Source organism: Grampus griseus, assembly GCF_964374135.1.
Source record: "Grampus griseus genome assembly, chromosome: 3".
Lineage (NCBI taxonomy): Eukaryota > Metazoa > Chordata > Mammalia > Artiodactyla > Delphinidae > Grampus > Grampus griseus.
In genome coordinates, this window is record NC_139019.1 from 35,745,979 (window position 1) to 36,034,336 (window position 288,358).

Genomic DNA, 288,358 nt, shown 5'->3' on the forward strand with positions numbered 1-288,358 from the left:
ACAAGGTTTTCCAGGCCCTAGTCATGGTCAGCTGACTGCCATCAACCCTCATCACTCTCCCACTTCAAACACCCTGCTCCAGCAATGCTGAATTACCTACAATCTGGAGTCTCGCCAGGCTTCTGTAAACACTGTTCCCTCTGCCTGTGGGGATCTTCCCACCCACCTCCCATCACCTCACTCTCACCTTCACTGGAGCTCTCCTGCTTTTCTTCTAGTTTCAGGGAACTCCCCTTTCTTCCATAGTGGGACCTCAGAGGCCCTGCGCTTGCTTATTGCAGCACTTAACACGCTGTACTGAGATGTGCTGTCTCTTGTATGTCCCCACTACTAGCCTAGCTGTTCTTTTAATGTAGAGATTGTCATTTTCACCATTAGAACATTAGTTTTTAATTGAAAGCCTGCAACACAGCAGGAATACATTAAACATTTGTTTCAGAGCTGACTGAACCGGTGTTATGTGAGGGTAGGTATTGTGTTCATTTTCACCCAAAGGAATGCTGAGTGTTTTACTGGCTAAGAATTTTATGAATTAAAATTTTTTCCCCCCCCACGGAAAATAGAGAAAGGGTATGTATGAAGATTCAGTAGTTCCACATGGAAAAAATAAAGAGAAGTAACAACCAAAAGTGTTAATAGCAGGGGAGAAAAGGACATTATTATCCCAAGGTTAAACTTAACTCTGACAAGTTGGAGGTCATTTCCCCAGAAACTGAGGTTGCCCATTACTAGGACAAGGAGATGAAGGTTATAGAAAGAGCAGGAAGGGAGTCTTGGAAAGCACCTGGCTTATTCCTGATTGGCTTAAAAGAAGACAAATGACCTGTTCAAAGACACCAGGGCTAGAATCAAAGAGTAAGCGGAATAAATGGCCCCAAAGCTCTCTACATCCTAATCCCCGGAACCTGTGGATGTTACCTTACACAGCAAAAGAGGCTTTGCAAATGTGATTAAGAACCTTGAGATGAGGCGTTTATCCTGTATTATTCAGATGGACCCAATCTAATCACATGGGCCCTTAGAGCAGAGAATCTTCCCCAGCTGTGATCAGAGGGAGACATGACTATGGATGGAGGATCAGAAAGATGCAATGTGAAAAGGAAGCTGACCTGCCATTGCAGATGGAATAAGGGCACCACGAGCCAAGGAGTGCAGGCGGCAACTAGAAGCTGAAAGAGGCAAGGAAGCTGAGCCTCCCCTAGAGCCTCCAGGTGGAAGGCATCCCTGCTGATGTCTTGATTTTAGCCCAGTGAGACCTGTGTGGGATTTCTGACATACACAACAGTAAGATAATACATTTGTTTCAAACCACTGAGTTACAGTAATTTGTTACAGCATCAAGAGAAGAGTAATGCAGGCTACACACATCGTAAGCAGGCCAAATAGGCAGGCTTCCCATCTCTTGTCCATAATTTCTTCTCACTCTTCTGTAGTGTTCTTATCCTTTAGAGATCTTGTGGGAGTTATCTAATCCCATCTCACTTGGGTTGATATGTCGAGGTGGGAGCAGAGGGCTTGCGGAGTGATTTGCTCTGGGTTTCACACCTTAGAAATGGCAGAGCCCTTTCCAGAAAGATTGGCCTGGGGCTCGTACAACATTTTGTGAGTCCAGATTGACCAAAGGCAGCCTTGTGCCAATCAGTTTAGAATCTAGAGAAACGACACAGTCTTTGCTGGCCATGGAACAGGCCTAACACTGAGAGACTATTGTTATTGACTCTGGGCAGACAGCCACAGAGCTCCAGGAAGAGGGAAGTATGGTATTTACACATGGCTTTCCAAGAGCAGGGCCTCTGCCGCATACATTGTGGTCCTGATAGGATCTCTTATGAAACTTCAAAAAGCTCCAGTTACTCCCTGCGATTGCGTGAAATAGCTCAGGGTAGCGAGGTTATGACCACTGTCATTTAGATATGCCACCCCTGTATGCGGTCTGTTATGTAACCACTATACCACATTTTTACACTTTATTTAACATCACCCAGACATTTATGGAAAATTTTCTCTGACTTCCACTTTACGTGCATGGTATCAATATTGCTAATCTGAGAACCTGGACAGTGCTTAAATTAAATCAAATGAATATTGAATGAGTAAGGATGTGTGAATTCAGTTGGGTGCTTTCTTTGCGAGCTCACACAGGTATTTGAGGAATATCAGAGTGTTAGAGCCCTAATCTGACATTCCCCTCCTTTTCAGGCCATCATGGGGCAGACGGAATTGGAAGGCTGCCCAAACCTTGAAGCAGCGTTAATTAGCGCTGCTGGGTATATAAGCCAAATAACTCCTTGCAAGATCAGTCAAAAGGGTAATATGCTTCAGAAACCCTTTGATTATTATCATGATCCCTGGGAAGTAAAGAAATGCCAAGGGACGCATGTGGCAATGCTGTGGATTTACGCAAAGTGCAAAGTAACTGTGGAGATGGATTATTAACAAGAGTTTCTCAGATCAGTGAAATGCTGTGCACTTCCTGGCTTGTGGCTGGATCTAACGTGGGCAGATATTCTGAGGCTCGGCTTGTCTAGTACAATATTTGGGAAAAAGTTGTTTGGCAGCGAGCAGAGTATTATTAAGTACCCAGCCAAAGTTAGATAGTATGAATTGTAGTAGGCCAAGTCAGCATGGATCCATAACTACTTTAAAGACATGTAATCTAAAGGAGAACTGGGGAAAGCAGGCTGTGGATTATTCTGGGTTGGCTAATTGGATAGCACACAAGAAAGTCTGGGGTATTAGGGGATTGACATAGTAACTTACACACTGCATATGTGGAGCCAGGACAGAATTAAATGTACCCAGAAGCGGGCTGGTGGACCTGCTGACAAAGGAAGGTTAAGAAAAATTAAACATATCAGTAAGGCAAAGAGTTGGCTCAATGAAGAGAAGGGAGGGGAGAAAAAGGAAGTTAAACAGGATGTGTCTAGAGCAGTGGCTCTTAAAGGATGGTTCCTGAACAGCAGCATCAATATCAATTGGGACCTTGCTGGAAATGCAAATCCTCAGGACGTACCAAGTCAAAATTCTGGGGTGGGCCTCAAGCAATCCCCGTTTTAACAAGCCTTATAGGTGATTCTGATGTATGTCAGTTTGAGAACTACTGGTTTAGAAAAAGGAGACGAAGTTGGAGCTCTCCTAGATGAGCAGTGTCACCTAAAAAGGAGGTACAGAGGCCTACTGTGCTGGTGGATGGCTGATATGATGTGACGAGAGTTAGTGGTACAGAAGAAGAGGGGATACTGAAGTCCCGATTTCAGGTGAGTCATCTGATGACTGAGGATAAAATCAAGGGTTAGAATAAAAGGGAAAAAAGTGATCCAGTTGCTCATATCATCAAAGAAGGTGAAACTGAGTCTTAGAGGGTAGCATGTGAGGGTGAAGAGGGTTTGGAACGAATAATGAGATATCAAAGGAAGAAGACAGAATTGTGTTGGATAAATGGTTTAGCTGTGACAGTGAGCAAGTACCAGAATAGCCCCTATTCCTCTACCCTTCAGTTGGGAAAAATGGGAAAAACAAAGTAATTGTTCCACCAGCCAAAAGAGAAAGGAGCCAAGAAGTATGTGTCTGATTGGGAGAAAGAGGGTGGCTGCCTGGGAGAAGAGAGGTCTAAGTTAAAGAAAGGAGGTGTGGATAAATGGGAGTTTTAACCATACACAACTGAGGTTCTTAGCCCACCACTAAAAGAAAGTAGGCTTGGGATGAGTAGAAAATAGTTCAGTGGTGGAAGTTCTCCTGAGTAGCCAGCATAATGAACATGGCTCAAGAAAACAGTAGATCGGGAGGTCAGATCAGTGAAACAGCCAAGAGAGAACACTAAGTGAAAGGAGGACGTCTGGAGAATGGAGAAAACACACCCGTGCAAAGAAGATACAATCCAACTTTCAACATAAGTTGTACTGAAGCAAACTCTTTCTCTAAGAAAGGGGACAAAATGGCGGCATGAGAAGTTGCTTACTATATCTCTAGAGGTTACAACTGCAGCTTTCAGAGACCACTTAGAGGACAAGGAACATTTCTGATGAGGTAGGAACAAAGATAAAGATAAACCCACACTTAAAATTTTTAGTTATTGTTTAAGCAAGGACTCATGGTCAAAGTGAGTTCCCATTCTAATAAAGTTAGGACAACCCCCAAAATGTCAATGTGACATTCTTAAATAAGGCCTTATATTTTTATGATATTCATTTGTTTAATATGGAGAAATTAAAAAAGGGAGAGTTTTGTGATTTAGTCAGAAAGAGTTACACAACATATATGCTTTATTTCCAGGGATTTCTAAAATCATATGCTTTTTAAAAATCTCTACCTTAATCAAATTTACCCCCACTATATAATGTTTACTATTAAACCAACTAAATTGACAATAATTGCTCTCAAAAGACAATAATACATTGTAAGAGCTAATAAATTATAAAATTTAACAGATTGCAACCAATTGCTTAACAACAAAAAGTAAAGAGGCTGACCCTTTATAACAATTTACAGAACTCTGTTTAACTTAATGAGAAAAATCTGCTTTGGATAAGGCACTGTTTCATCACTTCTCAGAGATTAAGGCACACAGTCACCAGCATTACAAACACAAATGTGTAAGAAAATCTGAAGACAGCAGCTGGTACAAATGCTACCAAAAAACAGGTGCCTTTGGGGCACTGATTGTTATGTCAAAGTATATTAAACTGTGCAAATGTAAAACTTACAGCAACTCAATTTTCCTTCTCTAATAAAGGTTAATCATTTTTAACAGAAGATAACCTGAAAGAACAAAGGAAAAAGTCAATTTCCTAAAACTACTTTTTTGAAAAAAAATTGTTTTGTCTCTTAGTATCAGGCAAATTTTAAAAAAATGATTTAACTGGTATAATATTTTAGAATAGTATGTAAACAAATTGATAGCAACTAAAACAATTTTAATGGCACATTCAGGAGTTTACATTTGAAATGACATTATTGGTTAGGTCCTTTTTTGTGGATTTTATGGTTATGAGTCAAGTATCAATATTTTGTTAATGTTAATTTTAAACAAATATTTTGTTAAATTTAGTTATGTTTTTCAAAACAGTTAAAACTCCAACACATGAGATTTGAGGGCAAAGATAATGAAAAAATACTACTTTGGTAGAATGTTACTACAGTCAACATATTATAATAATTATTTCCTAAAGTTATTTCTGAAACAATAACCTAGGTCTAATGTTACTGTCTTTTAAGAATATTATAACATAAGTGCACAAAAGCAGTTTCTGCCAGTAATCACAACTCACTAAAGCACTTGGCAAATTAAACTTCAGTCAGGATCAAAATATATGAAATAAAGAAATGTTAGCATTCATTATACATCTTATAATTAATATAAGTACCTAACATGTTTTTAAAATTCACTTTAATGTTGGCTGTCATTATCTCAACCATTGGTTCTTTAAGACTGCCATATGGTTATCTCAGACATCAATATAATTTCCATGTTTTGAAGACATCACTTGGCTCGTCCCTGTGAAATACATAACAAATGAACAGATGTGAGGTAAAGATGATGTGATTATTACATAAAGCCAAAATGGCAAAGGAGAAGTTTCTCCAAATGGGCATATCCACAAGCCATGGCGAATTGCATCTCGAATATGGTGTGAGGTCCAGGATATAAATAACATCCAGGGAAGACAGCACCATGAATCTTTGAGCTTGAAAAGGTGCATCGTAAACTTCAGGGTCAGAACCACAGCGGGTATCACAGTAGAACAGTGAAGGAAAGGTCTTCGTGGAAGAGTAATAGCAGCCTGCACAGGGAAAGCAGTAGCTAGTATCATTTCCTTCTTGGCAAACAAAATTTTATAGCTGCTTCCTAATATTGTAACCATCTGTTTTCCTGCAGGCTATTGGAAATGCAAAGGAAACGTTTTCTATGCCACCTCCTCCAAAAACACTTTGCACTAAAAATGAAATCACGATCTCAGGAACATGTGATTAATTTTTAAAAGCTTCCTATTATTTACTTAGAAAAGTCACAATACAAACAGTTTATATCCTAAATATATGGTTAGTGTAAACTTGGACTTTAAAAAAATTGTCTGGGACCTCTAAGAGTATTGAAAAAGTCTCACAACTGAATAAAATATTCTTCAATTAAACTTTTTAAAATTGAAGTATAGTTGATATATAATGTTATATTAGTTTCAGGTGTACAACATATATTTTTATTGATTATACTCCATTTAACGTTATTATAAAATACTGGTTATATTCCCTGTGCTATAAATTACATCCTTGTATCTTAATTATTTTATACCTAATAGTCTGTACCTCTTAATCTCCTTCCCCTATCTTGTCCCTCCCCCACCCCATTCTTCAATTAATATATGCATAAAAGATGAGTATTTTTGTTGTAACCTTTTATATTAGCCTTGAATACTTTCAGAATTTATTTATAACAACATTTAGAGGCAGTATATTATTTTAAACAAGTATTTGAAAGTTGAGTTAAATAAACCAATAGCATTTCTAAACCATTGTAAAAATGTAATCAATATCTAAACAAATGAAAATTTCAGGCTTAACACCTGAATGATCCATGAGTAAGGTTTCATTCTCACACATTCTAAAGGCTAAATTCCAACTAGATAATTTCTAATAAAAATAAAGCTGAAGATAGAGAAGATTGCCTGATTTGGAATCTCCCCACACATCTTCAAAAACACTACAGAACAATGACAAATAAAACTATACCAAGCCCCACTTAGCATAGCCAGAAGTCAGAGAATGCCCAAACTTCAATTACTCTAAAGTATTAAACACCAAGTTAGTGAGCACTCTCTCACACTCCCCACTCAAGCCAAAAAAAACTGCATTGAAGAAAGATAAGGGGAAATCTAAGATTGATCTAAAGTTACCACTAGAAAGAGAAAGTTCAACCCAAGTGTGGGGTCCTCGTACATAAGAGCACTAACTACACAGAAAGGACTTAAAAGTGGGCACGATTCAAGGCTCTGAAAAGCATTAGTTTTCCAGGAGAAGATGGTACAAAGGAAGGGAGAGGTAGCCTTTGGAGACTCGGGTGGTAAAGGGAAAAAAGAAGTAGTAAAGGCAAAAGTCAGGTTCCTATTTTTTAAAAAATAGAGGACACAACCTTCCCACCACATTAAAAAAAAATCATCCATTAAAGAGACTGTACCTTGCAACACTGTCAAATCAGACCAACCTTAAACTGGGTATCTTGTAAAGCCACTCCTTAAACCAGTATTCTTTAATCCCCACCTACCCGCTGAACATCAAAGAGTTTATTTATTCTACATTCCTAATTACCTCTCCCTACTCCTCCACATTTTTAGTTGTTTTATTTTTACTTTGTCAGAACACATAACATTTCTGTATTATGCCATTTTAGCCTCCACCTTTGTTTTTAAGTTATATACCCACAATATATCATGCTCCTCAATAGCAGCGTGGGATGGGGGGCAGGATGGGCTACAGTAATCAGTACTTGGTGGAGAGCAATAGCCTCATGTTGAGATGATTAGCAGTTGTGCTCTGGATGTGTGGAGGGATACTGACTATTCACAATTTCATTTGTGAAGTCTATTTATATTAATAGTTGCTAAGGAAGAAACAAGAAGTTTCTGTTGCTTGCCTAATTTCTAAAATATTCATGCAAATTTTTCATTCATAGATAAATAATAAAACAAAGACATATCATAAAATTATACAAGTAAAAATAGATATCTTAAAAATAGAAGTAGCGACCCACCACCAGTCCCTCCCATCAGGAAGCTTGCACAAGCCTCTTAGATAGCATCATCCATCAGAGGGCAGACAGCAGAAGCAAGGAGAACTACAATTCTGCAGCCTGTGGAAGGAAAACCACATTCACAGAAAGATAGACAAAATGAAAAGGGAGAGGACTATGTACCAGATGAAGGAACAAGATGAAACTCAGAAAAACAACTAAATGATGTGGAGATAGGCAACCTCCCAGAAAAAGAATTCAGAATAATGACACTGAAGATAATCCAGGACCTCGGAAAAACAATGGAGGCAAAGATTGAGAGGATGCAAGAACTGTTTAACAAAGACCTAGAAGAATTAAAGAATAAACACCTAGAAGAATTAAAAACAAACAGAGATGAACAATACAATAACTGAAGTGAAAGATACACTAGAAGGAATCAATAGCAGCATAACTGAGGGAGAAGAATGGATAAGTGACCTGGAGGACAGAATGGTAGAATTCACTGCCGTGGAACAGAATAAAGAAAATAAGAATGAAAAGAAATGAAGACAGCCTAAGAGACCTCTGGGACAACATTAAATGCAACAATATTCACATTTTAGGGGTCCCAGAAGGAGAAGAGAGAGAGAGAAAGGACCCAAGAAAATATTTGAAGAGATTATTGTCGAAAACTTCACTAACATGGGAAAGGAAATAGCCACCCAAGTCCAGGAAGCACAGAGAGTCCCAGGCAATATAAACCCAAGGAGAAACATGCCGAGACACACAATAATCAAACTGACAAAAATTAAAGAAAAATTATTAAAAGCAACAAGGGAAAAATGACAAAAAACATACAAGGGAACTCCCATAAGGTTAACAGCTGATTTCTCAGCAGAAACTCTACAAGCCAGAAGGGAGTGGCACAATATATTTAAAGTGATAAAAGGGAAGAACCTACAACCAAGATTACTCTAACTGGCAAGGATCTCATTCAGATTTGACAGAGAAATCAAAATCTTTACAGACAAGCAAGAGCTAAGAGAATTCAGCACCACCAAACCAGCTCTACAACAAATGCTAAAGGAACTTCTCTAAGTGGGAAACACAAGATAAGAAAAGGACCTACAAAAACAAACCCATGACAATTAAGAAAATGGTAAAAGGAACATACATATCGATAATTACATTAAACATAAATGGATTAAATTCTCCAACCAAAAGACACAGGCTCACTGAATGGATACAAAAACAAGATCTATATATATGCTGTCTAAAAGAGGCCCACTTCAGACCTAGGGACACAAACAAACTGAAAGTGAGGGGATGGAAAAAGATATTCCATGCAAATAGAAATCAAAAGAAACCTGGAGTAGCAATACTCATATCAGACAAAATAGACTTTAAAATAAAGGATATTACAAGAGACAAGGAAGGACACTACATATGATCAAGGGATCAATCCAAGAAGAAGATATAACAATTATAAATATGTATGCACCCAACATAGGATCACCTCAACACATAAGGCAACTACTAACAGCTATAAAAGAGGAAATCGACAGTAACACAATAATAGTGGGGGACTTCAACATCTAACTTACATCAATGGACAGATCATCCAGACAGAAAATTAATAAGGAAACACAAGCTTTAAATGAAACAATTGACCAGATACATTTAATTGATATTTATAGGACATTCCATCCAAAAACAGCAGATTACACTTTCTTCTCAAGTGCACACAGAACATTCTCCAGGATAGATCACATCTTGGGTCACAAATCAAGCCTCAGTATATTTAAGAAAATTGAAATCATATCAAGCGTCTTTCTGACCACAATGCTATGAGATTAGAAATCAATTACAGGGGAAAAAACGTAAAAAACAAAAACATATGGAGGCTAAACAATACGTTACTAAATAACCAAGAGATCACTGAAGAAATCAAAGAGGAAATAAAAAAACACCTAGAGACAAATGACAATGAAAACACGATGATCCAAAACCTATGGGGTGCAGCAAAAGCAGTTCTAAGAGGTAAGTTTATAGCAATACAAGCCTACCTCAAGAAACAAGAAAAATCTCAGCTAAACAATCTAAACTTACACCTAAAGGAACTAGAGAAAGAAGAACAAGCAAAACCCAAAGTTAGTAGAAGGAAAGAAATCATAAAGATCAGAGCAGAAATAAATGAAAAAGGGCTTACCTGGTGGCGCAGTGGTCAAGAATCTGCCTGCCAAGGCAGGGTACATGGGTTCAAGCCCTGGCCCAGGAAGATCCCACATGCCATGGAGCAACTAAGCCCAGGTGCCACAACGATGGAGCCTGAGCTCTAGAGCCCACAAGCCACAAGTACTGAGCCCACGTGCCAGGACTACTGAAGCCTGCATGCCTAGAGCCTGTGCTCTGAAACAAGAGAAGCCACACCAATGAGAAGCCCGCAGACCGCAATGAAGAGTAGCTCCCGTTCACCACAACTAGAGAAAGCCTGCACAGCAACGAAGACCCAACACGACCATAAATAAATAAAGAAATGAAATAGAAACAAAGAAAACAATACCAAAGATAAATAAAACTAAAAGGTGGTTCTTTGAGAAGATAAACAAAATTGATAAACCTTTACCCAGACTCATCAAGAAAAAGAGGGAGAGGACTCAAATCAATAAAATTAGAAATGAAAGAGGAGAAGTTACAACAGACACTGCAGAAATACAAAGCAGCATAAGAGACTACTACAAGCAACTCTATGCCAATAAAATGGACAACCTGGAAGAAATGGACAAATCCTTAGAAAGGTAAAACCTTCTAAGACTGAACCAGGAAAAAACAGAAAATATGAACAGATCAATCACAAGTAATGAAATTGAAACCATGATTAAAAACCTTCCAACAAACAACAGTCCAGGACCAGATGGCTTCACAGGTGAATTCTATCAAACATTTAGAGAAGAGCTAACACCCATCCTTCTCAAACCTTCCAAAAACTTGCAGAGAAAGGAACACTCCCAAACTCATTCTATGAGGCCACCATCACCCTGATATCAAAACCAGAAAAAGATACTACAAAAAAAGAAAATTACAGGGCTTCCCTGGTGGCGCAGTGGTTGAGAGTCCACCTGTCGATGCAGGGGACACGGGTTCATGCCCTGGTCCGGGAAGATCCCACATGCCGCAGAGCGGGTAGGCACATGAGCCATGACTGCTGACCCTGCACGCCCGGAACCTGTGCTCCACAACGGGAGAGGCCACAACAGTGAGAGGCCCGCGTACCACCAAAAAAAAAAAAAAAAAAAGAAAATGAAAATTACAGACCAATATCACTGATGAATATAGATGCAAAAATCCTCAACAGAATACTAGCAAACAGAATCCAACAACACATTAAAAGGATCATACACTATGATCAAGTAGGGTTTATCCCAGGAATGCAAGGATTCTTCAATATACGCAAATCAATCAATGTGATACACCATATTAACAAACTGAAGGATAAAAACCATATGATCATCTCAATAGATGCAGGAAAAGCTTTTGATAAAATTCAACACCGATTTATGATAAAAACCCTCCAGAAAGTGGGCACAGAGGGAACCTACCTCAACATAATAAAGGCCACATATGACAAACGCACAGCAAACATCATTCTCAATGGCGAAAAACTGAAAGCATTTCCTCTAAGATCAGGAACAAGACAAGGATGTCCACTCTTGTCTTGTCAACATAGTTGACAAGTCTTGTCAACATAGTCTTGTCAACATAGTTTTGGAAGTCCTAGCCACGGCAATCAGCGAAGAAAAAGGAATAAAAGGAATACAAATTGCAAAAGAAGAAGTAAAACTGTCACTGTTTGCAGATGACATGATACTATACATAGAGAATCCTAAAGATGTCACCAGAAAACTACTAGAGCTAATCAATGAATCTGGTAAAGTTGCAGGCTACAAAATTAATGCACAGAAATCTCTTGCATTCCTGTACACTAACAACGAAGGATCAGAAAGAGAAATTAAGGAAACAATCCCATTCACCATTGTAACAAAAAGAATAAAATACCTAGGAATAAACCTACCTAAGGAGGTAAAAGACCTGTACTCAGAAAACTATAAGACACTGATGAAAGAAATTAAAGGTGACAAAAACAGATGGAGAGACATACCGTGTTCTTGGATTGGAAGAATCAATATTGTGAAAATGACTATACTACCCAAAGCAATGTACAGATCCAATGCAATCCCTATCAAGTTACCAATGGCATATTTTACAGATCTAGAACAAAAAATCTTAAAATTTGTTTGGAGACACAACAGACCCCGAATAGCCAAAGCAGTCTTGAGGAAAGAAAAACAGAGCTGGAGGAATCAGACTCCCTGACTTCAGACTATATTACAAAGCTACAGTAATCAAGACAGTATGGTACTGGCACAAAAACAGAAATATAGATCAATGGAACAGGATAGAAAGCCCAGAGATAAACCCACGCACCTATGGTCAACTAATCTATGACAAAGGAGACAAGGATATACAATGGAGAAAAGACAGTCTCTTCAATAAGTGGTGCTGGGAAAACTGGACAGCTACATGTAAAAAAATGAAATTAGGACACTCCCTAACACCACCCACAAAAATAAACTCAAAATGGATTAGAGACCTAAATGTAAGACTGGACACTATGAAACTCTTTGAGGAAAACATAGGGAGAACACTCTTTGACATAAATCACAGCAGGATCTTTTTTTATCCACGTCCTAGAGTAATGGAAATAAAAACAAATGGGACCTAATGAAACTTAAAAGCTTTTGCAAAGCAAAGGAAACTACAAAGAAGGGAAAAAGACAACCCTCAGATGGGAGAAAATATTTGCAAACGAATCAACGGACAAAGGATTAATCTCCAAAATATAACAACAGCTCATGCAGCTCAATATTAAAAAAAAAAAACCAATCAAAAATGGGCAGAAGACCTAAATAGACATTTCTCCAAAGAAGACACACAGATGGCCAAGAAGCACATGAAAAGCTGCTCAACAGCACTAATTATTAGAGAAATGCAAATCAAAACTACAATGAGGTATCACTTCACACCAATCAGAATGGCCATCATCAGAAAATCTACAAAAAATAAATGCTGGAGAGGGTGTGGAGAAAAGGGAACCCTCTTGCACTGTTGGTGGGAATGTAAATTGATACAGTCACTATGGAGAACAGTATGGAGGTTCCTTTAAAAACTAAAAATAGAACTACCATATGACCCAGCAATCCCACTACTGGGCATATACCCTGAGAAAACCATAATTCAAAAAGAGACAGTACCACAATGTTCATTGCAGCACTATTTACAATCGCCAGGACATGGAAGCAAGCTAAGTGTCCATCAACAGATGAATGGATAAAGAAGATGTGGCGTATATATACAATGGAATATTACTCAACCATAAAAAGAAATGAAATTCAGTTATTTGTAGTGGGGTGGATGGACCTAGAGTCTGTCATACAGAGTGAGGTAAGTCAGAAAGAGAAAAACAAATACCGTATGCTAACACATATATTTTGAATCTAAAAAAAAAAGTTCTGAAGAACCCTGGGGCAGGACAGGAATAAAGATGCAGACATAGAGAATGGACTTGAGGACACGGGGACAGGGAATAGTAAGCTGGGACGAAGTGAGAGAGTGGCATTGACATATATACACTATGAAATGTAAAATAGATAGCTAGTGGGAAGCAGCTGCATAGCACAGGGAGATCAGCACAGTGCTTTGTGACCAACCAGAGGGGTGGGATAGGGAGGGTGGGAGGGAGACGCAAGAGGGGTATGTGTATACATATAGCTGATTCATTTTGTAATACAACAGAAACTAACACAACATTGTAAAGCAATTATACTCCAGTAAAGATGTTAAAAGAAAATATAAGGATCAATACATGCACTATGCTATACTTTATGTACAGTATCTCATTTAATCCTAGAAATAGCCCTATGAGTTAGGGATTATTTTATAGAGGAGGAAACTGGGACTTAGAGAGACTAAGTAACTTCCCCACAGTGTGCAGTTATCAAGTGGCAGAGTTGGAATCTGATACTGGATCTGCCTGACTCTATGACTCATATTCTTAACATTACTGCTTATCAATGAATTAGGGAATAAATACAGTATACAGCCTAAATGTTTTTTAAGAATTACAGTAGAAATACTTAAATTCTAGATGAATGCATTTATAAATTACACTTTTCCTTTTTTGTTTTTGTTTCTAATTGAAGTACAGTTGATTTACAATGTTGTGTTAGCTTCAGGTATACAGGAAAGTGCTTCAGTTATACACATATTTATTCATTTTCAGATTATTTTCCATTATAGGTTATTACAAGATAGTGAGTATAGTTCCCTGTGCTCTACAGTAGGTCTTTGTTGTCTATCTATTCAATATTTTCTATATAGTAGTGTGTATCTGTTAATCCCAAACTCCTAATTTATCCCTTCCTCCCCCACCTTTCCCCTTTGATAACCATAAGTTGGTTTTCTATGTCTGTGAGTCAATTTCTGTTTTGTAAATAAGATCATATCGTTTTCTTAAGATTTCACATATAAGTGATGTCACATATTTGCCTTTCTCTGTCTGACTTCACTTAGTATGATAATCTCTAGGTCCATCCATACTGCTGCAAATGACATATTCCATTGTGTGTGTATCTATCTATCTATCTAACTATCTATCTATACACACACACACACACACACACACACACACATATACATACACTGCATCTTCTTTACCCATTCTTCTGTCGATGGACATTTAGGTTGCTTCCACGTCTTGGCTATTGTAAATACTGCTACTATGAACACTGAGGTGCATATATCTTTTCAAATTAGAGTTTTCATCTTTTCTGGATATATGCCCAGGAGTGGGATTGCAGGATCATGTGGTAGCTCTATTTTTAGCTTTTAATGGAACCTTCATACTGTTCTCCATAGTGGCTACACAATTTACATTCTTACCAACAGCGTATGAGCATTCCCTTTTCTCCACATCATCACCAACATTTGTTATTCGTAATCTTTTTCATGATATTCATTCTAACAGGTGTGAGGTGATATCTCACTGTGGTTTTGATTTGCATTTCCCTGATGGTTAGCAATGTTGAGCATCTTTTCATGTGCCTGTTGGCCATCTGCATTTCCTCTTTGGAAAACTGTCTATTCAGTTCTTCTGCTCATTTTTTGATTGGGTTGTTTGTTTTTTTGATATTGAGCTATATGAGCTATTGGTACACTTTGGAAATTAATCCCTTGTCAGTTGCATCGTTTGCAAATATTTTCTCTTATTCCATAGGTTGTTTTTTCATTTTGTTTATAATTTCCTTTGCTGTATGAAAGTTTTTAAGTTTAATTAGGTCCAATTTGTTTATCTTTGCTTTTATTTCCACTACTCTAGGAGACAGATCCCAAAAAATACTGGTATGATTTAATGGCAAAGAGTGTTCTGCCTATGTTTCCTCTATGAGTTTTATAGTATTTGGTCTTATATTTAGGTCTTTAATCCATTTTGGGTTTATTTTTGTATATGGTGTTAGAAAATGTTCTAATTTCATTCTTTCACATGTAGCTGTCAAGTTTTCCCAGCACCACTTACTGAAAAGACTGCCTTTTCTCCATTGTGTATTCTTGCCTCCTTTGTGGTAGATTAACTGAGCATAAGTGCATGGGTTTATTTCTGGGCTTGCTATCCTGTTCCATTGATCTATGTGTTTGTTTTTGTGTCAGTACCACACTGTTTTGATTACTGGAGTTTGCAGTATAGGCCGAAGTCATGGAGCCTGATGCCTCCAGCTCTGTTCTTCTTTCTCAAGACTCTTGGCTAATCGGGGTCTTTTGTGTTTCCAGACAAATTTTAAAATTATTTGTTCTAGTTATGTGAAAAATGCCATTGGTATTTTATAGGGATTGCATTGAATCTGTAGATTGCCTTGGATGGTATGGTCATTTTAACAATATTGATTTTGTAATCCAAGAACATGGCATATCTTTCCATCTGTTTGTGTCATCTTCAATTTATTTCATCAGGGTCTCATAATTTTCTGAGTACAGGTCTTTTGCCTCTTTAGTTATGTTTATTCCTAGGTATTTTATTCTTTTTGATGTGATGGTAAATGGAATTGTTTCATTTTTCTGTTTTTTATATTTCATTGTTAGTGTATAGAAATGCAACATATTTCTGTATATTAATTTTGTATCCTGCAACTTTACTGAATTGACGAGGTTTAGTTCATTGAATTCATTGACGAGGTTTAGTAGTTTTCCGGTGGCATGTTTAGGAATTTCTATGTATAGTATCATGTCATCTGCAAACACTGACAGCTTTACTTCTTTCCAATTTGGATTCCTTTTATTTCCTTTTCTTCTCTGATTGCTGTGGTTAGGATTTCCTAACCTGTGGTTAGGGATCTTTAGTTGCGGCATGTGGGATCTTTTAGTTGTGGCATGCAGGCTCGGGCTTCTTAGTTGTGGCATGAGGCCTTCTTAGTTGTGGCATGTGGCCTTCTTAGTTGCAGCATGCGGACTCTTAGTTGCGGCATGCAGACTTAGTTGCAGCATGCGAACTTTTAGTTGTGGCATGCATGCGGGATCTAGTTCCCCTACTAGAGATCGAACCCGGGTCCCCTGCATTGGGAGCGTGGAGACTTACCCACTGGACCACGAGGGAAGTCCCTTGTTGGGAGTTTTAAAATTACTGATTAAATTTCAGTACTGGTGATTGGTCTGTTCATATTTTCTGTTTCTTCCTGGTTCAGTCTTGGGAGACTGTACCTATCCAAGAATTTGTCCATCTCTTAGAGGTTGTCCATTTTATTTGCATATAGTTCCTCATAGTAGTCTCTTATGATCCTTTGTATTTCTGTTGTGTCGGTTGTAACTTCTCATTTTTCATTTCTAATTTTATTGATTTGGGCCCTCTTTTTTTCTTGATGAGTCTGGCTAAAGGTTTATCAATTTTGTTTACGTTTTCAAAGAACCAGCTTTTAGTTTCATTGATCGTTTCTATTGTTTTCTTCATGTCTATTTCATTGATTTCTGCTCTGATCTTTATGATTTCTTTCCTTCTACTAACTTTGGGTTTTGTTTTTCCTTCTTTCTCTAGTTCCTTTAGGTGTAAAGTTAGGTTATTTATGAGATTTTTCTTGTTTCTGAAGGTAAGCTTATATTGCTATAAACATCCCTCTTAGAACTGCTTTTACTGCATCCCATAAGTTTTGGCTCATCATGTTTTTGTTATCATTTGTTTCTAGGTATTGTTTGATTTCCTCTATTTCTTTAGTGATTCATTTGTTGTTTAGTAGCATACTGTTTAGCCTCCACATGTTGTTTCTTGCAGTTTTTTTCCTTGTAGTTGATTTCTAGTCTCACAGTGTTTTGGTTGGAAAAGATGCTTAATATGATTTCAGTTTCCTTAAATTTACCGAGGCTTGTTTTGTGGCCTAGCATGTGATCTGTCCTGGAGAATGTTCCAACTTGAAAAGAATGTGTATTCTGCTGCTTTCGGATGGAATGCTCTCTATATATCAATTAAGTTCATTTGGTCTAACGTGTTATTTAAGGCTTGTGTTTCCTTATTGATTTCTGTCTGGACGATTTGTCCATTGATGTAAGTGGGGTGTTAAAGTCCCCTACTATTAGTTTGTTATTGTTGATTTCTCCTTTTGTAGCTGTTAATATTTGCCTTATATATTGAGGTGCTTCTAAGTTGGGTGCATATATTTATAATTGTTATATCTTCTTCTTGGATTCATCCCTTGATCATTGTGTAGTGTCCTTCTTCGTCTCTGTTAACAGTCTTTATTTTAATGTCCATTTTGTTTGATATAAGTATTGCTATTCTGGTTTTCTTTTGATTTCTATTTGCATGGAATACCCTTTTCTATACTCTTGCTTTCAGTCTGTATGTGTCTCTGGATCTGAAGTGAGTCACTTGTAGGCAGAATATATATGGGTCTTATTTTCGTATCCATTCAGCCACTCTATGTCTTTTGTTTGGAGCATTTAGTCCATTTACATTTCCGGTAATTATCTATATGTATGTTCTTATTCTCATTTTGTTAATTGTTTTGGATTTGTTTTTGTATGTGTTTTCCCCCCTTTCTTCTTTCGTTCTCTTGTGATTTGATGACTATCTTTGGAGTTATGTCTGGATTCCTTTTTCTTTTTGTGTGTATATCTATTAGAGATTTTTGGTTTGCAATTACCATGAGGTTTTTGTAAGAGTCTCTCTCTCTCTCTCTCTCTCTCTCTCCATATATATATATATATATATATATATGTATATATATGATTGTTTTAAGTTGTTGATCTCTTAATTTCAAATGCATTTTAGATACCCTGCATTTGTACTCTCCTGCCCTCACAATTACTGCTTTTGATGTCATATTTTACATCTAATTGTTCTGTGTATCTCTTAACCGCTTATTGTGGATACAGATGATTTTTACTACTTTTGTCTTTTAACCTCCCTACTAGCTTTGTGTTTGGATGATTTCCTACCTTTACTGTAGGTTTGCCTTTACCATGAGTTTTTCCTTTCATAATTTTCTTGTTGCTAGTTGCAGACTTTCCTTTTTGGCCTAGAGAATTTCCTTTAACATTTGTTGTAAAGCTGGGTTGGTGGTGCTGAATTCTTTTAGCTTTTGCTTGTCTATAAAGCTTTTGCTTTCTCCCTGAAATCTGAACAAGAGCCTTGCTGGGTGGAGTGTTCTTGGTTGTAGGTTTTCCCCTTTCATCACTTTAAATATATCCTGCCACTCCCTTCTGGCCTGCAGAGTTTTCTGCTGAAAAATCAGCTGATAGCCTTACGGGAGTTCCCATGTATGTTATTTGTTGCTTTTCCCTTGCTACTTTTAATATTCTCTCTTTATCTTTAATTTTTGTCATTTTGATTACAGTGTGTCTTGGTGTCTTCCTCTTTGGGTTAATCCTGCATGGGACTCTGCAATTCCTGGACTTGGGTAACTATTTCTTTTCCCACGTTAGGGAAGTTTTCAGCTGTTATCTCTTCAATATTTTCTCAGGCCCTTTGTCTCTCTCTTCCCCTTCCAGGACCACTACAATGTGAATATTAGTGCATTTGATGTTGTCCCAGAGGTCTCTTAAACTGTCCTTATTTCTTTTCATTCTTTTTTTCTGTTCAGCAGCAGTGATTTTCAGTATTCTGTCTTTCAGCTCACTGATCCATTCTTCTGTATCATTTAGTCTACTATTGATCCCTTCTAGTGCATTTTTCATTTCAGTTATTGTATCCTTCATTTCTGTTTGGTTTTTCTTTATATTTTCTAACTCTTTGTTAAAAACTTCTAACTTTTCACTCTGTGCATCCATTCTCCTCCTGAGTTCTTTGATCACCTTTACAATCATTATTCTGAACTTTCTCAGGTAGATAGCCTACTCCACTTCACTTAGTTCTTCTGGGTTTTTATCTTGTTCCTTCGTCTGAAACATATTCCTCTGCTGCTTCATTCTGTCATAGGTTGCTATTTGCATTTTTGTGTATGTGGTAGGTTAGTTACATTTCTCAACTTTGGAGAAGTAGCCTTTTGTAGGAGACATCCTATGCATCCCAGCAGTGCACTCCCCTCTCATCACCCAAGCTATATGGTCTAGGGGTCCCCCTAAGAGGGCTGTGTGGGTCCTTCTTTTGTGTTGGGCTATGTGGGTGGCCTGGTAGGCTTGGCTGGCTCTTAGTCCAGTTGGTTGCCAGGCCCTGTCTTGTGTGGATGCTGCTGGCTGCTGTTTAGCGGGGCCTGGTCATGAGGCAGCTGGCTGCAGAACTCTATGGTGGGGCCTGGTCATGAGGCAGCTGGCTGCAGAACTCCATGGGGCCCTGCGGCTAGTGTTGGCTTACTGCTGAGCGGAGTCAGGGTCCTGAAGACACTGGGGCTATTGCCTACCCACTGGCAGGTGAAGCTGGATCCTGGGGTTAGTTCTGGACTACTGGCAGGCAGAGCTCGTTCCTGGTCTGACTGCAGGGCCCAGGGATCCCAAAGCGTGTTTCGAATCACTGGCTGGTGGGGGGCAGTTCCTGACACAGTTGGGTATAGTGTGTGGAGTGTCCCAAAGATTGCGTTGGCATGCTAGTGGGCAGGGGCAGGGCCCAGCTTGTCTCAGGGTCAGGTCTGGCTTGCTGTTGGCAGGCTTGGTCTGCAGCCTGAAGGACTGTATTTTTCTGCTACTGGCGTGTGCCCCCTGGTGGGTGAGGCTAGTCTAGAGACTAGTATAGGCTTCCTGGTGGGAAGGGCTGGTGCCTGCCCACTGGTGGCTAGAGGTGGGTCTTGGCTCTCTGGTGGGAAGGGCCATGTCTAGCGGTGTGTCTGGGTCAGAAATCTTTAGGCAGACTTTCTGCTAATGGGTGGGGCTATTCCCCACCCAGTTAGTTGTTTGGCCTGAGGCATCATTGGCGCCTACAGGCTGTTGGGTGGGGCCAGGTTTTGGCACTAATGAGCTAAGATGGCAGCCCCCAGCAGCAGTATTTACACATTTGAATATTTCCCAATATCTCTGCCACCAATGTCTATGTCTCCAGGTTGCGCCATAGCTGCCCCATCTCTCCAGGAGACTCTCCAAGACCAGCAAGTAGGTTTGGCCCAGGCTCCTATCAAATTAACGTTTTTGCTCTGGGTCCCAGTGCACATGAGATTTTGTGTGCACCCTTTAAGCGTGAAGTCTCTTTCCCCCAGTCTTGTGAGGCTCCTGCAATTAAACCCTGCTGGCATCAAAGCCAAATGCTCTGGGGGCTTGTCTTCCTGGTGCCAGACCTCCAGGCTAGGAAGCCTGCCATGGGGTTCAGAACTCTTACTCCTGTGGGAGAACCTCTGCAGTATAACTGTTCTCCAGTTTGTGGTTCACCCACCCAGGGGGTATGGGATTTGATTGTATCACGAGTCTGCCCTTCCTGCCCATCTCGTTGTGGTTCCTTCTGTATGTCTTTAGCTGTAGAGGATCTTTTCTGGTAAGTTCCAGTCTTTTTCGTTGATGGTTGTTCTGCAGATAGTTGTGATTTTGGTGTGCTTGTGAGAGGAGGTGAGCTCAGGATCTTTCTACTCCACCATCTTGGCAGTTCTCCTAAATCACACTTTTTACCAACTATTTGCCAGGGTGTGTCACTTAACGTACTCATTTAATCCTCACAACAACCCTATGAGGGAAGTAACGTTACAATCCACATTTTAGAGATGACAAAATTGAGACTTAAGGAAGAAAAGTGCTCTGCTGAGACCATATACTAGGATTTAAACTCTGGTCTTCTGATTCCAATCTTAAACAGCAATGTTATGCTGCCTCTACTTATAGCAAAAAAAAAAAAAAAAAAAAGTTAAAATTTGTCTTTAATCAGGAATATACTGATTCCTTACTGATTAAATTTCTAAATAAGTGAGACAACCTCTGAGAAGTACCTGGTGCGGGACTTGACACATACTGGGAAGAACAAAAGATCATTTCTTATTCATTCAACACATGTTTACTGAACACCTACTAGGTAAGCCAGACAGTGTTCTAGCCAGTGGTGAACAAAGCTGAGTCCTTGCTCTACAAGTTTGTATTTCTTTCCTGATGTGTTTATAGATTATAACTACACAAACAGTAGGTAAATCTGTTGACACTTAGAAAATATTATCGGAACTGCCATTTTAGGCTTAAATACTAATAGGTCACTGTATAAGCTATACTAATAGGTCACTGTGTAAGCTATACCCCTAAAGCCTCAATGAAATTCCTCAATTTCTCCACCAGGGACTGTGTCCTGATCAGCCTGCTGAAATGCACACCTTGGCCTCAAGAGGGACTTGAGGAATGAATGAATCCATTATAGTCATTCCCCAGGCCTAGGAACCATCTTCAAGCTATTCAGCTGTTATGGAGCACATAGGCACACTTCATATTAACTGTAAAACATGAAGAATAGGGGAAAATTCTAAGTGTTGTCCTAAAGAAAGAACCTTGATACAAAAAGGACTAGGATGGCCTTGAGAATGACCCCCATTACTTTAAAGCAGTTAGCTAATCTTTCCTTCAAGACTTGGGTAACGGATAAACAACAATATCCTATTTATAGCACAGGGAACTCTATTCAATATCCTATGATAAACCATAATGGAAAAAAATATTAGAAAAAAAGAATGTGTATATACATGTAACTGAACCACTTTGCTGTACAGCAGAAATTAACACAACATTGTAAATTAACTATACTTCAATTAAAAAAAAAAAAAAGACTTGACTAAACACATCCTCTGTAAAGCCAGAATGGAACTCCTTCGGTACAATTAGTGAGCCCTTGCTCTGGGTGCCTCCACGGCACTTTGTGATGCCATATAATGTGGTCAGCAACATGTCTGTGCCCTCAGGGAAGTACTCGGTGCTCAAAAAAGTTGGAAGAATGGGCTTTCCTGTTTTAAAATAAGGCTAATCTTCTCTAGCTCTAAGTAGAATGATGCTGTGAAGATAAATAAAATGATGTTAAAAAAAATGAAAGACCAGAAAAATTAAACATATAGGTTTCTTACCTTTAAAGATAGGGATCCAGCTAGAAAAAAGTGGTCTATATCAATAACAGAGGCTAAAAATCCAGCTAAGACGATTTCTCCAATGTCAGTCTTCTTCTTGATTCCAATGACTATTGCCCATGACCACATGCCAATCACGCAATGTACTGAATTATCTGAGAGTGCACGAAGCCAGTCATTTCGTTGAATTATGGAAAACTGAAGAAGGCTGTCAGCTACTAGGCAGAAAATGCCCAGACCAAGGCTGGAAATAAGAGATTCAGTGCTACAAGACTGGAGTAAAGCATGGGTCTTCTCAGTCTCAGATGCCATCACAAATGGTATGTCATGCTAAAATCCATCAGGAAACAAACAGCTTATTCTTGTTTACATTCCCAGTCATCCTAAAATAGAAAGCAGAGAAAATGAAGATTATGGGCTGCCATTATAATATATAACCAAAACAATATCGAGAATAATTTTACAAGTATAAAACCAAGTTGTAAAAACTGGTATTTCTTTTTTTCTTTAACTGTTATCAGTAATTTCATTTTATTTTTTCCAGCTTTATTGAGATATAACTGGTACATAGCACTGTGTAAGTTTATCTTACACAACATGATGATTTGATATACATATGTATTGTGAAATGATTACCACAATAAGGTTACTTAACACATTCATGACTTTACATGGTTACCTTTGTGTGAGTGTGATGAGAACACTTACGATATACTCTTAGCAACTTTCATATTAAAAGAAATGGTATTTCTTACATTTATATATAGTATGCCATGTGGCCCAAAGAGAACAGATTAGCTTTGTAGGAACAACAGTTTAGATCGTAGCATGTATCAAGGGAAATTTAAGAAAGCCCACTGACTAATACTTTGAGGTCATCAAATAGTTCTTTCTTTCAGCAATGTGTACTACACAGCAGTGGGGATCCATTGCGTCTGTGTACCCAGCAACTGCTTTCCATACTTTTTCTGATAACAGCATCCACTTCCCTTGGGAAAACTGCTCATCAAAATACCCAAACTCTGGAGCTGACCAATTAGAATTCCCTGTATCCCTTATTAATAGTAGTGATTAACAAGCAATTACTAATTAGTAATAATTTTATAGTAGTGATTAGTAGTGATTACTCTGCTTATGAAGGTGACCCCGGCTGGGCCAATCAGACTCCCTTTCAGAATTTTCCCTAGTGGAGCTGATGGGGAAAGTTCTTTTTCTTCTTACAGACCATGGACTCCACTACATGAGACAGCCTAGGAAAAAAGAATCATAAGGACATTAAGTCCTCAGGTCCAATCTCTAAGGTTCTCAGAGCTGCCCTGGTTCCTGCAGCTCACCTTTCACCTTCCATGAGCTACCTCAGGATTTTCCCAATAAGCCCCCTTTTCCTTTCTGTTACCTCTAACCAAAGAACCTTAACTGGCATAAAAAGGCAATCATAATTCTGAGTGCTTGCCTGGCATAGAATATTGAAATCATTTATCTAGTTAAAGTTATCAATGTTGTGTGATACCTGAAGTTTTTGTATTGTTTTGTTTTAGTTCTGAGACTTAAAGAATAACTAAATGATTTATTGAGAATGATTCAACCTCCATTCTGTAATAAAAACTATGCATAGCTCATTGTATATATTCTAAAATTTATAGGGAAATGCAAAAGACCTAGAATAGGAAAACACCTTTAAAAAAGAACTAAGTTGAAGGACTTACACCATCTGATTTCAAGTCTATTATAAAGCTACAGTAATGAAGAATGTGGTATCGTTATGAAGATGGACAAATATGTCAATGCAACAGAATAGAGAGTGGGATCACAAATAGATCCACACATAATGGTCAATTGATTATTTGACAAACATGCGAAGGAAAGTCAATGGAGCAAAGATATTCCTTTCAACAAATGGTGCTGGAACAACTGGATAGCCATATGCAAAAATAATGAACCTCAATCCATACCTTCCTCCCTATACAAAAATTAACTCAAAATGGATCACAGACCTAAAAGTAAAACAAAACTGTAAAACTTCTGGAAGAAAACACAGGAGAATATTTTTGTCCTTGGGTTATACAAAGAGTTCTTAGTGTCAGTATCAAAAGCTCCATCTGTTTTAAAAAGTTGATATACTGAATTTCATCAAAGTTAAGAACTTCTGATCTTTGAAAGACAATGTTAAGAGAATGAAAAGACAAGACACAGACTGGGAGAAAATATTTGCATATCTCATATTTGATAAAGGATTTGTACACAGAGCAAAGAATTCTCAAAACATGATAACAGAAAAACAGACTGATACAAAGTTGGGTGAAAGATCTGAAAAGGTATTTTACAACAATGATATACAGGTGGTCAAGAAGCACATAAAATATGTTCAACATCATTCATGATTAGGGAAATGGAAACTAAAACCACAATGAGATTCCAAACATAACTATTAGAACTGCTAAAATTTAAGACTGACCATTCCAAATGTTGACAAGATGTGGAGCAACCAGAACTCTCATACACTGCTGGTGGAAATGTAAAATGATACAACTTTCCAGTTTCTGAAAAAGTTGAACATACTCCTACCATATGACTCAGTCATTCTATTCCTAGGTATTTACCTACGAGAAATGAGAGCAAACACCTGCACAAAGACTTGCACATCACAGATGTGCACATCAATGCTCATAGCAGCTTTCTTTACATTAGCTCCAAGCTGGAAACAACCCAACTGGATAAACAAAATGTGGAAAAAAAGAAATAAAAAGAAACCAAAACGTGAATCATACAAAAACATGAATGAACCTTAAAATAACACTAAACCAGACCAAAAAAAAAAAAAAGATTACATAGTCAAAACCCATAGAACTGTATAACACAAAGAATGAACCCTAATGTAAACTGTGGACTTTAGTCAATAATAATGTATCAATATTGGTTCATTAATTGTAACAAATGTGCCACACTCATGCAAAAACTTAATAGGGAGAAATGTGTGCAGAGGTAGAAGGAATATATGGGAACACTCTCTGCTCTGCTCCGTTTTCCCGTAAACCTAAAACTACTATAAAAAAAAAGTCTATTTTTAAAAAGTAAATAATTGAAGCAAGTATGTGAAAATGTTATAATTGTTAGATTTAGGTAATGGATATACTTTAGTTCATTATACTCCTTTTATGTTTGAAATTTTCATTTAGAAATATTGTTTTAAAAGAGTACATAGTATGATTCCATTTATATACAATTCTAGAAAATACAAACTAATCTAAGTGACAGAAAGCAGATCAGTGGTTGCCTGGAGACCGGAGGGGCAGGAAGGATTCAAAAGGAGCATAAGGGCTTCCCTGGTGGCGCAGTGGTTGAGAGTCCACCTGCCGATGCAGGGGACATGGGTTTGTGCCCCGGTCCGGGAAGATCCCACATGCCGCGGAGCGGCTGGGCCTGTGAGCCATGGCCGCTGAGCCTGCGCGTCCGGAGCCTGCGCTCCGTAACTGGAGAGGTCGCGGCGGTGAGAGGCCCACGTACCGCAAAAAAAAAAAAAAGGAGCATGAGGAAACTGGAGGGACAGATACGTTCATCATCTTGATTGTGGTAACAGTTTCACGGTTCATAGTCTCATACCCACATCAAAACATATCAAATCGCACATTTTAAATATGTACAGTTTATTACATGTCAATTACACTCCAATAAAGATGTTAAAAAGTTAGAGAAAACATTTTATTGTCAGTAACAGTAGCAGCCTTTCATGTAAAAGGAGCATCTGAAAACAAGAAAGAGATTATGGGGATAAAAAACCTGATGGCCCAAATAAAAGTCAATAGAAGCAATGCATAGTAAAATGAATGCTTCAAAAAACACAATTAGTGAGTAAAAATACTTTCAAAGAATTTTCCCAAAGCTTGAGGGAGAAAAAAAGGACAAAGAGGTGGGCATTGAAAGAAAAAACAAATTCAAAAAATAAAGAGAGTTTTGAAATAGGAGAGTTGGCGCGGCTGCGGGATCCGATTCTGGAGACCCGCTGTTGGCTGGTATCACATTGTCTTACAAAGTGGTAGAGGACGAACTGGCACTGTTCGATAAAAGCATAAATGAATTTTGGAATAAATTCAAAAGCACTGTCAGTGACACCTCCTGTCAGATGGTGGGCCTAAGAGATACCTACAAGGATTCCATTAAAGCATTTGCAGAAAAGCTGGCTGTGAAATTAAAGGAAGAAGAACGAATGGTTGAGATGTTTCTGGAATATCAAAATCAGATCTGCAGGCAGAATAAGCTCACTCAAGAAAAGAAAGAGAATTTGTTGAAGTTGATTGCTGAAGTAAAAGACAAAAAGCAGGAACTGGACGCACTGACTGCAGATATCCAGGACCTTAAGGAAGAATATGCTAGGAAGAGGGAAACTATTTCCACTGCTAACAAAGCTAATGAAGAGAGGTTGAAAAGGCTACAGAAATCTGCAGACCTGTATACAGGTCGACTTGGACTAGAAATTCGAAAAATTTATGGTGATAAGTTGCAGTTTATATTCACTAATATTGACCCTAAGCATCCTGAGAGCCTATTTATGTTTTCCCTGAGCCTAAATGAAGCAAGGGACTATGAGGTGTCAGATGGCGCTCCTCATTTTGAGTGCCTAGCAGAATTTCAAGAAAATGTAAGGAAGACCAACAATTTTTCGGCTTTTCTTGCCAATGTTCGGAAAGCTTTTACTGCTATTGTTTATAATTAATGTATAAATAAAAACCGTTAAAAAAATTAAAATATAGAGAAAATCCTTAAGAGTTTCCATGTCCAAAAAAAACATCATCATCAACAACAATGGTTATCTGCAAAAGAAAGAGAATGTGATTAACATCAACACCAAATATTGTGGGACAACAATTACAGAGCTCTGGGAGAACAGGACTATGACAATAGGGTTCTAAACAACTAAATTATGGCCCTTACGTGACAACTGCAAATTTTAAGATTTTTACCTTAGAAATTATAACACTTTTATATATGATTTCTGGGGAAAAAATAAGGAGCAGCACTTCTAAATTTCTAGGGGAAGAAGAGAGGAATACATAAAACTTGCTCAATATAGCAAAACAGAAAAAAAAAATGAAGAAGAAAATTTTACTCCCACCCCCACCCACCAAAAAAATAAAAAAGGAAACAAACACATCAAACACAAATACTATAATATATGTGAATGTATTAAATTTCTCTATAAGGAGACAGATTGGAATAGAAGTAAACATCTCCCAAGTTACTGTTCATAAGAAAACATCTCAAACAAAAAGTCTTAGCAATATAGAAAATAAAGAGATGAGAAAATACATACCTAGAAAACACAAACAAAATTAAGCAGCTGTGGTAATACTACCATCAAACACAATTTATGGCAAACGACTTAGTGGGACTAAAAGGGATAAAATATTCAAGTCATAGTAAAGTTAGATAAGAAGATGCTTACATGTCAAATCGTGCTTACATGAATGAGGTCAAGTAGCAAAAAAAAAAGATATAGTCTGAATAATTTAATTACAAATTTTATTTCATATACAGGTCTAAAACTGTGTATATTACATAGAATACACATTATTTCCAAATGTCTGTGGCTCATTTATAAAATTTAATTACACATTTACTCATCCACAAGAAAAACTTCAACAAAATCTAAAAAGTGGAAATGTTCAGGCCAAATTCTCTGACCACAATGCAATACATAATTCATCACTTTTAAACTGCTTAAAAGAAAAATAGTGACCTAATTAGCTCGAAGAAACTAAGCTTAAATGGTGGTGCAAATAATTCTGTTAGAGCCAAAAGACTTGCTTACTTTTCAAGTGTTTATGCTCTGTAAACATTTCAGGAAAGAAAACAAAAGCTCAGAGAGCAGACTTTGTCTATCTGTTCACCACTATCTTTTAGCACACAGTGGATGCTCAACAAGTGTTTATTGAATGAATTAAATAAAAATCATCATACACTGTATCTGTTATCCACCAGGTATTGCCTATTAAATGATTAAATGGCATTTAGTAAAATGTAGCATGTGTTCCTGGAAATCTCCATTTTTAGCAAGTGCGAATACCAGGTAATCCTTATGTTCACTAAACATTAAGAACTGCTAGGTTATAAGAAACCAAAATGAATGAAAACCAAGAAACATTACCTTTAAAGTCAAAACAGTACAGCTATTATAATATTGTTCTGGCAGTTTTAATCAATGTAATGAGGCAAGGAAGGGATAGAGGGAGGGAGAGAGAAATGTATCATTACCATATCAGGAAGAAAACAATTACATTAGTTTGTAAGTGAATTGACTGCCTATCCAAGAGAATAAATTGAAAATTGTTAGAATTTAAGTTGCAAAAGGCGGCTAATTCAAGATAAATTATTAATATACCAGCAATAATCATAAGGGGAAAATACAGGAAAATGAACGTTCACAACAGCAATAAAAATTCAAATATCAAGGAATAAACTAAACAGGTAATGCATGTGAAGAAAATGTCAAAACTGTACTTTATCAATCAGCTATTTAGAGCTCTGTGCTATTTAGAGCTTGTGCTATGTTAACGCATCTAAGTTGGAAGGACATTTCCGAGAATCCCCTTCCTTTTATAGTTCTTTGTAGTGCTGGCTACAGGAGACACTGTACATGGGACTTGGAAGGCAGAAGTGAAGCAGCAGCCACATTTTTTAACTCTAAAGGTTGGTGCTGGACGCACCATGGAGCTCGCACGTCTTGCTGCTGATCTGTCAGCTCACCTTGCTGGCATGAGCAAGCAGCTAGGCCTGCAGCTCCTTCAGCCTTCACCGTTATCTTCCTTCAGCTTCTCCAAATCCTGGGCCTGCATGTGCAGCCCCAAGGTCAAGAGTGCCAGCCTCTCCTGCAGGTCACCCACAGCATCAAAACTGGATTTGGTGAGAGGCCAGTGCAGGTTCCATTCTGTTCTTGTTCTCATCCACATCTACCTTCCCCTCCCGACTTGCTGCAGCTTCAGGTTCAAAAACAGACTCAGAGGCAACGGCCTGCAGCGCCTGCCCTCCAAGCCCCACGATTACAGCAGGTCTAAACTTCTTATTCCTTAGCACGCAAAGTAGTTCTGTTCCTTTGATGGAACTTTACTGATACAAGAGCCAGACCATTTTACTGAGGAAGAAGACAACATGGATGGTATTATCCTCCTCAAATTAATCTATAAATTTAATGTAACTCATCAAAATCATAAAAGGGATTTTCTTTTAGCAACTTCACAAAACATTTTCAGATTGGCATTCGAAAGAGTTAATGCCAATAAACTTGCAAAAGCAGAGTAATATGAATACTGAAAGGTAAATGCAAAGTCTGAGACAGGTCAAGTGTGTGTTTGGGGAAGGCGGAAATGTATGTATAATTCCAAATTGGTAAGGAACAATTATTTCACTCAGATCCTGTGTCAGTTAGGGTTCTTAAGTGCACGGAAGAGAAAGGACTCTAAGTAAAAGCAAAAACCATTAAAAGGATATTGGGAAATCACAGACTTGCCAGGTTTCAAGAACCAGGCTTCAAACTGCCTCAAGCACCTCAGTGAAAATGACACCAGACACCTGTGGTGAAGACCTCTCTGCCCCCGAGCCCAGCTTACACTGCCTGACCCATCACCACATATTATCATTGGCATTGCTGCTAGTACTGCCCTATCTGCTGCTGTCATAAAAGATTCTTGGCATATTTGTTTCTTTGCTCTCAAAACTTGGAGTTGGGGGCTCCCCTGGTGGCGCAGTGGTCGAGAGTCCGCCTGCCGATGCAGGGCACACGTGTTCATGCCCCGGTCCGGGAAGATCCCACATGCCGCGGAGCGGCTGGGCCCGTGAACCATGGCTGCTGGGCCTGCGCGTCCGGAGCCTGTGCTCCGCAACGGAAGAGGCCACAACAGTGAGAGGCCTGCATACCGCAAAAAAAAAAAAAAAAATACTGATAGACATAACTATATAAAAATGTAGACTTCTGCATGTCAAAATTAAAGACTAATAAATGGAGGAAATTTTGAACATTTATGATGGAGAAAGATTAGAAGCCCTACTTTACTAAGGGCTTTTAAAACTAACAAGAAGAAAAAATACGTATCCCAGTAATAACATGGCAATGTCTATGAAAAGGCAATTTGGAAAAGGAATAAATACAAACGGTCAAAGAAAACTATTAAAAGATTTCAACTTTATTGGTAATCAATTGAATTTAAAACAATGAGATTTCAACATAAGATCGACGAAAGATTGCTAATGATTTGTTTGTGGTGGGGAAACGATCACTCAGTATTAGCAGTTGTATAAATTGGTATAACTCTTTTAGCAGACAATTTGACAATATGTATCAAAAATGATTAATAAATGAGCAAACACTTGACTCAGGATTTCCAATTCTAGGAAATTATCCTAAGAAACGAATTAGATAAATACAAAGAGTTACACATGGATGTTCAGCACAGCATTGCTTATAATAAGGAAAAATTAGAAACTGTGTGTCCAAAATACAGGGCTAGTGAAATAAATTCCATACAATTATGCAGTCATTAAAAAAATACTTATTCCCATATTTGTTGACATAGGAAATGCTCAATAAATACTAAAATTTAAAAGGTAGCCTAAAAATAATATGTAAAATATTACATTTTTGTTAAAAATATGTACATATGCATAAAAAATCTGGAAGGCTGTTCAATTGGCTTATCTCTCACTAGTGGGCTTACATGTGATCATTACTTTTCCCTTTTCTTTGATTTCATAAAAATTTTTAATGTTATTACTATCATGAAAACAAAACCAATAAAGCTCCTTTGAAAAGTTAGAAGTAATTAATAACTCAGACCATGATGCTAAGCTCAGTTTCTTAAAGTATAATTTTTTAAAATGTAGAAACATATTTATAACATTATAAATATTAATAAAAGATTAGAATATTAAACATTAATAAAATTGTATGCAAATCTCACGTCAAATTTATAGTATAATATAAAAATAATGTATTTACATTTATGTATTAGTTGGTACATGAAAAGCCTGTATGAAAGATTTCTGTATCTCCAGATGAAATAAACTTATGCAGGTTCCTTTAAGTTTTTTTATTAGTGTGAAGAATACTTGCTTTGCAGAGAACAACTATTTTGTTAATGACAATGGAATCTAAAACCATCCTCAAATTCTTAGTCATTTGGAAAAATGAAAATTGTTCTCTAAAGCACTAAGATTGAGTTATAGTCTACAGATTCTTCCAGGATTAGGAAATAATGATTTCAAGATACTTTCAACCAAGAGATATGACCAAAATGCAAAAGAAACCTCCAAGGTCATGAATCCTTTCCATATACCTTAGGATTTATAGTTCCACACATCATGAATCAGGTCTCTGCTTTGCAAAGTAAACATCTGACACCTGAATGGATAAAGAAGTCAATGTGTTTAAAGGCTCAGTGCATATAATTTTAAAGTTTATAAAATATTCCTTTGAACCAAAGATAATATCATTATCCCCTTAGCTGGATGGGAACTGGGACACAGAAAGCTTGAATTAATGACCAAGCCAGAGAGGTACAGCCGCAGAGCAATATCCCCCTCCTTCGGTAAGCCGTGGCCTGTAAATTAGCCCTAAGAAGAAAGAAGGCCAGTCAGATGGATGAGTTGTGAGGAGAACGTATGCTGGGCACAGTATACACAGAGGCCTAACAGAAAAGCTCTTCTGCCGCTCAAACTATGCTTCTGTGTGCATTTAATTGCAAATTTATTGTCAAGTCTCATCCTAGAAAGCAGACAAAAGGTCATTATACACCTAATTGCAAATTGCATGATGTCTCTATAAAGCCATTTCATTACATCCATCTTCTTTTACTCACTAAACAATTTTTGTCATCACTAAATATATTTAAATGTACTCACCTAATGTTTTACTCGATGAGTTCAGATACAAAAAAGGATCGAGTAGCTAATTAAGTGTCATGAGCAAAGTGAAACATGAAAAGATCACTTAAAGTATTTAAATGATGATCCAAATTTAAATCGACGTGAAAAAGAAAAACTTACTGTTTTCCAAATGTCTATATACTGTAGTAGTTTATGAATAGGAACAGATACACATAATGGGGCAGCACAAAATGCATTTTAAATGGAAAGTTTAAACAGCTTGCTTGATGAGAGAGGAACAAAAAGCTCACCTGGGCGAACTCAGAAGCAGATCCTTTCAGCCCTAATCAAGCCTACAGATGCCTGCAGCACTGCCAACATCTGGACTACAACTTCATGAGACCCTGAGCAGAACTATCCAGCTGAGCCTCTTCCAAAAGTTCTGGCCCAAACGTACAGTGAGATAATAACTGTTTACTGTTTTAAGCCTCTAAGTTTTGGGGTACAGTAATTTGTTATGCAGCATGGATAGCTAAAACAGTAGTTTCTCTTTTCAAGAAAGGTGTAATTATGGTCCCAGAAACACAGTTCCGACATCTATTCCACTCCAACTACTGGTGCAGATATTTAGAGTAGATTCTGAGTATGAGAAAGTAATTTAATAGTTGTACTTCCTCTTATTTATTGTCTCTGACTAGAACACCTAAGTGTCCCATTTTTCTTCTCTCTGCTTCCTTTTTCCACTTCCTGCTCCTCCCGCATAAATAGAATGGACTCCAGAACCTCTTAAACTGTAAAATACCTTTATTTTACATATTCACTTTTGTTGGGTAAGTTCATTAAGAGCAGTAATTATAATTTTCTTAAACTTGTCATGCATGAAGTTAATGTGCTCAAGGTGTTTAATATTTCATTATACTAATACAGGGGGTAAGCAGGTTAGCAATCCTCAGCCTGTGAACTGAAGATATTATTTGGAATGATTTCTGCCATAACAGCCAGTTACCCAGATCATAAATGTCTCTCTATGACTTGCGGGAGCCATTTTCGGCAATGGCCAAACTCTGCCACGCACCATTCCTATAAGAGTACTATGCCATCAACTATGGGGTCTTCAAAGTATACCTAGCAGTAATCCTCCCCCTTTCCTTAACTCTACAAACACATACTTAGCCGGTTACTTTACACACTGTTGTGCATGGTTTGTTAATAATCTCTGACGTTATTCCTACCAAAAAAATAAGAGGTAGCAAATTCCCAACAGAAATGTCCTTTTCTGCTTCACCCCTTCTCCCCCACCCCAAACCCCATCACAAATATTTACAAAAACCTGAGGAAAAAGCACCGTCTAGAATCCGAAAACTGCCTTTATTATGCTTTACAAATAAGTCCTCTTCAATGAACTGTAGTTGCTGTGAAACTTTATATTTACTTTCTTTAATGCTGTAGTACTCAAAGCAGATGCCAAGTCTAATTCAGCTAATTTGCAAAGAAAGGAAACACAAATCTTGCTCACTTTCACGGATACTCTTCGTAACCTGCATGTAAAATGTTTCTTTCCTATGACCATTACAAATACATACGATTCTGAATTTCAACAAGTCTTAGCAAATTCCCAAAGTCATTCTTTCCTAAGGTTGGCATGATTCAATAATTTTTAAAATGTCAATTAAGAAAATAGGTGGAAAGCCCTGGCGTCTGCAGGGAAGGGAACAAGTTACAATCTCCACAATCACCCCTCCCGGTAGCCTGGGCGCCTTAAGGGCCCTCGTGGCTGGAAAGGTGGCAATGGGCAACTCTGGCAAGATCGCCGGCAACCCGCCCAGAGCCAGGGAAACGCCAGGGGCGCGAAGCCTAGGCGAGGGCTTGACGCCCATGGGATCTATAAGGCGCGACGAAGCAGGAGGGCCGTGCAGGGATCGCGCAGATCCCGGAGACACCGGCCAGTGTCTGTCGAGCACACCCCGCCTGCTCTCGGGTCCCACGCGACTGCCGCCCCTCCACGCCTTCCCATCGGGAACCTGGATCTTCTAGACTTCAGGTTCAGGTGGTCCCCGCCTCCGGCCTGCCACCTCAGGACGCAGTTTCGCGGCGTCCATACAGTCAGTCACCCCCCCCCCCGCCCGGTCCCTTGCTGAGGATCAGCCGCACCCACCGTCTGCTCCCCCAGCTGAAACAAGCCAGCCGCGCGAACGGCGGCTCCGCCCCTCTACACCCGCTTCCGTCGGTACCATAGACACGCCGGCCGCGGGCCTGAGCGACTCTAGCCCGCGACGCAGGCCGAGAGGACGCCGGGATACTGGTTCCACTCTAAGCGGCCAGGAACGCGGCTTGAGGGCTCTTAAGACGAGGGGTTGGGTACCTCGAGTTCCCCTACCGTCGTGCTCCCCAAAAGGACACATTTGGGACGACGGGTGGGAAGTGAAAAGTGCCTTGTTGGTTCCCCTCTCTCGACCCTGAGGATTCATTCTCGGCTTAGCCGGCGCCGTCCACAGCGCGCCCACGCGGCGGCGGGAAGCCGGGGACGCGAATTAACCTCACCGAATATGGGACGCGCGGGCTTCTGCCCAGAGGTGCCGCCGGCTGTCCCGGAGATGTAGAGATGTTTCCGACCTCCTGCATGGGATCCTTTAGGGTGGGCGTAGGAGAGAGTTTTTCACTCCGCAAGACCGGGCGACTTTGCGGACCTTACGGTCCTCTGTGGCGCTCCACCGCCCCCTTGGGGAGCTCTTGATAATTACTCTTTGGCGCTGTGCGGTATACGTTGGGGGCAGCTTTTTCTTGTGGACAGCAGTGAGAAGGCTAGAACGCTTAATCATGACTACTGAATGCCCAAGAGTCGGAAAAAGAGACAACATAAAGGGTGGCTTGACTCTGATTAACTGAACGGACAAGGTGCAGCTTGTTTAATGGGTCTGTGGCCAGTTCCCATCCCGACTCCCTGCCTCGGAGTGGTGGCTGCTCTGTGAGCACCAAGGAGACATCGAGCTTGACATGTGGCTCTAGTAAGCACTGGGCGAAAAGCGGGGGCTCAAAGAGGAAAATTTCTTTCTCCTTCCTACCTGGTTTCTCAAAACAAGTGTTGGATGTAATGCAGGGGCGGCAATGGGATTATATTAAGTACATAGCTGAAGGAGACCATAGAGAATCCGAATCTTCTATCTCGAGCAAACTTCTAGGTCTTTCACGGAACCTTAAAGTGTGGCTGAGTTTCTGTTACAGAACTTTTCATTGCTTGTCACACTCTTGGTTCTTAGCCAACGGGAAAGACTCAACTGAGGGAGGAAATTATACATATTTTACCTGCACAGCTTAAAAGCTTATTAAAAATATTACTGAACACATTAACCACAATATTGGGTGCTTCTAGTCATGTTAAGAACAAATATTTTCTGTCTGAATGCAGTAACAGTTTGGCATTACCCTTATGGCAGCACGGGTGCATTTCTTATAGTCTAGGCTTTCTAGAGTTATTTAGGGACAACATAGGTGGTTTCCTGCAACCAAAACAGAACTTAGTTATTTTCTCTGTGGGCAGTCTGCTGCCCAAAGGGACTGTTCATTACACAATACATACTGAGCGCTCTCAATATGCCAGGCACTATGCTTGGTAATAAGACTATAAAATAACTTTATGGAGCTCAAGTTCTAGTGGAGGATACAGACCACAAAGAAGTAAGTTGAATGACTGAAATATGTGTTCTAAAGGAAGTAAACATGGTGATGTAATAGTAACTGGGGGAGGCCCCTCTGAGGCAGGGATATTTGTGCTGAGACCTGAAGGTGGCAGGGAGCCCACTGTGAGCTAAAGAGAGCATTGTGCCCATTCAAATTGCTTACATTACCTCTCCTAACCTACTACACTCTGCTTGCTTTGCTCTCTATTTTTCTCGTTGTTTCCTCTGTTGCTTCTTCTCTTTTATGTGAAGAGACTGGTCTTTTCAAGAAATCATAAGTTAATTTGAACATTTCTGATTATGTCTGGTATAATCTTGAAGTCTTTCTAGATGTATGGTTTTGTTCTTTCCCAAGAGACAGGTGTAATACATAGCACTTTTGGTGAGCTCATTCCTCTTTTGGTTTCATACACTTTGTAGCATAAATCTTTGGAGATGTTCAAAACAAATGAAAATATCTGGTACATGAGATAGTCCAGATAAAATTTAGTCTTAGCTAAAGTGCTCGATTCTTAGCTTGAAGCAATATTGCCCACATTAAGGTTTTTCGTTTTGTTTTTTTAAGATCTAATTCTCTTTTCATGGTTCTACTGAAAAATACTTGGAGTAGAGAGACTAAATAGCAAATGATCAATGTACACAATTCTGCATAAGTAAAATGAAAGAAACTTGATTAATAGTGAATGCTCCACAAGACAAAACAGCAACAACTACAGTTTTATAAAATTTTTTCTCAAATCTGAGATAAGAAATTGTTCAAATTTTTAAAATAGTTCTTTATTAATAAAATATATATTTTAAAATTTACAAGTTAGGTAAAATACCTCCAAAGTTAAATGTCATTTCTCATAAAATCATTGTACAGAAGTCATATATATAATTTCTTGGCTTTCTAGTAATTTTCTACCAGTCACTTGAAATAACATCCTCAAGGTTTAATAATATATTGTAATAATTCCATATTTCACCTTTTAGAGTTTGATAGAAGACAGTCAATATCCTGAAGGATTTCAGAGGTTTTTTTCAATGCCACTGATACACTCTTTTCATTAACTTCTTTTAGCAAGTCTTCTGAAGATTGTGGTTTACAATGATCCAAAGACTGTTCATTTTTCTTGTTAGAAATCTGGCTTAGGACACCACTGTTCTCCAATAATACTAAGTTGCTTAGTTAAGGAGCTTTTCCCCCATATTTTTCATTATAATTGTTTTTAATTCAGAAAGCCTAGCCTTCATATTAAAATATTATTTCTCCATTGGGAGGAAGATCTCTTGGATTCACAGTAGAGTTGGGACTTCAGAATTTATCAAGTCTATCCCTTATAGATGAAGAAACTAGTTAAGACTATAAGAGGGGGAAAGGAAAAGAGAGTATGTATGTCTGTATTTGGATGGAAGTTTGGTGACAGGGAGGAAATAAAAGAATTAAAACCTCAGTAACATTTCTTTAAATGAAGAAGTGATATGGGAATAAAAGGGAACCAAAGTAGGGGTGAGAGGAATACAAACAATCTGTGTAGGGTATTTTTAACTTAAAACATCTAGAGTGAAAAGAATCTGTCCTCTGTTGCAGAGCTACTTTATTATTTGAATAGGATTATGGAAAAATAACAGGATAAAAGAAATTTAGATGATTGGGATAGGAATGTACAGAACAAAAGGTTTAATAAGAAAAAGAAGTAAGAGTCCAGTCCAAGCTGGTGATGTAGGAGGTTCCTGAACTCACCTCCTCCCACAAATGTGACACTGAATCTACAGCTACACATGGAGAAATTCTCGCTGTCAGAAATCCAGGAACTACCCGAGTGACTCCTATACACTGAGTGAATAAGAATATATCCACAATTAAATGGGTAAGAAAGGTTGAGACACACTTTCACTATAAACCCCACCCTTAGCACAATAGGGGGGAACTCACAATTCCCAGCTTCTCCCTGAAGAGTAAACAGTTTGCCCCAAGATCTAATGCTCCAACTTTTAAGACTCCTAAGTGTGGGACAGGCCCCTAAAACTCCTAGTTCTGAGCAGACAGAAACACCCATCTCCCAGTCTTTCCCTCAAAGAGGGCTATTTGCATACTTTAGAAGCTGCTGCCTGAGGTATGCCTATTTGCATGTTTTAAAAGCTTCTAATTTAGCACGTGCCTAGGGGCTGAATGTGATCCTCCCTGGAGACTCAGGAGGCTGGCAGATGATATCTCCACATTCTTTCTCTGGCCTACTCAAGGTTGCTGCTATCTCCCTGGAAGGAGCTTATACACAAAAGAAAATGTCAGTGAAACAAAGAGCTGGGTTTTTTTTTTCAAAGATAAAATAGACAAACCTTTAGCTAGACTTATCAACAAAAAAGAAAACTCAAATAAAATTAGAAATGAAAGAAGAGAAATCACAACCAATACCACACAATACAAAGGATCATGAGAGACTACTATGAACAATTATAGGCCAAGATATTGGACAACCTAAAAGAAATGGATAGATTCCTAGAAACATACTGAATCCAGGCTGATTACTAGTAAGGAAATTGAATCAGTAATCAAATACCTCCCAACACAAATGGTTTCACTGGTGAATTCTACTAAATATTTAAACAAGAATTAATACCAATCCTTCTCAAACTCTTCCAAAAAATGGAAGAGGAGAGATACCTCAAAACTAATTTTACGAGGCCACGGTTACCCTGACAACCAGAACCAGATAAAGACACTACAAGAAAAGAAAATTACAGGCCAGTATCTCTGATGAACATAGATGCAAAAGTCCTCAACAAAACATTAGCAAACCAAATTCAACAATATATTAAAATAGTCATACACCATGATCAAGTGGGATTTATTCTAGGGATACAAGGATGGTTAAACATATGAAAATTAATGTGGTATACCACATTAACAAAATAAAGGATAGAAATCATATGTCAATAGATGCAGAAAAACACTCAACAAACTGGGTATAGAGGGAACATACCTGAACATAATAAAGGCTATATATGATTAGCCTACAACTAATATCATATTCAACAGTGAAAAGCTGAAAGCTTTTCTTCTAAGATAAGAAGACAGTAATGCTCACTCTCAACCCCTTTTATTCAGTATAGTACTGGAAGTCCCAGCCAGAGCAATTAGACAAAAAAAAAAAGAAGAAATAAAAGGCATACAAATCAGAAGGGAAGAAGTAAAGCTGTCTCTATTTGCAGATGATATGATATTATATATAGACTCTGCTAAAGTCTCCACCAAAAACCTGGTAGAACTAATAAATTTAGTAAAGTTGCAGGATACAAAATCAATATAAAAATTAAGCTGCATTTCTATACATTAATAATGAATTACCTGGGCTTCCCTGGTGGCGCAGTGGTTAAGAATCTGCCTGCCAATGCAGGGTACATGGGTTTGAGCCCTGGTTCGGGAAGATCTCACATGCCGTGGAGCAACTAAGCCCGTGTACCACAACTACTGAGCCTGAGCTCTAGAGCCCATGAAACACAACTACTGAGTGCACGTGCCACAACTACTGAAGCCTGCGTGCCTAGAGCCCATGCTCTGCAACAAGAGAAGCCACTGCAGTGAGAAGCCCGCACACCACAACAAAGAGCAGCCCCCACTTGACGCAACTAGAGAAAGCCTGCGCACAGCAACGAAGACCCAATACAGCCAAAAATAAATAAATAAATAAAATAAATTTATAAAAATAAATAATGAATTATCAGACAAAGAAAGTAGGAAAACAATTCCATTTATAATTACATCAAAAAGAATAAAATACCTAGGAATAAATTTAAGCAACAAGGTGAAAGATCTGTACATTGAAAACTATAAGACATTAGATGAAACAGAATAAGACACAAATAAATGGAAAGATATTCTGTACTCATGAATTGGAAGAATTAATATTGTTAAAATGTCCATACTACGCAAAGCAATCTACAGATTCAATACAATATTCAATGTACTGAACAATACAAAATTCTAATGGCATTTTTCACAGAAATAGAACAAACCGTACTGAAATTTGTATGGAACCAAAAAATACCTCAAACAGCCAAAGCAAACTTGAGAAAGAAGAACAACTCTGGAAGTTTTCTGATTTCAAACTATGGTAATCAAAACAGTATGACATTGGCAAAAACCAGAAATATAGATCAATGGAACAGAATAAGAAGTCCAGAAATAAAGTCACGTATGTCTGTAATGGTCAATTAATTTACAACAAACAGTCAAAAATATACAATGGAGAAAGGATAGACTCTTCAATAAACGATGTTGGGAAAACTGGACCTCTACCTTACACCATACACAAAAATCAACTCAAAATGGATTAAAGACTTGAATGTAATAAGACCTGAGACCAAAAAACCCCTAGAAGAAAACATAGGGTGTAATAAACTCCTTGACATCAGTCTTGGCAATGACTTTTTGACACCAGAAGCAAAGAAAACAAAAGCAAAAATAAACAAGCGGTACTTGTCAAACTAAAAAGCTTTTGCACAGCAAAGGACACCTTCAACAAAATGAAAAGGCAACCTATGGAATGGAAGAAAATATTGCAAATTATATTTCTGATAAGAGGTTAATATCCAAGATATTCAAACAACTCATACAACTCAATAGCAAAAAAAAAAAAAAAAAAAAAAAAAAAAAAAACAATTAAAAAATGAGCAGAGGAACTGAATAGGTACTTTTCCAAAGACATACGGATGGCCAACAGGTACATGAAAAGGTGCTCAACATCACTAATCATCATGGGAAATGCAAATCAAAACCAATGAGCTATCACCTCACACCTGTTAGAATGGCTATCATCAAAAAGATAAGACATAACAAGTGTTGGTAAGGATATGGAGAAAAGAGAACCCTTGTGTACCTTGGTAGAAATATAAATTAGTACAGCCACTGTGGAAAACAGTATGGAAGTTTCCTCAAAAATTTACAAATAGAACTACCATATGATCCAGCAATCTTACTTCTGGGTATATATCCAAAAGAAATGAAAACAGTCGGGGCTTCCCTGGTGAAGCAGTGGTTGCGAGTCCACCTGCCGATGCAGGGGACACGGGTTCATGCCCCGGTCCGGGAAGATCCCACATGCTGCGGAGCAGCTGGGCCCATGAGCCATGGCCGCTAAGCCTGCGCATCTGGAGCCTGTGCTCCGCAACGGGAGAGGCCACAACAGTGAGAGGCCCACGTACCACAAAAAAACCAAAAACAAAAACAAAAAAAAAGAAATGAAAACAGTCTATTGAAGAGATAGCTGTACTCTTTTGTTCACTGCAGCATTTTTCACAATAGCCAAGATATGGAGACAACCTAAGTGTCCACTGTTGGATGAATGGATAAAGAAGATGTGGTACATATATATACACACAATGGAATACTACTCAGCCATGAGAAAGAAGGAAATTCTGACATTTGCAACAACACGGATGGACCTTGACAGCATTTTGCTAAGTGAACTAAGCTAGACAGAGAAAGACAAATACATGGTGTCACTCATATGTGGAATTTTTTAAAAAGTCAAACTCATGGAAACAGAATGTAGACTGGTAGTTGCCAGGGGCTGGGGGTGGGGAAAGAGGGAGAGGTTGGTAAAAGCATATGAACTTTCAGCTATAAGATGAATAAGGTCTGAGGATCTAATGTATAACATGGTGACTGTAGCTGATAACACTGTGTTGTATGACTGAGGTTTGTTGGGAGGGTGGAAATCAGATGTTCTCACCACCATCTACCCCGGGAGGGTTGGTGAGGTAGAGGAGAGGAGGAAGATAGATATGTGAAGTGATATATGTGTTAATTAACAAGATAGGGTGATCCTTTTACAATGTGTATGTGTGTCAGGTCACTGTGATATACTATTTAAGTATCTTATAATTTTTTCAATTATACCTCAATAAAGCTGAAATTTTTTACAAATAATAGTATATAAAAATCCTACAAATTTAAAAAAAGAAAGAAGTCAGAGATAGTTCTCAGTTATAATTTAGAATATAATTATATAAGTGTGAAAGTCTCCATAGGACATCTTAACCCCAGTTCACTGTCCTTTGCTGAGTTAAACCCAATGAAAAGTACAAATGCTAACATGATGTACCTCCTATAGACAAGATACATCTTAAATTACAATCTTAAATATTATTCAATAAAGCTCTGTAATATATAAGTATGAATTAATATAAAGTAGAGTCATGAATTAAGCCTACAATGGAAAGAGAGAAATTATGCAGGACAATACATTCTGTTTAAAGGATACAGTTAAACTTCTGTATCTTTTCAAGTTCAGAAGCCACAGACCTGTGCAAAAAAAACCTCATGCTAGTTGTCTGATTCTTTTATATCCACAATATTTCAAATGAGCATACTTAATTTTTTTTCATAAAGGTTAGAATTTTTGACATAAGAACCTAGAGGTTAAGAATTCTCTTTATATTGGCTTTATTTAGCAACAAATCACCTTGATTCAACTGATGCTTACTGAGTGCCTTTCATGAGTAAGGCAAGTGAATAAAAGTCCTCCACCTCCAGGACTTCTGAATTAAGTATTGAGGTTTGAAGGTAATGAGCCTTCCTGCTACAACTCAGTACTGACATGGCATATCTTCTACTTTCCTCCTCAAGGTTTACTAAAACTTTAAAAACCTACTAAAATCTCATCACTTCTATGAAAGAAATACTCTCTCCTTTGAATTCCTACAGCAGTATGTTAATTAATCATAAACTTCTTTGTAATGCTTTCTCTTGAACTGTTTAATTTTCTGATCTTCATACCTAGATAGTTTCTTTGGAGGAGAAGGGATCTTACACATATAGTTAAGACCTCATTTATACGGAACTCTTAGGGAATGGACGGTCTCCAGGGCCAACTTTTTATACGACTGAATTAGGTGTCAAAACATAATGACTACTTTCTATTAAATTTCTTCTGGAATAGACTACCATTTCATTGTTTTCTTAAGCACAGTATACTAAACATTCTCTTCTTGACTTGAAGGGTTAATATATGAACATCAGCCCTTACCATGTTCCACAGAAACAGATATTGGGGCAACTGGTGTGGGATAGAAGGCTAAATGTACACAAATCCAGCAGAACCTCTTACGTGTGTGTTCTTTGTGTTTTCCCTCATCACTAGATGAAATATGAGCAGTGGCACACAACTAGAAAATAGTGTAACTGGACTAGCTTTGCAAAATTAATGAGGACATTCATGCTAAAACATCTCTTTATTCAAGTCACTAGAAAAGTCTTTTCACAGCTCACAATAGGGTATACGACTTGTCTGCTTTACTGGCAGACAATGGACCATACACAATGGACCACATGCACCTCATCAGCCTGCACTCTTTCCTTGTACTCCAGCCTATGAACGGAGAATAAAAGAGACCTTTCATCATTTTAAGCATCCGTAGTAAAAACCTGGATGTGACTTACTCCAAAACCCGCCGACTCTTCATCATTGCAAAACACACTCCCCCTGCCTTTTTTAAACATGAGACACATTTTCTGGGTACACCCAGAACCGTACAAACTACCTTTAATGCTGTCACTCATATGATAAACCAACGTCTTATAAAATATCTCCTGTACTATTTTTTGACAAGCATTCCTATTAAAAAGTTGAACGAGTAAGCTAATAATATAGGGTGAGTTGGAAATAAAATATTGAAATACAATTTAGGTAGCTGTATATTATGTTTACAGCTGAAATACAATTTAGGTAACTGTTTATTATGCGATCTCTTCTCTCCCTTCAACCTATCCACTTTGACAAGAAAACAAGAATCATCTGATTCTGTGGAGATGTCTTAGGCTTTGGGAGGGGAATGGAGCTGTTCAAGTGCTGTATCTCCCCTCCCCACTCCTCAATTCCTGTCTCCCCTCTGCTCCGCGTTGCTTCCACCCATAGCTGCTTTCACCAATCTGTACTTCTCTTACCCCCTCACTTCTCAGTTTGTCTTGACAGTTATCCTCTTCTAAGCTTTCACATAAAAAGCCTAGCATTTTACAAACTTTGCCAGCTGAGCAATGATGAAGTAACCAATTTTATAGCCATGTACAATTTCCCTTTCTTCCCAACTATGTTTTTTGCTAGCTATTAAGGCAACTTTTCTGCTCCTAAACTGTAGCTGAAGAGCGGGACCTGGAAAGCTGAATCCTTAAGATATCTGGATATTCAAATAACATCTACTGATTTGATTGTACCTCTTTCTCTAAGTAACTTAGGAAAAGGTGATAAGAATCAAGCTTATTGTATATATATTTTTTCACCATGCACCATGCACTAAGACACCTTACAGCTTACTTTATTCTTTTTATTTATTTATTTGGCTGTGCCAGGTCTTAGTTGCGGCACGCAGGATCTTTAGCTGCAGCATGTGGGCTCTTAGTTACGGCATGTGGGATCTAGTTCCCTGACCAGGGATCCAATCTGGGCCCCCTGCATTGAGAGTTCGGAGTCTTAACAGCTGGACCACCAGGTAAGTCCTCTTACAACTTACTTTAATTTAAAGCTTCCTAAATTGTTCCTGATATCCTTCTTTTCCAATATAATCAGATTATACTCTTGCAGTGACACTAACCTTCCTAAGGCTCTTTCTTCCTGTCATTTTTCCATATAGGAACTTGTAATTCTATGAAGTCTGAACTCCTCTATTGATTACAAGGTCTATTCCTATCCATCAGAGTCACACTACACCCAAGCAGGTAAGTGTCTGCTCCATAAAAACTAACTTCTTACTATCTCCACAAGCCAAAATACCCTTTTTTACCTCTGCCCTTGCTTCCTCCCTAAAATGTCTTAATTTCCCTAAATATTCCTTCGGAGCCCAGTTCTAGTCCCCTACACACTGAAAGGCACACAGGAGGGACTGAAATCTTGCTTTATTTGTTGATTTATCAATTAATTTGGGGGAGGCAATTAATATAATAGAAATTATTTAAAAATCAACTTTTCCTGAAAGCTTGTTACGTTAGTCAACATTTTATTTCCTTTAATATTACTAAGATAAAAAAAATATATATCCTCTAAATTTTTCCATAAAGTTTTCAGGATGAATTTATTACACTAAAAGAGTCACCCATTTTGATATGAAGTTTTCAAATCTTCAGATGAAATATACTATGATGAAAGGTAATAAGTGAGATATCCAATTAAAGATATTTTCAAGATTTAAGCTATCGAAACATCATAGGAGTTAAATATATTTAACTAAGAGAAAGTTTTTTTGGGAAAAAGAGTCAGTTTACCTTTTAACATTTTAATTTTTGAGGATTACTTGGCTCTTCTACACAGATTAAGTTTAAAATAAATACAAATACCAGTTTTCTTCCGGAACAGAAGATGAAGGATGTGTAGGCATTTCTTTCTGACTAGTCTGGGTCAGTCTTCTGCACCATGATATTACTGTTGTCACATATCTAGATTGAATACATTAAGACAGATATTTGAAAAACGAACTTGTAGAATATTTATAAAAGCATTTAAAAATTGGAAAAATCATTAAGATGGTTTGGGAAAAAAGAATAAAGAAAAAATTCTAAAGTAGGGCAATTTTTAAATCGTTTTCATTGGAAAAAGAAAAAGCAAGTTTTTCTCATTCATCAGGAATAAGATGATTTACTCACATATATGATTAATAAAGATGAGATTTAAGAATCAGAACACAGGTTAACACTTGGATTTCATTCAAAGTTCTAATACCTAAATTCTCCTTTTAGTTTTTCAAAGTAAAATGAATTTCATTAAATTTTATCATGAAAATGTCTTTACACACAAGACTAAGTGAGCATTTGCTTTCTAAAATTTAAACCAGAACACACCTGTTAATGCACACACACACACATCCAGAATTACATATAACTCATCAAACACACAAAACAAGTATCAAGTTCAATAAAACGAATGATTTGGAGTGACTGGCTGAAATAAATAGTTAATGTTTGCTAAACAGACACTATCTTTTGAGGCAAATTATTCAAACTAGCAATGAATGTTGGAGCATTTAAACCAAAATGCAATAACTCCCAACAGAAAAATAAATTCAAGAGGTAAAAAAAGCAATTGTTTTGTGAACATCCTCAAGTAAAATCACTAACATGTCAAGAACATCACAAAGAGAATGATTATTATAACAAATTACATAAGCCAAAAGAGAAAAAGTATATTCATAAAAAGCTGATTTCAAGAATCTTCTCCATTTTAAGAATAATCGTTAGCTAGTTTGTTTTATTTCACTTTACAGAAATAATACATAAGTTTAGTTATTTGTGGCTGTAAGCCTTAGTTTAAATTGGTTAGGGGATTAATTAGTTAACTGGTTAACACAGCTGACCACAGTCCAACCTCCACAGCAAGCCAGTTATATCTATAACACATTTCTTTTGAAAAATCACTAGAATACAAATGGAAATGATTAAAGCTGACCTGATCTATTTAGTTATGCTAGAGACCAATATAACTGTAAACCCTGAAACCTGCTGAGGAATTCCCTGGAGGTCCAGTGGTTAAGACTCTGCGCTTCCACTACAGGGGGCGTGAGTTCGATCACCAGTCGGGGAACTAAGATCCCACAAGCCACACGGTATGGCCAAAAAAACAAAAACAAAAACAATGCAGCTACTGAAACCCGCTGAAATGACTTTATGCATTTTCCACATGGAAAAACTAAAAATATATACAACATTTAAATAATGTTTTTATGCTTCCTCTCTAAAAGGAAGTTGTTTACTAACATGAAATTATTTTTTTAATTGCTTTCCAGTACCTTTCATATGGTCCAGGGTGTTGAATCTGAATTAACTGATTTTGTCCATCAGGAAAAGTTAACTTACACCAACATAAATTGAGACCTCGATTTACCTTAAGAAGCAAGGAGGAAAGGAAAGTTTTAGTATTCTAGAACTGAAAAACAAAACCTTCTTTTTAATTAATTTTCAGTTAAAAAAAAAAAAGAAGTAGATGAATCATTAAAACTTTATTTTGACTGACTTAAAAGTTTTGTTTTACATGGGATATGGGTATTATTTAACCACCACCCTTATATAGATAATTATCAAAAGAACAAAAATACTAGTCCCTCTCTCTATAATGAGTTACATTTATAAAAATGACGATTTGTCACACCTTTCTGATTTCTGCTAGGAAATCCAATGAGATCAGTAAAGCCTCTTGACAGATTTTATACTTCAAAAAATAGAGATACTGTGGTACTTCATTTTCTATTTCCACAGATTAAAAATAAATAAATAAAAAATAGATTTCAGTCTGAAGTATAATTACCTGTCTCTTTTCAATAAGAGAGCTGAAATTCCAATTCAGGGTTAGAGTAATGCCATCTAAAAAGACAGCATGTACTTTGTCATCAGAGTATGCAAGAAATCTTCCCACGTTGGGTATGAACGATTCTCTCAAAAGCAAAGGCAGTATATTGCTATCATTTATCCCAGGTACCTAAAACCAGAAAATAAAAATAGCAGGAAAGACAGTTATCCACTAATAAGATTGAAATGATTAATGAACACGGAGGCAACTTCAGATTCTCATTCAGAAGTTGAATATTGTAGAACCCTTATGGATGTTTTGACTTTTCCAGAAGTGGCTACCCAAAAGAGTCTATTGTAAGCAGATTAATACCTTTGGAAAGTCACCATTCTGCTGAACTTTACATAGAAAATAGACAAAGATTAGGAACTACAGCAACATATAGGTTTATAATCAAAGCAGTATAGATACAGAAATCAAGGTCTGAGAATCACTTCCTCCAAGTCAGCATTAAAAAAAATTTACTTTTACAGTTATGGAAATAGAATGAATACTGTAATATGTTTCAAAATAACTATGTTTTCACATACTTCAAATCCAATCAATTCCCCTGTGCTCCCCCTCTAAGAAAAAAGAAACAACAAACTATATACAGTAAAAGTATAACATAAAAGCCCAGTTTTGCAGTGTTTATCTATTAAATGGATTTTTTAAATAAACCAGTATTAATATTACAAAGACTTTCTCACATGACTTAGATGAAAGTAATTTGAACTTATATGTATGTATACAAATAATAAAGCAATTAAAAATATCTTGCTTTTAAAATAATTTAAGATACCATTTTCCAGCAGCATATATGATAGTTATGGCTTAAAGAAAGCTTCATCTTGGCACAATGCTGAAGAATTCTGTGAACAAGAAAAATACTACTTAAACATTTGCAAATAATGTCATTTTCCAATTCTAGCAACCCATTCTCACTGCTATACAACATTTTAGGCAAGTAACTCGTTTCCACAAAAATACGTTTGGACCTCTTTCTTCCTTAAGCCCCTAGAAGGGAACTACTACTGTTGCTTCCCTTTGTGCTAATCTTACATAATTAAGGTTATTTCTCTAATTTTTAGCAATGAAATGACTCCAAATGGAGAGGATTTTCAGAATTTGCTCCTTTTTAAGAAGTGACAGATTCACAGCACCTGAAAGGTTTAGCATAGTCTAAGAGTGGTGGGGATGTGAATCAACTGTCCCTAGAAAATCAAATGACCAGTTCTGCTCCTTCAAATCTACTTTAGAAGTTGCTTAAACATAAGTTTATAAAACAAATAATTTAATTCAACAATCCACTTTCATTCCTCTCAGTGCCACAGACTGATTAATGAATTAAAAAACATATGAACCAAAGAACCAAACTACAGTTCACCTTCTGTTCATTCTCAGAAATCGTTATTACTCCTAGGATAATAAAGAAGTATGAAAATTCAAATGTATCATCAAATCTTCAACTTGATTCCAAGGAACAATAATGATGCCACACTTACCTAGAGAAAAGGCACTTATTTTCTTCCAGCAGTTGCTTGCCATATGTGGATGTTTCTCCATATTTAACTTCAAATTTCAAAGCCAGAAGTACTTTTTTTTTTAAATAATTGGGATTTTGTTGTTGCTGTTGTTTTAATCTTTATTTATTTATTTGGCTGTGCCGGGTCTTGGTTGTGGCACAAGGGATTTTTGTTGTGGTATGTGGGATCTTTAGCTGCGGCATGCAGGATCTTTTAGTTGTGGCATGCAAACTCTTAGTTGCAACACGTGGGATCCAGTTCCCTGACCAGGGATCGAACCCGGGCCCCCCTGCATTGGGAGTGTGGTAGCCACTGGACCACCAGGGAAATGCCAAGAAGTACTCTTATAATGACATTGTGATCACTTTATTTTATAAATGATGAGACCAGAAAAGTTGACAGATTTTACTAAAGACATTTCCACTGTACCCACCAATTCTTAATCTCATCCAAACCACTAGAAAATGTATCAAGTTTCTCAGACACATAACACTTGATTCAGTTGAACGTGAAGCACTTACCTGGTTGCCTGTTTAATTAGAGAACAAACAGAAAATGGACTTCCTGGTCTCTCTGGAGGAAGGTTATTTACTGAATAAGTTTTCTCTTCTCTCTGAAAATTAGTTTAAAATTTTAAAAAAGATTCAATAATAAATTTTGGCCATTATTACTTAGCTACTTTTTTTCCTTAAAATATGTATTTATACAGTGAAAAGGCAAGCAGTTATTTTAAGTTAATCAACAGCCCATAAAAGGTAACTTTAAAAGGTATTTTATGATGCTTTTCCATTTTCCCTTTTTTTTTTAAAGTCTAGAATTCCTCCTATCAAAAGTTATCCTACTCAAAAATTACATTCTAATAGCCTATAACTTACTGCTCAATTTAAATCTTGGCTGTACTCAAATTAACAAACTAATTTCCCTGTGCATTAACAGGAAACCTACCATAAGCCCCTTTTTCCCTTTAGACAGAAAAAAAAAAAAAGAAGGCGGCGGCTAAATAGGCTTAAAAAACTGTTTTAATTACTATTTTAATTGAATGGCTATATCGTTTTGTTGTATTTTATTAATGGAAGAACAATTGCTAGTTTGTGTAAGACAATATTATTATTTACAAGCTCAACTTCTTGAATTAGAAAAAAATGTTGTTTTGTTATTCCCTCTGAATTTCCTCTTTCTGAGACTCTTTCATGCTAGCGTTTACCAGGACTCTGTCTCCAGCCTTCTCTTCTGATTTCCTGTTTCTTCTTGGGTAATCCCAGGAGGGTCCAAAACTGTGTGCATAATAAATATCACAACAGCAACAACTAACATTTATTAAACAGATGATACTATTTGCTAGGTGCTATGCTATGTAGTTTACAAAGGATTATCTCATTTACTCCTCAAAATAATCCTGAGAGATATGAAATATTAATGTCTATTTTTTAGATAAGGAAACTGAGGCTTGAGGGCTAAGTAGTAGTAGAGGTCTGAATTGAACCACAAGAGAGTGTTGCCCATACTCTACCATCAGTGAGAGAAAATAAGCTTCAAAGTCGGAGCTGGATTCAAATCACAGGTGTGCCTTTTACTACTATAATGATGGGCAGGTTATACAAACTTGTGTTAAGTCTCAGTGCCTACAACCTATGAAATGGGGATACTACCTACCATCCACATTGTCCCGAGGATTAATAAAATAATACATATATAAAGCAACTGGGACAGAATTTAGTCTATAGTATGGTACTCAAAAAATAATCTCTCCTCTTTTATCCTGGACTGTAGACTTGAATATCTAAATCTCTACCGGATATTACAAAGACATTTCAACTTCAACATATCAAAATGAAATTACCTTCCCTTCAAAATCTGCATTTTTTTCCCTCCCTCCTACTTCATATTTACCTCTGGTATGTCAATCATTACATGTTATTCCCTCTTCCTAGAACTCAGCTCCCTCCCTCCATCACCTCCCTTTGTCTGACTAACTCCTCTACTTTTCCTTCAGCATCAGGGAAGCCATTAAGGAGGTCCCATACGCTAGGTGAAACCCCCTAGTTATGTCTACAAGCACAGAAAACCTCTATTCCTGCTTCTTGGTTTCCATTACAATTGCAATTTAATGTTTTATACTTAATGTTGGTCTTCTCTGCTAGAATGGAGCTTCGTGAAGGTAGGGGCTGAATCTGTTTTGCTGACCTCTGTATCCTCAGCATTTATTAGCACAGTGGGCTAAGTCACATGGTAGGCACTCAAAATATCACACCTTAATTATTTATGTCCTTCTCTATCGGATACTGAGTCCCTCGAAGGTTCTTGTCTTTTTCCACTGCCTAATTTCATCAATTCTAAAATGCTTATTTTTCACAATTTAACCTCTCTGAAATAAAGATGCATCTTACAATTAAGAGTTTCTTTCAATTACTATCAGGCAGATGGGACTGAACTATAATAGAATTTAAATCTTTTATGGAAATCTCTTGGTAAGTTCAAAAAATGCCATCATCAATACACTTTCGGTTTAAAAATTTTTTTGGTTTAATCCAGTGCCTGGTACCACCACTCATTGATTAATTCAATAACTTGGCATCATTTTCAACTCCTTCCCCATCCCCAATATCCCGTTCAGTCATTAGTTCTGTCTCCTTAATATTTCTTGGGTCCATTCTTATCTTTCCATTCTCATTACCACTGCCTGGCCCTAATACTTCCTTCTCTGCACTACTATACATGTCTTCTAACTGGTTCTACAGCTTGAAGTACCACTGCTTCCCCATCTCAGTTCATCTTCCTCTGAAAAGACCTAACAAAAATATGATGTCACTTCCCTACTTAAATCCTTCAGTGGCTCTCCAAAAGCAATAGGGTTTCTCATGCTCCATTAGTGAACTGGCTCAACTTGGTCTAATCTCTTCTGTGGACATTTCCCCCACCATTCTACCTCTGTTTTAGTCTACTACAGCCTACCACAGCATTTTCATTTCCTTCAACATTCCATACTGGCCCCAGACTCTTGCCTCCAGTTAGATGACATTTATCTACTGTTCTGTGCACTAGCAAAATAGTGTGTTGAACAAGACAAGGCTTACCTCTAGGTGGGTTAGTTAGTAAACAAACACTGATCAATATGAAAATGTCACAAAGTACTAAATGCCAAGAAGAAAAAAAGAGGAGGGTACCTTGATAGGGAGTGTCATAGGTAGCTTCTTTAAGCTGGATAGTCAGGAAAAGCTTCCTTGAGGAGGTGGCATTGAAATAGAAATTCTAATGACAAAAGGCCAGCCATGCAAAGAGTTGAGCAAGAACAGTGTTCCCTTAGCTATATGCTCCTCTAACATCCATCCCTCTTTTGTATAACTCCTCCTGCCATGTCTTCCTCCAGAAGGCTTTCCTGGAGCCTCCCAAACAGGGTCAGGTACCCTTCCTTATGTGGACCCAAAGCACCAAGCGTTTATCTCTATGGAAGCACTGTCAGTTCCTGTCAATCTTTCCTCTTTAAATTTTTAATTATACAAGCAATGATACATTACTACATTTTGGGGGGGGGGGAAGAGTTCAAAAATATAAGATTTCAGCCCCTCCCGACTCTTCCTCCCTCACAAAATCCCAGATTCCTCCCCAAAAGTAACCACTTCAGTTTAGTTTTTATCTGCCCAGATCTTTCCCTGTGCATTTACACGTGTATTATATACAGTAATATAATTGGGTTTGGGGTTTGTTTTTTGTTCTTTACACAGAAGATATCATTGTACATCTTCTCATGCAACTTTTTTTTCACTCAACAGCATTTTGGAGATCTTTCAGTATCTGTCTTTCTATGCGTCTACATCTTCCTCATTCTTTTAAACTGCTTCCAACATTCCCATGACCTGATCACCACAGCTTATTTCACCATTTTCTACTGATGAACATTTAGATTACTTCCAGTTTTTCACTACTACAAACAAGACCACAGTCCACATCCTTGGCCATGCTTCTTTGTATATATGTGCTCATAGTTTTCTAGGATAGATACCTTAGAAGCAGAATTTCTAGTCAATTTTACTTGGTATTATCAAGTTGGCCTTCATGAAGGCTGAATCAATTTACACTCCAATCAACACTATGAAAGCACCCCTTTCCCCCATACCCTTGCTGGCAGTAGATATTATCAACCTTTTGACACTTTGATGAGTGAAAAATATTATATCATTGTTATTTTAATCTGCATTTCTTTGATGCAAGTAGTAAAGTTGAACGTGTTTTCAAATACTATGGGTTACATGGCATAATCATTCTTATCCTTTGCTCATTTTTCTGTTAGGTTTTTTTCTGGTCTTTTTATTAATGATTTATAGTGTACAATATTTTCTTCCAGGTCTTTGTCTTTTTTACTTTATCTAATTTAACAGACGTTAAATATTTAAAATTTAACATACATTTAAAAATTTCAAGCTGATCAAACTTTCCTTTAAGCCTTCTGGTTTTGTGTATTGTACTTAAGAAGGCCTTCCCTATCACAATACTATAAACACTGTCCTTCTATTTTCTTTTAATAAATATGAAGTTTGGTTTCTTACATTTAGCCCTTTAATCCACCTGGAATTTATTTTGGAATATGGGCTAAAGTAAGGAGCAAACAATTGTACTCCCCAAAGAAAGCAAACTGTTTCTAAATCTTTTCACTCAAGTGGACAGAGGAGAATGAATGTGTTGCTCACTGGGGTCTGAGTGTGTGAGGCCCAAAGCAGCCCCACCACAAGGCACAACTAACTTGTCTGGAAGTTTTGTTTTCTCTCCAAAGCACATGTGATACGTTTGCTTCAGTATAAAAATTATCACCCCCTCCCCATGACACCTTTGAGTAAAACTGAAGCTCCAGGAAGATGTTCTGTATTTGCCTTGTAGTTGTTTGAACTCTCGATACATAGCAGTCAGTAGTGTGGATGTATATGCATACCCATTCTATTTGCCTGTTTACTGAATCATCTCATGTACTACACATGTGCGTGCGCGCGCGCGCACACACACACACACACACACACTACTGGTCATGCTTTCATCTCATTTGCCTGTTTGCCTGACTGACTGACTACTAGACTGTGAACTCTTGACTGCAAGAACGCTTCATCTTTACCCGGTGCTTAACAGAGTGCCTGCCTATGAATGTTCAATTAATATTTATTGAATAAATACTTTCCTACAAATAGACTTCAGCAGGGAATCTGCTCTAATATATGCTAAAATATTTATGAATAAAATGATACTTGGGATTTACTTAAAAATAAATAGGAAGTGGAGGGGGCAGTGGGAAGTATAGATGGAACAAGCTGGGTAATGGGTACATGAAGGTCTGTTACGCCAGTCTTTCTGCTTTTGCATATGTTTGAAATTTTCCCTAGTTAAAAAAAAATCTGCTCTAGTTTTAAGTCTTCTTCCTAGCAACCGTGATAATCTTATCACTCAAATACTCTGTAATAGAGAAAGAAAACGTATTATGTTCCATCCTGCGAAGCAAAGCTGTGTGATACTATAGTAATCCCTATAAAAGGGTGGATTTCAAATGTCAGACTGGGAACAAGCAAATTTAGACTATTAACAAAATTTCCACATGATTACATTTTGGTCTGATATATTAAATAGATCATGTTATGTTTCACTGTTTTCAACAACAGAACGATCCTGTTCAATGTTCTAATTGTATATGAAGATTTAGGAGTTAAGAGGTGTTTTATATATGCAAGCACTTGTATGTGGAGAGAAAAGAATGTGCTTTTTAATATGCAAATATTAATTCAAAGAAGTATACTGATTCCAAATAATATTGCTGGTTTTAGTGTTTCCTATTGATAAATTCTATGACAGAAGAAATTTAATTTCTGATTTAAAAACAAACTGCTTAGGCAAATGGATGACAGAATACTGGATGAGAATACAGCAAAAATAAGGCAGTTAGTAATTACTGTGCCAATGCTGGCAGTAAGATTATATTAATTCTTTAGACTAAGAAGTAGTAGCAAGAAATTTTATAGAAGATCAAATTTCCCATATATATATATATATATATATATTCAGAATTATTTATAAACAGCCATGTACCAAAAATCTTCTTGAGCTGAGACCTCATTGTCAACTTACCTCTTCTGATCCTTCTTGAATGGAATAATATATAAAATAGTTTCCCAAATAAGCTCCTTCTGATTTGAAAACAGATCCATCTCCAGGATAAACCTCTATTGAGTTCATATTTTTGTGGGTAAGTCTAAGGAAAAGAAATAATCATTAAAAAAATATTTTTCTCATTGAAATTAACATATAGATGATGGCAATCATATTAAAAAAAAAAGGTAGTATGAGGGGTTTTTTTGCCTATCTAAAAAAAACGGATAATTTCATACTCTGCACATCAACCAGCTAAATTAATTTTTTTGAAAAAAATAAACAGAACACCCAGAATTGGTTAATGTATCTATTTCAACTAAGCTCAACTTCTAGAAGTCAGGCATCTTGTCTTATCATCCTGGTATCCCACTGCCACTCACAGTGGCTGGTACATTATAGTCATCAAAGCAATGCCCACTGCATAGGAGTTAAATATGACAACTCCAGAGCCTAAAAATAATATTATTCTGTAAAAATGAAACTAGTAGAATCAATACCTGATGGATGAGGTTAGCCATGTGTAAAAGGAGCCACCCCTAAGAGAAGGTGACTGTACCTGGAGCAGCCAGGTACAGTCAAGGTATTGGGTATATAATTTATAAAAACTTAAGCCAAGTCAATTTTATCGAAACATATATGAAGAACATATTGTCAGAAGGGGGTGGGTTTAGGTCTCATTTGTTTATTTTTGTTTTTATTTCCATTACTCTAGGAGACAGATCCAAAAAGATATCACTGCAACTTATCTTTTGAACACTCTTTGGAGTGTTCTGCCTATATTTTCCTCTAGGAGTTTTATGGTTTCCAGTCTTACATTTAAGTCTTTAATCCACTTTGAGTTTATTTTTGTATATAGTGTTAGAGAATGTTCTAATTTCATTCTTTTACATGTAGCTGTCCAGTTTTCCCAGCACCACTTATTGAAGAGACTGTCTTTTCTCCATTATATACTCTTGCCTCCTTTGTCATAGATTAATTGACCAGAGGTGCATGGATTTATTTCTGCGCTTTCTATCCTATTCCATTGATCTATATGTCTGTTTTTGTGCCAGTACCATACTACTTTGATTACTGTAGCTTTGTAGTATAGTCTGAAGTCAGGGAGCCTGATTCTTCCAGCTCCATTTTTCTTTCTCAAGATTACTTTGGCTATTTGGGGTCTTTTGTGTCTCCATACAAATTTTAAGATTTTTTTGTTCAAGTTCTGTGAAAAATGCCATTGGTAATTTGATAGGGATTGCAATGAATCTGTAGATTGCCTTGGGTAGTATAGTCATTCTAACAATGTCGATGTTTCCAATCCAAGAACACGGTATATCTTTCCATCTGTTTGTGTCGTCTTCAATTTCTTTCATCAGTGTCTTACAGTTTTCGGAGTACAGGTCTTTTGTCTCCTTAGGTAGGTTTATTCCTAGGTATTTTATTCTTTTTGATGTGATGGTAAATGGAATTGTTTCTTTAATTTCTCTAAGTTTCTCTAAACCTAATTAAACTTAAATGCTTTTGCACAGCAAAGGAAACATAAACAAAACGAAAAGTCAACCTATGGACTGGGAGAATATATCTGCAAATGATGCTACTGACCGGGGATTAATTTCCAAAATATATAAACAGCTCACACAGCTCAATATCAAAAAAACAAACAACCCAATTAAAAAATGGGCAGAAGATCTAAATAGACATTTCTCCAAAGAAGACATACAGATGGCCAACAGGCACATGAAAAACTGCTCAACATTGCTAATTATTAGAGAAATACAAATCAAAACTACAATGAGGGTGCTTCCCTGGTGGCGCAGTGGTTGAGAGTCCGCCTGCCGATGCAGGGGACACGGGTTTGTGCCCTGGTCCAGGAAGATCCCACATGCCGCAGAGCGGCTGGGCCCGTGAGCCATGGCCGCTGAGCCTGCGCGTCCGGAGCCTGTGCTCCGCAACGGGAGGGGCCACAACAGTGAGAGGCCCGCGTACCGCAAAACAAACAAACAAACAAAAACCCTACAATGCGGTATCGCCTCACACCAGTCAGAATGGCCATCATCAAAAAGATCACAAATAACAAATGTTGGTGAGGATGTGGAGAAAAGGGAACCCTCCTACACTGTTGGTGGGAATGTAAATTGGTGTAGCCACTATGGAGAATAGTATGGAGGTTCCTTAAAAAACTAAAAATAGAGTTACCATATGATCCAGCAGTCCCACTCCTGGGTACATATCCAGAAAAGACGAAATCTCTAATTCGAAAAGATACATGCACCCCAATGTTCACAGCAGCACTATTTACAATAGCCAAGACACAGTAGCAACCTAAATGTCCGTTGACAGATGAATGGATAAAGAAGATGTGGTATAATATACAATGGAATACCACTTGGCCTTAAAAAAGAATGAAATAATGCCATTTGTAGCAACATGGATGGACCCAGAGATTATCATACTAAGTGAAGTAAGCCAGACAGAGAAAGACAAGTATCATATGATATCACGTACATGTGGAATCTTAAAAAACAAAACAAAACAAATGAATTTATTTGTAAAACGGAAATAGACCCACAGACATAGAAAAGAAACTTGTGGTTACCAAAGGCGAAAGGGCAGGAGGGATAAACTGGGAGTTTGGGATTAACATATACACACTACTATATAAAAAATAGATAACAAACAGGGACCTACTATATAGCACAGAGAATTATACTCAATATTTTGTAATAATCTCTAAGGGAAAAGAACCTGAAAAAGAATATATGTATATACATACACATACATATATATATACACACACATACATATATATGTATAACTGAATCACTTTGCTGTACACCTGAAACTAACACAACATTGTAAATCAACTATACTTCAATAAAAATTTTTTAAAATAAAAGTAACAAATAAAAACAAACAAAAAAAAAAGAGAAAGGGGTGGTTTTCATGCAGGAAAAGGAGACCCCAAAGAACAAAAATTTCACAGATCTCTTCTAGCATTATTTACAGAAGTGAAACTCTGAATCTAGCCAACACTAGTATTCCAGTCACTAGCAAGGTATACTTTGTGGTAGAATAGGGATAATTCAATAGAATAGTGCAGACACAGAGGAGACATTCAGTGAATATCTGTGGCATGAATGGTGGCTGAAATCTCTTCTAGGCTAGCTAACTTCTCCTCTAATTCCATGCTCAACAGGCATCCTTCTGACATGACTAATTCAGATGACTAGATCCCCTATTGCTTGGAAGGGGTATCCTAAATAACTGGCAAAATATTTCATTCACAAGCAAAACTAATTCCTCATTGGCTTTGGAGTTGTCACAAAAATCTTGTGAATATGGTTAATGTGAATTAGTCACAAGACATCTATGTGGACTAATAAAATTATTAATTAAATTTTATTCAGTTTTAATTAAATTTAAATTTAATTTAATTTAAATTTTATTAGTACACATAGAGATCTGTAAAACTCAGGGCCAAACACAGGAGAATGGTGGCCCCAGGCAAAACTGTACTCACGGGGGAGTCTATCCACAAGGGTAGTCCTATACCCTCTGTGACATTGCTAAATAGCTCCAAATGCAACACAAGTGCCTTACCTATAGGTAATACCCTTGTACCAAACCACTTTCACTAGTTCAGGATAGGAATATTCTTCTTCAACAAACTGTCTCTGTGAAAGTGAATCACAAAACTCCCACCTGTGAAGGACAAAATACAAGCTATTAATTCTGGTTGCCTAACATAATTACCTTTAGAAGTGAACAGAACAGTGCTACTGTAGTAAGATTTATTTCTTGCTTAAGTCATTAGATCAAAGAAAAGTAAAAATTAATATGAAAGTGCATTAATGAAATTTAAAACTACAGTTGACCCTTGAACAACATGGGGGTTGGGGGCACTAACCCCAGTGCAGTAGAAAACTGAGTACTGTTATCTCTGCCTCAAAAGCAAAGGAGTTTATAAATGACTCACCCAAGGGCAGGAAGCTGAAACAGTTTGGATAAAATCAGCACTCAAACCCTAGTTCTGTTGATTCCCCAAATTGTGATCTCTAATCGAACACCAACTTTCCCCCCATACTTAGTTCATTTAAAGATCTGAAAAATAAAAATACAGCACTATATTTATTGAAAAAACCTGTGTATAAGTGGACCCACACAGTTCAAATCCATGTTGTCCAAGAGTCAATTGTAATCTTATTTTTCCATGTATTTTTCTTAGTATTTTTAATAATCTCATTATTGAATCTCAGCATAAATACATAAATTAAGTTTCACTAACCTTTAAAATTTAGGATTCAAACAATAAATATTTACTGAAATATCTATGGTGATCCAGGCACTGTGCAATACACACTATGGATATGACACCCAAGAAAGCAGACATGGTCCCTGCCCTCAATGGAGATTCTATCTAGCAGGGACATAAAGTAGTAGATACTGAACATAAAGAAAAGAGAATTACTGTATGCTATGGGATTGTATAGAGCCTAATCCAATCTAGGGACTTCAGAATAATGACCCTAAGGAAGAAAGGCTTATTTATGCTAAGACCTGAAAATGAGCATAAGTTAGCGAGCTGAGAGAGATAAAAGGAGTGTTCCTGGCATGGACAGAGTAGGTGCCGTCGTAAAAGAAAGCTTGGGCAAGAATTCTATGGACCGCAAGAAGTCCAGTTTAGCAAGAGTAGAGAAAGCAAGGGCAAGAGTGGTGAGGATTACAGACCCACGAAAAGACCATATAACAGAAGGCCTGTTAAGCCATGCCTAAGGATAATGGATTTCAATCAAGGCCAGTGGCAAGTTATTGAAAAACTGTTAATTTAGAAGCATAAATCTCTTTTGATGTGTACTTATAATACTGGAATTCCCAATTCTAACTACATAATCATGACAAGGTTAAAAATCATTCCCATTTTTTGTTTCCAATAACAAATATGTACTCAGAAGACTACCTGGGATCATATCCCAATTCTACAAGCACTAGGTGGGAGACCGTGCTTGAGTTGTTCAACATTTCTGTGTCTCAAGTTCCTCTACAAAATGGGGTTGATAATAGTACCTACCTCATAGGGTTACTATGAGGAAAAAATAGGTAAAGTATAACCATGCCTGGCACAAAGTAAGTGCTCTGTGTTAGCTATTATCATTATTACTACACTACTTATGCAGAGTTCATGTTACAAATCTATAACCATTAGGCTATTCATTTCTTAGTGAAGGTAAAAGGTCTGTACCTAGCCAGCCAGAAGCCTCTCCATGTTTATCCCTGTTGAAGATGGACACATTTACAGTCACTTAACCAAAGACAAGGGTGTCCTCTGAGGCTATGTATGAAAGAAAGAACCCATGATCACACACGTCAGGTCCATGCTCCAGCAACAGAACTAACAGGTTCCACTGAGCAGCAGCGGATGTTTCCCAGGGCTTGCTCCCACAGAGCTCTGTGCCGTCACTTACCACACTTTAATAATCTTTCCAGTGATAGTGACCCTTACTAGACTCTAAGCTCCTAGAAAGCAGGGACTCTTCATCTCTACAGTCTCCATGCTTAACAAAGTACCCAGTGTAGTCAGCCTTCCACCAACATCCAATGCATGGATGTGAAGTAAGAAATATAAGCAACACATTAGCCGGGGACATTATTTACTATCCGTTACAAGCAAAGTTTTAGATCAACTGAACTTTCCTTATGAATGGTATCAGATGATTCCGAAAGAAAAATGATCCTTAGGTAGGTCTGGTTCTGACAAAAGCATTAGGACAAATAAGTCATTCTTCCATTACCTGTGCAGGTGTGGGACAGGACAGCTTAGTAACAGGGCCCTGGGAAGAACAGAAACTTCTTTTCCTCTTTCCTCAGAAACGTCAGAAGTTAAAATTCTCTTCTGGGTGATATCTGCATCAGTTCCAGACATATTGCTGATTTTATTATGAAAACGAAGTGCTAAAGACAAAGGATATTCCCATTCCTCCGGACAGGAGGCCACTGACCAGCACTGCTTTACCCACGTGTATACACACGTGTCTTTTGTCCCAGGTGAAGACAGTGCCTCCCTCCCTTCAGTTCCATTTACACAACTCTTCTCTAAAGGTTCTTTGGATTTCGTGATCTGATAATAAAGTTCATTTTCTTTATTCTTCAGTCTCTGTCCTGAAAAACTTCCATATGTACAGATTTTGCCAGCTTTTTCAACTAGTTTGTCCTTTTTGGCTTTATTATTTTTTTCTGACAGTACTATAGATGAGTCTGGCTTCTGGCTTACTTTACACAAAAAATGTACTGTAAATTCATGCTGAGATTTGGGCAGGCAAAGGTATGCGTGACCGTCTAAAGATGATATCTTCACGGTGCCACTCTGCATACATATCATGCCACCATCAGTATCAAGATCGGGCCATCTTACTTCTGAGATGTCAGTGAAGATACGCTGAGTTGAGGGGAGAAAAAGGGATGGTATTTTCTGTTAACAGTCCAATTTTTCCATACATTTGATACTTACATATTACTTAAGAAAGCTCTTAAAGTTTTGTGTTCTACTACCTAGAAAGAATGAAAAATGTCAGCCTATATATGGTTTTCCAGAGAGCACTTGATATTGTTAAGATTATTTCTTAGAAAAGTAGACATAAAACACACACACACACACACACTCTCTGACAAAAAGGACAGAAAAGAAGAAAAAGAAAAATCATCTTGGTTATATTTAATGTTAAACGTATTTTGATTTAAAGTGTACACTGCATCAGAGATAAATAGATTTGCAGCCTCTCTCCAAAAGTCTACTCTGAAAAAGAATATAAATGAGGGAAGACCAGCACTACTGTATGAAAAGCAATCACAACCTAAATGGTATGGAACCAGCATAACAATCACTGACAGAACAATTTAGAGAACACAGAAACAGACTCAACCATATCTCAAAATGTTACATACGATAACATAAGTTTTTCAAAACAAGGGGGGAAAGGGAGAATTACATATTTAATAAATGGTACTGAAATGATTGAACAGCATTTGGGAAATGCTACCTCAAAGGATTATCACATGGACTAAACAGGATAACATGTATAAGGTACTCGTCCTACATAGCACCAGGTACAGCACACACTAAATTCCGGGTGCCTTAAAGGGTAACATTTAAAAAAATCGAATTACTCAAAGGTAAACTGATCTGGACCAACAGCAAACAGATTCATAACAGGTAACAGTGCCTGTTGCATCTTTTCACATAAGATAAAAATGGCAAGTGTCACATAACAGTCTTTTAATCAGTTAAGCTTTTGCCAATTTACACATTTCACCTTCCATTTATATAAAACCTTAGATTTACGAAAACTACTGTCAAGAAAGCCTGGTAAATTTACAGTGCTATCTATGTGTACAGATGTTAGTGTGCTAAAATTAAGGGAAGTATTCATACCATTTGCAGCAACATGGATACAACTAGAGATTACTGTACTAAGTGAAGTAAGTCAGAAAGGGAAAGACAAATACCATATGATATCACATATATGTGGAATCTAAAGTGTGGCACAGGGCTTCCCAGGTGGCGCAGTGGTTAAGAATCCACCTGCCAACGCAGGGAACACCGGTTCGAGCCCTGGTCTGGAAAGATCCCACATGCCGCGGAGCAACTAAGCCCATGCGCCACAACTACTGAGCTTGTGCTCTAGAGCCCGTAAACCACAACTACTGAGCCCACGTGCCACAACTACTGAAGCCCATGCGCCTAGAGCCCGTGCTCTGCAACAAGAGAAGCCACTGCAATGAGAAGCCTGCGCACCGCAACAAAGAATAGCCCCCACTCGCCACAACTAGAGAATGTCCGCGCTCAGCAACAAAGACCCAATGCAGCCAAAAATAAAATAAATTAAAAAAAAAAAAAAGAAAAAAAGAGTCATGTACCCCAAGGTTCATGGCAGCACTATTTACAATAGCCAGGACATGGAAGCAACCTAAGTGTCCATCGACAGATGAATGGATAAAGAAGATGTGGTACATATATACAATGGAATATTACTCAGCCATAAAAAGAAACGAAATTGAGTTATTTGTAGTGGGGTGGATGGACCTAGAGTCGGTCATACAGAGTGAAGTCAGAAAGAGAAAAACAAATACCCTATGCTAACACATATATATGGAATATATATGGAATCTAACACATATATATGCTAACACATATAAATGGTTCTGAAGAACCTAGGGCAGGACAGGAATAAAGATGCAGACATAGAGAATGGACTTGAGGACGCAGGGAGGGGGAAGGGTAAGCTGGGACTAAGTGAAAGAGTGGCATGGACATATATACACTACCAAATGTAAAATAGATAGCTAGTGGGGAGCAGCTGCCTAGCACAGGGAGATCAGCTCAGTGCTTTGTGACCACCTAGAGGGGTAGGATAGGGAGGGTGGTAGGGAGACGCAAGAGGGAGGGGATATGGGGATATATGTATATGTATAGCTGATTCACTTTGTTATACAGCAGAAACTAACACAACATTGTAAAGCAATTATGCTCTAATAAAGATGTTAAAGGAAAAAAAAAGGCAGAGAGAGAAACTATATAACTTCTGTGTCTCAATGTACAAAATATCAAAACACCCTAGTCTGTGGAAATATATAGGCCTATGTGTTCTATAGCAACATGTCTATGCTCAAAGTGTCATGAAGAAAAAGACTAAATATTAAACTACCTGTTTGTAATTACTTGTCCTCAAATATTTGTTTTAAAAATGAAGTTTAAAAAATATTACCATTTTCCTTTCAGAAGGTATGATGCTTTCAGATAAAAAAGGGCAAGTAGCAAAGGAGTTACGGAAATCTAGGGCTCGCTGTAGCTGCTCCTACAAAAAGAAATACAAAGTAATTTAAAAAAAATGATTTGAAAATCAATTTAGAATGACAGTAATCCGGAATACTAACTACTTTCCATATTCTGGCCACCTCAACAATATTTTAGTATTAAAAAGAGTAGTTTTTGTGTCATCTTTACTTACTCGGTACGTGCTAATAACAAAGTGTGTCCTTTGGCGAATTCTTTCTGGTTGTTGTAAAGGATGTGCTGAAATAGGAGGTGCTTTTTCAAATAAAAATTCAGAGCCACAGGGAGAAAGCTGCAATCTGGAACCATCAACATATTGTACCTCCACTGAGTCATCTTCATAAAGTACTATTTGCACTTCAGCCGCCATTATTGTGACTATGGCTAAAATGTCCTTCCAAGGCAAAGGCTGAGGAAATAAGAAATACAGTAGCACCAAATAGTTCTCGTCATGTACAAAAGTTCTATCAAAATAAGTGAACATAAGCAAAACACAAAATTGCCATTGCATTTACTTTTGTTGAATGAAAAGTGATTATCTTGCTATACACGCTTATGTGATCTGAATGCCTTCATTAACCCCAAGGGCTCTACTTCAATGTGGAAGATAACTGAGAGGGAGATGGCCCACCAAGTTATAAATGCCCTTATCATTTTAGTAGCTTTAGTAGCATCTGAAGTTTAACTTCTGAAAATTGTATGCTCAGTATCTCATTTCAAATAACAAGCAAATTCCATCTTCGCAAAAAGAATACATCAAATCATTTGTAGGACATGTAAAAGGCAGGCCAAAAGTAACTATTAGGCCTAAGGGAAAAGAACACCTGGATTCTTGCCCCTAGCCTGGCATTAAGGAAGTAGATCCATGTCACGACTCAGAAAGCTAATTAACCAGCTAGTGTCTTAGATTCATCCTTATTTCATTGAATTCAATTTCCTCTTCTTTACCTCTGAAATGTCTCTGTATTTTCACTTACGCTTTCCATATAGGTGTGACAGAAGGGGAATGGAGGGCTGGGTTCCAACTCCACTAGCTCATAGCTATAAACCACAGGTTGGCTGGGTTGGTTGTTTCCTTATTTGTAAAACGGGGGTAACAGGATCGTTGTGAGGATTAAATGAGACAACATGTATGACAGTGGCAGTAGTGTGAATGTTGCCTTGTAGGAGCTCAGTAAATTTTATGATTCTTTCTAAAACTAACTCCATCCCCTTCTAGGACATCATCTCCTTCTGTTACTCAGGTGATAAAGTTTCACCTGTCAGAAAAAAACAACTTTCCATGGATACCACTTTCCCCAGTTTACCTCTATTTCCTACCAATAAACTTCTCAGGTATAGTATCCACTCAGTGTCAGCTTTCTCTCCCAACAATCTTCGATGAATTGCAATCCAGCTTTCTCCTCCACCTCTCTACTGAAATTGTTTCACAACGGTTACCAGTACCTTCCTATACCCAATGACTTCAGTCTTCACCCTACTAAACTGGTCAACGTGTGACAATGTTGTCTATCTTCCCTTGCGCCAAACTTCCTCTTCCTCTGCCTCTTATTTTTTTAAAAAAAGGGTGGGGGTGCGCCATGGTCCCTCCTCCACCACCCCCTCTATATCTATTGCTCTTTTTAGTTTAATCATTCCTTTTCTTCACCATTCTCTCAAATCAAGGATTCATCAGCACCTGACCTTAGTTAGTCCCCATTTCATCTCTTCTTACTAGATACACTCATGTTGCTTTTATGCCCACCCTTGCTTTTTAAAAAAAATCTTACCCCTTTTCAATGTATATAATTAGCTACATATGATATAGCCTATAATCTTTTGCAGAATATGTCAGCATATAACTAAATATTAAACCAATATTAAATGATCTCTCCTGAGGAAATTCACACAACTTTAATCATTTTCTTTCTCTAGAGAACTTCCAAATCTACCTGACCTCTCTCCAGAGCTTCCAGTTGCCTGCAGGACCTCTCTTCATGTCCCTGTTCCACAGATACATCAAACTCCACATGACTAAAACGGAACTTAATCACTCCCACCAAAAGCAGACTTCAGTAATACCCCCTAATTCACTTTCACTCAACTCCCTGGAGGCCAGTCTACAAACGGTAGCTAGAAGGACCTTTTAAAATAAAAATGAGATCTAACCCTTCTTGACTTACAACCCAATATTTGCACTTAGGTAAAACCTGAATAATTTTTTTAAATTAATTTATTTTATTTATTTATTTTTGGCTGCATTGGGTCTTCTTTGCTGTGCACGGGCTCTCTCTAGTTGCAGCGAGCAGGGGTTACTCTTCGTTGTGGTACGTAGGCTTCTCATTGCGGTGGCTTCTCTTGTTGCGGAGCACAGGCTCTAGGCACGCGGGCTTCAGCTGTGGCACACCGGCTCAGTAATTGCGGCTCACGGGCTCTAGAGCACAGGCTCAGTAGTTGCGGTGCATGGGCTTAGTTGCTCCTTGGCATGTGGGATCTTCCCGAACCAGTGCTCAAACCCGTGTCCCCTTCATTGGCAGGTGGATTCTTAACCACTGCACCACCAGGGAAGCCCCAAACTCAAATTCTTAACCACAGCCTATAAAAGCCATACAACCTGCCCCCATCTACCTCTCCAATGTCATCTTCTACCTCTCCAATGTCATCTCCTAACCCTCTCCTCCTTGTTCAGGACAACTTAGCTACGTTGGCCTTTTTAACGTTTTTTTAAGAAAGCTGTATCACATGTCAGAACCTTTGCACTGTTCCTTCCGCCTAGCATGTCCTTTCCCTGGCTCATCACATGGCTGGTTCTTTGGCACCGTTAATATCTCAGCACAAATATCTAACTTCCTCAAAGGCCTAACTTGACCAGTTAAAGTTGTTCCCAACCATCTCCCAATCACTTTTTAACCATTTCATCGTTTTTCTTCATAATATCTATTACTATCAAAACTGTTCTATTTATTTATTGCTTTTAGTCTTTTCCCACTAGGACATAAACTCAATCTGAGCAGGGCCCTCATCTGTCTTATTCACAGTTCTATCCCTGGCACCTAAAACAATACTTAGCCAATAATAACGGTGCAATAAATTTTTTTTAATGATAAATATGTAAGTAATATATAAGAATATATAAGTGAATTTTAAAATTCTTGCTCCTCCCGAATTTGCAATTTGAGTTAATGGCATCTCAATGTTAGCAATATTTGATTTCTCACTGTTTCCCTTTACATCCAAGTAACAAGTCCTGTTGATTTTGTCAGTCTCCCCCATAAATCTGGCTCCTCCTTTTCCTAGTTCAGGCCTCAACTTTCCCCTCCATTCCTGTAGACTGTCTGGGACCTTTTTCCAATTTTTCCCCTCTCCAATCCATTTCCAGTACTGCCCTCACAAGTAACTTTCCACAACCCGACCATACCAACCGCTTTACATCACTTGTCTACATACTTGTTAAACGGCAATAAATATTCATAGCAATAAATATATTTATATTGCAGCTATACGTATCATATATATGCATGATATCAACTTGCTATTTCTGAAAAAAACAAGTGCAGATACACAGTTGGAAAACATATTTTCTGATAACAACTGGAAAAAGGTCTTTATCTTTAGCCAAGTTTTCTTTTTTTTTTTAACAGCTCATTGGGGTATAATTGTTGTTTAGATTATTTAAATAATCAAGCATACACAAGAAACAGTAGAAATGTCTAAAGTTCCTGGCATCATAAAAAAAATAATCCAGCTCCAACCTAAATTTCCAGCGTCATCTCTACTGTCTTATTCCTGTTTGTGTTTTCACTACCCAGCACATTACGTCCGAGTACATTTAACGATCAAAAAGCCACAAGTTTGTTCTTGACATAAACGGGAACCTCATTTTTCAAAATGCGCTATCTAGTTACAGAAAAAGCCTCATCAAAACAACAACCAACATCTTAAACTCACACAGCAAGCAGTTCTGAGCTGAAAAGTCGTGGAAATGAGGACAATCAACGGCCCTTGTGCTTTTAATTTGCCAAAATGGTCGGAGTAGAAACGTCTGCGCCCGCCCACGACTGCTTCTCGAGGAATTTGTTTTGAGTTTAACAAATTACCAGCAAGTTATGTTTCTCGATGAAAGAAAACAATCATAACCGAGAGGAATAAGGCCACAGGGAGAGTATTTGGCGGTCTTTCGTCGAGTCAGAGGAGCGGAGGAGCAGCAGCAGCAGCATCGACAGCTCTGACCCCGGAGAGGAAGCGAAGGCAAACAGCTGCGATTCAAACCTTCCCGCATCCTAGAAAAGCCGCCCCACTTTACAAATGAAGACCGGAAGTCCCGACCTGACCCCGCCCTCCGCTCGCATCGGGGGACGGGACCGGAAGTAGGGGAGGCGGGGGCTCCCAGTCCGGAAGCTGGGCCGCTCCTCTCCGGTTTTTACTTCCGGTACCCCACAAGGAGCTGGTCTGACCTGGTCGTTTCAAACCTGGTTGGGACTTGCATTCTGATGGTCTATCCGAGATAGCTACAGAGGTATAATTTAGTGGAGTAATGGTTATTTAAATAATCTAAGCAATTATACGTCAATAAAGCTGTTAAAAAAATTGGGCAAAGATAGAGACCTTCTTTTCCTAGTTTGCTATCAGAAAATGACTTTAAACAGTTTCTCTTTACCTTTTAAATCTTTTTCTACAATGGCGAGTGGACGCGTCTGCTATATTTATTTATTTCCATTAAAACAAGTATTTATGGAGAGCCTTTTACGTGCTGGGCGTGCTGGGGATAAAGCCGCGAATGAGACCCAGGGTTGAGGATGGGGGCTAGAGATTAACTGGAAAGAAACGACTGGACAGTAATTTGATCACAGCTGTGATAAGTGTTCCTAAGATAAAATACAGAGGTCTGTGGGAGTGTATAGTGGGCAGACCTAACCTAGACTGAAGAAATATTTTCACTGAAATCCAAAGGCTAAGTAGGTGTTAGCCAAGTAGAGGGGGAAAGTGTTTCAAGCAGAAGTAACAGCCTTGTGTTAAGGCTCTGAGGCCCAAAGGAAAGATCTGGCCCCTTAAAAGGGCTGAAAAAAAAACCCAGTTTGGTTTAAGAATGATTAAAGAGAAGAGAGAGGCTCTTCCTAGGGGAGAGAAGCCTGAAATTGGGCTATAGAGGTAGGTAGTACAGATTTATGAATTATGGACTTTATCTTAATAGCAGTGGTAAACTATTACAAGGGCTTTAAGCAAAAGGTGGCAGCACTAAGGGACTGAAGTATAGCTCCTTAAATTCATCTCCATTTTTAAAAGTCTGATATGCAAATTGACCTCAATCTTATGTAAAGTGTAATAAGGGCATCCTCAGACAGCCATGTTTTCATTGATCTGTAACATCAGTTTTATTACACAGTGCTAACTTAGGTCCTATCCAACTCCCACCTTTTCCCCCTCCAGTGTATAAGAACCTCCTATATATAAATTCTGTCTACCACAGAGGGGTTTTGTGGTGCTTTTTGTACTTTAGAAAAATTCCTGGAACTACTGAATAGAGAGTGGATTGTAGGATATGAGAACAGACGTGTGGAGCCCAGTAAAAGGCTTTTGAAAGAGCAACAGGAGAGATGACGGCAGTTCAGACTCAAGACTGGACAGTGAGAATGGAGAGCATAGCTCCAAGAAATATTTAAGAGATCAACTCTTTGGTCTTGGGGATGATTTAAGAGTAGGAGTTAAAAACAATTCCAGGGGTTTCTGATTGGGGAAAGTGAGTAGGTGTCAGTGCGATCAACGAGGGGGGAATGTAAGAAGAGTAAATTTAGGGAATAGCATGACAAATTTTGTGAGACCTCCCAGTGGAAACAAGTTAGTAAAGGTCTAGAATCAGGAGATTAGAAATAAATATGGAGGTCAATGGTGATAGATGCTAACTGAAGCTTCAGAGGATGAAATAGTCCAAGGATATTGTGACATGAGAAAAGAATGCTTTGGACTGAGCTTTGAGGAACACCAGTTCTTACAGATTAGGTAAGGGAAAAGAATCCCCCCCAAACACTAAGAAACAGCACAAAAGCTAGAAAGCAAGCTGTTGTATTCTAGATGCCTGGGTGTATTCAATTTTGGTGTCTTGCCTAGAGAACAAGCTAAAGAATGAAGTCTTTATTCAACTTAATGACATGGACGTCATTATTGACGAATGAGGTCTGTTGTATATAGTGGTGGCAGAAGCTACAGTGGGTTTGAAGAGCAAATGGGTAAGGAAATGGAAAAAAAAAATGGGAAAACACTTGAGAAGTCTGACTAGGAACCAAAGATAGGACTGTAATTGGAGAGAAATGTAAGGGCCAGATTTCTTTTGATGAGAGGAATGGCATGGTCAACAGCTCATGCAAAGGGCCGATGCAGAAAGATTTTTTAAAAAATTACAGACCAAATAACAATAGAGTTCATGAGAGTGAGAGGGCATGGGATTCAAGCACATGTTGAATAACTGGTTTTTAATAGGTGGAGGGATACTTCTTATACAGGAAGAGGAGGAATGAAGTACATGCAGATGCATTTGTATACATTTGTCTGGTGGCTTTTTTTTTTTTTTTCCGGTGAAGCAAGTCTTTAGGGAATAAAGGGGCAAGCAGAGTAGAGAGGGTTTGAATTAAACAAGAGAATGAAGAAATGTAAGATTACAGGCAGCACTGACAGCCTAAATGAAGGTGGTGACTATGAATTTATAGCAGTACAAACCTACCAGAAACATGACCTCCAGATGCTTGGATGCAGCAGCAGTGTCCAGTTCGTCCAGGGCTGGCATTTTGCTAGGCTTACATAATACAGCAGTAGCATACATGACCTTAAATTATTTACATCTGCTAAAGTCTAGTCAGCCAAAGACCACCAGGCTCAAGCCTGTAGTCTGACAAAATATTTGACATGTAAGGAAGAAAGCACACTTCAGAGGAAACACAAATGGTGCTCTCCACAGGGGGAGGAGGGCGTCATCGTTGTAAGGTTTGGGTTCCTGCTGAAGAATTCTGAGGAAGCTCTAAGGGAAGAGACCACTTCCTGGTTGGATGCTGTTTCTGCACAGGATTAGAAGCAGGGTTTAACTGCTGTTATCATGAGGTGAGTGCAGTTTAGCAATTGGGTATCCCCAGTAAAAGATGGGTGAGGATAGCAAAGCAGGTCTGGAGACATCATTGTTAACAGAGCAGCGGTCACACAAAGAGGTGGTCATGGCCTTGGGGAAAAATGTTTCCTGTTAAATTTGCAGCTGGCTTTACCTGTGTCTGTCCTCCCAGACTGATTAATAGGCAGGGCTACTTCCTTCTTTTTCAGTACGAGCTAATTTTCAGTCCTTCAGTCCTGGACAGGTTTTTACTCTTTTACACCAAGCATCCTCTCTCGATAAATGTGACGATTTTTTTATTAAACAAATTACAACTTAATCCATACTCTACTGTCCTCCCTACAGGTAAGATTGAATGAAATACCTAATCATAGAATTGCCCCTGCTTTCTGACAGCATCTAAGCTAGTGTACCTCCGGTCTCTTAGGCCCTCTCCCAAATTATCCAACCAAAGCCCAAATCCTATAAGTTCTTTTGAACACCCTCTTACTGACATACCCCACAGTTCCGCATGGTGTAAATTCTGCCTCACGACAACAAGTACTAAACCCAGCACATTCAGGTACAGGTATGGTCCTGATAGTCTTTGGCTGAAGAGCACTGACAATACAGAGGATCTGAGTTGATGACACAACTGCCAGGTTCAGACTAATATTTGCACTTTGTTACCAGACACAAGACTAACATTCACTGGCACCTTTGTGTCCTTGCTCATTAAAGATCTGTACTAATAGTCCCTGTTACAAAAGACTTACTGATCCATATTTCTGTTGAAGATACGGCAATCCTAAAGGCCAACTATCGTGGCACACGGCCAACTCTTCCTTTCAGTATGTACTGTTGCAGCTTTAAAGCATGTCCACACATTCTTTGAAGGCCTTCTATCTGATACAGCTTTATAGCAAGCGTCTCACTTAGAACCAAGACACTGTAGCAGAAGTAATGCTGCACACAGCTTCCAAGGCAGCTTCTTCCAGGTCTTTTGCAATGGCCCCTCAACACCCAGCTGCCATGTTGCAAGAAGCCCAAGCCATGTGGACAGGCCTTGTGTAGGTGGGTCTGGTCGAGTGATGGCTTCAAGTCATCTCAGCCGGGTCATCAGCCATGTGAGTCAAGACGACTCCAGATGATTAGAGCCACCAGCTGTTGGAGCCACCCCTCGTCCTTAGTTTTCCCAGCCGAGGCCTCAAAACACTGCAGGATAGAGAAAAGCCACCCCTATTGTACCCTGTCCAAATTCCTGAGCCACAGAAGCATGAGCATAATAAAACGCTTATTGTTTGAAGACACTAAGTTTGGGTGGTTACTTAAGTAGCACTAGTAATCGGAACACACTGATCCTGTTGGTAGCTGTTTTGAGTACAGCAGTAGTTGGTGACAATGAGCTAGCAGATAAACTGGGTGGTTATGCACAGAGCGACTGGGCAAAGTTTAAAGTATATTCAGTTAGCATATTCTTGGCCCCAGTCTAATGTCGGGCCCCTTCCTTACACCCCCTTCCCCCTATCCCTCAGACTTACAGTGAGCACAATCTTTAGAGAACTGCAGATTAAAGTACTAGCCACCATGTTAGGAGCCATTTTGAAAAAAAGAATTCTGACTATTACAATTTCCAAAAGCCCCAATTACATATATATTTCTCTTTTATAATAAGGACACTAAAGAATTTTAATGTTTTATAATTGCTGGTTTTTTTCTGAGTAGATGTATATGTTATTGAAACTCTTGTTCAAAGAATATCTTCTATCCTAGTATAGTTTCTCTGATTTCAAATCTGAACTTTATGATGTCATGTAAAAAAGTTCAACAGAAATTCTTTAAAATACCAGGATACCACTCCAAAAACTTAGAGGAAACAAAACTATTTAAATTTTATTTTTAAAGTCTAATTTTAATCCAGACCAAACAAACAAGCAGAAAAGTGAGAAAGCTGATTGTATAGGCAGACACAGATGTACCAAATGTAAAACAGTGGGTTATTAACAGAACTATTTACATGCATATTTACAAGCCATCCTTTTGTACATTAAGTTTTACTTTTAGTTAGTTGGAAAAAGATTTTTGACATTGGTAAAAATATTAATTAGGTAGGGCTGAGGTGGTACCACATTATAGTAATAAAAGTATTAGAAAAGTGATTCTCAAGGTATAGCAATTATAAAGCAGATGAAAACTTGAGTGACAAAGATCTAGTAAAATTCTCTAGTAAAAAAGTCAATGCAACTCATGCTATAAAACAAAAATGAGAAAGTCATATAAATAAAGCAGAATAATGTTCCAGGCTTTAGGGTAGTGAGGTTAGGTGAAAAAAACCAATTCTAGAATTGCAGTAAATCCTCAGTGAAGAATCTTGGTTGTTTAGTTGGGAGTTCTTAGTCTTTTTTTTTTAAGCCATTTTAAAAGCCCTTGGTCTCAAATAGCATCTGGATATGTGAATCAGTTGTTAATGATATATTCTAAGACTTCAGTGCTAAAGATATTCATGATTCTGATTCATATTTGAAACTCAATTCATTGAGACACTAAATGTAAAACTAAGTGAAAGCTATAATACTCATATCTAAAAAAGGATGCTACATTTTGCAGTAATATGTATTTCCAGGCTAAGAATTTTTCCCTCAAGGAAAGTAGAATTTAAAGGATAAGCTTCTAACCAGCTAGCAAAATTTACTTTCGACATTTTTCATTTTTTTCAAAATCGATTTTATTGCAGCCAAAACAGTGGAATTAACTGTACATAATAAACTATTTTATATATATACACATTTTAAGTTATAGGGAATAAAGTTTATTTTGGCAGAGAGTGTTAAACAAAATTAAAGTTGCATACATTAGTAACATAACTCAACATCCTTAATTTGGTATAAGTGTGACACATTTTCTTGCTTTCCTGTGTTCTGCTAAATCACCATAACCTAAACTGCTTTATAAAATTGATATGCTGAAATTTAATTTTACTGTTTTCGCTTACGCTCTGATTCCAAACAAAACTTTTCATAAGCTTCTTCTATCTCTGGGTCCATCTCATCATCAATATCATCCAAGTATCTGTGAAAGAAGCATATATGACAAGTTTAATGTTTTTTAATTCAGAAAATGTCTAAGATACTACGCCATGAAAGTAAATGTGTCTCCTCACCCCCCCCCATGACCCTTTCTACCAACATGTGACAAAACTATCTTGCCAATCCTACCAATTGCTGATGGGTCTTTCTCCTTCTTCCTCTCCCATTTCTAGTACAAGGCCATATGTTGAAATGCCACAAGTTCATTAGGGCAAAGAGAATATAATGCTTACCAAACAAAACTTTAGAGGATAACCTGAAATTCAATGCCAAGGGCAACTTTAATTTCCAGTAGTATACTCTCGGCAGGGCTGAACCTTCCTAACTGTGCTTGGAAGCACATCCCTGTATTTTTTTCTATTAAACTAGTACATAAAAGTATGTTAACATTAGAAAATCTTACACTGACTTATAATTAAAATGTTACTACTTAGAGACAGAATAAAGGTGGTTCATTTTTTTTTTTAAACCTACAACACATGAGATGGGATAAGAAAAACTGAAGCCACAGACTTAATTTATTTCCACCCTCCACTTATGAAGAGGAGAATCCAAGTAGCATGTCCAAATTCACATGAATTGTTAACAGAACTGGAACTAAACCTCGTAAGTTCTTGGTCCTTCCATATACAAAATGCAGTACGGTCTAACGATAAATGAGTAATACAGTAAAAGTTTATTTTATTACAAAGAATGGTAGATGAAGATTGAGAGATGAGAACAGGACTATAATTTATATATGTCTATCAGTCCAAACATTTTTATATAATTATCTATGTTTTAATTTTAATCGTTTAACAGCTAAGCTTTGAGCCTTTTACTATGTGCCAGGGGGCTGTCTCAGTATTTATGTATCTCATTTAGTTCTCAAAAAAACTCAAGGAGGGGTCTACTATTCCTATTTAATAGATGGAGAAACAGGCACAGAACTTACCTAAGATCTTACAGCATTAGTTACTTATTTAAAGTCTTAGGTATAATAATAGTATTTATTTTATAAAAACTAATTGTTTGAATATGCTACATTAATAGTTTTTCCACCTTAACTATATTTAATTTTCAGAACCATAGTGTTTTCTCTAATATGATTTTCTGAAAATTTTTGGTAAATAACTACTACATATATACCACTATAACACCATTAAATCAAAATGCACATTCTTTCATCATCTTTTCTAGTCTAAACTCCATCTACAAACTGTGGCCACAGAAATTTCACAAAGAAAGCGGCTAAAGATGAGAATTCCCTGGCAGTCCAGTGGTTAGGACTCCACACTTCCACTGCAGGGGGGCCGGGTTCAAGCCCTGGTTGGGGAACTAAGATCATGCTGGCAAGCCACGCGGCATGGCCAAACAAAGCAAAACAACCCCCCCACCAATAAAAAAAAAAACCCAAGGAACAACCCAAAAAACCCCAAAAAAGAAAGCAGCTAAACAGAACTTACGGATCACCAGCCCCTGATAAATCTGTTCCATTTTCTTCATAATCTGGAAAAAAGTCTTCTCTTTCAAGTAACTCTTGATATTTCTCTTGGTAATCTACAAAAAATAAAAAATTTTAATGCTGAAAAATATTCATATGAAATGGCCAGTTATCCCTAAAAATGTTTTTAATATTATGGCTTTTCATTTAAGCAGATACATTTAAATAACAGCAAGGTTCCAACTACATATTTAAGAATATCTTTTACAAAACTTATATTCTAATTGGCTTGCTTTATCTCTCCCCGCCCCCAAAATACGCTCATAAATTATACAGTTGGCCCTTTAGGGTCACTGACCCTCCACACAATCGAAAATCCACATATAACTTAGCCCGCTCTCCTTACACACGTTTCCTTTGTATTCGCGATTCAACCAACCCTGTGTAAGTACTGTAGCACATATTTAGAGAAAAAATCCACATATAAACAGACCTGTGCAGTTCAAACCTGTGTTGTTCAGGGGTCAAATGTATATTTAATATTCCTCTAAATATAAGATGGAAATCAAAGCCACTATGAACATAACAGAGTACATTTCACACCCAGTGTGCATGCTGTTTACATTCTCTGCTGCTTCTTTCCATCAGACAAGATATTGTCCTAACTTGTTGGGGAAGAACATGTTTCTTCCATACTACTGTTTTTCCTTCCACAAGGAGGGATTTCAATCAAACCTCCTAGTTTCTGGCTCCCCCATTACTCCTTCCCAAGGAGGTAAAGTGAGCTACCTGGCTGGCAGGTAAGAGCCATCATTGCTTGAAGTTTCTCAATCAGAGGAGGCTAACCTAGCAAATGTTCTGAGCATAGGAGATTTTCTTTTCTTCCCTCTCCTTAGAGACAGCTGGAACGTAGATACCTGATAAATGTTTCAGCTATACTAACTTTCCCTTGGTTGGGCTCTTCTAAGGCAATAACAGGTGATATTATAGCTCTCCATCTGCCAACTGTCTTAAGCAGAGTTACCGAGTATCTTTTAAGATTAGCATGTGTGTATGAAGTCCTTACCTCTGAATAATAAAATGGGTCAGTGTATATTAAAACTAGTTATCTTACAATTAGTTTCTTATGAAAAACAGCTACCTCAAATTTTGAGAGGATGATGTAATTACATTTAACTCGATAGAGACCATGTTTTTCCAAGATTGTCAGTCTCTATAAAACTCTAATTCTAGCTTAAAGGGTTAGTGATATTTTGATACCCAATCTTGGCAATTTGGAGACAATTTTAACTATAAAACCTTCCTGCAACAAATACTTAAGGCAACAGATAAAACATTCTTTTAAATGTACGAATGAGTTCACACACACACACACACACACACACACACACACACACACACACAATCAAGTCACCAGATGACAGAAACGAGAAGGGAACTGAAAGCCATACATAACTACTGCAGCTGGGAGGCTGATAGACCAGATGGTATTATGAACAAAGGGTTTCGATTTTAAAACCCACAGAAGGTCAGAAAGCAAGGCCTTGAGTCCATGTGAAACAGAGAGATGGAATTCATGCCCCAAGTCCATCCCACCAACACAAAGGCTGAACATTCAAAGAACTGGTATTGCAAGCAAAAGGTGAACCAAGGAAAAACAAAAAACACCTCGGTGGCAAAGGGAGATGGCAAAGAAGCTTGCTTGTCTCTGCCTGGGTTTGGAGTGAGGACAGAAGTACTCTGAAGAAACTGGTTCCCCAGAGAATTTTTAACAATGGGCCTGCACTTCAAATTTCTATTATCCACATAAAGAATCCCTACGACAAGAAAATAGAAACTTGTTCCAAGCCAGTATTACCGCTGTGGCTCCTGGCACAAGCAAATATAAACCCCCCTTTGGAGAGATGTTCCTACAATCCAAGCCACAAGTTTTCATAAACAAAAACAAACAGGCGGTTAAAACGCTGGAGCTGTCATGAAGGGCCATAGTATATGCAACTTAACTTCAAATGATTTAGAAAAAAAAAGTGAGTGTGGAGAGAACAAATAATAAATGGAGTAAACTGTTGAAGGTACATCTGCGTAAAAGGTAGATGGATGTTCTTTGCACAGTTTTTACTTTTATAACTTTACTGTAAGTTTGAAATCACTTCCACAAAAAAAGTTTAAGAAAGACAGTTAAATATGAGACTGCAAAACAAGAACACAACATAAAGCATTTTGTATATGACAATTAGAAATAACAGGGTTAGAATTAAAAGAAAACAAAAATATGAAGCAAAAATAAGCATGTTTAGAATGATGAGAAAAAAAGGACTCAAAACTTTAAGATCAAGATACTTTGAACAAATGCAGAAACAAAATTCAGTTTGAAAACCAAATTGAATTTCTATAAATAAAACAGCCACTAGAAATAAGTAGGAAAAACAGATTGGACAAAGATGAAGATCGAAGAACCAAAATGAATCAAGGTAGCCTCAAAGAATAAGGGACGAAGGGAAATTTGTCTCACCAGACATAGCAAGATTTACAGTAGGTAAGAATAATTAAGAATGCAGTATTGGTGTCAAGACAAACAAGAAGAAAGATCCACATTCATGGACACAGGAATAAGACACAAATCTACAGGGAGTTACATGGTACACAGAGGAACGTTTTGTCCAAGAGAGGAAGGATGACCTGTTGCTGAGATGAGTAACTATAGAATATTTAAGTTCTACCATTTACCACATATAAAAACTAGCCAGATGGATTAATCACCTAAATATAAAAAGCAACAAGGTTTAGAAGACAATGGAATTTGATCATAGTAAGGAAACTAAGTCACAGAGAGCACAAACAAGACTTTAACACTCAAAGCTTCTAAGTGACAACACATGAAAGGGAAAGACAGCACATACTAGGAGAAACTAAGGATCACTTTCCAGGCCATGTAAGTAATTACAAATCAGTGAGAAAGACAAATGATCCAACAGAAATACAGGCAAAGGACACAAACAGGTGATTCTCAAACAAAGAAATCAAGAGGTCAATAGAAACATGAAAAGAAATTCACTACCACTAGTAGGGAAATAAAAGTTTACAATTTCATACAAACAGACTGACAAAAAAATAGGTCTGGTATCAATAAGTGTTGCCAACAATGGGAAATAGGAACTTTCACATGTTGCTGGTGGGAATATTAAGTGGTATAATCATGATGGAAAGCAGTTTAGCAACATTTAGTGAAGTTGAAGATGCATATAGCCTATAATGTAACAATTCTACTTTGTTACCCTAAAGAAGTTCCTGCATGTGCACAAAGATTCTTAAAGATGTTTGCGCAGCACTGTGGGTAGTAACGAGTGTGAACCAACCAACCATCCACAAGTGGGAGGGGATCCATAAACTGTGGTTTACTCTGAGTAGGTTATTATTTGGCATTTAAAATGAATGAACTAAACCTATATATATATCAATCAACATGAACACCAAAAATACTGAATAAAAAATAAGTTGCAAAAAAGATGTGCACAATAAGGCACCATTTAGGTCAATACTGCTGTGTATGGCAACACCTATCATTTACAGTCATACATGAAGTAAAAAGACAGCACAAGGACACCAATGTCAGGACGGTAATTACCTCTGTGGGGGGAAGTTATGGAAGGACTGGACTTGAAGGTGAGGTATCAATTATAGAAACAGAGAATGGTTATTACTATCTATAAAGGGTTTTATTTCTTTGAAAAGACCCAAAGTATATATTGATAAGTGAAATTGGTTCAATCTTGACAGTGAATCAATATGCCCTTTTCTGTGTGTGGTTTTAATATTTTTGAATATTTCATAATTTAAAATTGAGAAGTTAAGTGCTTCTTCTTTCTACCCCTTTGTGCTAGAGGCACAGGACAGTCAGTGCCTGCTATCCAGAGGAAACAAATGGGAAAATTCTGATAAGCTGGTTGTAAGTTTGTTCAAAGTGGGGAAATGTTCTCTTGCTCACAGTGCAGTTCTGTTGATCACAATTAAAGCACTCATTCTATAAAACGGCTCTTTTCTGGGAAGGGAAGTGTGCAGAGATTTAGATTTTAATTAACTGACCCACCAAATATTAATAAGATTCACAATTTTTAGTATCTGCAAGTATTAACCTGTACCAATGAAAGCTGCTGACTATATAGTGAACTATATAGTATAACTACCCCTTCCGCTTTAACTACCTGAAAGTTTAGAGTATAAAAACAAAATATTAGAGGAAATATAAAATAAAAATGCTTGCATTTAATTGAGGGATTCTTCCAATCCTTCACTGTTAGGGTGACAAGACACTATATACTGAATCAAATGTTCGATGTGAAATGGTTCCAAGTGGTAACTATAAGAATATTCTAGTGAGACAAACCTTTACCCTATATTTTAGAACGATGTGAACTCTTCAAAATGCTACAACTTTGTGCCAGTGAGGGTATGGTTTTCTGTAATTTACTATCTTACCAAAAAATGGTCGGAAAATGACTGAGACAACATACCTGGATCAGCGGCAGTGAAAGGAACACCATCAGATGTATAAAATGTTGGCTCATTCTAGGAGGAATCAGAGCGATTAAAACATGTTATCATTTCAGAATTGCTTTTTTAAAGCACATTAATTGAGCATGGCTGATTTCATTCATCTGTACCTGATAATACAAAAACAAGCAAAAAACTAAATTCCTAGCAGCCATTTTCATTTCACTGGGAAAGTCTATGGTCTTCAGATTACTATTCTATTATCTCAAGTTCTTGTGGGTCTAACCCCACCGTCTGCCGCCTGTCACACCCTTGGTGACTTGGTGCGTCGTCGTGCACTGTGATTTAGTGTCAGCTGATTTTTAGTTGTGGTTCCCACCCCCTGCAACCATTTTTTTCTTTAAGTATTTCCAAGACTGGATTGTAAGAGCATTCCTCCATAGTTTCTTTCTGTTTGATCCTGTCGAGAGCTTCAGGGCATCACTGGCCTGGTAATCATTTTCGTTTTCTTAATTTACTTTACTACAAAATGCCAAGTAAAAGTTTGAAATGCAGGCCTTTGATCATGAATTCTCTGGAAAAACTGCTTTGAGGAATCCCTACACTCACCCAAGTCCAAGTCAAACCTTATTCATTTCCCTTGCCATTGAATGGCTCTTTGTCTAGTCTACCCTTTCACTGAGGATTCCTTCCATGGCTGCCATGTGACTCTAAGCCAGTGAAAAGAGTTATTAGGTATTAAATTCTGAGATAAGTTTATGTAACTTATCTACAAATTGCCAAAATTGAATTCAAGCAATAACCAAATTTAAAATGCAAACACTGGCATACCATAAAATAATTAGGATCATTTTCAGGTGTTGCTTCCCTGTATGTTGAAGTTGCATGGACTCTACCCCAGTTACTTGACCGGAGTTCTACAAGCTTCAAGAGCATCTGTTTTACATCTCTGCAGACAAAAGTTGAAAATGAGTTAAAACGAGCAAGTGTCATTGTGCTCTAATATATCACAGATGCCTAAAACGTTGTTTCAAAAATTTAACATGCTTTGATATTCTAGACATTTCCTTTAATAACACAAATTTATCTTTTAAAAAAAATGCACATCACTCCTTTACTATACTGATCTGGAAAAAAGGATCTAGTACAGTTATGCTCAAATGCGTACTGGGCCCAAGTGGCAGGCCAAGCAACTGGAACATGATTCAGAAATCTGGCACAGTGAAAGACACACTTGGACGTGATCAAGAGGCATTTCACTACCACAAAGTAATAAGGCAGCGGAGGGATTCTAACACGTGAGAGGATGAACTCCTACACCTTGGAAATCAAGGAGCTTATCCCATGTTGGTGTAAGGAATGGCTCATTTTCTGATGACCACACGTGGGAATATTTCAACAGTCATCAGAAACCCCAGAAGGTTTTTTTTTTAATTATATAATTTTAAAATCTACAAACAATAAGTGCTGGAGAGGGTGTGGAGAAAAAGAAACCCTCCTGCACTGTTGGTGGGAATGTAAATTGATACAGCCACTATGGAGAACAGTATGGAGGTTCCTTAAAAAACTAAAAATAGAATTACCATATGACCCAGCAATCCCACTACTAGGCATATACCCTGAGAAAACCATAATTCAAAAAGAGACATGTACCACAATGTTCATTGCAGCACCATTTACAACAGCCAGGACATGGAAGCAGCCTAAGTGTCCACAGACGAATGGATAAAGAAGATGTGGCACATATATACAATGGAATATTACTCAGACGTAAAAAGAAACGAAATTGAGTTATTTGTAGTGGGGCGATGGACCTAGAGTCTGTCATACAGAGTGAAGTAAGTCAGAAAGAGAAAGACAAATACCATATGCTAACACATATATGTGGAATCTAAAAAAAAAAAGTTCTGATGAACGTAGGGGCAGGACAGGAATAAAGACGCAGATGTAGAGAATGGACTTGAGGACCCGGGGAGGGGGAAGGGTAAGCTGGGACAAAGTGAGAGAGTAGCATTGATATATATACACTACCAAATGTAAAACAGATAGCTAGTGGGAAGCAGCTGCATAGCACAGGGAGATCAGCTCGGTGCTTTGTGACCACCTAGAGGGGTGGGATAGGGAGGGTGGGAGGGAGACACAAGAGGGAGGGGTTATGGGGGTATATGTACACGTATAGCTGACTCACTTTGTAACACAGCAGAAACTAACACAACATTGTAAAGCAATTATACTCCAATAAAGATGTTAAAAAAATTAAAAATTAAAAAAAAATTATATACTTTTTTGTAAAAGTAAATACAACACATAAACATCCAGGATTGATCCCAATCTTCTGCAGGCAGGGAGGAAATATTTGTTTCAATCGCCACGCATATTACATTCATTCTCCACTGGAATGACTACAGCCACCCAGTCACCTGACTACAGAATAATACAGGACCGGCCCCTGGGAACATAAATAGGCTCTCTTGTTTTCCCTCATTGGTCACGCCTAACATGGTTCCCCCAACCCTTACTCAAGCAGATCCTTAGTAATAGACAAAGCATTAGCAACCCCCTGCCCCCGAATTACTTCCTGTCCACCCTCTTGGACAAGTCTTCCCTTGCTTGGACTGACAACCCTGCCCCAGAGGTGCATTCTGACTAGACTGCATGAAGGGAGTGGGTCCAAGAGAAAAAAATGGCTAATATGAAATTGGGAGCCACTGGTCCCCATCTGGATCTACAACTTACAGATGCGGTCAGTTTGATATGTGTAGGGGAGAAGTGCAGAGGAATGGGATGGGCAGGGAGGGTGTCCTTGGGAGTAGTTTGTCTGCTGCTCGCCCTCCCTTCTTGGCCTTGCCCTGGGCAGCCACAGCGTCCATGGCTTTACACACAGTCTCCTCATCCCCCAGGAACTGCACAGGCGTGATGGGCTTCATGTTCTTGTCCAATTCACGGTCAGCAGGCTCAGCTCCACGATAAGCTCTTCGGAGACCCTCTCTGCTTGACAATGCCCCTGGAGGCGGGTGCCGTGGGCTACAGCCAATACCCGTTTCCCCTTCTTGATCTGGGAAACTATTTCTTCCTTCCAAAAGGGCAGAGCTCTGGTAATAGTATCCTTCAGACTCTCACGGGAGGGTAGCTAACCTGCAGTGAGGTCTCCATGCCTTCGATTCTCACTGATGCTGCTGTGGAAGGGATGACTGGGCTCCACTGGAGGTAGTGGGACTTCAGAGGAGCGCCTTCAGATCTTCACTGGGCCTCGCTGCGCTTGGCAGTGGTTTCTGCTTTACTGAGGCCAGAGCCCTCACTGCCGCCCACTGAGGAGCCTGTCCTCGCCTCTGAGAGCCACATTTGGTCAACGGCACCCAGCACTGTCCAGAGGGTCTGACGTGCTCTCTTACGCACTGAGGTGAAGTCTACATGCTCGCAGCCCACTGCCTGGCTCCTGCTGTCTTTTTTTTTTTAAGACAGGCTTGAAATTTATTCCATGTAACTGTGGCTATATATGGTTCTTAAAGGCAGTGCGATCCTGCTAACACTTTTATACCTCCAACTGGACTTACAGTAGTACTTTACCCAAATATTTATTGAGCTTAAAAGTATTAATCATTTTATTTTTAATGGACTCATATTCCCCCAGGAATATCTTAACTTCTTCCATTCATAAGCATAATTGAAGAAAAGTGGTTAGGTGAGCAGAAGCCATAGGTAAAAAAAAATTTCTGTAGATCTATAAAGAGTATTCTGATGAAGCACAACAGATTAAAAACAACCCCAAAGAAAAAGCAAGGAATTGAGATCTACTGGCTGTCTATATTACTTCTTTTCCTACCTGCTGCAATTTGCGTCTAGGACAACATTTTCAATTCTCTGAATAACTTCTTCCATATCAGTCTTTCCTTTTTCCTTCCAGGCATCTTCTAAAACTGACCCTGTCAACTAAAAAAGCAAGTATCAGTAAAATAAAGAATTCAATAAAGTACAGAAATTCTAAAAAGATATTAGTAGTAGTTCAAGCATTCTTTAAATAAGATGAATTTAGCAAGTTAAATATTCCTAATTATTTTCTACCATCTAATATTCAGGAATCGCTATACTTTTTCTTGACAGGGAAAAGGAATGAACTATAGCAGAAGTTTAATCATAGGCTTTATATGCCAATGACTGTATGGCATGTTTGCTATATGACCAAGGCTATAAAATTTTAATCAACATATCACTTTTTGAAATATGCAACATCCAACAAGTGTAGAAACTCAGAATTTAAAAAACACAATCAGGAAAAAATGAGTTAAGAATATAAGCAGGTAATTCACAGAAACTAAAAAAATGGCTTACAAACAAAAAAAGGCTTTAATTCACTAGTGATTTTAGTCACAGAAATGCAAATTAAAATGAGCTTTTTGTTTTTACTCATCACGATGACAAAATAAAACCTAGGACTGATTCTCTCCATCACTGATAAGGATATGGGAAAAGAGGTATACTCATTCACTGTTGGTGGGAACACACTCTGGTTCAGCATTTGGAAGGGAAATTTGGCATTACTTATCAAATTAAGGTATACATGCTCACTGAGCCACCAAATCTATGGGTAAGAATTTAAGTTACATAAACAACTGCATATATTACTGACAGTGCTACAGTGGCTAAACTGAAAATAACTGCTCAAGGATGGAATGCATAAACAATGTGCATGCATACAATGGAATACTGGGAAGCTACTGAGCAAAGAGCCATGCAAAAATCCAAGACCTTCATTTGGTGGCGAAAAAGCCAGCCACATCAGAGTAAGATCTTACGAGAGCACACATGCAGATAGAGGAAGGGAAAGAAAGGGACTTTACGTATGGAGCGGAGTGAAGGACTTCCATTTTTCACTTTTAAATTTCTTATATTAAACAATAAGTATATATTGCCTTCCCAATATTAAATTTGAGAGTAAAGTAAAATGTCAATATTTAACTTAAATAACTAACTCTTGGATCTATTTGTGCATTATATGTACTTTCCTTCCTCTAAATTATACACTAAAGGGATGAAACAGTTACATTTTAAGAAAAAAATAAGTAAAACCTACCTTCAGTAATTTTACTGCACAAATTAAGTTGTCGTCCATAGGATTAGAAAAGAGGGCATTCAGCAACTCCCGAAGACCGACCTGAAGAATGTCTGCCCTTGTAACCTGCCCATTTGTTCCTTTGATCTTTTGGGGAGAAGAAAATGAAAAGCAACTATGCCAAAATATAACACAGATATACAAATGGTCTAACAAAGTGCTGGCAAAATAAGTGGTTTAAGTTAAACAATACAAAACATATGGTCAGGGTCTTCCCTGTTGGTGCAGTGGTTAAGAATCTGCCTGCCAATGCAAGGGACACAGGTTCGAGCCCTGGCTGGGGAAGGTCCCACATGCCGCGGAGCAACTAAGCTCGTGCTCCACAACTACTGAGCCTGCGCTCTAGAGCCCGCGAGCCACAACTACTGAGCCCATGTACCACAGCTACCGAAGCCCACACGCCTAGAGCCTGTGCTCTGCAACAAGAGAAGCCATGACAATGAGAAGCCCGCGCACTGCAACGAAGAGTAGTCCCCGCTCGCCACAACTAGAGAAAGCCCGCGCACAGCAACAAAGACCCAACACAGCCAAAAATAAATAAATAAATTTATATATATATAAAAAAATATATGGTCAGGATAATTTAAGCCTCCTTTAATATTACCGCTTCATAAAGCAGTCTCTAGCCTATTAACACCTTTTTGGGAACACAGAGCTTTCTTCTGCTTTTTATACTATTTAAAAATACTCTAACTTGCATCAGAATACAACATGTATCTCAGCTCTCTGGCTTGAAGAACTGTAGGTTCAGGAGCCATGCCTTATCTTTATAACTCCCACCACACATATCATGACTTCTACATAGGAAGTTCAACTGCGTTCTTAAAGTGACAATTCATTTAAGGTACATTTTATATTGGTGTTCTTATTTGGCTTATACAAAAATAAACTGAGAAAGATTACGGCATGAGATTTTTTTAAAAATTAAGGTTATCTGTGGTAAAAAGGGATAGTAAATTAGGCACGAGATTGCACAAAGACCTTTTAGATGCACTGACTGAGATGTACATTTGACGGTGGATTCGTGTGTCTTTTCAGTGGTATTTACAATACTAAGTCCTCAAATCAGAGTTTAAGAAGGTATACCGATATCTGGGACTAAGTAGTTAAAAAAAAAAAAAATCAAGCAAATCCATTACAAAGTAATATTCAGCACTTAATGTTGCCTCCCAACAAGCATATACTCAAGTATGCCACCAATTTAGCTGTAGACTTTGTACAAATACATTCTATATAGAAGATTAATATATAAAATAGGACCAAAAAGAACTACTGTAGGTGAATTAGGTGAAAAAAAAAACCCAAAAAACACAGAAACTCTAGTCTCTCCCCTCTTCAAAGTTTTATGCTCTGCAAGGCAAGTTGCTTTTGGGTCACCATCTGAAAGTCAACATACTAAATGTGCTAATATTTATGATACAAGGATTCAAAAAGGTGTGACTGTCTGTATTCCAAAAGCTTGAAATCACATGTAAACCATGGCTTTCCAAAAGTACATAGCTTAGTAACTATCTCCCAACACTGCCCATGAACAGGAAGACAAAATGGTACATATGTTCCATTTGAGGACAGATACTACCATGAGTAGGTACTGAGACTATTTTCTTTATCTCCCATTTCACTCTTAATGTTATAAAAGAGTAAACACAAATTCCTTATTGAGATCAATTTATATTCTCAGGCTTTGTCAGTACTAAAAAGAAAAATTTCTCCTCACCTCCAGGTTAAGATAAAGTTCTCCCAGAAAGAGTACAAATGCATGGAATCGTTTTCGAGTCACTTCGTCCCCTTTTGCAGCTTGATCTTTAACTTCATATTCAGTCCGACATCTAATAAAGACATACCTTTTGTAATCTCACATTGCTTTGTTTTTTAAATAGTCAAACAAGATGACCATTTGTCAGTTTGGTTGTTCACAAGCAATACAGAGGCAAGTACAATGCACCAACACTCTGATTTTCTGTAATAAAAAGTGTTCCTGTCTATTGTAGCGATCAGAATATGTACTATCTTTTCATACAAAGATTCCTAGTTTTAAGAAACTGATAAGAATAGTTGAAAATAAACCTATTACTAGAACAAACTGTAACAAGTTACAGCTACATAGATTTCATGAGGTTCGTTGTATATTGGCACTAAAAAACAAAACAAAAACCCTCACTGCCTCACCTTATTTATTGTCTCATAGGCTTTTTAAGAAAGCACTGTTTTTATGCGAAGTATCCCTAAAATATTCTGCTCTTGCTGAAATACGAACTTTGAACAGAGCTTTAAAAAAGATATATAAATACAGGTGACGTCCAACCAAGCTGAAAATGAATTCTTATTAAGCCCATTATTCTTAGAATTTCTATTATACGAATCAGAGAAGTGAAGTAAGAGGAGGAAGTCCCCAATTGAAACCACACAGAAACATAGAAGGCAATTAATCTGGTCTTTGTCTGGGTCTTTGTTTCTAATAGAGACTAAAGGAGTCAATTTATTTTCCCTTGTTTGATTTCTCCCTGACTTGGTGCATTCACCTTAGAGCTTACATAGCTCTTATTATCTAAAATAATCACAATAAGCCTGTCATTGTCTATACCAATGAATTATGGTGTCAGCTGTTACTAAAACGGATTTTTAAAATTTACTTTTAATGTTCACCATTTTGGTGTTAAGATTTTTTTATTTTTATTGATAAGGTGTAAGAACATTCTAGAAAAGTCATGCGTTTTATAAAAATGATTTTGATAGTTCTCCTTTTAAAGACCAAGGGAGCAGCTTATGAAGGTTTAATGGCTTTCATACCTGAGGTACCAATTTAAAAAAATTTTCAAAAAGAACCTAGAAAGTCATTTCTTGTCCAAGAATTTACCTTGGTTCAGTTTATGTATCAATCATAAACCCAGCTTAGCTTATTGTGCCAATGCTTACAAGCTATATTAAATGAGCAACATCTGCTGTTTGAGTCAGACATGGAAAGATATTGGTCATCTTCTCATACATATTAATTCCTCATCAGAAAAAAAGTTGGGATATCTATAAATAGAACACTGGTTAATAATGGAAAGGATCAGTTAATTAATGCCAATTCAGTTATCCAAGCACCTTGTTGGCTGCTTTCCTTTCTCTTTCCTTTTATGACTTTTCAGGTAAGAGCTTCGATGAAATGACCTTTTTGTTTTATCAACGCCATTACTATTAGATTATATATTAATATATGTTAATGTACGTACAAATGCAAATCCCTACCCTTGTACATGGTTGATTATCTAGGTGAGAGGAAAGACTCTAAAACTTTAAGCTAAAGACTTTCAATTATAAAATTAATACATGGCTATTTCAAAAAGGTTAAAACAGAAAAATATAAAGGATAAAGACACTGCAGCCCAGAAATAACTGCTGTGAAGGTAACTTCTATCTGTTTCAAAGTATTCTACATTTTTAAGTTAACAGAATTATGATCTTTTCACTTGTTATATGATTAGTGTTCTTCCATGTTGATAGCTTTGACAGTATCCTAGTACTAGAGAAGCACACACAGGGGATACAGAGTCAAAAGAGCCAGAAGAGTGATTCTCAACCATGACTACATAGTAGAACACTTGGCGAGATTTATAAACCATGCCCACACTCTCCTTCAGTCTAATTATATCAGAATTTCCAAGACTGGGGGCTTAGCTCCATTTTAAGTCTCTAGGTAACTCCAAGGCAGAGCCAGGGGTGAGTAGCACAAGGGAAGATAAGCAAGCCTTTCTACCATCCTACCTCCTCAAAGTGCCAACTTTCACATCTTTCCAAAAGCTATAATTTGTACTTTAATGATTAGGTAAGGTTGGATATTTCTGTAACTTTGTCATTTATATTTTTCCAAACTGCACCTATCCAGAGTCATTCCAAATACTTCTATTAAAAATAGAAATATTTCTGGCCTTTTTCTTACTCATTCCTAAGAGGCCCCTCTTTTCATATTAAATAAATGACCTCACTGCCATGTTGTTACAAATGTCCCTATTTTTACTTCACTTCTTATAAATTTATGACCCCTCCAATATTATAATCTATATGAAATTAAGTTTAATCTCTTGTTTTAGGGCCTGTAGGTATCATGTCTTGCTTAAAATGGCTTTACCAACCTAATATTTTTGTTTGTCATTTTTTCCCCTAGTATTTACTGTTTCAGTTTTATATCTGAAATATATTTTGGTGTAAAGAATGAGACAGGAACCCATCTTTGTTTTTTTTCTTCCCAAATGACTAGCCAGTTATGTCAGCAGCACAATTTGTCTTTTACTTATGTATCTGAAGTGTCACCTTCGTTAAAAGCTTAATTTTCAAGTGTCTCTGGAGTGTACTTTTGGAGTCTTTATTCTGTTCCAGTGCAGTTTAACCACAAGATGGAATACTTTGCAACCATTAAAAGTATCTTTAAAGAACTAACAGGCAATCTCTAATAAACTCAAAGACAACCTTGTTATTGAATAAAACAACTCAGATTATAAGAAAATTCATTTCCCTACATTAGCTCATTAATTCAATGTCATCCCAAAACATAAATAAGTAACAACATTTGTGTAATTTCACATGCTGATTCTAAAGTTCAGAGAAAATAAGCATGCAAGAATAGCAAAGAAGACTACACACACACACACACACACAGACACACAAACGAATGGGGAACTAACTAGACTAGTGTGAAAAAATTAGAGTTTTTTAATAGCCTGGTAATAAAACAGGAAGAGAACAAGTAATGAATGGAATAGAATGAAAGTCCAGAATCAATGCAAATATAAGGATGTAGTGTGATAAAGGCAGCAGTTCTAATAAGGAATGGATCATTCAAAAAAGTGGTATGGGAAAAATTGGTTAAACATGTGGCAATAAATGAAATTAGATCCTTACTCAAGCCAAAAGTACTAAAAAATATGTAAAGTGACCATTTTTAAGATCTTGGAAAAGGAAAAGACCTTTCTAGGCACAAAACCAAAGGCAGAGACCATCATAAGAAAAAGGCATATACATGACTATAAACTTAATACTATACAAGTAAGAATGGTCTGCCCTTGGACTTCCCTGGTGGCGCAGCAGTTAAGAATCCACCTGCCAGGTTTCCCTGGTGGCGCAGTGGTCAAGAATCCACCTGCCAATGCAGGGTACACGGGTTTGAGCCCTGGTCCAGGAAGATCCCACATGTCACGGAGCAACTAAGCCTGTGCACCACAACTACTGAGCCTGTGCTCTAGAGCCCGCGAGCCACAACTACTGAGCCCACGAGCTGCAACTACTGAAGCCTGCGTGCCTAGAGCCCGTGCTCCACAACAAGAGAAGCCACTGCAATGAGAAGCCCGCTCACCACAACGAAGAGTAGCCCCTGCTCACTGCAACTAGAGAAAGCTCCTGCACAGCAACGAAGACCCAATGCAGCCAAAAATAAATAAATAAATAAATTTTAAAAAGAAAGAAAAAAAAAAAGAATGGCTGCCCTATTCTCCCCTGCAACTTCCTATAAAGAACAGTCTTTAGCAAAGAAGAATGGTCAAATTCTAGTACATTTAGAAGTAGTTTTCCTTTAATTTCATATATACACACTAACCTTTGAAGTAGCAATTGGCGGAAGTTGCCACTCTGTGGGCTAATTGTCAGATGATGGGACAGGTAATTACAGAGGCGAGCTCCCATGTAAGAGAAATTTGGGATAGATGTGGCCTTTCAAAAAGAAAAAAGTTTTATATGACACAGACACATCAAGTTATTAATGCAAACACTTAACAGCAATATTCTAAAGAGGAAAAACATTCCTGCCCCCAAAACTGTACAGGAAAATGTACAAGTCATTTGTAATTGTTAGGCATAAGGATATTAACTCTCCCTCCCAACCTTACACCAAGAACCAGAATAAGTACAAAGAAAAACATTAAGGTAAGCTCTCCCCACCATTTACCCGAGGTTAGCAGAAAGCAAAGAGATAAATCTCTCTTTACACCAACTAATTTTTGCACAAAATATGTACATGTACCCAGTTGCATAGTGCCAATTATGAAGTATATTTGCCAAACTAATGATCTGTGGCATTTCTCAGGAATAGGATGGCACCAACTTTGGCATCTAGCAGTCCAGAACAAGAATCCCAGGCCTGTTTTGTGACCCTGGATATCTCTAAACCTCCCTGAGCTTCAGTTTCTTGATTCCTAAAGAGGTAATTAATGGTACCTGATGCAAAAGCTTAACACTTCAACAACACTCCAAACACTTGGGGTAATAAAAGAGGAAATCAAAAGAAATAAGCTATTTTTAATAAGAAGACAGTGGAAAAACACTGAGTATCAAAGACTGTGTGACATAGCCAAAGAAGTACTCAGGAAGTTCAACTTTCACTGCAGTTTTTAAAGAACAGTAGAATACACACATTAAGAGGTTAAGGGACTTGGCCAATCTCACAAAGGTAGTAGTTTACCAGAGTCTAGATCTAACAAATGGCCTGATGCCCCTCCAATCCTATGTTGGGTCTAGTTACTCATGTGCAACCTTAGACAAGTCATTTAACCTCTGTTAAGCTATGTATAAAATGGGGATAAGAGTAATACCTTGCAACCACTGAGGATTAAATGAGTTAACTACAGGTCAAGTGTTTAGCATTGCCTGGCATGGAGTAAGTACTTTATAGTTAGAACTTTTTATTTCTAATTATTTCCTTGCTCACACAGGACCCTGTACATTTCTCAGCAAGGAAGAAAGACTGATTCCTCCTGACATTCATGTATGTACCCCAAAAGACTTGAAATTCAAAATTTATACTTTTCCCATTATTGGCATTGCCTGTTTTCCTTTACTTTTAAAATTTAAAGTAAATTTAAAGACAACAAGGCTGGTCATTAAAGTTTCCTGCCTCCCTGCTATACCTCAATTTTACTTCCATAGACAACCACTTTCAATTCTTTCAGCTGAAAAGGTTTTAACCTCCGTATCTCCATGCTCCATGATTTGAGTTTAGCCATTTCTTACTAGCTCCCCACGAAGGAAGATAAGCATTTACTTTTCACCCTGTTTAACCTTACTTCATTCCACTATGGTATAACTGTAGATACACCATGATTTTTTTAAATAGTTTTGTGTTTCCCTTTACAGTTGTACCATGTATTATGCTGATTTCTCCTCTCTTGCACAACCTTGTTTTCCCTAGACTTAATTTTTTCTACTTTTTAAATATATTTCTCACTGACTTCTCATTAGTTCTTTCTTCTTAATATCTTCAAACATAAGGGAGTGTCCTCATCTTACCAGGGAAGTCTCTCCTGGAGCATTCTGCCCGATTCCAGTGAAGCCTTGTACCTCTAGGCCTACTATGTGCATGGCTACTATCTTGGGATCTCCCTTCACCATCATCTGGATGATTCACTTAGCTTCTCCTGTAAAATTCCCTGTTTCCTAGTTCCCATGTCTTCATCCTTAAATCCTCCTTTTGGTGGAGTACCTCCTTCAATAACTTCAAGAAGGATTATGATAAAACTTCAAACTGGTTACTCAGTGCAAAAAGATCTAGACAGTCTAATTTTTTTTAGATGTTCAAGCAATCTTTTTAGCCTCATTCCATCCTTATCCTAGAACCTTTTTGGAGATTCTGCATCATAAATCAGGGCGATTCTCGACTTTCCCCACTGGCTTGGAATTCAACTTTTAAAAAAATCCGCCAGGTCAGTTACCACTCACCCATCTGCGTTCTAGTCTCCAAAATGGGTACTTCTATCTCCTTTCGCCATATAAGTCCTTATGGGCTTTTGGTGTTCTAAAATCCCCACACTGTCATTTTACAGTAGTATTTGGTGAGGAATCAAAATTGAGTATGTAGGTTTAATCTGCTTTTTTTTTTTTTACTGTTGGTAAATCTATATCACTGACCATAGAATGGTAGGACTTAAAATATATGAAGCGTTGGCTTTGAGACAATCACAAAAATTGTAGTTTGTTAGGTTAGAGCCTTTCTAACCAACCCTGATATAATACGAGCATAATAAGAACTATAATAATATAATTCTGATATAAGAACTATAATCAAGCAGCCTATTGAAGAGCTGAAACTAAATAGAGCCAGAAAAGCAAAAAGAAAACAGTAAAATTCTTCCATTTTCTTATCTAATATTCCTTTATAATCCATTTAGATGGCAAAAGTAGGAATCAGTACAAATAGAGCAGATCTATCTTCCTAAAACCTCAAGCATTTTTAGAAATCTAAGAGTTGGTCAGGTAATACTGAGGTCCAGTAACAATCCAGAACAAACTGGAAAAGTAGTCAAATGAAACACGAGGTAGGATTAAGAAAACACACAAAAAAACAACCTGCTATCATAAGTCACCCTCACATATATTCCCAGTTTGAGCTGCTCTTTCAGCAATGACTGAAACAGAAATATAACCTTTGGTGGCGTTTATCTCCTACTCTGTTTTTGGCCAGCCTCCTCACTGACCTTAAATTTGTCTTCAAAATTGAGTGTTGTCTATTTTTTCCCCCTTAAAATAGCATTAATGTGTCAGTGACCAATATGCTAGAATTAAAACTAAACTTTGTGTGAACAACCTAGACTGACATTAGATTTTTTAAAGGAATTGAGATGTAAATCCTTGAAATTTTTAAAGACAAGCAGAAATGTTAAGACTTAAATCAAGGTGTTTTGTGGTCCTTTTTTTTTTTTTTTTTTAAATAAAGAATCATTTGTGAGGCAAAAAAGTTCTCCCATGACTTTTTTTCTCCCCTACTCCAATAATGGCAGATCCTTATAAAACAGGGGTTTGGAAAAAAGGCATGATACTCATGTAGTGGCCTCAGAAGTGTCCAAAGCTCCTTCCAACTGCCTGTACAGAGCCTTGGCTACACAGGAAAATTTGCAGTCTGGCTCTAGTCCTGGATCCCTAATTACAGAAATTCTGTACAACAGAGACTTAAAAGCTCTCATGAACCATAAAGAGTCAAGGAGTGTGGAGGCTGGTGAACACGTACCTGGCCTCCCTCAAGGAGCAGCCACCACCTTTGGGCATCAAGGAAGCTATCCAGTGATTGCCCCATGCTATTAGCCAACCTACCTGTTGATAGATGAGTTCCACAAGTTCTTGCAAAGCATCATCTGTTGTAACCCAGCCATTCAGTGTCTCTGCAAACTGTTCAATTTCAGTTTCAAAACTGCCAGGCTGCTCTGTAAGATGATTCAAAAAATCCTGAACATATTCTGACAAAGTGGGATAATCCTCACAACCATCCTCATAGGATTCCTATAGATCAAAAGGTTAAACATAAATTAATCCATGCAACTGGCTAAAAAAACATGAAGCAGCTTTGAGTTGGGATGTCTCTAGCTCAAATTATATTTTTAAGAATCCTTAACCTGATAAAATGTGTTATTTTCTTCAAAAAGTTAAGTCCACTTCTTCCTTGCCCAATAGCCAAAATGTTATAATAGAAGGGCTTCATCTCGCTGGGTAGAGAATTGTCTTCTCACCTCTGGTAGATTTACAAGACGGCTGAGAAATAAAGTTTAAACCAACATTTCATTATAATACCAAGATCAAAATTAAGATTTATAGATACAATAAGATCCAGGATTTGTTTCAAAATGGGAGGGGGAGAGGGACCAGAGATATACAAACAAGAATGGCCACCTGTAGCTAACTACTGAGGCCATGGGCATTCATTATACCATTCTCTATCCTTGTAGATATTTGACAATTTCTATATTGAAAAAAGAAGTTTGTCATCTGTCAAACCCCAAGGACATGGAAATAAATATATAGTTAAGTGACTATAAAATATCATAGTGTACAGTGGTAGGAGACTTGCTATGTCCAAGTTTCCAGCCAATCTTGATAGTAGCAACAGTTTCCAATTAATATCTATCACTACCACCCCAATGTTCATAGCAACATTATTTACAATAGCCAAGGTACGGAAGCAACCTAAATGCCCATCGACAGATGAATGGATAAAGAAGATGTGGTACTTATATACAATGGAATATTACTCAGTCATAAAAAAGAATGAAATAATGCTATTTGCAGCAACATGGATGGACCCAGAGATTATCATACTAAGTGAAGTCAGTCAGACAGAGAAAGACAAAGATCATATGATATCACTTACATGTGGAATCTAAAAAAATGACACAAATGAACATATTTACAAAACAGAAATGGAGTCACAGATGTAGAAAACAAACTTATGGCTACCAGGGAGGAAAGGAGGGAGAAGGGATAAACTGGGAGAATGGGACTGACATATACACACTACTATATATAAAACAGATAACTAATAAGGACCTACTGTATAGCAAAAGGAACTCTACTCAATACTCTGTAATGACCTACATGGGAAAAGAATCTAAAAAAGAGTGAATATATGTATAACTGATTCACTTTGCTGAAACTAACACAACATTATAAATTAACTATACTCCAATAAAATTTTTTTTAAATATACCACTATCACCTTTAAGTAGTTCCCAACCTTTTAATTAAAAGAACACAAAACCATATTTTAGTATTATTTAATTTTTAGAGAGACTTACAGCCAATAAAAATTTCTGGGAAGACAGACAAGGGATAATAGTAGTTACATCTGGAGTGAGGAAAGATTTATGTTATAAATATAGACCCTTTATTATGAAATTGTGAAAGCAGTTAAGCATTATAAATGCATGTATATTAAATAATTACTTAATGTTAACCACAAACGTGTGAATTTTACAATTAAAAACTAGTTTAAGTTTCTGATATACAGTTTAGAGTTTTACAGATTTGTAGTATCCTACTATTAATGACAATGAAAAGCAGGAAGTCTACAGGTCCCAGTTGATGGTACTGATTTCTTAACTGTTCCTATCAAACATCATTCATTGTGGCAAAATGCAGTTTAGAACACTGATTTCAGTCTTTTTTTTTCCCCAAATAAGCATAACTCTTTTCAATGTGAAGTCAAATGGCTTCCAAGCAGAGGAATATTTAAGTTTTATTTTTCTTAGAAAGAGTTCTGTGACAAGAGGTTAGGAGGGACATCAACTAGAAAACTCACTTCCGGGGGGAGGCGGTACATATGGGGGGATAGGGGTATATGGAAACTCTCCGTACTCTCCAATCAGCTGTGCTGTGAATCTAAAGCTGCTCTAAAAAACAGTCTATTAATTAAAAAAAACAAAAAAGAAAACTCACTTCCCAGTAGGTACTTTGAATACACTGTCAAGAGATGAGAACCTAATCCAAAGCAGTGGGATAAAAGGAAATGATCACTTAGGTGGAATAGTCGAGACTATTTTAGTTAACTTGATTGGAAGCGGGCAAGAGTGTGAAAGAGGAAAGTGAGTCAATACACCACAAGCTTTTAGCCTGAGCAGCTAGTTAGAATATAAAAGTATAAGAAGAGGTTTGCAAAAGATAAATTCTTTTTCGTTCTTGAGTTTGAATGTGAGATCCTCAGAAAAGGTCAAGACAAATGGAAACACAAGCCTGGAGTTAAGAGGAAGAATTAGATTCCAGAGTTATCAACAGGCAGGTTGGTGATGGTCAGATTCTAGGGGATTCTAGTATCACTAAGGGAAGTAATAAAACAGAAGACAGAACCTCAGAGCCTGCAGTCTGAGGGAAGGAGGAATGGTCTCAAAGTTGGGAGGATGAAGTACTGCCACAGAAGCCAAAGGAAAAGGTAAATGAGGAGAGGTGCTCATAATAGCAAATGCTACAGAATAATGTCATTGGTTAAAATCTGAGAGAATGATGGTTGCAGAGTCTTAGGAATCAGAACTATGCACACAGAGAAAAAACCTGAGTAAATTAGTATCTTAAATATTCAGTTTTTATAAAAAGGAAGAAATCCTGAAAGACTGAAAAGGTACCCTTGGCACCTAGAACAGGACCCACACTGGGAATTAAACCTTATAGATCATACTGTGGTCAACAAAGTCTATTTAGATGAGGTTTAAGAGGACGATAGATTTTAAAACCCAAACAACATCAGCATCTGTCACAAAAATAATATCAGTACAATTAAGAGGATCAGTCTGCAGAGGTTTGAACGGTCAGTGAGAAGTAAAGTAGTACCAACAGTGAATAATTTTTCATTTTGGAGAATATCACTATTGAAAGGCAGAAGAAAAACTGGGCAGTAAGTTGAAGGAGGATGTTCTTAGCAAAAGCTGGGATTTTTTTGTGCATGTGGGGGGGGGCGGGTTGTCTCTTAATGAATGCTTTATCAACTCCTATGTGGAATTTTTGGTTCTCGTAAGTGAACCATGATTAAATATTCAAGATGTAATGGCTTACCTGAGAAGAAGCAATGGCCAGTAATAGATGGATACAGCAACTCATTGGTAAGAAGGCATGGTAAGCAGTAAAATTCTAGCAGTGGGATTAGAGGAAGGATTGAAGATAAAAGGCTTGGAGTTTTAGAAGGGTTATGAAAGCACAGCAAAAGACTATCAGAAAAAATTTAAAAAGCATGCATTCTTGAGAGCAGATCCAGCTCAATGATACCAGGCAATAGCTTCTCATGTGTGTAACAAAAGCAGACTCAAGGAATTTCTGGAAACCCAGCTAGGAGACCACTAGAATAGAGGCTCTACAAAGACAAGAATTTTTGTCCATTTTATCCACTGCTGTATCCCCAGCCCTTGACTCGTGGTAAGCATTCGACTTTTATTTTATTTTATTTTTGGCTGCGTTGGGTCTTCATTGCCGCACGCAGGCTTTCTCTAGTTGCGGCGAGTGGGGATTACTCTTCATTGCAGTGCATGGGCTTCTCATTGTGGAGGCTTCTCTTTGTTTCCCAGCACGGGCTCTAGGCGCGCGGGCTTCAGTAGTTGTGGCTCACGGGCTCTGGAGCGCAGGCTCAGTAGTTGTGGCACATGGGCTTAGTTGCTCCACGGCATACGGGATCTTCCTGGACCAGGGCTCAAACCCGCATCCCCTGCATTGGCAGGCAGATTCTTAACCACTGTGCCACCAGGGAAGCCCTCAACTATTTCTTAATGAGTGAGTGACTTTGGATTACGGTTACTACAAGGAAAAGTTTCTCTCATAACCAGATTTTATCCTAAGACTTGGGAAAAACAAGGATTTTGCTGTTCTGTGACTAACTGGATTGAGAAAAACTCCTAGCTTTGACAGAGGGTAAAAGGGTAAGGCCCGAAAATTTATCAGGGCAGGGGTAGCAAGCTTGAATGCTTATAGAATCCAGGTGGATTACAGGCAAATGAAGTAAGCCAGTGAGAAAATTACAGCTTACACATTCTATATAAAGGGGCTGCCTCTATTCAGCTCCAGCCAACTCTGCTCTACCAAAACAGCAGTCCAGTATGGCCAGATCTTACGGATTTCAAAAGAAACCAAAAAATTCAGATTTGCAATACCTAATTTAAGTACTGGTAAATTATAAAGCCCCTTTTAAAAAAACTCAGGGCCAAAAAAGACACACCTGCAGGGTACACGTGAGCCACAGGCTTCCAGTCTGCAATCTTTTCTGGCAAAATGAGTGCAGCAGGATCTCAGGAGACCAAGGAGCACCTAAAAGATGGCCGTGGCTCAAAGGAGGTGGACTAACATGGCTCAACACACTGCTCTCAGGAATCACTTGAACTATGTATAAAACTAGTTGGCAAAGAACTGCAAAAAAAAAAAAAAATTGCATCCCTCCCATCATAAGATAGCCCAAATCAATAGCAAGACAAACAAATGAGGAACATTTGTGGTTCTTAAGGTAAGTATCCTTAAGAGTTATTCAACTACTCACAGCTCTCCAATAGTTCCTTTCTTCTCTAAGCCAAATACAGTTTTGGGGCAAGAATCCAGCTGCTCTCATTTCTACTTTACCTGATTGATGGCCCATTCCACCCCAAATCAATTGCTCTTCCTACTATGCCTATATTTTCCCCTCTCCAGCCCCAAGGTTCTTCTTAATGCAGTCTAAGATGCATGAAGTTTCTAAAATATGGAATAAAGCTTTCCCATGCTTTCTATCAAATATGAAAGTCAAGTCCCCCCATCCTCGCCCCAAAAGTAACAAAAAAAGGTGTGCCACCATTAGTTGATCAGATACATTCAAATTAAAAAACTAACACCCATCCACCAGAATGGCTAAACTTAAATAGCAAATACCTAGTGCTGACAAGGAATTAAAGCGACTGGAAACCAAACAGTACTCAACACATACATTGGAACAGTCTCTTTGGAAAAATATTTGGCAGTCTCTACTAAAGCTGGCTACCTTGAGTCCCAACAACTCCACTCCTAGGTATATACCAAACAGAAACAAGGGCAAATGTCCACCAAGGCATGGACAAGAATAGCAGCCCTAATCGTAAAAGCCCCAAACTGAAAGCTACCCAAATGCTCATCAACAGACGAATATTCACACAATGGCATGCTATGAGAATTAGTCACCTCCAATTACATGCTACTATATGGATTACTTTTGATATTGAATGAAAGAAAAATATATTTTATATGACTCCATTTATATGAACTTTGAACAGAGGCAAAACTATTGTTCAAGCAAAATAGCGGTTACCTTTGGAGAGCAGTAATGATTAGAAGGGGACAGAGCGGGCTTTGGGGGTGTTGATAACTTAATGTACACTATTCTGTATATTACATGTCAAAAAATGAAGACCGGAAAAATAGGACTTATGCTAAAGTATTATCATTTCTTCAATCCAGAATGGTCCCTGCCCTACTTATCTATAATTAATTGCTATGCATTTACATAGCACAACAAATTCCTTTCTATATATCCCAATCGTGCTTGGTGTTTTTTCCTGCCATTTAAGTGTGATCAATTTCTAAAATTCTTACGTTATTGACAAAGATGACTCTGAAAGTTTAAAACACTTTATCAAAAGTTAAAAACACTTCATCAAAACTCCCTACATTTCTACATAACTGTTAATTAGAACCAGAAACACTTATATTTTAACATAACAGAGCCCAGATGTGTATTTCTCAACATTCAAAAACCTACCTGAATTAGTCTGCAGCAAAACCACTGATAATTTACCCTAAAGCTACCAATGAATATTCAGCTGTCCTACTAAAATCAAAAATTAACTTTGCCAGGCCACTATTCTATAGGTTGTCCATAAAGTCAGGACACAGACTTTAGTTTCATAGACTGAAGATGTCCTTGACCACCTTAAATTTATTAGACTAGAGATGGTCTATAGATGCTGGAAATACAGCAGTGAACAAAATAGACAAGATTGTCTACTCTTAAGCTTACATTCTGATATCTTGAAAATAATAACTACAAATACATTCTTGAATCAATTGTTTCATGATTTCAATAAATTCATACAATGTTTTATGTGTGGTACAGAAAGCACACCAGTATATTGATAAATGATGCAATAACCATATTATTCCAATAATATTAACCTAGAGTTGCAGTAAAAGTGTACTTACTGTATAATTAGAAGAATAACTTGATGGGTAAAATTCAGGGGCGTTCACGGACAGCTTAGACATTAACACAGGAGCTGCAACCACCTGGGGTTTAGCCATTGTTGACTCCGAATTCTGCTGTGGGCTATTATCCTGCGAACTAGGTGGAGCTCTCAGGGGCCTCGTTTGTTCTGAGAAAGGAAAAAAAAAATCGGTGTTAGATGCGTTCATTCCCTTGTATAACAACTTACTGTACACTGAGAAGCCATCTGAGCAGGGATGGTTTTTAAGTCAAACAAGAACCCTCACGAAATTTAAGGTTATCGCCAGGATATGCGCAGAGAGCCTACAAAAAGGAACAATAGACTTGCTTTAGCTCATTTATGAACAGACCTGCTTCCTTAATAAACACTTGAGGGCTTATTTTTCCTTTTTTTTTTCTTTTTAAAGTCGGTTAAAAAGAGATGGTTGCCCGCCTAAGGCCTCCCTCTCGGGGGCTGGGGAGGGGGAGGCGATTTTTACTTCCTCCCGGGACAACAGAACTCAGGAGACCGCGCACCGGACCCCTCCCCCAGCCCGGGCGCACAAAGGATTCCAGCGGCCACCTTCCAAACCCCGTTCCGGGCCCGTCCCCACCCCGTAACAACCGGGTCCCTCGGGGAATGCTTTCCGGGAACCGGGAGGAAAGAGGAGACAGAGCGCCGCCCTCGCGCGCGCGCGGAGGGCCGTGGGGAAGCGTTTGGCCCAGGAGGACGGGGTCCCCTAGAGCGGCTCCGTACCTGGGAGCGCCCCGGGCCGGGGAGGCCTCTGGGGGCCGGCGGGGACCTCGCACTGGGCCCCTGGCGGCGGGGCCGTCCTGGGCTGGCGCAGCGGCGGCGGCTGCAGGAAGCCCGGGGCTTTGGGCTGCGGCGGCGGCGGGTGCCGCGGCCGCTCAGCAGGCCCAGTTCCGCTCGGGAAACCGCCGCCCTCAGGCCCGCCCCCTCCGCGGCCCAGGCCCAGGCCCCGGCTCCGGCCCCGACCAGCACCTGGGGCCCGATCGAAACCGTCCGACATGCTCCTCCTCCTCCTCCTCCTGCGGGGGCCCCCGCCGCTGCGCTCGGAAGAGGACGCCGGGAGAGGCGTCGCAGCCCGGCTCTCGCCGCCGAGCTCACTGGGGCCTCATGGAGGAGGGCGGCGGGCCCCTGCTCGGCTCCTCCGCGCTTCGGCGGAGCGGACGGCAGCTTGAGCACCCGCCAAAGCCGCCGCACCGGAGCGCCCGGCCCCCACGCCTACCCTCCGCTTTCTGATTCTCCCCCAAAACCCAGCTCCCCCGCCTTCGGCGCGTCGGGGGCGAAGGCGGGTCACAGCGGCCCCCCGCGGCCCGGAGGCCCCGTTCGCGGCGGGCCGGCGGCCGCGGTCCTGCAGGCTGCCGGGAGAGGGGAAGCTAGAGACCGCTGGACAGCCCTGCTCGCCTCGGGCCGGGCGAGGGCATGTCGGGCGAGGGCCGGGCTCGGGGCGAGGGCATGTCGGTTCCCGGGGCGGGCTCGCTTACCCCTGGCGGGCCCGGCCTACATGAGGTTCTATGGAGAGAAGTCACTGACGGTTGATGCCAGGAAAATAAAAATACGGGGGGAGGGGCGTGGAGCCAGAGCCAGGGTTCGTGGACGCGCACCTCCGTGGGCGCGCAGGTGTGTTCAATGACCCGGCGCCTGCGAGACCGGAGGACTAGTCGGGAAGGGGGCTCTGGAAGCTGCTCTGCCACCTGCTACGTGAGCTGCGGGGAGGGGAGTAGGAACAGAATCACAAATGCCCCCCACCCCGGCCCATCTCAATTCACTGTAGATATTTATCACGGTAGGTCACACTGTGACCAAGCTTTACTCTCTTCCCTTTTCTCTTTCCCTCCAGAAATTTTAAGAAAATACCCTACCTTTCAATGAAACTCTCCTCCTTTTCATCTTTTACCAGTGCTGTCCAATCAAAATATAATGCGAACCACAAATGCAAGCCACTTATGTAATTATAAATTTTCTAGAAGGTACATTACGCGCGTGAAAAGAAACAGGTGAAATTAATTTTCATAATATAGTTTACTTAACCCAGTAGATCCCAAATGGTATCATTCCAACATGTAATTAATATAAAGATATTAATGAGAGTTTCTCTTTTTTCATACTAATCAAAATCCAAAGTGTATTTTACATTTTCTGCAATTCTCACTTGGGATTAGGCACACTTCAGGTGCTCAATAGCCCCCTGTGGCTAGTGGCTACCGCATTGCACAACAAAGTTCTAGACATTATTTATGTGTAAATTACTGTTTTAATCAGTCCTGATGGTACTAAAGCCAAATGAAGGATGAATATAAGTAATGAAAAGGAGGGGAAAAATGATTTCTTTACTGTTAGGTTGAAACATCTCCACAAATTGATTGTAGCCCTGTATTTTAAGCAAGCCTTAATGTTTTTCACCATTGTCATCTTGAGAATCATTTCAGTTAAGAAAACTCTTTTTAACCATTTTCTCTTCTTGCTAATGAAGAAAACACTGACATCTTCACCCAACTGCAAGAGGAAAATGGCTCTAATGAAGGCAATCGTGAATAACTGATCCATGCTGTTGATGGTTGGCAAAAATAATGGAGTCAGGGAAGAAAGCCAGCAAAAAGTGTGGTTCCTTGGTGTTGAGAAAGAATGTAGGGTTCAGGGCTTCCCTGGTGGCGCAGTGGTTGAGAGTCCGCCTGCCGATGCAGGGGACACGGGTTCGTGCCCCGGTCCGGGAGGATCCCACATGCCGCGGAGTGGCTGGGCCCCTGAGCCATGGCCGCTGGGCCTGCGCGTCCGGAGCCTGTGCTCCACGGCAGGAGAGGCCACAACAGTGAGAGGCCCACGTACGGCTAAAGGAAAAAAAAAAAAAAGAATGTAGGGTTCAAAGTAGGCCAGAGCTTTACTTTGGATCCTGGCCTAGACCCTTAATGCCTGTGCGGTCTTGGGTAAGTAAGGGATTTAGCTTCTCTGGGCCTCAGTTTCCTCATGTATAAAGTAAGTATGTTGTAGCACTGAGCATATATTACAAACACAGGACAAGATTACAATTTAAAAATTAGGTGAGGTAATGCCAATAACATAAAAATCCATTTTTTTAGGTAGTCGTCAGTCACTTCTTGCCCAGTCTTTTGTATTGCATAAGAAAGCCCCACAAACTGTACACTCAACAACAGTTATCCTATATGTTCCACTAAAGCAGATGCTCCAATCCTGTCCCAGGCTTTTGTTTGCATTCACTACCCTTTATTTCCCCTTAGAACTTTTATGATGGCTAACCCCTTTTCCTTACCTAAGACTTTCTTATCTGAGGATGAGGCTATTCTGCATCCATGGTGACATCAGGGTATCTTTACAGTCCCTTTTGTTAGATAAGTTAGATAATTGAGATCTTGTCCTTCGCCTCTCCCTATTAACTGCTATATAACTTTAGCCCTATTCTCATGACATATGAAAAGTGGACTTGCAGACAACATGGATGGACTTTTTTACACTGTTGCTCTGATTCTCAGGCCTTCAGATTCGGACTAGAACTACACTACTAGCTTTCCTGGGTTTCCAGCTTGAAGACATTAACTCATGGAACTTAGCAGCCTCCTTGAGCACATAAGCCAATTCCTCATAGTAAATCACATATATATATATATATATATATATATATATATATATATATATATATATATATATATATATAAGTTCGCTTTCTCTGAAGAACCCTGAGAAAGAATCTGATATTCAGAAGTGGGGTGCAGCTGTAACAAATACCTTAAAAATGTGGAAGAGGCTTTTGAACTGGTTAATGGGTATAGGCTGGTAGTGGTTTTTGATGCATGCTAGAAAAAGTCGACATTGCCATGAAGGGGTTGTTAATGGTAATGCTGGTCAGGGCTGAGAAAGGAAAAGAGGAGAGCTATAGAGAAAGCTTCCATCTTCTTAGAGTATACAAATAATCATGTACAGAATGTTGTTAGAAATATGGACACTAAAGGTGATTCTGATGAGGTATTAGACAGAAATGAAGATGTTTTTGGACAACGGAGAAAAGGCAATCCTTATTATAAAGTGGCGAAGATCCTCTCCAGCTGTGAACCTGTGAAACCAGCTAAGTGATGTGCTTCCACCCAGTCTGTGGTATTTTTGTTAAAGCAGCCCAAATTAGGCATTTATGCCAGAGAAATGAAGATTTATGTTCACACAAAAACCTGTACCCCAATTTTTATAACAGGTTTGTTCATAATAGCCCAAATGGGGAACAACATAAATTCTTTAACGGGTGAATGGTTTAACTGTGGTATTCATACCATAAAACACTATTCAGCAAGAAAACCACTGATAAATGCAGCTTTGATGGCTCTCAAGGGAATTATGCTGAGTTAAAAGAAAGTAATCTCAAAAGGTTATTGTAGGGCTTCCCTGGTGGCGCAGTGGTTGGGAGTCCGCCTGCCGGTGCAGGGGACACGGGTTCGTGCCCCGGTCCTGGAGGATCCCAGGAGGATCCGGGAGGATCCCGCGTGCGGAGTGGCTGGGCCCGCGAGCCATGGCAGCTGGGCCTGCGCGTCCAGACCCTGTGCTCCACAGCAAAAAGGTTATTGTATGATTCCATTTATACATGACAAAATTATAAAGGTGAAAAAATTATAAAGATGGAGAACAGTTTAGTGGTTACCAGGGATTAAGGAGGGGGTGGGGTTTGGAGAGAAGTAGGTGCGGCTATTAAAAGTATGAAGAATCCTTGCGATGGAACTATTCCGATCTTAACTGGTGGTGATCACACGAATCTACACATGTGATTAAATTGCATAGAACTAACTACATGTGTGCACACACACATACACAAATGAGTGCATGTAAAACTAAGGTGGGTGTATTGTATGTTGTCAGTTTCCTGGATGTGATATTGTATTATAGTAATGCATGGTTATGTAAGACATTACCATCAGAGGAAACTGGGTAAAGGGGAAATGAAATCTCTCTCTATTGTTTCTTACCGCTGCATGTAAATGTACAATTGTCTCCAAGTAAAAAGTTTAAAAAATAAGCCTTATTTCATTTTATTCCATCACTCCCAACTCTTTCCTAGCTAATTCTGTTCACTTTTCCCTGCCCAAATCATCATGGCAACTTATATATCATTTTAAATTAATGGGGGCCTCATTAACAGAGAGAAGAATTAACTGATGTGTTTGTTCTCTTGGGTCTCATTTGTGTGAATTATCTTCCTCTCCTAGTCTCTTGGGCCTGCTATGAAATGTAGCCCCAGCCAGTCAGCACTTGACTCCCATCTGGATCAGGGCTCCATTCCATCTTCAAGAGCCAGGAGATTGCCTGGGATTCCCCCAACATCTAGTGCACACGTTGGTTTAATGTTGATCTCTTAGCTGGAGTATAACTCCATGAGGATAGGAATTCATTTATTTGTTCCTTCAGGAAATATTTATTGCATGTCTACTAAATGCCAGACACTGTTCTAGGTGTGAGGATACTCAGAGGTGTGAGATTAGTAGCTGTGAAGTGTATGAAACTAGAAGCAGGAAGGCCTGTTTGATGGCTGTAGCAGAAATTCCGGTGAGAAGTGATAATGGCTACTAAGGTAATGGTTGTGGGGTTGGAGAGAAGGACCAAATGCAAGAGATGTTAGAAAGAAGCTGACAGATGTGTATAAGGCATTAAAGAGAGGCCTGAGATAAGGATGACTCCCAGGTTTCTGGCTTTGGTGCCTCAGTCCCAAAGAGTGAGAAAACCAGAGGAAAGCAGACTCTCACCGAACAGGGGCCTCTCACTAATTCCATTTTGGACATTTCATTTGGCACCCGGAGTGTCAAAGTGGAATTGTTCAGTCAACAGTTAAGTCATGGACTTGGAGTTCAGAGGGATGTTGCCTAGAGTTAGAGATTTGATAGCTGAAGCCACAGGAAGAAATGAGGTAACTTAGGAAAAAGTATATAGAGGCAGAAGAGGAAAGAGAAGCACCAAACTGAATGGTTAGGTTGAAGAAGAGGAATCTGTTTACTCTGTTTACATAGGACAAAAACTGAGAGAAGACAGTGAGGAATAGAAGATTAAAGACGGAAAGCCCAAGAGTGTCAAATTGTGTGGAGATGTCAAATAAAAGTAGGATTCTAAAGAATCCAGGAAAGCACACCCACTCCCTGAGTTTGAGCCCCGAAGTCACTTAGGCAGCTGTGTGCTGTCAGAGGTCATTACAGAGCTGAATGAACAACCGCCTCTGGGAACCACACCCTCCTTCACCAAGCCATCTTCTGACTATAGTTTGACTATCTGGATAAATTTGCATTTTGAGAGGAAAAATAACAACAATAATAGCTAATATTTAGCACCAACTCTGTTCCAAGTACATTTTGCATGGATTATCTCATTTAATCTTCAAAACAACCCTATGAGGTAGGTTCTATCACTTACCCCATTTTATAGATAAAAACACTGAGATTCAGAGACTTTAATTAACTTCCCTAAGATCACATAGTTAATGAGCAACTCAGTTTTATTAAGAGTCTACAAACTGAGACAATATGCTATACCTTATCTCCAGAATAAGTGGATGACACTGATACAAACATTCTATTCCGTTTGGGCTATATTTCTCACTATAAATTAATAAATAGGCATTCCAGTGATATTAGCAATTGGAATAATATAGATTTGTGAGTGATTTGGGTGCAAGCAATTGCCAGTATTAGGATGTATAGACAGCTCTAAGCTTGACTGTGAAATAAACGGGAGAGATATGAGAAGTTTGCAAGACAAGTGTATTAAGGACGTTTTTGTTGCTATTATGGGTTTGTTTTGTTTTGTTTTAATGGGAGAAAGATTAGTTTGTTAGCCAAAGACAATGAGGTAAGGGAACACATCAGGAAAAAGGGGGGGGGGAATTGAGAGATTAAAGGACCAGAGGAGGTAGCAGTTCATAAACTCAAAGTACAGGCAGCAGGAATAATTTGAGATGGGAGAAAACTATGTCACTAAGAAATGGAAGCAAATGCAGATAAACTGCAGGAGAGGGAAGGTGCTGGAAACTTCAGACGGTCTCCATGTTCTCAGCAAAAAAAAGGACATGTCTTTACTTTGAGGGTGGGAGACATAAAAGAAGGGACTTGAGGAGAGTGGCAACAGTTGCAAAAGCTGCTCTGGGAGAGGAAGCTGATGAGAAAGGGGGAGTGCTCACAGGAAGATAGCTGGGTGGTACCGAAAGTCCCCCTGAGGTTGGAGACCAGGAACTTGTAGGGGCAACACTCTGAACAATTACGTGACTTTTCTCTAGCAACTCTTCCCACCCTGATGTGGAAACTGAGAAGCCTGTTAGTGGGAGTGTAATTTCATGATGCAGTTAAGGCAGAAGAATAAAGGCAGAAGGGGCTGACAGGCTGTTCATGGTTTCAGCTAGCTAGAGGAAGGGTTGAAGATGAGGGTGATAGATTGGAAGGAAAAGGGGGATCAAAAGAAAGAAGTAAAGGAGTTGGAAAGAAAGTGGTGGTCCAAGCATGAGATATGAGAGTTAAAAATTTTAGAGGAAGTTCTGGTGAATAGTTACAACGTACAATATTCTACTAATTGTACAATTCAACTAACTGAACTGAAGTGCTTGCTGGCCAGCAGGAAGGTAATGTAATAGCTGGAAATGCTATTTTCAGCGTTGAAATTTGGCATTCAAAAAACAATTAGGAATGTCAGTGTTTAATGTATAAATGTCAAGTATGAGGCATGTTCTGCTTCCCTATCTCCGGCACAGTGTACTCATTGCCCTTTCTGTTGGCATCTAGATTCTATCATTAATATTTTACTACACCTGCCAGGCTTATTTTTTGAATTAAATATTTTATTTTGAGATAATTGTTGATTCACGTGCAGTTGTAAAAAATAATACAAAGAGAATATTTGTGCTCTTTACCTACTTCTCCCCAATGGTAGCATTTTGCAAAACTATAGTATAGTGTCACAACCAGGATATTGACATTGATACAGTCAAGATACAGAACATCTTCATCATCATAAGGATCTCTCCTGTTGCCCTTTTATAGTCACATCCACCCTCCTTCTTAACTCTAGAAACTTCTAATCTGTTCTCTATTTCCACAATTTTGTTATTTCAAGAATGTTTTATAAATGGCATCATACAGGTATGTAACCTTTTGAGACTGACTTTTTTTCTCTCAACATAATTCTCTGGAGTTTCATTTAAGCTGTTGTGTGTATCAATACTTCATTCCTTTTCATTGCTGAAAAGCATTCCATTGTAAGGATATACAACAGTCTGTTCAACCTGTTGAAGGACATTTGGGTTGTTTCCAGTTTTGGACTATTATGAATGAAGCTACTATGAACATTGATGTACAGGTTTTTGTGTGAACATAAATTTTCATTTCTCTGGGATAAATGCCCAGAAGTATAATTTCTGGGTCATATGCTAGTTGCAAGTTTGGTTTTTTAAGAAACCACTGAACTGTTTTCCAGTGATGAGTACCATTTTACATTGTCATTAGTGATGTGTGAGTGATCCAGCTTCTCCCCATCATCACCAGCATTTGGTATTGTCACTATCTTTTTTTTTTTAGACATTCATATAGATGTGTAGTGATGTCTCATTGTGTTTTTTTTTTTTTTTTTTGCCGTACGCGTGCCTCTCACTGTTGTGGCCTCTCCTGTTGCGGAGCACAGGCTCCGGATGCGCAGGCTCAGTGGCCATGGCTCACGGGCCCAGCCGCTCCGCGGCATGTGGGATCTTCCCGGACCGGGGCACGAACCCGTGTCCCCTGCATCGGCAGGCGGACTCTCAACCACTGCGCCACCAGGGAAGCACTCATTGTGGTTATAATTTTCATTTCCTTAATGGCTAATGATGTTGAACATCTTTTCATGTGCTTATATCCCTCTTTGGTGAAATTTTTTTTATGCCTTTTGCTCATTTTCTATTTGGATTTTTTTTAACTGTCGAGTTTTGAGAGTTCTTTATATATTCTAAATACAAGAGTCCTTTGTAGATCAGGACAGAATTTTTTCATATTGAGTTTAAGATATATGTGGATATCCCAGTGGAAATGACCAGCAGGCAGTTGGCTGCATGAGTTTGGAGGTTAGGAGAGAGATTGGGGCTGGACATTAAGCTCTGGGAGTTGTGATAGCACAGTTGACATTAAACTGGAAGGAAGACAATATTAGAGTTAAAAGGAAAGAGGGCCAAGAGAACATTTGCAGATTTAAGCAGTGAAAGAACTGAGAAAGAATGGTTAAAGAAGTAGGAGCAGATAGGAAAGTGGTAAGATGAAAACCAATGAAAACCAGAATCTGGTTTTTGCTTTTTTGTTATGGGCAACATCTAGCATTAAAAAGAGATCTACAGAGAGATGACGTTCACAAAACTGCTTTAAAAGTATTTGAACTAGAGTTTTCATCAAATGCAACATTTAAAAAGTTAAGTAATAATATCCCTCCAGAAAGTAGGCATAGAGGGAACTTACCTCAACATAATAAAGGCCATATATGACAAACCCACAGCCAACATCGTTCTCAATGGTGAAAAACTGAAACCATTTCCTCTAAGATCAGGAACAAGACAAGGTTGTCCACTCTCACCACTATTATTCAACACAGTTTTGGAAGTTTTAGCCACAGCAATCAGAGAAGAAAAAGAAATAAAAGGAATCCAAATTGGAAAAGAAGAAGTAAAACTGTCACTGTTTGCAGATGACATGATACTATACATAAAGAATCCTAAAGATGTTAACAGAAAACTACTAGAGCTAATCAATGAATTTGGTAAAGTTGCAGGATACAAAATTAATACACAGAAATCTCTGGCATTCCTATACACTGATGATGAAAAATCTGAAAGAGAAATTAAGGAAACACTCCCATTTACCATTGCAACAAAAAGAATAAAATACCTAGGAATAAATCTACCTAAGGAGACAAAAGATTTGTATGCAGAAAACTATAAGACACTGATGAAAGAAATTAAAGATGGTACAAACAGATGGAGAGATATACGATGTTCTTGGATTGGAAGAATCAGCACTGTGAAAATGACTATACTACCCAAAGCAATCTACAGATTCAATGCAATCCCTATCAAACTACCAATGGCATATTTCACAGAACTAGAACAAAAACTTTCACACTTTGTATGGAAACACAAAAGACTCTGAAGAGCCAAAGCAACCTTGAGAAAGAAAAACGGAGCTGGAGGAATCAGGCTCCCTGACTTCAGACTGTACTACAAAGCTACAGTAATCAAGACAGTATGGTACTGGCACAAAAACAGAAAGATAGATCAATGGAACAGGATAGAAAGCCCAGAGATAAACCCACACACATATGGTCATCTTATTTTTGATAAAGGAGGCAAGAATATACAATGGAGAAAAGACAACCTCTTTAATAAGTGGCATTGGGAAAACTGGACAACTACATATAAAAGAATGAAATTAAAACACTCCCTAACACCATACACAAAAATAAACTCAAGATGGATTAAAGACCTAAATGTAAGACCAGACACTACAAAACTCTTAGAGGAAAACACAGGCAGGACACTCTATGACATAAATCACAGCAAGATCCTTTTTGACCCACCTCCTAGAGTAATGGAGATAAAAACAAAAATAAACAAATGAGACCTAATGAAACTTAAAAGCTTTTGCACAGCAAAGGAAAACATAAACAAGATGAAAAGATAACCCTTAGAATGGGAGAAAATATTTGCAAATGAAGCATCTGACAGAGGATTAATCTCCAAAATATACAAGCAGTTCATGCAGCTCAATATCAAAAAAACAAACAACCCAATCCAAAAATGGGCAGAAGACCTAACTCGACATTTCTCCAAAGAAGATATACAGATTGCCAACAAAAAGGATGCTCAGCATTACTAATCATTAGAGAAATGCAAATCAAAACTACAATGAGGTATCACCTCACACCAGTCAGAATGGCCGTCATCAAAAAATCTACAAACAATAAATGCTGGAGAGGGTGTGAATAAAAGGGAATCCTCTTGCACTGTTGGTGGGAATGTGAATTGATACAGCCACTATGGAGAGCAGTATGGAAGTTTCTTAAAAACCTAAAAATACAACTACCATAAGACCCAGCAATCCCACTACTGGGCATATACCCTGAGAAAATCATAATTCAAAAAGAATCATGTACCACAATGTTTATTGCAGCTCTATTTACAATAGTCAGGACATGGAAGCAACCTAAGTGTCCATCAACAGATGGATGGATAAAGAAGATGTGGCACATATATACAATGGAATATTACTCAGCCATAAAAAGAAATGAAATTGAGTTATTTGTAATGAGATGGATGGACCTAAAGTCTGTCACACAGAGTGAAGTAAGTCAGAAAGAGAAAAACAAATACCGTATGCTAACACATATATATGGAATCTAAAAAGAAAAAAAAAATGGTTCTGAAGAACCTAGGGAAAGGACAGGAATAAAGACACAGACATAGAGAATGGACTTGAGGACATGGGGAGAGGGAAGGGTAAGATGGGATGAAGTAAGAGAGTGGCATGTACTTATATATACTACCAAATGTAAAATAGATAGGTAGTGGGAAGCAGCCAGATAGCACAGGGAGATCAGCTTGGTGCTTTGTGACCACCTAGAGGGATGGGATAGGGAGGGTGGGAGGGACATGCAAGAGGGAGGAGATATGGGGGTGTATGTATATGTATAGCTGACTCACTTTGTTATAAAGCAGAAACTAACACACCATTGTAAAGTAATTATACTCCAATAAAGATGTTAAAAAAATAAAATAAATAAAAAGTTAAGTATAAACATGTTAACTGCTGTTATGGAGTTTATGATCAAGTAGTTTGACAGTGGTAACTGTGTAATATATAGTTATATTTTTTTAAAAATTGAAGAAAAATTCAATTAGGTTGAGTATTAAAAAAGCAAAGAAGTTTATAGGAAAATTCTTCTAATTATTAATAAACAACTTTCACCTGAATTTTCGCCAAATAATTTGAACTTTCACTTTAAACTCAAGAGCTAGTAAATCTACCCATGTTAAAAAAACAACAAAAACCCGTCTTTACATTTTGTACCCTTAAACACACAGACTGCCCCTGTAGTGGGTTGAACAGTGTCTCCCCAAAATTTGTGACTACGCTTATTTGAAAATACAGTCTTTGCAGACGTAATTAGTTAAGGATCTCATTCTGGATTCAGGGTGGACCTTAAATCCACTGACTGATGTTTTCGTAAGAGGAAGAAGAGGGAGATTTGGGCACAGAGACACACAGAGAAGGCAGCAATGTGAAGAGGAGGCAGAGATTGGAGTGATGTGTCTACAAGCCAAGGAACACCAGGGATCGCTGACAACCAGAAGCTTTCTCTGCAAGCTAGGAGAGAGGTATGGGATATTTTCTCCCTCAGAGCCTCCAGGGGAATCAACCCTGCTGACACTTTGATTTCACACTTCTGGCCTCCAGAACTATGAGAGAGTATATTTCTGTCATTTTTAAGACACCCAGGTTGTGGTAATTTGTTACGGCAGCCCTAGGATATTAATATAGCTCCTACCCCTCACCATTTCCCCAGGTCCCCAAAGATATCATTAAATAAATAATTTTTTGTATTCATTAAAAAAAACATAGATTTTTATCACTGGCACTTACTACATGGAGAGAACAAAGGTGTGCTTAGAGCTGGTGTTTTAGATGCTTACAGTTCTCAATGCAAACTTGTTTTACTGAACTTAAATTGCCAATTATTTAACTTTGTGCTGGCTGCTTATTGTCAGTTCTCCTCTATCCTCTTCCAATTAATGTTGATTAGTGTAAGTTCATTCAGTCAGTTAATATTTGCTTCCTACAATCAAACACACTTTTGATTGGTCTGCCTGAGAGAAGAGGGCTGAGACTGAGGTTAGCGATGGTTGCTTCAAAACCTGTCAAGTGTCTGTATAATTAAAAATCCCCAGAGTCTAAGCATATCACCTCATTGGAGTTGTTTACTTTTTATAATTACTTATAAAAGGGAAGTTTGAAAAAACAAACTGCTGATAACTGTTTAAAGTAATAACCACAATGAAAACATATTAAATTGACCTGTTCTCTGGCCTGGTTTTAACTAGATGCAGGGTTTTGGTAACATGTTATCTTTAGAGTTCGGTTTCTGATCACACATTTCCTCAGGCTTAGCCTACATTTTGATTTTTGGCTATTGGGCACCTCTGTGGTTTGAGGCTTCAAAGCTGACTCTAATGGTGTGTCACACTCTTCTAAAGATTTAAATCTTTTTTGCTTTGGATAGATTAGGACTAAATATTAAATAATATCTTTAAGCATTTGTGTGTACAAAGTCTCCTAAATTTTAGAGGGTTTAAGTTTTGATGTGTATCTTGCTTTAAAAATATATTTAAAATTAAAATGTCCAATCACAGAACAATCTGTAATGAAAACTTGCATATATGTGAGAAGTACTGTTCTAAGTGGGGTTGAAGGCTGAGAAGGCCAAGGAGGAAGGAGCAGATATCAAAATGGACAAAGTCCTCACCACCTAATAGGGGATACAAAATCTTTGCAAAAATTTTATACAAGACAGCGTCTAAGATTCAGAAGCAACTAACTTAAAACACACTTTTGGAAATACTCCTATTTTCTTTGGTAATTCCTATGACCATATTGTAATTATTATGTAGGAGCTTAAAGCCTAAAACAGAATCCTCCAAATGACAAATGTTTTCATCTGGAGCAATGCACTCAAATTATGTTGGATAAATGAGCAGAATGAATTTTTAAAATTACCATATACTGGGCTTCCCTGGTGGTGCAGTGGTTAAGAATCTGCCTGGCAATGCAGGGCACATGGGTTTGACCCCTGGTCCTGGAAGATCCTCCATGCCGCGGAGCAACTGAGCCCACGAGCCACAACTACTGAAGCCCGCGTGCCTAGAGCCCGTGCTCCGCAACTAGAGAAGCCACTGCAATGAGAAGCCCACGCACCGCAACGAAGAGTAGCCCCCGCTCGCCGCAACTAGAGAAAACCTGTGCGCAGCAACAAAGACCCAATGCAGCCCAAAATAAATAAATTTATGAAAAAAATAAAATTACCATATACTTACTATTTAACAGAAAAAGTGAAAATCGATATATCATCTTTGGATTTGCTGTCCAGTCACATAATCACAAATTAAATCAAATTAAATAAGCCATTGAGCATTTATTTAAGCCAGGGTTTCTCAGTCTTAGCACTGTTGAAGTTTGGGGCCAGATAATTCTTTGTTGTAAGGGGCTATCCTGTGTAATATAGGGTGTTTAGCAGCATCCCTGGCCTCTACCCATTAGATGCCTCCCCTTTCCAGCTGTGATGACCAAAATGTCTCCTGACACTGTGGGATAAAATTGTCCCCAGCTGGGAACCACTGTTTAAGCCTTGGGAGAGAAAAGAAGCAAACCCCTGCTCCACCCTCCAACACATGTTTTAAACCTACCTTAGTTTTTTCCCCAGTTTTATTGAGATATAGTTGACACACAGCAATGCATATGTTTAAGGGGTACACCATAATGATGTGACTTAGGTATATTGTGAAAGGAGCTTAGTTTTAATCCTTATCAACTACTCCTGCCTTACTGTACTTGCAGTATCTTGAAATTGTTTCTAGGGTTGCACTTATCACCGTTCATTATTATTTTAAAACATGAGGCTCTATCCTTTCCTGTCTGTGAATTCTTCCAGGACAGGAAGAGTGTTTTTACCTCGTCTGGATGCAGTGGAAGTCCTCAACTTGTATGACCTTTTGTGTTGGTTAAAGACAAGAAAACTTCTCAAAATAAGGGTTTCCCTGCAGTTTATTTCTTTTTAAGGATATGGAATATGTTTGCCTCATGCCTTTGAGATTCATAATTTTTAACTCATCTTAGATATTTCAATTAAAGTAAAAATGCAGTGACCATACTGACACTTCGTGATGATTCAGCTTTGGGTAAGTGAACCAATTTATACTCTCTACCTTATTATTCCAGCTTTTAATCAGAAGACACCTGCAGACTAAGTAACACAAGTCATTACGTTTCAGCGTCCTTTAGTTGTTTTGCCGAAATGAGCCCAGGCCTGGTCAGGACACTTAACGTCCACCAAGGGCGCTCTCCAGCCCCTGGATATTAATACGAACAGAAGCACACGACTTTCTATGGGCGTGCCTAGGAAGACCAGTCAGCAGATGTGTGTTAATTTTGGAGCCTTGACTTCTTCTCAGAGGAATTTAACTCCACCCTCCGTCCGGAATGGAAAAACAACGCCCCCATTCCCGCCCTTCACCACCTCCTGGACTCCTCCCACTTGCCTTTTAGAAGTTCTGATTTTTCCTAGACAGCTAGAGGAAAGTCAGGTACCAAAAGTGGAGTTCTGTTATTTCATTTGTTCTGGTGGGACACTGGAGAGGCGATCACATTTTGTAACTGGCTCTCCAGGAGAGGACCAATGTAGCCCTGGGAACTTCAGCGCCTGCGTTGGGCTCCAGGTTTGATTGACAAGCACGGGCCGAGGGAAAACGCGGGAGGGGGGGCGGGTAGGCCACAGGTCGAGCCCGGGACAAAGAGGTTTTTGGCTGCCACCAAGGAGAGGGAAGTGTTCCTTGGGGTAACTGGCCTTTGTGCGCTAAGGGGCATTTCGTGAGGTTTTTTCATTCGGAGAGAGGGCTGGCGGGCGGGCGGGCTGGTGGAGGCGGCCGGGCGGGAAGAAGGGCCCGGCGAGGAGAGGGCGCTGGGCCGGGGTGGGGGCTGTGCCGTCGTCACGTGGCCTCAGCCACCACCGGCTTGGGGCTGTTCTTCCGGGTTGGAGGCGCCGCGCCGCGGGGCTGGAGCCCAGGTCTGCCAGCGCGGCGTCCCCTCGCAACCCGCGGCCGCCCGGCCTCCCTGCCAAGGTGAGCGTCAAGGCGCGGGCAGCCCGGGCGCGCTCCTGGGGCGCAGCTGGGGAGGGGGCTTGGGGCTGGTCCAGAAGATCCCGGCGCCCGCGGAGAAGGAGATCTGTCAAGGAGCCGAAGGGGGCGGGGTCGGCAGTGACCCCTGCACGTGGTGGACCCTCGGGAGCCTTGGGCCGGGAAGGAGAACAGTGCCTCGAGGGCCCCCTTTCTTGTCTCGAGCGGGGGCGACGTGGAAGCAAGTGCGGGATGGTGGATTCGAAAACTGCGTCTTCGCTGAGGGCAGGGAACGAGGTGTCAGCTGTGCAGGTGCAGATTTTGGAGCTGTGTGGGGCGGCGGGAGTTGTACGGGGTTGTTTCAGGTTACAGGATGGAAGAAGGGAAGGAGGTCATAGAGGACTCTTGGTACGTGGTGCACCCAGAGAGGTGGCACCTGGACCCTCCGAAATTGTGCTTGAACCCGGAGGGAATTTGGGGTGGGTGACTGGCTGGAGACACAGTTGGTGTCGAAAGTTGTGAGTGTATGTCGGAGGCGGGCTGGTGGTGGTCGGGGCATGCCTCTATTGGGCCAAGAGTGGGGCCGGGGTTGGCAATGCGGGAGAGACAGCGGAGGGGGCAGAGCTGATTCGAACTCCGGAGGCGGAATGACTATTACGCCGCCTCGGCCAATCGGCTTCCGGGGAACGTTATAAATAGCGGTCCCGGGCAGCTGCCAGCAGGGTGGCAGTTTAGTTGCAGAGGGAGGAGCTGAACCCGTGGCTTTGGGCAACGTCACGCTGCCTGCCAGTCTAAGCTTTTGTAGGGTATTGTGTCCTTGGTTGGTATGTCTCGTTTTAGAAGTGTAACTTGTTTATTAAAGTTGCAGGCGTCCTTTATTCGCCCTCTGGTGCAGGGAAGTCCTTAAGGAATCTACAAGGAGTCTTGTAGGACAGGCTGTGTTAGGAACGGTGAGGCTTGTGAGCTTTAATTTAAAATATTTCTCTCTTCTCCAGGGCACCCTTTTACTTGCAAACTTTGGCTTTTTTTTTTTTTTTAATTGAATGGACAGTTTAGGATTGCTTTCTTATTAGCAAGCGTGCTCAGGCTGCTTAGCTTTGCTGATGGAATCACTTTTCCACAAAGCTACATAGCATTTAATTTTTTTTTTTTTTTGTGGTACGCGGGCCTCTCACCGCCGTGGCCTCTCCCGTTGCGGAGCACAGGCTCCGGACGAGCAGGCTCAGCGGCCATGGCTCACGGGCCCAGCCGCTCCGCAGCATGTGGGATCTTCCCAGACCGCGGCACGAACCCGTGTCCCCTGCATCGGCAGGCGGACTCTCAACCACTGCGCCACCAGGGAAGCCCAGCATTTAATTTTTAAAGGAAATTTCCTGAAGTTTCTTGGAGAATGTGTTCATAGATCCCCAGGCTTCAGGTTACCTAGCCCTAGTTATTCATTCACTCAGTCAGACAATACTTGTTGATTTCCTCTATTTTGTGCAAGGCACTGGGCCAGAGGTAATAAAGTGAACACTGATAGCAATGAAGATACTGTGTCCTTTTAATCCTCACAATAACCCTATATGATAGGTGCCATTATGATTTAACCCATTTTAAAGGTGGTGAAATCAGACACAAAGAAGTGACTTGCCAGGGTGACACAGCTAATGTGTTGCAGAGTGGGGCCTTCCAACCAGGAGTTCACCCTCTTAGCCTCAATACTATCCTCTCTCAGGCGCTTGCCTCCAAGGATTTTAATCTATTAGGGGAGATATTTACCAAAATAACTTACATTAAACGGCTGTATGAATGCCATACTAAAAAAAACAGTTTTTTTTTCAATTTTGAGTTGTAAAGTTTTTCTCCATTGCTTAAAAGCCATAGAAGACATGGATAATAAAACAGCAAAGAGCCTTAAAGCGAAGATAGGGGAAAATGTGACAATTAAGATGGAATACAGTTGGCTTTTGAATAAGGGCCCTCTGTATCTGCCGTTGCTCCCCATCCGAGGATTCAGCCGACCACGGACTGTGTATATTGTAGTAATGTTAATATTTACTGTTGAAAAATAGCTGCCTAGGAGTGGACCCATGCAGTTCAAACCCCCGTTGTTCAAGGGTCAACTGTACTATCTTTGATGTTAACAAGTCCTAGGCTGTGATAGCATGGTTCAAATATTCTCTGAATGTCTTTCAGGGTCATTTTTATTTTATTTAGGCTTAGTGACATTTACAAGTAGTCAGGGCTAATTTTCCAGGCTCCAGGCCATGAAATAGGACTTCAGCTTTAAAGCATTGCAAAATCTCATCTAATCATAAAACTTATAGAGCCTAATGGGGTCCTACAAAGGAGCTTTCCTGTGCTCCTTTTATAGATGAGCAGACTGGGGTGCTGAGAGATTCAGGTCAAACAGCGAGTGTGTGGCAGGCTTAGACTATACCCGGCCTGTATTCTAGGCAGCTTTGTTCTTTTGCTGATGAGGTCTGGCTAAGCCTGACCAGTGAGAATGGTGGTTGTTGGGGAGCTGGGATGATCCAAGAAGAGAAACTAGGGTAAGTGGGGAAGTTGGGATAGGACTAGGTCCTTGGTAATGGTAGTTCAAAATCTCCCTCAAGACAAGAATTATATTTTTATTTTTAAATTAAATTTAATTTTTTTATACAGCAGGTCCTTATTAGTCATCAATTTTATACACATCAGTGTATACACGTCAATCCCAATCTCCCAATTCATCACACCCCCACCCCCAACCCCTGCCGCTTACCCCGCTTGGTGTCCATACGTTTGTTCTCTACATCTGTGTCTCAATTTCTGCCCTGCAAACCAGTTCATCTGTACCATTTTTCTAGGTTCCACATATATGTGTTACTATACGATATTTGTTTTTCTCTTTCTGACTTACTTCACCGTATGACAGACTCTAGATCCATCTATGTCTCAACAAATGACCCAATTTCGTTCCGTTTTATGGCTGAGTAATATTCCATTGTATATATATACCACATCTTCTTTATCCATTCATCTGTTGATGGGCGTTTAGGTTGCTTCCGTGACCTGGCTGTTGTAAATAGGGCTGCAGTGAACATTGGAGTGCATGTGTCTTTTTGAATTATGGTTTTCTCTGGTTATATGCACAGTAGCGGATTGCTGGGTAATATGGTAATTCTATTTTTAGTTTTTTAAGGAACCTACATACAGTTCTCCATAGTGGCTGTATCAATTTACATTCCCACCAACAGTGCAAGAGGGTTCCCTTTTTTCCACACCCTCTCCAGCGTTTGTTGTTTGTAGATTTTCTGATGATGCCTATTCTAACTGGTGTGAGGTAATACCTCATTGTAGTTTTGATTTGCATTTCTCTAATTAGTGATGTTGAGCAGCTTTTCATGTGCTTCTTGGCCATTTGGAGAAATGTCTATATAGGTCTTCTGCCCATGTTTGGATTGGGTTGTTTGTTTTTTAATATTGAGCTGCATGAGTTGTTTATATATTTTGTAGATTAATCCTCTGTCTGTTGATTCGTTTGCAAATATTTTCGCCCATTCTGAGGGTTGTCTTTTCATCTTGTTTATGGTTTCCTTTGCTGTGCAGAAGCTTTTAAGTTTCATTAGGTCCCATTTGTTAATTTTTGTTTTTATTTCCATTACTCTAGGAGGTGGATCAAAAAAGATCATGCTGTGATTTATGTCAAAGAGTGTTCTTCCTATGTTTTCCTCTAAGAGTTTTATAGTGTCCGGTCTTACATTTAGGTCTCTAATCCATTTTGAGTTTATTTTTGTTTATGGTGTTAGGGAATGTTCTAATTTCATTCTTTTACACGTAGCTGTCCAGTTTTCCCAGCACCACTTATTGAAGAGACTGTCTTTTCTCCATTGTATATCCTTGCCTCCTTTGTCATAGATTAGTTGACCATAGGTGTGTGGGTTTATCTCTGGGCTTTCTATCTTGTTCCATTGATACATGTTTCTGTTTTTGTGCTAGTACCATATTGTCTTCATTACTGTAGCTTTGTAGTATAGTCTGAAGTCAGAGAGTCTGATTCCTCCAGCTCTGTTTTTTTCCCTCAAGACTGCTTTGGCTATTCCGGGTCTTTTGTGCCTCCATACAAATTTTAAGTTTTTTGTTCTAGTTCTGTAAAAAATGCCATTGGTAATTTGATAGGGATTGCATTGAATCTGTAGATTTCTTTGGGTAGTATAGTCATGTTCATAATATTGATTCTTCCAATCCAAAAACATGGTATATCTCTCCATCTGTTGGTATCATCTTTAATTTCTTTCATCAGTGTCTTATAGTTTTCTGCATACAAGTCTTTTGTCTCCTTAGGTAGATTTATTCCTAGGTATTTTATTCTTTTTGTTGCAATGGTGAATGGGATTGTTTCCTTAATTTCTCTTTATGATCTTTCATTGTTAGTGTATAGGAATGCTAGAGATTTCTGTGTATTAATTTTGTATACTGCAACTTTACCAAATTCATTGATTAGCTCTAGTAGTTTTCTGTTAACATCTTTAGGATTCCCTATGTATAGTATCATGTCATCTGCAAACAGTGACAGTTTTACTTCTTCTTTTCCAATTTGGATTCCTTTTATTTCTTTTTCTTCTCTGATTGCCGTGGCAGGGACTTCCAAAACTATGTTGGATAATAGTGGCGAGAGTGGACATCCTTGTCTCGTTTCTGATCTTAGAGGAAATGCTTTCAGTTTTTCACCTTTGAGAATGGTGTTTGCTGTGGGTTTGTCGTATATGGCCTTTATTATGTTGAGATAGGTTCCCTCTATGCCCACTTTCTGGAGAGTTTTTACCATAAATGGGCATTGAATTTTGTCAAAAGCTTTTTCTGCATCTATTGAGTTGATCATATGGTTTTTATTCCTTAATTTGTTAATATGGTGTATCACATTGATTGATCTGCATATGTTGAAGAAGCCTTGCATCCCTGGCTCTTTTGTGGGCTAATGGCGGACGCTGGGAGGGCTCATGCCAAGGGGTACTTCCCAGAACTTCTGTTGCCGTGTCCTTGTTACCATGGTGAGCCACAGCCACCCCCCCGCCTCTGCAGGAGACCCTCCAATACTAGCAGGTAGGTCTGGTTCAGTCTCCCATGGGGTCACTGCTCCTTCCCCTGGGTCCCTATACACACACTACTTTGTGTGTGCCCTTCAAGAGTGGAGTCTCTGTTACCCGCTGTTCCGTCGAAGTCTTGCAGTCAAATCCCGCTGGCCTTCAAAGTCTGATTCTCTAGGAATTCCTCCTCCCATTGCCGGACCCTCAGGTTGGGCAGCCTGACGTGGGGCTCAGAACCTTCACTCCAGCGGGTGGACTTCTGTGGTATAAGTGTTCTCCAGTCTGTGAGTCACCCACCTAGCAGTTATGGGATTTGATTTTACTGTGATTGCACCCCTCCTACCGTCTCATTGTGGCTTCTCCTTTGTCTTTGGATGTGGGGTATCTTTTTTGGTGAGGTCCCATGCCTTCCTGTCGATGATTGTCCAGGAGCTAGTTGTGATTCTGGTGTTCTCGCAAGAGGGGGTGAGAGCACGTCCTTCTACTCCACCATCTTGGTTCCAAATTCGAAGAATTATGTTTTATATATCTTTGTATCTCCCTCAGTTCTTGGCATAGATTCAGTGAATGTTTCCAATGGGTGGCTGAATTCTGAACTTATTTGCTCTCCATTCCCAGCCATGAATAACCGTAGAAGTGACCTGTGAATGAATGAGGAAGGTATTTATTGACTCAGGAGTGCTTTAGGACTGCGATGAAATGACATATATGGAAATGCTGTGAAAATATAAAACCTTCTATTTGAATGCAAAGAATTATTCACATTTTTGATTGCATGCCTGAACACATCTTGCATGCTCCCTCTTCCTTAGCTTTTTTCATAGTATTCTCTCCTTCTCAAATGCCTTTGCCTTCCTTTTCTTAGCCTTGTAGAAGGACATGATCTCCTTTGATGCCTGGAACTTTGGATTTGTGTTACTCTGCTTGCCGTGTTATTACTTGTTGACTTTTCTTATCTCCAAGTCTGTGACCTATTCCAGTTTAATTCTACAGATGCTCCTGACGGCTGTGCCTCTGAGACTCAGCCCTCAGTACATGTTTGTTGAATTAAAGGACATCTTAAGAATAAGCCCTACCTGGATCGCGTACTTCTGTTCCCATTGTTGCTTTCTGGTGTTTGTAGGAAGTTGCTTCAGGGAGTTGTGGCAGTAGTTATGACATAAAAAATGAGTTAGACCCTTCTTCCTCTGGAGGCTGGAAGTATGTTTATGGAGTCTGCTGGGTTTGGGTGCTGGACCCCAGGAGGGACCGCATGATGGGGCAGAGCCTGAAGGCATAGTTAGTGGAGTTAGCTGAGGTTGATTGATGGAGTTCCAGGTCCTCTACTTCTTCCCATTTTTGAAGGAAAGAGAGCATTGGGAGTCAGAGGGATGGGGGGAGTGCCTTCTATGTACCCCTGGGGATCTGCCACGGAGGGTGGTGGAGGTAGCCACTGAAGCCTCAGAAACAGCAAAGGTCGATGACACTTCACCTAGCTCAGTTAGAGCTGGCAAAAACTGGCCACTTGTGGGAACCACTGAGAGAATTCCTAGTTATGCCCACATCTGCAAGCACAAACCTATGTGATAAGGTTAACCATGGAATTTTTCTTTCTTTTTTAAAATCGGAGTCATATTCCATGCATGTTTAATTTTCTTGCGATGTACACCCAACAAACATGAATCTATCATTCACTCAGTCAGTCTGGGTTTGGGGGGGTATCTCACAGGATGAATATCCTGAGGCACTGAAAAGTATGTGGGTGTTTTCTGTATAGCGTGGTGGCTAAACAAGTACTACTGTATTGTACAGTATTTTAGACAATCTAAGGGAAATTACTGGTAATTTTGACTTTATGCAATTTTTGCTGGACAAGCTGACTTAGACAGTAACTTTCATGTAAGATGTGACTGGACTTTATAGCATTTTTTTTTTAACTTTCCAGCTACATTAAGGATCAATTAGACTTATGTGACCTAGGCTTGGAATTGAATAGTGAGTTTATAACTACAATTTAAGTGGGAAAACGGATTCCAAGTTTTAAATACCTGAGTTAGAAACAAACTTTTGAAGCATCTTCTGTAAGTAAAGGACTTGGCAAATAAATTCATTGTAGATGCCCACATTTAACTGTTATTTTCCAACCTCTTTGAATTAGCTTTTTTTGTGTTTTTAATGTTTTTGATGTACGAAAGGCAAAGTATGTCTTTCTCAGCACAGAAATGTTTCGTTTTCTTTCCTTTAGTGATTTACCTTCAAGGAAATTGGGAATTCAGAAAGTTGGGAGCTCCTGTGAACATGGCGAACCTACTGAAAACAGTGGCGACTGGCTGTTCCTGCCCTTTCCTTAGCAATTTGGGGTCCTGTAAGGTTCTACCTAGGAAGAAGGATTTTTTACGAACATTTCATACTCATCAGGCGCTGTGGTGTAAAGCCCCTGTAAAACCAGGTAAAGTCTCACTTCACGTCATAGGAGCCAATAGATCTCCTGATGATAGATAACATAAGGCATGCAGTTTTACAGCCCTGTGTTTGACAGTGATCATTTTGAGTAAAAAACGAAATGAGTGCTTTCTTATATTTTCCATGCATGGAAGTTCCTGACTGTCAGTGCTAACAGAAAAGAAAATATAATAGAAAAAAAAAAAGTCAAATCAGTTGAGTTGTACCCAAGAAACTATTGCTCATAGTATCCATTTCTCCTAGCAGCTCTTCCTCTTTCCTGGTCGGTGTTGGGGAATTGTACATATATGGCTCAGCTATGCTCAGGAATTAGGAACTAGGTGTATTAATTGATCTGCATTAATGTTTCTTGATTTAGTAAATGGCAACTTCATCTCAGTTGCTCAGGTCAGAAACCTTGGAGACATTCCAGATCCGCATAGTAGGTATAGGTCAGCTCTACCTTTTATCCAGAATCGCTCCTCTTTTCACCATCACCACTGTTATCATCCTGGTCCAAGCCACTACCATCTGTCACCTGGATTATTGCATTAGTCTTCTAAGTGGTCTCTGCTTTCTACTTCTGTCCCCGACAACAGTCTGTTCTGTACATGACAATGAGAATAATCTTTTTAAAATGAAAGATCATGTCACTCTTCTATTCGAAATTTGCAACTAGCTTCCTAGGTCACACAGAGTAAGAGCTGAAGTCTTCTAGTGGCCTCCAAGGCCTTCCTTGCTAGGAACCCCACTTGCTTGTGTTCTGGGGTGCAAGCCAGAAGGAGGAGAGTGTCAAAGGGGAACCTTCTAAGCTGAGTCAGATCGTTTTAGGCATCTTGCCCAGAGACCCTCCTAGCACTCTGTCTACACCTCATTGGCCAGAACTCAGACAGGTGGCAATATGTAGCTCTAAGGGAGACTTGGCCATTTAGTTTTTTTATTTTATTTTATTTATACTCAAATAAAAATAGCATTCTGTTATTTTTAGGGGAGGAACAGCGTGGTTATTTGAGAGAAACCAGAAGTCTTTGCCAAATAGAATAATTCCCTTTTTGTTTGTAGGACTATTTGTACATTAAGGCCGCCTAAACTGCTAGGTTTTTTGAGTTTTTTTTTTTTTTTTTTTTTTTGCGGTACGCAGGCCTCTCACTGCTGTGGCATCTCCTGTTGCGGAGCACAGGCTCCGGACGCGCAGGCTCAGCGGCCATGGCTCACGGGCCCAGCCGCTCCGCGGCATGTGGGATCTTCCCAGACCGGGGCACGAATCCGTGTCCGCTGCATAGGCAGGTGGACTCTCAACCACTGCGCCACCAGGGAAGCCCCAAGGTTTTTTTTAGTTCTTATGTCTGCCTTTTGTAGACTTCACAGCTCTTTTCTTGTTCTCTCATGACAAGTCACTATTGGCAGGGTACCTGCCTCTGAGAGCCCTCAGCCTTATCTTCAGATTTTTTTAAAGTGTTCTGAAAAGCCAGATTATCCAGTGTGATAAAATTGTGTATAAAGTAAAAGCCAATAACTACATTGAGCACATGGGAATTGTCCTTGTGAGTGAAAGCGCGGACTTCAAGATCTCTATATCAACTATGCATAAGACTTTTTTTGTTTGTTTAACTTCTGGTTCTTGACTGTTTCCTAGATAATTATTTTTTACCTCTAAAAGATGAGGGTCCTATTTATTCCGTAATATAACCACACTTTCATTACCACATTGAAAAGCATGAAAAGTAATTTCAGTCAGTATTCATATTTTCTCAATTTTTTCTTTTCTTTTCTTTTTTTTTTTTTAACAGTTGCTTTGTTCAAATGGTGATCCGAACAGGGTCCGTGTGTTGTATTTGCTTGCTTGTCTCTTAGGTCTCTTTTGGTCTGTATGTTCCTCTCCTCTGTTTTCTTTTTAATTTATTTGTTGAAGAATTTAGTTCTGTAGAATTTCTCACATTCTATCTAGGTTTAGCTTATTGAATTCCCTTGGTATTATTTAACCAGTTTCTCTGTCGCTTGTATTTTCTGTAACATTTAGCTAGAGCTAGAGGCTTGATCAGACCCAGGTTTGCTTTTTTTGGCAAGTGTACTTCATAGGTGATGTTGTGTACTATCTGTTGTAGCACATCAAGAAGATTCATCAGTGAGTTTAGATGCTGTCAGTGTGATCCATCTATTGTGAAGTTCTCATCAGTTTTTCACTCAAATGCTGTAGCAGTCATTTGATGATCATTAAGTAAATCCGTGATTTTTATCAGGGGCTTTAAAATGGTGATATTCTATCATTTTATCTTCATTTATTAGTTAGAATTTTTCTATTAAAAAATCTTTCCCTGTATTACGTCATCCCTTGGTATCCATGGGGAATTGGTTCCAGGACTTCCCGTGGATACCAAAATCTGCAGATGCTCAAGTCCCTTATATAAAATGGTGTAGTATGTGCACATAACCTCCACACATCCTCCTGTACACTTGAAATCATCTTAGGTTACTCATAATGCCTAATACAATCAAGTTTTGCTTTTCAGAACTTTCTGGAATCTTTTTAATATTTTTGATCTGTGGTTGGTTGAATCCGTGGATACGGAGGGCCAACTGTATTTAGTCACTCTGAGATTGTACTGGAAGGGTGGGTAGATGTTTGATTATTTTCCATTATTTACTAGTTTTGCTAATCAGCTGGTTTTCTTATGTATACATTTTCTACTTCTGCTGTAACAGATGATCACAAACTTACTGCCTTCATATAACACAAATTCATTATTTTACACTTATGGAGGCCAAAGTCTGAAATGGTTCTCACTTCCAGAGGCTCTAGGGGAGAATCTGTGCCCTTGCCTTTTCCAGCCTCTGGGGACTGCCTGCACTCCTTGGCTCATGGCCTCTGCCTCTGCCTTCCAGTCCAGCAGGATAGCATCTTCAAATTATTCTTTGACTCTGACTCTTCTGCTCCCTTCTTCCACATTTAAGGACCCATGTGATTACATTGGGCCCACCCAAATAATCCAGGATATTCTCCCTGTTTCAAGGTCAGCTGATTAACAACCTTAATTCCATCTGCTACCTTAATTCTCCTTTGCCATGTATTGGATTCTGAGGATTAGGACATGGATATATTTGGGAGACCATGATTCTGCCTATCACACCTTACTTTCTCCAGAGTTGACCAATGAAGATTTTAGAAAATATTTATTTATTTATTTATTTTTTTGAGGTATGCGGGCCTCTCACTGCTGTGGCCTCTCCCGTTGCGGAGCACAGGCTCCGGACGCGCAGGCCCAGCAGCCGTGGCTCACGGGCCCAGCCGCTCCGCGGCATGTGGGATCTTCCCAGACCGGGGCACGAACCCGTGTCCCCTGCATTGGCAGGCAGACTCTCAACCACTGCACCACCAGGGAGGCCCAGGAAATATTTATTTTTTGGATTTTGAAACATTTATTATTATCCTGAACTCATGGATTTTAACATCTTTAGATGTGTTTTACTACATTGCAATTAATTATCTTTTTGATGCTCAAATTGGCTCATATTTGGCCAGCGGAAGCCCTTTGAGGTTGGATCCTAAATCCTTTTGATACGACTTCATTTGTCTTTGGTAGGACCTAGATAATTTGAGGTTGTCAGATAAGTGAACTCCAGATTAGTTTATGTGATTTAATTTTGCACATTAATTCAAGATATTTGCCAGCTTTCAATTATTTTCCTCCCTCTTCTTTTAAGTAGAGAGCAAGATTCAGCATATGTTTGCCTTTGGCCTACTGTCAATTATTACTGCTTAAACAGTGTGGGATCTAAGACTGTATGTCCAAATGCAGCTATTTTAGGTTGATTTAGTCTCTCTAAGGTCTCAATAAATTACTCTGTAGAGATAATTTGATTTATCTTTTTATTATATATATTCAGAGTTTAGATTGCTAGAGTGGGTTTTCTAAACTTTAGTAAAACTTATATAGAAGCAGACGCTCTTCATTAAAAAAAAATGTCTGTTTGTGTCCATATATTGAGTAAAACAACAGAAGAAACTAGTCTACTTTAGCTAAGTCTGGTCTGAACCATATATAAATAGTTTAACTCTGTGTTATACAGGTTCTTTTGTGTTGCAGGCAACACAATCACATCATGTTATATTTTGTGATGAGGGTTTATTTTTATTTTATGGATTCTTGGGAAGTATGGGAGCCCGGGAAACCCTTCATCTACTTCTTGGAAAAGTGGGATGTTATTCTGGATTTCATAGCCATGACTCCTCTGCATGTCCACTACTGATGTTTCTACTGTTGTGGCTGCTGACCTCCCTTTGATTATCTCATGGCTGTGTTTATGAATAGCTGCTGCACCCTTCTACTCTCTTTGTCCTTTTTGGTGGGTCTTGCATCCAAACTCCCTTTGAGAGAACCTGATTGGGTTGGATAGTCATTGGCCAACATGGAGTGTCCTCAGGCAGAGTTCCTGTATAAGTCATCTCATGGGCTGCTGGTTTTCCTTAGGTCTGGCCTGTAGATTGTTATCTCTGACCCAGCTGCCCACCCCTGGTCTAATCAGTTGTGGCCAAGAATGGAAGGTCTTAAGATACGACACTGGGAAATCTATGAGGAATTGCCTATGGCCAAATTGCCAAGAAAAGGACTTTGGGTGTGGCAGGCCATCAAAGTGTCTAGTGTAGGATTGTTTTTCAAAATAGTTAATTACTTCTGTCTTCCTTAAAGGTAAAGACCAGGAGACCATAAACCTGAGAGGATTAGTTAGATGAGTGGGGTTAGCCTGTTGAGTGGCCTTTCAACGTATTTTTCCCTAAGAATAAGCTAAGCTAGTTATAGGCCTTGAAGAGAGCCATTTGGTTAAATAAAATATTTGGGTTTTCAGGAGAGTGGATATAAAAATTTCTAGTCATCTTATCAAAAAAAGTAAAAAAAATTATGAGTATGAATCAGGAACACCATTTTGAACAGCAACCTGTATGTGCAGTATATTTTGAACAGACTGCCCATTTCTGCTTTCTGAACGGTATTATTAAAACACTGACTTTTGGTGTTGGTATTTACCAAATTTTTTTTTTTTTGTCTTTGTTGTAGGAATTCCATATAAGCAACTGACTATTGGGGTCCCCAAAGAGATTTTCCAAAATGAGAAGCGAGTGGCATTGTCTCCTGCTGGCGTTCAGGCCTTGGTCAAGCAGGGTTTTAATATTGTTGTGGAGTCGGGTGCTGGCGAAGCTTCCAAGTTCTCAGATGATCACTACAGAGCAGCAGGTGCCCAGATCCAAGGGGCGAAGGAAGTGCTGGCTTCTGATTTGGTGGTCAAAGTAATTATTCCTTTCCCCCTTCCATTTATGGCATGCTGACTTTTCTAAATCTTCTTGTAGAAAGATTAAATTACCTCTTCTATGCTTATAGTTTTCCATACTTTCAAATGATGCTTTATTTCTCAAAGAAATGGTTGCATGTTGTGAATATTCTTCATGTTCCAGTAGAACTTTTATCAGGCAATGTGACCTATATTTAACCATGAGAAAAGGAGAAGTGATCTTCCTTTTTACATTTGCTATGTGGAAATGCCCTTCTTATTGCCTAGGGAAAATTTGCAGTTCATGGTTCCTATATGTCCACAATACCCTCAGGTGAGTGTTTAACTGCTTCTAGAATGGAAAGGAGGCATGGAACTCCTCCTGGGACCGAATGTAGAATGATCTTCTGATACCTTGAAGGAATAGTGATTTAACTGACGTAGGTACTATTTCTAGAGAGGGAGGACTATTCTGGAAAAAGCAATGTTACAAATAAAAAAGCAATTCTACAAATAAAATCTTAAGTAAAAAATCATGTAGAGAAAAGAGAGACTGTATCTGAACGTTAACTTAAATCCTAAGCCTTCTGTAACCAAGGCAAGTAAGGAAGTATGGATTAAATAAGCATGATTATCTGGTTAAAATAAGCTGCTTGCTTTTTCAGGATAGACCTGCTTTTTTCCTACATTAATTTCTAAGGGGAACTCAATCACGTCGTTTTTTTTACATACAGTCCACTGAATAACTTGATAGGGTCTTAAATCATGTTTTTTGCAGAGACACAAAACTTTTCTTCTATAGAAAATTAATAACAATATGATATGGAGATAAATAGTAATTCAGTTTAAGTTTTTAAGTGTTTAGGTATACTGATACTTGGTAATGTAACTTGGTATAATAAAAGAGCTTAGAGAAAATAGAAAAATGAGTATAACCCATTGTAATGTATGTTATAGGGACCAAAACCCATTGTAATGTATGTTATAGGGACCAAAACCTTGAGATGTCCCACAAAAAAGGATTAGTAGGGTGCACATAAGTTTTAGAAATGCTCTGTGTTCCTTTTAGGGATTCACAATGTGTATGAGCATGTTACATGCACTGAGAAATCCTATAATATAAAAACTTAAGTAACCTTATACTCGTACTAATAAACTACTTGATCTTAGGGTCTCTTTTTTGAGTCAAGTCTATAAATATTCTGAGGAACTAGAGACCCAAAAGCACCTTCAGGGAAATGTTCTAGTGGCTTAACTCGCTCAGATGTCAGCAGTCTCAGCTGAGCATTTGATAGGGGCCAGGAGAATTAATTCAAAGTTGTCCCCTAATTTTTATTAAATCTATATTATAGATTCTCACTGAGGAAAAATAGACCTTGTCAGAGAGTCTTAATTAAAGTCCAGAACCTAAAATCACATGCATCACCAGATCAACAACTGAAATGGGAATAACAGATAAAGGTGTCTCATAGGTAAATTGAGATGAAATGCTGTGAAATGACAGTATTGACCCAGTGTTTGTGTTTCTGTTTCCTTTTAAAACATAAGTCTCAGAGTTGTTTTTCTTTTTCTGTGCTTACTAGCCTAAAAGCACTATTGCTGCAAATTGGGAGCTAATGAAATCATATACTTTAAGATTGATTTTAAACAGGGATGTGAAACACATTTTAAAACACCTTTTTAAATGGAATTTTAAAAAAGTTGGCTTGAAAAAGTGGACGTTTGAAACTTTCAAGCATGTGCAGTGTGTGTTCATTGACTGATACTTAACAGAATATATTGTAGCTTTTTGCTTAAACCCAATTCAGTAAGGCTACTAGTTTGAGTTGTGTTCATCTATAAATATTCTTCTGGAATTTTAAGGTGACATAAATTGATACATATTACCATGGATATTTTAGTTTATGTTGTTCTTAACTTCTCACCACTCCAAATGTTTGTGCTTGCCAAAATTAACAAGAGTTGATTCTTTGAACACACAACAAAAACTTCCTGCCTGTTTATTCTAATATGTCTTAATTTTACCAGAGTAATAGATTTTGGGAGAACAGGTTTGTTGTAGAACCTACATATTTTTTTACTGCTCTACCTGTCATTATCAAACCTGTCCCAACACTATTTCCAGGTATGTGTGCTCCTTACTCAGGACCAGGTCATAGGTTCAGTGAGATGATCGGTGGCATAGATCTTTGTGTGCTTTATTTTGTTTAGGAATTGAGTCAGAAATTTATTGCTGAGAGATGACTTCTGGAGTGTTATTTCAATCATGGCATATTATTTTAATTGTTTTGTTTACTTAAAAATATTATAAAGGCATTTACATTTTTAATTGGTGATGACTTTTTTCTTAGGTGCGAGCCCCTATGCTTAACCCAACGTTAGGTGTTCATGAAGCTGACCTTTTAAAAACATCGGGAACACTGATTAGTTTTATTTACCCAACCCAAAATCCAGACTTGCTAAATAAACTTTCCAAAAGGAAAACTACAGTTCTGGCGATGGACCAGGTTCCAAGAGTCACAATTGCTCAGGGATACGATGCGCTAAGCTCCATGGCCAACATTGCTGGGTAGGTTGATTCTTTTCCATTCCAGCCGAACAAAAGCACAATGGTACTATAGAAACACTCTCACTGTAGCTCTTCTCTCTCACAATGATTTTACTTGTAATGATTGTTGGAGATTGCAGCCTTCTGAGAGTGCACTTAAATTATTTTTAAGACTTGTATTGTTTCACAGTCATCAGTGGGAAATGGCTCTTCACTTTGCATGCTATTGTACACTACTTTTTAATATTCATGGGGAGAAGGGAAGTAGTATTTCCTTCCACCAAAGGAAATGACTTTTTTTTTAATGAAATGCAATATCTTAATATCTGTTTTCATGAAAAACTATGGTAAGTAAACCATAGTGTTAGTAATTTCTAATTATCCAAAAACCTTAATGTAGTAAACTCATATTTTACTGAAGTCGATAGCAAGGGTAGTGATAACGATTTAGAACAAATGATTTAAAATTCACATAGATCTAGTACTGCTTTTTAGACTGTTAGTCATAAAGGATGAGAAAGGGAAAGGGTGCAATGTAGAAAGTCTTATTTTTAGTTTACTAATTATAAGGCTTCTGAGTCTATGCTAAGAAAGTACTTCTGACTTCCGAATACATAATGTCCCAAATTTTGTTCTTTGGAATTTATCTGTACTTTAACAGGGATACACTGTATTTCATGTGTGTGTGTACATATGTGTATATTTTTGTATATATTAGGTTGAAATTACTGTTTTTTTCCTCAGTTTTATTACAGTATGACTGGCATAGAACATTGTATAAGTTTAAGGTGTAAACAATGATTTGCTATATATATATAGTGAAATTATTACCACAATAAGTTTAGTTAACATAAATTGCTGTTGTCATAGGGTCACAAATGGTTGGATATTAGCAGTTTCATATGGTTCAATCTAATATATACATATTGGTAGATTTACCATTTTAATTAGCTTTTACATAGGTAAATTTATAAAATATTTAATGAATAGGGAAAATGCGTGCGCTTGAGGAAGTTGCATCTGGTGTCAAAACCCATATTGATAACTGAGGGCTAACTGTGGCCAAGATGGCAGTAAATTTCATTCGCCCACCAGCACTAATTCATTCCCCATTGATTGCCTGGACCACTGTGTATAAAAGAATTCCAAGGCCCAATCAGCTCAGAGGAATGTGGCTCTGACTGAGTAACCATGCCTGCCACGGGGCAGGGATAGGAATAACTATGTGAGTACAGTGTATTGCTGACTCTGCCTGGAGAGTGGGAAAAATCTGGAAGTCAGATGATGCTTATGAAATCAGCTCATCTAAGAAGCTTGTCGAATTAGATTTTAAGCATGAAAACTATTAGTAGTGACAACTTGCTAATATGAATGAGGCACCGACAAATGAAAATGTTTAAAAAATAAAATGGCGCATGAAAAAAGACTAACCTGAATAGACTCTTAAAGCTAACACATGAACTGAAAGTTTTCTTAGGTTTCATATCTTAGATGTAGCATATCAAATGTGCCACAGATTCCACTTTGGGTTTCAACTTGTTCACATTTGATATAAATGAGATGCAGCAAACAAAAAGGACAAGTTAACAACACATTTTGTTGTCCTTATGTAATATGGCAAATGGTTGGTTTGAAGATATTTCTTGTGATGTGAATTAACACTAAGGGACAAAATAAACTTTTGTCATATTTCTTTAGTTTCTGGAAGAGTTATGCAATATGGGACTTAAAATTTTATATAGGAAATGTACAACGTAAAGTTTTAAGGGTGCTGCTGATTTTTGTCATGTGAAATGCACATGTGTGAAAGGTTATCCCCACCAGTAGCTCTAGATCAGTGGTTTTCTGCTGCAGAATCTTTTGAGGAAATGAAATATGAAGCAGTATAAACAAATCCAATAAGAACAGAGTGGCCTTCATTGAATTGAGGGATGGAAGGGTGTCTAGAAACATTCTCTCCCTGTTCTCCATCCCAGCCACAATGGCCCCAGAGTTGGCTGAAATTTGAACTTTTGGGGATCCAGGGACACACTTTAAAGAATCATTGCCTCACGTCCTGAGCTGGTATATGCAAAAGGCATAGTTTGAGATGAATCACCTAGTATATTTACCCATACAATGTGTGATAAATCATTATCTAACTCACACACACAGCTGTACTACCGTGAAGACACCCTCCTTCTAGTTCCCTGATGTTCATTCTGACCCTTTTTGCTTTCATCAAAAACAGGCCCACTTTTATCACCTTTTCCCACTATCAACGTTTTCTTGTACATTTCCTGTGTAATCAGTCTCATTTTTGTTTTTTTCCAGTATAACAACTGAATCTTTTAAAACGTTAATTCCAAAATTAATTCCTTGTAGTGGACTTTGAATCTTTATCATCTTTGCTCTCTGAAAATTTCTATCAGTTGGATTCAAAACTAACAAATAATGTAATCATTAAAATATTTTTCTGCTCTAATATTATTTAACTTAAAGTAATAGTGGTAACTGTTCCATGCTTTTGCATTAATTATTATATCAAGTATTATTTTACAAAAATATGACCAGGGAAAGGGTTTTTTTGTCAACTAGCAGGTGGATCTTATCATTATAATATTTGCATTATGATATTAATCTTTGTATCATAATGTTAAGGTAGACTGTGTGTTACTGAGAGTGTGCAAAAGTGCCTTTTAAGTATAAAATAATAGAATGAAATTAATGTAATAGGAAATGAAATTAGTGTAATAAAAATATCCTATTAAAGAAAAGGTGGTATAAATTACTAGTTTTTGATACATAGAGCATTTCTTTAGCTAAAAACATATTTACCAAGCACTTACTGTAACAGGTTTTATGATAAGGGCTTTACCTGCATTATCTCATTTAGTCCTCACAACACTAAGAGACTCTTTTTGTTCCCATTTTAGAGATGAGAAAACCAAGGATTAGAGAACTAAAGAAATTTGCCCAAGGTCACAAAGCTAGTTAGTGATAGAACTTGGACTTGAACTGAGGTCACTCTGTCTCAAAATCCCATGGTTTCAACCATTAGAGATCAAGGGAAGTGTTTTTTGTTGTGAGGTTGGAATTTTATTATGTACAAGCATATAGCCAATCCATTTTTTTTAATTTGAAAGATTTTTTTCCTCTATTATATAAAGACTACACAGTCAACAAGGAAAATTTGAACAATAAAGTAAAACAGAAAGTTTGAAGTATCTGTAGCCCCAGCTGCCAAAGAAAACCATTGTTAGCATTTTCTTGTCTTCCCTTCATTTTTTTTAATCCCAACTGAGCTCATTACAAAGAGGTCAGAGAGCGTCACGGGTAAGAGTGTGCCTCTGTAGGCAACATGCCAGGGTCAGACGTCTGGCTCTGCCATTTACTAGCTGAGAGACCTCAGTCAAGTCTCTTTACCTCTGTGTGTCTGTTTCCTCACCTATAAAATGAAGATAATAGTTATACTTATCCATAGGATTGTTGTGAAGATTAGGAGTAAGCATATATACAGCACTTAGAACTGTTCTTGACAGATAGTAGTCACTATAAAAATGTTAGCTATTATTCTTATTCTTTAATAATTTCTCCTATATAAACTTAAGTTCTTTAATTTTATAGAATTATGTATCCATTTATTTTTCTATTTTCTTAAGCTACAAGGCTGTTGTACTAGCAGCAAATCATTTTGGACGTTTTTTTACTGGTCAGATCACAGCTGCTGGAAAAGTTCCTCCAGCTAAGGTAGGTAAAACTTTAATATTTCTTCATACTATGAATTAGGCAAGGGTATTGTAGTTTTTAAATAGTTATTTAAAATTTTTTTGTTTGCAAATTATGATGTTCATGTCATATACAAATATATGGCAGAGCCTCAAAGCTACTTAAGGTTACTTGAAAACAATGAATTTTGACATTTCTGGAAGTTCAATTTTTTTTTTCCTGTTTTTCACTTTATAACTTGAATTCTTAAAGGGATTTTGGATGACTTGTTTATTAGTAATTGTTTAAAAAGCCTCGTAATACATTCAGCAAATTCTCAACTTCCCAATGATTGTGACACACGGGCTCAGGAAAGACTTGGTTTTCTCACTTTTTGCCAAATTTTGGGTCAAGAGGACAGGAAATAGTAGGTGGTATAATCAGGGTGTTTGGCAGGGGGAAAGGGTGCAGTTTCTTTAATCTATATTGAGAGCAGAGAAGAGCAGTTGATGAGAGGTGGTGGTGGCTAGGTGAAAGAATCGATTATGCTGTGACCCTTCGAGGCCACGGACCCTAAATAATAGTGTAAGCCTTTCAGCAGAGTATAGGAAACAGGACCTTAAACGTTGTCATCTATCTGCAGAGTATACTCTGTAGGGTACAGGTTTACTTGGTGCTTCCTGCTCTTAATTACTTTGTTATATCAACCCAGAGCTCTCACACAAAATAAATCTCCTAGAAAAAATGAAAAAAAGATAATAGCAGCTTTGAGAAATCTAGTTATACATGGCTTTAAAAACAGACCAGGTGAAGACGGTGGCACGTGGTTCAAGTGGAGGCCAGAAAACTTAACAAGAGAGTATGAGCAAACAGCACAGAGGTGTGATACGTAAAGTGATTACATCTGACTTCTTTCTCGGGATCGTAAGAAAAGGTCTGACCCTCATGGTGGCCAGAAGTTGGCTGCTGTTCTTAAAGTGGCTGAATGCTTTGATGCACAAATCCACTACTCAGTTTTGGTTAGAATCTGTCTGGAAGGTGAGAGGAAAGCTGTTAATATAAGGGATTAAAAAGTGAAACGGAAGACAAGAGGTGTAAAGGAAGGAGAATCAGTCAGCTTTTAAAAGGTGGAAAAGTGACTCTCTTTACTGAAAATTTAAATTGCAGCTTAAGGAATTTTAGTTACATGTCAGAAAAACTTCCCTGATATTGAAGAATTGGACAATAGATGGACTTATCAAGGTAGATTGCTTAGGGACTTCCCTGGCAGTCCAATGGTTGGGGAACTAAGATCCTGCATGCTGTGCAGCACAGCCAAAAAAAAAAAAAAAAAAAAAGTAGCTTGCATAATATTTTATTGGGGTTTCCTTTAAACATGGAGTGTTCTTACATGTCTAGAATGAGCTAAAATCAATCGGTTGATGGCTTCTGATGTGCCAGGCACTGTTCTAGTAGCTGGGGATATGGCATGAACAAGGCAAAAAATCCCTGCCACAGAAATTTACACATAGTAGGGACCACAGCGAGGAGATAAATAAACCATCAAACACATATGGAGTATCATTTTAGATATAAAAGAAAGGAACAGCATGATATGGTGGTGAGTCATAGGAGCAAGCTACTGTAGTTAGGGTGATGGGGAAGGCGCCTCTGACATTTGGTTGGGACCTAAAGGATGGGAAGAAAGAAAGTGGGGTTCAGGATTCTAGGCCAAGGGAATAGCACACATAAAGGTGCCGTGATGGGAAAGAATTCAGTGCTTCTAGGAGAGTGAAGAAGGCCATTGGTCTTCGAGTGTGGTGAGCAAGGGAGAGTGATCTGATGATGTGGAGCCTTTCTTCTAGGTCATGTTATAGAGTTCAGATCCTCTTTTTTTTTAAAAAATATTTATTTATTTATTTATTTATGGCTGTGTTGGGTCTTCATTGCTGTGCGCGGGCTTTTCTCTAGTTGTGGCAAGTGGGGGCTACTCTTCATTGCGGTGCGCAGGCTTCTCATTGTGGTGGCTTCTCTTGTTGCAGAGCACCGGCTCTAGGCGCGTGGGCTTCAGTAGTTGTGGCACGTGAGCTCCGTAGTTGTGGCTCGCAGGCTCTAAAGCTCAGGCTCAGTAGTTGTGGCGCACAGGCTTAGTTGCTCCGCGGCACGAGGGATCTTCCCGGGCCAGGGCTTGAACCCGTGTCCCCTGCACTGGCAGGTGGATTCTTAACCACTGTGCCACCAGGGAAGTCCCAGATCCTCTTGCAGATGAGGGAATGTCTGATTTAGGATTGTTTAGGAAAAACTCCACTCTTGCTCTTGTGTCTCTCCTTAACTTTCATATAGAACACTTCACTTCTGATACTTCCAGTCACCAAATGTGTGGGGATTTTCCCCACACCAAGCAATTCTGTGACACCAGCTGGGTGCCCTACAATTTCACTTAATTCTGAAACTATCTGCGTGGAGATAGCATCAGATCTCACAGGTTAAGGACTCAGGCCCACAGGACTGTCCCCACCCACTTTCAGATGCCAGTCACAAGTCTAGGTTGTCACCTGTGCTTCTGACAGGTTGGCTGTAAGTCAGAGGTTCCCACAACCCGCCTTGGGTTCAGTTAATTTGCTAGAGGTGCTCACAGAACTCAGGAAAACAATTTACTTCCTATTTACCAGTTTATTATGAAGGACTATGATAAAGGATGCAGATGAACATCCTGTTGAGAGAGATGACTAGGGAAAGGTACGTGGGATGGGGTGTGGGGCTTCCATGCCCTCTTTGGACACCATTCCTGGAAGCTTCCGGAACCTCCTGGAACCCTGTACTTTTGTGATTTTTATGGCGCTTCATAACGTAGGCATGATGGATCATTAAATCCATTTCCAGCCCCTCTTCCCTTTTTGAAGAATGGATTCTGTGTCTTAAATCATGGGGTCTTTTGTTATTTCTTTTCTTCTCTTTTTTTTTTTTTTTGCGGTACGCGGGCCTCTCCCTGTTGTGGCTCTCCCGTTGCGGAGCACAGGCTCCGGACGCGCAGGCTCAGCGGCCATGGCTTACGGGCCCAGCTGCTCCTCGGCATGTCGGATCTTCCTGGACCGGGGCACGAACCCGTGTCCCCTGGATCGGCAGGTGGACTCTCAACCACTGTGCCACCAGGGAAGCACCCTCATTGTAGTTTTGATTTACATTTCTCTAATAATTAGTGATGTTGAGCATCTTTTCATGTGCCTGTTGGCCATCTGTATGTCTTCTTTGGAGAAATGTCTATTTAGATCTTCTGCCCATTTTTTAATTGGGTTGTTTGTTTTTTTTTCTTTTCTTTTTTTTTTTTTTTGCGGTACGTGGGCCTCTCACCGTTGTGGCCTCTCCTGTTGCGGAGCACAGGCTCCGGACACGCAGGCTCCGTGGCCATGGCTCATGGGCCCAGCCGCTCCGCGGCATGTGGGATCTTCCCAGACTGGGGCACCAACCCGTGTCCCCTGCATTGGCAGGCGGATTCTCAACCACCGCACCACCAGGGAAGCCCCTGAAGTTATTTCTTGATTCAGGATAACTTGGCCCAGTCCTATGACTTTTACTTATTTTCATTTCATTTTTTTTTTTTTTTTTAGTGGTGGTGGGGCTTCAGTGTGTGGAGTGGGGATTGGTGCCTTGGAGCCCAGCAGCGTCTTGTTCCCTCTGGTCCCTCTTTGTCCCCTTTCTTGTAGACTCCCCAGAGAAAGCATTCCCATTAAGATCAATTCACATAATCTCTGAGACACTGCCCAGGGGTCACCAGAGCAGAGTTCCACTAGCCTAGTCTTCTTAAAGAGGCAGAAAAAGTGGGCGTGATGGGTGGGTGGGAATTTATAAACTTCTCAGTTTCTGTGGGTGGCTTTTTTTTTTTTTTGACTGCGAAGTATAATAGGTCTTTTCTCTGGAAGGCCCATTCCAGATGACATTGTTCTTAGTTTGTTTCTTAGAAGGCGGAGAGACTCTTGTTTCTAGGAATTCTATGATTTTCTTGGCTCTGATCCTTCCTTGGTTAGGGAGATTCGTTACATTGCTTCGGATTTCAGGTGCAGTTCATTGAAAGTGGATCAAAATTAGGTGGTTGGTCACCTGCTGTTCCTTTTAGAAGCTCAAAATAGGAGTAGGTGTTTCACCAAAGTTGTACCCGTCTTTGAAACTTATTTTGATATTTTATGAACATAGAAAACCTTAAAATTTGAGAGGGGAGAGGGAGCTAGAATACTGTAATATATAGTATTAGTAGAAGTAGCTTTGATAGTGTGGGAAAGAACCTGTCAGTCTTTAACATACGTAACACTGATGGTGCTGTATGTAGCTTTTACACTGAGATGCTGAGTGTCACACTAGTTTTAGTGAAGTTTTTGGCCTTTGCCATCAGCTTTAAAAAACTTTTTAAAACAGTGGTGGTCCGGGGGAATTCCCTGGTGGTCCAGGTTAAGAATCCACCTTCCAAAAAAAAAAAAAGAATCCACCTTCCAATGCAAGGGACTTGGGGGTTCGATCCCTGGTTGGGGAACTAAGATCCCACATGCCGCGGGGCAGCTAAGACCCCACACGGCAACTACTGAGCCGGTGAGCCACATCTAGAGAACTCGTGTGCTGCAAATATGGAGCCTGCTCACCACAACTAGAGAGAAACCCCTGCGCTGCAACAAAGAACCTGTGAGCCGCAACAGAAGGTTCCACATGCCGCAAGGAAGATCCCGTGTGCTGCAACTAAGAAAGAAAAAACCTGAAAAACAGTGGCAGTCCAGGTACAGAGTAGCCTATCCACACAGTACATTTATTCAGGGCTGATCATCGCCACCAGCACCACCTGTTGTATTACTGCGTGCTGACTGTGTACCCGGCCCTGAGAGTTACTAGCGGATGATTTTACATAATCAGTTGATCATGAACTTTATTTAAAACATATGGGTTCTGCCTTCTTTCCTAGATTCTGATAGTCGGTGGCGGTGTGGCAGGGCTGGCCTCTGCAGGTGCAGCAAAGTCGATGGGTGCGATTGTTCGGGGATTTGACACAAGGTGAGGGCTTTACTAGTGATTGCTGTTAAGGTAAAAACATTTTGTTTTAGGTGGATGTTACGCTTTCCTTTTGCAAATTGAAGTAGCACGCTGAAACTGCTCTGTAAGCTCTTTTCATTTAAAAATGTATCCATTTGTTCAAAGTTAACTCAAAGTGAAAATGTATTACTTAGTGGAAAAAAAAATTTAAGGACTCAGGCCCAGTACAGCAGAAATAATTTTTAAAAATTGCAAATGAACCGCTCACACTCAGTCTTGTATTTTCATGTAGATTAGCAATGGGACCAGAGTTCTCTGCATCTTGACTTTCTAACATGTTGCTCTACTGTGTTTTATTTCTGCTCAGAATGTGTTTAGTCACTAGGTAGGGCATGAACAAAGATGTTTGTGAGTGTGAAGAAGGGGAGTAGTATGGGAGACATCTTGGAGAGCAGACTGGGGTGGGGGGGTGAGGGATGTGCTCGGCATCCAGCAGACGGAAGCAGATAAAGCTGATTGGGCAGCAGTAGAGCTGCCAGGTGAAAGTACTTGATTATGTTCATTGCATATTTCTTTAAAGCAGACGTATCATCATTTTCCTGGAATTTCTTTAAAGAGAAGTTCAATTAAAATTGTTCTTCATTTCAGAAGATACTAGCTTTTATTACGTGCTTATTGAGTATTGTTATCGTTTATGTGTTCCAATACTTTTTTAAGGTTGAAACATGTAGTTAGTTATTATCAGTTGAAGTCAGTAGAGGAAAAATACCATTGCTAATCTTGAATATAGAATGATGAAAAAGAAATGCAACCATTCAAAGTTAAAAAGAATATGACATTTCAGAATAAAGACTGTTCCAATAGAATATGGTTTACAGTGCTTACCGGGAGTTTAGAGGGGTGATGTGCTGATAAAATGCTGTCTTGCTGAAATGAGAAAAGGCATTTCTGAAGTAACCAGGACACAAGCCAGGGATAGCCACAGTTAAGCATGTCATTAGTCCTAGCTTTTAATTTTTAATGTTTGCAGATGTGAAGTTATTGAAGACCCTCCAAATCTGGCAAAAGTAGGTTGTTCAAGTTTTCATTGTAGTGGACAATACTATTAAAGTGGAAGTGTATATATTTGACTTGGAGATGATGTGAAACTCAGTGTTGAGTTAACTACTGAGAATTTATAAAAGTTATGTTGATGTCTTTGGTTTAGATTATGTAGAGAGTAGACAGCTAGAATATAGCTGTTGCTTAACTTCAATTTTATTTACAGTTTATTAAGATAAGTATACAGTGAAGAAAGATGTGGCTGACCGGATATAATGCTTTTCTTATAATTATAGCTCATTAGTTAATCTAATCACTATCTTGAGACTGGGGGTTAGTATCATGTTATAAATGTGAAATCTAAATATATTGGAAAACACACTTGATTATAAATTCTTGTTGGAAAACTGAATGGTGTTATTTTCAGTTAAACATCCTAAAAACTTAAGGACAACTCATTGCCTAGCGATATTATATGGGTGTGATTTTCTAAATTCTTTCAGACAATAACTAGGAAATTCCACTCATTGCCTATTGTCTCTATTACAAAGTTTATAAAGTCTTTACTTTCCTTTTTTGGTGTGTATTCCAAAAAGCTTTATTTGCAAAAACAATTGGCCGGTCAAGAGCTTTAGTTTTCAGATACCTGTACTAAATGCTTGCTCTCTTCCAGGCATTGTGCTCTATGCTTTATTTTATTTGTTCTTTATTGTAAGTATATGAAATAGGAATAAATAACCCTATTTTACATAATGTTAAAAGAAATATAAATCAGTTTAATAACTTATCCAGTTTACTTTCTTTCTGATTGTAAAAATGCTTATTCTCCCAATTCAGAAAAATATAAAAAAGTACAAAAAGTGAAAATAAAATACCCTACAACCCTGCTAGAGATAACTATTAACATTTTACTATATATGTTCCCTTTTCTACACATTAATTAAAAATGTAATTTTACTAATAGTACTATTTAACTTACTTTTTTACTTTTTTTTAACTTAGCAGTAGGTCATGAAGCTCTTTACTTATCTGGAAATATATTTAATGGCTGCACAAGATTCATTGTATAGAAATACAGTGACTTGGGGCTTCCCTGGTGGCACAGTGGTTAAGAGTCCGCCTGCCAGTGCAGGGGACACGGGTTTGATCCGTGTCCGGGAAGATCCCACATGCTGCGGAGCAACTAAGCCCATGAGCCACAACTACTGAGCCTGCGCTCTAGAGCCCGCAAGCCACAACTACTGAGCCCACGTGCCACAACTACTGAAGCCAGCACGCTCTAGGGCCCGCATGCTGCAACTAGTGAGCCTGCGTGCTGCAACTACTGAAGCCCGCACGCCTAGAGCCCGTGCTCCGTAACAAGAGAAGCCATGGTAATGAGAAGCCCGCGCACTGCAATGAAGAGTAGCCCCCGCTCGCCACAACTAGAGAAACCCCGCATGCAGCAATGAAGACCCAACACAGCCAAAAATAAATAAATAAATAAATAAAATAGTAGACATTTCTAAAACTTTTTAAACCTGTATCCCTTTGAGTAACACCAACTCAGATTGGCCTAAACTGTAAGAAAATGTGTTATCTCTCCGAAGTGAAAATCCATGGAAAGGACTCCCTTTTGACACTAGAGGCAGCCGCTGGTCAGTGCCATCCAGGACCAGGTTCCTTCTGTCTCTCCTCTCTGCTGTCCTCAGCTCTGGCTGATCCCCGCTGTGGTCACAAATTGACCTCCGCAGGCAATCTGGGATACAAGCTTCCTTGTTCAAGTCAGCAGAAATGGAGAGAAGCTCTTGTTCATCCATGCCTTACCTTTTCTGCCCTGCCTTCATTATCCCACCTCTGTGTCTGCTCCCCGACCATGACAGTTGCCAGGGGACTGATGGGCTCAGTCCACTGTTTCCCAAACTTCCGTTAAGGCAAGAATTACCTACAGCTCTTGCTAAAAATAGAGCTCCTGGCCCCTCTGCTGGAGATTGTAATTCAGTGGGTCTCGGAATGGGCCTGGGAATTTGAATTTTTAACAAGTGCCTGGAGCGATTGTTGTCGTTAGGGAGGTTTGGGATTCACTGTAGTGGGATGGATGTTGGTGAGTTAAACACTGTCCGCCACAGAGCTGAGAGCTTTGTTGGCTCTGGTTTCCCAACTAGTACACAGAACTTGGCTAGCATTTATTTATTTATTTTTAAACTGAATGTATTTTTACATAAGTTAAATGTGTTGGCTCGTCACATTTTGCCATTTATGCCATTTATAGATCACTTTTCTCAAACACGATTTAATGAGGACTAGGGGCAAAAATCACTTTGTAACAATATTTCTAAATAAAAGAGTCGTTTATATGGGAAAAGTCCCCATAAGTCAGAACATTTACAAGTGAAGACCTCAACTTGAGTGATTTGAATGATGTCAAATCTGAACGTAGGTCAGATCTCACATCATCAACAGTGGGACTACTGTCAAGAAACTCTACTAACTGATGACTGGAGTTGGCAGTAGTGAAATTCCTTTTGTAACTTAACTAAGTAAGAGTTGGAATTTCCTATAGTTTTTTTTTTTTTTCCCCAGAAAAAGGTATTATCATAAGGGTGTTACCTGCCTTTAGAAAAAAATTCAAACGGTCTGGTCAGAGACCTCAAAAGAAAGTTTCTACTTTTGAATACATAGAGCTTCCTTAAAAATGTGTATGTAAATGATGATCTTGATTTCTGTATTAAGGACCTGAAATGACCACTGCTTTCCCTTCAATAATCACCAGGGCCGCAGCTTTGGAGCAGTTCAAGTCTCTGGGTGCTGAGCCCTTAGAGGTGGACTTGAAGGAATCTGGTGAGGGCCAAGGAGGATATGCAAAGGAGATGTCCAAAGAGTTCATTGAGGCTGAAATGAAGCTATTTGCTCAGCAGTGCAAAGAGGTGGATATCCTTATCAGCACAGCACTTATTCCAGGTGTGTCATTACATCAGTGGTTATCGATAAAGCACTTTTACTAATGATACTTTAAAATGAGGGTGAATAATTGTTTAACGTTTGCATTTCTTTAAGTAAAGATTGATTTACTTTCTAGAGAATGAGAAAGCACATGAAAGGCAGAAAAGACAAAATCACTGTGGCCCCTGGACAAACACGGTCATTAATAATTTGTATATTTTCTTCCAGTCTTCTGTGTATTTTTATCTATGTTCATAGATCATATTCTGTGTACAGTATTATATTTGTAAGCAGTTTGCTTTGTTTACACCCTTGATAATTGTTTTTTAATTTACTTCTGTTCTCTTTGTTAAGATACTACATTTCTATTGTAGGAAATCCAAACAGCACTGAAAAATATGAAAGAAAAAGTACAGATTGGAAGTTCTACCAGAGTGACCATTATTAATATATATTTTAAAAAATTTATTTATTATTTTTTAAATTTTATTTATTTATCTTTGGCTGTGTTGGGTCTTCCTTGCTGCGCGTCGGCTTTCTCTAGCTGCCGCAAGCTGGGGTTACTCTTCGTTGTGGTACGCAGGCTTCTCATTGTGGTGGCTTCTCTTATTGCGGAATACGGGCTCTAGGCGCGCAGGCTTCAGTAGTTATGACTTGTGGGCTCCAGAGCACAGGCTTAGTAGTTGTGTTGCACAGGCTTAGTTGCTCTGCAGCATGTGGGATCTTCCCGGACCAGGGCCCGAACCCGTGTCCCCTGCATTGGCAGGCAGATTCTTAACCACTGCACCACCAGGGAAGTCCCATTATTAATATTTTGATGATCATTTTTTTTTTTTTTTTGGTATGCGGGCCTCTCACCGCTGTGGCCTCTCCCGTTGCGGAGCACAGGCTCCGGATGCGCAGGCCCAGCGACCATGGCCCACGGGCCCAGCCGCTCCGCGGCATGCGGGATCCCCCCGGACGGGGGCACGAACCCGCGTCCCCCGCATCAGCAGGCGGACCCTCCACCACTGCGCCACCAGGGAAGCCCTGATGATCATTTTTTTATACATGAGAAAGAGAGGGGGACTTTGTGTGTGTGTATATATATTTATGGAATTTCCCGTATATATTTTTTACTAAAGGTTATGGTGCTTTGTTACTTTGTAATTACTTCTTTTGACTTGTTTGGTCTTTGCAATCAAATCATGAGCTCTTTGATGGCAGGAATTACTTTTTAGTCCTTTACAACATCCTCTTCTAAAGAATAGATGCTTGATGTCAAACCAGCCAGCATTTATTAATCAGTAATAAACAGTAAACAGTAGCTTGATCTAGCAAGATTTGGGAGTGAAGAAACTCTCTACCTTTTATATTCCTATCTCCTCTCCTGTCCTTTGCTCCTGTTAGTGAATAATGAATACCATGCTGACTCTAATTTTTTTCCCTTTCTAAAAGAAAGTGGGCCAGATAATGAGAACTTACAGGGTTCGCGTTACTTGTGTTCGATCCTCCTAAAGGAGCCTTGCTTTCTCTAGGGGACCGTGGAAAATTAGGAGAAGCTGCTTTGTCATGAGGTTCTGGGAAAGGAGAAGTCCTCCTCTGGCACCCCCTTCCCCCAATCTGGCTAATATACACCCAGGGGCAGGAAGCTGATTGGCAGCATATCTGTGAGCTTGTGGGGGAAAACGTGCCTTTCAGGCTCTTCTTTTTGTCCTCTGTTTACCCATGTGATACCCAGTGGGTGAGCTCTTCTCTCCAGACATCCCCATCCCACCGGAGCTGGCTAGATGAAGCAGACAGCGGGAGAGTGACGTGGGCTCAGCCCCTGGAAGAATCTGTGTGTGTGTGTGGAAATGAGGCTGGGGTTGGTTACTGGAGGTGGTTGCAGATCAGACAAGGCAGGGGCCACAGGTGGTGTTTGAAATCTGCCAGCGACAGTAGGACTCATGGACAGGTGGTGGCAGGAGAGCACTTCAGGATTCATCCTTTCCTTTTGTGGCGGTGGCTTCTGGCTCAGCTGTTGCAGGTGGCTTTGAAGGAAGGATGGGGTGGCTTTTGCTGTAGCCACCATTAGACCGTTGAAAGGTAGTTGATGAGCTGGGAACTGACTGGATGTAACAAGTGGCCAGTAGAGGGTGCTAAAGCATTTACTGACTAATCTGATTCATCTACCATCCTCTCCTCCTTTAAATGCATTGTATGATTGTATGGAATTTTGTAATATTTCTTGTACAGAGTTTCATTTGTTTTGAGAATTTGGAAGGACAGAGAAAAATACTTAAATGTTGCAACATCAAGGGTTGGTAACCACAGGCTGTCTATACACGTCTTGGTAGCTTTCAACAGAGGCAGGGCAACTTGTCCTTAAGAGGAAGATGCCAAGACTGTGGAGTTTTCCATCGTCATTTATCAATCTTGACTATTTAGAGTGTGTTTGAGCACATTTAGTGAGTGACTGGGCCAAATTTAACAGATGCCCTGGTAGGAAGATTTATGGCCCAGAATTATCTTCTGGTTTGGTCTGCTATTTCTCCCAAAGTATGTTGCAAGATTGGAAAGCCCTGTGCTTCCCTCTGTGGCAGTCCCTGAGTTGAAAAGGATTGGGAAGCTGAGGCTGTCCCGTCTCTGGTGAAACAGCACCCGATAGATAGAGTTACAGCTATAACCAGCACTTTCCACCATGGGCATTTCTGTTCTTCCTTATTTCCACTTTCTCTATACTTTCTTATGCCTCAGTATTAGTTAGGATGGTCTAGCTGCTAAAACAAATTCACCCCAAAGCTCAGACATTATAGAAAGTCACTTCTTGCTCAGTTAACAGTAATAGGTGGTTGACACATTGGAGGGCAGCTCTCCTTCAGGTGGTCCTCTGGGGATTCAGGTACAGCAATGTTGTCATCATCGTTATGAGGCCGTGAAGGTCGCTCAGGGCACTGTCTCTGTTCCAGCCAGCTAGAAGTAAAGGGCCAAGGAGGAGTGTGCATGGGATGCCCAGAAGTGGCGTACGCCACCCCTGCTTACATTTCTTCTGCTAAAGACCTAGTCACATGGCCAAACCTAACTACGAAGGAGGCTGGGAATGGTTGTCTAACTGTGCCCCCAGGAATAAGAGAACATTGTATTAGTTTGCTAAGGGTACCGTAACAAGATCTCACAGACTGGGGAGCTTAAACGACAGAAATTTATTTTCTCACAGTCTGGAGCCTAGAAGTCCAAGATCAAGGTTTCTTTTGAGGCTCCTCTCCTGGGCTTGTAGAGGGCCTCTTCTTGCTGTGTCCTCACATGGTCTTGGTGTCTTTTTTGTGTCCACATTTTCTCTTGTTTTTAAGGATACCAGTCAGATTGGATTAGGGCCCACCCTGATGGCCTCATTTAATGTAATCATCTCTTTAAAGACTCTGTCTCTAAATATAGTCGTCTTCTGAGTTACCGGGGGTTAGGGTTTCAACATGTGAATTTTTCTGGGGACACAATTCAGCCCATAACAAATGTGGATTTTGGTGAGGAACTAAAAGCTTCTTTCCTCTTCCCCAGTTTTTAATTTTATCTGCTTATGTTTAATCCATTCATTGGCAATCAGATCATGGATTTAGAACCAGATAGAGTAGATTCAAATTCCAGTTCCACTGCTTAACAGCTGTGGCTCTCTGAACCTCAGATTCCTCATTTCTGAAAAGGAAGTAAACCTTTTTATCTTGCAGAGTTGTTTTGAGAACTACATGAAGAAAAAAGCCCAGTGTAGGGCCTGGCACGTAGAGCATTAGCATAATCACCTTTCTTCCATTGGTGATGCTTGGTCTTGCAAATGGTATCCAGACTGGAAAGCTTACTGACTGTTGCAATAGAAAGTCCAGACATTCTTGAGCATTATGTGGCATGTCAAAGATGTTCTCTGAAATCATCAGGCTTATGGACATACTCATGAAGTTACAAAAGCATTGCCATTAGATGGCAATCTAGCATGGATTTCACTGTGGAAAACCATGGCTTAACTTGCTTTTTATCTGACTTTTCTGAAGGTACCCATTTCATTAAGGCTTTTCCGTCAATCTCATTCTGACCTAAGTTTTTTTTTTTTTTTTAAATTTTATTTATTTTTGGCTGCGTTGGGTGTTCCTTGCTGCGCGTGGGCTTTCTCTAGTTGCGGTGAGCGGGGGCTACGCTTCGCTGCGGTGCACGTGTTCTCATTGAGGTGGCTTCTCTTGTTGCAGAGCACAGGCTCTAGGCGTGTGGGCTTCAGTAGTTGTGGCACACGGGCTCAGTAGTTGTGATTCGCGGGCTCTAGAGTGCAGGCTCAGTCATTGTGGCGCACGGGCTTAGTTGCTTCTTGGCATGTGGGATCTTCCTGGACCAGGGATCGAACCCATGTCTTCCGCATTGGCAGGTGGATTCTTAACCACTGCACCACCAGGGAAGTCCCCTGACCTAAGTTTTCTGACATGGAAAATGAAATAAACAGCATTATTTCTCTTTTAAAAAATAACCTCCTAATTATTTTATAAACAAATGTATAATAAATATTCATTAATTTTTTAGGGATTGGTAGCTAATGTACATCTAGACATGTATTGGAGGGAAAACAAAGAATGTTATAATTTATATAAGAATATTATTTAATGTATTATATATTTATATATATATAATATATAATATATATGTTTCCTTTTTATGTTACCATTTAGGTTTGGTAAGTTGTTTTCCTTTTTTTGAGAATTCCCATAGCTTATGAAGCCATGGTAAAGCCTTGACTGATTTTGATTTTTATCTATACAGAATTTTGCAGCTATGGCAGGTAAATTATTGAGGTAATCCTCAAAAAATTTTTATAAATGTGTTCTTTAATTATTAGGTAACGGCTTGTTTTTAGGCTTCTTCTTTAAATAGATCTTTAAGGATTTCTCTTATCTGCTAAAACATGCTGTTGACTAATCATATTTCCTACATATTACATTTAGAAATATCTCAAGGCATCCAATTTGTAACAGTCAAGTTTTTGCCACCTGGCTTTCTCTCTGGTTCCTTATACAAATAATTAATTAGGCAGAGAAAATTTTTATCTAGTTCCAGGAATAGAACTCACATATAAAGCTTGACTGGTTAAGCTTGGGTCAGAATCCCTTTATGTTCATGAACAGAGCTATCTGTAGCCTCTCTAGTGATAACAGAGATAGAGGGATTGTATCCGTGTGTTGCTCTGTGCACCTCGGGGCTGGCAGAATCAGAGACTTATTAGATCAGTGGGTCAAATGTTCAGCAGTTTTTTGCCACATCCAATCTATTACATAACCAATTATCTCTTTTTTTTCATCTGTGTACATATATGTATAAAAAGCCTTTTGTCCTTATCTGTAACATTTTTATAGTTTAAGACTCAATATTTTGGACTTCCCTGGTGGTGCAATTGCTAAGAATCCTCCTGCCAATGCAGGGGACACAGGTTCGAGCCCTGGTCCGGGAAGATCCCACATGCCGTGGAGCAACTAAGCCCGTGTGCTACAACTACTGAGCCTGCGCTCTAGAGCCCATGAGCCACAACTACTGAGCCCACATGACACAACTACTGAAGCCCGCGTGCCTAGAGCGCGTGCTCCATAACAAGAGAAGCCACCGCAATGAGAAGCCCGCGCATCGCAACGGAGAGTAGCCTCTGCTCACCGCAACTAGAGAAAGCCCGCGTGCAGCAAACAAGACCCAACGCAACCATAAATAAAGAAAGAAAGAAAGAAAGAAAAAAAGAAGTAGACTATCATAAAGAATAGGAATGTGTTAAAAAAAAAAAGACTCAATATTTTAACCCCATCTATGATTTTGTTATTCCAGAAGAGCCTTTGGTGTGTATCAGTTAGGGTGCCTTTGGCTGCCAGAAGCAGAAATTCCAACACAGTCTGCCTTAAACAAGAAAGGAGATTTGCTGGGTTGCGTAGGTGAAGGAAGCCAGTTATAGCTGGGTAGGTGTGCGTCGGGGCCCTGCTGTACCGCTTTGTCCTCTTTTAGCTCCACCCTCCCTGAGTTGGTTTCATGGTCAGGAGCAGAGGCAGGCCTCCACTGTGCGCAGCACACATCCGGAGGGCAAGGCAAGCCGTTCTCATGGCTCCCTCTTGAAGAGCAAGGGAACTACTTTTTCACAATCCCTTAGCACACTTTCCCTCATTCTTATTGGCCTTGACTGGGTTACATCCCCACTTCTGAACCAATCCATGTAGGCAGGGCAATGAGATGCCCCTCAGCTTACACCTGGATTTCTGAACTGGTCTTCAGTAGGTGCTGAGATTACCCTTAAGCCAGCGAGGCCTGCCTCTGGAGTAGTTTCAGGTCATTTCTCCTGAAGCTCATGGACTGTGTGGAGAAAATGGAAATCAAAGTAGTGACAAGAGGATGCTGGATAAACACTAGCGCTCAGTATAAAATTATATGCTTAGAATGACATTTCTTACTGTATAAATACTAAAGGTCAGAACATTTTTACATGCTCTGTTTTGCATGTAGTCAATATATAGTATTGTGTTACATTAAAAATTATCCTTTATTTATAGTACTTGTTCATGAGAAATCTATTTTCATTTGGAGACATATACTCTATAATTTATATTATTAATCTCTTTATTACTATACTGTTAAATATACCATGTTCTTGTTAAAGCAGAAAGTTTTTCTTTTTCTTTGTTTTTATAAATTCATTTATTTATTTTTGGCTGCGTTGGGTCTTCGTTGCTGCTTGCGGGCTTTCTCTAGTTGCGGCGAGCGGGGGCTGCTCTGCGTTGCAGTGCGCAGGCTTCTCATTGCGGTGGCTTCTCTTGCTGTGGAGCACGGGCTCTAAGTGTACAAGCTTCAGTAGTTGTGGCTCGCGGGCTCTAGAGCACAGGCTCAGTAGTTGTAGTGCATAGGCTTGGTTGCTCCGCGGCACGTGGGATCTTCCCGGACCAGGGCTCGAACCCGTGTTCCCTGAATTGGCAAGCAGATTCTTAGCAACTGCACCACCAGGGAAGCCCAGAAAGTTTTTCTTGAGCCTGCTTAATTTGACGGCTTACAGGCCAGGAAGTTAGGAATTTCCCCATCTGATTAAATGCCATTGAATAATTCCAGTAAATAATGCTAAATGCTCTTGGGAATTATTATAAAATTTTGTGGTAAGCCTTTTTCATCTTGGTGTCTTGTTGTTCTTAATATTTTTAGTGGTTTCCTATTAATTTTTCCTTCTTTCTTTCTTTTTTTTTTTTTGTGATTAAAGTTGTTTGTGAGGGCTTGATTCTTTTTCCAGTAAGATAGAATCTGAGAATTTATTGATTTCAGATGATCACGTTAGGCCTGATTTATTCAGAGAGGTATAATATATTGCAAAACTTTCCAGTAAATCTTTAGCTGTTGAGATTTAGTTTAAGCCAAATCTCTCTTTTTTTAATTTACTGTTGTAGAGAGGCCAGTGGTATATTCTTTTGCTGCATAGTGAAAAGTTGTTAAAGCTATTTTTAGAAAGAAGTAATTTTTTTCTAGAAATCTTTGAATTTACTACTTTAAAAACTGCATCTTAGTATTCGTTTAATGGGAAAACCCATGAGTATGAAAAGATCCTATGAATTCAGTCACATTTCAGAATAACTTTGTGTGAATCACAGCCATACATACATACGTCTAGAAACAGTGCACATGTGTGAGGCGTTTTTTTCTGTCTATTGGCAGTTCTGGGTGCACACAGAGATTCAAGGATGCCTTACACTAATCTGTGGCACCTCTACCCACCCTAAATAATGGCCATCCAATTGGGAAACTATAATTAAAACTTTTAGACGAGTGCTATAAGTATCTTAGCTATTCTCCTAATAAATCTTTGAATGCAACTAATCTTTGAATGCAACCTCTTTCAATCCTAAACTATTAGACCTTAGAGCTGTAAGTAAAGCTTTCCTTCCCCATCTAGCCTGCACGTGGTAGGCACTAAGTTATTGCTTGAGTCAATGAATGGATGAATCCTTGAATGATGACTGTGAGTGCATGTTGTCCTACCATTGTCTTGGCAAAAGTATGGAAATAAACTCCCAACTGGGAGGGAACTGAGTAATCTTACCGGGAATTTAATGTCCATGAACCATAAGGAACCAAGAAATATTTCATGAAGTTGAACATCTTTCACCCACAGTTTGTATTGTGCCAGGAAAAATATTAAAAAAATTTTTTTCTCCTTGTTAATTTTTTCAATCTGTGATTTTTGGGGGAGGGTGATTTGAAGAGATGTAACAGTCTTGGTCTTTTTGTGTATCTCATCTTTTGCAGATAAATGATAAAATTAACAGAAATGAGCAGTCAAAAGGGGAAAGCCCAATTGTGCCTCTAAAAAAATACCTCTTATCTGCCTTCTTTTATTAACTCTTCTGCCTTCTACAGTCCTGTCTTGAAACACCTGATATGCTCATTGGATCTTTTATCCTTGTGTCTAGGATCTGCACAGGGCTGTCACTGGGGTAATTATGGGACATCTCTATATGGGACATCTCTAATTAAACATTGGATATATTCTTTTCTATGTTACATATTATAAAAAAATCTGTGCACATCTTCCTGTCTATTATCCATCCTTAGTTATGTTTCTGTCTGCCTGTATAAGTGTTTGGATTCACTCTTTGAAAGGCTGTCCTAACTGTATAGCTTCCTTTGCTGTAGCAGGGAGGGCAGAGGATTTTGAGTGCAGTGTTTTCAATTGGTAAGTTAACAGACTGGTTAAGGGCATTTCTAAGTTATTTTAATTCTTCTAGTGCAACTCTTTAATCTCTGTCCTCAGCTTAAACGGGGAAACTTTAAAACTTTATGCTTTATCTGTTTATAAAAATAGTATGACTTGTTGGAAATGCAGAAAGTACAAAGTAGAAAATAAAGATCATTTGTGATCCTTCTACTCACTGAAAAATACTCTTAACATTTTACCATTTTCTTTCAGCCTTTTTTCCATGCATTTTTATCATGTTAGATGAAGATAAAATATCTTTCTTACTTTCTCCACTTAATATTATTATATCATAAGTTTTCTCCCTTAACATAATAAGTCAATAAGAACTCTTTGCAAATATATTTTAATGGTTTGTGGAATTTTCTTGTTTGAATGTGCTGTATTTAATGTAACTGTTCTCCCAAAGTTAGCCTTTTCATTTATTTCCAGTTTTTGTCAATTAAAAATAATGTTCTAACATTTTTTTTCTGCTTATTCTTGTATCTGTACTTTCATTGATTTCCCCAGGATTAATCAAACCTTAGAAGTAGAATTACTGGATGAATGAATATCAATATTTTTGGCCTGTTGATACACCCTTGATCTACTATGCTTTGTTGAAAGATTATACAGTTCGTAATCTCATTAGTAGATTTTCCAGCTAATTGTTTCATTTCAGAAGTATTTGCATTTTGTTGACTCTTTCAGTTTGAGGGCAAAAATGTATCTCACTCTTTGTACTCACATTTCTTTTAGTCTTACTGAGGGTGAACTTTCTTCATTTGGTTGTTACCATTCTCTTTGAATTGGCCATTTGTATTTGCTGTTTATTTATCAATTAGGATCTTAGTGTTTTGGTTTTATTTAAATTTCTGTGAGATTTTTATTGTATTAATTTTTTGTCATGTTTATTTTTTTTGAGGATAGTAATACATACCTTTTTCATATTTAAGCCTTTTGACATTTTCCTTTGTAATTTTTCCCATTGCTGTAAATTTAGGAAGTACTTTTCAATCCAAAGACAGGAGAGATATTCACCAAGTGTTTCCTTTTTTTCTTTTCTTTATGGGTTGATTTTTTTCTTTTCTTTTTTTTCTTTTCTTTTCTTTTTTTTTGCGGTACGCGGGCCTCTCACCGCTGTGGCCTCTCCCGTTGCGGAGCACAGGCTCCGGACGCGCAGGCTCAGCGGCCATAGCTCACGGGCCCAGCTGCTCCGCGGCATGTGGGATCCTCCCGGACCGGGGCACGAACCCGTGTCCCCTGCATCGGCAGGCGGACTCTCAACCACTGCGCCACCACGGAAGCCCTTCTTTTATAATTAATTCTGACCTATAGAGTTCAGAGTTCAGTTTGAAGTAAGATATTAGGTTTGGGGAGTTTTTTCCCCCAAAACCTAGCTAATCATCTTATTCCTTTTGTTCCTTCCATTTTGTGATGCCGCACTTACCTTACATTACATTTTTATCATAGTAGGCCGTCAGGGTAGGATAGTACTTTGAAATTTCCTTCTCAGTCTTTCCCTCCCTTGACCTAATCTTTTGAGGATTTGCTCATTTGGAACTTTTTTGTGCTACTCTGCTCCTCTTTTGGCTCCCTTTCTTCCCTTCTTCTGTTTTTAATTTGCATTTCTGCACTTTTCAGAATTTTCAAAAAGTTAATCCACATGTGAGTTCTTAAAGGCAGCTGCACTGTTATATTCATCATTGTATTCCCTGTAGCCCTTATTGAATTTTTGAAAGTATAACATGAAAACAAGCTCTTCTAGAACACTTGGGAGATAAGAAAAAGCACAAAGAAGGAAATAAATTATTCTTAGTCTTACTACTCAAAGACGTCCTGATATTGTTAAACATTATACTCTATAGAATTTGCTAGGAACTATATAGTATATGTAATATTTTGTGTGTGTGTGTGTATGTATCTATACACACACACACACACACACACACATTCTTGAAACATTCATACATATGTATATGTAAATTTTTTTTTACTGAATGGGAACATCCTATACATACTGTTCCGTTGTGTGCTTTTACTTGTAATAATTCCATGTCTTTTAAACATTCATCTGTAATTTAAGTCTATTCTTTTAACTTACCTTCCAGTTATTTGTCTATGTACTAAGTAAAATACTGTTACGTGAAAGAAAATGCTATCCTTTCAAAAGCGGTTGAATTTCCGAGTGATAATATGGACGGAACACCTGTTACCTCTGTTATGACACACATGTGTGTGTGTGTGTGTGTGTGTGTGTTGTGTCAGCCACTGCAAAATTGTTTTGTGAAGGTTGAATAAGTAAAATCAAAGAAGACAAATAGGTGGTAGGTACATCAGATGTTTTCTAGGGAGCCTAAATGGTTTTGGCTACTTGACGTCTTATAAAGTGGGCAGCATTACAGATGCAGGGTCTGATCTGTAGCTATAGATATCTCAGAAGGAAGAAGGAATCCAGAATGTCTAGGGCGGGAGAAATTAGTTAGATGCCAAATCCAATTTGTGAGGTCGATGGTCGTAAAGTTGGTGTGGTTAGAATTCAAAGGGGTTGCGCCTGGATCCAACTTGGTTCTAGCCAGAAGAGTAGCTTAAGGCACGTCGACCTAAGACTGGAGGGTCCAAGTAAGGTGGGAGGAAAGGCTGTGGCAAACGAGAGTCTGGTTAATAACGAAGGGGCTCTGGACAAGGGCTGGGGGTGGGTGGTGACGACAGTAAATACCTGCAAAGTACAGGTTAGCCGTTTAAAGTCGCCACTTTATGTAGATGCAGCCACGTCATCCAGAGCTTTACATCACTGCAGTGCTGGTCAGCATGACCTTTAGTTTGGGACGAGTCCTCAGATGCTGTTGTTTGCATCCCCAAATTCTCATGCTCGAGTAATGTTTAAGTATTCAAGATACCTTTAGTGGACTACAGTGGGGGAGGGTAGAGGAAAGGAATACGTAATTCCAGAGAATTTTGAGAAGTGGCGAAACTACCAGGACCAAAGGGTGTGTTGTCTTTGGGAAAAGATCTCCTCATTCTTGCTCTTTTTCATGGAGACTCAGAAGAGAGAACCAGAGCTTCTCTAACAAACCATTGTGGCTGGAGCAGAAGGTCCAGTGGGGCAGTAGTGAGGAGAAATGCTAAGAGGAGTGCTTCAGCCCGGGGAGAAAGGCCTTGGGTAATAGGAGGCTTAGGAGTTGGGCTTGATCTTGGAAGTATAAGGTTCGCATTGAGAAAGGAGGTACACCCACACGTATCTTTACAACTTTGTCTTTCACACGTACTACAAAAAAAAGGTTATTTTTCTTTTTTGAATCGCATATATTCCAGTCAAGTAGATTGAAAAGCAGATTTTTATCATGCAAATTTTACTTTGAGTTGATTTCCATTTATAAAACTGACAGTGCTTTTACTAAAATTCTGTAGACACAGAGTTGAAAACTTTCGAAAGAAGGAAAAAAAAGATCATTAGGCTATTAATTCTCTGCTTTCCTGTGGCCAGTCTCGCAAGTTTATTTCCTTTCTCTTTTGGCTTAGATATTTACACTGTTTTATGAAACTTGAACGAGGTATTATACCCACAGTGTGGACCCCTGTTGAACATATTAATTTATGTTAGCTTGAAAAATCCTTATGTTTGGTGCTTTATCCTCTATGAAAGAATGAGTAAACGATTTATTATAAGATGTGAAATATCTCATGAGGGGCAGGCTCCATGAGAACAGGGATCTTTTCTGTTTATCTACCAGTACACTCCCAGCACCAGGCATGGAGCTCGACTCACCAGAGGTGCAGAATACATAGTTGTTGAGTGGGAATAAAAACGTATGAGTGGTTCCTAAGATTGTTTGGAGTTGTGGTATCCTACTGTTTCCATTTCATGGTACTTCCCTGTCTCTCCTCGAAGTTATCCTGTGTTAAATTAAGGTAGATTAATATAGCATGTGGGAAAATCTGGTGCCATTGGTTAAGATGATTGGAAATACTCTATTTTGTCATTCATAGATTACTGTTGAATGTTCCCTTGACATTCGTGATCTTTATGAATCGTCCAATTTGGGTGCACATAGTTTCCTTACTAGCTTATTTATTATGCATTTTTAAAGAAACAGGCAAAATGTTGATCTCTTCATGAGTGGTACAGGCTGTAAACCAGTTGGGAAGAGCAGTGCTAGCTGAAATTTCCATGCTTTGCAAATGACAAGGCTTGCTCTCTGGCTAAGCGGCTCCCTCCCACCCACTGGCTTTGCAGCTCACACTCATCCTATTTCTTCCTTAGGAGACTGACCAGTCTCACCTGTGTTATGAACTTTAGGGGGTCTCTTTGAAAGAGTTATATATTCAGATGTTAAATTCCTGGGTACCCAGAGACTACTGTAATAATTAGAATATAAAGTTTTAAGAAATTACCATGTAATTTGTACTCTTTTCTTTGGTTTTATTAGGTAAAAAAGCTCCCGTTTTGTTTAGTAAAGAAATGATCGAGTCCATGAAGGAAGGTTCAGTTGTTGTGGATTTAGCTGCTGAGGCTGGCGGAAACTTTGAAACCACCAAGCCAGGAGAACTTTATGTTCATAAGGTACAGCACAAAGCTTCCTCTATCTATGAACCTGTTCCTATATCTTTATTGATTTGTGAGAGGGTGTTTATTGCTTTAAATATTTAGAGAAACTGAGGCCTGAAATTTTCTAAACTTAAAAACAGTCACATTTAAAGCTCCTTTTTTTTTTGTGGTGCGCGGGCCTCTCACTGTTGTGGCCTCTCCCGTTGCGGAGCACAGGCTCCGGACGCGCAGGCTCAGCGGCCATGGCTCACGGGCCCAGCCGCTCCGCGGCATGTGGGATCTTCCCGGACCGGGGCACGAACCCATGTCCCCTGCATCGGCAGGCGGACTCTCAGCCACTGCGCCACCAGGGAAGCCCTAAAGCTCCTTTTGAAATATGTATTTGTGAGTGTGTGTGTATATTTATAAAGATTTGTAATTTCAGAACTTAGCCTTGACTGAGAACTGTCCTAGAAAGAATATGGGCATTTAGTAACAGACCTTTCTGACTGTATTTTTGTTTGTTTAGGGGATTACTCACATAGGCTACACAGACCTTCCCAGCCGAATGGCCACTCAGGCCAGCACCCTGTATTCCAACAACATCACCAAACTCCTGAAGGCCATCAGCTCTGACAAAGACAATTTTTATTTTGAAGTGAAAGATGACTTTGACTTTGGTACAATGGGTCACGTCATTAGAGGAACTGTAGTGATGAAGGTAAGTGAAGAGATCTGTTTCTCCTGTGTTTTCATTATATATTTGTTTTAGGATTTTTGTTTACAGAACGATCCTATTTTGGAATTGGGATATATTCTAATAAAGTATCGATGTGTTGGGTTTATGCCAATAAAAATTGTTTAAAAATGTAGAACAGTTTAAAGAAAAATATTGCAAGATTTATATACATGTGTGACTCACCTAAAATATGCATTGCTTTTGATACACAGAAACAAAAAAACACAAAAAACCCAGAATTGAATAAAGTAAAAATTAAATATTCCCCCTCCCCCGCCTATCTGCTTTTAAGTTTGTTCTGTATTCTTCCTTATATGTTCTGTACACGTACTAATTGTACATCTATGTGTGTATGCATGACACAGACATTATTTATATACATGTGTGATATATATTTATATAAAGTGATATTATAAATTACGTGAATTTCTATATTTATTTAAAATTACTTTTCAAAGAAGAGTTTTTCCCCAACACTGGATTGACTGAATGCTGGATTGACTTTAAAAAGTACTATTTTTCTGATTTCTGTTAGGATGGCGAAGTGATCTTCCCTGCTCCCACACCGAAAAATATTCCTCAAGGTGCCCCAGTAAAACAGAGGACAGTGGCTGAGCTGGAGGCTGAAAAAGCAGCTACTGTCACGCCCTTCAGGAAGACGATGACATCAGCTTCTGCATATACAGCAGGTGAGGGTCCCATCTATGAAGATTTAGTCCAGATTCTTTGAATTTTGTGAGTTATGTATTAATTGTCAAAATTAGTAAATGAAATGCTGTTGTCCTTTGTTGGATTCCATCAGGACTTGGGCCTGTTAGAAGCAATTTTCACATACATGTCATCTGTCCCACCTCTGTGGACGTGGAGACTGCATTGTGTACCCTCAGAGATGCAGGCACTGGGATAAATGCTGGATTGAATGTGTGAAATAATACATAGGCTGTTAATACTTTTATAGAAAACATTTAAAATATCGTTAATATTTTTATATATATCAAATATAATGAGTATTGATGTATGACAGATTGTGTTGGTGTTAAGTGCATGTAAATGTGGTTATTGGTTTATTTTTTGTGGTTTATAAAACATCACTTGTGATTATCTGCACCTCTGGGTAAGACTGGGGAACCAAATATTTGCTCTGAAGAATAAACAGTAAGTTATTCACCTAGTAAAAAAAAAATTCAATTAAAAAATTTTTATCTCTTTCTTTACAATTTAACATAGATTCTTTGTTTTCTAATTCACCTTCATGAAGGCAGTAAAGAATTATCGTAAAATAATGATAAATATTCATTCTGGCTATGAACTGTTAGAGTCTGAAATATGGATATTTGATTTTAAATTGGTTTCTGTCTCATAGAATGAAGTAAAAATGTTTAGATTTGCTTAGAGCCAAAATAAAAACAAAACAAAAGCAAACTATAAAGAATAAGGACCAGTACAAAGCACACAGAATTCTTGTAGCCTCAGCATTCTCCAAATTCCCATGTGAGTCCAGATGTTTTAAAGCTAAATATGTAACTCTCCTTGAATAAAGAGCAAGTCTCAGCAAAATGACTGAAAAAGCCTTTAGTTGCGAACATTGTGAATAGATGGAGCAGTGTCCCTATTTGCTCTTACTTGTTAAAAAAAAAGAAACCATTATACTGTTTTGTGCATGGAGAGTATTGTCAGCAGGGTTGTAAATTTCCATTTCTCTTTACAATTCATAAGGAAATGTAGTGAGGCATGAGTGATGATTTATTTTTCTAGGTTTCTCTTATGTTTATTGAGTCAAGGTTTATTGCATTTTAATAGATATGACATTGGCATATTCCAGTGAATAAAAGGATGGCCTTATATTTATTTTCTGTACCCTAAAACTTCCTCCTTTATAATAAAACCAAGCGTTTTTCTTGTGTATTTGTTAGGAATCTATTTGACTAGCATTCTTCAAAGAATGTGATTTGCTTTTTTTCCCTTTTCTTTTTTTCTCTGTTTTTCTTTTCTTTTTCCTCTGTTATACAAACTAAATGTAGCACATTTGACATTACTGAATGTATTATAGAAAAGACTTTAGTTTATTAAATAGTTAATGAGAAAACCTGGGGCTTCCCTGGTGGTGCGGTGGTTAAGAAGCCACCTGCCACTGCAGGGGACACAGGTTCGATCCGTGTCCCGGAAGATCCCACATGCTGCGGAGCAGCTAAACCCATGCACTACAACTACTGAGCCAGCTCTCTAGAGCCTACAAGCCGCAACTACTGAGCCCATGTAGCACAACTCCTGAAGCCCACGTGCCTAGAGCCTGTGCTCCGCAACAAGAGAAGCCACTGCAATGAGAAGCCCACGCACCGCAACAAAGAGTAGGCCCTGTTCACCGCAACTAGAGAAAGCCCTCACGCAGCAACGAAGACACAACGCAGCCAAAAATAAATAAATAAAATAAATAAGTTTATTAAAAAACAAAAGAAAAGAAAACCTTCAGATGTGGGATTTCTATCTTAGATGCCCAACACAATTGACTGCAGGTTATGGTAATTTAGTGCTTCTGAACTAATGTGGGCATTTAATGAGTGCTAGGCATTGTGCTAAAACACTTCACGTGCCTTAGCTCGTTTATTCCTTATAAGTACTCAGTAAAGTGGGCATATTATTATTTTCTTTTTCCAGATGACGACAGAGAGGGTTAATAATTTTACAGATGAGGGTACTGGAGCACAGAGAGGTTAAGTAACTTGCCTGAGATCACACAGCTGACAAGCAGTAGAGCCAGGATTTGAACCAGGCAGTCTGGCTTAAGAAAACATGTCCTTAAATATAACCCTATACAGCCCTTCTCTGATGTTTAACTGAAACACAAAACAATATTCTGTCTAACTCTCCCTCCAGATGGTTAACAGGCCATCCATTGGAACACTGGAAATCTTGTATGTGGGTAGGAAAATAAAAATTAAAACTACAGAGACTTCCCTGGTGGTCCAGTGGTTAAGACTGCGTGCTTCCACTCCGGGGGGCACTGGTTCAGTCCCTGGTTGGGGAACTAAGATCTCACATGCTGTGTGGGGCAGTGAAAAAAATTAAAAAAAAATTTAAAACTACAGTCTTATTGACTGATGTAAAGTAAAATGAATGTCAACTGCTAATGTTCCAGCTATGCCACTTATAAAGAAATAGTTTATATCAAGGGATAAAAGTACCTTATTCAAAAAAGTTAAATTCCAGCTTTCTGGTCACCCATTATCATTTGGTTTTCACTGACCACTAGGTAACCCTTTCCTCTGTTGCAGAACAGCCATCCACATGTTTGCTATTAGGAAAGACGATAATTAAAGATGTATGTTGAGAGCTGACTGTTTGTATTCTGCACATTCTTAATTTAATTCGTATTTTTTTTTTTTTCCTTTTCTTTGTAAAATCCTGTTTGCTGACTTAGTGTTGGGGCTGGAGCTGACTACCCTGGCCAGCAGTCCAGTCCAGATTCAGGAGCAATTGCAAAACTTCTGTCCCGGGTGGGTGGAAGCCATATGTTTTGGGGAGGTGCTGGAGTGAATGAAATCCTTCCTACTCTCTTAAAATCCTTCTTCCTCAGCCAAATCTGAGAGTGACATGAACTTGGCCTCACAGAAGTCTGTCTTATAAAGGTTGTGTGTTGCCCAAGTAGAAAATGCTTTGGTAGATCCTTTATAGGCCTATAATTCTGGAATAAAAACACTTGTATAAACACATGTGGCACTGTCAGTGAAAGTTAAAATGGGGAAGAGGACAAGTTATACAGAGGAAAATGTGCAAATTGTTATTAAGGTGACTCATAAATTTTACTAGATGTTTAAAATTTATTTTATTTTGGGGAGTGGTGGTCAGGAAGTTGAATTTTGTTCGCAATACCTTTAACTCCCTTTCACCACCCCTCTTCCCAGTCATGGAACATCTCAAAAAATCTCATTATTGGCAAGGGTGTGGAATTTTAAAGCATTGACTGTCCCACATGTTTGTTTGTGTGTGGGTGTGTGTGTGCTTTTAATCCTCCCGAGATAATTGGATGTGAACTCACACGCTTTCCTCTCTTTCTCTAGGTCTCACTGGGATACTGGGTTTGGGCATTGCGGCTCCCAATTTAGCCTTTTCCCAGATGGTGACCACTTTTGGCTTGGCTGGCATTGTGGGCTACCACACTGTCTGGGGAGTGACCCCCGCTCTCCACTCACCACTGATGTCTGTGACTAATGCAATCTCAGGTTTGTTCGCCTCTTGTTTTCCCTCAATTTAGGTTTTCAAGGGCTTATTCAACTCTAGGAGTGCTTTCCATGAGGTTTATAAAGTCTGTGTTTTCCAAATTGTAGGGCTTGGCATCTTGGTGGTTGTGGTGACTCGGGCTCCCGGAGGGTGCAGAGGTGGGGTTGGAAGTGAGAGGCCGATGGAGTGTGTCATACCTTTGGGCTGCTCCTGTTGCAAGCAGTGCAGAGCTACTGTTCCTTCTTTCAGTTATGATTTCCTTTAAAGAAGGGATTCCTCTGATAAAATTTGGAAACAGTGTTTCACAGCGGCAGCATGGTCCATGCAGGGTCCACACAGCTACGTGGACAGATGTGGGAGCTGCTGTGGCTTGGAAACCATGGCCCCAGTGGGCATCTCTTGCACAGGCATGGCTTTCAGGATCTCCACCGGGAACAGGTCCAATTCCAAGAAGTACTATGCTCAGGAAAGCCCAAAGCTATGGGCTTTCACCATCATATATTTATTGTTCATGCATAGTATTTTCCAGTTGTGTAACCACCAGAGGTCCCTTTGCACCATGAACAATGTTGTCTAGTAACATTATTGATTTATATCTTTATCAGGGGAACAGAGCTAGAAAGTAAAGGTTAAAATTCTTATGCAAAAGGAGAAAATGTTTTGGTAACTCTTTGCCCACAAGAATACTTCAGTGAGAATGTGTGTGAGAACTTTCTCCTTTATGATGCATGTGCTTGTGAGGTCTTTCAGCGATAACATTTGATTTGGCAGCACGACTATTAGCTACTGTTTAATATATCCATGCTTTCTTCCCAGGGTTGACCGCAGTTGGTGGGTTGGTGCTGATGGGAGGACATTTGTATCCTTCCACAACTTCTCAGGGCCTTGCTGCTCTTGCTACATTCATATCCTCAGTCAACATTGCAGGTATGAGGACAGTGAAAGAACCCAGAGTGCGATTTTTAGTGGAGACACGAGAAGCAAATATAAATCAATATAAAACAAACATTCTGATTTTTAAGACTTTAATCATGCCTTTAAAAAATGTTTCACTCAGATGATAAATGCTCTGTGTGAAGGAAAATTAGTTATTTTGCCCATTGGTAAGTTTTAGAAACTATTTGATAAGAGAACACCCCTCCCCCTGAATGCCCCAGAGGTTAACTACAATGCCTACAGGTTAACTGGAAAGTTATTTAATGCATAGTTTTGAATTAAGCTGACTTAGAGCTATCACCATAACATCTTTAAATGGGTATAATTTTCGATAAAACTTTAGCCTTTTGCCTTATCCTGGCCTATGTTCCTGAAAACTGAAAGCCTAACACATCACTTGTATATGAAACTCATTCGATGATATTTTGTAGCTATAAATTCTTTAACGTGTCCAAACAGACCTGGTGCCAGCTGATACGGTAGTTTTTCTTTTATCGCTTATTATAGGGTTTAACAAACAGAATAACCTATTAGAAGAAAAACCCTGGCCTTTGATCTTCTGCATTCCCGAGCTGTTTGAATGGCTGTTTATTGTTAGTCATGCAGAAATGGTTGGTTTTATACTCTGAGAGCAAATTTTCTTCCTAAATGTATTAAGGGTTCCTCCCTTCAATGTAACTGGCTTGAATAATAGAATAACTTCTAATTTCGAGGTTCTGAAATGTTACTTAAAATGATATTTATTCCTAGATGATAAAGATGTACTTAAAATAGAAAACTTGTAGCCCTTTAAAAATTATGTTGCTCAATGAGATACCTCTTTCTGTTTTATATTTACTTTGATAAGGTGGCTTTCTGGTGACTCAGAGAATGCTGGACATGTTCAAACGTCCCACCGACCCCCCAGAACACAATTACCTGTATCTGCTCCCTGCCGGTACCTTTGTTGGAGGATACTTAGCTGCCCTCTCCAGTGGTTATAACATTGAACAAGTAAGAGTCTCTTTTGAAAGCTTTTACTTTTGTACTGTGTCTTCATCCCAAGTAGACCTAACATTATCATTACCAAAATTCAAATTCTATCAAGCAAATATGACAGTAACTTTTGAAACATCTTGGTCAAATAGAGCATTCTCATCCTCTGAGAATCAGGACCTTGGATTCTAGAGACAGATTTGCCTGCCAAGTCTGCAAGGATGGGTTTACCTGTTTGTCCCTAAGTTTTTCCACATGTAAAAAGAGGCAAGAAGTTTATTAGTACCCTTTTTATGTATCTGGCTGGATTGTTGTAGGGATACAATGAAATAATCAGTAAAAAATTTTTATTATTAGATATCATTAGTCCTTTTCCTACTTACTTTCTTCCCCTGTGGATCCAGGAGATGTTATGCCAGTGCATTTAAAAAAGCTAATTTAAAAATGCATGCTGTGTAGAGAAACAGAAATAATCAAGTTGAACTTTGAAAGTTCCATGTCTAAATATAATTTATAATAGAGACTCAACTTTGTTCCAAACTCAGTCATACCTTTCTTTTCAATGACTATTTCAGCCTCTCTGACAGCTGAAAAATCATGTCTCCTTTGGTTTCTGCTGTTTCTAACATGTACTATTTGTTGAATGAACACAATCTTTTTTGAGAAGAGTTAGAACAGTGAGTCAGGGAGACGTATGTCTGCATCCCAGATTTGCTATTTACTGATCGTTTGCCCTTAGAAAAATTATGTGGCCTCTTTAAGGACTGGTTTTCTCTTTTATAAAATGAGGATGAAGAGTCTTTCCTCCTGTGACTCTCATGAGACTGAGTTACAGCATAAGTAAAGTATACAGCACGGTCTCTGGCACTTACAACCTCAGGGGATGGCTCACTTATAGCATTAGGTCAGGTCTAGATCCCATAATAACTCCATTTAAATTTAGGTACTTTTATATGCATTTGTATGCTATCAAGTCCAGAAGAAGCCAATGTACATAAATGGTATAATTGCAAGTACAATTTAAAGTATTTAATATGGTAATATCCTTAATGGATAGGAAAATATATTGAAATATTTTAAAAGAGAGCTCTATTGGTCCTTCTATTGTCTGAATTTAAAATTGTCCTTAGAGAATCATGTTTCCTCAAGAGGAGTTCTCCTTAAGCTAGTAGACTGAAGGTTTTGATAATCTCTCTCTTTCTCTTCCCTTTCCTTTGAAAAGATTGTGTACCTGGGCTCTGGCCTGTGCTGTGTTGGTGCCCTGGCCGGGCTTTCCACCCAGGGAACTGCGCGTCTTGGCAATGCATTGGGCATGATTGGGGTGGCTGGAGGCCTGGCAGCCACCCTTGGAGGCCTAAAACCGTGCCCAGAACTGTTAGCTCAGATGTCTGGAGCAATGGCTTTGGGCGGTACCATTGGTAAGCACTTGTGGGTTTCTGCCTTTATGTAAGTCCATGCCCTTTGAACACCTGACGGCAGTTAGGCTCAGAGATTTAAGAATACTTTTTTAGGAGTAAGAACTTTTTAATTGCACTTCAGTTTCTGAATATACATATTTCTGTTTGAGGCCCATATTGATGAAGGAATTAAATTGCCTTAATGGAAGTTGCTTCAGTAAATATTCTTTTGGCAAAAAGTCATCACAGTTGGTGTAATTCTCATTCAGAAGTAAACATTTTAAAACACTGAGTAATATCAACTGTGTCAAAAGAGTGGGCTGAGAAATGCCTTGTGCTCAGTTCTTGTTTTCCTTTATTGACTCTGTCCAGTTAGCTGATAATTGAACAGGGAATTGGAATACTTATATGTGTACTATCTATAGGCTCATCATTTATTCTGCTGGGTATAAATAACAGCAGAAGATTCTGCTTCAGAGAACTGTTAAAAACGTGAAAAACACGTGCCAGCAGAAAAAACACTCTTTTAGTCTTATTCAGTGGTGTGCTGGGGTTGGTTGGTAAATTTTCAAGAATCTTTCGAGCTGGTTATTAAACACAGCTATTATCAAAAATTAAATTATATAAACTTAAAATTAAATAAATTAGAAACAAAGGTAATAATCCTAAACACTCATGACTTTCTAATGAATTCACTAGCTTTTATTATCTCTGCTTTTGAGATTATCCATGTGTCTTGTGTCTGTGTGGTAGAAATACTATGTAATGATGGGGCTTCTGTACATCTCTTCCTGAACCCATATTTAATGACATCATGTTGGTAACTTGAGAGCAACCATGGCAGTTGTATTTACACCATGGAAATCAACAAATTCTGTGAATCTGTGTTTCATTTATTGTTTTGTTCATTGTCCATACCTAGGAAGGTGATGGAGAAAATTTAATAATGCAAGCTTAAACTTAAAAGTGTGTTTTGTCATTACACTGTGAATTGCACAAAAAAATTGAGCAAATATTCTTCCAGTACTTGGAAACTATTATCAGATTCAGCAAAATTGCCACTCACATGGTTGACAGTGAGTGAAGTTCTTATATACATCTCGTTGTTTCACTCTCGTCTTACTTGTTAGAGTAAACAAAAATCTCAACCAACATTCGTGTGGGAACCACACTCATTCATCAGTTGCAAACACTAGGTTGGCTACATATACCAGAATTTGGTAACATTCTGTGAGTCAATTGGTTATATGAAACTTACAGTAAAGAGTATTGTATATATTTTTATTGTTTAAAAATTGTGTGCTGCATACATTTTTATGAGTAAAAACTCATGTATGTATTTACACACGCACGTTTTTATTCTGAGGGGCTGGTGGTTAAATACTTACCAAGCACAGCATTAGCTTTACATCTCCTTTTATACTTACCTGGGAAAGCTGTGCATGCTTTCTTGACAGTCCCTGGAAAAGCACTTGAAGCAAAATGCTTGTGCTGTAGGTTCATGGCAGGACAACCTTTAGGCATGATCTTTGCAAATGTTGTGAGCCCCAGTCCTTCTATTCCCCCTACCTGTAGCCAGGCAACTCCTTCAGAGTCTCCTGATTTGGTTGTTTACTACTCAGATATTTGCATTTCATTACCTTTGGACTTGGCTCCCATCCACTCACCTGAAAACCTAGACCTTCTTCATATTCCAGCTGTTCCTTGTGTGCTCAGGGGCAAATGTTGGCTGATAGGGAAGAGAGCCTGGGTTATTCATGCAGTGGGGGGTTTTTAAGGGGTTTAGTTGGAGCTTTAAGTAATCTGAAGAAACGTTAGTCCGGGAGAGTGTTCAAAGGTTGTAAGGAACGTTGATGCTGTGTGTTTGGGTTCTTTGGAGTTGGGCGTTGGTGAGGTGTGTTGAAAGAGCCTGCTGTTTGAAAGGGTATTTAAGCCAGTGTTCTTGCGGAATAGTCCCTGTAAGAGAATATTTTGCCAGGAAGCAGATAAATACTTAATTAATGACAATGATGAATAACCTTAAGAGGCCTTTTTTTAAACTGAGGTATAATTGACATATAATATTATACTAGTTTTAGATGTACATAATAATTTGATATTTATATATATAGATTGCAAAGTGATCACCACAATAAGTCTAGTTAACATGCGTCACCATACATAGTTAAAATTTTTTTTCTTGTGCTGAGGACTTTTTTTTTTTTTTTTTTTTTTTTGCGGTACGCGGGCCTCTCACTGTTGTGGCCTCTCCCGTTGCGGAGCACAGGCTCCGGACGCGCAGGCTCAGCGGCCATGGCTCACGGGCCCAGCCGCTCCGTGGCATGTGGGATCTTCCCGGACCGGGGCACGAACCCGCGTCCCCTGCATCGGCAGGCAGACTCTCAACCACTGCGCCACCAGGGAAGCCCGTGATGAGAACTTTTAAGATCTACTCTCTTAGCAACTTTCAAATATGCAGTACAGCTTTATTAACTATAGTCACCATGCTGTACATTCCATCTCCAGGACTATTTATTTTATTACTGGAAGTTTGTACCTTCTGACCCCCTTCACCCATTTTGCCCACCCCCCATCCCACCTCCCGCCTCTGGCAACCACCAATCTGTTCTCTGTATCTATGAGCTTGGTTTTTTGTTTGTTTGTTTGTTTGTTTCAGATTCCACATAAAAGTGAGATCCTATGGTATTTGTCTTTCTCTGTCTGACTTACTTCACTTAGCATAATGCCCTCAAGGTCCATCCATGTCAAGATTTCCGATTTTTTATGGCTGAGTAATATTCAAGTGTGGTCTTTATTGGGTTGTTTCTCAAAGGTCTGTCAAGTTTTAATTTCTCTTTGACTTTCACTTTCCAACAGGACTGACAATTGCGAAACGCATCCAGATTTCTGACTTACCTCAGTTAGTTGCTGCTTTCCACAGTTTAGTGGGCTTGGCAGCTGTGCTTACGTGCATAGCTGAGTACATTGTAGAATATCCACATTTCGCTACGGATGCAGCAGCTAATCTTACCAAGACCGTGGCCTACCTCGGTACTTACATCGGTGGTGTCACGTTTAGTGGGTCTCTTGTTGCCTATGGAAAATTGCAGGGTAAGTGATTCAGTATAACATAGAGGTAAATATCTATTATTTAGGATGTTTAGGGGTCCATTTCAATTTCAGAAAATAGCTTAGTAGTGGAACCTGTTAGGTGAAGAGTATTTGTATGACACTATGAAAGTTTTTTTTTCTCCATAAACATGGCTTCCCTTTATTGATCCTTACAGATCTCACAAAGCTTTGAAGCCATGTTGTCTGCAGACAGCTAGTGAAGGAAACTAATGCACAGAAATTCACATAGAGGGACTAGTTGACCTTTGATAATGTGTATGAACAAAATAACGTCTTTATAATCCTTGGTTAGAGATGCTGGTGTAACATTCACAGAAATGATTCATACATTTTCCAGAATAGAGAGAGGCTTATTGAATAAATTTGTGTGATTAGTATACAGTACTTACTTTTAAAACAAATACACATTTTAGGGGGCTAACCTGGCAGCTTTTGCTACCGCTAAAGCCAATCATGAAAATAGAAGTGGAGGGGAAAACCTCACATAGCTGCTTTCAGTGTTTTCATGAAAAAGCAAGTCTCTAGAGAAACTAGTTTGTCATTTAAAAACCTGGTCTTGTCTCTCAGTAATCAAGTCATTAGAATTAAGTGGGGAACTTCCATGAAACTTAAAAATCACAAAAGAACTTAAAGCCTACGATATTGTCTCACGCTTTGTCTTTATTATTTTATTTTTTTATGGAGCTTATATTCTTGGGGAGGAGACAATCAAAAGGAAGATAAACCAAAAAATAAATAAAACAGCAGTGGCAACTTTTACAAAAGAAACAAAAAGGGGCTAAGAAAAGGAGAAGATGTACCATAAGTAAGATGTTAGTACATGCTTTGTCTTTAGAACCAACTAGCAAACAAGGACCCTTCTCCCTTGGGCTCAGTTGATACAATCAGAAAGGCTAATGTTCTAGGACTCTGTTTTGACATTTTCAATAAATAAAACCACACTTAACTTCTGTATTGGTCATACGGGGGGGAAAAATCACTTTTCATGATTCCATGACAAAGAGTAAGGAAATTGTTGTGTGATCAAAGTAAAGGACAATTAAGTCAAGCCCTACTTTTCCTACTTCCATTAATATTTATGTGTAAGAACTCTAATTTACTTTTATGTTTCAGTAGCTGGTGATATAAAGTGATATTTTAAGTAGCATGTTTTTATCCTAATGTTAAATTTTGGTGGTTTAGGATTAAATGACACACACTTAAGAGTGTGTGCGTGTGAGGGAGTTTCTTGTGACACGTTCTAGGTTCTGATTCCCACATGCTTGGCCCTAGGTATCCTGAAATCCGCCCCTCTCCTGCTCCCTGGAAGGCACCTACTCAATGCTGGCCTGCTGGCTGCTAGCGTGGGTGGAATCATCCCGTTCATGATGGACCCCAGCTTCACCACTGGCATCACCTGTCTGGGCTCTGTGTCAGCTCTGTCTGCTATCATGGTAAGAGGTCAGAGATGGAAAGCACATTCTTAGCGAGGAACTAAGTATTTTGTTAGGTTACAGTCTAATCTTATTTCTATCTCTTCAAGACCCCTGATGGAATAAAAATGTTTCAAAATGCTGTTATGTATTCATCTTTGGATAGTCTGGAAAATATAGAAAAGTGTAAGGAGAAAATTACTCTTTCTCTTCACTTACTAATTCCTGTCAAAGTTGTCACATGTGACATCTTTTTTGCTCTGGGGTCTTTTCACTGAATCAATGTGTTGGTGAATGGGAATTTAAAAAGCCAGGGGTTTCATTTCTGTTCATTAGGTGCCTGCTGTGTGACAAGCCCTATAAAATAAGTGTCAGAGAGTCCCTGCCCGTTAGTTGCTCTCACATTTGTTGGAAGCTCTGATACCAAACCAAATAATCATATGAAATGAAATGCTTTTAATAAACCCTGTGTGTTCAGTGAGGGAGTTCAGTGAAACCTTTCAGGATAGGTTGGCCCCCCTCTTCCTCTCCAGTTACTGCTTTAGTATATGGATACATACAGTATTCTTTGGGTGTCTGTATGTCACAGTTTAGCATTCTATTTATAGCAGTGTATAGAGCAGTGTATAGCTCTGTGCCATTCACTGATTACTTCATGTTTGTCTAGTATACTCTTAGTATATACTTTATAGACAAGGTTTATGTTTAAAAATTTTTAAATCATCTACAGTGCTTAGCACAAAGTTAGACATACAGTAATTGCTTAGTCACCCTAAACCCTATCCTCAGATTTTCAAGCTAGTAAGACTGGGCTTATATTTTAGTTTTAGCTGCTTCACTTGGCACCAACAGGACCCTCCTCATCAGCTAAAGTCATAAACTCTGTGACATTTACTCAGCGCTGTTACTTTTTTCTGAGTGTAGACCCCTCTCCAATTTTTGCCTGCTCTTCATCACTCCCTTTTAGGGATTTAGGGATTTTTTTGCACAGGGGTTGTGGTTCAGCGTTTGCACTTGTTATATCTGTAGGAGAGTTGGTCCGATAGGGGTCACTCGTTCATTACCAGGTGTGGAACTTACATGTAAATGTATTAATTGGAAAACCGGAATGATTAGGAGCCATGATGCTCAGTGTCAGAGGTTTCTTTTCATTGCATGAATTTTGAGTTCCACTCTGGTTTTTCTGCTAGGGTGTGACTTTGACGGCTGCCATTGGAGGTGCTGACATGCCCGTGGTCATCACTGTGCTGAACAGCTATTCAGGCTGGGCCCTGTGTGCAGAGGGCTTCCTGCTCAACAACAGTCTGCTGACTATCGTGGGTGCGCTCATCGGCTCCTCCGGTGCGATACTGTCCTACATCATGTGTGTGGTAAGGAAACAGCCAATGGAGGAAAAGGAAATGCTGTTCTGAAAATGAGGACCTGTTTGTCATTTCTTTTATTTGCAGTAAAAATGACTGTGTTGGTTCTTTTTCTCTCCAGCAGAAATATCAGAGTGTTTCGTTTGAATACATTTGCCATACTGCTTTTAAAGTACACAAGTGTAGATAACTTGGAAAATTAAGTATAAGATAAAAATCTTCTAACTCCCTCCATCTGGTGATAAACACTTAAGATTTTATTTCCTTCTATTCTTTTTCTTCGTGTATTGCATATCTGTGTGTTTACTTATCTGATCATATTGTACACTGTCTTACGTTGAATTTTTTTTTTTTTTTTCCCCGGTACGCGGGCCTCTCACTGTTGTGGCCTCTCCCGTTGCGGAGCACAGGCTCCAGACGCACAGGCTCAGCGGCCATGGCTCACGGGCCCAGCCGCTCTGCGGCATGTGGGATCTTCCCGGACCGGGGCACGAACCCGTGTCCCCTGCATCGGCAGGCGGACTCTCAACCACTGTGCCACCAGGGAAGCCCACGTTGAATTTTTTTAATCTTCCAAATTATAGTCTTACCACTTTCTTATCATTAAAAATGCTTTTTAAATATGATTTTAAGGGTCTTCATACTAATCTAGAATATGGATATTCAAGATTTATTTAATTTTCCCTAATGCTGTACTTTAAGGTTGTTTGATTTATCTTTCTCTTTGTACCTAAATACATTTTGGCACTTCTGATTTTTGTCTTAGGATGATTCCTAGAAGTGAAAGGGTGTGCTCGTTTTTTGGGCTCTGCCTACTTACTGCTGTGTGGTTTCCAGAAAGCTTGCTCCAATTTACACTCCCACTCGTCATCTGTGAGAGTGCCTATCTTGAAGTTTTGTGGTCAGCATGATTTAGAAAAAAAATTAACAAGACACATACTTCCTAGCTTCCTTTTTGTTTCTAATTCTCTTCTTAATGGCAAGAAGATATCCTGCAAATAATTAAAGTTTTGACTAAAAAACTTTTTCAAATTATAGCTATTATTCTCTAAATAATTGTTTTGAATGGCTGTGAAAGGACAAGCATGAAACTGGGTGAAGTTAGAATGTGACTTTATGCTGATTAATAACTCAGGCAGAAAAATAACTTCACCTTCATTCTTTTATTACAATTATAAAAATACCTTATTTTACAACTCAGAATTCCTCTTACGTCTTTAATTGAAAAATCTCATTGCAAATTGAATGCTGAAGTTATCTTTTCATAATAAAAAAATTAGTTTGCTTTGGCTATATTGTAAAAAACAAAAATTTGAAAGCCTAAGTTCAAAACAAGCTGAGAGGTTTTAAATTAAATTCCCCAAGTTCAAGGAGTTTGGACAGGTGTTTCCTACTGGAAAAGTGTCAGGATTTGGAGTTTTTATTTATTTAAAAATACATTTATTTATTTTTTAATTTATTTTTATTTATGGTTGCTTTGGGTCTTCATTGCTGCGCGCGGGCTTCTCGTTGTGGTGCGCGGGCTTCTCATTGCGGTAGCTTCTCGTTGCAGAGCACGGGCTCTAGGTGCATGGGCTTCAGTAGTTGTGGCTCGCGGGCTCTAGAGCGCAGGCTCAGCAGCTGTGGCGCAGGGGCTTAGTTGCTCCGCGGCATGTGGGATCTTCCTGGACCAGGGCTCGAACCCATGTCCCCTGCATTGGCAGGTGGACTCTCAACCACAGCCCCACCAGGTAAGCCCGAGGATGTGGAGTTTTTAAAAACAAATGTTTATGAAGGAGAAAAATTTATTCAGTTGTATTAGAAATAGTTTTCTCTAAAAATGAACTTTTAACCCTTAGTTTGACTTTGCTTCATTTGGTGAATTTCAGTGACCAGCAGGGGGCAGCAGATTGTCATTAATACTTAACAGTTTGTCAAATACTGATTTTAAAATTAAATGGGAGTATTTGTATTTTTACAAGGCCAGTGGCATACTTATGGGGAGAGGAAGTCGGGGCTTGTATATTGTTCTTGGAGTGTCAGCATGGGTACCTTCTTATCTTTATCCTTTTTCTCTTAAATGGTTTTCTTTAGGTTCTTAAATTTATCAACAGTATTTCCCAAATTTCTGTCTGTGTCTTTTATTTCCTCTCCTTTCCCTTCTTTATTTAGTTTCTTTTATTGTTGATTATAGTAACTATAGTAACCTTTGCAGTAGCATTAACTAGAATAAGGTATAAAAGGCACTTGTTGAAAGTACTCTTTTCTACATGTGCTTTTGTAATTATACCATATTTCTCTTAATTTTTATCCATTCTTTCATATTTCTTGATCTGTTTTTTCTAGTTCTTCTGTTTCTTTTCTTTCTGTTTCCACTGCCTCAGGCATGCCATTCCACTGTCAGCATACCTCAGATATTTTTTATTCCTATATTGTATGTAAGGCTAACAAGGTCTCATAGCTGTCTGTGACCATAAGTATCACACTGGGTCAGATGTGTTTTTTGTAATAGTAAATTGTAGTAATTTGGATTTGAAAGCAGTTGAAGCTTTAATTTTTAAAAAATATTACTCAGTTGCAAAAATAAAAGATGTTTAATGAAACATCTTTCATTAAGGAAATAGAAAAAGATAAATAAGGATATAAAATAATCTATAATGCCATTACCACTTAACTGTTAACACTTAATATCTAATTCTTGTCTTTTTTCATATGTATATATTTAAATACATTCTATGTTAACGTTTAATTTTCTAACCAATAAATTTTAGTGTCTACATGTTATTGTATCACAAACATATACCATAATTTATTTATCCAAGTCCATGATATTAGTTGTTCTTAACTTTTTTTTTCTGCAGTATTCTTCCTTGTGTCTTGTTTATTATTTTCTTAGGTCAAATTTCTATAAGTACAATTACTTGATTAAACGGAATAAGATCTTTTTGTTGGGTGTAGATATTGATAAATTGATCTCCAAAGGACTCTGCAGTCAAAGCTCCCACCAGTGTGATGTGCAGAGTGCTTGTTTTACTGCTCATGTTCTACTCCTATGACTTATTACAAAACAGACAAGACAACAACAAAAACACACCTGCATGGTTTTCAATTTCAAAGATAGAAATTTCCTTTTCTTCTAAGTTTTCCTGCTCTGACTTTTCACATTAATACTCATTGACTCTTACCTTTATTATAAGAAATTGTTTATTTCTTATAATAAACTGTTTATTATAAGAAACTTTCTCCATGGCTTGTGCTTAGCAGCTCAGAGTGGTTCATAATAATAATATAAGTGAAATAGCTCCTCGTAATTGGGCATAGTAGAATATGCTGGGTGCTTTACAAATATTAACTCTTTTGATCCCCAAACTAATTCTGGAGGTAGGAAATATTATTCTCACTTTACAAGATATTTTAAGACACCATTTATTTATTTATTTATTATTTTTTATCTTTTTAAATTTATTAGTTTATTTTATTTTTTGGCTGCGTTGGGTCTTCATTGCTGCATGTGGGCTTTCTCTAGTTGTGGCGATCGGGGAGCTACTCTTCATTGTGGTGCACAGGCTTCTCATTGCAGTGGCTTCTCTTGTTGCAGAGCACAGGCTCTAGGCACATGGGCTTCAGTAGTTGCAGCACGTGGGCTCAGTAGTTGTGGCTCGCGGGCTCTAGAGCGCAGGCTCAGTAGCTGTGGCGCACGGGCTTAGTTGCTCCACGGCATGTGGGATCTTCCCGGACCAGGGCTCGAACCCATGTCCCCTGCATTGGCAGGCGATTCTCAACCACTGTGCCACCAGAGAAGCCCTAAGACACCATTTATTATTCGCCTTTGTGTTTATGGAGCCTGCCCTAGCACCTGGCACATTCAAATGAATATAATAATTGTTAAATGAACATTAGATGAATATTCTATTTGTTAGCTCATTTCACGTTTTGGAATCCTCTCCAGATAGGTTATGGTAGCAGAAGCACTACCACATATCAAACATCTATTAATATTACTAGTATGTTTACCTTCATTATTTTATTATTTATTGAAGGAAACATGCAAGTCCAAACCAGCACAGAGTGGTTTTATTATGTGAGAGGGAATGGAATGCACCCTAAGTGTACTCAGCATCCCGAAAATTGAATTTTTGTTCTGACAAAGAATTCTTTTGGGTATCCTCTGAGCCTAATGCTTGGTTACACAACACCCAGTATTATAAAAGCTGAAAAATGTTGACAGTGTCAAACAGCCAGCTCAAATGAATGATTTGCTTTCTATCCAGATGTCGTATAGACATTAAACTCTTTATGATTTTGCAGTCCATTTACTTGAGATAGTGTCCAGATTGCCTGGGATATAGAAGGCTTACAAAAATGCAGCGGCATTCTCCGAGCAAATTTTCTGATTTTTGCACTTTGCTGCTTGTTTCCAAATGAAAAGAAAACAGAATGAAGTAGATCAAAGCCAAACCAAAAATAACTTTTTTTTGCCTTGCAATCAACAAATTAGCACCTACAAAGCATTGAAATGAGAGATGCTAGTCAATGGTATACATGTTGTTATTGCTTTGTCTGTATTATGACCTTTCCTTTGTTTTCATATTTATTTCTTAGTTTGCTTGGAATTATGTGAATTAAGGATCTCTTTAATGTAGCATACAATTTTCATTACAGGACTTAATAACTTGAAAGGAACAGTCTTGGACAGTGTTGCAAATACTTTGTCTTAGAAGTTGGCAACTCTTCAATCTGTGGATCAGTGGTCACAGGATAGTCTCATTAATCACTTAAGCAAGCAAAAAAAAAAAAAAAAAAAAGAAGGAAACAAAACAAAGCCCTAAACCCTAAACATTGGTTGGAACTGTGATGTTGCGTTGGTAAATTCAGAGATGAAAATTAATTTAGTTTAGTTTTTAAGAGACCACATGGAATTAGCTTAATGGTGATATGATTGTGGATATGTATTTAACAAGTTGACTTTGATTGTTAAACTACTGTGTGGTTTCCTAATTTCTCTTTGTAAGATACCATCAGAAGTGGGTACACATTAATAAAATGTCCTCAGAAATTCTCTCCCTCTCCTCCATTCAGTTTTATAGGAAGAAAAGGAGGGTTCCTTTTAAGCCAAGTTAAAGTGGTCGTACTCTTCTACGTTCTGTGCCTCTGTCATCTCTCCCTTTATACAGGACTGTGTGATGCAGGTGATGAAGCCTCTTTGTACATTTCACTTTTTTTTTTTTTTAAAGTAATCTATTGCAGAAATATCTCAGTGTCTGAAATTGGCCTTTGAATCAGTTTTTAAGGGCAAGAATTTGGTAGAACGTATTTCTGGTAATTTTGTTTCAGAATCCTGTGATTTAAAACTAGAAAAGATTTATCAAAATCAGCAAATGTTGAATGTTTGGGAAGTGTCAGGTATGGCTATTTGGATTTTCATTCAACCTTGGATTTAAGTATAGGAGGTTGTGTTAAGAATTTAAAACTCCACGTTGGATTGAGATGAAGAACTTAATTAAAAGCATCACTTTAATTTTTCTCTGACCCTCTTGTCTGTTAGTAATATGCATAAATATATTCTGAACTTTATTTTATATGTAAGAAACTTAGACAAATCCACCAGACTCTGGGCTTTATGAAATGTGAATGTTGTATCTGGTAAATGGGGTTAGGTCAAAAGAACAATTTAAAAAACTCTGACAACATTTTGATCCACATCTTTGAAACTTATGATAAGTCAAGTGTGGCCCTTTGCTCATCTTCTCTGCTCGTTTCTTCCCTGCCTTTGCCTCTGTCCCACTTCTGCAGTATATGTAATTCTCTCTCCTAAGGTGGTAGCAGGCTTGCCTATCTTTGGATGAGTGGTTATGTTTTTTTTTCTCTGATGTGTTCCTTATCACTGAAAATCTCCAGGTGCTTTTTGCTCTTTAAAAATAAAGTGTTGTCTTTTTTTTAAAGTATAGGTTGACACTTATATAGCTTTAAAATAGTATAACTGATGGATCAATGATATGTTTATTACAACCCTTAAAATAGGATTTAATTTTTTGAAATTCTTTATGAAGTGATACATTCAGCTATGATCATTTAGAATGACTACTTTGATCATACAGTGATTTGAATTCTTAAAATTTTTTTTTTTTTTTTTTTTCCGGTACGCGGACCTCTCACTGTTGTGGCCTCTCCCGTTGCGGAGCACAGGCTCCGGACGCGCAGGCTCAGCGGCCATGGCTTACGGGCCCAGCCGCTCCGTGGCATGTGGGATCTTCCCGGATCGGGGCACGAACCCACGTCCCCTGCATCGGCAGGCGGACTCTCAACCACTGCGCCACCAGGGAAGCCCCTTAAAATGTTTTTGATTACTCAAAACATCTAGCTTCCTGTCTTTTTTTTAACCACCACACCTCTAGAGGTCTCCAAACAGTTTTCAAAACCAGATCCGTTATTGTCACATATTCCAGCCGTGGTGTTTGTATGGTACTTTGTTGGATGATTGTAAATGAGCATGCAATAAATGCCTTCCTCTTACTTTTTCCTGACATTATTTTTCTAGTTAAAAGATGGGTGTAAATTTTAGCGAAGCAGTGTATAAACTAACTCATTTACCTTTTTTGGAAGTGAAATATTTTAGAAGGCTAATGATGAATCCAGTCACTTCTGTTATTGCTTCATGGAGCTGTAGTTGATTTGGAAAATAAGACAGTATCAACTCCCACATTTCCTTTTTTCCTGATGACAGAGGGCAGCAGACTTCTAAATGATAGGGATCCCTGTCCTTTGATTCCTCCCTGTTGCCTTTTGACAGCTTGCAGCTGGTATCAGAATTCACCTGCGATCTGTAGGGTCACCTTGTAAAATTTCTTATGGCTGTCATTCTCTTTTACTCTGGTGAAATACATGTCAATATGGAGGTAGAACTTGCTCAATCAGTACACAGATAATAATGACTAGATCTGAGTTTTTCACATCTATGTCAATATGACTGGTAATTTTCCATTAAATTTTTAAAAATTTATTTTGACTGAAAAGATATCAGTGTACACTTGATTTTATAGAAAAAAATGATGTGATTTCCCAGATGTCTTCTTATCATTTAAATTTTTGAAATAATTTTCAGAAGCTAGATCAAATTGGTTTGGTTAAAATGTTTTAAGTGATCAAATAAGCCTCTTTAAATGATTCTGAATACCATATACACAGGATTCATACCATTTTCAAAAGTTATGTGGATTAAGCTCTCACAGCTACAATTTCACTCTCCAGGCAATGAATCGCTCCCTGGCTAATGTGATTCTTGGAGGCTACGGTACCACTTCAACAGCTGGTGGAAAACCCATGGAAATTTCTGGCACGCATACAGAAATCAACCTTGACAATGCAATTGACATGATTCGAGAAGCTAATAGCATTATTATTACTCCAGGTAAAAAACCAAAACCCCAAAGCAAACAAACAACCTGTAATAGTGGTTGTAATTGATTACATTAAAGTAATTTCTTGTAATAGGGAAAAAAATCAAAGTGGAACGTCTTCACTTTTGAAAACTTAATGGAAATTTAGAAGCAGCCCTGTGATTACTAAGTGGAAAGTCCTGAGAATTCTTGGCTTAGGTTAATATCTTGGGAATCACATAGAGATTCTATAAATTGAGGTAGTGGATTCTACCTGTGTCTTTTTGTGGTTCTGTACAAATGTTTAAATCATCTTTGAGTCTTGGTTATTTTTTTTTCTCATTGGTAAATTTTGGGCCTATGTCAGCATTAAATTAGTATATGAAAGTGTCTAACTTACTTGTTAGACTCGCTCAGTAAAGGTTGGTAAATGTTAATATCTTTCTTTCCAAAAGTAAATGTTTAAAAAATCATTGAGAATCATGTGGTTTCCAACAAGATGAGGTAACAAGGCCCAGTAGAAAGGACTTCATCTAGGAGTCATAACACCTTACTTCTGTTTTTAATTTTGCCTCTGACAATTGACATATGTGGACCAAGTCAGTTAATCTCTTCAGGCCTCAGTTTCCCAATTTTCTGAGGTTTAGCCCAGTACTTCTTTACTCATCGCAGAATGCCGTTGTATTTATTACAGGCAATACATTGATTCCAGATTAGGATTTTTAACTCTATCATGCTATCATAGAAGTTTTCTATAAAGAAAGTCAATTGATTCGATATGTGGGTAGTTTGCTGGTTGGTTATATACTAAGATGTAAATAAATAACAAACCTTAGCAGGATTGAATATTCAGGTGCAAGCCTTCTCAAGTGGGGGCAATATCATTTTCTAGGGGCGTTTGAAACACGTGGGTTTGGGGTTTTGGTTTGTCTCCAGGACGGGGCTGCTACTGTCAGCTGGTGTGTGGGAGCAGGTAAACTAAATATTCTGTAAAGCCTGGGACATTCCTGCAGCATGGCTTGTCCCAGCCAGAGTGCTTTGGCATTACCTGTTGAGAAACGCTGTGCTGGAGTGTGAAGGGGGAGAGTAAGAGACAGCACTCTTTTCCCTTTAGGCATTTTCCATCTAGTGGAGAAGTGAGATAGATAAATAATGCACGGTGGGTTATGATAGGGCTGAATTGGATGATATAGACACTTTTTCTACCATGGGAAACCTAAGAAGGACTGTTAGGAAGTGAGGATTTGTATGGGGCCCTAGAGGATGGATGGCACTGGGCGGGGGCAGAGGGAGTACCTTGAGCAGAGACTTGGTCTTTGGAAAAATGAGTGTAGGAAAGTGGGGACAGATGTGAGATTCATTGCACAGAGAGGAGGGACAGAGCACAGGGGTTCAAGGGGAAGGGAGATGACTGACATTTTCGGTCATACCTGTAGGACCATCAGAAATACGGAACACTTTATTCATTTATTTATTTTTTGGCAGAGGGGGAAGGTTTTAAGTTCTTATTTGAAGACGTTAAGTTGGTGGTGGAGCTGGGACAGCGGACAGGCTGAACTCGAGCTCAGTGAGCCTGGAGACAAGTTGGGAGCCGTCAGGTGGTTGTTGAAGCCATGGGATGGGCTGAGATTTTCCAGAGAGAATGAGGTGCAAAGTTAAAGCCCTGGGGAGCTTCATCATTTAAGGGCGAGGGCACAGAAGGAGAAGATCTGTTCAAGAAAATCGAGGAAGAGTAGTGACAAAGTCAGGAAGGGCACCAGGGGACTGTAATGTTATCAAAGCCAAGTAGGGAGACAGTTTGAAAATGTTTATGTGAGAGCAAGTGAGAGCCTGTGCACGTGTGTGTGTGTGTGTGTGTGTGTGTGTGTGTGTGTGTGTGTGTGTGTGTGTGTGTGTGTGTGTGAGTGTGTATGTGAGATGTGTGATATGTGATGTAGGGAGCAAGTGCCTAGCAGTGTCGGACACTGTAGGAGACTGAGAAGGGACCATGAGAATTTGAATTTGAAATTTAGGCCAATATATTTAAAAGTCCGTATTGTAAGTTTTTTGTTTTCACCTCTAGTCCTGTTAACTGATTGCCCTTTTTGGCATAAAAATATGTTTCAATCAAGAGAGAAATTGTAGTTCATACAATCTGAAATAAAACCGCATTCTTCTGTGTTCTTAATGTTCCTTGTAGGCTACGGTCTCTGTGCAGCCAAAGCTCAGTACCCCATTGCTGATTTGGTAAAGATGCTCTCCGAACAGGGCAAAAAAGTCAGGTAAGTTCTTGCAGTTCGTGTGTTAAAGGAAAGGAAAATAGATGACCTCCTTTCCCTCCTTTCGGTGACTGTTTCTTCAAGTGGAGTTTTACCTGTGAATACTAGGTAGAGAAACTATTATAAGTTGTAAAAGACTCTATTCTAGCCTTAGGCTTACCTGTTAGTCGTCGCTATCTCTGATAGCCTCGAACCTAAATATAGTCTCATTTTAGAAAAGGAAATTTTATTGTACTAAATTCCAGGATAGTTATCAGTAGGAAAAAAGAGAAACCTGGTTTCTCTGTGGTTTGATTTGGGGAAGGAGGTCAAGCAAGGCATCTGAATCACGTCAAGTTGTGTCTTTTTGGTGTCTGTTGTTTACACTGAAGAAAAACATCCCAAACGAGTGGTCTCTGAAGGGTGAGACCCGGTGGTGAAACTGTGGCTGGTTAATAGTTGACTGATAAAGCTCTCACACTCAGGCTGGAAAAGACTGCAGAAAAATTTCTTTTCCTATATATAAAATAGGTAATCAATAAAGCCATACACTTTTTGAATTGTGAATTAGAATGGCAGCTGTTCCTGCTACTTGCCATTTGGGCACTGGACTCTGCTCTTGGGCGGATATTAAGCAGAATGGCAAAGTCAAGGACTCTGCATTTCTAGATTATTCCCCATGACCTTGGATAAAGCGTTTTGTGGGGTGTAAAAATGGGGTGGGGGGTGATGAACCCTTGCAGTACTTTGCGTCTGTTCTGCGCACCTTTGGATCCACGTTCTGGAACTCCGCTGTTAGGAAGCAGCGAAGAAGGGACCGTCTGGAGTTGTCCCTGGAGCATAGCTGCTTCGTGTTGCGTGGGGAGACGGATTCCCTAGCAGTTTCACTGACACGGTACCGTAAGTCAGAGCGGCAAGATAACTCTCTTGTTAAATACAATTAGTTTGTTCACCAGGATGTTAATGTATGTTGACAAAACAGTTAATGTCTGTTAATAAAAATTCCTTTGAGCTGTCAATCTTACACTTTTGTCTGGAGGCAGATGATAAGAAAATAAGCCACAGTGTGCCTAGAACTAGTCAGACTATCTGTGCCAGACTGGATGCAGAGTCCTATAATCTTCAGCTTGAATGTCCCAACTGTTAATAGCGGTAAAAGAGACTTAGATGATGAAATCAGAGGGTTATCTAAAATATTTTAGTGTCAGCTACATTTTATTTCTTCCTTTCTTCTCACCCTTTTTTTTCCTTCTTCAGTCCTTTTCTTGCTCTTGACCTATATAGTGAGTCTGTGCTTTTCAAATACACAGAATCAAGATACTGTTTCATGATAGGACCATCGTTTCTGTGATGTAGACAGCTTCCACGTTTGGTAAAATCTTAGATGAATTGAAGATAGAAAATGAGAAAAGGCATCCTCTTTGTTTTCTAATTTTCACATAAAAGGTCTCATTTTCATAACTTATTCCTGTTTTCATAGAGGGTGTTAAACAGTGCTTCCCTTTTAGTCGTAGTCTTGCCACTTAAAGCATTTGCAGACCTGCAAGTGGAAAGGATGTGTTACAGAATCTTTCATGATTTTCCTAAAAAGAAATTGTTTCTCTTTATTCAATCCACATGTGAAAAATTCTAATGTATTAGTAATGCCTTCTATCACCACATAACTGTTTAGGAGATGAGTGGCAATCATAATAAAACAGAGAAAGATGGCTTTCATGTCTTAGTTATCCTTAGGGAGGGGAATGATTAATTTGACATACCTCTCTTATTACCCACTGGTCAGTCCAGGTTGTGGGTGCAGGTTGAGCAGCTTGACGGAAGGCAGGATGTGAAAGGAAAGGAATTAAGAGGGAAGGAAAAAAATCATCTGAAAAAAAAAGGGATAAGACAAATGAAATTTTAGTTTCTGACCTGATTAAAATTTGAATTTTATCCATGAGGACATAATATAAACTGCTGTTTTAAGAGGAGGATTTCTGTCACACTGCATTGGAAAAGTAATTATTTGACTTAAGATTTATAGCAGATATTTAATTAAACATATATGAAGAGTTTCTCAGTTATAATTTGTTTTTTATTGAAGTAATTCTGTGGCCAGAGCATCAGGCTTTTCATGAGAGCTTTTGTTTCATATAATCGTCATCGATTTTTCAAATAAGTTATGAATAATAAATTTATTAATAATTTATTATGTAGGATCAGAATAAAATTATTGGTCAGCCTAATCTCTACTTGTGAGTTAGGAAGAGTAAGCCATTTATACTGATCTATTTCATATTAAAGATGAAATATATATTAATATGTCCAAGGGTTTTATTTGACTATAATATGTTGAATTTTCAACATGGGCTTTGTAATCAGTTATGTAAATCTCACATTTGAATTAAATGGAAGAGAACTATTCTTGCTAACATGATGAGAGTATATTATCATATTTTTCCTTCCTAGTGTCCGTGTGGGATTTTTTTTTTTTTTTAAAGGGAATATAGCAACTTTGTTGATTTTGCTTTATTTGTGTCATCTTTCCATAGGAGAGATGCAGATTTTCTTTATGAAGTTAGGACTGTGTATATACATGGATGTTAGCTTTTTCTTAAGAGGCAAATGTCTGTTTGAACAAGAGATGGCTGCAGCGGTTACCTCGTATTTTAATGAAATAAATCTGTATTTACAGTTTGTGGTAATTTAGTCCTTTCATCACTCTGTGGAGCTCCCACGGTGTTCATTGAGCACAGCTGCCGGGCCTCTGCTGTTAGTAGATCTTTGTGCCTCCGGACCCCAGCATGCCCAGCATCCAGATGTGGTGACATATTAGCACACATTCCGCATGGAAACGTGCCAGTGTGGACATACGATTGCGATCAATTAGTTATGCCCAAGTGGTGCCAAGAAAAATTGCATCTGTCATACAGTCTGTCTGGCTTCATGGCCCATGGTTGATTTAGAGACACTCCTGTTTTCCTTTACTCTGGCCATAGTCCTAACATGCTCACAGAGAGTTGAGATTATCTAGTGAAGCACATGACATTTCATGACAAGAGCTCATTTCGGAATGTCATGGAAGTTCACTGACTTAGCTGTTCTTTAGTGGCCAGGATATTGTTGCTTCCCGGGCACCCAGAACACCTAATTTATGCTTGATCTCTGAAAGCATTTTATTACAAAAATCTTACGATACAAGAGCACAGACATTTTTTTCTCTTTGTTTCCCAGTCTTTGGATCGATGTGATAGGCTTTTCATTGTAAAGCTGAGATAATCTTTCCAAGGAATAATTCTTAGAAAGAGGTATATATGTTTTTCTTTTTGCAGTTAATCACTGCTTGATTTTCTTTGTATAAAGGCATTATTGCTTTTAAATTTATGAAACCACCTTTCAACTTCTTTGATCGACTAACTGATGTTATATATTGCTTTCATGTTAATGTTCAACTCTATCTTTCTATTAATAATTTATTGATAGAGACTTATTACTAGGTACTGAGAATACAAGAATGTGTAAGCCCCAGTTCCCACTCTCAAAAGTTTATAGATATAAAGAGAACAAATTGATCAACAAATGAATCAGTGAATGAATTCCATTTAATGTGATAGTATGCTAAGAAGAGTAGAGTAGAAGGAAGGTAGGAATGCAAAAGAGAAGAGTAGATAAGTGTCCGGGGGATATTTTAAACTTTTTATACTACTCATAACATGACATTTTTTTTGCAGGTTTTAAAAAATAAATATTTACTTTTTCATCCTCTGTCTAAACACATCTAGCTGCCAGTGGTATTTGCAGTTTAATAGTGTTTTACAGTCTTGTGTGACCTGGCTATAAGTTTAAATATATGTTATTTTTACTAGGAAACCCATTCTTTGGAGACAGTTGAAGATGAAATATTTTGTTGATCTAACTGGATTTTCCTGTTTTTCATGGATTAAATGTAATCTAAATAAACAAGAGTTCAGCCGTCTTGGATTTTGTTATGTTTTGGGGTACGGGAAGAGCTAGGACATGCAAATTTATCAAGTAATAAAGGTACATGCGTCTGACAGTAGAAGTTAGGCCAGATAAAAGATCCAGTGTAGTAGTTAAATAAAGAAATAGATATTATTTATGAGTTTCTTACCAGCTTTGCAATACTTTCTTATCAACCATGACTGTTCATGTTAATGACAATTCACTGTATGAATAATTATATAGTACTTTGTGCCAGGCACTGTTCTAGGTCCTGAGAATACATCAGTGAATACAAAGATCAAAAATCCTGACCCTGTGGAGTTTTACATTTGCTGGGAACTTAGATAATAGGTGTTAAGATATTCTGAATTGAGGACGCTTATAACCTCATTGTGTTTCCAATTCAGATGCTAGTTGAAATGATGAAGAACAGCAAGAGCCTAGGTCATTATATCTGAGTTTCAGAGTTACAGCCGGCACTATTTGGTGAGGAGTTAGCCAGTGCTTCTGGTTTTCTGAAAGAATACGGTGTGTTTCTTTGCACTGAGCCTGCCTTCTTGTAAAACATGGTGACAGGTGGGTGGGTGTGATTATTTGTGTAATTAGTCAAATGAGTGAAACTTTTGGTAGAAGAGAGGAAAGCTAAAGAGTACATGTGTATTCACTTACATCTCTATATTCAATCTATGGTATAAAATTGCCAGTAATCCCTCAGAGCAAAATATGTATTTTAACATCTTTATTGGAGTATAATTGCTTTAAAATGGTGTGTTAGTTTCTGCTGTATAACAAAGTGAATCAGCTATACATATACATATATCCCCATATCCCCTCCCTCTTGCGTCTCCCTCCCACCCTCCCTACCCCACCCCTCTAGGTGGTCACAAAGCACCGAGCTGATCTCCCTGTGCTATGCAGCTGCTTCCCACTAGCTATCTATTTTACATTTGGTAGTGTATATATGTCCATGCCACTCTCTCACTTCGTCCCAGCTTACTCTTCCCTCTCCCCGTGTCCTCAAGTCCGTTCTCTACGTCTGCGTCTTTATACCTGTCCTGCCCCTAGGTTCTTCAGAACCATTTTTTTTTCTTTTTTTTAGATTCCATGTATCTGTGTTAGCATACGGTATTTGTTTTTCTCTTTCTGATCTCATTTTATTGATTTGAGTCCTCTCTCTCTTTTTCTTGATGAGTCTGGCTAAAGGTTTATCAATTTCGTTTATATTCTCAGAGAACCAGCTTTTAGTTTTATTGATCTTTGCTATTGTTTTCTTTCTTTCTATTTCATTTATTTCTGCTCTGATCTTTATGATTTCTTTCCTTCTACTAACCTTGGGTTTTGTTTGTTCTTCTTTCTCTAGTTCCTTTATGTGTAAAGTTAGATTGTTTATTTGAGATTTTTCTCGATTCTTGAGGTAGGCTTGTATTGCTGTGTACTTCTCTCTTAGAACTGCTTTTGCTGCATCCCACAGGTTTTGGATCATCGTGTTTTGGTTGTTTTTTGTCTCTAGGTATTTTTTGATTTCCTCTTTGGTTTCTTCAGTGATCTCTTGGTTATTTAGTAATGTATTGTTTAGCTGCAATATGTTTGTGATGTTTTTTTCCCCCTGGAATTGATTTCTAATCTCATAGCATTGTGGTTGGAAAAGATGCTTGATATGATTTGAATTTTCTTAAATTTACCAAGGCTTGATTTGTGACCCAAGATGTAATCTATACTGGAGAGTGTTCCATGTGCACTCAAGAGGAAAGTGTAATCTGCTGTTTTTGGATGGAATGTCCTATAAATATCAATTAAATCTATCTGATATATTTTGTCATTTAAAGCTTGTATTTCCTTATTAATTTTCTGTCTGGATGATCTGTCCATTGGTGAAGTGAGGTGTTAAAATCCCCCACTATTATTGTGTTACTGTCGATTTCCTCTTTTACAGCTGTTAGCATTTGCCTTATGTATTGAGGTGCTCCTATGTTGGGTGCATATGTATTTATAATTGTTATATCTTCTTCTTGGATTGATCTCTTGATCATTATGTCATGTCCTTCCTTGTCTTTTGTAACATTATTTTAAAGTCTATTTTGTCTGATATGAGACTTGCTATTCCAGCTTTCTTTTGATTTCCATTTGCATGGAATATCTTTTTCCATCCCCTCACTTTCAGTCTGTATGTGTCTCTGGGGTCTGAAGTGGGTCTCTTGTAGACAGCATATAGATGGGTCTTGTTTTTGTTTCCATTCAGCGAACCTGTGTCTTTTGGTTGGAGCATTTAATCCATTCACATTTAAGGTAATTATCGATATGTATGTTCCTGTGACCATTTACTTAATTGTTTTGGGTTTGTTTTTGTAGGTCCTTTTCTTCTCTTGTGTTTCCCACTTAGAGAAGTTCCTTTAGCATTTGTTGTAGAGCTGGTTTGGTGGTGCTGAATTCTCTTAGCTTTTGCTTGTCTGTAAAGCTTAAATTTTCTCCATTGACTCTGAGTGAGATCTTTGCCGGGTAGAGTAATCTTGGTTTTAGTTTCTTCTCTTTCATCACTTTATATATCATGCCACTCCCCTCTGGCTTGTAGAGTTTCTGCTGAGAAATCAGCTGTTAACCTTATGGGAGTTCCCTTGTATGTTATTTGTCGTTTTTCCCTTGTTGCTTTTAATAATTTATCTTTGTCTTTAATTTTTGTCAATTTCATTTCTATGTGTCTCGGTGTCTTTCTCCTTGGGTTTATCCTGCCTGGGACTCTCTGCACTTCCTGGAGTTGGGTGGCTGTTTCCTTTCCCGTGTTAGGGAAGTTTTCGACTATAATCTCTTCAAACATTTTCTTGCGTCCTTTCTTTCTCTCTTCTCCTTCTGGGACCCCTATAATGTGAATGTTGGTGCATTTAATGTTGTTCCAGAGGTCTCTTAGGCTGTCTTCATTTCTTTTCATTCTTTTTTCTTTATTCTGTTCCACAGCAGTGAATTCCACCATTCTGTCTTCCAGATCATTTATCTGTGCTTCTGCCTCAGTTATTCTGCTGTTGATGTATTTTTCATTTCAGTTATTGTATTGTTCATCTCTGTTTGTTTGTTCTTTAATTCTTCTAGGTCTTTGTTAAACATTTCTCGTATCTTCTCGATCTTTGCCTCCATTCTTTTTCCGAGGTCCTGGATCATCTTCACTATCATTATTCTGAATTCTTTTTCTGGAAGGTTGCCCATCTCTACTTCATTTAGTTGTTTTTCTGTGGTTTTATCTTATTCCTTCATTTGGTACGTAGTCCTCTGCCTTTTCATCTTGTCTTTCTGTGAATATGGTTTTTGTTCCACAGGCTGCAGGATGGTAGTTCTTGCTTCTGCTGTCTGCCCTCTGGTGGATGAGGCTGTCTTAGAGGCTTGTGCAAGCCTCTTGATGGGAGGGACTGATGGTGGGTAGAGCTGGGTGTTGCTCTGGTGGGTGGAGCTCAGTAAAACTTTAATCTGCTTGACTGCTGATGAGTGGGGCTGTGTTCCCTCCCTGTTGGTTGTTTGGCCTGAGGCAACCCAGCTGTGGTGCCTACCAGCTGTCTGGTGGGGCTAATGGCAGACTCTGGGAGGGCCCATGCCAAGGAGTACTTCCCAGAACTTCTGTTGTCAGTGTCCTTGTCCCACGGTGAGCCACAGCCACTCTCTGCCTCTGCAGGAGACCCTCCAACACTAGCAGGTAGGTCTGGTTCAGTCTCCTATGGGGTCACTGCTCCTTCCCCTGGGTCCTGATGCGCATACTACTTTGTGTGTGCCCTCCAAGAGTGGAGTCTCTGCTCCCCCGAGTCCTGTCCAGGTTCTGCAGTCAAATACTGCTAGCCTTCCAAGGCTGATTCTCTGGGAATTCCTCCTCCTGTTGCTGGACTCCCAGGTTGGGAAGCCTGATGTGGGGCTCAGAACCTTCAGTGGGTGGACTTCTGTGGTATAAGTGTTCTCCAGTTTGTGAGTCACCCACCCAGCAGTTACAGCATTTGATTTTATTGAGATTGCGCCCCCCTTACTGTCTCATTGTGGCTTCTCCTTTGTCTTTGGATGTGGGGTGTCTGTTTTGGTTAGTTTCAGTGTCTTCCTGTCGATGAGTGTTCAGCAGTTAGTTGTGATTCTGGTGCTCTCGCAAGAGGGAGTGAGTGCACGTTCTACTCTGCCTTCTTGAACCAATCTAGGAAACAGTACATTTTTACCTTAATAGTATCTATAGAAGGGTTATACGTGGCCTTTTGAAATTTGACACTATTCGACACTTGAATATTAACTGCGACCAATGTGTGCGCTGTTGGCAATTATTGGCCTCAGTCTATATTGACAATATAATTTCTCTAGTTTTTTTTTGTGTAGTTGCAAGTACAAAGAATTTCTGGCTTTCGTTGGACCATATTGATACTTAGTGGAATTTCAAGGTAAAAATTAGAAAATTAATTCAGAAATGTTGATAACAAACCACATTTGTTTTAGTGTAAAAATTTGTGGGTTTTTTTTTAATGTAAATGATCATTAAAAATGTGCATTTATTTGAGCAATACAGATGAGCATTTATATCACAAAATGTATTTCAATAGACTATTATAGTTTCAGGTTACATTTATTAAGGGCTTATGTATGCCAGGCAGTGGTCTAAAGTATAAAAAGCTCTTTACATGAACTGTCTCCCTTAAATCTCACAATAATCCTCTGAAGAGGCTTTATTATGAATCCCATTGTACACATGAGGAAAGTGAGGCACACGGGTAAATTGTCCAAATGTTTTGAACGCAGGCAGTGGCACTCTAGAGCTTTTAACTGCTACTCTTTACTACTTCCCTGAAATCTTTCTCTAAAAAGAGATGATAGAAAGTTTGAGTCAGTGTACTTCGTTGGGCACACTATGTTCCTTAAAACCCTTTCTGGGCTTCTCTGGTGGCGCAGTGGTTGAGAGTCTGCCTGCCGATGCAGGGGGAAGCGGGTTTGTGCCCCGGTCCCGGAAGATCCCACATGCCGCGGAGCGGCTGAGCCCGTGAGCCATGGCCGCTGAGCCTGCGCGTCCGGAGCCTGTGCTCCGCAACGGAAAAAAGAAATGGAGGGTGGGGCTTCCCTGGTGGTGCAGTAGTTGCGAGTCCGCCTGCCGATGCAGGGAATGCGGGTTCGTGCCCTGGTCTGGGAAGATCCCACATGCCGCGGAGCGGCTGGGCCCGTGAGCCATGGTCGCTGAGCCTGCGCGTCCGGAGCCTGTGCTCCGCAACGGGAGAGGCCACAACAGTGAGAGGCCTGTGTACCGCAAAAAAAAACAAACAAAACCCTTTCCTTCCCTCCCTTTATTTGAGTCGCTCTAATAGAGTGCCAGGTACTGGGGGAACTGATAAATAAGAGACAGTTCCTATTCCCAAGTTGCTCCCAGTTTGGAGAGCACAGTCTTCAGCCAGTTCCTATGCTGCAGTGCATCGTAAGGAGGAGGAGCATAAAGAAAGAATTCTGGGAGCATGGAGGATTTTTCCGTGATCGCGTTTTAGTAGTTATTCCCCTTCTGTAGCATTACGTTATGGACAAGGACAGCTGATCCTGTTTTGTGAAGCATGTATACAATAAAGATAATTTTCATAGTTCATGGGGAAGAACCAAAAGACTGGTAGGCTTTGCACTTTGGAATTCTGGATATTCTTCATGTGGTGATGGAATGTTGATGAGCTTTGGCCCTTAGTTCCTGGCATTTGCTGGTCATGGGCAACCAATGTCCGATATAATTAACTTTAATCCATACTTTGAAGATTAGCCAGTTGCATGGGCCAGAATTGTTGTAAATTCACATGGGCTCATCAGCCTGCACATATATATTTCTCCAAATTTAGTGTGTTCTGTCATTTCTCTCAAAACATTGGCATTCTCTTGGAATCGCCTGGCATGTGTTTCTTTCCAGCTTTAGATTCTTAAAGTTTACTATAACAAATTATTATGCAAACAGATATAAAGTGATCTGTCCTTTGGGATATTCAGCATAACATGTTAGTTAGCTTTATGACTGTTTACCCTTCACAACTAGCTCAACAGAAACATTGTCTTTATGCAGTCTGCAGCTAATCAAATATTACAATAATAACAAATACATTTGGAGGTCTTTAATTTCTAATTTGGACCAAGACACCTCACTTAAAGCATAAAGATGATTGCCAGATGGAATAATTTAAAGATAAGCAAAGGCAGCATTAAAAACAAATAAATAAATTAAATTTTTTTTAAATTACTGGAATCAAGGAGGGATACAGAATTGAAATACAAAAGTAAACCACAAAGTATGTATTGGTTTACTCAGCTAAATTAGAATCTCTGGTTCATGGAATTTTAGGACTAGAAAGGGAGTTTGTGGTAGGCTGAATAATGGCCCTTAAGATACCCACCTCCGAAACCCCCAAACCTGTGAATATGTTACCTTATATGGCAAAAGAAACTTTGTAGATTCAGTGAAGATTCTGAGCTGGAGAGATGATTCTGAATTATTTGGGTGGGCCCATGTAATCACTAGGGTTCTTACAAGAGCGAGGAAGGAGGGTCAGAATCAGAGAAGGAGGTGTGACAATGGAAGCAGAAGTCAGAGTGATGTAGCCTCAAGCCACGGAATGGGGGCCTCTAGAAGCTGGAAAAGACAAGGGACGGATTTTCTCCTAGAGCCTCTGAGAGAAGCGCAGCCCTGCCAACACTTTGATTTTTTAGCACAGAGAAACTGATTTTGGATGTCAGACCTCTATAATCAATTTGTGTTGTTTTAAGCTACTACAATTGTGGTGATTTGCTATATCAGCAATAGGAAGCTAGTACAGACCTTAAATGTCATGTTAGCACAGTGACTCTTAGTCTTTCTTAAGCCTCACCAATCAGGTTTTGGGGAGAGGAAGGGACCTGGGGGAAACAGGAAGCACTTATTGATGCTCAGAAGGATTGGGAAATTAGGAGAAATTTTTTTTTAAAATTTTATTTATTTATTTATTTTTTGCGGTACGCGGGCCTCTCACCGCTGTGGCCTCTCCCGTTGCGGAGCACAGGCTCCGAACGCTCAGGCTCAGTGGCCGTGGCTCACGGGCCCAGCCGCTCCGCGGCATGTGGGATCTTCCCGGACCGGGGCACGAACCCGCGTCCCCTGCATCAGCAGGCGGACTCTCAACCACTGCGCCACCAGGGAAGCCCTAGGAGAAATTTTTGGTGTCCAAGATTTACTATGAAGATCTCAAAAGAGCACATTCATTGCAGTTAGTAGTATAGGACTGAGGTAGAGCAATGTCTTGCAGCTGTTCTGGGAATCCTCAGTTCCACCAAAGCTGCTGCTCTCTCTTACTAGTAGTTTTTATTCCTCCTCCTCCTCCCATGAATGAAGAGCTGTCTCAGCTATCATAACTGCCTTGACTATGTCCACTGCCAGCCAACCATCCTTTACATTTATTTGTCAAATCCCCTTGAATCCATTTTGTACTGAATTGGTGGTTTGTATGTCAGCTCAGATGAATGAACCTGTCTCTGCCTGATCCACAGAAAAGCCTGAAACTTTCCCTAACTAGGAGATTTGTTCTAATTGTTGACAGAAAGTATTTTTTTTAAGTTAATTGCAACTCTTTCTCTTGCATTTGAAGACTGTTTTCTTTTCTTCTGTTTAATGAAAATGAGGAATATTTGGTCAACTTCTGTTTTATTTGGTCTGCTTGAAAATCAGTTTTGCCTTTCTTTTTCTAGCCAATTTATCTTTTTTCACTTAGAGCATGTTATTTTCTAAGTTGTTAGGTATTTTGTGTTTCTCTGGAAACTTATCCAAGTGCCCTCTGATCCTTTTAAGCTGCAACTCCCTGAACTAAATCTAGTTATTTAGTTTTATCATTGGATCTAGTCAGTGGTAGAAGATAGAGTACCTTTTCCTGATGTGCGAAAGCAACCCTGCATTAATTTTGAATGTTGACTTGAAATTGACAGTTGAAATACAGAATGGCATTAACTTTGAATACAAATCAGCTGATTAATGCAATTTGATATGTTAACTATATTACTAAGAACCTCCATAAGTGAAATGACCTTTTCAAACTAAAATTTTTGATTTTAAGATGTGTTCTTTTGGAAATTATTTTGTTTCATCATTATTAAAAAATAATGACACATGAGGGTCCCTGAATTTAATTATAGAATCTCTGCCTTTGATGGGGCACATTCTTTGTGCCTTTAGTTCTTCCACTTGATATTTAATTGTTTTGTGTTTGTTTTTGTAGGTCCTTTTCTTCTCTTGTGTTTCCCACTTAGAGAAGTTCCTTTAGCATTTGTTGTAGAGCTGGTTTGGTGGTGCTGAATTCTCTTAGCTTTTGCTTGTCTGTAAAGCTTTTGATTTCTCCCTCGAATCTGAATGAGATCCTTGATGGGTAGAGTAATCTTGGTTGTAGGTTCTTCCCTTTCATCACTTTAAATATGTCCTGCCACTCCCTTCTGGCTTGTAGAGTTTCTGCTGAGAAATCAGCTGTTAACCATTATGGGAGTTCCCTTGTATGTTATTTGTCGTTCTTCCCTTGCTGCTTTCAATAATTTTTCTTTGTCTTTAATTTTTGCCAATTTGATTACTATGTGTCTTGGCATGTTTCTCCTTGGGTTTATCCTATATGGAACTCTCTGTGCTTCCTGGACTTGGGTGGCTAGTTCCTTTCCCATGTTAGGAAAGTTTTCGATTATAATCTCTTCAAATATTTTCTCAGGTCCTTTCTGTCTCTCTTCTCCTTCTGGGACCCCCATAATGCAAATGTTGTTGCGTTTAATGTTGTCCCAGAGGTGTCTTAGGCTGTCTTCATTTCTTTTCATTCTTTTTTCTTTATTCTGTTCCACAGCAGTGAATTCCACCATTCTGTCTTCCAGGTCACTTATCCATTCTTCTGCCTCAGTTATTCTGCCACTGATTCCTTTTAGTGTAGTTTTCATTTCAGTTATTGTGCTGTTCATCTCTGTTTGCTTGTTCTTTAATTCCTCTAGGTCTTTGTTAAACATTTCTTGCATCTTCTCGATCTTTGCCTCCATTCTTTTTCCGAGGTCCTGGATCATCTTCACTATCATTATTCTGAATTCTTTTTCTGGAAGGTTGCCTTTCTCCACTTCATTTAGTTGTTTTTCTGGGGTTTTATCTTGTTCCTTCATCTGGTCCATAGCCCTCTGCCTTTTCATCTTGTCTCTCTTTCTGTGAATGTGGTTTTTGTTCCACAGGCTGCAGGATTGTAGTTCTTCTTGCTTCTGCTGTCTGCCCTCTGGTGGATGAGGCTCTCTAAGAGGCTTGTGCCAGTTTCCTGATGGGAGGGGCTCGTGGTGGGTAGAGCTGGCTGTTGCTCCCACTTGATATTTAAAGAACATAAAGTTAAAATATTCTGTACACCAAATACTTTGTGTATACCCAACAGTGCCTTAAAATACATAAAAAATTAGTTTCAATTTAAGTTCTTCTTGGCTGAGATTTGGTTTGTTAATCTTGGTAATTTATTTTAGTAGGTATTATAAGGAACTGTTAGCTGGGGAGAAAAAGAAATACAGACTCTGCCCACTTAACCAAATGCCCATTGAGCAAAGTATCCAGACGTTCTAACAACTACTTATTATTGATCAATTTCAATAAAGTAGCTGTCAGAGAAAGCACTGAAAGTCTTTACTGATTTTTGTTTTCTTTCTCTGTTGCGCTCTCTTTAAGACCTTGCAAAATCCTGCTCCTCATTCAAACTTTACTCCTTAGACTGAGCATGTGCTGCTGCTGATTTTTATCTGAACCAAACTTTATTATGATGATGGCAAAATGGTGGTCTTATAACCCCACTACATTTATCAGTTGATGGTCTACCACTATAGGGGAGAGTGTTCCCACCCTCCCTTCCTTCCTTTCATCCTTTCCTTATTGACTTATGAATCTGTTATCAGTCTTGACTCATGAATTCCCACTTTCCATAGTGGGTTATAATCCATGACTATCCTTATTTATTTATTTTAAATTTATTTATTTATGGCGGTACGTGGACCTCTCACTGCTGTGGCCCCTCCCGTTGCGGAGCACAGGCTCCGGATGCGCAGGCTCAGCGGCCATGGCTCACGGGCCCAGCCGCTCCGCGGCATGTGGGATCTTCCCGGACCGGGGCACGAACCCGCGTCCCCTGCATCGGCAGGCGGACTCTCAACCACTGCGCCACCAGGGAAGCCCTATCCTTATTTATTTTGATGTTCAAATTACTTTCTTTATACACCTTAGTGTCATACGTGCCTTTAAAGACCCAGGTCCGTGTCATTCTTTCATGCGCATTTAGTTTGCTTTGTGCTCTGCCTTCTTTCTCACTTTTTGTAAGGATTACACAAATTCAGTCTTTCCTCTTTTTTACAATTCAATTGTTTATTACATGTAAGTGAGCTTTACCTTCTCTGAGTTTGTTATTGTCTTTTTCTTACTGCTTCTGTTATTTCCTGTGAACCTAAGGGATTGTTCATCCCTCCCCATCATGGAAGAAAGGTTTAAAAGTCCTGAACTAGAGACTGTGATGCTTGTTTACAAAATCAGGCACCTCTGAAACTTCATTCGTCATGCCTTTTCTTTTTCTACATTCATGTAATCAGCAGGCTTAGGAGTATATTTTGGTTATTTCAATATACTGCATTTTTCTCTCTATATTTTATATTCATGCTTAAAATTCTATATTATTGTTAAAATATTAAAATGACATTCATGTTCAGGATTGAGGGTTAGTATTAATAACTCCCATTTAATGAGCATATAGTTTGGTGCCTGGAGAAATTGTTTTTTCAAATGTTTTATCTTATTGCCATTGTAGAGGTATTAAAATTTTAAAGTAGACATCTCAACTCAAGAGTCTGTGTAACATTTTGGAAATGCTTTCTTTCCAAAAAAGCATTTTCCTCAAATGCTTGAGGCAGTTTGAAAATAGCTGCAGTCATGCTGAATATAGTTTGTGTTAACTACATGGAGAGTATGAACATGAATTGTCAGTATTTTGCCTCATTTCTTTTGTTTTCAGGAGTGATTAAAAACCCTGGTTTGGAACAGACAATGACATTAGGATAGCAGTGTCTAGCCAAAAAAAAAAATCTTGGTTTTAGAGAACATTTAAAAATTTTTACTCAACTGTTGAACTGTTACATTTCCAAAAAATGATTAATTTTATTTATTTATTAATTTTATTCTCACCAAAATAAAGTAGTAAATCAACTATACTTCAATAAAAAAAAAAAAACTGTAGGTAGCCCACTGAGGGAAGAGATGCTAAATGCCTTTTAAAAGAGTCTTACATATACACACCACTATATAGAAAATAGATAACTAATAAGGACCTACTGTATAGCACAGGGAACTCTACTCAGTACTCTGTAATGGCCTGTTTGTGGAAAGAATCTAAAAAAGAGTGGAGGGACTTCCCTGGTGGCACAGTGGTTAAGAACCTGCGTGCCAGTGCAGGGGACACAGGTTCGAGCCCTGGTCCAGGAAGATCCCACATGCCACAGAGCAGCTAAGCCCGTGCGCCAGAACTACTGAGCCTGTGCTCTAGAGCCCGTGAGCCACAACTACTGAGCCCGTGTGCCACAACTACTGAAGCCCACGCACCTAGAGCCCGTGCTCGGCAACAAGAGAAGCTTCTGCAATGAGAAGCCTGCACACTGCAACGAAGAGTAGCTCCCACTCACCGCAACTAGAGAAAGCCTGCACGCAGCAACGAAGACCCAACACAGCCAAAAATAAATATAAATAAATAAATAAATAAAAAAGAGTGGATATATGTATATGTATAACTGATTCACTTTGCTGTACAGCAGAAACTAACACAACATTGTAAATCAACTATGCTCCAATAAAAAATTTTAAAAAGTCTTAGATTATTAATGGTCCATTCTATACAGTTCATTCTACCTCCTACCCCTAGTAATTTTTCAGAACCTACTTCCCCATCATTTAAGAGGTGCTGGTAAATGTTTTGCATTGTTGCAGGTACTTTGTGTACTAAGAGACATTTTTTTCTCCTATGTCCTTGCAAATACTTAATTAAATTAAAAAAATTTATAGCTTATAGTATTGTTTGAAACTTTCTGGGTGCTCAGTTTTTCTCAACACTGTAAATTGGATTCTTAGAATTCCTTATTTCACCCATTCAAGCAGAGATAAATAGGTATTTCTCAAACCTCTTCTACAGAGTTTAATATAGCCCTTGGCATGATGTGGGCTTGTAATAACATCTGGTTAGTACTCTATGGGAAAATTGAGAGAGAGGGAGCTATTAAGTAACTTACTGAACATCATGTAACTAGTTAACTTGAGCTACTAACTAAACAAAAATACCTCTTAAATGCTTGACTATACTGCCTATATTGTATAGTAGTGAAAAGACTCTTGAGGCAGAAAGACCCGAGTTTGACTTACAGGTTAGCTATACTAAAAAAGTTGTGCAAGTTGTATAGCACATCTCAAAGAGTCAGTATTAGTCATTGTGCCAAAATATATGCCAGCAGCCCCTCTTACATATATTCTTGCTCTCTTCTTTTTTTAAGGTACAGGAATGTAGCTCTAAAGCCCAGTTTATTTAACTAAGTCCTGGATTTGAATCAGCTGCTCTAAATTCTAATTCTTGTTGGAGATTATTAAAGATGATTAGGGATAGAATGAAATAATATATAAGAAATTTGTAAATTATATCACAATATAAAAGCATGAAGTATTAATTTATTTTAAATGAAGTTAATTTTTTCCCACCATAAAATTGTTCATTCTCATAGAAAATTTGAAAAACATTTTTAAATAGAGGAGAAGTAAAATGATTATCTGTTGTACAACCACCTAGAGATAACTGTTTTGTTTCCTTTTAGCCCTGAGTTTCTGGTTTTTTAAACATAAGTTGATTATTTAGGAACTTTCAGCGGTCCCAGAATGAAGATTATATAAAAGAGAATTTGAGGGACTTCCCTGATGGTGCAGTGGTTAAGAATCTGCGTACCAGTGCAAGGGACACGGGTTTGATCCCTGGTCCGGGAAGATCCCACATGCCGTGGAGCAACTAAGCCTGTGCACCACAACTACTGAGCCTGTGCTCTAGAGCCCGCGAGCCGCAACTACTGAGCCCAGGCACCACAGTTACTGAAGCCTGTGCTCTCTAGGGCCTGCGTGCCACAGCTACTGAGCCCACGTGCTGCATTTACTGAAGCCCTTGTGCCTAGAGCCCGTGCTCCGCAACAAGAGTAGCCACTGCAATGAGAAGCCCGCACGCCGCAATGAAGAGTAGTAGCCCTAGCTCGCCGCAACTAGAGAAAGCCCGCACGCAGCAACGAAGACCCAATGTGGCCAAAAATAAATAAAAAAATAAATTGATTAAAGAGAACCTATCATTTGATATCTTGTTTTCCAATTACAAGCTCCCCAGTAATTCAGGCTCTTCATTATCAGATTATCTTCATTAACTTCATTCAAAGATGTAGAAAACCATATATCAGTTATTTGGACAATATAAACAGCCATTTTATAGCTCTTTTCAGGTCTGCCTTTGGGAGGGGTCAATTCCTATGCTTTTTTAATCTGTTCCTAACGCACTGTGTTACGAGTGGGGAGGTCTGGCTTGGCAGCAGTTCCTGTGAAAAGTAACCGGGCATCTTTTTTTTTTTTTGGAGTACAACTCCTTTACAATGGTGTGTTAGTTTCTGCTGCACAGCAAAGTGAGTCAGCCACACATATACATATATCCCCTCTTCCTTGGATTTCTTTCCCAATTATGTCCCCACAGAGCACTGAGTAGAGTTCCAATAGGGCATCTTACATAACTGTCAGTGATAAAAACCAGCAGTGTGGTGTGGGAGCTGTTACAGACCTAGGCTTCTGAAAGGGGCCTGAGGGTATGACTTTCTTGCTGTGCCTTGTGCATCTAGATCACATCCAGCATATTGTATTTACGGTGGGGGACTGAAATTTGAGCTGGACAGTGACAATATAGGAACAGGTGACTAGGACAGCAGTGAGTCTAGAAGTCCTGTCAGTCATTGAACAGTTGAAAGAATTGAAGATGTTTTGCTTAATAGGCATCCTAGGTTAGCTCAGAGGAATCCACATGTGAAAGAGGGAGTAGACCCTCAGACTACAGACCTTGGAAAGCAATGAGTTGGGGGTTCTTTTTGGTTTAATATGATGAGCGTGTGTGATATATATGTAACTATATATATAACTATATATATATAGTTATATATATAACTATATATATATAGTTATTGGGATTTTCTAGTAATGGAATAGAGCTAGAATGGAGTTAGTTTCTGTCACTGAAGGTATTTAAGCTGAGGTTGGATGGATCCCTGCCTAGAGGTAGTATAAAATGCATTTCTTCACTGGATTCATTCATTCATTCACTCACTCACTCACTTTTTATTTGGTCCTTCCTGTGTGCTACGGACTGTGCCCAGTGCTGGGGAGACAGAGATCAATACTGTGGGCAAGAGGTTGGATTACATGCCTTCAGGGATCCCATTATGGCTGTGGTTGAACGAAATTGCCTGATGCTTCGGTTTCTTTGGCCTTAATAAAAGAGCAGATATCTGATTTGTGTATTACTCTGCCTTTCAAACACTCCAGCGTGTTACTATCACATTTCTTCTGTGATGTGGAGCAATGCTGCATATTACTCGCTGAAAGTAGGCCTTTAACTTACGTGCATGAAAGTGTTTTTCATGGCAAATGTTTAATTCCAGGCTGACTTCAAAAAGATTCAAAAATTATAAAGTATCGTGAGAGAACATAATGCTTATTAAATGTAAGGTGATATTATTAATGTTGTTGGGAGTTCATTGAACTTAGAACATATATGGAAGAGTCAGGTTCTAAAGTCACACTTATTTTTTTGAGAGGAGTTACAGTTTGTATATACTGAGATCTTGAATCTCCAAACCTTACTATTTGTAGATTGACCGTATATCTAGACGGATTCTATTCCTGCTTGTAGAGATCAGATAGTACCAGGAGAAGCAGAGATGCCAAGAACAAAGTGTGCAGATTCGGAGGTGATATTGGGGTCTCTGTACGTTTCGACCCATCAAGTAAGGCCAGCTGTTCATTTGTTTCACGTCTAGGTTTGGAATTCACCCAGTTGCAGGCCGGATGCCTGGTCAGCTTAATGTGCTGCTGGCTGAGGCTGGGGTGCCGTATGATATTGTGTTGGAGATGGATGAGATCAACCATGATTTCCCAGGTAAGTGATGGGGATAATGGTGAAGTTTAGGTGTTCTTAGATGAATAGAGTGATGCCAGTCTTAGGGCATAAATTGTGGGATTACTGAAGACCTACTAGTCAGATGAAGAGTAACCTGCTCCTAGTAAGGATGCAGTTGAAATTAAATAAGCGAAAGACAGTACTGAAAAAGGTGCAACAGGTTTGTAAGCAGCATGGGTCATTTTCTCCCTCTGAGGAGATCTGAAGGATGGTGAAAATCTTGGGAGGCAGTGCAGTGGACTGCATTGCAGAGGGATTTGGAACAGACCTGGCTTTGGAATCCAGGTCCTGAGTCTCATTTGCTTGTGGCCTTGAACTAGGTACTCAACCTCAGGTTCCTCATTTATGAAATTGCTTCTGCTGATGATTTAGTGTCTGATTCTTGCCAGTGTCTGAGATTTTACTGGTTTTCAGTTGTACCAACTCGTGGTCAGTAAGTAGTTTTGTTTTCTTTAAAGTACTAGGACTTCACTAGATAAGGTGTTGGACTTTGTGGCTGTCACTGGGTGGATGTTGAATGCTAATGACATTTGGCCCAAGATCATGTTTGTTAAAATTAAACCAGTTCCCTCTGGCACGTATCCACTGTAAACTTAAAAAGTACTGTTTATTAGAGAAAAATAATGAAATTGTGTGTATGTCTAGATTCACATGGCATTTTTGGCAGAGTTCTAAGGTACCTTATATTACGATCCTTAAAGAGGGAATTTAGACCATTTTAATTTTATGCCCCCTTTCAGATTTCACTGTTGCTAAATTATGTGTGAAACCTGCCAGTTCCAGGAATTATGGACACAGCTTTAATATAGTACAGACTCTTAGACCATTTTCTTTTAGACATTGAATTGCATATTAAGTAGTCATTTTAAAAGTTGAAAATGGAATGCAGATCTTTTTTTTTTAACATCTTTATTGGAGTATAATTGCTTTACAATGTTGTGTTAGTTTCTGCTGTATAACAAAGTGGATCAGCTATACATATACATATATCCCCATATCTCCTCCCTCTTGCGTCTCCCTCCCACCCTCCCTATCCCACCCCTCTAGGTGGTCACAAAGCACTGATCTGATCTCTCTGTGCTATGTGGCTGCTTCCCACTAGCTATCTATCTTACATTTGGTAGTGTATATATGTCCATGCCCCTCTTTCACCTCGTCCCAGCTTACCTTTCCCACTCCCTGTGTCCTCAAGTGCATTCTCTACATCTGCATGTTTATTCCTGTCCTGCCCCTAGGTTCTTCAGAACGATTTTTTTCCTTCAGATTTCATATATACGTGTTAGCATACGGTATTTGTTTTTCTCTTTCTGACTTACTTCACTCTATATGACAGGCTCTAGGTCCATCCACCTCCCTACAAATAACTCAATTTCATTTCTTTTTATGCCTGAGTAATATTCCATTGTATATATATGCCACATCTTCTTTATCCATGTCACAAAGAAAGAAAACTACAGACCAATATCACCGATGAACATAGATGCAAAAATCCTCAATAAAATACTAGCAAACAGAATCCGACAACACATTAAAAGGATCATACAGCATGATCAAGTGGGATTTATCCCAGGAATGCAAGGATTCTTCAATATACGCAAATCAGTCAGTGTGGTACACCATATTAACAAATTGAAGGAGAAAAACCATATGATCATCTCAATAGATGCAGAAAAAGCTTTTGACAAAATTCAGCACCCATTTATGGGAGTGCAGGTCTTTAATGTTACCGGCAAGATCATTTTGGGATCATAAAAGAGCTATAAAGTCAGATTAGGTAGATCCATTGAGGGGAGGGAAAGCATAATAATGCAAGCTCCAGTCAGGGTGCTCAGGTTCAGATGCAGGACTTATTGCTTTTAAGCTGTGTGACATTGGCTAAGTTACTGAACCTCTCTGATAAAGCTCTTTGTACAATACCTAGCACAAATGTTTGTCCTGTAAATTTTAGCTTCTGTTGTTGTTGTTATAAAGTCAGGTCACCATAATTTGCCTGAAAGTAAAAGTGACCCTTTTAATTTTTATATTTTCTTTTATTATGTAGACACTGATTTGGTCCTTGTAATTGGAGCTAATGACACTGTTAATTCAGCGGCTCAAGAAGACCCCAACTCTATTATTGCAGGCATGCCAGTCCTCGAGGTCTGGAAATCAAAGCAGGTAAAGTTTCAGACTTGTGTTTCATTCTGATAATTAAAGGTCTCTTAAAACACATACACAGAACTTTCCTTGGTCACTTGATGAGAAATGATGATGCCTTTTAGGAGGCTCAGGAGTTAGAGTAGATTTAGGGTCCAGCTGTCTATATCCAGCTTCTGTCTGTTCTGTGGTCACCAGAGAACCTGAGTGAATGCCCTGATCTCGATTAGAACTAAAAGAGATTATCTGGATGGATTAACACAATCTGTAACTACAGCTGAAAAAGGACCTGTGAGCTTTTGGGATGAGTCTGGCTGAATTCCAGGCCGAGTCCAGTGAAGCAGATGGCTTCCCTCCAGGACAGTGAGTCAGTATCATCGCGTTCACATACGAAGATGAGCACATTTTTTCATTTAAGTTTTTTGAAAGGGAATTTGTATGTTATGGAGTGTACAGAAGAAGGGTGATTTAGAAAACCAGATTATAACATGGAAGGAAGCAAGCCCTGCTCACAGCACATTACTTCTGAAAAAGCTAATTGCTAGATTGTAGAGAATGCAAACGCTTATAAATTTTCCTCTGCCCCGACTGGGCAAGTCTCTTTACACTCTCAAGTCATATCTGCATTTTAAGAATCATTATAACGTAACGTATATTTTCCCTTTAATTTGTCTCTCTTTATTGTAAATGTGTGAGTTTTAAACATAGTATTTGTGGTGAGTGAGTAGATACGACATGCACTTGTTCATGTGTATATGGACAGTTGCATCGATCACCAGTATTTGAGTTTGTAGGGTACATTACTGTATCAATGGTATATGGAACATGAATAAATTTGCTCTGCTTCCATTTTTGAATAGAATGCGTGTCCTAAAAGACCATAGAAAGGCTTTTCATTTCATGAAGAATTGACTTGATATTCAACAGGACAGCAACATCCATTAATTAATTAATTAACATTAATTGTAAATGTCTAGAACACATCAGTATTAGAGATGGATGGACTTACCCCTTCATTTTTCTTCGTGGAAGCATTCTATTAGTAATTAGCTCTGTTCTGTGACACACTAGATTGCTCTTTGGGTTCTTGTCTTATATCCTTTCTGTCTCATATCCTTTACTTTAAAGCAATGGACTAAGAATCATACCATTTTCCCACTCAACTACATTTATCTTAGGATGGGTAGTAGAAGCTTATGCACTAAATTTGTTCTCTTTAGCCCATTCAGAGAAAGATGCTTATTTTTCTGACTAGAAAATGTTATACATAGTCTTTATAGAGAAAAGCACTGAGAAAAAAAATCACTTATCACTTGGAGGTACACTGTTGTTAACATGACCTTTTCTCTAATGGATATAAGAGTATGGGCACATTTAAATAATTAAAGTTAATACAGAGTAAACATGCATTTAAAACTACTCCTTGTGTATTTTAAGTCTTTGTAGTAAAGAATTAGTAGTGGTACCTGCTTTGTTCAAAGTCAGGGCAGGGCAATGTTTGTTTGCAGAACAAGTCCTGGCCAGGTCTGTTAAATACACCATCTCACTTAATCTTTGGTTCTTAGGTCATTGTTATGAAGAGGTCCTTAGGTGTTGGCTATGCTGCAGTGGACAATCCAATCTTCTACAAACCTAACACAGCCATGCTTCTAGGCGATGCCAAGAAGACGTGTGATGCCCTTCAGGCGAAAGTTAGAGAATCCTACCAGAAGTAAAACATAAAGATCAAGCTGTTGTCTAACAAAGCCACCTCTTCACTTGTGGGAACAGGCAAATAAGTTATTAACATATACAACTGATACACATCTATATCAGAGCTCTTGAAAGAAAAGGAAGACTCTGAAGAAAGCAAAGCAAATACAGGGAAAATTTTCAAGAGCAACAATCCCTCAATTTTAAAAAAAGGATTGACAAGTCTAAATGTCTTCCTGTGCATAGTTTTTGTGTTATGAATTCCAAAAGTATTTTACACAAGGAGAAGGAACAGCGTCATTTTAGATGTAATCCATTTGGATTTTCCTCAACAGTCAGCAGTGTTTTAAGAAATTAGTCTTTATGAATTTTTTAGGACTTACATTATACATAGATTTGAAAAAATCTGACTCAGTGTAAACATTACAGCCACCTGCATTTATGTGTTTTCAACAAATGTGACTAATTTGAAACTTTCATCAACTCTTGAGCTGTCCTCTTACCATTTAACCATAATCTGAATTAAACATATCACATCAGTTTCAATTTTTCAAACTGTACTTCTGATTCTATATTTCAGGGGTGTATTTTCTCACTTCTATTTTAATACATTAAAGGACTAGATAATCTTTCAGAGATGCTGGAAACAAATCATTTGCTTTGTATGTTTCATTAGAACACCAATGAAACATATAATTTGAAATCAGCATTAATTGTATTTTTTAAACCCCATTTCCAATTGGAGATCTCTCTAATTTCAATCAATTTATAATGTGTAGTACTGTGTTAAGTGCACTTGAATGGAATTCAACTATTTGACTAATAAAATGAGTTCACCATGTTTGCATAGTGATGTAGCAATTGTCTCTGGTGACGAAAGGCTAAACTCAAGTAATTCTGCCTGTTATTAATATCTGAGGAAGATTTTGCTACCATGAAATAGATGAGATTAATCTGTCTTAACTGCTTGGAAGAATAATTTTTTTCCCAAATCAGAGTGTGTTTTAAGGTGTTATGTAAATGATAACATTTGAGAGAAATGGTGGCACTTTTTAGCTACCTCTTTGTTTAAGCCCAAGTAAAGATTATGTCTTTTTAGCACCAGTAAAGATTATGTCTTTTGCAGTAAAAGTGTAGATTTTCTTCGTGACTTTGCCATTATGCCAAAATCTCTGTATAGGTTGAATGTGTGAAGAATATTTGGAATATCTCTCTCTCTATATATAATTAATTTGGCATTAAGTTTCTTGAAACAATTATTAACATGTAAAAAGTATCTCTAAATCAGAAAAAGAAATAACTGGTGTGAAATTTTTTACTATAATACTCATGTTTATTGAGTTGAAAACTCATAGTATTTGTTGGTTTAGTAATCAGTTTCTTTCTTGCTGTGCCTGAGATTAAGATCTGTTTGTGTGTGCATGTGTTTTAAATCAGGAAAGAGTCCTTTTTAATTTTTAAGTGGTAAATGCAATTTGTTAATGGATCTCAGGTCATTTGTAACCTCAAGACTGAATTATATCATGAAAGTTCTATTAGAAGAAAGTAAATAGTATCTTGAGTCATGCCCTTTTCCTTTTCTCAAAGTAGTTGTAGGTATATCTGGGAAGCAGCAACTTGAATTTTTTTTTTTTTTGAGATAATTCCTGCATTCAATTTAAATTAAAATAATTATACTTTGATTTATTTCCATCATTTATAGTAAATATTTTTCTATATTTTAAAAATTTAGGATGATCTCATTTCTTTGGTACTTGCTAATCCTTTGTCATTCAGTTGTGTTAATTGAATTGAAAATTCATGCTCTGGTTGGTTTTATTTTACTTTATTGTTTAAGTGATTTAAGGGATTTTTAGATATTTAATTTCTTAAAGTAATACTCCAAAAGATTGTTGATCTTGGGTTATTAATTATGGTGAGGTCTAAAAGCAACAAAAATAATTTTTGTTCATCTTATTTTATTATTCCTCCCTTTCTGATAAGTCATATAACTGGTAAATAATGACTTATTTTTATTCTGTATTGATCTGTTGTTCGCTATGTCTTTTTGAAATTCAACTAGAAATAATTTTTTTTTTTTTTTTTTTTGCGGTACGCGGGCCTCTCACTGTTGTGGCCTCCCCCGTTGTGGAGCACAGGCTCCTGACGCTCAGGCTCAGCGGCCATGGCTCACGGGCCCAGCCACTCCGCGGCATGTGGGATCCTCCTGGACCGGGGCACGAACCCGTGTCCCCTGCATCGGCAGGCAGACTCTCAACCACTGCGCCACCAGGGAAGCCCTAGAAATAATTTTTTAAAAATCCATTATACCCTACAATCTGTTACCAAAAAAAAAAAAAAGGCAGTAAAGTGCTAACATTGATTTGTCTTTTTGCCCTTATTAACCATCCTTTATTTTCTCATGTTTGTCTTAATTTGGGAGTTTGTGTTTAAGTTACGCATCCAACTAAGGAATAGTATATAGTAAATGTATAAGTTTTTATACATTCTATCTATCTATCTATTGATTTATCTATCTAACCTTGGACAGTTTTCTGATACATAAATCTCTTTATCATTCTACATACTCTTCTTTCTAGGGTTGTAATAGAGAGACTAATAGAGAGGACTAATCTGTTCATGCAGTAGACTTTCAGTTTTTCCTGAGCCAGTGAATATCAGTTAAGTATTTGGTAATGAATCTGGAAGGTGGGCCTTGGCCTTTCTGATTCCATTTAAGTCATTACCCTAACTTTCAGATTTTACTGTTTTCCTATCCAACACAAATATGGGATATATTATGTATCATTTAGCTTTAGGGTTTAATTCAATTTATCTGATCCCAAAGCCTTAGTTTGTATAATTAATAACTTATAACCCATATGTTCATCTGACTTAGAGGCAAATTTTCTAGTCCCCTAAGGCATAAGTCTTTTTAATTAAGGCATTTTAGTACTGGAAAGTTGGACAGCTCTTTTGTATAGATAGGGGAGAATAGTTCAGATATCTAATTTATAGCTCTTGCCAGTTTTTGAGAGTCTTTGCCAACAAATATTACTGGGGCAGAATGTAAAAAACAAAAACAAACCCAAACCCAAAACTTCACTCCAGTGGCAGCAACTTTCATAATCCAGCTGCTCTTTAGATTCTCAAGGGAAAGAAGAATTAGGTTAATTAACAAGGAGAAAAAAAAAAACTTTTTTAAGTGAAATTTTTGAAGTGTTGATTTACTAAGGCAGCAAAAATAGTAACATTTGAATTTCAAAGCACTCAAGATTGCTGTTCTTAAACTCTTATTTCTTAGATTTATGTATTGGGCTGAGGAATTGAACTATTTTCTTCACTATTTAAGTAATTATAGACATTTAACATGGTATATACTGTAAGTCTGGATGCAGATCTTTCGGATGCTGGTAAAATAGTGATATAGATGATGAGACAGTAATTAGAATGACCAATATTTGAAACTGTTACATATAATGATTAAGATAGTGGTAGGAAAAAACAGTTGGATCATAGTAGATAATTGATTGGGGGGAAGAGTGGAAAACCATATTGGATCTCATTCATGTTGATTGTCAAAGCATATGACTGCCTTGTTCTATATGAAATATTTGTACTTCATATTCTTGCCAAAGATTACAGCCTTGAGCTCTGCTTATCAGTTCTTTGCAAAAGCCATCTGTGAAGAATAATACTAATGGAAAGATTGCTTAAATGATATGGAGTCCAGTTTGCCCCTGGATATTTCAAATTTCACTCACAGACCAACTTCTTCAGAGAACTGGGTGCTTGGGCTGCATTGTCTTGGTCACTGTGAGTAACAAAGACATGAAGGCACTGGAATGGAGAGGGTGCTGGTGAGTTCAGGGGGAAGTCCATGTGGCAGCAGTGGACTGGCAGGGACCAGAAGTGGTTGTCATGGACTTTGAGAAGAATTGAGGAGGGGATGTGGATTTGGGGTATGCAGGTGACACCTGAGGTGATGGTGGCCAGTTCCTTCCCCTCGCAATGGAGAGAAGTGAAAAGGGGAGTGAGAACTCAGCAGGGGGCCAAGGGTGCTCCTGTTTCCTCTACTATAAAGACGGAAGAGGAATATCTGATAAACTTTTTCTCATTCTCCTTCCTGTTGCATTTGGGAAGATGAAAAACACAGCAGCAATGTGATCTGATGTACAGGATAGTAAAACCCCATGGAATGAGTCATTTAGGAATTGAAATAAGGCCATTTTTTCCCCCATCCTCCTACTTTGTTTTTGGTTTACAGTAGGAAAAGCAGAACTTGGAAACTTCTACAGTAAGGTATAGGACTACATTTAGCCTGTGAACTTTGATTTAAACCAGTCCTTTCCTGGAACTGATTTTTCAAATGCCAGTGAGTTGCTATCCACCAGCCTTGGTTTTTTTCTTGCTTCTTTCTCCCAGTTAGGGAGTGCGCATTCCGGAGTATAATACGGTGGGTAAACCAGTACAGCAGAGTCTTGTGCTTGTTAATTCTATTCAGACCTTGCGATTCTAGTCCTCTACTGCACACACAGGGTTAGAACTGAAAGGTCACATCTAAAGCTCTCCGGAGAAATGGGAGAAAGTGTGACTAAATACATAACTCCTCTGAATTATGTCAGCAGGGTGATGATTTTTTCCCCAGAGGGATGAAACAGAATGTCATGGCTTTATCTTTAGAATGTTTCGTCACTACTCTCCAAGTTTACTGGAATGCTATGCTTCAGAAATCACACCTTCTAGAAAAGGCCTTTGAAAGCTTTCAGGGCTTTACTGATTCATGGAAAATTTTATTCTTGCAAATTATAGTTAGCTCTGTGGTTTTGTCCCATTGGGATATATATGGGCATGGAAGCTTAGGCATACTTCAGGTCCACACCCTTGTGTCTGGGGATAACTGCTTCATTAGTGTTGGGTAGAATTATAGTAACTTGGAAACATGGTCTCATAAAGATTAGAATGATCATTGTAAATGAGACTAATAGAACATTTAAAGACTATGGCAAAAAATCTTATGAGGATACTGTATACATAAGAATTTCAGAGTACCTATACTGGCTTTGGTCCTTGCTGTAATGCGTCTCACCCAGAATACTGTCCGTGAAAGTAGCAACAAAGGTGGATTTTAGTGATGAACCCAGATTGAATAGTTGGATAGCAGTGTCACTATGAAAGATGTTACTGTTTCTACATAATGAATCACTTTTGGTCCTGCTTATTACGCTTCTGGAGTGTGTCACCTTTTGGTAAATTAAGCTATTTTAATAAATATATTACCATGCAGGGCAGAAGGAGGGAGGGGGTGCATTTTTATGTGTGTTACAATTGACTTCTATTCAGTATTTAGGACTCATTATCTTGAAGCTTATCTTAGCTTTTACAAAAAAATTCTAGATAGCAAGACTCTGCCTTATAGTTCACTTTAGTAGCTCAGTGAGTGGGTAATAGTAACAGTAGCTATTAGTTAATGATGCTCATTTTGTGCTAGACAACCTCCTATCAACATCCTGAGGGTTTTCAGTGCACTCTGCCATATGGTAGAGTGGGACTTAAACCCAGATCTGGCTGACAGCCGGCAGGTCCACTATCCACCCTGTTGATGTTTGTTAAACAAAAATAGCTGAAGGAAAGGATAGCACTCATGAAAGGGAAGATCCACATCATTAGAAACTATTTAAATACTTTTTATTTGTTTGTTTCGTTTTTTTTGCGGTACGCGGGCCTCTCACTGTTGTGGCCTCTCCCGTTGCGGAGCACAGGCTCTGGACGCGCAGGCTCAGCGGTCATGGCTCACGGGCCCAGCCGCTACGCGGCATGTGGGATCTTCCTGGATCTGGGCACGAACCTGTGTCCCCTGCAACGGCAGGCAGACTGTCAACCACTGTGCCACCAGGGAAGCCCCTGTGTATGTTATTAATTGTAATTTTGAACTGGTGAAATTGGAAAACAGAGCATCGCAATCTTCCTGTAATTACCCTGTGGCAGATGGAACAACAAGAACCATATTTTCTTTCAATTAACTATTTTTTTCTTAATTATGAGTGCTTGGTTGTTTCAATAATGTTATGGTTCCTATTTTATGCATAAGCTTTTGGGCCTCTGGAATGGTATTTTCCCCCCATGGAATTGCAGGAAATTGAGCAAAACAAAGAAGATATTAAATCACGGCTATTTAAAGCTGCCATGATTTAGTATTTTCATGCTACCACTTGCAATAGACTACAAGGGAGAACATGGGGCAATAAGGAAGAGCTTAGCGTAATAGGTGTTCCCAGAGTACCTGAGCCTGAGGATGAGAGGGGCTTGTCAAGGTGGAACAGAGCGTGAGAAGAGTCACTGAGCATGGGGGACCATTTACTTCTGTGGTATGGGGAGGAAAACCCCTGGGAAGAGAGAGACCAAAGGAGCATTTCATGAGATGGGTGAAAGCCAAACTACTGTAGATTCCAAATATGGAGGTAAGGAATGTCAAAGGAGAGAAGAATCAATCATTGGCATGATATTTTTGGAAGGGATGTGGAGTAAGGAGTTGCAATTCAAAGTAAAAGAAGCCATAAAAAGAGTTAATGGTAGCAGTAATGACATTTTCTAGATTAGAAGATGATGTGAGAAATTGCTTATACTTGAAATGTTCTGAATTCTGTTCCCTCCACCATTGACTTGGTTTGGCCTCTTCTCTGTAAGTATAAGTTACGGAGGTAGCTTATAGAAGAGAATCATTGCCTGGGGAAGAGTAGGAAATTCTGGTGAGCATTTGCAGAGAAGTGTTCTGGAAGATAAATGAGAGATGATTAGGCACACAGGGAAGGAACAGGTAAATATTTAAATGGAGGAGAAAGCATGTGAAAATTAACGGAATCAAAATTCAAAGGTAGTCATTCTCTTCCAATGTGGATCATGATATAGTTTTTTTATTGAGTGCTATTAATGTTTTAAATAAAACTTGTGCTAGAGGACTAGTATTTTCTAGGTTATTTGTGAGGAGGAGGCTGGGCGTCATGACTGTTGAAATAGTCACTTTTTTTTTTTCTTAAATTATGGGTGCTTGGTTGTTTCAATAATGTCATGGTTCCTATTTTATCCATAAGCTTTTTGACAAATAGCCATTTGCCAATTTTGCTTTCCTTATGCTGCTTTCAAGCAAAAGTAAAATAAAAATAACATTCCTAGGATTTTTCACAATATGTTCCTTACATAAGTCATTGAAGTTATGATGATCAAAACATCTCATTTAATGACTTCAACCATTTCTCCTAACAAATATTAAAATTAGGTGAATCACATTTCACCACCTTTTACAAACAGATTGAATGGTAGATTCAGTTAGTGATTCTCCTAATGAATGATTCCTTTTTCCAGAGGACATCATTTACTACCATGGGGGATTTAAAACACTTGTAAAATCTGTCTTCTTTGTGGCAGACAGTGGGGGTGTGGGGGGAGAATGTTTGAACATTTGATAAAAAGAGAAGGCTAAATTTTTTTTTTTTTTTTTTTTTTTTTTTTTTTGCGGTACACGGGCCTCTCACTGTTGTGGCCTCTCCCGTTGCGGAGCACAGGCTCCGGACGCGCAGGCTCAGCGGCCATGGCTCATGGGCCCAGCCACTCCGCGGCATGTGGGATCTTCCTGGACCAGGGCACGAACCCGTGTCCCCTGCATCAGCAGGCGGACTCTCAACCACTGCGCCACCAGGGAAGCCCAAGGCTAAATATTTTTAGTGATGCTTTGGTGTAGTATATGCTCACATACAGAGAAATACAACATTTTTAGGAATTCAAAGAGCACTCATTCTTGCATGTGGGGATCAGTCCTTCTCTGACTCTGCTTTGGGCAGTGGGGCATTAACGAGTGACGTGCAGACAGAGTCTTGATAAGTGCCTGTGCCTTGGGGCTTGGCCTTTTTGAAAGTTCCCTCCTAGGAGCCTGTTGCCTTGATATAAAGAAGCTGGGCTGAATCACGAGAGGCAACTTATAGAGAGTCTTGGAGGATTGGTGTTGTCTTGGACTTACCAGCTGAAGGCAGCTGCATGAGCTACATCCATGGGGCAGGAGAACCACCAGCTGAACCTTGCCAGAATGTCTAACAAACAGAATTCTGTGAAATAACAAATTGTTGTTTGGATGTGGTTGGTTACACTGCAGTGGAACACTGAAAGAAACTATGACAAAGCATTAAGAGCAAACTTGGTTCCCTTTTTTTTTTTTTAAACTATGCATTAACTTAGTTCTGACTGTTCCTTTTTCTACCCCTTCCTTGGGTTCCTTATTTCTTTCCATTGTCTCCACTTCCCCTTTTCCTGTGGAAGCATAATGGTCATTCTTCTAGGCAGCATGAGTTGGGAGACACTTGGAAACCCTGCTTACCCCAGAATATCTTCCTTATCTGTCTGTCCTGGTGCTTGAATCTTCAACATTATTTAAATAATGATTTTCCCGCTAAGCTAAGAATTTACATCTCCAATGATGAACATGCAGCTATCTGGACACATAACATTATTCTTTGTCATTCACTACTGAGCCAGGATTAGTTTGTTAGTTTCCTTTCCCAAGAAAGGGCTAAAGGAAAGCGACTGCTACCAGGCCCTTGCTTGCCAGAGGGCCTTGCCCACATGTTTACTCCTGCCTGCTAGGCTCTCCCCTGATTTTGCCATCCAGTTAACTATGACTTTTCCTTCAGCTCTTGACTCCATTGATACTTTCTTAGGGAAGTGTCCCAGAACCCCCAATTAAATCAGTTCTCATGTTATATGTACGCATAGAACCAAATATCTCTTCTTCAGAGAAATTTTAATTCAACTTTTTTTTATACGTAATTATATTTGTACCTCCTGGAACTATAAGCTCCAAAGGGATAGAGATCTTGTCTAATTTTGCCCACTGTAGTATCATCAATACTTAGCATATATTCTGACATCTGGAACATATTCAATACATATTTGTTGAATGAATGAATGAATGAATGAATGAACTGAGATTCTGAACAATTAAATCTTCTCTTACCTCTGTACTTTAGAAATTTTTGTGCCTGAACTGGGTGTTTCGTTACTGTTGTGGGCAAGAAAGCAGGCACATGGCATTCTAAAAGCTTCATGAGATATTTCAAGAGGGGAAATAAAAGCTAAGAGCGCTACACTGAAACTAAGACTTATTAGAGCAATGTGGACTCCCTTACAATGCCTCTTCATTTAAATTCTAACCCATGGATAAAAACATTCCCAGAAGCAAGAAAACTAGTAAGAGCTGACATGAGTACTAGCATGCATTGTAAAAACATCACTGGGCTGCCATAAAAATTATTTTTGTTTTTCCATGCAATAATAGTTAAAAGCTTCCTTTTCTTTTATAATTAAACAATTTTGGATTTATGAAGGAAGAACTATAATGCTTTTTTAATTGAGGTATAATTGCCATATAACATTAGTTTCAGGTGTACCACATAATGATTCTATATTTGTATACACTGTGAAATGATCACAATAAGTCAGAACTATAATGCTTTAATACACTTTGCAGTTCTCAGATTTATCTTCATTAAAGTCTGTAATAATTAAGTTGAACAGAAAAAATGCTTAGAGTGGGCTTACTAATATGAGCAGAAAAAGGAAGTATTGGAGCTTTATGTTTTATTTTAACATTGCTGTTCTGACTTTGAATGGGTTGAGCAAGAAGAGCAATCATGGGGCTTCCCTGGTGGCACAGTGGTTGGGAGTCCGCCTGCCGATGCAGGGGACACGGGTTCGTGCCCCGGTCCGGGAAGATCCCACATGCCACGGAGTGGCTGGGCCCGTGAGCCATGGCCGCTGGGCCTGCGCGTCTGGAGCCTGTGCTCCGCAACGGGAGAGGCCACAACAGTGAGAGGCCCGCATACCGCAAAAAAAAAAAAAAAAAGAAGAGCAATCATGATTTAACCAATATTCCACTATGAATAGCATTTTTATAATTCTTTGAGGGCTCTGAGTCAAAAGCCTCCAGTTTTATTTCTTTAGGGATAACTGCTATTTGTTCTTCAATTTAGAATATTTGGGAAGTAATTGACCAGGGGAAGCATTTCCCAAAATGTGATGGGAATGGCAGGTAAGAGAAAAATAGGTTCTATGGTTATAGAAGTTTAGAAATGCTGGATTAAACAAAATTCAATGGTAGTTTTCTCTTTTTAATCACAGGACTGATATGTGCTGTAAATTTCCAAGAAGAAAGGATATAATATACAGCATTTCCCATTGTCATCTGATCACTGAATTTTTAAATTTAATTAAGCATTTTTATTTATTTATTTTTTGCTTAACATGTTCTTTGGAATTTAAATGTATTCTGCTAAACACTTTGGGACATGTAACCCAGAGAGAAGTCTCCTCTTACACATATGGGAAGGTATAGAAATTTACAAAATCCCTGGTGACATATTTCTCTCCTGTCGTTTCCCTTAACCACAGCCCTATGAGCCTCCTATTCTAGGAACTACTTAACTGTGTTTCTGTTCCTACAACTGTGCTAATTATAATAACAGCTAAAACTCATTGAATACTCCCTATGTGCCTGGCATGATTCTAAAGATTTTCAATGTAATAACTCATTAATCACAACAGAACAATCCTTTCAGTAGGTATCCCATTTTACAGATGTGGGAGCTCAGAGTTCAATTAATTACGTAGGTGGTGGAGTCAGGATTTGAACCTGGGCTGTCTGGCTCCACTCTGAACCACAGTACTATGCTGTCATAGAACTGATTTGCCAACTAACTTTTTTTTCTTATAAATTTATTTTATTTATTTATTTTTGGCTGCGTTGGGTCTCGTTGCTGTGTGCGGGCTTTCTCTAGTTGTGGTGAGCAAGGGCTACTCTTTGTTGCAGTGCGCAGGCTTCTCATTGCGGTGGCTTCTCTGGTTGTGGAGCACAGAGAGGCTCTAGGCATGAGGACTTCAGTAGTTGTGGCACGTGGGCTCAGTAGTCGTGGCTCCCGGGCTCTAGAGCGCAGGCTCAGTAGTTGTGGTTCACAGGCTTAGTTACTCCGCGGCCTGTGGGATCTTCCCAGACCAGGGCTCGAACCTGTGTCCCCTGCATTGGCAGGCGGATTCTTAACCACTGCGCCACCAGGGAAGCCATTTGCCAACTAACTTTTAGAAAACAACTTCTTGGTAAGTTGGGAACTATTTGTAATTTGTGAACTCTTTGGGATTCTAAACAAAGAAGCAAAGAAGTACAGTTTAATGTACCGGTTTGACATTCGCTTAACATCATGCATGTGTTTGGCAGAGTCAATTTTTCCGAAAGATTTCTTCACCTTTTAGAAATACAGAATCTGTCATTTTGACATGGTGCCATGAGAAGGATCACTCCTAGAATATGAACTACTTGTTTTTAAGTGCAGGCCCTTCTTGAGTTTTCCTTTTCTTTCTTCCTCCCTCCCTCCCTCCCTCTCTTCCTTCCTTCCTTCCTTCCTTTCTCTTTCTTTCTCTCTCTCTTTCTCTCTTTGTTTCTTTCTAATACTGTAGCTGTGGATCTTGTTATGTACTTATGCATACATAGCCATACAACAGGCTACAAATAATTCGACTACAAAAGCACATCGTGGTTCTGGTGTTAACTACTTCTCCTTCTTTACTGGAAAGTTATGAAGGCTGTTGTCTAGTCTGGTTTGGGCAGATTCTCTGTCCTGCCTCTATTTCTGGCTTTCCTTTTTGTTATTATCTGAGTTCTCCATTATCTTCTGAACTTCTTTATTTCATGCTAGTCCATGTTTCCTGTAGAGGTTGATTCTTTACAGTAGAGCTGATCAAATTTTTGCAGAAAATTGCCTTTCCATCCACAGTTTAGACTCCTCCTTTCTTTATACTAGCCCAATATTTCTGCTAAACTATTTTCTAGTTCCTCTATATTACCTTAGAACTAGTCTTTCTGATATGCTTATTTATATAATACATGTAAAATTAAAATAAGATACAAAACCATATGGATTATTAGGGGCAGAGCACAGCTGAAGCTGTATAATAATCTAAGGAAACTAATATTACTTCTCAGTTTTAATTATAGTTTTGGTTTTTGCTCGCAATTGCATAAAATTAGCAAAGTTCTCTAAAGCAAGAGAACTTAACGTTAATCCAATACTAGTTTATCTTCTCTACTTAAATGCTATTTTCTTTCCTTTACCAGTCAGGCTCTCAAGTGGGTAGTTTACTTTTGCTCATACTCTTTTTAGGCCTCAAAAACCTTTGTTGTTGGTTCCTACCCTAATTATTTAGCAGAAATTATTCTCTTGAAAGTCAACCATGATGCCCTTATCACCAAATGTAAACCTCAGAACTCATTTTCTTGGACATCTCTAACATTTGACACCATTGACCAGCCAGTATGGAAAATGTCTCCTTTTTTAGGGTCCTACTACTGTAACTACTGTAATTAATTTAGCCTGTGAGCACATTACCTCTTTGACACTTATTTTTATTATATTGAACTTAACTAAATCCTTAACCCTTTCCTTACACAGGCTGCTGATAATTAATTTCTCTCCCATTTACACTTCTTTACTTTTTTTTTTTTTTTAACTTATTTGGGCCTATTTTCTTTTTTAAAAATATTTATTTATTTATTTTCGGCTGTGTTTGGGTCTTTGTTGCTGTGCGTGGGCTTTCTCTAGTTGCAGCGAGTGGGGGCTACTCTTTGTTGTGGTGTGTGGGCTTCTCATTACAGTGGCTTCTCTTTGTCGCAGAGCACGGGCTCTAGGCATGAGGGCTTCAGTAGCTGTGGCACTTGGGCTCAGTAGTTGTGGCTCGCGGGCTCAGTTGCTCCACGGTACGTGGGATATTCCTGGACGAGGGCTCGAACCCATGTCCCCTGCATTGGCAGGCGGATTATTAACCACTGCACCACCAGGGAAGTCCCTGGGCCTATTTTCTATCCTTGGGGATCAGGAACTTGAGTCAGGTGAACTTTGTGTCACCTGCAAGTATGGCATCAATTTTCTCATCGAATTCATTGAGAAGAAAAATATTTTCCTTATTTTGTAGGGCTTAGGACGAAACAGGACAACACATGCTACACACTCTTCTCCAAGAGAGTGACTTTGATTTGTTAATCAGGACATTTAAAGTACAAACAGCAATAAATCTATTGAACTCACATTTCTTCACTTTTTGTCCAGAAGCGTATCTTTAAAAGCTTTGTTAAATGTTTTCCAAAAATACAGAGAAATAGGGAAGTGACTAACTTAATAAACATACAAAAATAGTTACGGGTTAGTTTTGGTAACGTTTGTTTCCTATGAACTAATCATGATTCACACTCAACACTGTTCCCTTTTTAGATGCTTATAGTCTGAGATTTTAATAATTTGTTCTAGAATGTTGTTGAGGACAATTAGTATATTTCCAATCCATCATTTTCAATATCAGCTTCTTGCCATTTCTGGAAGGTAAGGAATATATTTGCCCATGATCAGTCTGGTAGCATTTTTCCCGATTCTTCAAAGATGGCTGACGACAGAGTCCTCAATCTCAAGGTGTGTTCTGAATTTATACTTGGATATAGTATGTACGAGTCCCATTTGGGCACATTGTAGAGAAGTTAGGAGGTTCTTTATAAAGTCTCTCTTCTACCTTTTCCAGCTAAAGTTCAATATACTTTACACAGAAGAATGGAAAATAGGATTCGAGGAGATCAACTTTGCCTCTGCTCCTTGTTATTATGGCATCAGCTACCATGGTTCGAAGACTTTCACCTCTCATGCTCTCATTTTTATCTAAATATGATTTAAAGAGCCTAGTTTATTGTTCTATTGTTCCACAATCTTGACCTCATGTTATATTTTACCTTCTTTGACAACTTTCTTATACCTCTGTGCCACTTTTAAAATACTATCCTTGATTATGAATCCTTTTATGATGTTTACTTCCTTTTAAAGTTCGAGATCCTAGGAATGCCGTGCATTGTCTTTCTTGCATAAAATATACCCATAAGTATCAGCTAAGATTTCCAAGTTTTTTAAAAAATTAGGGCAAGAATCTAAAAACATCTTCAAACCAATTTGAATGCAGAATTCTTCTAGAATGTTCTGTTTCCCCACAATCGTCTACACTTGTCTAACTCCTACCTAATTGGACAGCAGTTTTCGAACTTATATTTGATTGATTGATGTAGTAATTATTTAAGTTGTGTAGTTAATATTGTGTAACTACAACTAAAACTGGCATAAACATATTTTGGAACAAAATCCAACTGCCTCTTGTTAAGCATCCAACTCAGCTGGTAGGAACAGATGTTCATGAGTGTTTAGAAAGCCTTCTAGCCCTAAGCATTCACTGTGCAGTGAGTATGAGTCAATATATTTTATAGACGTAATGGAGAGCTTTGGTTAATGTGGTGAGTTGGTTAGAATAGATTAGAATTCTATAGCATAGAATAGGTTAGAATAAGATGTGTTCCTTGCCTTCTGAGGAAATTGCAAAATGGAAGCCAATTCTTTCTGACCCTTCTGATTAGAATTGATTAATTGTAGTATAGTGATTCTACACTACATTATACTCTATCATAACACCTGTAATACTTTGTTTCCCTAAAGTCTGTACTTACTAGTGACTATGGGCTCGTGGAGGGCAGAGATTGTCCTTGATAAATGATTAGCTGAATGTATTTAAGAAATCATAATGTGATACATGAAAAGAAGGAGGAAAAAAGCAGAACATGGGCTGATATGGAAAAACATATTTCAAAAACCATCCAGGGTTATTGGTACTGTAAAATGTGCCATTTAAAATGCTGTCTAAGGACATACAGTCAACAGTAGCAGAAAGGCCAGTGGAGTTGGAAATACAAAGCAAGCTAATTCTCATTTCTAAAAATTTAAAACAAGAAAGCTTGAAATACATATTTTAAACCTTAGCCGTAATGTTTGCATTTAACAAATCTTCTGTTTGAGAACAGTGATATAAAATGGTGCTAACTTAGGCTTTATTAGTACAGATGAAATCCTGTTCACCAGGAAGAATCATTCTGTAGTTATTCTGTTTCTTCACTAGATGGTGCTTATGAGCTAATGAGAAAAAAGATTGAGTTCATGGTTTATTCATTTAAGGGGAAACACAAACTTGTGAATTAAATAGAATAAGGCAATAAAAAATTAGAAAAATTTAAGACAGCTCTTTACAGTTGTTAGACTACTCGGAGAAAAATCTCATCTTCCTTTCTGATAAAAATGTTAAGCTCTAGGGAGAAAAAAAATTGTGCATTAAGATCATTAAATCACCAAATTCTGAATGTTCTGTGGGCTGATTGTCCAAGTCTAGGGAACTAAAAAATTCTCCTTACTCTCCTTAAAATACAACATTAATCTTTGGCTGGAAGTAAAACCATTTAAATTGTTATATGATGACAGTATCATTTCATTTCATAATGTTATTTTGTGAAATGGGTTGTTGACTAGATTTTAAATGGTGTCTGATAGGCAATATTCCTTCACTTCCATTTAGAGGTATTAGAAGTTAAAAGTGTAGAAGTTAAAAGGGAAGGCTCTGGATTCATACTGCTTGAGTTTAAACCCCAGATCTGCCACTTACTAGCTGTGTGATCTTGGTACTTTACTTCTCTAACCTTCCTTTTCCTCATCTTGCAAAACGAGGGTGCCGTGGTTTCCATTTCATAAGATTACTGTGACTTAATATATGTAAAAGACTTAGAACAGTGCCTGGGACATAGTAAACCCTCAAAAAATGTTAACTTTCATGACATTTCTTATCATTTTTCACTTACTAATGAAGACTGATAAGTTCCCAGTCACAAAACAATTCGGGGAAATACCAATTTAATTACATTAACGCCCTTTCCTTCCTTTCTCTCATTCTGGTATTCTAACCTATTCCTCCTCTACCTCTATCTATGAAACTGACTTATATTTTACCAAATTACTTATTTTGGGAGCAGACTGTCGCTTAAAGTTCAATAGAGGCATTTATATTCTAATGTGTGGTGTTTGGGATAGCTTAACTTCTGAATTTCAGGAAAAGATGGTTTTATTTCCTCGTTATAGTTTCTGAGACTGAACAATTGCAGTGACTGATAGCAAACTTTTCCTAGTGCAGCATCTGTTGCTGACAGGTATCTGAAGGTTGCCACAATCGTTGGCCAGTATCATGGCAAAGATAGACAAATATATGAGGAAGAAATTATTCAAAAGAAATATATATATATTGTCAAAATAGTGGCAATACAGATGTGAGAAAAACCATGGAAGGACAAACATTCGAATAGATATATTAAAACTGAAGAAAGGCTATGTCCACTTTTAGGAAGAATCATGAACAAATTCATGAGTCAGAGTTTTTGTTTACAGTTCTATTTTTAGTGTGTATGGACCCCGGTGCCCCAATTCACAGTTATTAACATGTGATATGTTTGATAGGACCTGTGTCCTTTGCTCTCAAATGTAGGGGATGATATATGAACATAAGATGATGGCCACAGGCATCTGGTATTTACCAAAGAGTTACTCTGTACTGGGTGTGGTGGTAGGAATTCTACCTGAAGTATTACATTGAATTCTCACTGCAACTCTGCTAAGTAGCTATCATCTTCATTCTAGAGTTGATGAAATTGGCGTTTGGAGAAGTTAAATAGCTTTTCCTAGATTACATAGTCAGTGAACAGTGGTGCTAGTATTCAAACCCAGTTCTGTCTGACTCCAGAGCCTCAGCATTTACTGAGATGTCAGTTCAAACAAAGACATTGTTTGAGTTGATTCTGGAGGTATAGACGGCACCCTAAATGACACATTTCCTAATTGGTCTTCCCTGCTGAGACATTAACTTGTCGACACAGGGCATTATGCTTCCTTAGTTCTCCTCATGCCTGGACAGTTAAAGAATCAAATTGTCCTTCATAATTTGAAGATGATACCACCGCCTGTGAGGCTGTGGCTGAGAAAAACCAACATCTGACAAGCAGTTCTTCCCACATCATGTATACATGCAGATTGCTCTTTGGTTTGCGGCTCAAGCTCTGTTGGCAGAGCCTCACTTCTGTATTTCGTTATGCCAAAGTGTGGTTAGCTGAAGCTTAGTTTGAACAAGACTGCACTATCACTGATGCTATATACTCATCAGGGCGTTCTCTGTTTTTGTCCCCAGCCATTTTTAGCTTTGCCACACCATCCTTTGGATTGAAAGTTCATCAGAAGTCTTTAAGCCTCCCAGATTGTATATGCAAGACCTGTTTAAATAGTGTGCTATGGTCCCTTTTAAAAACATGTCTGGTCCACCAGATCTGAGTTGTAATGATTCACTATTTCAAGGCTGGTGGACCAAATGAACTGCAGCCTTGGCTACTGGGTCTTGCCATTTGTTGTTCTCAGGCCTGAGACACGTGTTCACAGGATGGGGGATGGTGGCTGTGTGTTACAGTTAAAGGGAGGTTTGATCACTCTCTCTGTTTTTATAAAACTTCACTGTGGTCTGGTGCTTGACTGCTCTTCAAGGGCTCACCAGTTTGTACTTCTTATCTAGTCACCCTATGACCAATTGTCCATGTAGATAGACAGCTGGTGGCTGAGATTAGGGAATGCACTTGATGACAGCAGGTCATGATGGCTTGGCATTCACCGTAACAGAAAACAGCTGCAGTGAACTCATCTCCTTTGTACAACACCATCCCTCCTCCAGATCTTCCTTCTCCTCCTCTTTTGGGAAACATTTACTGAATGCATACTGTAAGCCAGGCATTAGGCTAGGTCAGCGATACTCAGCTTCTGCACCTTTCATATTTTGGTCCAAAAAAGCCTTTGTGGTGGGGGGCTGTCCAGTGCATTGTACGATATTAAGCAGCATCCCTGACCTTTACCTACTAGATGCCAGTCGCAGCCTCCCCTCCTCCCCTAGTCATAACAATAAAAATATCTCCAGACGCATTACTAAATGTCCCTGGGCGGGGGGCAAAATTACCAGTTGAGAACCACTGGTCTAAGGATATTATCTAATTTAATCCTCATAACAACTCTATGAAATGGGTAGAATTACTTATTATTTCCCATGCTTTTCCTTCTACCTAGATTAACTTTGCTTCCACTCTCCATCTAGAGAAACATCTTAATCTTGATAGCCTGAGCTCTAATGTCCTCTCTTCTATGATGTTAGGGCTGGCCACAGCTCATATACCTACCACTCCCACTCCAACAAGGTGCCAGAGCATTTTGTATTTATAGGTAGAACATGAATGTAACAGTAAGTGACCTAAAAATATGAAAAGGAAGGAAATAAGATTGTATTCTGAGTTAAAATGTGTAATAAATGCATACTATAACATAGACTTACAAAGTTACCTTAAAGAGACCGAATTGTTCTGTGACTTAAAAGATTTGACTATTTCCTGTAAAAGAATTACTGGATTCAAAGAAAAAGCTTTGTCCATTAGAATAGGGCTTATATTCATAGAAATAAAGTCAGAAGCAACCACTGATGGGTAAAGTAGGTCCTGTCAGGCCAATGTAGCACCCAGTTAGTCTGCTGGTTATATCTACTGTGGAGATTGGGCCATCAGAGTAGTAGAGCCTGACTTTGTTAGGTGTTTGATCATCCTTTAAACTGTTGTCTCCCGAAGGATGGAGCACATACCACTGGGCATAGTCAAGATGATGTAGGTCATGTATGTACGTTCGTAAATAATGTAGACTTGTGTGGTGAGAATGTTATCCACTTAAAATTTCTACCAGATGTTCTGATACAACAAGCAGAAAGTTTAATTTTGGGGCTAGTATGTCTTTAATGCCTGATACTAATCTTCCTTTTAAGTATAGAGAGAGCAGGCCTCAGGCTTAGAAACTTCCTTCACAGGTAGTAATAGTTTCTAGTTAAATTTACTATTATTGCTTAGTTTCCATTTACTTTTATTTCTATAATATATTTTCTTAAATTGATCAAAGGCAAATGATGTTAGTTTTCTATTTCAGGCAGTGATTTAAAGTTTCTTTTAAAACTAATAAGAAAACAAAATGAACCCATTTCAAGAAAACATTAAATAAATAATCATATAGGTGTGGTAAGCAGGTATGGTGAAGTCAGGTAGGATTAGGGTGACCAACTCATCCTGACTGGAAAACAGAAAGTACTGAATCCCACCTCAGTTCTGCTTAAATTGAGACCCTAGGTCACCCTAAGTAGAATATGAGAATGCTTGGTGTTTCAGGAATGCTCTGTCACTCATTCAAATGGCAGGAAATGCAGTTCAGCTCAGATAATTCTAATGAAGAGACTTACAGAGGTGTGAACAGGTTGAGAGATCAGACAGTGTATACTGAGGTGGTCCACAGAGACTAGAACAACTGGAAATTATTACCTACCTGGAGGAGGAAGTGGTGTTTCCAGGCTCAGAGCCCAGAGAGAGTGGAGCTGGACCACAGATGTTGAGATTCCCAGTGGCAGTTGTGGTCTTGAGGGATGAGGCTTCTGCCAGACAAATGGAACCAAGCAAGGAGGGAGCAAGGAAGAAACATCCCAACTCTTCCTTTTCCCACTCTCTAATTTCATGCTGGTGCCTTTCAGTAGCTGAATCCAAACAGAAGCCTCTGGCCAGGAGGGTAAGGGCGCGTGTACAGGCCATGGGGGCCAGCCTCTCTGGATATAGTGCAAAGCAAAGAAGGGCAGAAAAATGGATCTGGAGTAAGGGAAGGGAGCAGAGAAAAACCACATAAATTCCAAGTTCATTAGATCATCTTACGGTACGGCTTCTGATGTAGGTACACGGAGAGAATACGCTGGTCGGCCTGACCCGTGAGTGTTTTTCCTCATTAAATATTGATGAATCAGCATGTTGGTTTTATAAACCGAGATTTTGTAAGTGTTGTCAGAGTAAATTTCCCCGAGTCTGATGAACTCTAGGATCCTGTTGGGATGGTGCTCTGGAGAAACAAAAAGATTCTGGGCTTGGAGAATTCACCATAATGCTGCCTTGTGCTAGATTGTGTGAGCAGTCAACGGGCCTCCCTCAGGCAGAAAAGAAATACTCCAACCACTTCACAGTTGAATGAGCTGTACTTCTTTGATTAAAGTTTTACAGTTATTATCTCAACTTAAACACTCTTTGAGTTATCCAGTTGCCACAGGGAGTGAATTTCTCACCCATGAACGTACCTTGTTCAAGAACTAGATTGTACCTCTTATACCCAACCCATCATGGTGGTTAAATCCAGAGTCTTTAGTGTGTCACATAAAGTTCTTCAAAATTTGGTTCTTGATTTCCTCTTTAGTTTTTGCATGGTGTACCTTTTTGGGATAATTTTACTTTCAACTTTTCTATGCCCTTCTGTTTTAGATATGTTACTTGGAAATAGTTCGTTGCTTGATTTCATTGTTAAAAATCTAGCCATTTACATACATGCACGTATATACACACAACCACATACATATTTATAATTATATTTATTTCTCTTTATATATTGAAAACCATAAATTCACACCAATATTCCATCCCCATTCTAGCGGGGTTCTATTTTTCTCTCTTTCCACATTTGTAACTCAACAATGAGAAAACTTGCTCACATTACCCTAAATATATTTACTAACGTGACCAATCCCGCTGTAGGTATCCAGGTTCCTAATGCTGCTGGGGCACCGTCCCAGGGGATGCTCTTTTTACCACACTGGTTCTCCAATATGTTATACGCACCTGCTCCCCTTATGTGAATGCTCTCCTCACCCTGCTTGGGCTTTGACACCCACAACTAGCTGCCTGCCTGCATGGAACCCTCTTCTGTTCAGATCCTTATTTCCCCCTGCTGGGCTACCTCTGTGTGTGGACATCCTCATCATCCTGCTTAGGTTTTCACCTCTGCACTTGGTCACTCACCTGTATGGACACACTCTAGTGTCCAGACAGTAGTAGTGGTTTGGATATCCTTCTTGCCTCACTTGGGCTCTGATACTCCCTGGCCACTTTTCCTTGTGAAGGTCCTCCTCCCCCTGTTCCGTGTCTTGAACCTAATGCCTTATCCCTGGCCATCCCCTCCACACCCATGTGGACTCCTTCCTCATCTTGCGTAGGACACCTCTCTGTTGGACACCCCATATCAGACCACCCTATTGCATGGATGTCCTTCTCACCCTGTTTGAGCTAAGACTGCTCTCCCACGTTGATCCTCTCTTTACGCTGCTTGGCCCGTGATTCCCTACCCCGAGCCACCCCTGTCTATGGATGCCCTCCTCCCCTCAGTCCTCCCCTCAGTAAGGCTCTGACTTCCCACCACAGGAAGCCCTCCTATGTGGATACTACTTACTGCGCTCAAGGCTATGATACCCTATTCTGAGCTACCATAGCTCCTCCAACTAGGGGGAGCCTACCTTGCTTTGCTTTTCCTAATGGCTTTAGGACCCAATTTCTAGGGATGGGAAGATAAGGAAGGAAAGAAAAGGGAAGGGAAATAGGAAGAGCTGACTTATATTTTTAAAAAGATCTCTCTGCTATTCTGTTGAGAGCAGACTGAAGAGGACCCGAGACAGAAGCAGGGATCCCAGCTGGGAGGCTAGTCATCTCTCAGTAAAATGTCGGTGATTCCAGTTAGTGTGTTAACAGTGGCAGTGAACAGTGGTCACATTCTATACTTATTGTTAAGATAGTGCCAATAAGATTTGCTGATAGAGTGAAAAGAGTTAAGGATTACTTTAAAGTTTTTGGCCTGAACGAGAAGAAAGATGGTGTTGCCATTTATTGGAATGAGAACAATTTGGAGAGGAGTAAGTTTTGGGGTCGGAAATCAAAAGTTCAGTTTTGGACATATTAAATTTGAGATGCCTTTAATCATCTAGATGGAAATGCTGTATATAAGAGGCAGGAGTTTAGGGAGACATTGGGATTGAGGGTCATAAGGGTATAGATGGAATTTATAGACTTGAGCTCATCTTCGAGTGAGTATAGAGAACAGAAGAGGTCTTAGTACTCTAACATTTAAAGTTTTGGAAGATAAGGAACAATCAGCAAAGGAGACTGAGTAAGAGTGGCCGTTGAAGTAGAAAAAGAACCAAAAGGGAGTGACGTCTCAAGCCAAGAGAAGGAAGTGTTTCAAAAGAATGAAATAAGATTTCGGATCCAGTGGAGAGGAAAACTGGTAATGCAGAGGTGAGTAGGAGCAACTGCAGAAGCCATGACCTTGATTAAGTGAGAGCAGGCGAGAACCATGGAAACATGGAAGAGTTGGTCCTTGCTAGGAGCATGGGCAGTTCACTGATTCTAACAGGCAGGGAGGCAGGGTATGCAGAGTGGTAGGTGCGGTGGGGGGGACACATGGAAGTTACTCTTCTGATGGCTTCTATTTTCTCAGTAAAATAGGAACTAAAGCCCAGAGCTGAGGGGGAGGAGGCAGAGGATGTATTTGCAGTTTGAATAGAGAAGTGTGAAATAGATTTCTGGGCAAGTAGGACAGTGAATGGACCAGGGAAATGAGAATTGCCAGGCAGTAAGAAGAGCCCTTTTTACGTAGCTGGAAATAAGTGTAAAGTGACACCCATTGTATGGTGGTTTGCTTTTCTCTAGCCACATTGGGTTTCTCAGGATATGCACAGAGTAGGCAGAAAGTTGGATTTTAGTACAACTAGAAATTTATGAGAGGGGCGAGGGAGTTGACTCTGAAGTACCTAAAAAATGCTAGGCTACTGAAATATTGCTCATGTAAAGTTCTCAGGGGTTTTGTATTAAATTAATAAATCAGAATGTTTAAAAAAATTAATATGTTAGTCTGTTGGTAAATGGGAAATACTAAATTCTCCAGTTGGTTAAACAAAACAAAGCAAAATCTAACAACTTTACTGAAAATTTTACATTTTTGTTTGATATCAATTGATTTATTCATTCATCAAAGATTGGTTGTTTATATATGTGCCAGGGTCTAGTTTAAAGCATTGGGGACACACAGAAGAAGGAGACATGATCTCTACTGGCTTGGAGCTTGTATTTTTATTATTTGATACATAAAATTAAGAGCTTATACAGTAATTACAAGACAGAATCCTAAATACTAATAGATGATAGGAATAATAGGAAGGGTTCTAAAATCTGACTTACTGAGCTCTTATTCCAATTCCTCCATGTACTTGCTATGTGAATTTCAGAAACGAATTGAACTTTTCTAAGCCTCAGTTTCCATGTTATACAATGGAGATAATAATAGTACCTTTTTTGTAGGGTTGTTATTAGGATTATGCTATTTAATGCATTTTGGACACTTAGTAGAGTTATTAGCTCATGATGAGTTCTCAATAAATATTAGCTATTATTGTTATTATTAAGACAAACATATACAAAGTGTTTTGCAAATACCAAAGAATGAGCAACTGACTGAGGCATGTTTACACTATTAGTTTGTTCCATAAATGGTGTTTGCAAAGCAATAGGTGAGAGTTAGCCTACCCAAATTATCATACACAAGAAATGACCTTCCTAATAAATTTATGAAGTTATACTATAAAAAATGGGCAACCAAGTACAGTTGGTCCTCCGTATCTCCGGGCCTGCAGATGGAAAATATTTGGATAAAAAATTCCAAAATGTCCCCAAAAGCAAAACTTGAACCTCATGCTGGCAACTGTTTACATAGCATTTACATTGTATTTACATTGTATTAGGTATTATAAGTAATCCAGATATGATATAAAGTATATGGGAGGATGAGCAAAGGTTGTATGCAAATACTATGCCATTTTATATAAGGGACTTGAGCACCCTTGGATTTTTGGTATGCATGGGGAGGGGTCCTGACCCAATACCCCTCGGGCATTGAAGAAAGTCTGTATTTACATGACAAAGAGAAATGTAAATGTATTTTAGAGGCAAGATAATGGATGAGCACACAATGTGGGCATAGACATGGGAACTGCATATCAGACTGGGCAGGAATCAGTGAGAAACAAAGTGATGTGATAAATGGAGCGATGGAAATTCATGAGTGGTAGTATGAAACTGAACTGAAATTTCCACTGACCAACAGTTCTCTTCACCCAAGGCATTTTCAGTAATGTAATTTTTGCTCTTGAATGTAGAGTTAGATATCCGTTCCCACCACCTCAGAGGAAACTTGTATTCAACATTGATAAATGATCCATAAAGTGTTCATGTTTTGTTATGCAACTGAGATAGTCTTTAAAATGGTTTGTTGAAATACTTTTTTCCAGTTTTGTAGCAAAATAGTTACAAACGGCTAGAAAATTTCATCAATCCATCTTATGTAACTGTAATAGCTACTATTTATTTAGTTCTCATTATGTGTTTTACTAAGCACTTTGTGTGTGTGTGTGTGTTTAAGATCTTCTTTAAAGCTTACAACAGCCTTGTTAAATAGGCATTTTCATATCCACTTGACAAAGTGAGGCTTAGAGAAGTTAAACAGCCTGCACATGGGATACACACCTGGGTAAGTGATGGGGAAGTAGGATTTGAATGTAGCTTTTTTTTTTTCTTTTTGCGATACGCGGGCTTCTCACTGTTGTGGCCTCTCCCGTTGCGGAGCACAGGCTCCAGACGCGCTGGCTCAGTGGCCATGGCTCACGGGCCCAGCCGCTCCGCAGCACGTGGGATCTTCCCGGACTGGGGCACGAACCCACGTTCCCTACATTGGCAGGCGGACTCTCAACCACTGCGCCACCAGGGAAGCCCTTGAATGTAGCTTTGCCTGACTCCAAAACTTGTGTGCTTCCTATGACTCAGAAGTATTTTTTTCAGAAGTTTAATTTTTATCATTTAAAATGGTATAACTGGGGACCTTCCCTGGCGGTCCAGTAGTTAATACTCTGTGCTTTATCAGCTGCATAGCACAGGGAGATCAGCTCGGTGCTTTGTGTCCCCCTAGAGGGGTGCGATAAGGATGGTGGGAGGTAGACGCAAGAGGTAGGGGATATGGGGATATGTGTACATATATAGCTGATTCACTTTGATATACAGCAGAAACTAACACACCAGTAAAGCAATTATACTCCAATAAAGATGTTAAAAAAATAAATAAAATAAAATGAAATGAAAACTATTCAACAAGTAAAAGCAAACAAACAAACAAACAAAAAAGGACTCTGTGCTTCCCTTGAAGGGTTTGATCCCTGGTCGGGAAAATACCTTGTATTTTCCATTTAATATAGTTTGAAGTTATCGCCTGTATCTTTGGGAAGAGATTATGTTGATCAACTATTAGATTTTATCCAGCCTTATGAGTGGTAAATGGTATGCTGTAATTTTGATTTATATTTCTCTTATTATGGGTGAGGTTGATCAGATATTCATATGTTTAAGGGTCATTTGCATTTCATTTTCTGTAAACCACTGTTTCTCAGCTGCAGGTGATTTTGCCCCCCAGGGGACATTTGGCAATATCTGGAAACATTTTTGTTTGTCACAACTGGAGGGTGGTGCTATTGGCATCTCATGGATAGATGCCAGAGGTGCTGTTAAACATCTTATAATTTATGAGGCAGTGCTCCCACAACAAAAGGTTATCTGGCTGAAAATGTCAATAGTGCCAAGTTTGAAAAACCCTACTGGAAATGTGTCTATTGATCATTTCTCATATAGAGTTGTATTTCTTAATTTTTTCCTCATTGCTAGAAATTCTTTGTAGGGTTTGATATCACTGTTCACGAAGATTGATACTCCCACCTATAGAATCCAGCATCTCCATGAGACTTGCTTTGGCCAATAAAATGAGCACTGAAGCGCTTTCTCTGTAGATGCTTGAAGAAACAGCCCATGGTCAGGCATGCCCTTTTTCCTCTGCCTCGGCGGAAGCGTGTGTTGAGATGAAGCCTCCATTAGTTTGGGTCCCTGAGGCAAAATGATTATAGCGCTCACTGCTGACGAAAAAAGGACACAAAGTGTAAGTGAGAAATAATGTTTTATGCCCCTGAAACGTTTCAGGTTGTTTGTTACTACAGCAAAATCTAACCTATTGTGATGGCTATAATCCTTTTATATTAAGGGTGTTAACCTTTTGTCTGTGACAGTCAAAGAAAATTCCTAACATGTATGTTAGTATATATATCAAATTATGTATATATACATACCTATGTAATATATATATGTGTATACATGAACATATGAGCATGCAGAAGAGTATAAAATATACACACAGGTTGTTAACAGATTGTTAACATTGGTTACTTGGCTGAGGGCAGATAGGACTTTAAGCACTTAAGTAGCATCTATGAACTTTGATGGGGGGAACGCTGAAGTAACGATACATCCCAGTGCAAACCAGGTGGAATAAGCCTAGTGTGGGATACAGAAAAGAGGATCTAGAATGGTACCAGAATTATTCTCTTAGCCACAGTAATTAAGGGTTATTACCAGTTCCATAGGGAGAAGGAATTGGATAGCAAAACCTAATGTGTATCTTTTATGTGTAGTTTTATACAGTTACGTACGGTCAAGTGTACAAAGTTCTCAGTTAAAAATGTTTTGGACATAAATTAATCTAAGAAAAGATTTAATTCACAGTCCTTTGCAGTTTTAAGACACAAATGATGTAAATGTACTTCCAAGCATGTTAAAGAATGAGATGAATCAGACGATGAGTCCAAAATGGTGTGTGTGTGTCCAACACTTTTGAATGACCAAGTAGAAAAAAAAGATGTATAGTTTGCTATGGACAGACTTACAGACTTCATCCATTTGGTTTGGCACCACTCAGAAGAGAGGTGTGACCATACTAGGCTGAGATTTCTTAAGTCAACATCATATACCTTATCTTTGGAGAACTTTTCTCCTCTGTATTTTTAAACTTTAGCCAACACTTTTCCAATGAAACCTGTGTTTAAGCAAGAACATTTGGTTTCTGTAGTAACATTTGGGAAGTAAAGCAATTCCTGTATTGGAACCTTTGCCAGTGTGAGGAAGACTACACATTAAGAAGAATTCTGGGAAGAGGAGTGATTTCTTCACCTCCTGAACTCTAGTACGTGACCATCATTGAGTGACTTCTCCTTCTGGCTAGGAAGGCTTGGCCTATATAGTTCCAAGTTGGAAATTTGGCAGGTTAGCTCACTAGTGACCAAAAGGTCCTTTTAACAAATTCTGCTGGTCACTGAGCCATATTTCTTCATCTGCTTTGAGTCTCAAAGTGATAATATGTGAGTAGTATCTCATGGGGGATTGAGGAAAAGGAAGTTTTTTACCTTTTGGAAAGATTGTTCATTCAGTTTTTAAAAGATTGCCAGAAAACCTCATTGTTTACAAATTTTTCCATTGTGTTCTGTTTATTTGCCAAGAAAAATCTTGCACCATACCAACTTGTTTTAGTAAAACAAATGGCTCCTTTCACAATACAGCTCAGCATATTTGTATATTTATATGAATTTTCCAGCACTGCTTTGGGATGAAGGATTCATCTACATTCGCACATGTTCTGTTTTCCCTTGTGCGTTAAGCTTTGACCTCCCGAACTAGCTCCCAATGAACCCACAGGCCATGGATTAGTTGTAGGCAATTTACTAAGCCCTCAGTTGGATAGGGTTTTGCTGGAATTCTTGAAACAAATAGGGTGTTTTCAGGGAGCTTGCGCTAGTTTGAGTATGTGGGTGGGTCATGAGCGAAGGAATGACTGTGGACTATACCCAGTGGGCCCCACTTTCCCAGGAAGACCTGAAGGTTACTACACTTAGTTGGCCATTATTTAATTTGTGTAGGTTAACAAATAGCAACTTGCAACAGACTCATAAACATAGTACCAGCAAGCTATTCAGCTTGTCTGGCCTGGAGGCAGATCTTGTGTTGTCCATGTGGCCTTCTATGCTTCATTAATTATATTTCCTAATAATTTCATTGTTGGTCTATAAATAGTGTGGAAAATTTTTCATACTTTTCAGATAATTTGTAATTTATATGGTATATTTCTCCGAGGAGTTGAAAGAAATTTTCATTAGCCTCACACTTTTAAAACCTTAGCCCTTGTTAGTTGGGTGATCTTGGACAAATTACTTCATTCCTCTAACTTTTGAGTTCCTCCTCTGCAAACCGAGGGTAATAAAAGCAATTTCATAAACCCATTGTGAAGGCCAAATGAAAGGACATAATAAAACATCTAGTATGGTGCCAGGTATATCAGTAGGCCTTCTGTAAAGGGGAACTGTTGCTATTATTATTGGTGTTTTGATGATGGTAGGATGATGTGGGTTATTTCTACTTCCATGGATACAGGGATAGATGAGTGAATCTGGATAAGAGTGAGAGAGCACATAGGTAGGTTGTTATTCTGCCCGTGATACACGAAAGAGGCCTCTGGAAACGAAAGTGGAGGTTCTGGAGGCATGCTTCAACACTTCTTAACCTCCCAATAACCAGTGTTTCATTTGTAGCAAGGAGAATTTGGCCATCTTCTGTGACATATTTTAACTTTGGGCTGGAACCAATCTTGAGGAAGTTTTGAAAATCTCAATTCTGTACTGTGAAGTGAAGCATTATGTTTCCAAGGACACGTCTCTGCACGTTGATGTTCATTGGAGCTTCACCACCCCTCACCACGCTGGTGCCAAGGAAAAGGCTCATACAAGCCACCTGTACCTTAAGATGAAAATTTTAACATTAGCTTAAAATGTTGCCAGTGTTTTGGCCAGTACAGAAAAGTCCATGATGTCATTGAAGGATAGAGTAGCATAAGAGATTCAAGAGGCATTTAAAACCAGTTGAATTTCTCTTATGTCCTTTATGTTTTCACATGTCCAGTTGGCAATAGAGAAAGCAGAAATGGAGGAGGAGCCAGTGCAGTTCTCAAGCCTTTGCTTCTTGCGGGGGAAAGCTAAGGACAGTCACTAGTGATTTTGAAAAATCACCCTGCCACATCAGAACACCTGTCATGCACAGGATTCTTGAATAGAATAATTCTGTGAACAGTGATTTGGCTTTCTAGGTGCCAACTTCACAGTGCAGAGCAATAATTCATCCAAAACCATGGAGGACTGCTCTTTTGGGAAAGGGAGTCATTTCCCCCTGCTTAATCTGGTGGTGCATTTTCTTCCACAGGTGTGCAAGAAACCGTTCTTGAGTCGACAGAGAGCTGGACGCAAATTGCACGGGTGATTAGGTGGTGCCACAGTTCATCTATCATTGCCTTGAAATACTAGGATATCAGCTTTCAGGATGCAAATCAGGAATACTTCTGTATGTGGAAAATTTCAGGCCATGGTCCCTAACAGATAAATATAAACTCACAGTAAAGCTATATTTCAGGTTAGCTTTAATACTTAGGAACTTGGGGACTAAAACTGCAGCAGAGCATCTCAGTCATGGCATATGCATGTTTGCTTTCAAAGTAAAATGAGGTCATCTGTTAGTGACACCAACGTCTGTCCTACAAAGAATTCTACAATCTTCATTTCAAGTACAACTTTTACAGCTCTTGAGTTCTATATTCTCCTTCTACAAGCAGTACTTTCGTTACTTGTGGATTTATTATTTAATTAATAATTAATAATAATAATCTGTGACGTACCTTTAGCAAAGCAAAGGCCATACCATAAATTTTATTTACTGAATTCCTTTTTCCCTCTCACTTTCCATCTCCTGAATTTTCCTTTGATTTTTTTCCATATGTATTTTAGAGTTATTTTAACTTGCTGTATTTCATGTTTCTTTTGAAGCTGCTTTAAATCTTTTCTGGAATAAGTCACACTACCAACAAACAAAAAATAAATATTCATTTGTAATCACTGGACCACCCAGTTGAAATATGCTGGTAGTTTTTATCCTTGAAAGGGTAATAGCATTGTTTTTATTTCATCATTCCCTCTTACTTTCTTTGAAACCATTATCCTGTGGCTTTGAAAATTCCCATGGAGGAACAAATAGTCCGTTTTCTTCTAGAATTGCCAGCAAGCTCATAAGGAAATTGTATCAGAGGTAACTTGTATAAAAAAACCAAAAATGCAACATTTGCCCCCCCCACCCCCCCATTGTCTGGCTTTCCTGAAGTCTGCAGGCTGAGGCCTTGGCCAAATCTTACAAGGTACTACTATGGTCAAGGAATTAGCTGTTGGGCAAGCTCTTCATCCTTCCATGAATGATGCCACAGCTCATCATGTCAAACGGGGAGAAGGCCCATGTCAGAATGTGGAACAGGTCACAAAATAATGAAAACAATACACCAGCTTGGCAGATTTCAACAAATAGCAGAAATTACAATGTGGTCTTACTTTATTAACTGTTTTAACATTCAGTTACATTCAAGAGAAGAAGGGGAAAAATGATATAAGTACCAGAAAGCGGGGTTATAGAATGAAAATGGAAATTGCAGAGGCTTCTCTCTTAGTTCATCTGCCAAACACCTGTAGAATTAAATTTCAATGATGTGTCTGGGTCAGGTAGGAACTGACTGGTTTCTGACAATAGCTTTTCGGATGGGACATCACCAAGGAGGCAAGATGAACAAGAGGCTAATGTTCATTTCCTATGAAAGGAACTGAGGATGTCAAAGTAAATTGGAAAGGATAGAATCTGGGCAGGCATCTGGGGCTTTGGCTCACACATCAGGAAAATGTTGTGTCTAGTGATCGCTCACAATTACAAAAAAGCAGAGGAAGGGGGCCCCACTTAACAACCATTGAATTTCAATAAATTTTATTGTTGAACCAACATCAGGAGATGGGTTTTCTTTAAAAAAGTTCTCAATAAAGGTCAAGTATTCACTGAATTCATTATTCTACAGACATCTGCATTTGAAAAATACTTAAAATTCTTCTCATATCAATGGATTTAAATGTTATTCACTAGTAATTCTTTGGGTCTTTGAAGCTTTCAGCTAAAGTTTTGGTTTATGACTCAGTGTTACCTTATGTTATCGACTATCTGTTGCCATCTCTTAGGTCAGGAAGTTCTTCATCTACTGAAACTATTTGTTTAGATATGCCATGCATTCCTCTCAAAAGAAAAATTATTTTAATATGCTTTGTTTCAACTAGGCTTGTTTGTATACCTTTTAGCATTGAATCACCATAAGAGGGGGGTAATATATGTAGTGCAAACAATTAAACTAAGCGAAATATCGAGATATACATTTATTTTGATTTTTCTTATATTTCTTTCCAAATGAAATCTACTTTCTTTATGAATAATGATAAATACTTATAACAATTTTTGAAACAGAAGTACAGGTATTGGCTTTAGAAATTCTCATGTTTAAGGAAATATTTTATTCTTTCTGGATTTGTGGGGTTATTTTTGATAAATATTTAAAAGAAGAGTCAAATTATTCTCTAATTTCTGAGCTAAGTCACACATTTATTTAGCAATTATTTGGGATAAAAATAAAGGGTTTTTTTTCCCCCTTTCAGAGCATTCCCTAGACCCAATGTGAACTGCATACTGTTTAAAATACCAGCATAGTCAGACTTCTGGGAAATCAAAACAGTGAGTCCTTTTCATCAGAGAGACTGGTGATTAATGATATATATTACTTTCTGATCGTGTGTTAGACTAACTCACCTGGGTGAGTATAGCAATTTAACAGTCTCAGTAGTTTCATTCTACATGGAGAAGTTTGATTCTTAGTCTTGTTGCCTTAATGATGAATGTAGTCTGGTGTTGCTGACACCAGCATCTATACTTTTCATCACTCTGACTTCCTCAGTGGAGATGGAGAAAGGGTTTTATAAATAGAAGTGTTTTATAGATCTTTAACCCTTAGAATGATCCAGATGTTCACTAGCATTCCCCCCCAAAGTTGCAAAGCAATGATCTTTGAAAAAAAGACTTTAAAAACTGCACTTATGTCTCTTGTATTTTGCTTTTGTATCATCCATCTCAGAATATTTCTTTTGGTCTGTTTAAATCCCAAGTTGTGGAAACATTGAAATCTCCATGAGTTCTGTAGAAGATGGAAGTATTTAAATAAAACTGTTGTAATTTGGGGGTATGATATTTATACCGCCCTATGAATATTGCTTTTACTGTATATTTAAACAATGTATTAAGGATGAGTGAACTGACCTACAGAGTGTCAGCTTGACACAAACCAGAGGCAGATGGAATGAGGGGCCCGGGCATTATGTCTTTCACTGGAATATTGTACCATTTGCAAAAACACCGCATATTTCACTATTCACACAGTGAATGACCAGTGGTGAACCCTGAGGCAGAAATGATTTAGAGATGTTGTGTAGAGGTATTACTAAAACTTAATGTAAAGACCTAAGTCTTACACATTCAAGAATTTCACCTTTGATGTTAAGATTGGAATGAACTGTGGAAGAATGTAGCAAGATTTCAAAACTGTCTTAAATCTATGAGGGTGAAATATTTGATGGTTATATAATGCCAATTCCCTAAAAGAATTAACTTTTTCTTTCTAGTAAGAGGGACACTTTAGGATTCAGAACAATTAAAACCTGACTGGCTCTAACAAGTCCTTACACGTGTGGCTAGGGTACCTTCCTTGAATCATTTTAAAAAAACCCTAACTTTACAAACTGGTAGAATTGTTTGTCAAAAAAATATATAGTTTTCAGTCAATTCTCTCCTCACATCACTTTAACTATAACTCTTTTTTGAAATGATCAACTGAGGTCCATTTCTTTTTTCTGCTTGATGTGGGAACTGATAGAGAATATGCCTAGGCCTCTCATTTCTTCATTACATTCAAGAAATTCCTGAAGCGTTCCATGATGTCTTCTAAGTTAGCATCTGGACTTGGTGGTAAGCATGAACAAATGTTAGGTCAGGAGGGAGGAGAGACAGGGAAAGCAGAGCTGAGGGAAAGGTTGATTAATGAGAATTTTAGGGATAAATTGGAGGTCAGAACGTCAAAGTTTAGCCCAAGCTGGACATTTTTGGATTTTGAGAAGACAGTTTGGGGTGGACGTTCAGAGGTTGAAACTGAGCAGAAGTTATAGGCAAGTCCATGGTTAGAGAATGCAGAAATCTGTGTCTGCAGCAGCCTGGTGGAACAGGGAAGGCAGATTTGTATTCAAGGATCCCAGACAAGGTTTAGTAAAGAGGTTTAGGTGCAGTAGCTGGGCATAGGCAAGAGTAGGATTTTAAGCTGGAACATTAGCCAGGCATAAGGAAAAAGACAGGACCCAGAGATGAAGGAAATTTTCTCAAACCCTGAACAGTTAAGTGGGTTCATACAATAACACATTCATCTCAGGACAGGGATAATCTCTCTTTTATTGTTTAAAAAGAGTTTTTTCTTGGAGTGAGGCTAACGAAATCCTTTGTTGGGACCCCTTCTTTTAGTAATTCCTTTTTTTTTTTTCTGTACAAGGGAAAAGAGGAAAAAATGATATGTAAAGGTTGCTGCAATTTGTCCATGAAAAACTTGCACCTAATCAAAGTTGGGGGGTTCTGGGAGATGACTGGAATTGTTACACCAGACCCAAGATTCATCTTCTGGTGTTGATACCTAAATTTGCCTAGGAGAAGAGATGCTCCTCCTGGATTACCCCAGAGCTAAACTCCTGCTTTCTTTTGCTTGGTCCTCTGTTGGTGGAACATGACCCTGCTTGAAAAGGTAGAACTCAAACAAGGAGGCATGGAAGATGGGTTGAATCCTGAGGGACCTTGGTAAGCTTGGCTGCCATGTGTGTTTGTTGAATAATAATGAAAGATCTGTGATATAGGTATAGAGTTTGATAGATGAGAAATAGGTTTTTAGAGACAAGTACATCTTTTACCCCACAGAAAACCATGTTCTACTCAACAGTAATACTTGGCCTGGTCAACAGAAACTTGTTTTATTTTCTTCAGTTTATAAGCCAATATAAAATGGATCTTTGTACTGTTTGTTATATAATGAGTGATGGAGGGATCACAAAAGGGCCTGGGTATGGTAGCATAGGTTTGGTGGAGAAAACTGGTTTAAGAATAAGAAATCCCAGGGATAGATTTGTGTGGAATAAAGTTGTAGTAAGAAGGCTAGCAGTTGTTTTGATAGTTGGCATTCTAAGAAGAATCGTAGGTACTAATGTAGTCTATGCTTTTCACTTTTCTCATGTTCATTTTGTTCACTATAGGCTTTGGAATGGTAGATAGTAACTTCTAGAAGGATAAGGAAATCTTGCAGACTAGGAGTATAAGGTGAAGTTGGAAACGATCTCTATTAGAAAGCGGTATGTTTAACCAAAAATGAATTCGGAATCATTTTATTTTTAGGAAACTATGCTTGAAAACATGGCTAGTGATGACCTTCTCAAAGAACTATGGGGAAAGATTTGACAATTTAGAATAAATGGATTCATAGGGAACTGAGGATACCTTGTTCATTGGTGTGAACAAACACATGACCTGGAGGTCTGAGGTTTTCTATTCCAGAATCATTCACTTTCTAGCACAATATATTTCAGCTGAAGAGTTAAAGAGTTGAAATTCCACAGTAATTTTATTTCATGTATTTATCTTACTGATCTTGGCTGGAAAATGGAGGCCTTTGAAGTACCTTTCTTTTTCTTCTATGTGCTTCTTATGGATGTGGTTTTTTTCATGGTTCAGCAGCTATACTGAGCTTCTTAAAAGGTATCGTCTTTATATCTTTCCTCAGGTGGTTCCACTATCTCTCACTAATGTGAATTTTTTTCTCTTGGCTCTGAATTTTACTACTATTACATTTCTTTGTTTTTCTGGGTTTTTTTTTTTTTTTTTTTTTTAGTATTATTTGAATGATGATCTCTTGGTCCAGAAAGCCAAGATGGAATTTGTATTTTTAGGGTTTCTTATAATACAGTTGCCTTGGTAGGAAGCAAAGATGATCATGGGTTACTTGAGGCCTAATCAAGCATGTAAAGCCGTAGGCATATAATTCAGGGTCCTGATCAGGAATGCTTTGTCACTGTGTCCCATTTCTACCTTTTTGAATCTCTTCTGGAAACTTGCTTCTGATTTCAAACTTCTTTGGTTTCTCTAACTGGTCTAACATGGACAAAGTATCTGGTGTATGCAGGGCCCAATGTTAACAGACCAAAGACATGGAAAAGTTCCTTGTGATAGGAGTAAGATCAAATATAAAAGCAGGTCTCATAGTGTGTTAGAAACAAGTGAATAAGAATAAGGATAATCTAAGAAAAGAGACCTTTGCCAAGAAACCAAAAGTAAAGGATGGCAAGAAAGAGCTCAATACCAATTGGAATCTCAAGAAATAATGCAAGTACTGTCTAGCTCTAACAAAGATTTACCCAGAGAAATATAATATATGGACTAAAAAATTGGCTTTAATTTAATTGCCACAAAGGAAGGTCTATGTATATGCCTAACTAAATGGGACTCTAAACCACTCCTATGTTAAAATGTTAACATAGAGAAGTAATTGGAAAAACTGACCTAGTTATGTCCAAGGAGAGTGAGTCTGTATAACCTTCCTAAAGGAGGTACGAGGAAAGAATCTGCATCAAGTCAAAACAGTTGTAAAGGAGGAAGAAGTGAGGTGATTTCACAGAACTATATAAAACCAAGCCCACATGATCGGGAAATTCTACTACAGACTTGTTGCTTTTCCTGCTGACTGACCTAATTTTGGTAGGTAATATGTCATTAACGGAATGTATTATACATATTGCCTCACCTGTTCTTCTAATTGGCATCACTGTCTGAAAGAAACCATAGTGTAGGAAAAGGCAAAAGTCCGTTCTCCTGGAGTCTTCTCTGGACTGGCTGAGATTGGAGCAGTGCAAAAAGTCTAGTGGGTTGGGCCTATCTTAAGTGTGAACTTAAAGAGGGACTCAACAATATCCTGGATGTTTACACTGACTTAGAAAGTGAATGTACTTTCAAAATTTCAATGTTGGGTTCCATTTCACATTTGACTTGCTTCTTTATGATGCTATGGTCTGCACAATATAAGTGACATCTCCAGATGTGATCTTTTAAAGATTCTGGGGTCCAGTTTCAATCACTTGATTTCTTTAGTTGTTTTGAACCTATAATTACATGGTTGGTGGTTTTGCCATATTTGCTCATGGGATTTCAATGTTCCATGTAATTCAATCTGGAACTTCTACTTTGTAAACTTTCTTAATCACTTTTATCCTCAGACCAAGGAGTGATAATAGACTAGTGGATGGGAAATCACACATTATTGGCTGACTGTCCATATAGCACATCTGGGAAAAATCCACCCAAGAGGAAAGCCCAGTGCTTTAGCTCTATAAATAGTGCTTTAAAAGAAAGTCCTTCCCTCTTGTTTACCACTCCTAAAAGTGAATCTATGGACTACATATGGAAACAAAGTCTATCTTGAAATAGTATATGGGGTCACGCACGTCATTAAGGGGGTCCAAGGAATTTTCCAGTCCTTGAAATCCTGAAGCCCTTGGTGATGTCTGACTCTTCTTCAGAGGTCCCACTCTCAATATTTCAAGAGAATTCTCTCTCAAAAGTCATTTGGGTGGCCCTTCATTTTCCATGACTTATCTGAGTGGTCATTTTTCCCATTCTTAGCATTTTACTATCAGCTTCCTCCAAAATCAGGGAAAAAATTAAAAGTCCTTTTGTTCCTAATCCCCCCTCTCTATTTAGTTCTTAGCTACATTACTAGCTAGCTTTATATCTCTAATCCCCAGCACAGTTTCTGGAATTGTAGATTACTGGACTCTCTCCCAGCAATTCGTAAATCAGCACCCAGTTTCCATTTGGTTGTTATTTCCTTGAATAGCAGTTATTGCCTTTGATTGACAACCTTAAGGAGGAAATGGTAAAGAATTGAGCACCAAAACCCTAACAAGTTCCCTCACCTACTGTTTTCTTCTCGGAAATGTATTCATTTATGCTCTAAAAAAACTCTTTGTCAAGGATTGTAAAACAATAAGTAGAAAACAAACAAACAAAGTAACAACAAAAAAACAATAAGTAGACATTCACTGGTATCCATAATAATAGTATTGACCATTTGTTATATCATACAATTGTCATACAATAAATTACGACAGTCAAATATTGATTTTCAAACTCCTTCACTTCCTTCACATTTATCGGGTGGAATTTTACTGTAAGGAAGAACCCTCTATACGTTCCTATTCACTTATCCATTTATTATCAGTATTGACTCATGAATCCTATTTTATTCAGAAGGTTGTAATTTATTATTTAGCCTTATTTCTTTTCATGCTCAAATGATCATAGATTTGACTAGTTGGAGCCCCTTCAAAATGGCTCCTGTGTCCACCTGATATGCTTTCATCATTTCTTTGAAGCATTTATTTTTTTACCCGACAAGATATTTCAGGCTCAGATTATAATTTCCCCGATAGCCCTGCAATCAGTCATTTCTTCTAGGGGCTCTAGGTGCCATTTCTTTCCTTTAAGTAAGAAATGGAATCTAGAAAACAAGATGGGGCACTAAGCTGTGCTGAACATTGCTACTTGGGTTTACTTCTTCTAAGCTCTTTTCCCTCACAGCCTGGCCAACAAAATGAATTGTCAATATTTTGAATATGTGTTAATCTGATGAGAGAAAGATAGTATCTCAGTGCAGCTTTAACTTGCATGTCTCATTATAATGAACTTGAACACCTTTTCATATACTTAAGGACTTTTATATCTATTTTTGCTAAATTTTCTGTTCATTTGTCCATTTTTCTATTAAATTTGCTTCTCAAATTTTAAAAGTTAAAAAAAATTAGGAACAATTAGTTCTTTATCTATATTCTGTATTGTAATTTGCCATTTGTTTTTTGTCTTCTGTTATGCTATGCAAAAGTTTCAAATTTACTAATCATTCCTTTATTGCATATTATAATTCTGACACACAGTTCCTATGCGTGCGCGTGCGTGTGTGTGTGTGTGTGTGTGTGTGTGTGTGTGTGTGTGGTGGGGGATGATTCCCCACACCACCAAGTAATTCTTTGACACCAGCTGGGTGCCCTACATTTCAACTCAATTCTGACACTATCTGCCTGGAGATAGCATCATACCCCACAGGTTAAGGATTCTGTCCTACAAGATCCCTCACCCCGTTCCTGCCTCCCCTTCTGATGCCAATCGCTAATCCAGGTTGCCTCCTGGGCTTCCTGACGGGCTATAGATTGGAGGTTCTAATGACCTTCTCCTTGGGTTTGATTAATTTACTAGAGAGGCTCAGGAACTCAGAGAAACATTTACTACTAGATTACTGGTGTATTATAAAAGAATATAACTCAGGAACAGTCAGATGGAAAAGAAGCATAGGGCAGGTATGGGGAAAGGGGTGCAGAGCTTCCGTGCTCTTGGGGCACGCCACTCCCCCCTCCTTTTTTTAAATGGAGGCTTTATTACATAGGTATGATTGATTAAATCATTGACCATTGGTGATTGATCTCAGTCTCCAGCCCCTCTCCCCTCCCCAGAGGTTAGGGAGTGCGACTGAAAGTTCTAACCCTTTAACTGCAAGGTTGGTTCTTCTGGCAACCAGCCCCCATCTTAGTCTCACAGTAACCTTATTAGCATAACAAAAGACACCTCTGTGGTTCTCAACACTTAGGAAATTCCAGGAGTTTTAGGAGATCTGTGCCAGAAACAGGGCTGAAGACCAAATATAAATTTCTTATTATGAATCACAATACAGTATTACAATATGGGTTTTGAATCATAGGTTATAGAGGAATTCATCCATATTTTCTTTAAGCACTTGCATGGCTTTACTTTTTTACATATCGATTCCAGATCGGTTTGTAGTTTGTTCTTATATATGTTGTTAGGAATTGATCTAAGTTCATCTTTATTCCAAATGGCTATGCAGTTGTCCCAATATAATTTAATAAAAGTACCGTTTTGTCCTAGTTATCTGAGATATTCCCTTTATCATATACTAGATTTCCACACATAATTGGGTCTGTTTTTGGACTGTCTCCTGTATTCCCTTGGTCCATTTTTTTACTTATGTGCCAGTACTGCATGGTTTTACATACAGGTAGATCATATTCTAACCTCATCTTTTACAGATGAGGAAACAGAGTGTCTCTTCCCAAACCAGGCAGTGGCAGAGCCAGAGCTGGAAACTGGTTTTCTTGACTTAAAACATGATTCTTTTCTTTCTGTGCTGTGTTGCTCTCCTCTGTCTCCTCCACTGTCTTTGGTGAGAGTGTCAAATTTAGTTACAAGGAAGAGCCTGCTTTGTCCAGAAAAGAATAGCCATGGAATTATACTCTTCTTAGAATGGATTTGTAGAAAGAGTCATGAGGCAAACGCCTTTGGGAGAATGCAAAGGAATACTCTACCACATGGACTGTTCTATAGAGCGTAGGACCAGGAAAGAGGCAGAGTGAGTGGTAGAGAGATCATATAAGAGGAAGCTGAGAAGCAGAGGGGTTAAGTGATATGTCCAAGGTCACACAGTATACAAATGACAGAGCTGTGGTTTAACACAGATGCCCTTGCAGCCCTCCCAGCTCCTTGGCAATGATTTATTAGACATGTTTTTGAACAACTGCTTCTTTTAAGCTGCTGTACATTTGTGTGTACATTAAAATTTGACCTTGTTATATAATGTCTGGCACAAAACAGACATTGGTAGCCTGCCTCTACCCCACTTAAGTTCCTGCTGAAGTTTTTACCTAAAGAATGAAAAAAATTGTTGGATGGGTTTGGAGAGACAATTCCTCTTATAAATAGTGCTAAAACTCCTTTTTTATATGGACCTGTTCAGCTAAAATCTAAACAGCAAAGACATTTGATTTACTGCAGGCATTAGGCTGGAGTGTTAAGTGGTTGTTTTAATTGCAGAGTTTTTATAAAAGAGCTACTTTCACCATATAGTTGATTACAATTTAAAAACAGAGACATATGATTTATTATAAACAGTGTTTTTGAGAACTAAACTTTTTTTTTTTAAGAACTAAAAATATGTATTTCAAAAATTTTCAACTCCAGGAGATGTGGGGACCTGACTGTTTTCTTTTCCTCCTTTGGAAATGGTATGTGGCTGTTGAGTTTTAAGTGGTCAGAGAGTCTTCCTTGGTGGTATCAAAGAATAAGAAAGAGGAAATAGGAATCTTCTGGGTTCTGTGTTTGACTGGGCTGAAGACAGGGCCCAGGCAAACTGGGTAAGTAACCTGCAACATGGGCTTGGTTTGGCTGGTCCAGTGTTCAATTATATGCCACCTCTAAATATTCATCCCTTCCCCGCAGGTCTCACCATCTTCTCTCTATCTCAGCCAATAAACAGGAACGTAATCGATCAGAGTGGCAGCAGAGGCATACTCACACTATTAAAAGGTGTACTCTCTTACTCTCACCATAAAATTCTGTGACATCTGGGAATGCCAAAGCCCAGTATAAAAAGTGTACACTTCCACTTTCAATAGAAAACCCCATGAAATGTTTGGTTTTGAAGTGCTTAGTTTGTTTAGCTGTCGCAGGTGCAAAGTGTTTCAAATTTTTTTGTGTGTGTGTAGAATTGTTCTGAAAGATGAAAGTGTTTGAGATATTTTTCCTGGGAAGCTGTTTTTGAAGTTGCATTTGAATATGAGGGTCTCTGTTATTTAGAGGCTTTACTAAGTGAAAAACAAAAGTAATTCTGATAAAGGTTTACATATTGGGCAGATCCCAACAAAATGTCTTTTATATATTAAATGTCTGATTATTAGATTCCATTTTCCATCTAGGCTCCCCTTGTTCCTCACTGCATCCTGAAGAGAGATTGCATCATCTTTAAAATGGACACACACACAAACAGATAAAAGCAAATGGTGTTTTCCTAGCACTAGATTAAGACCTGAAGAGACCCCAAGTATTGGGAAGATTATTTCCTTCATCTCTCCTACCCTTAGTATTATATTCAAAGTAAACCTTAGAGGGATGCTGAAGATAAGATGGCTTCGCTCTATATTTTCTGATAAATCCATCATCTTCTCTTAACCCCTTTGCCTCTCTCATTTGCCTTGAGGGTGCCCTAAGCATGTGTTTAGTTGGCCTATTGAATATTGTAGCACTGGGTATACTGGTAAACCCTGTACACATTTCCTTGTGATAAGTAGGGAATTACTTCAGCTGAAAAGGGATTGTTTTCTAGGTCTTATTGCACCAGAATTAACCGAAATCTTGTTTAAGCCAACAGTTCTTGAGTAAACAGGATAAAAATAAATAAATAAAAAAAATTGGAAGTTTATATATACAGAGCACTGTTCTAAGTGTTTTACATGTGTTATTCACTTAATTATCACATAACCTATAGCGGTTTTGTTTTTATCTCAGTTTTACAGAAGAAGAAACAGGGACAGAGAAAGTAAGAAACTTGCTCAAGGTCAGAGTCCTACTAAGCAGCAAAGTTGGAATTTGAATTTAGGCAGTGGCTTCAGGTTATTATGCTATACAGCCGCTCTACTCAAAAAGAATTAAAATAGCGAGCGCTTTCACACTGCTAGACACTACTGTGAGTACTCTATGTATTTTAGCACCTTTAGTCTTCACAGAAACTCTATGAGGTGTGCTCATTTTCTACTTACTCCTTCAAGCACGTTCCATCCTTCCATACCCTGTGGTGTACCTTGAGAGGCTGACCTCTGGTGCTGAACATTTTGCTCTGTGGTTTCCGGTTGTGTTTACCGAATAGAGTTCCCAGCATGAGATCAGGAGGCGGAAGCAAAGGGAGGTCATGGTACATATTACTTTAGTTTCCTCCCTTTTGGGTCACTGTGGGTTGGTTGCATCCCTTACTCAAAGACTACAGCTCCTGTTTATTTGGTTTTCTCCAACAGTCTCTCTCTCTGGGTTTTGGTGACAGTGTCTTCCTCCTACCTACTAGGCGTAGGGGTGGTAAAGTCTCTCTGCTGTTGCTAGCTCAGGGGTGCTCTGACCCCCTGCAAAGAGCCCCTTCATTAACCTCTCCTCAAACACTGTTTTGGAGTGTGCCGTTTTTCTTGCTAACACCCATACGAAACAAGGTATATTCTGTTATCATCGGCATATTTGACTTATAAGGCACGGGGAAGTAAAATAAAGGGCCCAAGGTAATTGTTAGAATTGGGATTAAAATCTATGCAGTCTGGCTAATGTCCAGGCCTTTAGTCGCTACACTCTTGTGCCTTATGGTTTAAGCATGTGTTGGGCTTTCCGCAAAAAAAGCTTACAGTGCAGATTATTTCATATCAAAGGACAATTAATGGATAGTTTACTGTAGCTAAGGAAGGTGATGTAAAGATGTAAGCATAAAAGTGCTATGGGGTAAATGTAATGAGTTTATTCACAGATGTATCAAACATTTATCAAAGTTTTATATTTTGGAAACAAATAATCAACAAAACAGATTGCTGATTGTGAATAGTCCTAAGACTCACTTATTTGTTCTCCAGTATTTTGAATTTAATTAGCAAGGAGTGATACAGCAAAAAAGCTTCGGCCATTTGATATAGCTGTGATTATTGTCCAATATACATAACTTTAAAAAATCTTCCTTTGAGTCAATAATGTTAATCAGTGATTAGTAATGTGTTTTCTTTCCCTAGGCAGTAGAAGTTCTCCTTTTAGTTATTATGTGCATTCAAAATATGTACAATACAATCAAGGTATAGAGTCTTGCAAAATCAGATGATGCTTTTTTTATGCCAGTACTACAAAAAAAATACCAGTTAATATACATGTGAATTCTTTCCCCCTACTAATTGAAATATTCCTTTTGGGAATCATTCCACTTTAAGCTTTTAGAAAAAAGAACACTGGACCAGGAATAATAGTCCTAGATTCTGATGCCAACTTTGCCTCTAACTGGTTCAAATAGACTAATTGTTTGGACTGCGGTTTCCTCATCTGTGTAGTAATGGAACTGGGCTAGGTGGTCTTTTAACACTAAGGTTCAATGACTGATTAACCTCTATTGTTTTTATCCCTATCAAATATTAGAAGACATGAAAAAGTGAGGCTAGGCATCTAAGGCAAAAATTGTATTTAGTGCAGAGTTGGAGTGATATACAGGTCTCTTGATATCTGTTCCCTGACTATACTATAGTCCCTAGAAAAAAAATGTGTACTAGTTAGGGTGACACTGGCTCCTATAACAAATATGTGCAAAATATACAATCACTCAAAATGCTAGAAATTTGTTTCAGGGTGGCTCTGCTTTGCTCAGGACTCAGATTGATGGAGGCTCTGGCATTTTCAACACATGTCTCGCAAGATCATTTTTATCTCCATCTCTGACAGCCAGTGGCAGAAAGAACATAGAGGAACATATTTAAGGTTTATATAGGGTAGGTATGGAAGTGGCACATATCACTTCTGTTCATATTCCATTTCCTAGAACTCATTATATTGCCCCTCATAAATGCAAGGAAAGCTATGAAATATAGTATAGTTGTGTGCCCAGGAAAAAGAGAAGCACATGGATTTTAGTGAACCATTAGCAATTTTTGCCTTAGAATGGGTGTGACATATACAAGAACAAATTTATCTTTAGGGAAATTGCCTTATTTTTTCCAGGTTGTCAGTGGCCCCATTTTGTCGTATTTTAATAACTCTTTTCTGTAAATCCCCTTTCCATCAGCTCTGTAATTTATGTTTATAGCCACTGCTTCTCTTGAAGCTTCTTCTATCGGTTACTGGGATTGAAATTAAGAGAGACTATGACCTCAGGCAGGAATGAGAGAAAGTGCTTTTTTCCTGAACATGATCCTGAGAGAATCATGAGGAAGAAGAACTAAAGGAAAAATCAATATTTTTAAAAAAGCAACAAAGAAGTGTTTAAAAAAGATGAGAATGGAATATCTGGGTGGAGCGGGGACACTCATAATGGTGCTCTGAAGTACCATTCTTTCAAGAGAATTGAGCCAAGGGTCACAAGATTAAGACCACAGTGGGATGTGCCGCCTTCAGGAGTGTCCCTGGCAAAGGAGATCTGCAAGTTATGGCTTTTGTGGTTCTCTTTTTTTTCTAGCTAAGAAATAAACAGAGCCACAGCATATCAGTGGAGCCTCGTTTTCCTCAGTCTTTCCCTCTCCCAGGGTTCGTTGCATGATGTCCCCAGCAGCCACAAAATACTGAGGATTCCTTGAGATAGCATGTTTTCTATCCAAAATCATGATCCATGAATCTCCTTTATTGTAAACTAACCTGCAGAATGGGAGAAAGAAAGAAGCAGCAGGCAGGGAAAACACATTTGGGGGTTTGTAATTTTGAGACGGGTTCTGAGTTATTCCAGGAACTTCACTGAAATTTGGCTTATCATCATAGCATCTTCAAAAATATAACCAAGAGCACAACAAATCAGAATAAGAAAAAGGAGACTGGGCTTCCCTGGTGGTGCAGTGGTTAAGAATCCACCTGCCAATGCAGGGGACATAGGTTCGAGCCCTGGTCTGGGAAGATCCCACATGCCGCGGAGCAACTAGGCCCGTGAGCCATGGCCGCTGAGCCTGCGCGTCTGGAGCCTGTGCTCCGCAACAAGAGAGGCCGCAATAGTGAGAGGCCTGCGCACCACGATGAAGAGTGGCCCCTGCTTGCCACAACTGGAGAAAGCCCTCGCACAGAAACGAAGACCCAACACAGCCATAAATAAATAAATAATTAATTTAAAAAAAAAAAAAAAAGGAGACTGTCCCAGTGAACCTCAGAGGGTAATTGAAACAAATGAAGGTAACTTGGGAATACAGTATAATTTTGTTATCATGTACTACAAATATCCATTTACATAGTATCTGTCTAATTATGTCTTTTGGGGAAACAAGAATCATATCCCATAAAGGCTGCCTCTGATATTGTTAGCCCACAGCATGGTATTAGTCCAGTCCCTTTCCATATTTGGTGAGACTTGTCAGTTTATTTATTCATTCAGAAATATGAGAAGAAGGATGATCCAAGTCACACGAGACAAAAGGCATTTCATTACTAAATGCGAGGCCTGGAGTTTAGTACTGGTTTGCTATGATCTTATGTGACATTAGGCAAATTATTTAACCTCTTTAGACCAAGGCTCCTCATTTGTAAGTATGTTGTTGCGGTAATGACCTGACATTCTGCAACTGTTGATTATTGCCTTCGTTTTTCTGGGAAAGGCTTTAAGGTAGCTGATTCCAGAAATATGCACTTTTAATTTTGTATGTCAGGGTACCAGCAGCTCTGTAATAATGTATTATCAAACAAGACGCTTGATTAGGTTCAACAAATATATTTTTGGCTTAAAAATCTTACTTCAATATTCAACCAGTCTTTGTAGAGGTATCTGGCTGAAATCAATTTATTCAAAAGATTACTTATGCATACTATGGGAATCTATGAATGAGTGAGGTATGGTTTCTGCTTATATAAAGGCTTATAGAAGTATAGGAGATCTAAGACATTTATTTGAATAACTGTAATATATGATACAGGGTTAAGTGCTACTACCTGCCTGTTTCTCATACAGTAGGAGTTTACCTAGGGAGATTTCTGCCTCCTTTTTCTTCTCCTTTCAGGCTGATTGTCTTTCCAAAGTCCATGAGAGAGGTAAGGTGGTGAGTGAGAATGCAGAGATCCTCTTAACAATAAAGCCCTGATCAAGGCAGTAAAGTAGGCATAACATAGTGAATTAGGTAGATAACATACTTCAGTATCACAAAGGGTAAATCTAAACCCTAGTTTCTTTAATGAATCATCTAAAAAAGTAAGTTTCCAGTAATCACAAATTGTAAGAAGCATTTCTCACTAGAAAATAAGTCTGATCTTGTTTGCAGGAGAAATAAGAAGATAAGAATGTTTTTCTTTTTCTGTGTGGCCCAATGTAGTTTTATAGCCAGAGACTCCAGATTTGAATCTGGGGAATTCCCTGGCGGTCCAGTGGTTAGGACTTTGTGCTCTCACTGCTGGCATGGGGTGCAGCAAAACAAAAACAACAAACAAACAAACCCCAAAACAAAAACAAAACACACAGATTTTGAATCTGGACACTTTCTTGCTTACCAGTTGTGCAATTTCCCTTTATGTAAAATCAGAGGTAATAGTAATTGACTCATAGAATTGCACAGTTTAAAAATAAATGATACTCCATAAATGTTTGTTTTTTCCTTTCATAGTCAAGGATACGAACAATAATATATTTATCTATTTACCTGATTTGTAAGTATGGTTATCTACTTTCCGTTGAGGAAGCTTCCCTCACTGCCATGTTGACTAAAATGTAGACAGTTATTCTTTTCCTCCTTCTTTCCCCCCTCCCTCCCTCCCTCCCTTCCTCCCTCCTTCTCTTTCTGTCTCTTTCTTTCTTTTCTTCTTTAATGTAAAATAAACTTCATTTATTCCTGGAATTACCAACCCCCCTTTTTTTTTTTTTTTTTTTTTTTGCGGTACGCGGGCATCTCACTGTTGTGGCCTCTCCCGTTGCGGAGCACAGGCTCCGGACGCGCAGGCTCAGCGGCCATGGCTCACGGGCCCAGCCGCTCCGCGGCACGTGGGATCCTCCCGGACCGGGGCACGAACCTGCGTCCCCTGCATCGGCAGGCGGACTCTCAACCACTGCGCCACTAGGGAAGCCCCTACCAACCCTTTTTTATCCCTTTGAGGCTGGTGATTTCTAATAGTTTACAATTTTTCTTTTATTTTTCCTTTTTATTTTTCATACAAGTTTTAAAGGTTACTTTCCATTTATAGTTATTACAAAATATTGGCTATATTCCCCATGTTGTACAATACATCCTTGAGCCTATCTTATACCCAATAGTTTGTGTCTCCCAGTCATTCTTTATTATTAAGAATATATTGGCTAAACCCTCAAAACTTTAAGTAGATAGAATCCATTGTTATGAGGAGTGAGACTTCTGATTCATTTTACATCTGGTGTTTCACCAATAAATGGCCAGAATGTGAGGAGTTTGGTTGTGATTTATCATCTCTCAGCTGCAACATCTATGCTAAAATTTCAACTTTTGTCTTCATTTTGCACAGATGCCTTCTAATGGTGTTTGCTGAGCAAGGCAAGGGCACCTTGTAGTCTTTAAACATTAATGTCATGGAAGAATGAATGTTTAAGCAAGCAAAGCCTCTCTTCCCCATATAGCCATTCCTCCCTATTCTCCTCTTCTCCCTTAACAACTTGTGCACAAGTCAGATTGTGTATCTTCTTGCACATGACTCTGAAAAGACATCCACACTCTTGTTCTGTTGACATCTAACGGAGAATTCCACTGTGTAAGAGAGAGCCATCTGGCTCATGAGAACGTGGCCTATAGCACACTCACTCCAACAGTTTATCATAGTTAGCATGATAGATACCAAAGGAGGTTATTGCAGCTCTTTCCTTGGAGATGTTTAACTGTTTGTTATCATTAGGGACCGTCTGACTTGGGTACAAAAGATGGGGCTATATGACATCTGGAGGCTTATTTCAATGCTGTTATTTCCCAGATGTTGGTATTGTGGCTTGCAGATACTGTAATCAGGAGCAGTGTGCAAAGGACAAGGGATTCAAATTCCCTTTCTAGGCTTGTATTTCCACATCTCCTTCACCCTCATGCACCTCTTGTTGAAACACATTGAAAAGAGACAAGCTGGGTTGGGAGCAAATGGCAGTGAGGCTACTGGGAGTAGATAAGGGGTACTCAGAGACTCAGGTTAGGCATTGAATTGAGTCTCCATGGAATCTCATTTTTTCAAGTGATTTGAATTAATTGCTCCCCAAATTATTTCCTTTCAAGGCAGAGAATTATTTGCAACGAATCCTGTGCAATAGCAATGAGTGTGCGTCTTTTTTTTTTTTTTTTTTTTTTTTTGCGGTACACGGGCCTCTCACTGCTGTGGCCTCTCCCGTCGTGGAGCACAGGCTCCGGACGCGCAGGCTCAGTGGCCATGGCTCACGAGCCCAGCCGCTCCGCGGCATGTGGGCTCTTCCCTGACCGGGGCACGAACCTGTGTCCCCTGCATCGGCAGGCGGACTCTCAACCACTGCGCCACCAGGGAAGCCCGAGTGTGAGTCTTTGCACAAAACAGAGATACATGGTTTTTGTTCAGTGGGTTTGGAAATAAATTCTGTTTATGAATTTCTATTGTAGTTCACATCATGATATTGCAGTGGCCTCGTCAATCTTAACATATTACAAAATTAGCAATGCATAAAGTAGCAGGGCATAACATTAGACTCAATAAACAAAGCCAGATTAAGGAGAGCAGTTGGTTCAGGACACTGTATGAGGCAGGAGTTGGGGGTGTGGTGAGGACACCAAGCAACTTTAATACCAGCCATTACAAAATGTGTGAGACTGAGGAAATGGTCAACTGAATTAATACGTTACACCAATTGAGCTTAGTTTTTAGGTTGTGAATATTTATTTCTTGGTAAATTACCTCTTTAAAGTGTTGTAAAAATAAAAAGGTTTTTAGAAAATTTGTAAAATAAAGCATACTGTTATAGAAAAGTGATTAATTGCAATGTCAGCTAACTAGCTATTAAATTTTGGGCAAGTTCCCAAGGCTTTGCCAAGATGAAATCTCTAGATCTCAGTTTCTTTGTAAAACAAGAGGTTAGTTTAGATGTCTTCTAAGGTCTGTTTTTGTTATATGGTTGTATGATTGTCTAATAATTAATGAATTCAACACCCAATATGTATTTAAGGCTATGATGATCCCAGAGTTCCCCTGGGTGCTGTGGACACAGAGATAAATACGGCAATAATCCTGTCCAGCGGGCCTACAGATCTGTCTCCTCTTTACCTGCACATGTTCTAAAGCACTTGTTTAGAATTACCTTGTTTTTTTCATTCATATCCCAAGAGCCACATGGAATATGTTATTGGAGGCGTTTCTGGACTCATGCAACAGAGCATTAGTAGGATAATGATTAGTGATAGAATGTTTTAATGGAATGCCAACTATGCGGACATAGGTTTTCTTAGCCTTCAGGATACTAAAGTAAGCACCAGAACATTACCTGTATCTTGATGAATCTCTTGTTTTTGTCCTTTCCTGGCTATGGACTTGTATCATTCCACTGAAATTTAAGTGCACATGGAAAATTTAGTTTATAACTTGCCGAAAGTGCTTTGGAAATAGACAGAAGTTGTTATTTCACTGTCCCAGATAGTTCAGTGTTCAATTCTGAGCCTTAGGAGTCTGCTGTGTTGTTGGAGATGGTGGAGGGAGGAGGAGGGAGCAGTTACATCAGTTAAAAGGAATGAGCATGGGGAGGAAACAAATTGATGAAGATGGGCTAAGAAGATTAGGACCAGTCTCCTTGGGGGTCACGCTTGAAGCGAGTGATGTTGAGGTGGATGTGGGTTAGTAGAAAGTGACAGGTTTACTGCATTTCTGCATTTCAGAGTATTAAAAGTGGGGAAACTCCTGGAAGAGTAAAAGAGATTAAACTTTGGGGAAAAAAGGAGTATCGCTATGAATATAGCAGTAAGGATTTAGGGAATAAATTATAGAATGAAAATATGCTAAACGACAGTTTTAAATGAATTAATGTATAGTAAGTAAAAAGTGGGTTATTGAGGAAAGTTAGAAACATTGAAATGTGTTCTAGAGAAGATGATTTTGTTTTAGGACTGAAGGTTTTGGTTGCAGGTAAGCTGTATGGGCCACAGGCCTGGTTCAAATTCTTATGTCTTCTTGAACAGGCTTTCATTGTCAGGTTTGCAATATTTTATATTTTAATACATAGTATATATTGTGTTGTGGGATATGTTATTTGTCTAAGGATGCATTTAAATTTTGGGCATAGTGAGCTGAGGTTAAGTATCCGAAGAATAAATGAATTTTCCAAATACTTGGTTATAGAATTTTCTCATGGTTTCAAATGTAGATCAGAAATTTGGCTGAGGATGTCAGAACTGTTAATCATATGCTAAATTTAAAATTTTATCAATAAAAAAATTAATAACTCATGACTAAAAAGTTTTAAATTACATTAGCATAATCATTCACCTAGAAGATTTGCCAGAAGTGTGCCACTCTCTAGATTATGATATAGAAGCATCCAACTTTGAGCAAATTTTATAGTTAAAATCTGGATACACAAGATAAATCAGGGTGTGATTATTCTTGATTAGGGTAGTAACTTCCATTTTTATGAAAATTATAGAATTATTGTACATGTATATTACAAATATATATATATATATATATAGAGAGAGAGAGAGAGAGAGAGAGAGAGAGAGAGAGAGGGACAGAGACATTTATAAACCAAAAATCAAAATTAGTCACAGCTATTGCAGACAATATTTATTAAAAGCCATTTATTAAAATACAATATTTATTAAAAGCCATTAAAAGCCATACTATTGCTTGACATACTGTGGGATCCAAAGAGATTTTTAATTTGGTCCTGAATTACAGAGAAAGTTGCCAGTTATTAATGTTACCTAACATTAATAATTTATAATGCACACATATCCAAAATGTGATGGCTTTAAAATATGTCCACAGATTCTTTGTCACTCTTCCCAATGAGAGGGAGAATCTTCTTAGAACTGGATGGGCTTTTGTGACTACTTCAACCAGTAGAGTCATGGGGGATACATTCTAAGACCCCCCCCAGTGAATGGCTGAAACTGGATAGTATGGAATCATATATATACTATGTTTTTTCCTTTACATACATACCTATGATAAAGTTTAATTTATAAATTAGGCACAGTAAAAGTTTAAAAAAATGATAGAATAATGATAACAGTATACTGTAATAAAAGTTATGTGAATGTGGTCTCTCTCACTCTCTGAAAACATCTTGTACAAATTTAACAGCTTTTCCATCTTAACTAAGCACTTATACACTGTGGCTGTAACTTCTGCAGTTTGAGGTGTGACATCAAAACTAGCACAAATTTCTTTTTCCTTCACAATTTCAGGGATACAAGATTTGTTCTTACCGTAGATCTCAGCAATCTCTGCATATGTTTTTTTTTTTCTTTCCTTAAGTTGAGAACTTTCACCTTTTCATTTAAAGGAAGCACTTTACTGCTTCTCTTTGGCATATCCGAATTACCAGCATAACTACTTACGTGCTTTGGGGCCATTATTAAGTAAAATAAGGGTTACTTGTACACAGGCACTAAGATGCCGTGATAGCTGATCAGATAAACAAGGCGCGCGATATACCCTTGACTAGGGGGCGGGAGGGGGCGGGGCGGATGAGTCACGTCTCTCTGGACGAAGCAAGACAGCGCGAGATTTCGTCAAGCTACTCACAGCCGCGCGCAATTTAAAAGTTACGGGATGAATTGTTTATTTCTGGAGTTTTCCACGTAATATTTTCGGACTGTGGTTGACTGCGGGCAACAGAAACCGCAGCTGAGGGAGGGCTACTGTATTTACTCTCAAAGCCTGCAGCAGCCAGGTAAGCAGTCTGACTGCCTCGAGGCCGCCATGCTGTGAAGAAGCTCAAACTAACCCATGTGGAAAACCGCAGGGCAAGACCCTGACACTTCATGAAGAGACAGAGATGCCTGGTCAGCCCTCTGGTCTGAAGTCTGCACTTGAGTTACCGTCTCACTGCAACCACTTAAGAGACCCTGCGCCAGAACTGCCCAACCAAGCCCTTCCTGAATTCTCGCCTCGAAGAAACGGTGAGATGTATTAAAATGTTTTAAGTCACTAAATTTTGGAGTAACTTGTTATACATCAATAGTGGCTAGAATACAAAGAGAGTTTGAGAGGAAATATGAAAATCAAGAGATTAAAAACCATTTACGGCAGTGATTTATAATATTTGGGGAGAGTTATAAACTCCCTTGAGATTTTGATGAAAGAGATGGGCCTTTATTCTAGATATATTTTGTGTAAAATTTCTGGTTGTTCAAGGCTACATGAAGCACAGTCTTGCTCAAGACCTCAGTTTTAGAAGCAGTTGAAAAATTTCTTCAGGTACCTGATTTGTGGTATTTACTGAAATTGAGTACAAAGTTTGACTCCCTGTCAGTTGACTAAAAGGGAAAGAAGATAGGTTATACAAAATTTTCATTGTCTAGTAATAAAATGAAATGAGAGCCTAGATGTTTGTCTGGGAAGACCTGCTTTTTCATGGCACAAAATTTTGGGGGAAATTTATAGTTTGGAAACTTCTTTGACCTGATTAACCAATGCACAAAGCCACACATAGGTTGTTCGTCTAAGTAGATATGGCCTTTGGGAAATGAACAGTTTTCAGCTGATGAAAATTCCATAAAGTTTAAAAAAGTGTTTATTTTTATAATCTTATCAACTAAAGAGAAAGGAAGTCCTTAAAATTTGTATTCTTTCATGGTGAAGATTTGCTTTAGGTTTTTGAGAGCCAAGTATGGTAGCTTAACCAAACAGTTATTTTTATTATGTAATGAGTAGGTAAGATATAAGCAGTTAGTGGGGTTGGTTTTGTAGCAGGTCAAGGATGTCAGTTCTGAGGTCTCTGTGATTCTCTTGGCTTTACTTTCATGGGTGCAAACTGGCTGCTCAGTCATGAAATCCATGTTCTAGGAAGGAATAAGAAGGAAGTATAAAAAAGGCGTGGTGTCTATATCAGAGAAGCAAAGTTTTCCCAGAAACCCTCAACGTAGGTTTCCCAGAAAACCTTGGCCAACTTTCATTGGTCAGAACTGACACAAGTTACTTCTAGCTGCAAGGGATGATATGTAATGTATTTTTAAAAAAACTTGGGAATCTTGCTATCTTCCCCTTCCAGCCCCCCAAATAGGGGTTATCTTGGAAAGGAGGAAGGAAAGTTTGGATTTTGGGTAGGGAACTAGCTGTATATGCCAAATATTTGATTAGTAAAATTTTTAGTAATATTTTAAATGTCATATTACATAAATAGCTATCAGAGCTATCTATCAGCTATCAGTGAAGTCTATTGATTTCACTGGCCTTATATCACATCTAAATGCTTTTGATTACTTGCTAGCGGTATTCCCTCCCATGTATCTTTATTATTTTTTTATTTTTATTTTTTTACGTCCGGCACAGGCCCCGGACGCCCAGGCCCAGCGGCCATGGCGCACGGGCCAAGCCGCTCCGCGTCATGTGGGATCCTCCCGGACCGGGGCACGAACCCCCTTCCCCCGCATCGGCAGGCGGACTCCCAACCACTGCGCCACCAGGGAAGCCCCCATGTATCTTTAAATAAAATAGTTTGAAATTTGATGCTTAGACACTAGGAGATACAAAAGTGCAGATGTGGACTTGTTCAGTCTTCGTAGGCAGAAAAAAATTAAAACATCATTTTATTTGAAGAGTTATTTAGAGATTTAAGCCTAAGACAAAGAAAATTTATATCTCTATCTCTGTTTATCGTATATTACCTTTTATTATGGACAGCTTTAATTAGTGGTTGTCTATTGACGACTTACAAAAGATATTCATTTAAATATCCTAGCAATGAAAACAGTTCTTAATTAAAGATGACTGTCAAATGAGTCCTGCTATGTTGCCCATCAATGAGTCTGGCTTTCAGTGTACAGTTTTGGTGGCAGCTGAAAATGTAAAGTAGACTCATTGCAAAAGTTCATTTTCAACTAGCTGTTAATATCTGGTAAACAATGTGTTGCACATTTTCAGAGCTTTGAATTAAAATTGGTACTTATAGGTGAACGTTAAATATTCCTATTAGTTTCAAGACCTCTGGGAAGAAAAATTAATAAATCTAAGAATGAAAAGAATGAGTGTTTTGAATTGATACGCTGTTGTACTTCCCAATGGCTGCTGCTAAATTTTTCTTTGTGAAAGAAAAAAAACAGGATTTGAACTGACCACAAATTAAATAATCAAGTTGAAAATTCTCTTTCTATGAAAATAAAGGACATGGATTATTCTTATTTCCTGGCAGAAAAGTCCCAGTGACACCAGTTTGAAAGAATAATTAATCTTCCTCAAGTTTTAAGAGAGTGAAAATTTTTATAAAATGTATACCATTTATGTGTGTTGGGGTATATGGAGTCAAAAGCTATCCAGGGGGGCTTCCCTGGTGGTTGAGAGTCCGCCTGCCGATGTAGGGGACACGGGTTCGTGCCCCGGTCCGGGAGGATCCCACATGCCGCGGAGAAGCTAGGCCCGTGAGCCATGGCGGCTGAGCCTGCGCGTCCGGAGCCTGTGCTCCGTAACGGGAGAGGCCACGATAGAGAGAGGCCCGCAAACTGCAAAAAAAAAAAAGCTATTCAGGGGACATCTATAACCTATCAAAGCGTCAGAAAAGTGGAGTTTTGATTTTCTTTCTGAAGTTAAGCTCCACATGATTAAAGGTAAATGAACGTTGGAAAGAAATTAATAAAATATTGTTCAAAACCACATTTTAGAATTGAAGATGGAAAATAAATATATTCTAAGGGATAACTAAGGCACATTTAATTTACTATCTAAAGAAACCAAATTAGGTTTACAGATTGAAAACTGTTTATTTGTCTCAGTGGAGTGCTTTGCAAATTTGATTATACTAGTGAATCTATAATTTTCAAATCCTTCAGCACTCTTCTGTATCTACACAAACGAGCATAGAAATAAATGCCATTGCAACATTATTTCCCCCGTAAGTTTTTTTTTTCCCCCGTAAGTTGTTTTAAAGGTTATTTTTTCATTTAATTTGGAAGTTATGGAAAGTTTGAAAAAATATAAAATAGTAGGTGGAGGGAAGAAAAATCACCCAGAGACAAGTATTAATATTTTAAAATAAGGTTCTTGAGGAGATGTTTTAGGCATCTCTGTTTGAAAGATTTCTTTGATATACCAGATAATTAATGTAAAGATCCCACATACCACAGAGCAGCTAAGCCCGTGCACCACAACTACTGAGCCTGTGCTCTAGAGCCCACGAGCCACAACTACTGAGCCCACGCGCCTAGAGCCCATGCTCTGCAACAACAGAAGCCACTGCAGTGAGGAGCCCACGCACTGCAACGAAGTGTACACCCTGCTTGCCGCAGCTGGAGAAAGCCCACGCACATCAATGAAGACCCAACGCAGCCAAAAATAAATAAATAAAATAAATAAATTAAAAAAATGGTAATTTTAAAGTAGGGCCACATATCAAATGACTAGATAACAACCATGATTTTAAAATATATATATGTATATATATGTATGTGTATATATATATATATATATATAGAGAGAGAGAGAGAGAGAGAGAGAGAGAGAGAGAGAGGGCAAGCTGCTTCTTTGGGTCATAGTTTCCAATGTTTTAAAATAGAAGTATCAAGATGAAGTAATTTGTAATGTTACTTTCAAAACATTCAAGGATTTTAAGGTTACAATATACACTTCAAACAGTTAAATGTTGCTACAATGATATACAGATGATTAATAATAATACCTGAGGAAAACAAGCATACAGAGAGGATAGGATAAGAAGGAGTTTAAGGTAGTAATGGGTCAGGGGGATATGTGACAATTATTAATATTATAAATAAAGATTTTCCTCTTTAGAAAATCTGTCTATTGGATTGAGTACTAAGGCAATAGGACCAGGTTTCAGTCATCTATTCTTATTTCTTGACCTGTTTTTCTTCCTTTTAGACCTTGTGGGTTTATTTTTCTTCTTACAGATTTGCTGAAAGCAAAATGAACAATTCCCAACACTGATCTCTTAAATAATGAGATTATTACTTTTAACTATGTAAATTTTGTACATTAGAGACCTTTGCAACATTCTCTTATCTTTCCCTACATCAACTGTTTGGCCAATGTCATATGTTGCCATATTAAAAAAACCCACACATAATCAAATATGACTAATATTCCATTGTGAGTGTATATATCTATATATATCTCACAACTTCTATATCCATTTATCTGTTGATGAACGTTTAGGTTGCTTCCATGTCTTGGCTATTGTAAATAATGCTGCTGTGAACATTGGGGAGCATGTGTCTTTTTGAATTAGAGTTTTCTCTGGTTATATGCCCAGGAGTGTGATTGCTAGATCATATGATAACTCTAAAAAGTCCTGACTTTTAGTGTTTGCCAATTTCTGTGGTATAAACACTCCCACTGTGGCTGATTCAAGCTACCAACATGATGTCAGCAGATGACCAAATTCCTGAAAATTTAACTATTGGCTTTTGTGGGCTAGCTCCAATGTATCACCTAATAGAAGACTGTCCTTGAAAATGGCATCTGGCCAGTTATTCACTCAAAAGTTTCAGTTGCACTAAGGTTGTTCCTCTAATTGTTAGCAAGTAAGGAGAAGGTTAATGAGTCTATTCATTCTGACGTTCTCTTTGCACTTTCTTTCCTATCTTGGTAATCACAGAAATAACTAGGAGAGGTGAAGTTGGCCCAGATCCACCACTTCATTGCCCAGAAGGTGACAGTTGCACTAGTGCTTTGCCAATGATGATTTGACAGAAAAGGCGAAGGGTTGAACCTTCAACAGTAGTTATTCTGGCTTTTGAAGGAGTGAAGTAAAATGAGTCTGTTTAGTTGGATTTCCGGTAGATGTTATAATTCTGTCATTGGCTATGCCATTGCCTCATTGATTGGTATAATAAATGGGCATATATATTTAAAGCATCATCCAAAGAACTGAATGGATTTTAAGAAAAAGTCTCATTTTTACTTTAAAAAAAAAATGTTTTGCTTAGTTATCTCCCCTAAACATCTTTGTTCTGAGAACCAGCATCATTTCCTTGGTTACAAATGCTTGATGGAAATGCCATCCTAGTCGTTTAGAATGATAGATGTCAAGATTTTGAACATGTTCATCTTTATATATGTTTATATGTGTTTCTATGTTTATGTGCATATGTTTATTTGCACTGATATGTTAAACAATGAGAACTGTTTTATCTGGAGTTATCTTGTTCATTTATTTGTTTACTTTTGGTTGTCTACCTCTTCTACTAGAATATAAGCTCCATTACGGTAGGGATTACATTATTGCCTTATTTTCCTTTTATTGTCAGTACCTAGAATAGTACCATGGGCATTATAATAGGTGTTCAGTAAACATTTGAAGAATGCATGAATGAATGAATAAACAAATGACATATCTAAATATACTGAAAAATCATTTTTATACTCTATTCGACCTTTAGGGACTTGGACTTAATTTTCCTTTTCTTTAGCATTTTATGCCTTTTAAAAATTTTATTCAAGGGAGAACATAAGAATAAGCTAAATGAACACAGAAATTTGCAGATAGAAATTGTGGGTTAGCCACTTAATTCTTACTGGCTATCTGTCAGAAACTCTTAGAGAAGGTCAGATGGGTATAAAGGACCAATTTCTTTCTTTCTTTTTTTTTTTTATGTACGCGGGCCTCTCACTGTCGTGGTCTCTCCTGTTGTGGAGCACAGGCTCGGACATGCAGGCTCAGCGGCCATGGCTCACGGGCCTAGCCGCTCCGCGGCATGTGGGATCCTCCCGGACCGGGGCACGAACCCATGTCCCCTGCATCGTCAGGTGGACTCTCAACCACTGTGCCACAAGGGAAGCCCAAAAGGACCAATTTCTTATTCCCAATTGTGTAATTGTTTCTTGAATGCTGCTTTGGTAACCAACTAGGTGGATAGCATTCCCTAAAAAACAAAATTTGCATGATTTATAGGGTAAGGTAAACGGTGAACCAAAAAACACCAAAAAAAAAAAAACCAAAACAGAAAAAACAACCAAACTCAATTTTCTTATTACAAAAGCAGATTCAGAATAGTATGCTTCAAATTGTTTTGAAATCTCTAGAGTCTATAGGCTGATGGTTGGAATTTTATAATTACATCGTTTTATGTCTATTTAAGACTGTCTAACAAGCTCAATCTCCCAGATTGCTAGCTCCTTTCTTTCCATTTAATTAGTCTGAAATGGTCAAGGCCTGAAGTTCATTTAGGGACTTCGGGACAGTATTATTTGATGAAGAATCTCTTAATATGGGACTCTTGAGTGCATTAAATTGTCATTAGGGACTGAATGGGTAAAGCAGCTTATCAATATTGTAGGTTCTCTCTGAGATTGAAACGTACTCCCAGAAGAGTTTATGTTATAATGTGAAGCTAAATGAAAACACAAATCCATAACATTGGGAGTCATGGTGATGGTAAAATTAGCTTTGAATCTTCTAATAATCTGCCTTAAGAGAGAACATAAAAAATGAAGGAGTTACCTGATGCCTTAAAGACTAAGGAGAATTAAAACCAACTTTTATGCCAACAATGCTAGCTAAATGTAGCTAAAAAGTGAATTTAGGTCAGTGAAAACATGTTTCAAAGTAGCACACATTTTAAAAGTGAAGAAAATCTGAAAGAATAAATAGTTATAAAATAGTCTGTAAAATAGTTATATCATTTACCATTTGTTTTCTAAGAAAAATGTATTCATTCTCAGAGCAAAAGATGGAAAAAAAAGATTTGTAATCAGTATATTAAGAGATGAACCTTTTTGCAATCAGTGAACTTTGAATTTTTAGTAATGTATTGGTATTCCTTTGAAAAGAAAAGCTCTTCAAAATGTTCTCAACACACATGTACCGATTTGGAATTCCAAAGGAGTCTTACTAAAGCATAATGTAATCTTTAAACTCTATCAGATGGATTTTTTTAACATCTTTATTGGAGTATAATTGCTTTACAATGTTGTGTTAGTTTCTGCTTTATAACAAAGTGAATCAGTTATACATATACATATATCCCCATATCTTTTCCCTCTTGCGTCTCCCTCCCTCCCACCCTTCGTATCCCACCCCGCTAGGTGGTCACAAAGCACTGAGCTGATCTCCTTGTGCTATGTGGCTGCTTCCCACTAGCTATCTATTTTACTTTTGGTAGTGTATACATGTCCATGCCACTCTCTCACTTCGTCCCAGCTTACCCTTCCGCCTCCCCATATCCTCAAGTCCATTCTCTAGTAGGTCTGTACCTTTATTCCGTCTTGCCCCCTAGGTTCTTCTTGACCTTTAGATTCCATATATGTTAGCATACGGTATTTGTTTTTCTCTTTCTGACTTACTTCACTCTATGACAGACACTAGGTCCATCCACCTCACTACAAATAACTCAATTTCATTTCCTTTTATGGCTGAGTAATATTCCATTGCATACATGTGCCACATCTTCTTTATCCATTCATCTGTTGATGGACACTTAGGTTGCTTCCATGTTCTCGCTATTGTAAACAGAGCTGCAATGAACATTGTGGTACATGACTCTTTGAATTATGGTTTTCTCAGGGTATATGCCCAGTAGTGGGATTGCTGGATCGTACGATAGTTCTATTTGTAGTTTTTTAAGGAACCTCCGTACTATTCTCCATAGTGGCTGTATCAATTTACATTCCCACCAACAGTGCAAGAGGGTTCCCTTTTCACCACACCCTCTCCAGCATTTATTGTTTGTAGATTTTTGTGATGATGGCCATTCTGACCGGTGTGAGATGATATCTCATTGTAGTTTTTTTTTTTTTTGCGGTACGCGGGGCCTCTCACTGTTGTGGCCTCTCCCGTTGCGGAGCACAGGCTCCGGACGCACAGCCTCAGTGGCCATGGCTCACAGGCCCAGCCGCTCCGCGGCATGTGGGATCTTCCCGGACCGGGGCACGAACCCGTGTCCCCTGCATCGGCAGGCAGACTCTCAACCACTGCGCCACCAGGGAAGCCCTCATTGTAGTTTTGATTTGCATTTCTCTAATGATTAATGATGTTGAGCATTCTTTCATGTGTTTGTTGGCAATCCGTATATATCAGATGGATCTTTAATATAATGTATTTTGGGCTTCCCTGGTGGCGCAGTGGTTGAGAATCTGCCTGCTAATGCAGGGGACACGGGTTCGAGCCCTGGTCTGGGAGAATCCCGCATGCCGCGGAGCAACTAGGCCCGTGAGCCACGGCTACTGAGCCTGCGCGTCTGGAGTCTGTGCTCCGCAACAAGAGAGGCCGCGATGGTGAGAGGCCTGCGCGCTGCGATGAAGAGTGGCCCCCTGCTTGCCGCAATTAGAGAAAGCCCTCGCACAGAAACGAAGACCCAACACAGCCAAAAAAAAAAAATTAGTTAATTAAAAAAAATAATAATGTATTTTATTTTTTCCATAAGGACGGAAATGCATACACACACACACACACACACACACACACACACACACACACACACACACACATCTCCTAAAGGTTCTCTTTCCCTGAGCTGTGGTGCCAATCCTCTTTTGATCCCCTTTCCGTGCTGTTTTCCCCCCTAAAGCTCTGACTCAAGCCTAGACTAAAACCCTTCTCCTGCCTTCTCCTGTAGCCCAGATGAAGTGGACTACAATTTTTATAAAATTTTAGGAAAAAAGGATAGAGAAAACTTAAAATAGTCAAACTTATACAATTCAGCTTTGGAATCTGATACACACAATTCAGGGTCTGATATTGATGAGATTCTAATGATTGACACAATGAAATCTTCTGTTTGGTGAGATCCCGTCCTTTGTATACGAGATTGTCTAGGTTCCCCTGGAGGTATAACAAAATGTAAAATTATCCTACCATCCTTACCACTTCAATTGTATGGTTTCATGATCAGAATTCATTCTATTTCAGAACTACATAACAATTTTTGTGATGTACTTAGATTTGTGTGTAGAGATGTGTTGAGGGCAGAATAATTAATACTGCATGATCTCACTTATATATGAACTTTAAAAATGTTGAACCCATAGAAACAGAGAGTAGAATTCTGGTTACCAGGGGCTGGGGTGTGAAGGAAATGGGGAGATGTTGATCAAAGGGTACAAGTTTTCAGCTTATAAGATGAATAAGTTCTGGGGATCTAATGCACAACATAGTTAAGAACACTATAGTTAATAACACTGTTCTGTACACTTGAAATTTGCTAAAAGAGTGGTTCTTAAGTGTTCTCACACACACACACACACACACACACACACACACACACACACACACACACACACACAGACTACCCCAAATATGTGAGGTGATGGATGTGATAATTAACTTGATTGTGGGAATTATTTCACAATGTATATGTATGTCAAAATCAGCACATTGTACACCTTAAATATACACAATTTTATTTGTCAATTATGCCTCAATAAAGTTGGAAAAAAGCCTGTATTATTTTTATTTTGCTACTCATATTCTGTTTTTGGGTCTTATAATTCAATCTATAGAAAAAACAAACATATTTAACACTTACTTATCTATCAGTATATAATGCCCAAATACTTTGAACTTTTTCAAGTACTGTCACCTTGTATATTTAAGTATTGAGTTGATATAATATGTTTATTAAATATTAATAATAGCATTAAGACAAAAGCAATTATTTTCTTACCTTAGGAAAGAAGTGTACTAACAAATTTGCATAATGCCAAGAACGCTGTTCCCTAAATTCTTTGTATCAGTATGAAGGATGTTTTAAGCACATTTTTGAATATAAAGTGGGAACTAGAGGAAGAAAAGACTAGTTACATTTTTAGAAGGTGGTTTCATTTTAAGCTTATTTGAAATACTACAACTGTGTCTATTCACATTAAAAAAAAAACAACTTCCAAACTAAGTTTTAGCTTTGCCTACTGTTTGGAATCATCCATGTCCCTGCTCTTCCTGTTCATTTGGCTATTGGAGACATGCATGATCTCTTTTTCCATTTTTTTGGTCTTCTTCATTGGTTTAAATAAGCGAGTCCTGTGTCACTAGTTCTCAAAATTAAGAAATATAGTTCAGATTCATTCAGATCTAATTTATTCAGAATTTGTGATGATGTAGGTTAAGAGAGACTTGAGTTTACTTTACACAGATTCTGAGAAAATGGTTGCTGAGTAAATTGTTGGCCTTAATGGCATTGCAAAGAGAGTCATATTTCCAGGATAGGACACGGAAGTTAAGAAGCTGTCTCAAAGTCATGTAATAATTAATGGTAGAGACAGGACTACAGCTCAGGACTCCTAATTCCCATCCAGAGGCAGCTTATGAGAAGAAACTCTTTTCAGGCAGTTTAGAAATTCCACTTGTATATTGAACTTGAAGAAATCTTACAGTTTTTCAGATTCATCTACACTTTACTGTGTGTGCATGCTGTCTCCAGCCACTCCTATATAACAAGATGTGACTATCTCACCCAATTTGGAGATACAAATTTCTAACTAAATGAAGTTTGGGAGTGATTGAGAGAGTGAGAAGACCTTTAAAGAACTGTAGTATCATTGTTAAGCAACTCAAAATTAAATTTAGTCATGGGGTAAACTGATATGAGGAATGTGTCTAGTGCTGTCTGAGGAAATGGAAAAAGAAGAAAAGGGTTTATGTATAGGATAAATAAGGGGCTATGGAAGTAAGTGTTCACCTCTTTGGACATAAACTGGCCCACAGGATGTTAAAAGAAATCAGTTTAACTCCAAGTTTGTGTACGTGGTAGGGAACTGGTTGGTTATCCAATATGGACTTTAAAGGAACAAACAAGAAAGGAAACGATTTATGTCTGTCTTTTGAGTAACACAGAGGAAATGATTGGCGATGTAGACATAAGGGACTACTTAGTGGAGTGATAGCCATCATAATTCAGTTAGATTGTAATTGAGAATCAAGTGAGACCCAGAAAAGTAAAACTTCAGATGATGATTACCAAATTAAAGCAGAGAAAACAGTACAAAGAAACGCAATACTTAGATATAAAGTCAAGGAAGAAGGCTCGGGAGGACAAAATTGAAAGTACAAAAAGAAATGGCCACCAAAAATATTCGTTACTTTTGTTTTTCAAATTTTAAAGTGACTAAGTCACATGTTATAATCCAGGGAAAGAAAAGGAAAACGTGTGAGTAATAAAATATAAAATGCAGATGAGGACCAAGAAAGATTACAGAATGAGGCTAAAACAGAATAAAATGATAATAAAAGCTACACCAGCAAAAGTAAATATCATTGCACACGAAGCTAACATAAATAAAGTAAAACTTTTTTCAGGATTCTAACATATAAAATTTCAGAGATAATTTCAACTAGCCCTAGAAAAATGGCAAGGAAAAGCCACGGGTAGAAGAGGTAGCTACAACTTATATGAGGTACTTAGAATAGTCAAATTCATAGAGTCAGAAAGTACATTGGTAGATGCCAGGGGCTGGGGGGTGGCAGAGGAATGGGGAGTTAGTGTTTGATGGGAACAGAGTTTCAGTTTAGGAAGGTGAAAAATTCGGGAGATGGATGATGGTGAGAGTTGCACAACAATGTGAATGTACTTAGTGCCACTGAACTGTACAGTTAAATATGGTTAAAATAGTATGTTTTATATAATGTGACTTTTACCACAATAAAAAAAATTAAAAAAAAAGAGAAGTGGTAGGTACATTGTTAAAATAGGAAAAGAATTTTTAAGTTAAATTGACAGCAAATATAGCTTAACCTGCCCTCTTAGCTTTGAGGATACAAGTAGTTATTCTACCTAGGGGTAGGATAAAGACCAGGGTTTATTTGAGCTTTATGGAGATTCTGTGTAGAGCATCACATTTAAATTAACCTGTTACTGAGCTGGAGGACTGTGCAACTTGGCACAAGGAAGTGGTGCTTTCCTTTGGCAGAACTGACATAGTGGAGAAAGTGCTGGCTTTGGAGTCAGTAGACAGGGTCCAGGAGTCCAGGTCTGCCACTTAGAAATGGTATGAATTTAGACAAATCATATTAATTATGGGGTTTAGTTTCTTCAAGGTTTTTAGTTAGATAAGACCATTTCTCCATTCCTTTTAAATTGAAGTTGATGGAAAAAGAACATATAAAAATAAAACACAAACTGCCCTTTCTCCTGTTCCTGGATCTGTACAACAGAAGTCAGGGGCTTAGTAAAGGGAAGTCTCCTAATTTCTCTTTTTTTCCCTTGACCTCTGATCCTAGTATTGACTCCAAGGCTAAATGCCAGGCGGGGAATTTCATAACAATTTGAAGGAATATTTTGTGAGATTCTGAGAGTCTTGCAATTCTGTTGAATCCTTCCTTAGAGATACGGCTGGGAAGCTTTGATACCAATGTGATTTATGCGCAATAATTATATTCACTCATTCATTCAGCAGAGGTCTTTTGAGAGCCTACCATATGCTGGGTGTGTGCTAGAGTGTATGGATACCAAGTAATAAAGCATCACTCTTGCTCCTGAAGAACTCATTATAATGAATTGAATATCATGTACTGCATTAGTGGAAATAAATATGATATCGTTGAACAGCAACTTGGATGTTTTTATGAAGGACACTAAAAAATTAGTTACTTGACATCAACGTACTTGTTTTTCAATAACCACCACTTGCTGCATCTTTATGAATGTAATATGGCTTTTCATCAACTTTAAGATATCATTAGTTATTAGACACATCACCAGTGTAACAACTACTTTGTGGGCTAAGAAGAAACTGCCACATTTATATACACATTGATTTTCAGACATGTCTCAGTTTCTGAACTCTTAAAATATGAGAGAAATCTGATTTATAATTCAAGAAATAGAATGGGCCAACAAGTAATAAAATAGTTAACTCCTGTTTACTGTTTTGGAGATGAATAGGGCCCCAGATAACAAAAAAATAGCAAATTATCCTAAACCAGAAATAATAAATAATGCATTCCTCCACCTACAGTAGTATAAGAAGGTATTTGACAATCATGGCATATGCAGCCTCCCAAACAAATTACAAAACATTTGCAGAGATCTCATTTGTGAGGAGCTAGAAAGCAATGCAGCTTCCCCATGTCCACCTGTATAATTTATCACGGATACACATTCCCCACTGAATAGGCCAAAAGGTTATTGAACAGGCCAAGCTGAATTACTCCCCTTTCTACTCTAAATGAGAACTCAGATTTCTGAGAGTAGAAAGGGGAAGTATAGTGGGAGAAGATAGAACAAATATTGTTTCTTTTTAATGTATTATCTACACATTAAAGGTAATCGCAAGTCATAGGTGTAAGTAATTGAACTGAGGATGGTGGCAAGCTGCATAAGCAGCTGCAACTGTAAACAAGTCAGGGAAGTACATTTCCAAGCTGTTGCTTTGGAAATATTCACATCACTCCATGTACAGGTTGGTTAGATGTATTTGTTTTTTGTTTTTTTGTGTGTGTTTTACATAAATCACATTTCTTGCTCCTCTAAGAATATAGCACACATGAAGTTACACATATTTACCTATCATGGGACTAAAGTGCATGCTCATACAATTTTTAAAACATGATAATTTCTTGAAAAACTAGGTTTCAAGTGATAGGTGCAGTAAGCTTTGGGCCAAGTAGATGTAGAGATGGATCTTGGGTGCCAAACCTGATCTGGATAGCAAATTGTCTAGAGAAATTGCTGCCAAAAATATTTGTAGTAGGTCAGAATTTCTTCCTGTATAAACTTAAGGAAAAATTTTCTATATCAGGTATATTGTGTGCCATATGACTAAAATCATCTTGAAATAAGCTAATTTGTTTTAAAATATGTACATACTTAACATATTTTAACTTAATCAAAAGCCTGTGGGCTAGAATTATACCGTATCTGATCCTGTAGGATTTTTCTTGTATAAATCATTCATCCATTCATTCAGCTAAAATTTATGAAACATGGCAGGAAATAGGTGAGTAAAAATAATAAAGTATTATAATGAGTGCTCTTATTGTTATAAGCACATTAGTGCAAAGGGCTCTCCCAACTCAGCGTAGGGGAAGAGGTGCAGGGCAGGCTCCACAGAGGGGTGAGAACCATATAGCTTGATCTGGCCAGTGCATGATCAGATTAGAATGTGAAATTCTTTCAGGGAGGGTGTAGCTTCAGCAGATTCTCAAAGCAGCTAGCTGGTCCATGAACTGTTCGTTACAAGTCCCCAAAAAGATGAGCTTGCGCCAGCATTCAGAGCAATGCTTTGCTTCCTTCATTGAGCAAGAATGGCTACCCAAAAAAAGCCAGCTGAACTAAGCAGTATATTTAGTGACTTTCTGGTGCAAGCTCCTTATCTCCTTGTGGACAAGAAACAATTTGCAGACTGTCACCAGACTGGTGGCCACAATTTGAGTACCATTTGAGTAAGAAATACACTGGAAAATGGAAAGACTGGCTTCAGGGATTTAAGTGGGAGGTCATTAAATAGACTAAACTGAATTGGTGGGGTAGTATCAGGAGGAATGGGAAGAATGGAACTAATTCCTGAAATATTTAGGGGACAAATATACAGAACTTGGGGAATAATTGGAAAAGGGGTTGAAGGTAAGCTAGATAATGGTTGAGTATTTCAAAATTTCTGGCGTAGGCAACTGGTATTCATCAACATGGGTATACATGAAAACAATTTGGTGGCAAGATGATGGGTTCAGTTCTAAACATGCTGTGTATGAGATAAATGACTGTGGAAAACCTGGTAGATATTTGGAAATATGCATCAAGATCTCAAGCAAAAGGTCTTGACTGATAGATTTAAAAGCCAATTAATAGTATTAATAGTAAGTGAAGTCTTAGTTGTATATGAGATTACCCAGGGAGAATAAATAAAGTCAAAAGAGAAAAGAAGCCAGGATTGTATTTGGGGGACAACACTGATGGGTAGTCTGAAGAGGAAGAATCTTCAAGGACCAAGAAGAAGGAATGAAAAAGGTTAGAGAAAAATTAGGAGAGTGTTATTGGAGCCAGTGCTAGAAAGAGTTTCAAGAAGGAGAGAGCAACACAGTCAAACTCTTTGGGTAATGATTGCAAAGGTCATTGGATTTGAGAATTGTTCACTTATTCAACAGATATTTACTGAGTACCCATTTGGAATGTGCTAGATGCTAGAGATTCAATAATGAAGAACAAAAAATGGATCTGTTCTTTCATGGAATTTATAATCTTGTGGGGGAGAGAGACATTAATCAAAGAACTACTAAAATAAGTGTAAAATCATGACTCATACCTTAAAATTTTTTAATAGTTTATTTGAGCAAAAATTGATTTGAATTGGGCAGCATGAAACCAGAAGTGGTTAGGAGCACTCCACCAACAGGAGCTGTGAAAGAGGATTTTATAGAGAATAGGAAGAGGCAAAGTAAGGCAACTATTGATTGGTTAAAGCTTAAAGTCAGGTTGGCTGTTTGTGATTGTTTGCCCTTAGTGTTATGATTTCATAACCTTGAGGCATTTACAGGCTTAGAATTTGTTTTGCTTACAATTTGCTTTGTAGGCTGTCATGACATTAGAGCCACATCAGTCTAATGACCTCCTGGTTGAATTAATTTAACAATTCCTCCCTTTTGGTCATCCTCTCATATGTGAGAGATTGGCCAAAAATTTGGTATTAGTGTCAGTCTCAGTCACCATCAGAGTTAAATTGCTCGTCTCATTGTGAAACTCATAGGTTATGATGTCAGATCCCTGGAAGAATTATTTTTGCTGTTCATTTTGTTGCTCACTTTGTTTCTGTTTCTCCAAGTACAGTGAGACCATCTGATGTACTGCTGATGGCTGTGACATTTAAGACCACTGAGAAAACACAGTGCATCAGGGAGACTACAATGATAACTGTTAGGAAGATAATACCGAAAGGCTGAAGTGTACTTCTTAGCCAGGACCGCTGTGAACCAAACCAGTTGGTATCAAATAAATCAAAGAATGTACCCGAAGGGGCATCAGCCTGTTTTAGCCAGGTAGCTTGTTTGTTGATTTCTTGTATTTGCTGCAATACCAGAAATGTTGATCCAGGTACAGCAGGAGGTATTGCTATAGCACAGACTCCTTCTTGTTCAGCCAATAAGTAATCTAAAGCAATTCTATTATCTGAAACCACCTTTGTAAGAAAATGAAGGACCTTGTTGTGTAGCTATAGCCTAAGCAGTAGATTCAGCTATAGTTGCCAGTATTAAGGAACATTTTCTTTCCATGTATTAACAGAGAGAAAAGGCAAAAAGAATAAAGGTTTCATACTGGAGATGAAGATCTTGATCTGCGATCTTGAGACAGCTGTCTACCACAAGATGCCATCTGATTTTGGGGAGGAACTTCCCCAATCAGTTTTAATTTTAGATCTTCAGCTGGTGTGCAATTCCGGGAGTCTGAATGAGCCTTTTGTAGTTGGGGGATGTGGACCCAAAGTTCAAGTCTGAGTAGTGAGGAAGACTTGGTATGGTTCCTTCCAAGGGAGTTCAAGGGAAGTCTTTGTTCTTAGTGATTCCAAATCAGAAAGGTGGGAGAAAATTGGAAACGTTAGTTTGGAGAGTTTTCGCCAGATATTTGAGGAAACTAGAAGAATTCAGGATCCAGTATGGTTTACAGTTATGTAATAAAACCTCAAAGACAATGAACAGGACAAAAGATATGTTGTGTTATAATTTTATACTGAACATAATTTTTTCCTCTGTAATCACCCACATTGTCTTTCTTTTTTTAAAAAATTGGAGTATAATTGCTTCACAATGTTGTGTTAGTTTCCGCTGCACAGTGAAGTGAATCAGCCATACGCATACACACATCACCTCCCTCTTGGACCTCCCTCCCCCCACCATCCCACCCAACTAGGTCATCTCAGAGCATGGAGCTGAGCTCCCTGTGCCGTACAGCAGGTTCCCACTAGCTATCTATTTTACACATGGTGGTGTATTTATGTCAAACCTAATCTCTCAATTCATCCCACCCTCCCCTTTCACCCCCCACCCCCCATGTCCACACGTCCATTCTCTACATCTGCCTTTCTATTCCTGCCTTGCAAATAGGTTCATCTGTACCATTTTTCTAGATTCCACATATATGCGTTAATATATGATATTTGTTTTTCTCTTTCTGACTTACTTCACTCTGTATGACAGACTCTAGGTCCATCTACATCTCTACAAATGACCCAATTTCATTTCTTTTTATGGCTGAGTAATATTCCATTATATATATGTACCACATCTTCTTTATCCATTCATCTGTCGATGGACATTTAGGTTGTTTCCATGTCCTGGCTATTGTAAATAGTGCTGCAATGGACACTGGGGTACATGTGTCTTTTTGAATTATGTTTTTCTCAGGGTATATGCCCAGCAGTGGGATTGCTGGCTCATATGGTAGGTTTATTTTTAGTTTTTTAAGGAAGGAAACCATAAACAAGATGAAAAGACAACCCACAGAATGGGAGAAAATATTTGCAAATGAAGCAACAGACAAAGGATTAATCTCCAAAATATACAAACAGCTCATGCAGCTCAATATCAAAAAAGTAAACAACCCTCATTGTCTTTCAAAGATAATCACAGTGGGTCTGATTTCTTTGCAAAATAAGTCTAGTCTCTTTAAGTGGCCTGATTATTTACCTAAGTATCCAAGAATAGTGATTGATCATACAGGGTTTTTAAAAACCTGCTTTGCTGGAACTTTTCATAAGGAATCTTTAAGTTGAACTTTTAAAAGCCTTCCTAGGCTAAGAAACCAAGCCAAGAACTCACCATCAGACTTCACCTGGAATACTTATATTTTGGGGGTGAATTCCTCTCTTCTTGAGGTCTCCTAGGATATCCTGAGGTTCCTGGGCCTGCCAGGAAATGACCTTTCTTACTTACTTAGTAAGACTGCTAGGAACCCTGAAATTGAGGTACAAGGCTGGTTTTTCCAAGGAGCTTTTATTGGCTCCATAAAGTCAACTTTACTTCCTTAAAACTGTCTAGTCATATCTGATTTTATGCATAATTTCAAATATGACAGTCAAAGCCTTGGTAATATAACCAATGTTTCCAACTGTGTCCTATTATAAGGAGAAGAGATTCTTACTGAACTTATAAAATTGCTATATTGCCATGAAAATAAGAATAATAAGTTTCTGAATTCTGGAGGGATCAAGTAGGGAGAAAATGTATGTTTCAATTCTGTTTAGAGATATATTTTATAAAATTAGTGTAAGTCATAGATAATTTAAGAGAAAAAGTTTTCCTTAAATCTAGAAAAATAAAACATTAAGGAACCAATAGTGTTTCAGAGAAAAAATTGTAAAAAAAAATTATAATTATCATCATTCATTTATTCAATCCCGTATTATTAATTCTTGCTCTGCTTGAATCCAGTTTTCCCATTAGTTCTGGGAATTCTTACCCAGTTCAGTTTTATGATATTAAACTTATCAGAAGCCTATATTCTAGAGTACTTGTCACAGTCCTTTCCATGAATCTCTCTAAAGATGAATCACCTTTGCAAAAGCATCAGAGTAAAACAATAACTGTCTGTAAATGACAAAAAGACTTTAAAAAAGTGGCCACAGTCAAAAATCTGATGAGAATTCATTGATAAGGAAAATGTAGTTATTTCTATGACATACAATAATTTAGGATAATAATTGGACAAGGGGAGTATTGACAAATTTCTAGAAACTTTATAAACAATTTCTGGAATACAGAAAGTCCCCTACATATGAACCTTCAAGTTGCAAACTTTCAAAGATGCGAACGTGCATTCACATGTCCAACATATAAGTTAGTTCACGTGTCTGGCATACGTTGTCATGTGCGTGCATCCTCTACAAGTGGTTGTGCTTTTGTGTACTTTATTGTACAGTACTGTATAGAGTACAGTAGTACAGTATCTTTATTTCAAGCCCAGGATCTCCAGAAGCAAGCGTGAAAGCAGTGGTGATGTAGCTGGTACTGCTAAGAAGCGCCAAGCAATAATGATGGAGACAAAAGTGAAAATAATTGAGAGAGTGGAGTGAGGCAAAAAGACAGTAGATGTTGCTCATTCTTATAACATGAATCGTTCAACCATCAGCACGATTCTAAAGAAAAAGGACAAGATCATGGAACATGTGAAGTCTACTGTGCTGATGATGTGGACAGTAGTATCGAAGAAGCATGGAAAAGTGATGGAGGAGATGGAGAAACTTCTCAGTGTGTGGATACAGGATCAGCATCAGCTTTGAGTCCCTCTCAGCTTAATGCTGATTCAAGAGAAAGTTAAAAGCCTTTATGAAGACTTGAAGAAGAAACATGGTGAAGAATCAGAGGATGCATCTTTTTTTTTTTTTTTTGCGGTACGCGGGCCTCTCACTGTTGTGGCCTCTCCCGTTGCGGAGCACAGGCTCCGGACGCGCAGGCTCAGCGGCCATGGCTCACAGGCCCAGCCGCTCCACGGCATGTGGGATCTTCCTGGACCGGGGCACGAACCCGTGTCCCCTGCATCGGCAGGCGGACTCCCAACCACTGCGCCACCAGGGAAGCCCAGGATGCATCTTTTAATGCCAGCCATGGCTGTTGTCATCGGTTCAAGGCTAGAGTTAACCTTCATAACATAAAAGTAAGTGGTGAGGCAGCGAGTGCAGATACGGTAGCTGCCCGGGAATTTCCTGAAACACTTCGAGAAATTACTGATGAAGGCGTGTATTTACCTGAGCTGGTTTTTAATGTGGATGAGACAGGACTGAACTGGAAGAGGATGCCGGACCGAAGTTACATCATTAAGGAGGAATAGATGATGCCAGGCTATAAAGCAGCAAAGAATAGTCTAACATAGTCTAACTCTGTTGTTTGGTGGCAATGCTTCCAGCGATATGAAGCTGAAGCCTTGCTTAGTTTATTATTCAGAGAACCCAAGAGCCCTTAAAAACATAGCCAAGGGCTCACTCCTTGTTTTGTGGAAGAGTAACCCCAAAGCCTGGGTTACACAGACAATTTTCCAGGACTGGTTTTTCCACCACTTTATTCCAGAGGTAGAGAAGTATTGCTTGGAGAAGGATGTCCCATTCAACATTTTTTGCTGCTCGAAAATGCTCTGGGCCACCCCCCATTCACCCATTCATGGATAACTTTCATCCCAACATCAAAGTAGTGTATCTGCTACCGAATATACATGGCTCATCCAACCTATGGACCAGGGAGTCATAGCGACTTCCAAGAAATATTATTTACGTCACACTTTTCATCAGACAGTAAAGGTGAGTGATGAATCAGGAACAACCTTGTGACAATTTTGGAAGAATTATAACATCTACAAGACCATAAAAAACATCGACTTTGCTTGGCATGAGGTTACGGCTGTCACCATGAATGGGGTTTGGAAGAACCTTTGCCTGCAGTTTGTTCACGATTTTTGTGGATTTGAGAAGGTGGATGAGGAGTCCAAAGAGGTTCTCAGCAACTTAGTGACCCTCAGCAAGAAGCTGGAGCTAGATCTGCAAGAGGACGACTTCATTGAACACCTTGCTGTGCAACACGAGGAGCTTGCTAATGAAGACCTGATGGAACTGGAGGCCGAGAGAAAGGACGAAGAGACACAAGAGGAAGAAGTAACTGAAGAACCAAAGAGATTCATGATGCAGGAAATGGCAAGGGAATTTTCTTTATTTGAGGGGGAACTGTTTTGAGGCACAGAACCCAAATGTAGAACAGTACACAAAGGTTGCAGCAGTCATTCAGAATGCAATCCAGTGCTTCTGTGTCATCTATGACAAGAAAAGAAGAGCCACTACCCAGACATCACTGGATCACTTTTTCAAGAGGGTAGATAGAATTGAATCCAGCAAGGAGACAGAAGCTATGCCATTGATGTCAGGCGTGAGTGAAATGGCAGCTTGCCCTCCAATTCCTATTGCTGATGATCCTTCAGCTCTACCATTTCCCACCTCTTCTCCCTCCTCCATTCAGTACCTCTTCTTGCCTGTTCACTCAACGCCAGCTCCTGTATGCCAGCTGTTGTACTGTATTACTGTACTTTTCAAGGTACTGTACTGTAAGATTAAAAATGTTTTCTTTATGTATTATTTGTGTGAGAAGTATTATAAACCTATTACAGTGCAGTACTGGATAGCCAATTGTGTTAGTTGGGTACCTAGGCTAACTTTGGTGGACTTACAAACGTGCTCTCGGAATGGGACTCGTTCGTAAGTAGGGGACTTACTGTATCTATATTAGGTACATATATCCATACACATAACCTAAGAAGGTTTATCATCACTTCTTATTTGACAGTGCTTCCCAAGTAATTTAACATACCAAATAAACTAATTAACATCTCTTTTTTACAAGGTGATAGACAAATCCTTTGAGATTTTCCAGGGGACCTCTGGGAAATCTCAGTTACTTTGAGATCAAAATGACTCCATTTAGAATTTGACTTGGGGAAGTTGTCAAAATGTCAAAATGTTTGAACATTTGACTAAATAGGATGTCAGATCATTATGAATGTACCTAATTATTTAACCAAAGTAACAGTAGAAGACTTTAAAGTCAAACAAAGAAGATTACATAGTTGTGAGCAAAACTTAGCTCTTTTAATATTGAGAAGACTAGATTTTCTTAAGTAATCAAAGGCTTGACAAAGACAATGTGAAGCACAGTAAATTATTTTGGTAAGACACAAAATCTTTGCTTTCCAGGTGTATTACCCAAAAGATAAAAAAATGCCTTTCACAGTCTCTTACCAAGAGCAGACCAATAGTCCAAAATGACTTTGTCCTTTTAACAGAGAGAGAGAAAACCAAATTCTAATTTTGTACCAGTGTATTTTTGATATTAAAACTCATTCTTTAAAACTTAAATAAATTCATTCCAATTTTAGTTTGCTTGACCACAGATGAATTCTTTTTCCTAGATTCCTTTTCCATAAACCTTCTGAAACTTTAAAAATATCCATTCTTTTGTCCTATGTTTTTTCCTCTTTCTCATTCTGGAATAACTGATCATTCTACTTCCTTACCTACATTTCATACACAGTTTCCTTTCACCCTTATTATTTCTAAGCAGTTTTAATTACATATATAGATTAGAATTCCTAACCCTTAGAATCCTTTATTCCTAGTGAAAACTAAGAAGTAAGCAATGGTGGACAGTCTGTTTCCCTAGCATTCTGTGGGTTGGCAAATTTATAAATATATTTCACAATTTCTGGAAGTATATTCTTCCTCATAGTAAATTTTTTTTTTTTTTTTTTTTTTTTGCGGTACACGGGCCTCTCACTGTTGTGGCCTCTCCCATTGCAGAGCACAGGCTCTGGACGCGCAGGCTCAGCGGCCATGGCTCACGGGCCCAGCCGCTCCGCGGCATGTGGGATCCTCCCGGACTGGGGCACGAACCCATGTCCCCTGCATCGGCAGGCGGACTCTCAACCACTGCACCACCAGGGAAGCCCCTTATGGTAAAATTTTTAATGTGGCACAAAACATTTACTAGTAGACCAAATAGAAAGTCAAAAGTAGAAAAACCTATTTTCAATCATTAATGTTTTAGTATTTTATCTTATTTGGAAATGATCTGAATATTCAATGAATATTGAATATTCATTTAGTTTATCTCAGTGTAACTTTAAGGTTTCAAAGTACCAAAAAGATTTTGGAAAATTTTAAAGTAAACATAACATAAAGCGTAATTATTGTTGAAAAATTTATTTATAAACTTTTATCTTACATCTATTTAATTCACTTGTTCTTAACAATTATGTTTAGATTACTGTAAAAATTTCACAAGGCATTAAACAACTATCAATCATTTTAAGTTTTCATTCTTGCTGACAAATTCTGTGACAGAGGTGACATGAGCTTATTTGACTGTTAGTAAACCTTGGTAGAATAAAGTATTATATTTAATGCCACTGACTCTAAAGACATGCCTGTTTTAATTACACTAAGAAACTTAAACTAGCTTTTAGTTACTGAATATTATCCTAAATCACAGAACTTGAAAAACATTTGGGTTAGTTCCCATATTTCTGAGAGTATACTCAATTTATATAAATGCTTGTTTGTCTTTAAGCCAATTAAATAGAGCTCTTTACAAATTAATTTTGGCAATACCAAAATATAGCTGCAAATACGGTGCAACACACATTTCTGCCCAGCCATATTTTTGGGGCCCCCAACCTAATAGTTGCCAAACCAAGTTCTCAGGATACAAAACAAGACAAACAGGGAGGCAATAGCTGTCCCTGGGAGAGAAAGGATTGCTAATCAATGTTTTTGCCTGCCAGTCTGAATTTGGAAAGGAAGGGACAATGTGAAATTTTACCTTGCTTTTTTGACCAGGCACCACAGATAGAGATCTGGGAAAGCTGACTTTGGTAAGTATTCTTACCTTCTTCTGGCTTCTGCCAATTTTCCCAGGATCCCATCTGTAGGCTCTGGAGTGAGTGGGTTTGTCTCAGCAGGTCTCATTATGGTCACCAGAAACTGTAGGGGAGGAAAAATAATTTTCCCTCTACCCTTGATGGTGAGTGCTTGGCTGAGACCCCTTTTTCTCTAGGATACCTCATAAATAGATAAGCTTATCTAGGTTAAAAGTTCTCCCCTGTAATTCAAGATTATCTTTGGTAAGGTTAACCTACTTGTTCAGCTTTAAAACAAAATTTTATTCACCTGTGGCCTCACACTGGATCCAGTCCAGCTTAAGTCAGACCCAGGCTGATCCTGGACCCAGACTGGTTTTATAAGCTGGACCCAGTCAGACTCAGGCTGATTCTGGACCAATCTGGAAAAAGAAATGCTCAATTAAAGTCTAAAAGCACATAACACAAAAGCTGTGGAGCTAGGTTCTAGGATCCAAGAGGGACTTACCCACAACCTCCAGAGGCAGCAAGAAAACAGTGAGGTCAAGGGGCTCCACAGATACCTATGTTTGGTTGCTGGTTGCTCCTGGCAGCTGTTGGTGGTGGGGAGGAGGAGGGGTCTCCTTTGGTTTCTCCTTCTAATACCAGAACTGTTAAAAGATACACTGAGGCATATTAAAAAAGATTGAGTTTATTTGAGCAAAAATTGATTTGAATCTGGGAGTGCCAAACCAGAATTGGTTTGGAATGCTCCCACTCTGATAACTTCTATGAAGCAAAGATATATGGTGACTCTAATAAGAATAGGTTCAGGGGCTTCCCTGGTGGCACAGTGGTTGAGAGTCTGCCTGCAGATGCAGGGGACGCGGGTTCATGTGTTCCCACATGCCACGGAGCGGCTGGGCCCGTGAGCCATGGCCACTGAGCCTGCGCGTCCGGAGCCTGTGCCCCGCAACGGTAGAGGCCACGACAGTGAGAGGCCTGTGTACCGCAAAAAAAAAAAAAAAAGAATAGGTTCAGTGAAGAGGTAAAGAGAAAATTCAGATCAGTTAGTCCCTTCATTTATCTCCAGTTTTTTTATTGTTTGATAACTTCATTCCCAATTTTCCCTCAAGGATTTAAATTCCTTTGTAAGCAGAAATCTATAGCTTTTACTAGAAAAATAATGTTTTAACAAAAAGATCAGCCTCCTAAGATATCTTGAGTCTGTGATTCACCGCTTAACTAGTCAAGCAAACTTGGGATAACTGAGTCTTAAATTTTTGTTTATGGTTTTCGTAGGGATTGATACAAATAATGCATTTGTAAGATAAATAGAACAGAACAAGTGTTGGTAGTTATTATTTTTGGAAGGTATTATTTTTGGAATTTATTATTTCCATGTGGTGTATGGAAATTTCACTGGACTTGGGTGTTAGGCTGAGTTATTTTGTTCTTGGTTCTATCACTAATGATACAAACTTCAGTAGTTTTTAAACTTCTTTTGCTCTTAATTTACTCTGTGAAATGGGAATAGCAGTACTTACCTAATAAACATGTAGAAAGTAGGAAAATGCTTGGTGATGCATCAAATATGGATTGGTAAATCGTACGCCAGCATTAGCTTTTTCAGATTCTGGGTTCATAATTTGTAGGTGGTTGTTTCGGTTTAAAGAATGACAGATAACAGTTTGCACACCTTGCAGTGGACCTAAGCTATCTAGGCAGGTAGCAGGTAAGGATCAAATCCTTGCTCACCTTTCCAATCTTGTTCTGGGCAATTTACATAGTAGTTCCCTGGTTCCAGCTATAAGCAACTAGTTGTATTTTTCTTAATATTGCACCTGTGCTTCTGAATGTGCTATATATTCTGTGCAAAATGACTTTTCCTCTTTATTGCCCTGAATAACTCCTACTCATTCTTTACATTAAATTTAAAAGTCACTTCCTCAGGTATAACTAGGTGTGCCTCCTCGCAGCATTTACCATGTTGATATGAATTGTTGGTACCATTATCTCCTATACACAGGTGGTAACAAATACCTATTGTTTTAATGATTGTTTCATATTTAAACTGACCTCACCAGTAAGGTATGAAGGAGAAATAGTTTCTGTTTTGACTTTTCTATTTAAAATATGTCTGAGTTCTTATAATTACGAAATGTTATCAATTTGCATTACATAAGGAGCTTGCCAGTCTTGACTTTCTGACCTTTGGAAAATTTGGCACTTTCCATTTATTTAAGCAGACAAAGGGTCAGTCCTACCCTTTAGGGGTGAGCTTATTCCACAGTGGAGGAAATACCATTTATATTGAGAGCTGCATGGCTTGTTGGATACTTGGCTGGAATCATAAAAAAGGAGAATTCCTTAAGTGTCATTAAGCCCTGTAACTCTCTGTTATTGTTATCATCAGGTTTTCTGCCGAATGAGGAGATAACATTTGTATAGAAACATAAGGAAAAGGGACTCTTGACTAGGAGCCATCTGGAAATAAATAAGCAGACTTTGTTGCATGATTACAGTAGTGTAATGTCCTGTTTCTGCTCTGCAAGAAAATCTGAGTTGGATTTCCTGATGATGGCATGTGGCAGGGAGGATCCTACTGCAAATCTCTGCCCTGCATGGCTGTATCCAGAGTGGGCAGGGTGAAGTGCAAAAAGAACATGGAACTCAGCATCAGAGTTCGAATTCTGGGAGTTTGAATTCTCCTTCAGCCTGTAACAAAATATATGACTTGACTTTCTCAACCTCAGTTTCCTTATTTTGAAATGAGGTCAATGATGTCTGCTTCACTGGTTTGGGGTCAGGATTAAACACAATTATTTTACACAAATCAAGTGGTATGCAAGTGAAATAATTTTAATAGGGATCTCTTGAAAATGCAATCATTTTAAGCTAAAGAAATTAATTTCTTGTGGTGAAATATTGGATTTTATTCCAGTTGGTGATAGTGGAGGGGGCTATGTTTGAGCAGACAATGCTTTCTCTCTACATTAAATCATACTACATGAGCAACATGATATAGTCAATATAATGTTGTAGCAATGATGAGGCTATAAGGTTGATTTGATTTATCATTAGATGTATACTATTTTTTCCTCTCTTCATTTTATAATTATTTTACTCCCAAAACTTTTGACATTTACATATAAAGATTAGACAATAAGAAAAAATATACAAATGTATTTACATTATTATTTATAGCTTCTTTCATTGACTCTGTTTTTTGCCTTTGTGAAAAGATCAATTAATTTTAAAAAAGGACTAATGGGTTTTTTTAAGGAGTGGTAATAGCTAGAAATATCAATTTCATGAACTGATTCTCTAATCTCATTCTGCCTGTCGCTTATCTCTCAGCAAATGATTTGAATTGAGATAATAGAAGTATTGAGAGAAAGATAAGCAAGCAAAGTAAGCAGGTGAAAGAAGTTACAGATAGACAAGGATAGTTCCAACTAGACTTTAGCAGATGCAGGGAAGATCTTCCAAACATCTGGTAGTGAGTCTGGCAATGGGTATGGGGGTGGGTCACACGCAGCCTGTGCCCTGGCAGCAGTTACCACAATGCATATGTAAATAAGCTTCAGAGAGCCAGTGGTGGCCTGGGGTGGGATAGATTTATGGGGCTTTGCTCTTTGGCTTAAATCAGAAAGACTTTTTTCCCCAATGCCTCATGTCTGAAATAAGCGTGTAGCTGGAATCTCAGTTTAGGCAAGGTGCAAGGATAAAGAGGAAGGGGGAAGAGGGGGTGGATGACCAAAATGAACTGGAGGCAGATGGATTGCTTAAGGGCCTTGAGGCATTTGAAAGAGTAAAACAGGAGGGAGGAGTGAAATAGGAGGGAGGATTAAAATGTGAGCTTGGAGAGCAGACTGGGATGGTGGTACGTTTGACAAACTATTCTGATGACAAAGTTCAGCTGTAAGCTAAGCATATGGTTGATTTGGGCGGGACTGAACAAAAATTGCAGTAGATGAACTTTTTCTTTGCTGCTCTGTATTTCTTTTCCCCTGAATCTACATTTCTTTTTCTCCTTTCTTAACTTTCTTCTGGGCACAGCCCTATTGGTTAGGAAGAATTTATGTGGCAGTTTCTTGTTGTGTCACTCTTCCGAGAAATACTCACCAGTTAAATATATTAATTAGTAGAACATATTGCTTAGATATTGGTTAGTTGCTTGTAATGGAGGTTGAAAACAACAAGGCTTTAAACAAGATAAAAATGTCCTTCTCTTTCTCCTAAAAGTCTGGGAAGGTATGGTAACTCTGCATACAGAGGCATCAGGGGTCTGTTTTTATCTATGTTGTTATTCCATTCTGAATGTTGCTCTCATTTGCTCAACACCTTGTCCACTTCCTGCCGGTGTGAAGAAGAAAAAAGAGGAAGATGAGGGCCTACTTTTTCCCCCTTTAAAGTCATGACCAGGAGGTTGCATTTGTATCCCATTGGTCCAGACTGGCTCATGTGGTTCCACTGGGATGCAAGGGAGACTGGAAAGAAGGTTTTGTTTTGTTTTTTTTCCTGAGTGCCTGTCTTAGCACCATAGACACTTATTTCTTACAGTTCTAGAGGCTGGGAAGTCCAAGATCAAGGTACTGGAAGATTTAGCTCCTGGTGAGAGCTTTCTTCCTGGTTTGCAGGCAGTTACCATCTCCTGCATCCTCACAAAGTAGGGAAAGAGAGAGTAAGCTCTGGTTTCACTTCCTCTTCTTAGAAGGACACTAATCCTGTCATGAGAGCCCTGCCTTCATGACCTCATCTAAACTAATTACCTCCTAAATATCACATTTCCACATACCATCACACTGGGGATTAGGGCTTCAATATATTAATTTTGGGGGACATAAACATTCAGGCCATAAATGGTGCCTACTCTAGGCTAAAAATTGGGGATTCTATTTCAATAGAAAGGGAGAAGAGAGATTGAGTATAATTATCAGTTTCTGTAGCATTAGTTGAGAAGCCTAATGCTTAATGTAGGGTTTTTATGGAATTTTATTGAATTTAATTTCTAGAGTGGAGTAATATTCTAGGGTTTATTCCTTTATTCAACAAATATTTACTGAGTCTGGCAAGTACTAGGTATTGGAGATACATTGATGAGCAAAACACATTTTTTTTCCTTACGTTCGTGAAACTTGCATTTGTAGTGGGGGTGAGAGAAATCTATAAAATAACCACACATATAAATATGTGTTGCAAGTGGTGGTAAGCGTTATAAAGGGAAAAATACTGAGAAATTGTATGAAGTTGTATAACAGGACAATCATCCAGCAGTTAGAAAAGAATTCCCTGGGTGAAATTTAAGCTGAGCTTCAAAGAATACAAACAGAGGGAAGAGCATTTTAGGCAAAGGAGACAGTGTATGCAAAGGCCCTGAGGTGGAAAAGAGCATGGATTATTTGAGGAATTTAAGGAGGAACATGACAACCGATGGAAAGAGGGATATGTGGTGAGGCTATAGACTTAGAAAAAGGCTAGGTTAGGCAGAGTTTCGTGGAAGCTATAGTAAAGATGTTGATTTTTATCTTAAGAACAATGTGAAACCATTATAATGTCTTTAGCTGGAATTGACATAATGAGATTTGCATTTGGGAAAGCCCACTCTGGTGGCCTGGGGAAGAATGGATCCCAGTGGATACAAAGACCAATTAGGAGGTTATTGGAGGGATCCAGGTGAGAGATAATGGCAGCTTGGAATTAAGCAGTGGCCGTGGTGATGGAGAGAAGTGGTATGTACGCAAGACATATTTAGGACATTAAAAAAAATCAACACATCTAGTGATACATTGGATACAGAGGATGTTGGAGAGTAGGAGTCAGATTTGACTTTTTGGTTTTAGGTTTAAGCAATTGGATGAATGGTGGTGCCATTCACTGACATCGGGATCATTGGAAAGGACTAGGTTTCAAGGGGAAGTTCATGAGTTTTGTTATGTTGAGCTTGAGGGCCTTTGAGATATTCACACAGATATCAGGAAAGCAGTTACGTGGCCATGAGTTCAGAGAGTGGTTTAGCTGGAGATATAAATATATTTGGACAATATTAAAAAATGAGAGGTAATTGAGACCCCTATCTTGTATGGTCCAGAGAAAGAAGAATGTCTAGGGAAGGACCTGGGGGAGCTAGAACATTTAAAGGCTGATTAGGAAGTGGATGAAACAGCAAAAGCAACTGAAATAGAAAGTGAGCAGAGAGGTAGGGGGCAAACTAGGAGCCTATGGTGTTGAGGAAGGCAAAGTAAGTGTTTTGAGAAGAAAGCGTTTGATGCTGGTGAGAAGTCTAATAAAGCAAGAGTTGAACATGGATGAACTTGGAGGACGTTACACTAAGTGAAATAAGTCAGGCAGAGAAAGACAAATACTGTATGATCTTGCTTATATGTGGAATCTTAAAAAAGGAAAAAAAGTTGAACGTATAGAAGCAGAGAATAGAAATATAGTTACCAGGGGCAGTGTGTGTGTGTGTGTGTGTGTGTGTGTGTGTGGAAATGGGGGAGAGATTGGTTAAAGGATACAAGTTTGCTGTTGCGTAGGATGAGTAAGTCCAGAGATCTAATGTGCAGGCATGATGAGTGTACTTAATAATACCTTACTGAACACTAAGAATATACTAAGAGAGTAGATTGCAGGTGCACTGAGCGCACACAAAAAGTGGTAATCATGTGAGGAGATGATATGTTAATTAGCTTGATTGTAGTCATCATTTCTATCTGCATATGTGTATCAGATCATCATGTTGCATACCTTAAATGTATACAATTTTTATTAAAAAACCCCCAAGAACTGAAAATGTCCTTTAGCAAAATAATTGTTAGTGACATTAGGGAGGAGTCCTTTTTGCATGAAAGCCACTGGATTGAGAAGTACCTTGAGGCGAGGAAAGAGAGACAGCAAGTTGGTACTCTAGGAGCAAATTGGGTTGATTTTTTAGCTTTAGGTCATGGTATCACCTATATTTGTGTACCTTTGTTTCCCTGATCTCAAACTCACTTCCCTTTTCTCTCATTGGTACCCATTTGTGTGAATTTGACTTTCAGCATTTATTCCAATTTTTGTACTTTTAATTACCAGTATGTTTATTCATGAAAAATATATTATTTTGAGGTTTTTTTTTTTTTTTTGCATTACGCGGGCCTCTCACTGTTGTGGCCTCTCCCGTCGCAGAGCACAGGCTCAGGACGCGCAGACTCAGCGGCCGTGGCTCACGGGCCCAGCTGCTCTGCGGCACGTGGGATCTTCCCGGACCGGGGCACGAACCCGTGTCCCCTGCATCGGCAGGCGGACTCTCAACCACTGTGCCACCAGGGTAGCCCTATTTTGAGTTTTTTAAAAATTATCAAAATGCTGTTGTATTTTGTATATTTCTGTTTCTTGAATTTTTTTGCTCAGCCACTCAACATTATATTTTTCAACTCTATATATGTAGACTTAGTTTGCTTCTTTTCTTGGTGTATTATAGTCTATTTTGTGCATTATAGTCTATTTTATTTCAGTTTTTATTTTAAAGATGGAACTTTAGGTTGTTCTCAAGACTTTGATATCATAAATGATGATGTAGTAAACACTATTGTATGTGTTTATTGAATTATAGAGTATGCACTCAGTTTCATAAGATGTTGTTGAGTTACTCAGTAGAATGCCTGGCCAGGAGATAGGGATCCAGCTGTGCGGGAGGATCCCTATTTCCTTATATGCTCTCCAAAATTTGATTCTGATATTTTGATTTGGGGTATTTAGTTTCTTTGATTTGTGGTGATATTATAATGGTGAATATCATGGAAGTAAATGACTAGATCTATATAGTGAAATTTAAGGAAAAAAGGAATATATGTGTTGTGATTCATTCCCAAGTATTTTAAAACAAAATTATTAAATTCTGACCAATTTTCCATGGTAACCTACATCTCTTTTTTTAAAAAAAATTTTTTATTAAAAAATTTTTTTTATTGGAGTATAGTTGTCTTACAATGTTGTGTTATTTTCAGATGTACAGCAAAGTGAATCAGTTATACATACACATATATCCACTATTTTTCTTTATAGATTCTTTTCCCATATTGGCCACTACAGAGTATTGAGTGGAGTTCCCTGTGCTATACAGCATGTTCTTATTAGTTATCTATTTTATATATAGTAGTGTGTATACGTCAGTCCCAATCTCCCAATTTATCCCGCCCCACCCCCCTTATCCCCTGGTAACCATAAGTTTGTTTTCTACATCCGTGCCTCTACTTCTGTTTTGTAAATAAGTTCATTTGTATCCCCCCTTTTTTTAGATTCTACATACATGATATCATATGATCTTTGTCTTTCTGTATCTGACTTACTTCACTCAGTATGACAATCTCTAGGTCCATCCATGTTGCTGCAAATGGCATTCTTTCTTTTTTATTGCTGAGTAATATTTCCTTATATGCTCTCCAAAATTTGATTCTGATGTTTTGATTTGGGGCATTAATTTCTTTGATTTATGGTGATATTATAATGGTGAATATCATGGAAATAAATGATTAAATCTATATAGTGAGATTTAAGGAAAAAAGGAATATACATGTAATTAATTCCCAAGTATTTTATAACAAAATTATTAAATTCTGGCCAATTTTCCATGGTAACCTACATCTCTTTTTGCTTGGATTACTGTTCCCCCTTATTTAGTTTATGTGCTTAAAGAATCTAAGAACTATATAAAATATTTATAGAGAAATTAATAAAAAACCTATTCTTTAGAACGTAAATAAAATGAGCAATTACAAGTTAATAGTAGACTTTATCAAACTGTAAGAGTTATATTAAACTCTTAGTGAAAAGCTGCTCTTAGGAACTGTTTCCCAATTGTCTTTCTTTCAGCATTTTGAGTTGGCTGAGAAAACTTCTTGATATTTCTGAGAGCACTTTGAAGTGACAATAAACGTGTCACACAGTTCGCAGAAGTTTTAGAACTAAGAAAAATGAATAGGTAGATTATATTCTTTGTGTATCTTATATTTGGGTATCTTATATTTATTTTGCAGTAATACAAAATATTTAGTTGGTAATTGTATTGGCATTCATATAATTCTATAACTCCATCTCCCTGTCTTCCCAAATATGGATGGACATATTTCAAATCAAAGTACTTCAGTCCTGCTTAAATTCCACATTATCTATCAGAAGGTTGTTGCAGTTTACCGGGTCAAATTCAGGTTTCCACTACAAACAAATTTTTTTCCTTTTCCATTATGGTTTATTACAGTCTGGCACGGTGGTATGCCTGTAGTCCCAGCTACTCAGGAGGCTGAGGCAGGAGGATTGCTTGAGCCCAGTAGTTCTGGGCTGTAGTGCACTATGCCCTTCGGGTATCCGCACTAAGTTCAGCATCATTATGGTGACCTCCCAGGAGCGAGGGACCACCAGGTTGCCTAAGGAGGGGTGAACCAGCCCAGATCAGAAATGGGGCAGGTCAGAACTCCTGTGCTGATCCATTATGGTTTATTACAGGATATTAAATATAGTTCCCTGTGTTATACAGTAGGACCTTGTTTATCTATTTTATATATAGTAGTTTGCATCTGCTAATCCCAAACTCCTAATTTATCTCTCCCCCTTCCCCTTTGGTAACTGTAAGTTTATTTTCTGTGTTTGTGAGTCTGTTCTGTTTGTAACTAAGTTCCATTTGTGTCACATTTTAGATTCCACATATAACTGAGATCATGTGGTGTTTTTCATTTTCTTTCTGACTTCCTTCAATTAGTATGATATTCTCTGTGTCCATCCATGTTGCTGAAAATAGCATTATTTCATTCTTTTTTATGGCTGAGTAGTATTTCACTGTGTATATATACCACATCTTCTTTTTCCATTCATCTCTCGATGGACATTTAGGTTGCTTCCA

At 38.6% G+C, this 288,358-nt stretch overlaps 5 protein-coding genes across 11 annotated transcripts; 2 read left to right on the plus strand and 3 right to left on the minus strand.

Annotated features, from left to right (window-relative positions):
• Positions 1 to 5,444: 5,444 nt before the first annotated feature.
• On the minus strand, positions 5,445 to 22,566 carry TMEM267 (transmembrane protein 267; the record flags this gene model as incomplete). The annotated part of the gene is made up of 2 exons (XM_082651402.1): positions 5,445 to 5,780; positions 22,255 to 22,566. 2 exons carry the CDS (start codon positions 22,564 to 22,566, stop codon positions 5,445 to 5,447), a joined length of 648 nt encoding a protein of 215 aa, XP_082507528.1.
• A 2,162-nt stretch (positions 22,567 to 24,728) lies between these two features.
• Positions 24,729 to 26,965, plus strand: LOC309819812 (kinetochore protein Spc25-like; the record flags this gene model as incomplete). Its single annotated transcript, XM_082650289.1, has 2 exons — positions 24,729 to 24,769; positions 26,215 to 26,965. The coding sequence occupies 2 exons, from the start codon at positions 24,729 to 24,731 to the stop codon at positions 26,963 to 26,965; spliced, it is 792 nt and encodes a 263-aa protein (XP_082506415.1).
• Positions 26,966 to 36,747: 9,782 nt separating this feature from the next.
• On the minus strand, positions 36,748 to 63,923 carry LOC309821310 (uncharacterized protein C5orf34 homolog; the record flags this gene model as incomplete). Its single annotated transcript, XM_082652514.1, has 12 exons — positions 63,714 to 63,923; positions 63,471 to 63,560; positions 60,501 to 61,144; positions 58,312 to 58,413; positions 54,706 to 54,829; positions 49,125 to 49,216; positions 47,880 to 47,949; positions 47,057 to 47,227; positions 46,542 to 46,636; positions 45,097 to 45,195; positions 42,032 to 42,072; positions 36,748 to 36,941 (listed from the first exon to the last, which is right to left on the minus strand). The coding sequence occupies exons 1-12, from the start codon at positions 63,906 to 63,908 to the stop codon at positions 36,748 to 36,750; spliced, it is 1,917 nt and encodes a 638-aa protein (XP_082508640.1). The 5' UTR covers positions 63,909 to 63,923.
• Positions 63,924 to 73,282: 9,359 nt separating this feature from the next.
• PAIP1 (poly(A) binding protein interacting protein 1) lies at positions 73,283 to 101,688 on the minus strand. 3 transcript variants are annotated; one of them, XM_082651640.1, is made up of 11 exons: positions 100,869 to 101,368; positions 100,111 to 100,280; positions 93,757 to 93,942; positions 90,275 to 90,387; positions 86,417 to 86,528; positions 84,661 to 84,786; positions 83,413 to 83,519; positions 80,421 to 80,538; positions 79,610 to 79,664; positions 75,121 to 75,214; positions 73,283 to 73,658 (listed from the first exon to the last, which is right to left on the minus strand). In XM_082651640.1, exons 1-11 carry the CDS (start codon positions 101,140 to 101,142, stop codon positions 73,565 to 73,567), a joined length of 1,449 nt encoding a protein of 482 aa, XP_082507766.1. In that variant the 5' UTR covers positions 101,143 to 101,368; the 3' UTR covers positions 73,283 to 73,564. The 3 variants fall into 3 exon arrangements, with proteins under 3 accessions (XP_082507766.1, XP_082507768.1, XP_082507767.1); XM_082651642.1 differs by lacking the exon at positions 100,869 to 101,368 and adding an exon at positions 101,621 to 101,688 and having other exon boundaries at positions 73,284 to 73,658; XM_082651641.1 differs by having other exon boundaries at positions 73,284 to 73,658; positions 101,115 to 101,368.
• A 13,655-nt stretch (positions 101,689 to 115,343) lies between these two features.
• Positions 115,344 to 204,486, plus strand: NNT (nicotinamide nucleotide transhydrogenase). Of its 5 annotated transcripts, none has more exons than XM_082652273.1 (22): positions 115,344 to 115,476; positions 123,280 to 123,483; positions 128,531 to 128,760; positions 131,093 to 131,310; positions 134,931 to 135,018; positions 139,901 to 139,989; positions 143,762 to 143,949; positions 157,039 to 157,172; positions 157,666 to 157,857; positions 158,411 to 158,564; positions 161,934 to 162,095; positions 162,910 to 163,020; positions 163,877 to 164,022; positions 165,227 to 165,422; positions 168,258 to 168,491; positions 169,785 to 169,945; positions 171,115 to 171,294; positions 178,513 to 178,672; positions 180,820 to 180,901; positions 199,883 to 200,001; positions 202,064 to 202,179; positions 203,724 to 204,486. In XM_082652273.1, the coding sequence occupies exons 2-22, from the start codon at positions 123,333 to 123,335 to the stop codon at positions 203,871 to 203,873; spliced, it is 3,261 nt and encodes a 1,086-aa protein (XP_082508399.1). In that variant the 5' UTR covers positions 115,344 to 115,476; positions 123,280 to 123,332; the 3' UTR covers positions 203,874 to 204,486. The 5 variants fall into 5 exon arrangements, with proteins under 5 accessions (XP_082508399.1, XP_082508397.1, XP_082508401.1 ...); XM_082652271.1 differs by having other exon boundaries at positions 115,441 to 115,608; XM_082652275.1 differs by lacking the exon at positions 115,344 to 115,476 and adding an exon at positions 115,669 to 115,727.
• Positions 204,487 to 288,358: the final 83,872 nt, after the last annotated feature.

Excerpts from the sequence above, each read along its gene's own strand:
- NNT (XM_082652273.1), top strand. The coding sequence starts at position 123,333 with ATGGCGAACCTACTGAAAACAGTGGCGACTGGCTGTTCCTGCCCTTTC. Across the intron at positions 180,902-199,882 it reads GAACAGGGCAAAAAAGTCAG|GTTTGGAATTCACCCAGTTG; the intron begins GTAAGTTCTTGC and ends TTTCACGTCTAG. Across the intron at positions 202,180-203,723 it reads AGGTCTGGAAATCAAAGCAG|GTCATTGTTATGAAGAGGTC; the intron begins GTAAAGTTTCAG and ends TTTGGTTCTTAG.
- PAIP1 (XM_082651640.1), bottom strand. The coding sequence starts at position 101,142 with ATGTCGGACGGTTTCGATCGGGCCCCAGGTGCTGGTCGGGGCCGGAGC. Across the intron at positions 79,665-80,420 it reads ATGATCCTAATTATTTTATG|AATGAGCCAACATTTTATAC; the intron begins GTATGCCAGTGT and ends GATTCCTCCTAG. Across the intron at positions 75,215-79,609 it reads TTTCACTGCCGCTGATCCAG|ATTACCAAGAGAAATATCAA; the intron begins GTATGTTGTCTC and ends TATTTTTTGTAG.